At 33.7% G+C, this 288,358-nt stretch overlaps 13 protein-coding genes across 26 annotated transcripts in view; 5 read left to right on the top strand and 8 right to left on the bottom strand.

The window, feature by feature from the left end:
- Positions 1 to 60,879, bottom strand: part of LOC135846909 (neuromedin-K receptor-like) — a 129,939-nt gene extending 69,060 nt beyond the window's left edge. The window contains exons 1-3 of one of the 2 annotated variants that reach the window (XM_065366271.1): positions 60,641 to 60,879; positions 60,247 to 60,430; positions 41,067 to 41,094 (exon numbers count right to left, since the gene is read on the bottom strand). The gene's annotated coding sequence lies outside the window, so the exon portion shown is untranslated. The remainder of the gene's footprint in view (positions 1 to 41,066; positions 41,095 to 60,246; positions 60,431 to 60,640) is intronic. The other variant, XM_065366270.1, reaches the window with a different exon arrangement.
- A 17,130-nt stretch (positions 60,880 to 78,009) lies between these two features.
- Positions 78,010 to 117,575, bottom strand: LOC135849519 (collagen alpha-1(II) chain-like). 2 transcript variants are annotated; one of them, XM_065370004.1, is made up of 10 exons: positions 117,398 to 117,575; positions 82,975 to 83,131; positions 82,421 to 82,843; positions 81,813 to 82,340; positions 81,090 to 81,644; positions 80,855 to 81,001; positions 80,456 to 80,767; positions 80,271 to 80,372; positions 80,042 to 80,188; positions 78,010 to 79,949 (listed from the first exon to the last, which is right to left on the bottom strand). In XM_065370004.1, the coding sequence occupies exons 1-10, from the start codon at positions 117,431 to 117,433 to the stop codon at positions 78,673 to 78,675; spliced, it is 3,684 nt and encodes a 1,227-aa protein (XP_065226076.1). In that variant the 5' UTR covers positions 117,434 to 117,575; the 3' UTR covers positions 78,010 to 78,672. The 2 variants fall into 2 exon arrangements, with proteins under 2 accessions (XP_065226076.1, XP_065226077.1); XM_065370005.1 differs by lacking the exon at positions 80,271 to 80,372 and having other exon boundaries at positions 80,426 to 80,767.
- A 24,746-nt stretch (positions 117,576 to 142,321) lies between these two features.
- Positions 142,322 to 146,106, bottom strand: LOC135846481 (cellular tumor antigen p53-like). Of its 2 annotated transcripts, none has more exons than XM_065365592.1 (7): positions 145,879 to 146,105; positions 145,671 to 145,797; positions 145,457 to 145,594; positions 145,066 to 145,264; positions 144,782 to 145,001; positions 144,497 to 144,689; positions 142,322 to 143,126 (listed from the first exon to the last, which is right to left on the bottom strand). In XM_065365592.1, the coding sequence occupies exons 1-7, from the start codon at positions 145,932 to 145,934 to the stop codon at positions 142,974 to 142,976; spliced, it is 1,086 nt and encodes a 361-aa protein (XP_065221664.1). In that variant the 5' UTR covers positions 145,935 to 146,105; the 3' UTR covers positions 142,322 to 142,973. The 2 variants fall into 2 exon arrangements, with proteins under 2 accessions (XP_065221664.1, XP_065221663.1); XM_065365591.1 differs by lacking the exon at positions 142,322 to 143,126 and adding an exon at positions 143,202 to 144,118 and having other exon boundaries at positions 145,879 to 146,106.
- Positions 146,107 to 146,576: 470 nt separating this feature from the next.
- On the top strand, positions 146,577 to 148,669 carry LOC135846482 (uncharacterized). The gene is made up of 7 exons (XM_065365593.1): positions 146,577 to 146,859; positions 146,931 to 147,029; positions 147,097 to 147,198; positions 147,293 to 147,564; positions 147,646 to 147,911; positions 147,996 to 148,329; positions 148,412 to 148,669. Exons 1-7 carry the CDS (start codon positions 146,719 to 146,721, stop codon positions 148,449 to 148,451), a joined length of 1,254 nt encoding a protein of 417 aa, XP_065221665.1. The 5' UTR covers positions 146,577 to 146,718; the 3' UTR covers positions 148,452 to 148,669.
- Positions 148,670 to 151,230: 2,561 nt separating this feature from the next.
- LOC135846953 (acyl-CoA:lysophosphatidylglycerol acyltransferase 1-like) lies at positions 151,231 to 182,342 on the bottom strand. 3 transcript variants are annotated; one of them, XM_065366327.1, is made up of 8 exons: positions 181,974 to 182,342; positions 181,681 to 181,838; positions 160,745 to 160,950; positions 157,194 to 157,408; positions 156,955 to 157,091; positions 155,830 to 155,978; positions 155,596 to 155,765; positions 151,231 to 152,352 (listed from the first exon to the last, which is right to left on the bottom strand). In XM_065366327.1, exons 2-8 carry the CDS (start codon positions 181,731 to 181,733, stop codon positions 152,107 to 152,109), a joined length of 1,176 nt encoding a protein of 391 aa, XP_065222399.1. In that variant the 5' UTR covers positions 181,734 to 181,838; positions 181,974 to 182,342; the 3' UTR covers positions 151,231 to 152,106. The 3 variants fall into 3 exon arrangements, with proteins under 3 accessions (XP_065222399.1, XP_065222400.1, XP_065222401.1); XM_065366328.1 differs by having other exon boundaries at positions 181,681 to 181,758; XM_065366329.1 differs by having other exon boundaries at positions 155,596 to 155,744; positions 181,974 to 182,341.
- LOC135846959 (uncharacterized) lies at positions 164,419 to 165,669 on the top strand. Its single transcript, XM_065366335.1, has 3 exons — positions 164,419 to 164,605; positions 164,786 to 164,876; positions 164,962 to 165,669. The coding sequence occupies exons 2-3, from the start codon at positions 164,828 to 164,830 to the stop codon at positions 165,594 to 165,596; spliced, it is 684 nt and encodes a 227-aa protein (XP_065222407.1). The 5' UTR covers positions 164,419 to 164,605; positions 164,786 to 164,827; the 3' UTR covers positions 165,597 to 165,669.
- A 772-nt stretch (positions 182,343 to 183,114) lies between the features above and the next one.
- LOC135846944 (neprilysin-1-like) lies at positions 183,115 to 188,095 on the bottom strand. The gene is made up of 20 exons (XM_065366312.1): positions 187,894 to 188,095; positions 187,705 to 187,801; positions 187,529 to 187,629; positions 187,405 to 187,452; positions 187,163 to 187,324; positions 187,013 to 187,096; positions 186,691 to 186,931; positions 185,839 to 186,088; positions 185,641 to 185,748; positions 185,407 to 185,560; positions 185,181 to 185,292; positions 184,993 to 185,089; positions 184,667 to 184,843; positions 184,481 to 184,590; positions 184,309 to 184,370; positions 184,186 to 184,234; positions 184,038 to 184,105; positions 183,814 to 183,959; positions 183,556 to 183,720; positions 183,115 to 183,478 (listed from the first exon to the last, which is right to left on the bottom strand). The coding sequence occupies exons 1-20, from the start codon at positions 188,018 to 188,020 to the stop codon at positions 183,302 to 183,304; spliced, it is 2,535 nt and encodes an 844-aa protein (XP_065222384.1). The 5' UTR covers positions 188,021 to 188,095; the 3' UTR covers positions 183,115 to 183,301.
- Positions 188,096 to 188,206: 111 nt separating this feature from the next.
- On the top strand, positions 188,207 to 194,110 carry LOC135846945 (endothelin-converting enzyme homolog). 2 transcript variants are annotated; one of them, XM_065366313.1, is made up of 20 exons: positions 188,207 to 188,632; positions 188,872 to 188,932; positions 189,004 to 189,149; positions 189,264 to 189,311; positions 189,409 to 189,570; positions 189,640 to 189,723; positions 189,791 to 190,046; positions 190,424 to 190,694; positions 190,801 to 190,911; positions 191,027 to 191,177; positions 191,264 to 191,378; positions 191,452 to 191,548; positions 191,654 to 191,830; positions 191,922 to 192,034; positions 192,402 to 192,463; positions 192,558 to 192,606; positions 192,924 to 192,991; positions 193,157 to 193,293; positions 193,569 to 193,733; positions 193,817 to 194,110. In XM_065366313.1, exons 1-20 carry the CDS (start codon positions 188,593 to 188,595, stop codon positions 194,024 to 194,026), a joined length of 2,523 nt encoding a protein of 840 aa, XP_065222385.1. In that variant the 5' UTR covers positions 188,207 to 188,592; the 3' UTR covers positions 194,027 to 194,110. The 2 variants fall into 2 exon arrangements, with proteins under 2 accessions (XP_065222385.1, XP_065222386.1); XM_065366314.1 differs by having other exon boundaries at positions 188,209 to 188,632; positions 193,850 to 194,110.
- Positions 194,111 to 194,213: 103 nt separating this feature from the next.
- Positions 194,214 to 198,667, top strand: LOC135846949 (neprilysin-1-like). Of its 2 annotated transcripts, none has more exons than XM_065366323.1 (20): positions 194,214 to 194,350; positions 194,423 to 194,495; positions 194,631 to 194,716; positions 194,837 to 194,893; positions 194,977 to 195,138; positions 195,195 to 195,278; positions 195,370 to 195,610; positions 195,701 to 195,875; positions 195,958 to 196,062; positions 196,181 to 196,331; positions 196,418 to 196,532; positions 196,612 to 196,708; positions 197,052 to 197,225; positions 197,298 to 197,410; positions 197,494 to 197,552; positions 197,648 to 197,696; positions 197,781 to 197,848; positions 197,926 to 198,074; positions 198,173 to 198,340; positions 198,407 to 198,667. In XM_065366323.1, the coding sequence occupies exons 1-20, from the start codon at positions 194,329 to 194,331 to the stop codon at positions 198,581 to 198,583; spliced, it is 2,325 nt and encodes a 774-aa protein (XP_065222395.1). In that variant the 5' UTR covers positions 194,214 to 194,328; the 3' UTR covers positions 198,584 to 198,667. The 2 variants fall into 2 exon arrangements, with proteins under 2 accessions (XP_065222395.1, XP_065222396.1); XM_065366324.1 differs by having other exon boundaries at positions 194,260 to 194,350; positions 194,429 to 194,495.
- Positions 198,668 to 198,889: 222 nt separating this feature from the next.
- Positions 198,890 to 203,995, top strand: LOC135846948 (neprilysin-like). 2 transcript variants are annotated; one of them, XM_065366321.1, is made up of 20 exons: positions 198,890 to 199,049; positions 199,249 to 199,336; positions 199,603 to 199,691; positions 199,771 to 199,821; positions 199,906 to 200,067; positions 200,183 to 200,266; positions 200,345 to 200,588; positions 200,689 to 200,875; positions 200,970 to 201,077; positions 201,166 to 201,316; positions 201,398 to 201,512; positions 201,604 to 201,700; positions 202,312 to 202,476; positions 202,576 to 202,682; positions 202,778 to 202,836; positions 202,957 to 203,005; positions 203,074 to 203,141; positions 203,221 to 203,351; positions 203,426 to 203,590; positions 203,678 to 203,995. In XM_065366321.1, exons 1-20 carry the CDS (start codon positions 199,013 to 199,015, stop codon positions 203,843 to 203,845), a joined length of 2,325 nt encoding a protein of 774 aa, XP_065222393.1. In that variant the 5' UTR covers positions 198,890 to 199,012; the 3' UTR covers positions 203,846 to 203,995. The 2 variants fall into 2 exon arrangements, with proteins under 2 accessions (XP_065222393.1, XP_065222394.1); XM_065366322.1 differs by lacking the exon at positions 202,312 to 202,476.
- Positions 203,996 to 204,624: 629 nt separating this feature from the next.
- Positions 204,625 to 251,032, bottom strand: LOC135846946 (endothelin-converting enzyme homolog). 6 transcript variants are annotated; one of them, XM_065366318.1, is made up of 20 exons: positions 250,708 to 251,032; positions 220,812 to 220,923; positions 212,922 to 213,019; positions 212,733 to 212,780; positions 209,640 to 209,801; positions 209,051 to 209,134; positions 208,717 to 208,960; positions 208,407 to 208,647; positions 208,214 to 208,324; positions 207,968 to 208,121; positions 207,782 to 207,896; positions 206,713 to 206,809; positions 206,444 to 206,620; positions 206,245 to 206,354; positions 206,102 to 206,160; positions 205,952 to 206,000; positions 205,797 to 205,864; positions 205,473 to 205,618; positions 205,221 to 205,385; positions 204,625 to 205,136 (listed from the first exon to the last, which is right to left on the bottom strand). In XM_065366318.1, exons 1-20 carry the CDS (start codon positions 250,712 to 250,714, stop codon positions 204,960 to 204,962), a joined length of 2,424 nt encoding a protein of 807 aa, XP_065222390.1. In that variant the 5' UTR covers positions 250,715 to 251,032; the 3' UTR covers positions 204,625 to 204,959. The 6 variants fall into 6 exon arrangements, with proteins under 6 accessions (XP_065222390.1, XP_065222391.1, XP_065222387.1 ...); XM_065366319.1 differs by having other exon boundaries at positions 220,812 to 220,920; XM_065366315.1 differs by lacking the exon at positions 250,708 to 251,032 and adding an exon at positions 226,422 to 226,479 and having other exon boundaries at positions 220,812 to 220,920.
- Positions 251,033 to 256,084: 5,052 nt separating this feature from the next.
- LOC135846951 (uncharacterized) lies at positions 256,085 to 267,170 on the bottom strand. Its single transcript, XM_065366325.1, has 3 exons — positions 266,835 to 267,170; positions 257,409 to 257,681; positions 256,085 to 257,297 (listed from the first exon to the last, which is right to left on the bottom strand). The coding sequence occupies exons 1-3, from the start codon at positions 266,841 to 266,843 to the stop codon at positions 256,197 to 256,199; spliced, it is 1,383 nt and encodes a 460-aa protein (XP_065222397.1). The 5' UTR covers positions 266,844 to 267,170; the 3' UTR covers positions 256,085 to 256,196.
- Positions 267,171 to 273,337: 6,167 nt separating this feature from the next.
- LOC135846960 (uncharacterized) lies at positions 273,338 to 283,107 on the bottom strand. The gene is made up of 3 exons (XM_065366336.1): positions 282,922 to 283,107; positions 273,689 to 274,309; positions 273,338 to 273,582 (listed from the first exon to the last, which is right to left on the bottom strand). The coding sequence occupies exons 1-2, from the start codon at positions 282,931 to 282,933 to the stop codon at positions 273,713 to 273,715; spliced, it is 609 nt and encodes a 202-aa protein (XP_065222408.1). The 5' UTR covers positions 282,934 to 283,107; the 3' UTR covers positions 273,338 to 273,582; positions 273,689 to 273,712.
- Positions 283,108 to 288,358: the final 5,251 nt, after the last annotated feature.

Raw genomic sequence — 288,358 nt, 5'->3', positions numbered from 1 at the left:
TAATTACAATAATTTTAGAAAAATTAATCAATTAGCAATCGATAATATCAGCGGTATCCCTGGATATAGCGTCTCCGAGGAGCACTCAGAATGCCCTTCCTGCAATATACAATTTCAGCAAACAAACATAATTTCCTGGTAGGATTTCTGCAAATTTTGATTGGAGACCCTTGTGCCATACTTGCTCAAATGCCTGTGCTATATCAAGGAATGCTGCAGAACAGTATTTCTTTTCCTCAAACGCTTTTTCAATAATACGTACCTAGTTGTGACACGGTGGACCTAGTCTATTGTTAAGTGATGATTGAGAACCCCAAAATTATGATCTGGTATTTTGGTTAATGGTTTGAGACATTTCTTTGAAATTGCAGGCAATTTAGAAATTGGCCTATATGATTCCAAACCTGAACGTTTCACCAACTCTATAATATGTCAAAATTTGTATCAAACATGGTGTGTAAATCTGAGATTTTGAGAAACTTTGTCAAATAAAAATCATTTTAATTTATGTTTAAGCTTTTTAGCCAAATTTTTATTTTAAAAATGTTGGGTATTGCAGTAGACCCGACTTTAGAAAAGTCGGTGTGGGTCAAAAATTCCAGTATTTCTTTATGTTTTGAGCTCAAAGTAGATGATTCTCAGTGCCTCAGATTTTATATAGGTACCTACTTACCTATATATTATGTAGGTGCGTGTATTCCAACTTGTCAACAAATTAATGGGTTAGTTTTACTATACAAGACGTGGACTAGGTATAGGTAATCGACTTGACAACTATGGTCAGGGCCTGGAACCCAAAGGTTTTCAGATACGGATATTAAAATTCTAGTGACATTTGGCAAAATGGTGCGAAATATCGTTTAAATAGGTACCTGCCTCTCAATGCAAGTAAAGGTATTTAAAAAAACAAACAAAAATTAGGTACCAAAAGCTGTTGTTGTAAAATTTAAGCTATTCTCTATTGTTACTGTATTTTTCATTTTCTTCCTCTCGGCCATAGCTTGGCCCACGGGCAAAAAAAACAAGGGGAAACGTATGAATAATTAGGTACTTTTTTTGTCGATACTTGACACCACTACATCAAAATCGAAAGTGCAAGACAACAAATTTGACTAAAAATTTCCCAGTGTTTTATCAGCTCATGGAACAATTATTGACTTTGAAAATTTCTATGGAGTTCAAGCTACTTTGTGATGTTACAACTTTCTTTAAATCATGAATGTTTTTCTCGCCATGATCCTTCATGCATGTTTAACTTCTTGAAAAAAAGTACAAAATTATCGTTTCAACACTTCACAGTATATTCACCTTCGTTAAACTCCTATTCGAAAATTGTTTCATGACTTTTTGATCACTAAACCATACGATTTTTCAAATTACATACCTACTTAGCAAATATGAATAGAGGAGTCGAATACCTACGATAGACAACTACGTAGAGCAGCGACGAAGAAAAAGAACAATGATATTTAAACTTTTTCAATTTCAATCTCAAGCTATTTTTCTCACGTGTTCATTTCTGATGAAAGTTTGGAATTTCGATTTCACGATTTCCATAATGACGTTTCCAGTCGACAAAATCTACATTAAATGATTTTCAAAACCTGTCAACTTAATTGTCGTTTTCACTGTTCTTCAACTCACCATGTGTTCTCTTTTTTCTAGCCAGAATTTTACGCTTTACTGATTTTGAAAATCACTCGTGCAAATGTGCTGAAAAAAAATCGGACAAAAGGAACGTTTTTCTCGGTAACCTTGAACCTTAACTGCCGAAAATGTTTGGTCAAAGTTCGCGAAGGTAAACGACGCTTTCACGTAAAACAAAAATAACGTTCTATCTTTTACATTAAATAATAATGTATTATAGCTATAAACGCGCAATACGTTTATGAAGTTCGTTTTCCTTACACGAGAAATGAAATGATTGCGTAGTGGAATTACTTATTCTTGCAGAATCGTTGTGTAGCTATGGAAGAGAAAGGAGACGTGTTGAGCATTAATTACACGTTAAGCTAAAACTCTTAGATATAATACGACGAGCTGGCAAAAAATATAAACGGCGTAGTAATTTTTCATGGACATTTTTCATATTCTGATATAAAAACTTTTCGTTTTGCCCCATAAAGAAAGCATAATTCTCGAGGACTGTGTGCAATTGTACATTTGAAGGGCTTCGATTACTGTATAACTTGGTGCAGGAAACATATTTGGCAAAATTGTCGCATCAGCTTCAATTTAATAATTGCCGGACCACGTTGTTAAGAATATTCGAGCGATACGAAGATTTGGTAAAATTTCGCTGAAAAAAGGGAAACGAAACGAGAACGTGATTGTTATAAATCATGTACGAAGTTACAATCGTAACTGTTAAACGTTATTACTATAAAAGCTACGTATTATTCCTGACTCGTTCACGAACACTAAACTTTGTTTCGACTATAACGAAATGTTCATTAAACAATCGTAAAATACAAATGTTTTACCAATGTTTTTGCCTTTCGTCGTAGAGGGCTTTTTTAAATGCCATATCGTCGCAATTCATAATACAACATTCGCTCGTCTCGGTGTGCTACGTATATTACGATAATGTAAACTTTCATCTCCCACCCTCTCCCCTGCTCTCAAGTCTTGAAACAACTCACCCACGAACGCGGAAAATTTTTAAATTCGGGTCAATTATTGCGCGAACGCATTAAAAGCGTAGGTGGGGGTACGAGACACGAGTATAAGAAAAATTAAACACCGTAAATATTTTTCCATTAGATTTTTTTTATCATCTCTTTAAAAGCTATTAGAATATGGTACTCGTATAGTGTTTTGCAAACGTACGCAAGAAAAACTTCCGCACTTTTTTTTGTCTCAAGCCAAGGGGCGTATAATTCTTCGTTAACGTGGATAACTTTATTCGTACTCTTCGCCGAAGTTCTTGTCTTTGCGTCTACGTGACGCCAGCGATTTGATAATTTCCACCTTTTTATTGTCTGTTTGGTGAGAGTGTCTCAGAAAGAATATACCAATTTGAAGAAACTATTATTGAAATTATTACCCCCTGTCTTTCCCCTCTCAACCAAGATATAATACGTGGTAAAATATGATTTAGGTAACTTTGAATTAAAATTGAAAAATCAGCATGGATAATTCGCGAGGAAGTCATTTTTTTTTAAATTTGAATGCCTGACTGTTTCAGTTCTCTGAGCTGTTTCTCGAACGAGAATGTTGTTTCCACCCTCCTCCAACAAGTAAGATATTACAACTGACAACAAAATTTGAGTCGAACCAAAAAAAAAAAAAAAAATTGGAGCATCCAAAAATACCTCAGAATAGACAAAATTTTGAGCTATGTAGATATTAAATTTGATTTTTCAAATTTTGGAAAATTTTTTAAAAATTTCAATTTGGTTGGTAAAAAGTATCAATTTGATTGAATGGATTCTTGGGGAAAATGTTCACAATCCATTCTGAATGGTCCACTGAAAGAGCTCGTCAGCCTTCTCTCACAAATGCATTTCCACCATTCGAGGTTGGTTTTTCGATTTTTTAAAATATTGTGATCTTAATTTAATACAGAGTCGCGAATAGTCACGTTTCTATCAGCAGCGATGTCTATGTGTGTGATGAGTCATAATTATTGGGAGAAATACGACACAAGGGTTCATAATTTTTATCAACTTCAAAAAAAAAAAACATAACCCAAATTTTAAGTTTTTAGTTCATTTTTGGATTTTTGGAGAATTAAAAATTTTTTTTTTTAATTCCAAAAATTTGTTTTTAGTATGATTTTTGAACATTTTTATAAAATAAGAATTTTTGGGCAACAACTCTCACCCATCAACAACTACAGGGTGCCCATAAATATCGAGTACCCCTAAAAAAGTTTTCTACTAAAATACTTTGGTTGGTCACAGTGAATGATAATAATGATAGCACATGATTGGTTGTTGGACTGGAGAGATAATATTCTATACCAATCATATGCATCTATTTCACGTTGCCAAGCTATATGTTTAATGAAAAACTTTCTTTGGGGTACTCGATATTTCTGGGCACCCTGTAGGTACCTAACTACATACCTACCTACTAGTTCTGGGATATTTTGGAGGCTTCATCGGTTTTTTAATTTTCTTCAGCAATTTCAAATTGCCCTGAAATGGACAAAAATGAGCTTCAACGCCTATAACACACGACAATAAATTTGACTTGAAATTTCTCAGCATTTTATTGGCCCATTGAAAAATTAAAAACGCTAAAAATGTGTATGCTGTTCAAGCTTTGTATTCGATTGAATCTGCAAATAAAATTTTGATAAGTGATTTAGAACAGAAATTATACCAATTTTAAAATGTTGTTCTCTTCTCAGTTATATGCCAAACGAAGTTGACATGTATTGTCTGCTCAGATGCAAATATATATATGCAAACTCAGCATCTTCGAATTGGTTATAAAAGTTTCCAAAAACCATTATGAAAATTACGAGGCTCGCCTCCAGCCTCCTAAAGACTCAGCTCAAAGATTATGAAGATTATTAGACTACCGAGGAGAACCTGTGGAAAAATGGATGAGGAAAATCGGGGAACCTATAAATTTCTTTTGTTGGTTTGAGCGAGTTGGTATGAAATAAACAGTCTGCGAGTTGTCTCCGCAAGCTTATCAACTTTCAAAATCTGTTTTTCCGAAGTGATGGTATTTTATTGTGATATTATCCGCATGGAATGATGAATAAATATTTGATTCGTACCCATCTTCCCACAAAAATCGGCAATGTTATTATTTTTAAAAAATTCAGCTCACTATCAGATTAATGAGTGAAAAGAAAATACAAAAATCTGAGATTTCGAAATATTTTTTTTAAAGAGAAAAAAATCTACGAACTATGTTAGTACAACGCGACATACGAAGCTAATCTTTCATCAAACATTTCGCAAGTCTACGTATTTCGTGCCCATTCTTCGAGAAGTTTTTTCTGGCGAACATGTTATCTAAATATAAAAATTCTCCCAAAATTCCCGAGCCATTCGCGCAAGTGATACGAAAATATTTTCTCACAGTTGTCGTCTACCTAGTATTACTCTCTCTGGCAGCATTTAAAGTCGATCATGCAGCATCTTTAAAGACACGATAAAAAAGCAGCGAAATTGAAATTGACGTTGAATTTTATCGAGAATTTTCATCATTCAATGATGAAATAAACCTCGTAACGAACTTTTGCAACGTTTACTGCTTGTTTGATAAGAGATTGTATGTACACCAAACGTAATATATTTTCAAGTACGAGAAAAAATAAGAAAACCTGCTGTATTGTATTGAAATTCACGCGCTACAAACTTGTACGATGTCTTTTCTACTCGTACCTAATATAAAACAAATGCGACACGTGCGTAAGCGGCGGGTGTGCTTTCATAGTAAATATTTGTATTTACCCTTGTAAGAGTGAATCCTCTACTCGATTCCATCAATTAATCCTTTCGACGGCTCAGAACAAATATCTATCCGTGTTGTTCGTTAAATTAAGACTTTTGACATTGTCAAGTGTACTGGCACAAATGGCAGTATAGCCAATCCTCATAGAATGGGAAAAAGAGAGGAAATCGGGAGAAAAACTTCGCGAAGTTCACTAATGTGTAAATCAACGATGGCATATACCGTATTATAGGATTTAGAATCAATAAAAAAAACACACACACACACGATTCGTAAGTCTTGTAGGATGACAGTTTACAACATTTCCTGCAACATGTCTCAAGTATTCAGAACATTATAGCTTTCCTCTTGCGACCACTTTGGGTTTCTTTTCGGATGCTCATATGTTGACGTGAAATTCATTGGCCAATGGCCTTCGATGTACCTATATAGCGCATCTACCTTCTTACAAAGTATATTTGTGTACAAGTTACAAATTCAGGCACGTTCAGCAAACTATAAGATTCTCACTTTTGGCTTCTCTTAAAAGGGAACTAATAAGACGTTAAAACAGCCCAGGGATATTACCAGAATTTCATTTTTATCACGCCAAAACATTATCAACAAGGCGGCTTTCAAGAGTAATTTTCACTACCTCGTTAAATGAATGTCCAAGCCCGAAGTTTACTTCCTCCTACGTTATAGAATAAATAATGTGTAAAGTTTTCACAACTCGTTTTCAATTACTTATCCCGTTCATAAATAACAAAAGAGAGGGCTTTCATTCCTACAGAGCGTATAGCATAGCATGCTGTATGTATATGCGCGAGCGAGTACACTACCCTGTGCTTCGGAATTTATAGTTTTTATTTTTCGCTTTCTTATGGCATATATATCTAAGCGCGAACCAACGTAATATTCGTCTAGATGTGTATGTTTACACTATAGACAATTTATGGCTGTTTGTTTTTCTGATAAAATTGGCACAAAAGGCAAAAGTGCTATCTAAGAACGCTCGCAGACGGCTTCTTATAGTTTTATTATTATTTTTTACGATACAAAAAGTCATCCCAGTCAATGTAATTATCTTATGGAGGCAATTGCAAATGGTATTATTTTTCAACATTTCGCGACCATAAGATAGCGTTTCATGATTTATGTCTATTGTTTGAATGTCTGTCTATGTGGAGTATATTTTCAACTGTCTCTTACTCAATAAGGTCGGGGTCATTATTGAAATAGAATATAAAATTGTGTCACGAGGGCTAAACTTAATAGATTAAAAGTCGCGTGGTGTATTTTGTGATTCTCCCTGTCTCGCTTTCACTTACAAAAATAGCAATTCATCAGCCAAAAGTACGAATTTTCTTCAGTTTTCATTCATTTTTATTTTTTTTCAAAACACAAAACGAAGTACCTATGTAAGTACTAAGTACTTACCTAAAAATAAATGATTTGCATATTATCAACCAAATGTTAGAACCCTCGGAAAGATCTTGGATTTTAACAATGGTCTAGGCCGACGTACTGTAGTGACATGCTCCACGAGAATCGACCTTAGGGAAAAAAATGTGTTTTGAGAAACATGCATTTAAAGTTTTGAAGTGTGTTTTCGCCTTATTTTCGGGTAGGTATGCAACAGAAACGTCTCCAGTAGTTTCGTCTAGGTCCCCTTTAGCTCTGTGACTGTTCGTGTAAACCAGTCATAACCGCGTGCTCCTATGCTGCCACGCTAGCCGCGTGGCGCAGCTAATGGACTACCACGCGGGAGGTACTGAGATCAAATCCCCCCTAAGCCAACAACTTTTTTAAAATTTTTTTCAGTTGTTTTTTTCATCTTAATATTTTTTCAAGCAGATTTTTCACTGAAAATGAAATTTATTCTACTTTTTCTTCTTTTAAAAAATTAATGAATTAACAAGTTTTTATGAAGTGAAATACACGAATGGGGCTTGATAAGTGTATGTATGCAAATTAGGTTATTTTTTACTGCCAAAATCATAAAAAATAAAAAAAATGAATTTTGAGTTGATTTTGGCCCTACCCCTCAACTTTGGGGTCGATTTCCGAGGAAAGTAAAAGAGATAGGAAGTTGCGGTTTGCGCCATTGGAAAGAGCGTCTTTTTTTCTATAACTTAATAATCGCTCATTAACTTGAAAACCCTTTTTTTGACCGAAGGTCGATTCTTGTAGAGCACGTATGTAGATACTGCCTATCATTACCTTGAAGGCAATTCAGTGTACGTTCATTTTAAAAAAAAAACATGATTTTGTGTATCACTGATAAGGTTCTAGCGTCAGTAACAGTTTGGAAAGTCCTGATCAGACATCCATTAATTTTTCTATAGGTACCCAATATGCAAATTTTACATTTCAGAGCAGTTTTTCTGGACATAGGTACACAAAATTGTCTTCAAGTCAACCCAATACTTAATATGGAAATACGATCATTTTTTACTAAACAGATTAGAGAAGGAGGTAGTGTTTTATTCAGATTAAGTACTTATTAGGTGGGTAATTCAATCATTAATAAGTATTTTTTTGTGGTAAGATAATTTTTTTAATGGATTTTTGCCCCGATTTCAAATGAATTTTTTAATATCTAATTTTTTTTAAATGGTGATTTTAAATTAATTTTTTCAATCTTTTGAATGAGTTTTTTTTGTGTGATTTCAAATATTTTTTTTGTAGTGAGTGTTCTTGTGTTGATTTCAGAGATTTTTTCATAGTGAATATAAATGATTTTGAGATTCATGAGCCCAAAAAATGAAGTTGATGGTGAAGAATATCGAAAACAGTCAGCAAAAGTCAAGAGAAAGTCTAGGAAATTACAGCGAGAGAGCTGGGAAAATGTTATCATATTCCTGGAGCATGACACATACAAGTTATGGCCAAAGGTGGATAAGATCATAAGGAGAATTGACACAAATTTTAACGAAAAAGTGGGATTGCCAAAAATAAAAATAGACAATGCAAAGGAATATTTTGAAGAACTCTGGAGGGATGAGAATGCACAAGATACAAAAATAGAAGATGGGATCGGAGAAACAGAAGACAGAGTATCATTTAAAGAGCTATAAGAAGCTCTGAAAACAGCGAGAAATGCTAAAGCTCCAGGAAAAGATGGCATAACCAACAGCATTGTACAAATATGCAAGCGGTGAATTTAAAAGAAGACTGTTGGAATTCCTAAATAGGATGTACCAAGAAGAAAAGGTACCTGAAGAATTTAAAACAGCAATTGTAATACAGTGGAGTCTCGATAACTCGAAGCTGAAGGGAGAAGGATTTGACTTCGAGTTATCAGAGTTCGAGTTATAGAGGTTAATTTTTGGAATATTTCGAGTTAGCGAAGTTTTGAATTAGATGAGTGTTTTTTTTTACCAGAATGAAATGGAAACACATAATACCTATGTACGAGTAAAGTATGGAATGAGATTGTACAATTGGTAGCATTGAAGATAACCGATATGTGAATGTGAAAGAGTTTTGTATCAATGAGATTCGAATTTACAAGTGTTTTCAACTAGAAATTTGAGTTATAGAGGCAAAACGTTTGCAATGTTCGAGTTACAGAGGTTTTTTTCAGGGTTGTTAGAACAAAAAGAACGGAAACGGAAACGGGAACCATAGAACCAAAAAAAATGAAATGTTTCAGGAACAAACGAAATTGAACAGAACAAAAACAAAAAAATGAAAGAACAAAATCAAAAACCGAAACAAGGAACATAAAATTACAAGATCTGAAACAGAAACGAAAACTAAAGATCAAAAACTGGAGAAGAACAGAAACAGAACGGAAACTGGGAACAAAATTCCAGTTTTTCTGTTCTTTTCCGTTCTTTGTTTGTCTCTGGTTTTCATCCAAAGAACGGAAAAGAACTGAAAAGAACAAAAAAGAACTAAAAAGAAAACAAAAAAGAACTAAAAAGAAAACAAAAAAGAACAGAAAAACCAGCATTTAGTTGCCAGTTTCCATTCTGTTTCTGTTTTTCTCCAATGTTTTGATCTCCCAAAAAATAGTTCAAATAAAGTTTCACAATTTTATCAGGGTTTCAAATTCCAATTTTGTTACTAGCGTTGATAAAAATGAGAAAAAGTAAGAAAAAAGCAAAAAGTATTACCTAAAAGTACTAATTACTCAAACAGAAATATAAAAAAAATAAAAAATCTGAAAAAGAACAAAAATTGATGAGAACATAAAAGAACGGTTCAGAACTGAAAACGGAAACAAAATATTTGTAAGAACAGAACGGAAACAGAGAACAGAGAACTAAAAATCAGGGAACAACAAGAACGGAATAAGAACCAAGAACCAAACAGTAAAGAACGGAAACTAAGAACAAAAACTGGGATCAAAATATACTGAGAACCAAGAACCTAACCGAAACAAAATCATTTAGTTCTAACAACCCTGGTTTTTTTTGTCTTTTTCAAAAAATTTACTTCGAGTTATCGGAGTTTTTGGATTTTTTACTTTGAGGTAAAGAAGTGAATTTTACATTGAGTCTTATGGAGAGTTGTAGGGAAACAGACTTTGCTTCGAGTTATCGGAGTTTTCGAGTTAACGGAGTTTGAGTTATCGAGATTCCACTGTAACACTGTTCAAGAAAGACGATATGTCGAACCTGAAAAACTACTGAGGAGTAAGTCTACTCAACACCTGCTACAAGATATGCATAGGTATGCAAAGATACTGGCAAAATGACTAGCAGAACATGCAGAAGAAAAGATGTCAGAAAGTCAGAATGGATTTAGAAAAGGAAGATCCTACACTAATGCAAGTTTTACAGTAAAACTACTGATGGAAAAAAGGATTGTATACAACCTAGAAACACACATATGCTTTATAGACCTGCAAAAAGAATGTGATAGGGTCAATAGAAAAAAACTGTTTGAAGTCCTAATGGATGAAGAGGTAACATATAAAATGCGAAAGGTAGTAAACAGCATATAAGTAGGTATAGGAACACTACAATAAGAGTACAAATTGGAAATGAACTCCCAAAACAAGCAGAAATAAACAGAGGAATTCGCCAGGGATGCCCACTGTCTTGTGTTTTATTCAACATGTACATGGATCACATGGTAAAAGAATGGCAGAAAACAAAGCCAATAGGAATCAAAACAGACAGAAGGCAGGAAATATCAACAGTACCTACTATTTGCAGAAAATCAAGCAGGACTAGCCAAAGCAGAAGATGACCTACAGAGATCAATGTACAATCTAACAAAGACATTGGAAAAGTATGATATGAGAATATCGTCAGAAGGCCACACTTTGCAATTTTGTGTAGGTACAACCGTTCTACGTTTTTTCCATAGCTTTCTACAGTCATTATAAAAAGGCCTAGAGAAAACAAAAACAATGGCTTTCGAACAGGTCAATAATTTTAAATACATACCTGGGAAACACGATATCATACCAGGGAGAAGTAGATGTTAGTGGAAAGATTGCAAAGTTGCTGAGAGTCACTGGACTGATAAATAGGACCCTGAGAAGCAGTAAGGTGCGAAAAGAAACAAGACTGAAGGTGTACAATACCCTCGCAATACTGATGATGACTTATGGAAGCAAGGTATGGGCATCTGAAGAAATCTGATTTAAAAAAAGAATAACGGCAGCGGAGATGATCATGAGAAGAACGGCAGGGATGACTCTCAGTCTCAGAGACAGAGTCCCATCCGAGAAAATAACAGCAGATCTCGGAATGAAACCAGTCATGAAGAATATAAAGAAGTATAGGAAAGATTGGAGAAACCATGTTGAAAGGATGGAGGAAACAAGATCGTCAAAACAGGCCCTCCAATATTCACCAACGGGGAAAATATGCAGAGGAAGAGCAATGAAGAAACTCACTGATACCTCAGGCTCATCCTCAGCAAGTTCCGCACCATAGCAGAAAGGTCAACAGGCCTACCGCTTAGAAGGAAACGACGGCGACAACGACAAGTTTTTTGTGATGATTTTGAATTAAATTTCATCATGGTAATTTCAGATTTGGGATACATTTTTCGTGAGTGATTTAGGTTTATAAATCGTTTGATCATGATTTGGAATTTCATTCCAATTTAGTAAAGAATTTTTGAGAGGTGATTTAGAAATTTTCAAATTCTGTTTGTGAGAGCGCATACCATGGGTCAATTCACATTCATTTGAACTGAGAATACATACATACCCCTTTTATTCAATTTTTTTGCAGAAGTTTGATTTTTTTTCTTCCTACTACAAATTTTTACTGCAGGTTTTTTTTTCAGTAGTGAGATTTAAAAAAATTTTCAAAAACTTTTTCGTATTGATGGAAGTCAACTGGAGTGAATTCTTTTACATCTCAACTTTTTTGACACGTTTCACAATAACTGTCATCACGTATAGGTAAGTCTAATAAAGAAACTTTTTTGATACATTCCAATCCACTATGAGTAATTTTTTCAAAAAAAGAAACGATGAAAGAATCTCGTTAGGTAGGTATAAATCTTTGGGTTTTCTCGCTTTCAATATTAAGTAAGCAAAGGTTTTTTTTCCGATACACGAATACCTTTAAGATGATTTAGAAAATACAGGCCTTTGTAAAATAAACGCTGGCGTATATATTCTTGTTCGAACACTACAGACGAGATTGCGGTGTGAATTTTAACGTGTAAAAAATCGGATTCCTTTGTGATAAATTTTTCTTTGGCACACCGCGTAACTACAGCACGCGATTGAAATTTACAAAATGTTTCCATTTTTACATTATGATAAAGCGCTTTTTCCTTTTTAAATAAATTTAATGCTAGCTAATATAGTTGAGTCATGGCTTAGGTCAAACGTTAGGTAGATAAATAAATCGCAGGTAGGTACAAAAAAGATACCCACAGCTGCGAGTATAATATACTGCACGCAATTCGTTTCTTCTTTTGTACTGATTCAAAATGTATCTTGCTGATTCGATGAAATATTCAATGCAGGAGAAAATTCTTCTCGTTCATTGAAACGTAGCCATGCGTACCTAGGTATATTTGCGGCAGTTTTTGTACTTTTGCAAATAAGTGTGTGAGTAGGTATTTTACATAAGTAGGTAAGCATATATTTTTTTGGGAAACTTAACGAAGCGATGAGAAAAAAAGGAGCTTTTTAACGAATTATATCGATAAAAATGATTAAATATTTTCCAAGTTGGCAAAATAACGGTATTCTACTCTAACGAGGTAGGTATTACGAATCGAAAACTCATTGTTGAAAACTTCCCATAACTACAAACGTGTCAGTCTGACTAGCGAGCACGATAAGTAGCACGTGTAGATAGACGTGTTATTTAAATAAGAAAATCAAACGACGAATTGTATGGCCACAGTAGCATTTTCATTTTCATCCGAGAGAAAGATGCTGCTGAAATATTCGAGCGGAAAAACGTTATCGAAGATGCCGGATATACGATTCGAAGGTTTGATAATCTAGGCCGGGCTGGTCCCAGAAATTGTGTACATTTTTCACGCAAAATAAGTTTTGTGACTGTTTTCACTTGTTAGGAGTTCGCTGTTTGACAATTCATTCGTATAAATCTGTATTCAAACAGTTGTAAAACTTGAAGCGTAACTAAGGCGAAAATTTCGCTCCATTCAAGATGTGCTACTAAACGTTTCCTCTGAATTTCGAATCGGAAATATGTTTTTTATTTCGTATTATCGCATATTACGGTATTATGTTTTTGATTATGAGAAAATTATACGATTTTCTATGTTTTTCGTTTAAGATACGATAGATGAAACGTTTTAACGTCTCGTCTGTTTGTCGGTGTCAGCCTCAGCCTCTAGCTGCATCGCGTATAATACAGAAGCCTTTTAAGCTCTCGAGTGTTCTCGAGGATTTCCTTTTTTTTTTTTTGCGACATATTTGAACGTAATGCTTTCAAAATTGAGAACAAATACATATCAACGAGTTTTATAATAAACTACATAGGTACAGTTAGACACTGAATGAACACTCTAAATAAGTATAATTATATTATTCAGCGTGTGTTACCAAAACGTTAACAATGTTTTGCCTACCGATGTGAATTTTGGAACCTATTGAGAAGTTCGTAGGAGTTACCACAAAAATTACCGTACATCAGATGGTACAACGGCATAAGTCGAACGAACATTCAATATCAAAATGATTCTTCTGAATCTCATGCTTTATGCATCTGCTACGACTCAAGTACCTTTTACTCATTCCCTTGGGTAAAGAATGAAGAATACATTCGGTAAAACAAACCTATCCAGTTATGAAAAGTGAAACGGCCTTCGACTTAAATTTTGAAAATATTTTCTGAGTATCTTTGGGTTCCGAAAAATTCTAGAAACAAACAAATTTCGCCTACCCTCTCTTTCTCTGCTCATGTGCTAAAAAAAAGTAATTTTGAGGTTTCTGTGAAGTGTTGGGAAGGAGATTCGTATAGGATCAGCTCTCAAAAAATATTTCCACTGCCTAAACGGACAATTAAAGAGTCTCAAGAGCATTAAAATAGTTATTAAATATCAAGTTCAATCACGTTTAGAAGCTCAATTTTGGCGTACGAATGAAAAATGGCATTTTTACGGTACAGATTTCTCAAAAATTGTGGCTCAATCACAAATATTGAAGTTTTTGAGAATTTTTCTGATAAAATGTGGTTGAAAAATTCCCCTTTTCTCACTCATGCCAAAAATGACTTTCAAAACAAGTTGCTGCTCAGAATATGATCCAGAAATAAGACTCCTAAAGTTTTGGCTAACTGATTCACATTTTGGGATGTTTGTTAGTTAGTTAGTTTGGTTGTTGTTGTTGTTGTTGTTTTTTTTGAAAAAATTTCAACCAAAACTTTTTTTCTCATTTCAGAAATGATCCTTAAAACACGTTGGAAGTGAGAATATGATTTAGAAAGAAATTTTCACCGTTTTTTAAATTTTGGGCGCACCTATTATGAAAAATTTGAATGATCAAAAATGTGAAAAATTCACAATTTTACCAATTGATCTGAAAAGCTAGCGATGGTTTCGAACCTGTTCTGGAGCCTCCAATGGATTTTTTCAACCATCAATTCTGGAGAAAATTTTGGGTTTGAACTGACACGAAGAAATTTTAAAAGTATGTGCCTTAATTAATAGGTATAGGATCACAAAGTTAGTAAATGTACCTATACGTTTAAAAGTGCCAATTTTATCATCACTTAATTTCTAGCATTTTTTTTTTTGAAAATTGGCGAATCCAAAAAATTCTGGAAATAGAGCTGTGGGTCCGAAACGATTTCTGGATTGGGTTTTGGTTTCGGAATCAAAATTTATTCATTTTGGGATTGGACTTGTTTTAGTTTTGTTTTTCTAAATTTTTGTTTTAATTTTGTTATTATAAATTTTTATTTTAGTTTAAGGATAGGTTTCGGGATTGAAAAAATTGCTTTAGTTCTGGAATGAATCTGTTCTGGTTTTGGGATTTTCATTTCAGCCAATTTTAAGCCTAAATTGACTAATGAACCCTTCAAGGGGTCTAAAAAATGGGAGGATTTGACATGGGGAATCCAATGGAGTAACTAGTGTAATGTTTTAATAATAAAAATATTATCAATCCACGAACTCGCCAAGTATCGCGTCATCGCTTTTAATAACCAATTACTTACACTTAGTCCCATTGTAAACCGTATTTCACTCGTAATTTCGAGTATTTTGCGGATTTATCGCAATTAAAACGCGTCAGCTGCCATTAAATGCTATAAAAAGCGCGCGCAAATGTTACTCGTCGGTTTATTCTACTCCTACGTGTGGTCTGTTGTTGTTGAATACATAAAATCAACTTCGTCAAGAGCATTCATCTCGTTTGCACATAGAACTTACAAATTCTGTGCACAAAAGAAACACCAAAATCAAAGCGAGCAGTTCTTCAAGTTGAAAATCTCTCGAGCAGTCGAGCAGGCTATACCGTTGCTCTTTCAAGTTAGTACGTCTTTAACAAAGCGATAACAAGAGTGTGCTTCACCAAGTAGGCAACTTTTTACATGAAAATACCCCCAGCAGTGGTATAAATTTATAGTAATATGTTATCTCGACGTTTTAAAATCTGTTTGAGTTGTGTATACCATGATGTACCTACCTAAAGTTGAGGCTCGAGCTCGCGATGTAATAGATGCCATCGTATTATTCCATCTCATCGATAGAATGAATGTAAAGAGTTGATGAATATATCTACGATTGCGTATCCTTATGAATAGGCAATTCTCTATGTTGAAAATAATGGACAGGTATAGGTTCCCAGACCTACACAATATGAAACGAGTATTTTGTGGTGCCTTTGATTGGTCGATACCTATCGAATGAAAATCTTATACCAATGTAGGTAACATTCTGAAACGTACCGAAGTAATTTTTCAAATTACCAAGCTAGTAGTACATATAAGACGACGTCGACAGAACGGAGGAATAATATTGTATTTTGGGCGATTTGTATTCAACGATTAGGTCTCTGGGTTCGAGTTGAACAAAAAGTTTTACCAATGGATTGCAATAGGTACCAACGCAATAGTGAATGAAATTACCAAACGGAGTAGTTAGTCTAATTTTGGGCGTAGATTTAATTATACGTCGACTTTGTTCGAATCTATTGAATGTGTACGAACAGTGGTTCGTTTTGAAGATGTTTTGCAGTCGTTTCAAAAGCTTCGAAACGTTTTTATTAAGGGTAGGTACGTTTTGTAATAGACGAACTAATCAACTTATCTACTTCAGTGACCTTGATTGCGTTATTTCGGTTTTTATTAGGCAAAATTACAGTATGGCCGATAATTCCGGGCAAAAACCAATCATTTCGGGTCTTTCAAGAAGATATGGTAACTATCCTAACCAATAAAAAAAATTTAGGCAAACAGTTGGACAAGAAAGAGTTCCCAAAAATACATCATCAAGTCAAATTTCAAGTGCTGAATTTCATTTTTCCATCAATTTTTAAAAATTCAAAGCCAGTCTATTTTCAATTTTTTTTTTTTTTTTTTTTTTTTCGAAAAAGACTCAACACTTATACTTATTATTGTAAATTCTGAAAACTTAGTCGGGGCGCCCGCATAAGGATCTATTGCACCCCTCCCCACCGATCCTCCGGGACAAATTTTTCCTTAAAGGGGGAGTCCTAAAGAACATTTCTAGCCCTTGTCCTTGAAAAAAAAAAACATGGCCCTACTCACAAAATAGCGGCCATTTTGATTGACAGGTCAGCCAAAACTGCAGATTTTGCGTTCCAACATAGAACTTGCATGAAATTTTTTAAACCGTACAAAAGTAGATCGAAATACCAGGCAAACATTAATCACCTGACTATATTTCAAGTGCTAAACTGTTTTTTTCGATTTTTGGTGAATTTTTGAAAATCAAATAGGTACCTAGGCCAAAAATGAGGGGAAAAATCAAAATCTTACCAAACTAACCTAGAAAGCTAAAATTTGGGATATGCTCTATTTCCAACCTGCCAAATCGATTGGAAACTGTTTCAGACCGTTTGGAGTCGTTCATGGAGCCTCCAGCAGATTTTTGATACTTGAAATTCCCACAAAATTTCATCAAATGGAGTTGGAAAGACGAAATTCATTCTGCAAACTAATTTCAATACACTACGAAGTCGACTGCCGGTGGATTTTAAGTCGTTTTGGAGTCTCCAGTGACTTTTTGAAAATTACTGGAGCCTCTGGTAGGGTTCTGAAACTTGTAATTTTCACAAAATTTCATCAAATGGAGATGAAAAGCCGAAATTTACTCTGCACTCCAATTTTAGCACTCTCTGAAGACGACTTCAGGTGGGTTCAAGTCATTTTGGAGCCTCCAGCGATTTTTTGAAAATTCCTGGAGTCTCCTGCTGATTTTTTGAAACCCCTTTCTGCTTTTTTTATAATAATGTTTCTAAAATTAAGAAATACAAAAATCCATTGGAAGCTACAGAATAACGATTAGAAACTACTGCTTGTCGATTATAGACTTCAAAAACAGTATGTAAATCAAATTTGAGTTTTTCATGGGAAATTGGCCGAATTTTGATTTTCAAAAATTCATCAAAAGTCGAAAATGAAACTAATCAGGCTAGTATTAAATTTTCAGAAGCTCTTTCCACTTTTTGATGCAAATTGAGTCTACCTTTCCAGTTATCAGAGGAATTACCCACACATCGTATTTACGGCAAACTGGGTATGCAATTTTATTAACATCAATGGAAAAGACATTAGCTCTTTGACAGTGAATGCCTCATTTTTACAAAGGTTTCTTAACTGAACTATATTTAAATATTTTTTATTTCCTACTTTCATTTTCATAATATTGTTACATGTTTCCTTACAGGGAGGGGGGGATAGGAATTCTTTCCCAGAGAATTTTTTTGTGGAATCAGATATTTTTTTAGTGCATAAACAAAGTTACCTGGGAAAAATGTTAAAAATTAATTTCTTTGATCCTATGAGTAAGGGATACGAGCCCCGAAGAATGATTTTTAGCTCGTGTGACCCTTTTTTGAAGGGGGCTTCATGTGCCCCAACTTTCTGCGTGTATTTCTTGCAGAATTGAACTAAAGATAATATCTGGCTCTCTAATTTCACTCAATTGTTTTACGAGTTTTTGAATGGTTTAAATTTTTAAAAATTCATCAAAAATGAACCTTGGCTTCTAAAATTTTGTTTACAGGGATTTTTCAAGACATGCTACTTCAATTTATATTTGAGTATTGAAATGAAAAAAAAGATGAGCTTTTTCAGGTTTTACAATTTATGGAAAATCAACTGATTTGCTGAAATTTTGGTCACTTTTGATTGCAGAGATTTCGTAAAGCTCTCTTTTTTAAAATTAATCTTTCAAATAAATTTTGATAAAATAGATACCACCATTTCACAGAAAAATGACAATTCGCAGCATAAAACATTTATAATTTCAAGTTCAAAAAAATATTCGGTAGGTAAGTAAATTTAAATAGTTTTACCAATTACAAAAATATCGATAAAAATAACTTAAAAAATTCGATCGAAACTTATTATAGAATTTAACAGCCTCGCTCGAGATAATTCTCAGGCACACTTAATACTTCATCGATTTCTATAGCCTACATTTCAGTTAACAAAATTATCATTTTTAATGCATTATTTATTCATCATTTTTTTCTCGTTTGTGTACTTACATAATTCGAGAAACTTGAAACTTGAATAAAACTCTGCTTTCGTCCGTTGAATTGGAAATTTATAAAATGTGAAAATTACTTCTTATTTTATGAAAGCGGAAAATACGTAACGAATTTAAAAATACAAAACCATTTCTCGGCGTCTTTTTTTAAAACGTGAAAGCTTCGAAAACAGGATAGAGGTAGGTAAATCTAATATATGTATAGGTAAGAGTGAATTGAAATTCCTAAATTTATTTCGATGGCCTACGAAAATACAAACATTCTTATCTGTACTCTAAACGATTTAGATTTTGTAAAAATCATCAAAATCGATTAATTTGCAAGATTCGAGTCATTTGTTTACATTCAAATTAGGTATCTGCTAAAGTTTTCAGGTCAGTTGGTGATTTCGTGACTTTCAAAATTTAGCTGCTAACGACTGCCTACAGGTGCTTTCGTCTAGACCTACAGAAAATGTTATAAACTTATTAATTTAATTGCGCATAGTGCGAGAGAAAATGAAAAAGTAGATTCGAAATCTTCTTTAAGCACTTTATAATCAATTTTATGGCTTCCCAAAATTAAACTTGTTGAGTCTAGACAATGAAAAAAAAATAATTAATTTGAAATTGTTACATCTACCTCGAAAGTTATGATAAGGCTTACAAAACACTCGAAAATTTTATCGAAATTGAAAAATAACGCGAATGAGATAGGTGGAAAATAATAGTATGTTTAAGTTTAAGTTTTTTTTTGAAAGTTTTTTTTTCGCCTCCTATTTTCATTATAAGTTTACCACCGTCGATATGTATTATGGCGGTTATACGTACTATGTTGGTTTAAAAATGAGGAAATTTTTACACGTAGCGAAAGTTTTCTCGTGTGTAGAGTCGATATCTAGCGCCTGAGCGTCGTAAAAATTGGCTAAGAGAGTTGTAATTGAATTTATATAGAAAAAAAGAGATTACGGTATGAAAATTTTTTCAAAGTGGGAAATTGAATGCGGCAGTGGTGGTGGCAAAGGCACGAGCAAAGTTTTCGGTAAACAGTCGTATATTTAAATTTTTCGCGAGTAAATCAGTATTTGTGGGGTAAAAGTTAGGTAGGTAGGTATCTGGATACGCGATACGGGTGCTCATCATATTCGCACCTTAGGTAGGCGAAGGGTACGAGGGGCTAATACGCGACACACACGATAAATGTTGAAGTATATAACGAAAAAGTAATAGCGTTATAAAGTTATAAGGTGTTTTAACGCGAAATAAACGTGTTCTTGCATTTATTAAATTTTTCGCAAAGATGTATCGCTCGTCGTGGGTAATAAGTATAAATATTTTACGCTGCTAGCTGCGGTGTCTTGTGCGAGATTAATGTGCTAAGCTTTTCTACACCTGTGCGACGACGACGACTACTACGACAAACTTGTCATTTCGTACGAGCAGTTCGAATATGTACAATATGCGGGTGGCCTATTCATTCGACCAGAAGCAAACTCTGGCCTTCGCAGATGACCGACGATTTAAAAAGTTGTAATTATTATTAACGAAACAGGTGCCTCAAAAGGTTGTATAATTTGAGAAAATTAAAAAGCTCCAACGATGAAATACGTACCAACCATCATTTACACCAGACGATAAAATGACTAGGTAGAAAAAAAAATACTCGTAGCAGCAGAAGAAGAAAAATTAAACGTTGAGCTTTTCAATTAAAGCGTTTTACTTATTTAACATTTTTAATTCGTGTCGGTGAAATAATGTTTCATTTTTAGTGCGAACGAACGCTTTGATGAATACGAATTAAAAAATACTTACGGAATGGATAGCTTTGTTTTTTACGCCTGAAAAAGCGTGCGAAATTAAACCGATATAGAATTGAAAAAAAAATCCGAGCTGTTAACCGAGCGAGTGTAGTTTCCATTATATTCGTCAAGTTCAAAAGATCAATGTCGAAAAAAAGAACGTAATTGTTCGAGAAAAATTTTTAGAAAAAAATTGACTTCTATAGGACATTTTGGGCGATATTTTGAATACCAAATCAATATTTGGTTTATTTTTAGGCTCGTTAAGAAATTTTCACGCCTGTGGGCGTCGATGACTCGATGAAAGTTACTAAATTTGTATAAAGGTTCGTTATTTCAACACTTGTGCATAATTTTAAATTTATCTACATAACGTAAATTTTATCAACAGTAGGTACAATATGTAAGTATTATATGCATTGTATTTCAATTTTAATTATACTCAATTAGGTACCAGAAAAATCATCTTGTTTCAAAATTGAGAACCCCTGTAACTCACATGTTGGATATTTCGCCGCTAAATATAATCTTTTGCGTGTCAGGTATAAGGAACAGAAATCCAAATCGTATTTATGTAAAATAGTTTACATTCCTAGCGTTTGAATTTGTCACATCCGAGATTAAAGGTACCTATTTACAAAACTTTAAACTGTTTTCTTCAATATTTCATATTTTTCAATTATCGAAGCGTTTGAAGTTAAAATAAGGCGTACGTAGACCTATCTTGGCATTTGCCAAGGGTTCGACTTCCAAAACACACCGATAATGTTTTAAATAGAAAAATGACTCGAGAAAATAAACATTTCAATTTCAAGAAAAAAATATAATATTGCGGAAAAAAATTTCATTCATAAATACATAATTATGTATATCTCAATTTGATGTTCAGCGTAGGTTTTAGCACTGCTGCTTAATATGTATCAACGTGTAAACAATGACACGCTGGTTTTACCACGTTGTTGTAGTGGTTTACATACATAAATAGGTAGGTATGACAGAAATTTGCATAACTTTTGTGATAGTGCACGTCTTTTGGTCCATAAAAAAGGCCATATAAGCTAGTTTGCCTCAATTTAATGTTTGAAAGAGTGAAAGTGAAACAAATTAGAAGAAAATTATGAGTTGCATTGTGCTTATGAGGAAGGGCCAAAGGGGGTACTTTTTAACAGCATTAATTTGGTTTTTCCTGCTGGGTCCATCTCAAAATATTCTGTCAAAATTTGTGGTAATTTTTAACCCCATCTTACGCTAATTTTAATGATGTTTTTGAAAAATTCCTTCAACTCCTTTTTCCTTTCAGACATTATGCGACACGTTGATTTTCTCTGGGTATTTTTAGGTCGTCAAGTTTGAATATTCGTTCATTTCTTTAGAGCCCTCCAGTCACCATTTTTTTAAATTAAAGAAGGGAGTCTGAAAAAATGCTCGGCGGAATAATTTAAACAATGAAGATATGTTTGAACGTAAGTGGTCTCATGGTATTAATTAATTATTTCAACTTTTTTCCAAAATTCATCTCTAAAAGGGCACTGAGGAAGTGAGGAGTCGTATTCAAAAAATAAGAGGATATTCAAATTCACTGCCTTCGAAAACTTTCAAAATTTGAAATGGTATAAATGGTTCTTTACTCGTTCGTTGATTATGAAAAGTTGAGTTTTCCCCTTGAAAATTTAATTTTGAGATTTTCAAATTCTCATTACTGATTCTGAATCCTTTATATGTTCTCTGTAACCCCCCCCCCCTCAAACAGATTTATGTACTTCAAAACTTCAACCAGTTTTGTGGCACGAGCCTTCAAAGTTTAGTTATTGTGGAAAAAATCGTGAAGTTCTAGAAAATTAAGAGACCCCCTTCCTCCTCTTAAGCCAGAGGTGAATGGGAATTATTGTGGTTATTTCAAGAACTCGTGAAAAAAAAAAATCAAGAGAAATTTGAGGACCCGACGTCGTTTCTGGCTCGATTTTTGTGAGCCGTGAAATAATAATATGATTGTCTTTACCGAAGATGTTAATAAAATTGCATACTCGGTTTGCCGTGAATACGACAATCAATTTAGGAACAAATCGAACCGAATAAATTCGAGAAAATTACGGCGAAATAATACTTCTTATCGCAGCGATTTATTCGAAGGAAAACTCCGATTTGTTTAGCGTTTCCAAAAATCATTCTTCTCAAATATCAAACTGGATTTCTACTTTTGAGATTAATGAGTTCATTATGAGTTCTCATATCTCAGATTTTCGTGTTTTTTCATGGGAAGCTTTGGAATTGAATGGATAGTAACAGATTTTGAAAATTTTACCCCAAACAAATTAATAGGAAGTCGAGTTTATAGGTCGAATGTCACTTTGGCCCATTTCAATGAAATTTTTCCAACAAATGATCGTAAAATTCTTTCCCAGTGAATATTCTTTCCGGGTAAAATTTTTTCCGCGAACTTCTTCCCCCACGAAAGTTCTTGAATAGTCAGTTTTGAGTCTCAATCTTTGAAATACCTAGTGAATTTTGATGTTCAACCTCAGAATATAGTCAGTCTAAAGTATTCACCGTGAAAGTTCAGCCTTCCTCTTGATCTTTCATTGAGAAAGATCAGCATTGTACTTTCACTTTGAAAGTTCAGTTTTGAACTTCAATCTCCGGATGATCATGTTTCTAACATTCACTTTGCACATGAAGCTTTGAGCTTCAACCTTCGAATATGCAGTTCTGATCTTCCACTGTGAAAGTTCGTCTTCAGCTTTCACCGCAAAAGTTCTGTCTTGATCTTTCATTGTGAAAGTTCATACAGTTTTGAGCTTTCAATTTGAGAATCATTGGCATTCAATCTGAGCCCATAGTTTCCAGCTTTTACTTCCGAATACACAGTTTTGAGCTTCAGTATTGGAATAGTACGTTTTGTTCAGATGTGAGCTCTAACTTTAAAAGTTAAATTTTGAGCTATCACATTAGAAATTTGATTTGGAGCTGTCACTTTGAAAGTTTCGTTTCAAGTTTTCATACAGACACTTGGTAATTTTGAGCTCTCATTTCAACGTTTAATTTTGAACTTTCACAAAGATGGATCGGTTTAGAGCTGTCACTTTGAAAGTTCAATTTTGAGCTTTCATTTCAATGTTCAGTTTTGAACTTTCACGCTTAAAATTTAGTTTCAACTTTTTGATTTGAAAGTTCGTCAGTATTGAGCTCTTCACTCTAAAAGTGCACTATTGAGCCCTTCATTTTGAAAGCTCAGCATTAAGCTTTTGATTCTGAGAGTGCAGTTTTAAGCCCTAACGTACATTAAAAGTCCAGTTTCTGGAAAATGTGTATGTGTATTAATTTTGATCATATACTGATTACCAACATATTTTGAGCCCCCTTTTCAACATAAAGAAAAAATGCATTTTTAAAACCCAATTTTTTCAAAAAATTCGCTTAAATCTTGAAAATTTTAAAATCTACGTACAACTCGGAAGAATTTGTTTTTTATGAGCTTAGAAATTATTATTTTTATTGCCCTCATTTTACGAGGTAAAATATTACCTAATATTGGTGGAAGAGATCATCGATGAGCAACTTTCAAAAATAGTTTAAGAACGATAAATTCAAGAAAGGATCAATTATGTATGTAAACTAAATTAATTCCATTTTGACATCGTATCATCACTCGTTTTCAGTCAATTTACAAATACATGAAACTTTGCCCACATTAAGGACATCAAAAGGCAAACAAAATTCAAATAACTGTCGATATCACTTGCGAATGTGAACGTTTTCCAACGTTTATTTTGAATGAGACGAAGGTTTTTGAAATAGCAAAAAATTCTTTCTCTCGGACAAGGCCACGCACTTTTCAAAATAACAAAACAGATTGATTTCTCTACGCGGTACATAGTAATTCGTTCAATTTACAAGCCGAACCAAGCAATTTCTCACGTGTCAAATAAATTGCCTATTTTATTCGGCAGTGGAGTAACCGTGAAAAAAAGGCGCCGATAGGCAATCCAATTCACGTTAATGTGAAACGTATTGCGGAGTCATTCGTGTACGAGTGTCTCTCTGGTATAGTTTTCGAACACCCTGTATACGAACACGAAATGAAATGCGGATAACAATTGAAATTTTATACTCGTCGGTGACATGGAAAAAATATTTTGCTAGACAATTCAGCTCGAGTATTGTGTAGTTTACTTTTTCACGTTGTTGTACTCGTAGCTGGGTAAATGGATGGGACCAGAAGAATGGATATTTTTGTAATTTCGTTCGATAAATACTTTTCCGTATGTGTAGAATTTTCGAAATATTTGGCCGACGTTGCAAGCTGGTGTAATTTTTCGTCTAGTTTGAAGGTCGCGAGTTGAAAATTGAAAAATATCTAGCATTTGGTAGTAATATGTATGTACCTTGCTAAGGTAGAACAGCAGTGCGGCGAAATGTTTAACACGGGATAACTTTATGGGCAGATTATCATCGGAAACTGCGAAGATAAGGATGAATGCTGCTTTGATGGGAATTTTTCTTTTCGTGTGTAGTCTGGCGTGAGTTGTAATTTGAATAATATTTTACATGTTCGCGTTGCTTTACCGGTTCGGTCGAGCGTTAAATAATGGATACCGAATGAGGGATGCGATTTTTATTGCTTTCTTCGAAATTAAATTTTTCGTCGGCCTTTTTATCCGCCATCGCCATGTACGTAGTACGTAGTAAATTTGTATTCTGTTTGGACAGAGACGTGGTGGCGAAAATTATAGCTCGTCGTTTATTTCACATGCTCATCGCCAAATTCCTGCCCATGGTCTGGTCGTTCTTTCTTTTCTGTAAATTTTTCTAATTGATGTTCAACGTAAAATTTCACCAAATCGTAGACCATAACGTTACCGTTTATTTCAACATGATTGATATATAGGCTGCGTTGGCCCTTTGATGACCCATATCAACAACTCGATAGTGGAAGGGCCCCTTTACCGCGACGATGCTGCAATGCTGACGTCGTCGGCTTCGCTCATTGTGACGTTTTATCTAAACGACACCTGCCCATCAAGCTGCACAGAATAAAAAACTCTCGACGTTACAAAAGCCATAAATCAATTTTTCCAATTTCCTTAACCTTTATAGTCGGTGTAGGTACATTTAAGTGAAACACATTGAAAACCCAAACCAGGCTCGCGAAATATAAAAACACCACCGCGCGTTACTGCGCGAATTCGAGCCAAAAAAGCCTGCTATTATCGGACGCGTACTAGGTATGTACTATGTACCTTCAGGTCATATAAATCATCGACGCATCATTCCTCGCCCACATTACTGCTGGTGAAATTATTTACGACCGTTTTGGGGCATATTTTGAGAAATTAAAATATACGCAATTTTATACAGGAAGCGTACGTCGTAGAGTAAAATTCACACCATGCCAGAGGAAACGTTGTATCAACGTTTTTACCTCTATAACTCAATAATTTACAGCGCTGTCTGCTAACGCTGGTATTCTACATTATGTGGTTCAATTCAATGCCACTATCTGTACATACAATAACTCGATATACTTAATTTGTTTTCTGTGTTAATCTTTATTCGCGTATGTAGCATTTATCGATGTGTACGGTTATTTTAATGGAATCGACGAACAACTGTGTCTTATAATAATGGGGTCAAAATTAGCATCTTTTGTGTCGGAAGACCCCGGATTGTAAAGTGTGAATGCTCAAGCTGACCCAGACGTTGAGTATAATTGGCAATTACATTGACATGTGTCAATTAAAAAGCCAGTTTTATATTTAAAATATGCGCCAATCACTTTGACATTTGGTTGACGTTTCACATTTACGCATTGAAAAACGAACCTTGTTTGAATTTGCCAACAGCCTAGTACTCAACTTTACACATATTCGTATGCATATACAAGGTGTCCTGGAGGAGATCTCATATATTTTGTACTGAAATTGATAGGGAACAGAGTTTCAAAAAAATCATTTTCAAGATTTTTGTTTTTGAAACATCCAAAATTTCATCACACAAGAGTAGGTAATAACTAACCATTAACCAAGTTATACGAAATAAGCATAAGGTAAAGTGGGGTAATTCCGATATGGGGTAATTCCGATAGCAAGCCCTAGCTTTGTTGCAAAACACACTTTGGCACAAATGATGAAGAAAGTAGGTAGTTTTAGTGCTAACCTACACCCATTAATGATCAGATGGTTCATCTGCTCTGTTTTGTCAAGTCTGTGCTGTGTTCAAAATCTGAATGCCCGAATCCTTTGCCGCAAAAAACAGTGCACTTTTGAAACTCGTTTTTATCGTTCAAAACTTGTTGAAAAATTCTGTTTAGAAGCTGATATTTGATGAATACGTGTTAAAGTTTCAGTGCCTCTTTTGATTTTGCTTTTATAATTATTTGTTTGGTGGCATTGAATTATTAAACATGTCGATCATTTTTCATGCTGCGGGGTAATTCCGATAGCCCCAGCAAAATTGTCCTGCAATGTTTTTTTCTCTGTTTTGATGTATTATAGTTTTAGGGGGTCGAAATTATCAAGGAAAATCCTCAAAACGGGGCATTTTTTTCTACTTAGTTGGTCTAGTTTTCAAAAATTATGCCTCAAAAATGCATATTTGTAAAAAAAATTAAATTTTTGTTCTAATTATTCAATTTACATGAAATAAAAACCTAAATATGCAATAAATGGTATATTTCAACATTACTGGCCCGGAATTACCCTGGGAGAATTCCTTTCCTTATAAAACTCAGTATCGGAATTACCCCATTTTTAGGGTAATTCTGATAACTCAACCTTCCAAAATGTTTTTTCAATTATATGTATGAAGCCTTCACACAAATCACTCTTCAATATAGTCAATGTGTAGCTGAAGGACGCAGGAATAAAGTTGTTACATCATTTTTGCCCCAAAATGTACAGGAAATCCAAAAAATGAGAAATTGCTAAAATTTTGAATTTTGCCATCGGAATTACCCCACTTTACCTTATGTAGGTAGGTACTAAGTATTTGATTTTATCAGTTGACAAAATGCCAGAATTTAAACATCAATAAATTCTTTCTTTGGGGCATTAGTAGCTACCCCATTGGGGGAAAATCTACCCATAAGTACACTGAAAAAGACGCCAAAACCAGCTGGTTTATTGACGTATTCTGAATATACACATGAAAAAGCACTGTTCAAAAGGCGGATTGGTGCACCAAAAAAAATCTGCTAAAAAATACCCTATGTGAATATTTTGTAGCGTATTTTTCTTGCGTAAGGCCACAGCGCTTTCAAATTTTGTGGTGTGTTTCTTCGTGCTGGAAGAAACCAACTACAAAATACGTCACTAACAGCTGTTTTTTGGCATATTCTTTCACATATTTGCTAAATAACACGCATAAATGCGGTATTTTATGCAAATGTTTTAGCATAGTATAGAATATTTGCATTCACTTCATCACATGTTCAGGTGGTTATAGTCCGTTCCAAATAAGAAATGCAAACTTTTTTAAGGAGCAAAACATAGGGTCCACACGAACAAGCAAGGTTGAGCACTACGCTAAACCAATGAAATTGATAACTGGTTTGCTTTTCATTGCTGCATAACGTTAAGGGTAAGGGACCCCTATTCCGCCCAGTGCCTAATCCCGACCACCCTCTATATCTCGTCTGTTATTAGCGCTACCTACCGGAAAGTGATATAAACATGTTCCTCTATCACAGATGATTAATTTGAGACATTCCCCGCCATTGTACAGCCAAAACTCGCGAAATGAATTGAAGTTGAAAAAATTCGATAGTCAAAGATAAGTTTTTTGTCATTTTTCATCGTCGAAAAATTTTAACTAGATATCAATAATTTTATGATGTTATACATGTGTTGTGATCGTTATTTAAGTACGTTTCTGATGATATAGCCGCTTTCCTAATCCATCAAAGGTATGTATAAAATTTTTTTACGAAAGTGTAAAATGACATGGGTCTCCTAATCCCGACCACCCATAAGATCATGTAAATTCAGTCAGGGTGGTCGGGATTGGGGTACCAAATTCAGTCATTTTTGAGGTGCCTCAGAAGAAAATTCCAAAAAGCCATAAAGAATTATTCTATAACCCCAAAATTTTAATATGAGTTAGGGGAAGGTTCAATCTATCTTTTAAGCCATTTACTGTATTTTCATGTGAAATAGTATTTTATTGGTTGCTGCACTTTCAAATGTGGTCGGAATTAGGGCACCTAACTTTTGGAGGTGGTCGGGATTAGGAGCCCAACTTTTGAAAAATCGTTTTTGAGTTGTTTCGGAAAAAAATTCAAAAAACATATTAAGGATTCTTCATTTGGGCCAAAATTTTGATATGAGTTAGGGGAAGGTTCACCCTACATTTTAAGCCATCTACCACGTTTTGAAGTGAAATAGTCTTCGATTGGTGGCGATTTTAAAAAAAGTGGTCGAAGTTGGGCGCCCTTACCCTTACCTTAATGCCAAATCCGAGTATGTCCATCCAAAAAAACATTGTCGTTTTGCGTCACTGATAAGACTCTGGGAAGCCTTGAATTGAAAAATTTGCATCTGAGTACAGTTAAAATGCACCACCGAAGATGCAAGAAGCTGACTGATGTTCAATCAGAACTCAACGAACTCTTCCGAGCATATCTGAACCTCATCAGTGATGCATAAAATCGTACTTTTTTTGTATGAACATACTCGGAGTTGGCATTAAGGTAATGATAAAGTGGTTTTCCGCCCCGTCAGTTCCCCGGAACATCACGCCTCTTGGTGTATTGCGTGGTTGCAGCTTGCACTTCTTGTTTGGAACAGACTATAAGTAAGTAGCAAAGTTGCTCTCCAACTCAGAGACTCAAGTTTGATCTCGGGTAGAGCCAAAAAAAATTTCATGAATATTGGACATTGGCAGAGTTCATCACATAAAAAAATACATGCGTTGATTAATGAGCAGAAAAGTATTGGCTGAAAGTGTTGCAATTCCTGCCGCGTTTTTTTGTCATGTATCATCGGCAGATTTTCACCCAATGGGACGTATATGGATTGGAATACGTTTTTCAAGCAAAAACTTTGTTTTCAAAATGAACTGATTAAGCTTGATCAGAAGTGTACAAATGTCAAATCTTCGCTATGCTGATGACACAACCCTTGTCTTCTTAAGCATCGAAAAAATATGATTCAACTTCTGAAATGTCTGGAAGATGTTAGCACAAAATATGGCTTGCTGATAAATAAAGCTAAGACAAAGATCATGATTGTGGATCAGCTGGAGGACAACTAGCCTGAAATCTGGGAAATTGAGGGAATCAGAGTGGTGAATTGATTTGTGTACCTGGGATGCATTGTTATTGATTACAAAGGCGGCAGTGAAGCCGAAATAAGATACAGAGTGCAAATCATACAAAGCGCCATGTCTCACCTGAAGAAAATATGGTCAGATGCAGCAGTGAGCAAGACTTTGAAGATATGGCTCATAAATGCTTTGGTTTTCTCAGTTTTTCTCTACGAGTCAGAAACCTGGACAGTATGTGAAGGAGATGGGAGAAAAATTGGTGCACTCAAGATGTGGTGCTGGAGGAGAAATCTTCAGATCCAATGGATGGCAAACAGGACTAATGTGGCTGTCTTGGGAGAAATTGGTGTCCTGAAGAGGTTGTCAATGGTGGTACTCAGCCGAATCCTCAAATACTTCAAACATGTCACAAACTCACAAAGGCAGGGGTGCTAACTGTGATTATTTTTATTATGCGTACGGTTTACTCCAATTTTTTTGTTGAAATTTTTTGGTTTTAGTTTTGAAATTCAAAATTTTGGTTTTGGTTTTTTTTCAGTTTTACATATTTTACTCAATTTTTCTTCAAAAATCAGAAATAATTCCTTTATAAGAAATAAGATGTACTTATTAGTCAGGTTCATCAACATTTATCAATTTCCCTAGATTTTGAGTCTCAAAGGTCAAAAAAGTGAAAAAAATCTCAAAAAAATGAATGGCAAAAAAAATGTACCTAATGAAAAAACTGAAAAAACCATAACTGAAAACCAAAATAAATTATATCAGTTTAAAGTTTCAGTTTCACTCTCACTGCATTCACTATGCTCTGTTATGGTTTTTACGGTTTTTAAAAAACCTATGAATATCAGTTTTTGGTTTCAATTGTGGTATACCTTATGGTTTGATAATGGCTAAAATTACTTACTGATTTTGTTTGGGTTTTGGTTACGGTTTTTGGTCTTTTTGCGGTTATGGTTAGCACCCCTGAACAAAGGCAGATGAGATAGAGTCCCTATTCATTCAAGGCAAAGGTGGAGGGAGCAAGAGGGCGCAGATGCTCTCCCACGAGGACGAGATGGACAAACTTCATCCTGAAGGCCATTGGACGTAGCTTTCCAGCTTGCGTTAGGATGAGTGCCCAAAACATAGGCACATGGAGGGAGCTGGTGTATCGGGTCACAGAAGGGCAGCCGCAGCATCATGGTCACGATAGCAGATCAAAATAAATCCAACCTTCGAATTAAAGAGAAAAGAAAAGAAAGCGATGGAAAATTTCTAATGTGCTACGTGAGTGGAGTTTTCATTTTTAATAACAAAATATCGTGCTAGTGATAAAAAAATATTGCAATTAGACGACCTCTGGTGGCGTTATAGAAAACGTTATCATCAGTGGTGTACTTTGGAGACAACTCATAATAGGTAGACATACGGCTTACGTGGGTAAAGGTCATTTGTGATTAAGCGATCCGGGTTTCTAAAAAGGTGTACTTTTGTCGGGTTATAAAATCAAAAAAATTACCCCGGACGGTAAATTTGGCAAATGGAATTTTTACTCGCGACCGTATAGTAGGTACGAGTATAAAGTCGCAACAGTTTAGCCTTAGATAGGTACCTAACTATATGGGCAAAAGCGAGTTAAGTAAACGAAATTTCCTCGTATAGTGGGTTATTATACGGCTGAATTAGTTTTCAAGTGTGGTAGCAGATACCACGTAGTACGGTTAAAACGATTTACCTGCGTAGTTTTGACAATTTCTACGCTTAAATTCAAACATGTGTACGCGAGAGTCGTACTTACCCACATATACATAAGAGGATCTTGAAAGGCGAATAAAAGTTGTCGAGCGAGGAGGGGAGCTTTAACACGTATATATTCGCGAATGTGAAAATATGTGTCTAGAGTTAGTGAAGCGTTCAGTGTTTGTAATTATTTCAAGAATGATCGATTTACTCGCTGCTAATGCTTTTTTCCTCGTATTATTTACAGAATATACGAGCGAGACAGAGACCGAGGTATTATTTCATGGCTTGCTTCCCTTATACGAGTACACAACCATGACTTTATTTTGATTGTCGCGTGGAGAAATTTGAAAAACTGTGCTGTATGAAAGTCACTACCACTGTATGCGTGTGTCGTTACGAGGAAATAAGATTAAGAATAAATACCTAGATGATTAATGTTCGTACACGCTCGTATCAGCTCACACGTTCTCACTGATTCGGTGTATGTCCAGCGCCCGCAGATATGAAATATTTAACGTTCGTTGTCATTAAGCGTCATTTTGAGACTTGGATTAATCTTTAGTGGTACAACGAGCGCGATAAATTTGATTCCAGAGATGACATTTTTATTGGTGTTGGTGTTGAATACCTACACTGTGTTCGCAAAGTCTAGCATCAATCATTTTCGGTATTTAGTTGTAGCTGGCTAAGGGGTTGTCTACGAGTAGGTACTTTGGAAGAGACGTACAGAGGGGAGAGGATATGTTTTTATTTCATTTCTACTCCTAAATTGAATGGGTGAAATTTCACAGAAATTATGTCCAAATATTTCGCGGAGGCTCCGCTACTTCTTAAAATAATTCAAAACCGCTTCCAATCGATTTTGGAGGTAAAAAATAGGGCAATGCTGGTAGAATTGTGTTTTTCTATCTTTTTTGGTTTTTCAAAATTCATCCAAAAATCGAAAAAACTTCAGTCTTTGAAATTTTAGTCCTTAAAATATCAAAAGGTCAGTCGAAAGGAGCGAAGGGGGTTGAAAGTGAAGAATATTCGAGGATCAGTTCAGCTTTTTTAAACTGGGCATACGTGCCTTTCAACAAAACAGGGACACGATGCTTTTAAAATGACAAAACAATTTTTATAGAAATTTTTCGCAGAAATTTTTTAATGAAAAATGTCAACTACTTAGGTACCTACTTGATATTTTTAGTAGATGAAAAATTTTCCAGCCAGACTACATTAAAGTTGCTAGCTTTTCTGAAAAAAAAAATTCCATGCAATGCCAACGAAACATTTATTAATTATCTCGGGTCGGTTAAAAGCCATCAAAAGCTACAAAAAATATAATTAATGGAAAACAGCCAATGCAAAAAAATCGCTACTTATATACCGGCTAAGGTCATTGAAAAAGATAATAATTAACGGCGCAACGACTACGATGGTTTCTTTTCTTAATTTCGATAAAAGGTGGGAAAAAGAGCCTCAACAAAGGGTAAATAATTAAAAAATGTAAAAGTCCATTTCCTCCTTTATAGTAGGTTCATCCGGGTAATAAATCATCGCGAAATATTTCTTCGAAAAGGATATAAACATAACTGGCGGGTATTTAAGGATGAAAAATTATACGTGGAATACTTTAACGCGAAGATGTCTCGAAAAGTACCTAACTTGAATTTTATCACGATGCCGATGAAATGAAATTACCCGACTCGAATTAAATTTCATTCCTGGGGCAATGTACCAGAAGCTTATAAGAATACACTATCAATTTGGTATATCTACGCGGCCCAATTTTATTACCTATTTGAAGAAGTTGTAGAATAGAGGGAAACTTTCGAATTAACAGCTTCTTGTGTTATAAATAGCGCAATTAAAGATTCGCTTTGATCATTTCTTGTATAGTTTGTTTCATTAAAGGACTTCTATCGAACGGATTTATTCTCAATTTTACTCTACAAGCACACAAAATTGTACCTTAGTCCTGCGAGAGATCAACAAATCGAGGCTAATATAGTAAATGGAAAATAATAATTTTCATACAGATGATTTTTTGGAGGATAAAAAAGTAAAAAGAAGAGAAAATCCCACGTGTAGATCGCTCACCTTACTCGTACATAAAAAGTCACAAAAATTTTCAACTAAAAGCTTTACTACGAAAGCCTTCATGACGTCAGTATAATGAAGCGAGTACTAAAAGTTACGAAGCTATTAATCCCTCGTATTGAATCTTTTTTGCTCGGAATTTGTTATTTTACATGAAAAGAACGCCGACGAATACCTTCGAATGAGGCTTGAAAACACCATCATGGTTAAGTTTTTGCCTACATCGGTTAAAAGAAGATTGTAAAATGTGGAAAAAAATTCTCGAAGAAATTTCACGCTTAGTTTAACTTCGACAGAGATTATCAATTTTGGCACTTAGTTTGGAAATTTCACTTTATCGGCTGAGCCTCTTTTAAGATCAAAGTTTTATTTTCTTATTTGCTTCGAAAATTGCAATGCGGGAGAATTTTTTTCCATTTATTGTATAAATCTTAACGTACGTGTGTGTAAAATTTGTCGAAATTTACGCTTCGTTTGGCAGGTAATTCTAATTTGATTGGGAAACGATTCGATCGTCTTGAGACTATTTTTGAAAATTTGTATGGTTGAAGGTCGGTTTAAATAAGGCAGTCTTTTACGATTCAACAAAAAAAAAAAAAAAAAATTGGACTTAACGTGAAAGAATTAATGAGAAATTATTTTTTAAAAAAATAGATTGAATTAAGTAGGTAGAGGTACGTACCTAGTTGTCTTACAAAAATGAACACCCGAGATGAAGGATGAAGGTTGAAGAAAGATTTAAAATTTATAAAACTATAAGACCATCGTCCTTCGCATAAAATTACTCTTTCGGTCAAACATCTTCAAGAGCTCATTTAAATCCCAAGATAAAAAGTATTACACAGTAGGTATTAAACATTCCAAAAACTATTCTATTGTTCACAACTGACAAATAAAAGCCAACCACAATAACACCCTCTGTTTTTATAAAAACCGTTGCCAACTAAAAAATAAAAGCTGTATTCAAAAGGTTCGATTAATTTTTGTAACATTAAAAGACCAAGTCGTATTGAGCCCACTCAAATAGATGTTTTCTTCATTACAATAAGAAATAGTCTTACTAACACTGTATTTTATGAAAAGAAGTAAAAAAGACGAAGCTTTTTGATAAAAATGAAAGACTTCAGTCTACAACAAAACCACATCACAAGGGAAATTAATTAATGATAAAATCGCGAATTGTTGAGAAAAAAAAAACATTGCAACTATGAATACAATTTCCTTTTTTGTGAAACTGGAAATGAAAATTTCTCACTTAAGGAAGTATTGCGAGTACAAGAAAATAATGAAAGAAAAAGATAGGTTGTAACGAACAGTCTAAAATGTAGGTGTTTGAAAAAAAGTTTTATACCCAAGATAGGCAGATATCGAAAAACAATCCAATAGTTCTCTCGGGTAAAAAGAGCAACCGAACTATTTTAATTACACACCTACCTACCTTTGATTTTTTTTCAACACGCGAACACCTGTAGATAAAGGTGTTGATAAAATTGTAGGTATTTTTATAAATAATAGATTTTGCATTTTTCTTGAAAAAGGATGGTGGTGAGGTAGTGAGCGTTCCCCTGGATTTATTCAATGAAAAAGGAAAAACTCGATCGGAAACTTCTACATGGATAATTTTTTTGGAAACATGCAAACCTTAATTATTTTCACACTTACTCACGAATAATGGAATATGTGAGCTAATGTGAGGTGTCCTTTTTACCATTTCCCGTACTTCACAAAAACTATTGATGTATTTTCAAGTGGGAAAAAAACTTCTAAGAGCAGGTTTGTGCCTTGCAGCTTTTGAAATTTGAATGAGAAACTGGCTTTAAAAACTAAACTAATTAATTATAGGTAATCATAACAGTCGAAAAATTTTTGGTTCCACCCCCCCCCCCTAACAAAACCGTTAGTTTCATCCCTGGACATTGATCCGTAAGCAGCTGATTTTTGAAAACTTGGAAGAACATTCTTGAAATTCTTCGTAATTATGCCTGACTTTTTGAAAACTTGTTTAAAAAATTTGATCAATTTTCCATTATTTTGTCAGATGTAATCAGGTTGTAAGTAGGTATTCAATATTTAGAGTATATCTGAGTTTACAGTGTTTTGTCTGACTTTTGGGGACTTGGAAAAAATTACGATGAATTTTTGACATTAGGTACCTACCTACGCGTATGTCAGACTTTTGAAACCTAAAAAAATGATCAATTTCTCCAGTCTTTTGTATGACTTTTAGAAATTTTGAAAAAATTACGATAAAGTCTTGATATAATATTGGACTCAATAGGCAACCTATATCAGAACAGATATAAAAGTTGACCTTGTAGGTACCTAGCTATGGGTGTAGAACGTAATGTGTGAATTTTTCGATCTCTGTAGCAGCTTTACAGTAAACTCGAACTAAAATAACATAAGTTTGGGCAATATAAGTTATTTTATGGCGCTTTTTATGCACGATAAAATAACTTCTATACAAATTTCATCAATGCGCAGAATTAACGAGGTTATACCTGAAAGGAAAAAAAATAACTAGATTTTGAATACTTTTGGCTTTTTTAAAATTTTAAAGCCAGCCCACTCATTCGTGCTGATGTATTTTATTTCGTGGCATCGAGAAAACAGGAAGTAGGTACACTGAACAGCGGATAGGTAACAGCTTTCTTTCAATTTTTTTTTTCATCTGCTCGTGTAACTTTATCTGTTGCTGAGCAATTGCCAAACAGTGATGAAACTCATCTATCTAAGTATGAGATTTTTCAGAAGGAAAAAATATTAAAATCTTAAATCTGGTATCTATGGTGAACTTGAAAGCTTTATCGTAAAACCAACTTTATAAATTGAATCAGGTCGTGTTGAAAGATGCCTCGTCGGTCTCTGGAGAACAAATAGATCTTCTCGACAACATTTCGATTACCGAGTATTTTTCTCGTTTACAATTTTGAAAAAAGCTTTCAGTCTGAATTTGGTGGGCGGGTATATAGTAATCCTACAGAGTAAAAGAATACAACTATAGGTATACATATTGTAGTGGAATGTGAGTTATGTTATGCTGTATGGTATACACAGACACACAAGTCCGATAATATAATGTATTTTTAATACGGTGTAATTAAAATAACGTACCGCATTCCGACGTAGTATAGTAATGACTTTTTTAATAATTGTTTAATTTAGATGTATACCGCAATACGAGTACAATAGCGTCATTCATAATAAGAACATTAACGAAGACTGAAGCTGGCTGTGTATTAAAAATTCACCATCTCCAGCATTATGTTTCGCGACGAGTAGTAAGTAAATAACCGCCGAGGTTCACTGCAATGTTAGCAAAAGCTCGTCGTGTTTTTGACGTTGTAGTGAAACAGCCCCCTGCCGCGTCGCCCCTCACCCTCTTCTGACGTGTTTGGCAAAACGAGAAAAAAATTCGCCTTTATTTGCATGATTATAAGGTAAAGGTGTGCGATGACGTAAGTTATAATATGTAGTGTAATATGAATTGCTGAAAGTTATGTAGTACAATAGATCGCGTGATTAAAACCTATAACTTCGGTAATACAACTATAAGGTGCCCGGAACGATTCCCGATCATTTCCAATTATACTGATGTTTTCGCTCGTCGGTGTGTGTGCTTTTTTAGCGTGGAAATTTTGCTGCTTACATGTTTGAAAATTCGAGCAGAAAAAACATCGGCGAAGTGGTTTTTACGGAGTCTAAAATGGTATTTTTATGAAAACAGATTAGGGATAAATCGGAGCAAAATGACCATTAAAAAGAGCAATTTTCTTGATTGACTTCTGAGAATTACTTGAGGTGTAAAATTTCATCGTCGTCGTTTCGATTTAATGTGATATTCTCAGTCGATGATACTGTCAAACTCGTAATCAAACGTGGTTAACTTTGCAAATGAATGAAACAAATATGTACATATAAAAATTGATATTGATCTAGCTCTGTTAAATCTAGACACAGTACCACCTACTCACCCAAAAACGTATACCTTTTTTATACTTATGACAAAATAATTCACCAAATTATTACTGACTTTGAGTGAAGAAGAAGTTACATATTTGATGAAGCTTTTCTCCCCCCCTTCCCCTCCCTTGAAATCTTGGTCATTAGCACTGATCTTGAATGCACCTATCTTAACTGATGAAAATGAACAAAATTCGTTTATGTAGTTCCTTCTGAAGTCACGTTCAATTATTAGAGAAATTTTTTTTAATTCAATCAAATTCATGATTATCTTTTTTTTTTACATTTTTTTGGTAAACATAAATCTGAATTTAAAATCCTGCTTTCATTTTTAGAATTTTTAAATGAGGCTAAAAATGGATATGGAAGGCCTTGATCAAGAAAAAATTATTACCTATAAAAGTTTTTCTAGTGAACCTACAACAGCTTTCAATTAATTTGATTTATTTTTATAATTGAAACGTTTGTAGAAATTTCATATCATGTACATTTTTTGGATTTTTCTCTTCATTTTAACAGAAAATATGTATTAAATAATCCAACAACCAAATAATTTTCTTCTTTTTTTTCAATCGAAATTTTACCCATAAAACTAGATGCCACGCCATTTCGCCTTGAAGACATCCTGATTTAAATTTTTGAACCGTACATAGGGAAATCAATAGAGGATCCCAAAATACACTACAAGACAAAACTTTACGCGCTAAAATTCGTTTTTTGAGGTTTGAAGAATTTTTGAAAATCCGAATTAATTTGCATTAAAAATGGGGAAAAATCAAAATCTTACCAAATTGACCTAGAGAGCTGAACTTTAGTTTGTATTCTACTTTCAATCTCTCGAGTCGATTATTCGTAGTTTCGAACTACCCAAAAGTCTCCGGTGGATTTTCAGATTCTCCTGTTTTCGAAAAATAAAAAATCCCTGCAAATTCGGTGAAAATGAAATTCAGCCCCTACAAACTCGAATTTATCTTCTTTGTAACCCGTACGTTCGATTTTAGTACATTTTCAAAACCTTTTGGGCCAGATCAAATCTAAAATTTTCTCCAGTGATTAATTTTGAAAAAAAAATGAAAAATCGCTGTAAGCTCCAGAACGGTTCCAAATGATCACTAATCAATTCGAAAGGTCAAAAAAAGGAAATCCCAAATTTCTGATCTTCAGGTCAATTTGGAGAAATTTTGATTTTTCCCACATTTGGCCCAAATTTGAATTTAAAAAAAAATCGTTTGGATGAATATTACTAAAAAAAAAGTAAGGGTAAAGGGCCCTATTATTATCGACCCGTCTTCTTAATTCGACCCCCACCCTAAATCGTCCAATAATGCCAGAACCTTCGTGGAAAAACACTAAAAACAGGAACAATTATTCCTTTTTCACAGAAAAAGCGAATGAGACCAAAATCATCACTGTAGGTAAAGTAAAATGGTGAAAAATTATGAGCAAAAAACGAAAATCATAAAATTTTGTTGTTTTTTAAAATCGCTCCTTTTTGAACATTTTTTAGTGAATCGATTACGTATGTTACGAAAAATGTTCTGAAAAGGTGACATTCTGATGAATAACTACGTTTAATTGGTTTTTGGACACAGAAAGAGGTAATTCTCTCAGATCTCAAAGAACATACGTAATTAAGTATTATGTGGGGCCCTATTTTCGACCCTCTCCTGTTTTGGAAATTTCAAGACTTTGTTTTTTTTTTCTACAGACATGCCGAAAGATGAACCAAAACGTATGAAATGGGCCGAAGTTTCTATGTGGTAAAAACCTTCTAAATATGTACTTTTATATTTTTGTGTCAAGTAATAAATATTCGATTCAACGTCTTCAGACTTTAATTTCGTTTGAGTTTTTTTTTACCAATTTTTAACACATTTTTTGAGGGGGCTGATATTAGGATCACTTTTTTTCAGTACTCAATTTTCATACTTTCCAAAACAAAAAAAACGCAATGGGAATTTCGGGGCTTGGGGTTTTTGGATATAAAACTAGAAAGGATGGGGCTAGCCCTCTACCAACGGTTCGAAATGATCATCTATCAATTCGAAAGGTCAAAAAAAAAGTTGGAAACCAAATTTCTGATCTTTAGGCAAAGTCAATTTAGAGAAATTTTGATTTTTCCCACATTTGGCCCAAATTTGAATTTAAAAAAAAATTTGTTTAGATGAATATTTCTAAAAAAAAAAAAGTACTTCAGTATTTTTCAAAACCTGAGGGGACTCAAATTTCTATCACGTCTGTTTACGATTCTTTCATTGTATGTACTTATACATTTTTTGCAAATTTGTCTCAAATTTCGAAGCAAAATTGATAGTTGAAAATCATTCCACTTTGTGCAGTATTTGACTGGAAAAAAAATCAAAAACCAAAAGTTGGGTAGAGCTAAGGAAATGCTACGTTTTTCGTCATTCGAGAATCTCCAAAAATAGCTCGAACTAGAACACTTTCTACTTATCTATTCTGACAGTGGACTAAACCTTGTGAATTTCTTGCCTCAATTTGGCATATTTGATGATCTTCTCTGTACCCAAATTCCAAACTCCGAATCATTAACATGAATTCTTATACATTATTAATTACTTACTAACCCTTTGAATAGACATTGCGTTCGATAAAATTAGAGCACAATTCATGCGAAGCAGAATGAACCCTTTTAAACTGTCAACGTATCAAATTTACTAACCAATGATTGTTTCTTTAAATGAAGCACCTGAAGCTGAGCGGGCTTTTCAAACCTAATAAAATTTCTCGCCTAAACGAGTAAATTCTCAAACACCTTATACCAAGACCTATAAACACGTATACATACACTTAGTTACGATATACTCATAACACACCCTTATACGAGTATGTACGTTCTTTCCCTAATATGCGGGTAGTTTTCTTTGCCTTTCTATACATTTAGCACCCATATAGGTTTCGTACGTTGACGAGCATCTAAAATTAACTTCCAGAAGTGTTAGGTATAGGTAAACGTAGTCGTACTTATGCTTATGTGTTTCTACTCGTACCTATTTTGGAAGACAAGCAATACAACGATATACAAGTACATCATCAGGATGAGGTGAACGTGCCTCACAAACAGATGTTCGTCACTGATAAGGTTCCCATAAAATGCGTTTTTCTACGTATACAATCATTAATTATGTTAATTTACATATTGCTTACGAGTATGTACGGCGATAGATTCAACGTCACCGCAGATAAAGACTACACACACACGTATCTATCTAGAGGGATGCTGGAGCTGGATGCTACGAATAGATGCCTTTTGAAAAATGAACACACAACGCCGAATGGGGATGCGCTTCGCCTGTCGCCGCGTGAATTGTTTACAATATGTTATTCTCGCGAATTGATTACCGTATTGACGCAATTTACCGTGATGTTTGTCTTGTTTTCAACTGGGGAATTATAATGAATGTGTACGAATATGCATAAGCATCTCTTTGCTGGTGCTTGTACACATATTGACGTATTGTCGAGAGGTTATTGAAACTTGCGACGATGTTTTCATCTAATCTATGAGTACGAATAGCACAAAATATTTGGTAAATTGAAGATCATCTCTATATGGTCTCCCTTCATTCAACTCATCGTAGGATGGTAAAAGAAGAATTGAAATTCAGATTTGAAGTGCTTCATAAAGCAGATAGGTATGGATAAAGATAGATGTGTGTTGAATTGCAAAGTAATGTTAGAAAAGTGTTGCTGTTTACTTACTTGAAATTTAAGTGAAGGTAGAGAATTTCTGTAACAGAAAAAAATAATCAATATTTAAAATGATTTTTATTTGACAAATATATACCTACTTATGTTACTCATTTTAAAAAAGATCTTAAGATTATGTATCTAACATTTAATCAGCAAAAAAATTGGCGGTTTTTGACCAATTCTTTTCAAAAAACGTTGGCACATGGTAGGATAAACGTGGGTATATTTTTCAAAATAGGAAAATATTACTTTGATGAAAATGAGTGAAAGGAATTCGTTTTGATAGGTATACTCGTCTAAACAGAGTTTCAGTTCAGAAAGTCAGCAGAGATTGAGTTGAGGGGTTTTCAAAGTGGTGCTTATAAAGTTTATAACTTCCACCAAAAATTTGAGGAATTATAAATACTCGTTTCATGAAGTCACGTGCTTGAGACATAGTTCCCTCCTCCCTCCCATCACCACTTCAACAACGAATTAACCAGCTTTACAACCACCCATTCTATGTATGACAAAAACCAACCTAAACTTCTTGAACTTCTCTCGAACATTATTTTGTAAACAGTATTTATTTTGGTTGCGCTTCATACGAAGTCAATATGTATTTGAAGATTTATTTTCTCTACAAATAGGAAAAAACACTACGTCGCGATGGTGATGTTTTCTTCGAAGAATTATTTGTTTTAATCTTTCAAAAGAACGTCTGTTGATTACTTTTGCCAGGAACAAGAAGTGTCAAGGGTTAAAAAATTAACTTCTTGCTCAGTCTGCTACATACGAACAGCTATCTTTTAACGAACTTGAAAAACATGCCAACACTCGAATTGGAAACTCGATGTAATAATAAAGTTTAAAATAGGCGAACATTTTTCAAATTGTAGGCTGAAGAAAAGTAAAAGCTCGCGATGGCATATCCGGCCTATAAACCTAGACCCTGACTTCCTATAGAGTTACGAGTTATACAGTTCCGTAGGAGTTGCTGTCTTGGAGGATCCGATACTCGTAATTTACGTCTAATATACGATCACGTAGATATATTACGAGTATTTTGGCCGAATTACTGGTACGTTAGCCCTAAAGGGGGCTTTTGTTCCATGTCGACGCGAAAATGCGGTTACAGTGCGATGGTCGTTAAAGAAAACAAAACGATATTTAATTTCTATTCCGCGTTATACCGGCGAAAAAACAAACCGCCGGAAAATAGTTAATTGTTTAGATTCATAATTGAAGTCATAATAATTTCGTCGTGTACTACAACTACGTTTTGGAACGTGTTAATTGGCGAAATATCGCGCATTTTAATTCTAATTGCGTTTGAATTTATGACGTTGATATTACCCCCGACGACATGGCACAATGCGATGTTACTCGTACTTGCTCCTCGTAAGCGCGAATTTTTTTCATCCCTATTGTAATATTTGCTCGCGGAGCTGGAAAGTGGTTGAGGTTTTGTAGCAAGCTCGCCGCTTGCGAATGAAGGAATAAGGGTGTTTTCAAACGGTTGTTTTTTTATAATTTGCCAAATTGATATACTTACGTGCTATGCGTATGTTTGTTTGTTTTTTAAAAGTGGTATTTTTATAATTTATTTTATTTCTAACTCGTTGTTTCCTTCTCTTTTTTATACTGGTTTCGTGTTGCAAATGGTATACGTTTTGCATGCAAGTAGGTAGGTATACTCGCAGAATCAATTTTTCGTAATTTTTTCATAATTATTTGGACGCATCAAAAACCTGCATAAAGTTTCATGAAAATTTCAAGCTGACAAATCAGTATTGAAAATTTTCCAAAAACCAATTTCAATAAATAATCAACAAAATAAGCTCAACTTTGTGAAGAGATTTACCAAAAGTTACCACATTACCAAATCACCAGTGCTGTCAATCGTCCTAATTTCGGACATCAGATTTTTGATCGATAAAAACAAAATCAAAATGAAAAATGAACAATTTTCTACCAGAAAATGTATAAAAAATATATTCCCGTTTCATTGTTTTCACTTACTTTTTACTAGTTGAAAAGTTGTGTCCAAAATTTAGACATGGTAGCATGCGAAATTAGGGAGTTTGACGGTTCCTATTACCTTTACTAAATATAATATAACCGACCATTACTTGTGATTTACAAATAAATTGCTAGGAATTCACCAAAAAATTATTATTATTTTACTTACAAAAAATTACCAGTAATTTACCAAAAAAAAATCCAGTAATTTACCAGAAAATTGTCAGTAATTTACCAGAAAACTACCAGTAATTTACCAGAAAATTACCAGAAAATTACCAGTAAATTACTAAAAAATTTAACAGAAAATTACCATGAATTTACCAGAAAATTACCATAAATTTACCAGAAAATTACCATAAATTTACCAGTAATTTACCAGAAATGTACCAGAAAATTACCAGTAATTTACCAGAAAATTACCAGTAATTTACCAGAAAATTACCAGTAATTTACCAGAAAATTACCAGTAATTTACCAGAAAATTACCAGTAATTTACCAGAAAATTACCAGTAATTTACCAGAAAATTACCAGTAATTTACCAGAAAATTACCAGTAATTTACCAGAAAATTACCAGTAATTTACCAGAAAATTACCAGTAATTTACCAGAAAATTACCAGTAATTTACCAGAAAATTACCAGTAATTTACCAGAAAATTACCAGTAATTTACCAGAAAATTACCAGTAATTTACCAGAAAATTACCAGTAATTTACCAGAAAATTACCAGTAATTTACCAGAAAATTACCAGAAAATTACCAGTAAATTACCAGAAATTTACCAGAAAATTACCAGAAAATTACCAGTAAATTACCAGAAATTCACCAGAAAATTACTAAAAAATTTACCAGAAAATTACCATGAATGTACCAGAAAATTACCAGTAATTTACCAGAAAATTACCATAAATTTACCAGAAAATTACCATAAATTTACCAGAAAATTACCATAAATTTACCAGAAATTTACCAGAAAGTTACCAGTAATTTACCAGAAAATTACCAGTAATTTACCAGAAAACTGCCATTGATTTATTAATCAGGAATCAGGAAAATGACCAATAAGTAATCAACTAAAAAATTACCAGAAAGTAACCAAAAAAATTAGTAGCAATTCATTAAAAAACTATCGGTAAACATAGAGGAGGTAAAATTTGCAAATTTTGAAAATTGAGATTTCATTTTAAAAAATTTCAACTTTGAACTTATCATTTTTGACGACAATATTTCTCAAAATCCGTTCAATCAAAACTGCAAAAAAAATTTTCTTCAATTTATAGCAATCTCTTGCATTTATGGTCCAAAGTTGGCTATAATTAGGAAAAATTACTGCTGCTGACAAAACGTAAACCCGTTCCTGCAAGCGTCGGGTTAAAAATACATATAAGTTAATATATTTGCATAACCAGTTCGCCGTAAATACAGAAACTTATCAACTGGAACGCAAAGTGAAATTGGATTCTCCGATTTCGGTTGAATTCATCGTTTCACGAATTTCTTTTGATGGTTAATGAAGTGGGTAATCAATATTTCTTTTCAAATGCCCTCTCTCACTCCCTCCACCCCATCGGGAAGCCGCCTGTTTTTCCATTTTTATGATTTCTTGTAAGATTTTCAAACTTTGAAGGCTTATTTCTCAAAATTACTCGTACCTACGTACATACATAGTTAAATTTGGAGCTAATTCGTTCGCAGAGCTTTGACGTCCTTCTCCCCCTCCTCCCACCAAAAAAATATATAAAATGTTGGTGTAAAAATGAACTGATCTTTACAGTCTTCCTTCCCTACCGTTCGCTACAATCTAAACCCCCTATTTTACGGGTGCAATAATCTTGTAATTACTTATAAACACCCACAAAAAACAAAAAAAAAAACATATTTTGTTCTTTCTTTCAGCACATTTTCTGTCGTATTTTCATTCAAAGGTGGGCTGATACGTAAGCATTAAAGTTTTGATTGAAAATATGTATTGAAGATTAGGTATACGAATAGACTAAAATCCAATTTTAGAAACGTTATCGAAGAAATCCTAGAATTGTTTCAAGACAAGTTCACCAATTTCATAATATCACACCATCTAACGCCAACAAGTATCTCGTAAATAAGTTGCGAGTTTATCGACACACTCCGCAACTTGACTGAAAATAAAAATCATGGAGCAAGTAGGTGTATGTATAATGCGGGCAATTCTCAAACCGCGCGAATCAACGTTTTCCTCGCGAAGAATTCCATAAACGAAAATTCATTCACGTATTTTTAGCATTTACGTAACTACACCTTGGCGATGATATTAAAAAAATAAAATAAATAAAAAAGACTATAAGTAAAATTAGAACACAACGCAACGTCGAGGAAGTGAGTCGGTAGGTGTAGGTATGTAGGTATTTCAAAAAACAAAATTCGTTCGAAGTTGGAAAGAAGAAAATTAAAGTAAATAATATCATTTTAAAATATTCAAACGTCAAATTATTCTGTTCAAAAAGATGCAATTATGTGGAATAAAAGTTCTTTTTTTTCAAAAATGAAAAAATAAAAAACCATATAAACGCGGAACGAACTCCGCGATGAGGAAAACGGCTAAGTTGTAAAATTTAAATATTCATTTTCAAGCAACAAATTATTCTATTCAAATGCACTTAAAGCGGTATTTTTTATATCTTTTTATCGCAAAAAGAGGAAGAAAACACCTTTATTTAGATGGTGGAAAAAAAATACAAGATTGAAGCGACATTTTGACGTTCAACTGTCATCTGCCGTAGCTTTTTTGTAAATCTAACACGTGAATTAAGCCAAGATGTTGGAATTTTCTGACATTACGAGATTCCATTAAAAAGGGTGAGAATTTTTATGCTTTGGAAAACGACGAATATGTGCCAAAAATGGCTGAACCTTTTTACGGATGGGTTAATTAAAGGCACGCCAATAAGGAGTTGTCAAAACATGTCACTGATTAGTATTATAAAGTCTGCTAGATACGTTCCCACAATTTCAAATTCTAGTTTTTTTCTCAATTCTTGGGTACCTAGTTTTTTTCTCACCTACGTGAAAGAGTTTTCAAAACCGAACTTAAGAAATCTGTGGGTTTTTTGGCACGCTTTCTTCGAACAATTTAGCTGTATTATTTGATAGAAATTTTGGCGAATAGGTCTAGGTCACGATTATGAAAACCATTGCAAGTTACATTGTGTATTTTGAGCACGTATGTTCTCCAGACTGGGTTATGATTGAGCCGAAACGCGAACACGTACAAAGGGTTAAAATTGAAAATAGAAATTACACTGGTTACACAATGTAAAGAACACATGGTTGTCGCTTTGTGATTGAAAATTAACACGTTTTCATATACCAGAATGTACCTGAACCTACGTATACCTACCTTTAATCTGCAAACGAAGGAATTATTAAAACGGGCCGAGACGAAGAAAATAATATATAAGGCTAAATTCTAATCTAAACTTGTACAATATCTGCGCGTTGTTGGTCCAAAATGACAAAAAAAATTATTAATAGTCGACTGCAGAATGATTAATGTTACAGTAGGTTTAAAGTTCTTGCTGCAAGGTCGTTTTTGAGGCATACATGTTCATTGTACACAAGTGAGTCCTAAACACACGTATTATGTACCCTTAATATTCATTGATTTTGTCAGCCTTATATTTTGGTCGAAATACTTCAAACCACCCACAAATTTCTCTTTTTCTTACGACTTGGTAGAATTTTTCCTCCAAGACTGTAAATTTTTTCGTTCAATAAAGCCTCGAAAGCTGCCAACAAGACCATAAATTTCATCGTCATAAAGGGAATCTTTTTATATGTTGGGTAATTACTCTGAAACCAGCTCAGAGCGCCACTTCGCTGTAATCAGAACGCAGCTTTGGTAACTTTTGTTTATAATTTTACTAAAGCATGAATACTTGCAAAAAAAAATATATATAACTTTCCAAGGTAATTAACAAACTGCGAGAAGTAATTTGCCCGGTAATTTAACGCTATAAAGTGAACGATAAATACGATCTAGTTCACGTGCACCTTATCAAATTGCACACTTTATTATAAAATTGCATAACGAACGTAAATTTAAAATGGGGTATCTAACGTGTTAAATAATGGCAATGTTTAATATCCAAAAAGCTAAATAAAGAATTTTCTAATTTCAGCTTATAATGGGGTGGAATTCTCAATGGATGGAAACGTGCTTGGTGAATTTTCCGCTGAGGAATAATGGAATAAGCGAAATGTTCATTAGCTTTGTAGGTATTTTTTTTGTTGAGAAATTTGTTTAATTTGAGCAATTTTCTCTGCTTTAGGCTCTAAGTTTACTGAAAGTGTAAACAGGTGCATACAAATTATCTGCTTTCTGGTTACTTGATGTAATTTGACTGGAATTGACAATTTTCGATACAAATTTAAACATGAGTATGCATAAAATTATATCAAAGAACAAGACAAGTAAATGCACTGATCCTGGTATTGTTTGATCAATTCAGATCATATGTGATATTATTATGTCAATCCAACTTGCCTAGTTTGATCAAGTCGAATCAAGCATTGAATGACTGCATAAAAGATCAAAAAATTATAATAGAATGACATCCATTTAATTAAGGGCGATCAAAATTATAAATACCTATAATAATTTTTTATCTAATTTGTTCAATTTTCACACTAAGTAAGGTGGATGGACACAAAAATATCACATTTGATCTGAATTGATCAACCTACGATAAGAACAATATGCATCTTACCTTATTGATATTTTCATCAAAATTAATCAACTTTGATCATACTAAATTGAGCATCGAAATTTTCTTCAAAATTATTCAACATTATTAATCACACTATAATTATCAAGATTTTCATCAAAATTGATCATATTTTTTGATCAAATTAAGTAATTATAACAAAATTCTCAACAAAATTGATCAACATTAATGAAACTTCCTACTCATAGTCATATCACAATTTTTTTTTAAATTGATCAACTTTGATCCAACAATTAAGATTTCTGTCGAAATTAATCCGATCAAAATTGATCAACTTTGTTCTAATTATCATGATTTTTATCAAAATTAATCAGCTGTGATCAAATCATTCGGACCATTACACAATTTTCATTAAAATCGATCAGCTTAGATCAGACTACGGATATCAAAATTTTCTTCGATCAATCAACATTGATTTCATTATAGAGTACCTTATCAAGATTTGTTTAGAATTTTCATCAAAATAGCTCAATTTTGATCAAACAATCAAGATTTTTATCGAAATCCAATTGAGATTTTCATCAAAACGGTTCAACTATGATTCATCAAAAAGTCAACTCTTATCAAATCATAGATAAGATAACAATTTTATAATAATCAAGCCAGATTGAAGTTTTCATCAGAATTAGTCAACTTTGATCAAACTACATCAGGATTTTCATCAAAATTGATTAACTTCAAACACGCTATGGGACATGGGTATCAAAATTTTCTTCAAAATTGATCAACGTTCATCACACAATAGGTACCTAGTACCTACCTACATATCACTATTTTCTTCAGAATTTGCATCAAAATTTACCCTTTTTTCAAAAATAAAGTTTACCAAAATTGTCACTAAAATTGAAATAATTAAAATTTTCACCAAAATGATTACCTAATTCAATATTTTCTTAAAATTGATCAACTTTGATCGAACCATATCAAGATTTTTTTTTTGAAAAACTTTGTGGTTTATCAAAGTTGATTAATTTTGAAGAACATTTTAATAGGTACCTACTCGTAATGTAAGTACTGAAGTACTCAAAGTCCATCAATCTTGATGAAAACCTTGATTACTACTAAGTTTGATCAAAATTGATCAATTCTGAAAAAGATTGAAATATGCGTATACCTACTTTGATCAACGTTGATCTGTATTTTGAAGAAGATGTCCTAAATTTTGATAAAAATCCTAAAGTTGTTTGATTAAAGTTGATCAATTTTGATGAAAATTTTAGTTAAGTTGAGTCAAAGTTGATCAATTTTGTTAGAAGCCTTTAATACATGCAGTTTGATCATCATTGATTAATTTTGAAGAAAATTTTGATACCTGAATGTAGTGTGGTCAATCCCGATCAATATGGAAGCAATTTGAATTGTATTTTGATTACTGTGGAATTGTCGATCGATTTTAATGAACATTTTAATAAGATAATTCGATCAAATCTGATCAATTTTGATGAAAATCTTGATATTATAGTCTTATATAGTTGATCATTGATCAATTTCGATGAATAAAAATCTTGATATGGTTCGATCAAAGTTGATCAGTTTTAAGAAAATATTGATTTAAGTAATCATTTTGATTAAAATCTTGATAATTTGTTCAAAATTAATCAATTTTGATCAAACTGCATGTGAAGACTTTTAACAAAATTGATCCCAACTTTGACTCAACTGAACTAAAATTTTCATAAAAATTGATCAACTTTGATCAAACATGTCAATATTTTAATCGACATTCATAAGCTTTGATTTAACTACCGACACTTTGATCAAAATATATTTGGATTTTCCTCAAAATTGATCAACTTTGATCAAGCAACTTTAGGATTTTTATCAAAATTTATCAACGTTGACCAAACTATGAGTAGGTATGGACATCTTCTTCAAAATATAGATCAACGTTGATCAAAGTAGGTAGGTATATCCATATTTCAATTTTTTTTCAGAATTGTTCAACTTTGATCAAACTTTGTAGTAATCAAGGTTTTCATCAAGATTGATGAACTTTGATTACTTCGGTACATTACGAGTACCTAGGTATTAAAATGTTCTTCAAAATTAATCAACTTTGTTAATAAACTACAAAGTTTTTCATCAAAATTGATGACGTCTTGTAAAGCTTAAATCAGAATTTTTACTCAAGTAGATCATCTTTTATCGAACTATAATTATCAAGATTTTTATTAAAATTAATCAACTCTGATCAACATTTTAACCAAAAAAAAAAAAAAAACACACAATTTTAACGAGTCTCGCCTTTAAAAAATGATACTAATCAATTTCGAAATCCACCATTCAATTTCATTAATGGTACAGAGTATTGTCATTCAAAACTACTAAAACCATCTAACTTTGTCCTTATCACTCAACACTGATCACATGAAAAATTCCAAATCCAAACAACCTTGATGATTTTCTACCTGCGAGTACTTTATGCAAAAGCCATGTTAGAAACCTTCAAAATACAAACCAGCCTTTCAACATTTATGCATAAAAAAAAAATAAAAAGCTCAAGTATACACAGGCGTATTATCAACTAAAGAAACCAGAACGTCGGAGCATGTATAAGTCCATTATTCTTTATAACAACGTCAAAAAAACCTCTTTGAAAGTTTCAATGCACACAATGAATTTTCTTCTTTCACTCACTACACAAAAAAATTCTCCAACTATGATCATTATGGGTATATACCTACCTAAATATTTCAAAAAGCAAATACTTTGGAAAAAACCGATAAAATACTGCGCTACTTTACCTCGTCGTGAAGTAAAGAAAAAAAATATTCTATAATACTGTCGACAATCGCCTACCCTACCAAAAAAGACGATCAGGATATAGTTCCAACATTGTCGTCGCTGTTGAAACAACCACCAGCAGCACCGCATGTGGGCGCTCGTGCCTTTCAACAAAATATATAGGCAACTAATTAACCTCTCACGTAATTGTATTGCAAGCCAGAATATTATCTCATCAAGGTAACCCGTGTTAACGTATCAATAGGCAATTATGTCAACATCCGCGTTTTGAATAATGTACCTATAGAAATTCCTTGCAAGTGGACAAATATTCGCCCCAAGATGTAATAAATAGGCGTCTCGGACATACTCGTGTGTTAAATTGAATTGGTTGACTACCTCTCTACCAACCTCATCGTACTGGGTATAGGTACATGAGTAAGTAAAGCTATAGAGAGTAATACGATTCAAATTAGGTTGAAATTTGAACAGTTGACGATACTATTTACCGGAGTAGATGCGCTTTGTCTGTCTAAAAGCTTGGCAGTGTAACGATATATCGGCGAGGAAAGGTTTTATGCAGCCTTTGCCTCGAATTTGATGGTATTATAACGTGTAGTAGGTACTCGACGTTAGTACGTTGTATTGTTGGTATAAATGAGTAAATGGAAGATCTGCGACAGGTGGACATTCCTTTGCTTAGGCACTGATGGATTGGATGTAAAATGTGTCGTAGGATGTTTTCCTTTTTTTTTCTTCGGCTTGTTTTTCTCATCGCCATGAAAAATATCTCAAGTTCACGCGAACATTCTGTAGATGAAATGCGTACGTAGATATAAGACTCGCAAGAAAGAAGAAAAAAAAACATGTTTGGAAATCGAAAATGAACAAACGCTACGACGAATTCTTTCGAAAATTTCTAAGCCGGTCGTAGAAAATAAATTCGGTCTAATAAAACAACGAAAACATTTTTTTTTATAGTCTTTACGACATTGGATGGTAAAAATTGACAATAGAACGGATATGGATATAGGTAGTACGCGTTGCGTAATCGAAATAACCGTCATAAAAACATCCCATATTACAAAATCGACGCGGTAATAATGTAAAAATTAGAATTACCGCCGAAAATCTAGCAGACCAGGAAGAACAAAAGGTGAAACGTACGAATAAATTGCAACTCGCGAGATTTATTTCGATTTTAAAACTATTAAAAGCTGCGTAATAGGTAGGGTAAAAAATCACCCTTTTCTAAATCCATTATCGGTATTTGGTCTACGGTTTGTAACAAATGTTGCCGGCGATATCATTAAAAAAAAGAAGAAAAAACATTTTCTTTTTGAAACCGGAGCTTAGATAAGTTTCGGGCTCAACGAAGGCAAAATAACGGTCGAGGTAAAGTTATTTGGGAAGCTTTTAAACGGTTTTCGTGTTTTAATAAATATTTATTCGGCTACGCGTCGGATTATTTTATAAGGTTTAATCTTTTCAACGACAGTGAACTCGGAGAGGTGGTAATTTTTCAACGTCGTTAGCTCGCTGTTAAAGCGAGCAAAACCGCATCCGATGATAGAATTTTTTAAGCAATCTTGGTTTCCTTTTACCCCTGCCCATCAGAGGTGTCATTGATTAGCACGTTTATGGTATTCTCACAGCAGTGATTCTTGTATCTAATTTTGATTTCCTTTGTAAACCTGTGGGTTCCATTCGTTTTTTTAAATTTTGTTTTTGAGTAGATTATGCTTCAAAATATGAAATAAAAAAACTAGTTGATTGGTAAATAAGTTACAAAATTTTGAAAATTGAAAAAAATTATTTTATTCATTAGTGCAGAAAATTTATTCTTGATCAGTGTCTATTTAATTATTTACCAAAAACTATTTATATTTCGCTTTAAAAGATCATTCTGCCATCTGTGACAAATGCTATAGATGCCTATACAGGATAAAAATAAAACAGAAAAGGATCTACAGTAAACAGAGTACCATAGTTCATTCAACTGGCGTCAAAGTCCTATTATAAAGCCAAAGAGGTCATTCAATTGACATCTGAGATAAATTATTAAATACGTCAGAATCAGAAGGATTTGGTATTTTATTAACGACACTACGTAACACAGACATTTCGGTCTGAGACATGTTCCATGAAGTTGATGATTTTTTAAATCCGATACTACGATAATTTGAGCGAAATTTGTCGTGTGGAAATTACGATGGAACTGGAATAGGTCTTGTTGCGTGGCGATGACAAGATTTTCGAAAATTTATTAACCAAAATAACCGTGGGTAGGTATCGTTGTTTAGTTGGCTAATTTCCTTGTAAACTGTTGTAACGACGGATTCTCTCGTACACAATAGACGGTATTTCGACGTAGGTAGGCAGGGGTTAAAAGGCTCGATTTTTGTAATGTCCCACACGTGGGTATTTTGAATTAAGGGTACCTAACGCGTAACGTTCACGCAATATATTAACATTCGGTTCAAATAATATATAGGTAACTAAGAGAGTTTCTTGGTGACGAAAGAGAAATAGGTATCTATGCCGAAAATGTGGGATTGACCTGGAAAATTGTTACAAAAGTTGCTTAATTTTTAATGCTTCTATCTAAAAAGAACTTAATTAATGAATGGAAAGTATCAAGCTGAGGCAAAAGTTTTTTTATTTTTACGTGTAGGTATATCTTCCTACGGTATCGATTAGGTATTCCTTTTTTTGTGAACGAAAAAATCTTTAGGAAAATTCTTCGGGTCAGTGGAGTGAGTACAATAAGTAGGGTGATGAAACTGCCTTTTTTACTCGGATTTTGGTTCTTGTGCTATTTAGTGCCACGGAATAATGATTTTTGAGTGCACAAGCGGTTTTCCATCGAGACAACTCCGTCCACGTGATTTCCAGGGATTTTAGGCCATCTCCGGCATGCATTTTTTTTAGTCGATTTACTTGAAATTTGGTATTTAAAGGGTAATGAGAATGACTTTGATTTTTTTCAAATTTAATCACCCTAACAAAGGCCTCAAAATCCACTTTGAAAACTTCGAATCAATGTAAAGGGGAGTCCAAAATCTGGAAAAGGGTCCAAAAAATTATTTTCAGATTTTTCAATGTGTTTCCTATACCGCTAATAGTTTTTTCAGAATTTTTCCAGTGGTGCCTGCTGCCCCATGCCCCCAACATTATTTGGAAACACGTTTTTCCTCACTTAAGTGGTCAATTTTGGTTGAAAATTTTTTTCTCGAAATACAATTGTCAAAGACATCGAACTACCCTATCAATCTTCATTTTGACCAAATTCGTCAATTTTTATAGGTACCTATATTTTATGATTTTTATTTGAAAAATTAGATTGCGCCATTTCGGAAACCCATGACATAACACTCCTTCCGGGTGTCCTACTCAGCAGAACTCATATTCTGCAGACCAATATCAACTCGAAATGGGTATATCAATCAATTTCAGAAAAATTAGAAACCTTCAATTTTTTTTCTGAGGTAAGTATTAGGTACTCATTTTCATCAGATATGATTATTTTCCACTATGGAAAAATGTACGGTACTTACTTGCTTAGTAAGTGCTTATCCATAATAAGTAAGAAAGATCGAAAATTTCCATGAATGGACAGTGGACACTTTTCGAATCACTCGAGATTTTTGATTAGAATCATATTTTTAAAACGATTCTTATTGATTCGAATTGCCAAAATGAAGTGACGATTCGTGATTCGAAAATTTCAACGATTCGTGTTCGTGATTCGAGTCATTTTCCCTCTTTCGATATTCTATCTTCAAACTTTTTTTACTCGATAAGAATAGCCTTTTTTGATTACATGTTTGATCTCATTTTTCGATTAAGTAAATTATGATTCAATAAATTTGATGACAGAAAAAACAAAGAGAGGACGATACCAGTGATTTTGATTTTTCAAAAAGGTTGCGATTCGCAAGTCGTGATTTGAAACGAACGATTCGCGATTCGAAAAACTCATATGATTCGTGATTTGAATCATTTCACAAACGATTCTTTACATTGGTGATTCGAAGTGATTCAAATTGTCAAAATTTGCATGTGATTTGTGATTCGAATCAATTTTTATGCAATTTTATCCACTCCTGAAGATTTCTAATTTTGTTGAAATTGAAATACCTATACCTATACGGAGTCTGGATATAAGTTTTAGTCTGTAAGTCACTCAGAAGAGGTGTCAGGGGTTCTAAAAATAGCGCGATCTAATTTTTCAAATAAAAATCATGAAACATAGGTAGAAAAAATAGACGAATTTGGTTCAAATTCAAGTTGATGAAGTAGTTTGGCGTCTTTGAGCATATATTACGAGAAAAAAATCTACCAAAATTGACTACTTCGGACGGGGGAAAACGCTTTTCCAAGGGTACATTTCCCCCTACCCACCCATTTTGAGAGGGGCGGTAAAAAGCACCTGGAAGGATAGTGCTAGGTTAGTGCTGGTTAGTGCACGCATCCCCGACGTTAGTGCACGCCCCCTTCACCCCCATTTTTTAAAAAATATGTGGGGGGGGGGGGGTACAGGGAAACGTGGTACCCCCCCCATTCACGGAAGGGGGTTAAAAACCACCTAGAAGGTTAGTGCTAGGTTAGTGCTGGTTAGTGCACGCATCCTCGACGTTAGTGCACGCCCCCTTCACCCCCATTTTTTAAAAAACATGTGGGGGGGTACAGGGAAACGCGGTACCCACCCATTCACGGAAGGGGGTTAAAAACCACCTAGAAGGTTAGTGCTAGGTTAGTGCTGGATAGTGCACGCATTCCCGACGTTAGTGCACGCCCCCTTCACCCCCATTTTTTAAAAAATATGTGGGGGGTACGGAGAAATGATTTACGAAAAAAGGGGAAGAACGTCGTTGAAATGGTTAAAACCCACATAGTTCGACTCAGTTTCGTTAGTGCTGGTTAGTGCACACACCTACACAATCACTCCTCCCCCCTCCTCTAACTTCCCCTCACCCTCACTATTACACGAAATGTTGGCATCTGGAAAAATGTGTGCTGTGTAAATATCGATGCTTCATTGTCTGTAAAACCACATACTTAGGTATACCATAAATTTCAATCAGTACAGATTCAATTTTGACTTCTTTATTACAGATACCCTATAAGAGGGCTAAAATTATTTTTTCGGCAAAAAGTTCAACTGGGATATTCTGAAACATCACTCAAAAAAAACTTTTCACCTTTCAAGCCGAATCACATTCTCGTACGTACCTATCCTACTCGACAACTCATTTTTTGAAATAAGTTCAAAACTAGATTTTTTACCAGAGACTAAGAGAGAGGAAACATTGAAAAAAAAAGTTCAATTTGGAAAGGTCATGCATCATCCAACCACTAAAAACAGTAGAAAATTAAACAACTTCTTGAAAATCCCATTTCGAGCCAATGGGCAGTGGGCGCGCACCCCCCACCCCCACCCTCCCTTATGGGGCGAATAAATTAACAATATGAGTATCGTTTTCGAATGTAGCTTTTATAGAAGGGTTAAAAATGACTTCATATTATTTGTGGATATACTGAAAGATATCATTCAGAAGACTGAAGAAATATTTTGGAACGCACGTGTGTCCAATGCTTTGGTGATTATTGCCAACTTTGAAAAATTGAAAAAATTCCTTAATTTTTGGCAAATTTTCTCGAATTTTTAAAATCAGAAGCTTTGGCACCGTTTCGTTCCAAAATATTTCCTCGGTTTTGAGAATGATACCTATCCTTCAAAATTTTGCCATCGTTAATGCGAAATATTTGCAAACGACTCCACTGAGTTGTAATTGACGAGAAAATTGTAAAAAAAAATAAAGAAACGTTTAATTTCTGCAAAATGGGTAGGTAGGTAAATTGGTAGGTAGGTAGGTACACATAAAATTGTTTAAAATAAAGGAAAATTTTTTTTATTGAATTTAATTAAGTATAAGCTTAGAGTACCTACTCGTTAATACCTATTTACAATTTTTTTAAATTGTATGTTGAAAAATTTTGTTTTTTTCGTTAAATGTAATAAGATTGCTCAACTTTCTGGTTTTTTTTTTGTTGAATGTAAGCAAACTAATTTCAATAGGATATGACGTTGACTGCAGGTGGTTTCAATAGGGAAATTTCGAGTTTCAGGCATCTAATGGAGGCTCCAGTAAATTTCAAAAAGTCACTGGAGGCTCCAAAATGACTTGAAATCCGCTTGTAATCGACTTCATGAGTAGCGTATTGAGACGAGTTTGCAGAATGAATTTCGGCTTTCCAACTCCATTTGATGATGTTTTGTATGGGAGTTTCAAGTTTCAAAAAATTTTCAACTTCAAACGATTTTTTTCTAGAAAATTTAAAAAACTTTTTATACGACTCAGTTATGTACACATGTTTTTTTTTTATCGAGCTAGGTAATGAAATTCTCTTTCATAACAATCAATAAAATTGGGCAGTGTGGAGAAAGAGTAGTTTAAAAAATAAATTGAGGCAGATTTCAAAGTATTTTTCTGAAGAATTTTAGAAAAATCATCGAATACAGTTAAGGAATGACGTAACGCCTCACGGTGGTCCGAAATGAATAATTAGCGGCCAAAATTCAAAAAATCCTCAGATTATAAAAGCCTCAAAAGTTAAATACGAATAATTATGTAGACGTTTTCTACATTATATTCCACTTCCCTTTCCGTGATTTCAAACACTTTTCCATTATATTGCTTGCTTACAAAAATGATTGAATTTAGGTACCCTAAAATAGTCAAAAAAAAAACTGCTAATTTCAAAATACTGTAAAACATGTCAATTTCAATTTTTTTCAAAACTTTATGGGTTTATATAAAAATATGGACATTTTTGAGTATGAAAATCGTTGATTCCATTTTTTTTTCAAAATATTTTGGTTTCTACCCTGCTCATTACAAAAAAAAAACTAATTTTTTTGCTATTTCTGAGGTAAAACTTCTTATTTAAAAAAAAAAAACAAAAAAAACAAGCTAGACCAGCGGGAAATATCACATTCTTGAGGTACTATGGCATGTAAAGAAAAACACGCTTAAAAAATTTTCTGCCCCAACTTGCCCCATTTTAAAAAATTTCTATGCAAAGTTGCCTAAGTGCTGTTTTTTAAATTTTTTAAAAATATTTTCAAATGCAAATTACAATAAGAATGAATTCTAAAATTGACTTTAGTGACCCAAAAAAAACACATGTATTTCGATACCCATCACGGATTTATCAAAATTTCATATTTTGCATCACCCCCTCCCCCTTTGAGGGCTCATTTTGAGGACAGGGGTAAAATAAACGCCAAAATTGACTTCAGCAACCTAAAAAAAAACTATATTGGAAATTTTACGGATTTTGCTTTAAAATTCGATTTTTGGCCGATCCCTATTTCTTCATTTTGGACCACTGTGGCGCCTCATCGAGAAAAAAATGCCAAGGAATTTCGATCAAATTCTGTGAAGACTATCATTTTGAGTTGAAAGTCGTACAGAAAAATGTTTAGCTCCGGAGATGCGCTTGAAGGGGAGATATGGGTCCTCAAAGAGGGGGAATTTTCAAAAAAAAAAACAACAACGTGTGTTTTCGCTTTAGCCACCCAACCTGTTTTGGTGAAAATAGTCCAGTTCTACAAGGTGGTATTTGAGATTGTTGGTCGACCTAAGCCATTTCCATAAAAATTCGAGGCCATTTTTAGGGTTCTATTAAGTGGTTCAAAATTTACAAATCGCTTATTTTAGGATAAATTCGTGTTTCTAAAAATTTTGTGTCAAACAGGTTGGGCAGGAGCCAAAGCTAAAAACCACGATATTTTAAAAATGCTCCCTCTTTGAGGATCTGGATCCTATAATATCTTCTTTCCAGATGTACCTCTGGAGCTGAAATTTTTTCTTAGAGACTTTCAACTCGAACTAAGGTCTTCGCTGTATTTGATCAAAATCCTCCAACATTTTTTTTCACGATCCATTCTAATAGGTTTAGATTCTTTTATAAGTAGGTAGGTATAGAAAAAAATTAAAACGTTTTTCATTTTCATTCTTTTGTTTTCAAAAATACACGTAAACTCATTTTTTTGATTAGTTTTAAAATTGGTTTTTCTGCATAAACATAGGTAAGTATTTCGTCCTCTTGCATTAAAAAGGTCCTAAAAAAATTCTATGTATTTTTAAATTCTCAAAGTGTTAAGGTATTAATGTGAGATGGAATAGAAAACTTTAGAATTAGTCGAAATACATTCCAATGTCTTTTTTTTTTGGCTGTGACAGCCTCCTCACAAATTTAAAAATCGTCTTACGTCACAGCATCTTTGTCCAATCGGTATAAACAAAATCGACTCGAGTAAACATCTTGTTTAAATTTGGATTATTTGTACCCAACTATACCTACCCACATTGGAACATAAAACGAGATTTGATATTATAAGAGGTAACCGTGCGGTTGGGAATACAAACTGGCCATTTTCTTCGGTAATTTTTTTTTTGGTCCAGGCTCGGTTTAAAAATCCAACACAATGAACCTCTCGACGCAGCGGTAACATCAGGTGAATTTGTTATGGGGGTGTTTTAACCCATTAAAGAGGCGTCACGCATACCTGCGAAAGAATGTATGTGTGGTTGTGTGGTTGACGTAATCCAGCAACAGTAAAAAATTCACAAAAAAAAACTACGGAAATGGAAAAAACGTTCCATTGATGAAATAAAATTTCATCGTGTAAAAAATGCGTGGGAAATTATCACGACTGGACTTTCGTCGTCATCGTCATCATACGTATCAGGAGAGGGAAAAAAATGTTAATTTTTTCTGTAACGAAATGAGACATAAGAGAGAGAGAGACTTAAATACACAGAAACGAATTGAAAAAAGTTGGGTAAAAATTAATCGAGTTCTCACCAAAACTTGGTACAGTTTTCGGTTCGTGAAACGTAGAAATTTTCTCGGTTAAAAAATTAATTAAAATGGAGTCCAAAATAAAAAAAAAAAGTGCGGAATTTGATTATAGACTTGGCGACGTATACTGAGGGATTAGAATGGTGTAATGGAAAGCGAGACGACGAAAGAGGCGAAAAAAAAACTTGAAGAAAAATTTTGTAACACGCGATAAAAAAAGTGAAATTGGCGAAATGCGACTTTCTGTTGCTTCCAAGTCCCAAGGCAATTGGAAAAACGGTCGGGTTTCAGGTTGTCGCGTCGTTTTTGCCAATTCTCCGTACAAACGAACGAATTCACGCGTAGTCTGGCAATACTATAGCAAACGAACGGATAATTTTCATGGCGTAAATTAGACGACGTTTAGGGTTTTTATATTGGATTACCAGATGTACGATGATATTTATTTTCTTCGGGTGCGAGACCGAGAAGCTCGTGCCGACTTACACAGATTTTCGCCTTCGCGTCTCGTCTCGTCTTGTCGTATACGAGTAATTCTTTCGCTGACTTGTGAAAGTTGACCAGATTTTCCAAATTGTTGGCAAAAAGTCGTCGATGCTATTAGTCATATGGATGTTTTACGACTCACGACAAAAACTTTTCAACGTAATGGGACTAAAGTTGAGGCTTTGTTCGTAACTGCCTATCCGTGTAAAAGCAATTAAACTCTTGGAAACTTTGAGGTTTTTTTACTGTTTTTTTTTTTTTTTTTTTTTGTGGTAGGTAATGAAGGTGTAGATACCTTTTTTTTTCTATTTGCTAGATGATGCGTAAAAATACGAACCTTGGTTAACGTAGAATTTTTGGTATATGGTTGTCTTAATCTAGAAATATTTTTCAGCAACGTAGTATACACTTGAAGGATAAATTTTTTCAATTTTTAAAACGTTTTTTAATGTATCTTTAATGTTGCTTTCGATCCACTCGAATTGTTGGAATATCATGACTGGATGGAATAATAACCGTACCTAATAAAAAAAACACACTAAAAATGCTGTAAAGGCAAAATAGCTTGGCCAAATATTTAAAATATTTTTCTCGCATTCAGAATAGGTAGGTACATAAATACAAACATATAGGTATACTTATTTCCCAGCACACGAAAATATTTGAAAAAAAATAATTACAAAAAATAAGCTTGAAAAATTTTCAGAAAATTCCATCAAAAATTTACTCACTTTTTTCGAACGAAGATTTTCAAAAAAAATAAATAAATTATCCTAAAAAAAAATTGAAAAAAATTATTTGAAAAAAAAATTAATAAAAACAACCAAAAGAGGAAAACCACGTGAACTTGAAAATTACGAATTCGTATTTCGTACCGAAAACGAGGTTCGCGAGCGATTGAAATTACGAAGAAAAATCACGTAATGTTTCAACAGGATAACGCGTACTAGGAAAAGCACCGTATGAATGAAACCGTCAAAAGCTTCATCAAATAACAAACAGTTGCGCGCGCACCTTCACTTTAGATACACGTAAAAGCTTCACACAATTCGCCAACTCAACGATAATTACTTTTTTTTTCGATTTGAGGACGAATACATACTCGTATGTACAGCCTATACGAAGGAGAGAAAATACGTAGGATTGGAGATGAAATGATTTGTACGAACATATGTACGAGTGGGAAGGGGGGAGGGTGAGATAGGCAGGGAAAATATAGATACCTATTTGTTCGAGGTGGATTGAAGAGTGTTTAGCACTGCTATGCCGCCAAACCATATTTGTAGAGGTGGTTCATTCTTAAACGATATTGTAAGACTTAAGTTAGACAGCGACTGTGTTTCACCTCAGTATTGTTATTCTAACGCTATGTAATGAAATTTGGATTTTAGCCTTGGACGGATCTAAGGAATTATCTGCGGATACTGAACGTATGTAAATTATGTAAATTTAACTCGGTACGTACTCGTACGTACAATTTTGGTGTTTTTTGAATATGAAAGAGAAAATTTCTAAATTCTTTGAGCCCATATGCAATTTGAATAATTTTAAGCCTGATATTTCGGTCCATTGGAAGTGTGTGATGTCAAAAACTGCAGGTAATGTAAGAAAAAGCTTTCGTGACTGGTTAGATGTGTGAATGAATGAATAAATTAAAAAGACAATTTGAAAATTACCTAACGCAGAGGAGTTTTTAATACATAGAACAAAAATTTAATCATACAGTCAAAAAAATTTAATAAGAATGTTGGAAAAACTGCATAAATCGATAACCGTAACTATTACATTTTTTAAATTTTTTTAAGAGTTTTAAATTCTGAAGATCCGTTTTCACGAGTATAAAAAATTGTTGGCCATGCGCCGGGATTTTATCCTCTAATTGAAACTGTTGGCTATTTATTTTTCTCGAGTCTAAAAAATTCCGTTTTCGTTTTGAATATTTGTTCGACGCGTTATTACGTTTTATTACTTCAAGTTGTAAAGTTATCAGAGCTTTTGTAACTGTTTTCTTTATGTACGTTCGAGTTCGTTGAACCATATTTTTGGTCAATGACCGCTATAAGTAAATAAAGATTTAATTCTCTATTTTTCGAGTTTGAGAATTTTATTCTCGTGTTTAAAATGTTTTTTTATTTTGAAGTATCAACGTTATTCAAGTAATCAGAGATTATTATTCGTTTTGCTCGAGTGATTTGTAATTTCCTACAACAAAGAAATCAAATTTTAAGTTTTTTAATAGATGAATGAATGATGAATACATTGTATATTATGGGCATTGGCGATCCGAATGAAAATGGGAAAAAAATACAAAAAGTAGAACAATAAGTGAAATTTTGTGAAATCACTATCATAAAAACTGAACTCAAAATCTGCAGAAATATGGCTATGTTCAATGTTCATTCAAAAACTGAAGAAAATACTTAACTCAAATAATGAAGTACGAGTAAAATGCTGAAATTTTATAAAATAAAGCACAATACATTTTACCTTGCATGCCAAATTTTCTGCCTTTATTTTGACAACAAAATGAGAAAATCCTATATTTTGAGACCATTCAACTTGATTGGGAAAAATGATCAGAAAATCAGAAAAATTAGATACTTAAAGCAAATGTGCTCGAAAATTAAAAAAAAAATGCGTGAAGCAGCACAGAAATTTTCATTTATGAAAAATTGGACACAATACCTATGAAAGTTGAATATACAAAATGTCACTAAACTTTAGTGAAATTTAATAAAAATTAGAAAAAAGTTACGTATCAATGTCTATTTTAAATGATCAGAAAATCAGTAAAATTACGTGGGTCATTCCATGTCAACTCAACCAACGTTTTTGAGTCATGTCTTTCGATTTCGCTTAAATTTTTGTTACAATATATACCCATCCAGCAAGCAGGAATCCCGCAATTAATTTGGTCCCAGCCCCCTTAGGGGGTGGATGGGGGCTTCCATTATTTTCGTGCGTCTCGAGGAACTCAACTTCAGCAGCCCATTCCTCCAAAACTACATATGATAATTTGATCAACACTGATTTCACAGTTCGAAAGGGCATTGCATTTAGATTTTTTTAAGCATTTTGACATTTTCAAAAGTTGAAAGTTCAAATTTCAAAATAGCGTTGTAAGTGGGAGCTACCATTTAAAATTTTGAAAAAATTTCCATAGGTGTACCTTTTGATGCTTTTTCGAAATATTCAAGTTTCGAGATGGGATCTCTTAATGGAGGGGGAGCACCTCCATCCCTAATTTTGGGTGAAACTTTCGAAAGAAAATCTGTGGCATGTGATATATCGAATTCTATGTTTTTGGTGACGCTGAACACGAATATGACGTCAGATTTTTTATAGGACCTCATCCACGGCCCCCAGCACCTCCCCAAAGAGGGTAAAATTTCAAAAAGGTGTTTTGTTCGTGTGACACATGGAATTGTATGTTTTTGGTGACGCTGAACACGAATATGATGTCATATTTTTGATTGTACCCCATCCACGGCCCCCAGCACCTCCCCAAAGGGGGTAACCCAAAAAAAATTGCATTTCGTGTGACACATGAAATAGTATGTTTTCGATATCGCTGAACACGAATATAGCCATAGTCTTTTAAATCAACCTCACCCATGCCCTCCAATACCTCCGCAAATAAGTAAAAGTCAAAAAAAATTGTTGAGGGCCGTGGATGGGGTCCAATCAGAAATCTGGCCGTTAGTGATGTTATGAGCATATGCTCGCCGAGCAAATGCGCGCAATTGCGGGCATATGCGCGCATTTGCGCCCAACAATTTTGAGCAAATGCGCAAAATATGCGCGATGAAAAAATCATGTGACATATCAAAACACACGCCAGAGGTCGCTATTGATGAATAAACTAATAAAAACGCTATCAACTCAACTCACCTCCCCCAAAGTCAGAAAATGAAATGATTTGAGCCATTTTTACTTCATTTCATAACAATTTCTCGGTAAAGAATGATGAATTTGGGTTTTATTTGAATCCCAACGTTTAAAATATTTGACAGAGGTGTCCTTCAGAAAGTTCTGCTGTTTTCCTCTTTTTTTCATGATGTCCTGCTTTGCTGTTTTCCTCTTTTTTTCATGATGTCCTGCTTGTTTGACACTTTGTAGCCTACTAGATCACTTCTTTTATTTTTTAATCATGAAACAAAATTTGAGGCTCTTCCTTCTGAAAAATATTCAAGTATTTTTGGAAGAAAATGGTAAACCTTAAATGATGATTCCAGGTGATTCTAATAGGGTTTCCCCATTAGTGGAGAAACCCTACAAATTTTTGTACTACCCATATTTCATTCTTTCTTATTTTCTTACTTTTTTTTTGTAAGCATGAATTTCTAAAAATTTTCTGTCAAGTGATGTTAAATTTGAGGGAAGGAGGGGATTATCTAAACATCTAGAAAATTTTGAATTGAAAAAAATCGAAATGCTCTCTGAAGTAGTGAAAAAATAATATCGAACCCCTCCCCTCCCCATTTCCTTCAAAACATAAAATTTGAACAATTTTCTGGCTATTGTCGTTTTTACTATTTTGTAACTAAGGAACAAAAATTTTAGGGCTCCCCTTTCTAAAAATATTGAGGTAGGTATTTTTGGAAGAATGGCTTGTTTTTTCATATTTTGAATCAAAAATGTTTAAATTTCCATTTTATTCTTCCCTTATTTTGGAAATTTTAATTTCTAAAAATTTTCATTCAAATGATAATAGATTCAGAAAATTGAAAATTTTGAATTGAAAAAGAAATCAAAATATTTTCTAAAGTAGTGAAAAAAATCGATTGCAATAATATTGAACCCCTCTCCCTTCCTTTTAAATAAAATATGAGAAATTGTCCTTTTGCCCTATTTTTTCATGCTTTTCTATTTTTTGGACAACTTTTCTTGTTGAAAATCACAAATAGAAGCAAATAACACCAATTTGTGGAATTTGTGGGCAAATGCGCGCATATGCGCGCAAATGCTCACCTTGCGCGCAGGCAAATGAATATGCGCGCATTTTAACATCACTACTGACGTCATATTCGTGTTCAGCGTCACCAAAAACATAGAATTCGATATATCACATGCCCCAGATTTTCTTTCGAAAGTTTCGCCCAAAATTGGGGGTGGAGGTGCTCTCCCTCCATCAAGAGATCCCATCTCAAAACTTGAATATTTCGAAAAAACATCGAAAGGTACATATATGAAAATTTTTTCAAAATTTTAAATGGTAGCTCCCACTTACAGCGCCATTTTGAAATTTGAACTTTCAATTTGAAAGTTCAACGGTCAACTTTTGAAAATTTCAAAATGCTTAAAAAGATCTAAATGCAATGCCCTTTTGAACTGTGAAATCAGTTTTGATCAAAGTATCATAGTTTTGGAGGAATGAGCTGCTGAAGTTGAGTACCTTGAGACAATGTGAAAATAATGGAAGCCCCCTCACTCGCCCCCTGAGGGGGCTGGGATCAAACTAATTGCGGGGTTCTTACTTACTGGATGAGTATATATTGTAACAAAAACTTAAGCGAAATCAAAAATAATACATGACTTTCAAAATCGCCTTTTTTTGGTTGAGTTGACATGGAATGACCCGTGAATTAAAAATAGTAAAAAATAAAAAATAAGAAAACTACCCAGACAACATTCAATTTGCAAAAATAACGCAAAAGATCTCTAAAATTGATGAAAAAATTTGCTGAAACTGCATGAAAATTGTAAATAGAATCAATATTCATAAATATATCGCAAAAATGAAGAAAAACTTGAGAGAAAAGTTTAAAATCAACAATATTTGTTGCAAAAAATTGCTAAAAATAAAATTATTCATAAAAGTGATAAAATATGGTCTGCTTCGTGTAAAATGAACAAAATCATTCAAAATTTACCACTTGATGCTCCAAAATGGTTCTCCTTATGAGTAATGATGTTCCATCAGGTTTACCTAGGTACATCAAAAAATTGTGACAGCATTTCTTTTTTTTCGAGAAATTTTTTTTAAGGATTACTATTTTTAGCCTAATTACAATAAGAAATTCAAAATATGATTTTTGCACATTTTCAACATGTTTTTATCATAATTGTGTTGACCAAAAAAAAAATGAAAAAAATCTCATCCCACCACCTATTAAAACACAAATGTACACAGATAGTACTTACCAACAATAATTATGATATTTCAGGAATCTTTGCATTCAGAAGATGAATAAATCACGGATTTTCTGAACGTTTGAGCTTTATTTGAGTGAGAGGATTTTTTTTCATCATCCAAGGAAAAATATGAAATAGGTAGCTGTACTACATGAAAGGAGACTGAAAAAAAAATACCTAAGTATTAAGTAATGATAGTTTATTATGTCCGTACAATACATACGAGTATCCATTAAAAGTGGTCTCAAAAAATATGCAAGTATAAATCCAAATTAATTTTCCCCTTCAAATGAAAATTTAGTTACTGGTTTTCCAAATAGAAATATGAAATCGTTCTTCGCAAAATATTCCAAATTTTGCCTCATAAACTTCCGGGGTCAAAAATGGTTCCTTCGTAAAGATTGTTTTGCAACTCAATACGATGTAAACTAAACGAGTAGGTACCAATTTAATTTGATCGAGATATATTATAAATATGCATAAACATAGCTGTGAACTATCGTTGTCCAGATTATACTATTCAAACATGGTAAACTAAATTAACAGTCGCAGTCGAGTCGTAGTCGCACCCTCTTGTACATGAGATTATAGATTACATGGTAACTCATCTCAATATGAAGCTCGTTACGGTCACGGGTGATAAATTAGTTTACAATTTGATACGCAAATGCCAAATTGGCCGCATTTACCAAGTACAATGTCCTGAGTTGATGAAAATTCCATCATTTCGGCCATTTTATCATTAGGTACGTCGAGTATGTGTATGTCCTAGGTACTTGGCCACAAGTGCATTGGGACCAGCAGTCGCCATTCGCCGTCGTACTCGTAATTTTCCTACCCGCAACTACGTACATAATGTAGGTATGTACTCGAGCTTATGGAAAAATAAAAATTCAATTTACAAGCGTTCCTACAACAGCAACGTAGTCGAGTATAAATGTAAAGGGTTTCGTGAAATATTTAAAATTCGTCGCGGGTTAAACAACGCAATTCATCCCGCTTCCCGGTGCCTTCGCGTAGCGTGGTAGTGGCAGTGGCAGTGGCAATGGCAAATGCTACAAAATGTAAATATTTATCGAGTCTGTGCGCTTAGCGACAACGCGAATAAACCGTACAATTCCACGCAATTTTCCATTTGGTTTCGTGTAAAACGTGGTAATCAATCTGTCTGTGAATATGTTTATTCAACTCTTTACAAGCGGCCGTATCATTCCGCCGAATATGTCGGTAATATGAAATTTGCTGACATTTCTATTTTCTTTTAAGCTAATGGATTTCGTTGGCGTATGTTTCGAGTTTCGCTGTTGGTGATGGTGGGCTCCACCATTCGTCGCGTCAATTCAGACGAGAAATTGTTCCAGAGAACGAATGTTCTCGCCTTGTTATTCTTGTACGAGTATAACTTACCTAAAGCTATTGTCGTTTCACGTACATCGAGGACATCATAGGTACCGATTTATACATCCCTTTCGATATAAAAGTATATTCTTGATCCTCGTATACGCGAACGTAATATAGACACCGATATATCGTCAAATCTCTCCATTTATGGCCGATTTTATGTTACGATTGCGTGAAAAATTACACGCATCGTAAACCAAAATAATACGATGATCTACAGGGTGTCCCATTAAATGGATGTTAATATACTTTGGATTTGGGTAGCCAGGTATAATTGAACGTAAACCGAAAAGGTTTATAGTGTGTTACATGAGCCTCCCCTTCACCAACTCTAGAAGCATCTTGAGCAACCGAAAATTTTTTAAACTCTATGGCAGAGAAAATTCAACAAAAAAGCATAAAAAATAAGCCGTCGAGCGAAATTCCAATCGCTGAATGATTTTTGGTCAATTTTTAAAAGGGCACTTTGGTTTATTCTTCATGGAAAAATCCTTTGATCAAATCGAAATAAATAATTGAAATTTTATTTAATAACTTGAATATAAGTGTCTTTAATTATAATATCATTTATTTCAAGCAGTTCTGGAGCCTCCATGCGGGCATACATCCCAAGCGCACATTGAATGAAAAAAAACACATCTCAAGCGCAAATCGATTTGTACATCATTAGCGCAAATGCATTAAAAAAATGCATCCCAAGCGCAACAAAGAACGCCTCTATCAATACACTTTCCCGGTTTGCTTTACGTAGGGGGTTTCAAACTGTTGGTCAGTAACGCAGTTTATGTAGGTAATTAGGTAGGTACCTATGTAATACAACTTACAAGTACATACAAGGGGTGTTCCAAAAGTAACGCCTCCAAGCTCATAGTTTGAGTACTGAAACTTTCCATATGCGGAAGTTCCTCTGTCTGTGGTACCCACCTTCCATGCTAATATCAACCCAAATGCTCTCGGGGGCCATTTCTCCCCTCTCATGCGCCTATGGGCTGTATCTGTATGTATTTTTCAGAAAACCCCTTTTTTTTGAATGACTGTAGTTCCACCCCCCCCCCCTGTAGATACAAAAAAAGTTGATGCATCATTAGATCGGAAATTTGACGCAGATTCTTTTGTCTAGCTACATATTTTTCGCTAAAATGCAATGCGGGGGAGAAAATGGCGAAAAACGTGTTTTGAGGGGCTAAAATCCACCGTGCGATGACGCACCAGGTGGATTGGGGGTGGGTCCACATATGTTGTTTAGGTTTGTTAGCAATTTTGTTTGGGTTTGCCCCCATAAAGTGCTTTACCGACTGTACTATGAAGTTATGTTTATCCTTATCTACATATTTAATAACTTTCCATGTGATTTTTCTGTGATATCAAATTTACGTACTTATAGTTTCGTCGATTTCTTTTCATTTTTATAGTCAGCCTATTTTGGGAACCACTGTTTATGAAAAACCGTTTTACCCTTTGCGGCATTCTTTGTTGCGCTTGGGATGCATTTTTTTAATGCATTTGCGCTTGCGATGTGTAAATCGATTTGCGCTTGCGATGTGTTTTTTGTTAGGTCATTAGCGCTTGCGATCTACGCCCCTCCATGCAAATACATGGAATATAAAGTTTTTAAACAGTTCCATCGAAAGCAACCCAGGATAATGAAATCATTTGAACATCTCGCAGTTCAATTGTTCTGTAATCACTAGGCAATTTTTAAACATAAGCGAGGAGCTCGCCTTCGATTTGAACAGGAACCCGTTTTTTGGAACGAACATGATCTGTAAGCCCCGAAATCAAAATTTCAGCAGCTCAAATTCGTTTTTCGATTTTTGGCGAATTTTTGAGAATTTAAAATAGACCATTTCAGGAAATTTATGCTTACCTATTTTTAAAAATACCTACAGTTGCCTGAGTGCCTGACTGGCATGACCAAAGTCGTCTATCTGCCTGTCTGGCTTTTTAAGGTCATTGACTCGTCTGTCTGGCCTCTCAAGGTCATCTATATTTCTATCTGACCCCCCCTCTTCTCATACTCTTTTGAGGTCGCTGTCATACGTAACTAGGTTCTCAAGGTCATTGACTACATGTCTGTACTGTAAGGTCATTCACCTTTCACTGTGGCTTCTCAAGGTCATCTGGCCATCTGTCTGGCTTCATAAGGTCATTGATCCGTAAGTCTATGCTTTAAATATTACGGCCATACATGTTTATAGCTTACCTGGGTCTTTTGTCTGCCTATGTCTGGCCTCTTAAGGTCGTTGATCTCTCAGTATGGCTTCCTAAGATCGTCCGTCAGCCTGTTTTGCCTCTTAAGATCATTTTGCTCGTCTGTTTGGTTTCTCATAGTCGTCTGACTGCATGTCTGGGTTCTTGAGGTCATTGACCCGTCTGGCATGGCTTCCCGTGGTCATCTGTCTGCTTCTCTGGCTTCTCAAGGTCATCTGTCCGCTTGTCTGGCTTCCTAACTTACACAACTTTGATCATAATCCGGTTACGATCAGACATGATCATCTTGATCAGGTCTTCCCGGCCTGATCTGGACGAAGCCTGAGATCAATATTGAAATTTTCCGCAACCTGTGCGAGCATCAGGTCCCGAAAATCTTACGAGTTCAAAAATCGTGTGTGCTGCTGGAGGCCTTAGCCACAACTCGATTTTTAATCCCCAAAATAAATTTCCACATCTTCTGAAAAAATTTAAAAATTTTGAAGAAATCAAAAGTCGCGCTGAAGGGTTTAGAATACACCGAGACTGTAAAATTCGGATTCGAGGGGGAGGGGTTGATTTTAGACAAATTAAAGCCATTCGTGCAAATTTCAAAAAAATTCCTTTGAATGGGAAATTTCTGATTTTTTTTGAATTTCAATCCTTATAAAATGTGCGGATTTGGCAAAAAATGCATTCGAGGTACTCGACTGGAAACTGGTTCAAGTCATCAAGTGTGAGAAAACACGTTAAACGGGTCGAAATGGTCTACCATTTTTAACAGCCAAAATAAATTTCTGCACCTTCTGGAGAAACCTAAAAGCCTGCTGGAGGCTCCAGAATGGCCAGAAATGATAAAATTCAGTTATGGGGAGTTGATATTAGTTTCAGAACTAGTTTTCATTTCTTCTACTAAACATAATCAAAAAAATCTGAAGAATTTGCAATATACTAGGTAATTTTGTACTTATTGCATAGCAGCTAGAGAGGAATTTTGATTGTTTAAACAAGTTTTTCAACTTTCAGGATTTTTACAAAAGGGGACCAATATTACGGAGAGGGGCGGAAGGATCGAGGCTGTTTATTGAAAATGTGAAAGGAGGTATTCAAAAATGTTTCTCCAGAAATTGAAAATTTTTCAAAAAATCTTTACAAATCTGAATTATAAGTATATTTTTAAGTACCTTACCTACATTTATTTTGTTTTTGTTTTTTTTTGGTGGGGGAGGGTGTTTGCCTGTTTGGGATTGGGATTATTATACACACGCAGAAAAGGTTTTTGATTTGACTTATCAGGTTGATATTTTGGATTTTAAAAGGGTTGTCTGTTATTTTTTCCAATTTAGGAGACCTCTGCGAGAGACTAAGGGAGGGGTTTTTCTTGAAAAAAGAAATTATATTCAGAAAAATTCAGACACAAAAATGCTAAATTTTCGTACTTAGAAGAATATTTTAGGGAAATTGATGTTTTAGAGAAGAAATAAAATGTTAGCAAAATTTTTAGTATAGAAAATATGTGTTTTAGAGAAATTGATGTTAGATAAATTTTCTATTAGAAAAAATTGTTTTAGAGGAAATGTGTTGGAGAAAAAGTTGCGGTACCACCTTTTTATGGGCCCTCCAATATCAAATATCTGACATTTTGTCATTCAAATTGGCCTACCAAATTATATCACACTTTCGAAAACTTTATTCCTTCAATAGAAGTTGTACACTTATTGAGGCACTCTGTATACTTTCTAAACAAAAAATACTTATAGGTACCTAACGAAATTTTCAAAATGGCTACATCCTTATCAAATTTCAAGGTTAATAGAAAAATGTCTACTGCTCAGATTCGCCTATACCTACCTAAATATAAATATGAAATAATGCGAGACACTCATGGGACACCCTGTATACGGGGCTCATAATATCCATTAAGATCACGTGTTTTTTTCTGGTTCTTTTTTTACTTACGCATATCAACGGAGGAAAAATTTACATAATATTATCGTTTCTACAAACGCCTTCTCAGAAGTATGTAGTAAAAATACGATTTGATAGTTTTTTTTTCTTTCTTTTTTCCTTGTTTTTTTTAGGGCGAGGAGGGTGCATAGTAAATTTTTACTTTATATGTATAAGCACCTGCGCAAAACATGAAGAACATGTATCACCAATGAAGCAGAGATCTCCAAAGCGCAAATCTTATTTTAATGTACAGAGGGTCCCACATGGATCACTAACGGCGCCTACGTGAACGATGAAAACATACCTATCTGTGGAGTTTTTCCAATAAAATTCGAAATTGTGTAGAAAAGGAGGGGAAAATTTTGAATTTTTTAAAATATAGAATAGGTTTAGGTATACCTACCTATAATATCCTTATTTATTGCATACTGAGATGAAGAATTTAAGTATTGTCTACATAGTTCTCTCGAGTATATTTTTATCAGCCTACACGTAAAATAAATTCAACTTTAAAAATTTGATCGAAATTTTTCTCTCAAGATTAAATATTTCTCAAACTGCATTTTGGTTCGTCCGGCGCAAAAAAATATGTAGGATTTGTTTTTCTTTACTTTTCTTCAAAATGGAATACCTGTTTGATGTATTATCGCATCATCTGGGAAAACATCTGGTTTCGTATTGATTTCACGTACGGAGTGAACCGACGGGCAATAGATTGCGAGAGTTACGACTCCGGAGAGAAAGCCTGTATCGAAATTTAGACTTCGTTTATGTCAAGAAAGTTTACGCAAAGCTTGTTTTTTGTCGTAAAGGGATTCCACCTTGGTAATATGTTTCACCGCTGCGATCGCGTCCACAATCTAGAACTAATCGAGTGACGTAATCGTTAAATTTATACCCTCCGATGTTATTTTATTTGATCGCAGATAACCTCAACGAAGGATTTCTACACACGATATATCTGTAACAACCCTCGTAATTTGAAATACGATCTTATGACCTTTAAATTGGTAAAATTATACATAAAACTGCAGCATTCGTTCCGTACAACGAGAATTCAGAAAAACAGCTTGTAAGCATAGTATTCCTAAGGGTGAAAATTTTTACCAACTCGTGGCAAATTATGATTTTGAAAGATATATAAATGAAAGGGTAAAATACCTACTTACTTATACCTACGTATAATAAGATCGCCAAGAGATCCAAAAAATGTTATTACCTGTTCTCAATTCCTACGGGATAAATTTAAACTTTTCATTTTAACAGGGCTATAGCTTGTGCCAGACAGGTATTTTTATCCAACTGGGAAACTTCGTGTTATTGTCCTTTTCCCCCTAAAAAATGATAAAATTTGCTAAATAGGTAGTGATAAAATTGACTAAAAAAAACTCTAAAAAGCACAATGTCTGCTTGAATTGATATGCATCAAATTTCAATCAAATCCAGAGGCCTTTGAGAACGAAAACGAGCTCTAAAAGTTAGTACACGCCGTTTGCCCCTTTCTTCCAAAAATGGAGATAAAGTGATTAAAAAATGATTAAATTCGAAATGTTCATTTAAATAAACTGGCGTTTTTTGACGAATTTTTCAATTTTGAATAGGTATTAGTAAAACATCTTGGAAACAGATTCGAACCGTTTTGAGCAGCCCTGGAGCCTACAGCAGATTTTTTAAAGTTCAAATTTCCTCATAATTTTACCAAAGAACGTCGGAAAGTTGAATTAATCAAGTTTAAATACAGAATTGGGGAATTTTTTCAATCAATATTATGAGTATTTACCTAGCTATCAATGTGTTCCTATTTCGATACAACTATATCGTTCAATTACTGCAGTATATTAAAAAGCCAAGTCAAAATTATATTGATATAGGTACTTACTCACACAATTTTAGTTTAGTTTCCTTTTTCTATAATACTACTGCAATCCAGTATAGATAATCGTAATAGGTATCGCAATTCGAAAAATACTTACACAACTTAAATATATATTTTGAAGATCTCGACGAGGAAGTAATGTTTATAGGAAACAAAATAAAACTGGAAATCTCAAAAAGAACCAATATAACTTACACAAAGTTGACTTTAGTTATATGTTTTGGTATTTCAAACGAAATATTATACCAAGTTATACTAGATGAAGGTTGGCAAATTCGTTCGCAATCGGCAAATAAATACTTACGTACCATGTATGTACTTCTCTATAGTATACTCTCTTAATTTAAAGCAGTCAAATTTCACTGCTTAGCAGTCACGACATTTTGCCTTTTTAAAGCAGTAGTTTTTTTTGCTGCAAAACAGTGAAAAATTACTGAATTGGTCAGTCAAAATGATTTTTTACTGACTAATTCAGTAATTTTTCACTGTTTTGCAGTAAAAAAAACTACTGCTTTAAAAAGGCAAAATGTCGTGACTGCTAAGCAGTGAAATTGACTGTTTCAAATTTAGAGAGTACTTACCTCTTGAACTTACCTACTAACTATACTTGTAGTGCACATAAATGCACAAAGCACTCAGACACGAGGCAATGGTACAATATAACTTGACAATAATTGTGTTAAGTATCGGTTATTTGGTTGTTTATTTGCAAATGACGGTTTTATTGTATCGTTAATCGCGTCTATTGCGAGCTCTTTGATGTATTTTTTTTCTCCTCTCTATAAAACTAAGAACTGAAGTACTCGTTTATGTGTCAAATTAATATAAAACTCGAGCATTTATTTACTGTTTACCACTTGGTTCGTTTGACTTGTCGTTGTTTCGGTTTTTTTTTCACGCCCGAGTTGAGATGAAATTACGTTTTGGATATGGTTTATTAAATTTTGCAAAAAATATTCCACGCCAGAGAGTATAAGGAATAAAAAAAGGTACGCGAATACAAAAATTCGCAATCGACGGAGGAAGAGAGAAGAGTGGAGGAAATTAAGAAAAAACATCGGGTATTTAAAAAAATTACAAATTCGTAACACGAGGACGCTATAAAAAATATCATAGCTCACGTATAGTGTAAGCCTACTTTATGAAATGATGTTTATAATAAATATGGATAGAGGAAAGGGGGTGAGAAAGAGACTGCAGATAGAGAAAAAAAACAACTGAAATGAATTACATCCAATTCTGAAGCTATTTAAAACACAAGCTACGTCCAAAAGGAATTAATTAAATACCGCCGAGTTTTTTTTTTGCCTCGCTTTTGAATATTAACCATGGGTTTAGATAACAACGCTGAATGCTGCAAACGTGCAAATGCTTCAACTATTGAAACATTTCAAAAATCATAAATATAAGAGTCAGTTTATCCCACTGACAAAGGCACATATATCGATATATAGATAACCAAAAATCGACTTCCGTTTCCGATGGTGTTAGTGTTCGAAAGATTTTTTCCCATCAATGAGGAAGTACGCGTTTGTGGCCGTTTGATGACGTAATCAATAGTTCAATTAAAACGTTACGTAGCTGGATTAATTTATAGATATTTTATCGAGAATCACATTTAACTAACTCGTGTCAGTGTCACAGACTTTGCCCAATACCTACTACGCTAGGTGTTTTTTTTCTTCCTTTGGACGTACTAAATTAACACGCACGCAGCACGTGTGATGTGCCCCATATGAGTAATATATCAAGTTAGTTTTCGATTAAACGCATCCGCGCTTTGTAATATATCAACGAAGCGGCTCAAAGTAAAATAAAAACGACACCCAAACTGGCACTTATAATAATCTAAGGATAAGTCGACTAATACATCCCATATATCTGAATCCGATTGCTCTTCTCAATGTAAGAAAATAGTACTCGTCGGCGATATAACTTTCGACGAAAAAAATAACTCTTCGATATTTTCTCGTTTTGCAGAGACTCTTATACATACCTACTTTTGTATTTCCAAATGTTATAAATCAACGTTTGCCTATTTCCTACTAACTAAATGTGGACGAATTTTGTTTTCGCAATCTCTCAACTACTTACATACGTTCTACACACCTATAAAAACTTGCATAAAAAGTATGTCACAAACAGAAGAATAAATTCCCAGAGACTTTGCAGACACAACATGTATTTTCAAAAGAAACAAATACCAGAGCTTATTTTAATATAGGTAGGTAGGTACTTTTCCTTCACCAAATACGAGTAACAACTATTCAAGGGTATGAGAAAGTTTGTCACATGCGAATATCGTTTTTTATCATCTTTTTTAAAGTTTTAACATGGATTTTTTTACACTATTTATCTCGATTTAACGATTTGCTAAATTGTCAACGATGTTGGCACAATTCTTTAACCTTGGAAATGTTTTCAGAGCGTGACTTGACTGAAAGGACATATCTGCTTGTGATTTTGATGTTTTTTTCATTTTTGTCTGGCTATGACCAATGATAATTTTGAAAAGCTTAAAGTAGACCTACTGCCAGAGAAAATTTTTATCAAGATGATTTTCTGGTACAGCTGAACTACAGACACATTCTTCATCCTGTCTGTTTAAATTTTTCAGCATGTGAAAAGGAATATAACTTACCCCCCCCCCCCCCCCAATTACTTTTTAACTATTATATATGAACAGTTGATTTTTTTTACTTTTTTCGAAATTGATAGAAAAAAAGTTTGAGAATTACACAGATGTACTTACCTCATAATTTTTCAAGACAAAAAAGATACGATATCATAAAATTTCTTGGCTAATTTGGGATAGCCGGACTCGTTCATCATGTTCTGTCGTTCTATCATTTCCAAGTTCTGGTGCTCTTTGATCAGGTGAACGATTTTTACCTTAGCTTAACGACGATAGAAAATTTCCTCATTCATCTATTTATGTAGTCTGCCGAACGTAAGACACATAATGCTTCAACTGAAAACTTTCTGTTTCGTAGATGAATAATTTCATAGTTTGATATTTGTCAACTTAGGGTGCATCAATACTCGAAATGAAAATTTAAAACAAATTTTTCAACTAATAGGTACCTGTTTACATTCATTTTGGCAAAAACCTTCATAATCTTACATGTTGCTCAATTTTTTCCTTTCTCCTACATTCATCCTATGACTTTAGAAAATGAAAAATTTTTCCAAAAATTTGTTTTAGGCACATTATTAATTGCATAAAGTGGTTATGCACCTCAAGTTTTCAAAGAAAAATAAAATTACTCGTACCTATTTAGCTACAAAACAGAAACTTTTCAGTTAGAGCGTTGCGTTTCCCATCTTTTCTTTGTTTAAAAAAAATAAAAAAAAAGGAAAAAAGATTTTGAAATTGCCTAAATTGGATTCATCTCAACAACTGATGGAAAATTTTGAAAATTTTCCACCAGCTAAGTTAACGCACGACCTGTTTGCTTGATTCGTATTCTTCAAAGCTTCCAAAAAAGGTGGTACGAGATGTAGACGAATAATATAATTACCTGTCACTCAACAGTTCTGCAACTCAAAGTACACGAGAGCAGCTTAGGTGTACGAAGTACGAACTCAGGTATTCCAGCAAGGAGAATATTTAATAATTCGTAATTCGTAGATTTCTAAAATTGAGCAGAAGTTGAGGAAAGAGGGTGAAAAAATAATTAATACGTTCATCTTCATCCTTTCGGCTGAGAATCAAAACGAATGAAAAAAAAAACTAAATTAATTAACAAATTGGCAATTTTGCACCATTTTTCACCATTTGCGCAATTGATGTGCCCAACATAATTCGCACCCTCTAACAATAGAAATTGAGCAGAACTGCGGCGAAGCTTCCCCTCCTCACATCACTCATGCTTCAGAAAAATTGAAGCTCAAAAAAAATAACTCACAAAAAAATTAGAACACAAAATCAATATCTCACGGAAAAAATGAAGAAAGTTGAAGAAATTATTCCAACAAAAAATCACAAATTTAGTAAGTAACCAAAAAAAATTCATTTGCTCAAACACATATCGATGAGCTTAGTTTACAGCGTTACTTTTTTAAACTCATAAATGCTCATTTTGAAAATCTCAAATTTGACAATTTTAAGATTTTTTAAAAAATTGAGCAAAGATGACCCAAAAAAATTTTTAAATGAATTCAAAAAAATTTTCGACGATTAAACTCTATTTAATTATTTAGATTTTATCGAAACCAAGCTATATCGAAATACAACGTTCTAAATCTGAAACCACCACAACCAAAATTTAGATACCTACTTAAGTATGTTCAATTTTGAATTTTTTTAAAATTTAAAAACACAAAGAAAGTGTTGATTTTTTAGTTTTGTCGCTTTTTTTTAAACAAAATAAAACTAATGAAAAACTCTTTTTAAACTACCCATATTTTGTTATATTTTTTGTTCGTTTGTCACTAAATTGTGACTTTGTTTACCCTCTTCCTTCCCTTGAAAAACTTGATTTTTTTTTAAACGTAGGTATATGGCATTCTTCACATTATTTCATTCTTGAAAAAAATGTACTAAAATACTTGAAAAATAAATTTATTAAATATCTACCTACAATAGAAAATCTCAAAATTTTGAAGGAAAAAAATTACAATCAGTTTACGACAATTTGCTTTTTGCTATCACGATACAATAACTTTAAAAATTATCAAGACAAGAAATACAGCACAAAATATAAACACGACAAATACAAATTAATAAATAAATGACAATAAAACTATACGTACATATCTCACACACATATTAAAAAAAAAACACGAAATCAGTTCATTACGTACAACGCAACGCATAAAAAGGCTCACTTACAAAGGTACATATATGTATTTACAAGAAACATAAAATTTTGATTATTCGTTTCGCATAGATAGAAATTTTTCTTTAAAAATGCATGAGTATGGTAAGGCACATACAATGATAATATAAAACGTACCTAATTAAGTAAATGCCAACTGTGTACATGATCACTTTTGATAACCTATTTTTATTAGACGTCATTAAATTAAGAGAGGAAGTAACTACGAGACAATTTCCAAGACCAGAGGGCGTAGATGATTCATTTGCAAATAGGTATTCATTACTTTAAAAAAACAAATCAAACGTAAATTATAAGGCTGTAGGGTAATCATCGACGTCACATTCTGGTCTCATTATAAATAGTTTCCCTCAATCCTCCCGGAACGAAATTAGCTGACGATTTTCTTCTTAACGACTCTGTATCCTATCGGAGCAGTATTTTCGGAATTTAAAATCAACGTAGGTTTGCTGAAATCGCTTCCTTTCGAGACAGCTTCCTGGAAAGATCTAAATTGCGGAATAGGAGTAGTGGTGCTTTCACCTGGATCACATTTACCACATGGGTAAGGAATAATAAAAGCTGAGGATAAAGCTGGATTGAGTTGTTGCAAGTTACTGACATTGTCGCCAGGGCATAGAGGATACAACAGAACCAAAAGACCACCAGGTGGGTTGCTTACAGTTTGTATTGGACTTTGAGTGGTCGTAGAGGTAGATCCGTCGGCAGTTTTACTCACCACGTAACACGGGCAAGAGGCAGGGGATTGGATTGGGATTTGGTTATAGTAAGATGGGGCTAGTGGAGCTTGGAAGTTGGTATTTTGTCTAAACACGTTGGCTTGGTTGGATACTTGGTAAGTTGGTTGAGGTATGATGGTATTTTGTTTGAAAAGATTTGGTTGGTTTGGTAATGGATATGGTTGAGCTATTTGAGGTAAAATGGGGAAAGGAACACGAGGTGGTTGTGGAACTGTTTTGAATCTCGGTGGTAAAGTTGGTACAAGAACAGGTAATGCTGTGACTGATTTTACAGGAGGTGGACTTTCGGTGGGTATTCTGATTGATGGTTCGTCTGCGTTTTGAGAATCGGTGATGATGGGTGAGATGGTGTCAGGTGCGATTGTTTCTGGTACTGGCGTTGTAGGGATGGGAGAAGGTTCAGTTGGTGGGAAAGTAGATTCACGATTGACACCTCCTGGGAAAACTTCTTCTATGATGGGTCCTTGTGGAGGTACTTCTTCACTTGGTGGTTTCCATGTTGGGATTTCTTCAGAAATTGGTTTAGGTGTAGTGGGTATTTCTTCAGTGACTGGTCTAGGAGGTTGAGTTGTGGGTATTTCAGCTTCTGTCGATGGTGTTGGCGAAACTGTAGTGACTGGGTATTTGAATACGGTGCCTGGTTTTTGGGTAGTTGGGATGGCATTGAATGGATAAGGAGTGAATTTTTCCGAAGTTGGGTACACTGGGTTGACATTGATGTAGAATGGTTTCTTGGTGGCGTAGTCATATTGATATTGGAATTGGTTACCAGGTGGTAGAGGAGGTACGGGTATGTATTGATTTTGTACATTGTAGTTGTAGTTGTAATTGTAACGACCTGGTTGGTATGGCACTGGGGTAGGGAATGGAGTAGGGTATGCTCCGCTAGTGTAAGTGACAGCAGAACCTACAAAAAGAAAAGAACCATTGTAGAATAGATGAAAATCCCAAATAGCTGGACATTTGCACCCATTTTGAATAAAATATTAAAATTTTTACCTGAACTAACTCCATTATTGGTTGGTGGTACTACTGCTGTAGGTGGTAATGATGGTTCTACTGGTGCAACTGGTACTACTGGTACAACTGGTACTACTGCTCCAGCTCCTTGATTCTTGGATACTTGAACAGTTTTTCCTACAGTACCTATAATCCAATGAGGTTGATACACATAGGTATGAGGCAAAAATGAATCTACAAAACTCTTCGCATAAACATGAATATTAACCTTGATTAAACTGAGTATATTGGTAAGAACCACTACCTTGACCAACTCCTTTACCCAAAGCAGAACTAGACACAACTTTACTTCCAAAGTATTGTCCACCACCTACAAAAATGAAGCAGGACTATGATCACAACTTCACTGGCTAAACTACTCACAAGAACAATTTGGTTGTTGCGTTTTCGTACCACCAGATCCAAATTGACTAGTATAGTATCCACCACTTGATCCGAACTGTTCATTATATCCACCACTTGATCCAAGCTGCCCTTGTCCTTTGTATGAACCAGCAGATCCATATTGTGCTTGTCCTTTGTATGAACCAGCAGATCCATATTGTCCTTGTCCTTTGTATGAGCCATCATCTCCATATTGTCCTTGTCCTTTGTATGAGCCATCATCTCCATATTGACCATTATATGATCCATCCGAGCTGACTTGATTATAAGATCCACCAGCGGTGTAATTATATCCTGAATTTTGCCAGTAACCAGCTTGTCCTACAGTAAATTTTGAAAATATTCAATTCAATTTCTACTGAAGTAAGCCTACAATTACCAAAGGGTGTTGAAATAATATTAATTTACCAGGGTATGAAGGGAAGCCAGGATACTTGCGTATTTCTTTTACAACTTGTATAACTTGAGGTTGTGAGGGGTAATAATAGCCATTATTTTGTTGATAATAATATCCTTGTCCTTGTCCTTGTCCTTGTCCTTGTCCGCCAACAACGCCTAATGGAAACAAAAAGCATTCGATTAATGGACTTCATTCTCTTATCCTGCTTCTGTGAAATTTAATTAATATTGTAGCTATTCATACCTGGAGCAGGAGTTGAATAACCTGGCACATAACCACCTTGTTGACTGTAATACTGATAATTTGATTGACCAGATGCAACCGGTCCCACAGGAACTGGTGATCCTGGGTAACCTGGTGCAGGGAATCCAGGATATCCTGGTGTTCCTGGAGCTGGGAATCCAGGATATCCCGGTGCGCCTGGAGCTGGGAATCCAGGTGTGCCAGGTGATTTTGGTCCCGGAGGTCCTCGGTTTCCAGGACTGCCTGGTCCTGGTGGTCCTCTATTTCCAGGTGTTCCGGGTGATCCAGGGCCTGGTGGGCCTGGTGGTCCATTATCTCCGGGTGTTCCTGGTGATCCGGGTGCTGGTGGACCTGGTGGCCCGTTATCTCCTGGTGTTCCGGGTGTTCCTGGTGATCCAGGACCTGGTGGTCCTGGTGGTCCTGGTGGTCCTGGTGGTCCATTATCTCCTGGAGTTCCTGGATCTCCGGGTGTGCCTGGGTCTCCTGGAGTTCCTGGGTCTCCTGGTGTGCCTGGTTCTCCTGGAGTTCCTGGGTCTCCTGGTGTGCCTGGTTCACCTGTTTTACAGAAAAGAAAAAAAAATATGAGATTATGTACTGTAAGTATGTATAAATTGACAAACATTGATAACTAAAATAAACATAGGTGCAACTGAATTGGTTGTTTAGGATGGAAAGGATGGAAAATGATCTCTCTAAATTCTAATGTAATAAATTTCTAATCACCTGGTGTGCCAGGTTCGCCTGGTGTTCCTGGTTCGCCTGGTGTGCCTGGTTCTCCTGGTGATCCAGGTGATCCTGGAGCACCGCTTGGATCTCCTGGTTCTCCTGGTGAGCCGGGTGACCCTGGTGCACCACTTGGGTCTCCTGGTTCTCCCGGTGATCCTGGGCTACCACTTGGATCTCCTGGTTCACCACGTCCGCCACTTGGATCACCTGGTTCTCCACGTCCACCACTTGGATCTCCTGGTTCACCACGTCCGCCACTTGGGTCACCTGGTTCTCCACGTCCACCACTTGGATCGCCTGGTTCTCCACGCCCACCACTTGGATCGCCGGGCTGTCCTTGGCCTTCATTGGGATCTGGTTCAGGTTGACCGCGAGCAGGATAATAGCCTGGTGGGTCTCCGGGGTATTGTTGGTCTACATAAGGTCTTTGATAGTTGGGGTAGTTTGGATAAGATCCAGCAGCTTCGGGGCCATCAACATATACGGGTACTTGAGGCGCAAAACCACCTGGTTTGGGTTTTGGTACTGAAAACACATAGGAAAAATTGAAATAATTTGCTCAAATAAATTTTAAAACGATTGGCAAATACAACAATAATAATCACCTGGGAAACTTGTTGCTGGTTTGCTAACATAAACGGGTTGTTTGTCAATGGCGAGTTCGACCTTAGGTACACCAGGTAAGTAAACAATGGTACCGTTTGGTGCTCTGAATGAGTTACATCCTTTTGGGAAATACAGCTGTCCCCATGGAGTAAATTTACCTATTTTCAAGTTGGAGTGATGTACTCCAGGTTCTACATCATTAAGCTCTTTTTCATCGCCAGTTTCTGGTTGTCTGAAGACTTCAATTTTTTCACCAGGTGTAATGATACGATAACCATAAGCATCGGCTATATAATGAGTGGCTCTGATGCTGGTATCATTTTCGATGATTCCGTAACATCCATAAGTCACCCCATCTGGTCCACGATTTTCATGATGGAATTGTTGGTCAGGGCCGAGCTCGTAACCGAACACGTAGGCATCTGGAAGTATTAAAATAAGTACATATTATCACAACTGTTTCCATAGGTAGGTATTTCAACACAATATCATAAAGATCTCAATTACACTTGTATTAAAATAAAGTTGAAATTCAATACGTCATGTTACTTACTGGTGTCGAAATTTTGTTCGTGGTATTGAGTTTTATTGCTGTCTTCGATATCGACAACTACTTCCCTACCGTATGAAGTTGGTCTTTGAGCATAACTGTTTGTATTTTCATCGGCGGCGCGTGCGATTTTTGATCCAGTCAAAAATATCAGCAGAGCCTGCAAAACATAAATTCGCATTAAAGGATTAATTCACCTTGCAAACTATCCACATCTAATAACAATTTGTTTTTTTTCTACGCTCGTAAATCTTCCCGTATGTAATATTTCACTGTCAAAAATACCTTCACACGCAACCTAGCCAAAAAAAACACCTCTATGATAGTAATTAGTTCAAAAAATGGTGGTGTACACGATGTGGTGGTGGTGCAATTCTTCCCCCGTAAGAAATTAAGCTGCAGGATTCGATGGCATGTCTCTTAATTAAAGATAGACGTAGAGAAAAAAAATCCTCGTATAATATTATCAAGGCTCTCGGTACGGGCGCCGAACTGGTAGGAATCTGATACGATACATTTTTTAATGGTATTTCCCATTAAAACATTACGCAGCCTCGTCCAAGCCTTCGAACTACGGTGTCGATAATTGTACATCGATATTACCTTATAATTAGATCTATGTGTATTTTGATCCTATTCCTCGTATAGTGTAATCTCAATTGCATTATTTCGTAGGCACTCTTAAGTCAAAAAAGAGGTTGTTGCCAAAAAAAAAATCAATAACCAAGTATAAACACACGCCCGTCATTTATACAGGAATTTGCAATAAACTAGCATAACCACTTTGGGGGATTAAAAAATTACCGTGTGGCGTGGGTCTTTGCCTTAGTTTTCGGGTAGCAATGGATAGGAATGGGGGTGGAGATGAACGTGTTAACGAGTTCAACCATTTTACAGACGTCTCGCATCTAATGCGGAATTTAATACGCGACTATATGAAGATAAAAACCTACGCGCAGAATGTAGGTACTTAGCTACCTACCTTCCGAAAATACCGTGACTAATATTTACGACAACCAAAGTAAAAGTGAAATTTTTACTAGAAAATCTAGACGTACTTCGAATTGTGTTAAATGAAGCAAAAAAATGTAAACTAGAAATAAAACTTATGACAGAAAAAAAAAACAAAATGTGCCTTGGTATATCTGCCATAAAATCATGTGCACTTAACACAGATCATTCTTATCTTAAAGATGCATGCACCTTGGGAGCTTTAAATCATGAGAATGAATCGCCTGAAAAACCCGCCACACTAAGATCGTGTATCCGAGATTTAAGTAAGTGATTTTTGGCATCACCATATGCTAATATGTAGGTAAGTCATGCAATTTCTCCCAGCATGATGTTTTTTTTGGTAGGCGTTCATGTAACCTTTATGTACTTTCGGTAGCATGACGCATTCGCTCAAATGGGTACTCTCCACTTCTAAAAACCCGGTTACACAACTTCGAATCTATTAGAAGATCGCCCCGCAGTTTTATCCTATAAATTGATCTTTTAAAAAAATAAAATCATTTTTTTCACGTTCATTGCCGAAGTCTTTCATGCTGTAAGTCGTGTTGGGGGTTTGAATCATTCGGTTTTTCGGCGAACTAATTACAGGTGTGAATCGAGCTAGAATTATGATAATTAATACGGGCGGATTGCCTTATAACTAATTCAACTTCAACACCTGATAGTTATAAAGAAGAGGACACAAGTAACGCGAAATAATTGCCAAATTGCTGGGTATATCTCATCGGTAAATAATGTTTAGCTTCCGTCGATCACGATTTTTGTCAATATAGTGTTGAAGATGTTCAAATGATTTACTTACTAGCTCATATAATTAGCAAAAAAAAAGAGTATTAGGTGAGCAAAATTTGCAAAACGATAATTTGTTAGAACTACGTCAGATCCGAAATAGTGCCAAGTGGTAGAACGATGGAAGATCAATTCTCACTTCTCAGTTACCTAGTATGAACATTAATTGATACCTTTACCTATTACCTACGCTAATGTTTACCTGTTTTTCATAAGGAGTGTATTAAGTTGATTTTTAGGAAGGTCAAGAGCATAGCTACGTAAGAAATCGAATCACCCCCCCCTCCACCTGGGATTTGGAAATCGACCAGTAGAAGTTGAACCTTGGAGTTCAAAACCCCAATGACAAATTTCCAGATCACTATTTTGCCCTTACCCTTCCCCATTTTCGTTTAAATCTTCAAGTATATCTTTGGCAATTTTCAACTGAATTTTCTCAAACTTGCTTGGATCATTTGTGGACATTTTTTGAAATTTTTTCAAAATTATCTCATATCTGGTACCCACCTAAGTTTTCGTTGTGTATTTCTTCTAGCAGTACAAAGTACATACCTGATATTTTTTCAGATTTTTTTCTACAAGTGCAAGATCATCAAAAATACGAAAAACTGTGTTTTCAGAGACCTACATGTCTGAAATTTATATCTAGGTAAACCTAATTCCCACTTTTTACTTTAATTTGATTAAATTTTGATTTTTTTCATGGAAAATGGATCTTTGTAGCTTCAACCCACCCAGTCCTTATCTTGAAAATCCAAAAATAAAATTCAACAACTAAAATTTGGTTAGGTGGCAATATAATAGGTATTTTTGGATACTTCCATTTTCAATTGCTTCGTTTTTTCAGCAATTTTCTTAGATAAATATTGATGACAGGAGTCTTTTTGTAGCAGTACCTACTTTGGGGCCACGAAATTTTAAAAATATCGAAAAATTGTTATAAAAACTGAAAAAAAATAGAAAAATTAGAGAAACAATTGAATTTGACAAAAAAAGAGTTAGCAATTTTGTAGAAAAAAAAACTGGTCTTTTCTTTGGAAAACTTTGAAAGAAAGCTTCTTGGCCAGGAAAGGCAAAAATAATGCTTTTTGGACGTTTTGGCAAAAAAAGCACGAATTTCTTGAAAAATGTTGGCAATAATTACAATCATTTGACTATTTTATCAGAAAACTATTTCAACTTTTCGACAACTCGTCAAAAATTGACACCGTCTGACAATTTTGATTAAAAACTGGAATTTCTGAAAATTTTGGCAAAAATTCACCCCTTTTTGACAATTTTATCATAAATAAACATTTTTTGACAGTTTTGACAAAAATGGACACTTCTTGACTATTTTGCCAAAAATTGACTCTTTTTGATATTTTACCCGAAAATTCCCGTTTTTTTGACAATTTTTTCAAAAATTATTTCCTTATCATATCGTATCATGTATTCTTGTTTCTATTTGGCAAAATAAACAGAAATTTGGTTTGGCAATTTTGAAAATAAAAAGACTTTTAAACAGCTAGATGAGGCAAAAATCAATTCTTTTTGGATTTTTGGGGTGGGGAGGGGTAAAATATCTAATTATGAACTTACAACTTTCGAGAATTAACGTGCTCCTAAAAAAGAAGTGACAAAAAAGGCATAAGTATTGAATGTAATCTTCAAATTTGAAAAGTTTTTCAAAATGTGTTCTGTCCAATTGAATGTTGGGCAACCGATTTTTTTTTATTGGAAACATCCATGTTTGATGGGATTTTTAACGATGCACAAAGGAAGAAAACGGTTCAAATTCAAATGCAACCCTATTTAATGTTCTTTTGTTAGAAATCTATGCGCAAGACATCAAGAACTGAACCTATCTAATTCTCATATTTCTGGAGGTGAAAGACCCCTACACTACACACATAATTTGTGGATTAGTTTCCAAAATAGCGAAGTCGTACTATAGGTAGGTATATGAAGCCTTCACTTGTAGAAATTTCATATTCTTCTCTAACTACACCCTAATGCAACACTACCCACCACAACAGTTATGCCTATCTATTACATTAGGTGAAATTCGAGGCATTTATTTAATAAAAGCTCGTCGGAGTTCAGCATCCTACTCGAATAGACCTAGACAAAAACTCATACATATGAGAAAAGAAAATTTACCCAACGTCAAGTTCATGAACTATAATTCTACATGGTCGGTTCGTTGAACGAGAGAGAATGGGTAAAAATATACTTCTTCGTTTACATTTTTCCTTCAATATAATAGGCAGCATATAAACTCGGTCTCAAACGTTGTGAAGAAGCTCGACGACTCGACTTACAGTATATGAATTACAACATCGAATTCGACAACGGAAACATGAAACATTTTGTAGAAAATTTATTCATTCCTTCGAATAAAAACCTTTTTCGGTAATGGTGTTTTTTCTACAAGCCAACTACTGAAATTTTATTAGTTCCTTTTATAAAGTTAAACATCCTTTTTATAAATCTACAGAGTTGAAAAAAAAACGTAAATAGGCCATATACGTTTTAATTTATGACGTTTCTTTGTTCTTCCTTTTTCCTATTGTGCTCCTTTTTCGCTCCTGTTTCTGAAATATTGATGATGTTTGTTATTTTTTTCATTTTTTTATTTTTTTCTCCTGGTTTCAATAATAAACAGAGTAGGTATTTGATAGGTAGGTAGGTAGGTAGGTAGGTAGACCTATGCAAAAGTAATAATACAAAGAACATATCTTTGTATGAAAGGATGAGAATAGTAAACGACCAACATGATCGTCATACGTGAGCCCAATAAACTTTACGAGTACCTACATAATTGAGCAATTACCGCTTCATGAATATTGAACTAGGCCGAACAATCCAAATTATCGACACAGGTTAATTTCGAAACGATTAAAATATCTCAATGTACTTGATCGCCAATAAACAAAATAATAAATTCTTAAACCCGGAAATCATCTCGAGAACAAGCTCGAGCATCAGAAAAAAATCTGCACCGTTTGCAGGCTCCTAATTTATACTCGCGTAATCTGTTCATAGAACGAACGCATCAAACGACTCGTAATTTATTTCAACTTTAAATTACAAGGTATATTTTTTTTTCGTATAGCGTGTATATATGACGCACTTACGCTTTCGTACACCTTAGTTGGGTTTACTTCGATATCTGCTACAGTATAGAAAATCCATCCATCGGCATTCAAAAACTCGTTTAAGGTTTTTTCAAGGCCGATGCATCATCGTCTCCATAACTAGCCCTAAGTGGAATACAGACCCAGTTCCTTGTCATCTTTATCGTGAAATTTCACGCGTGTACGTACGAGAAATGGAAGATACATAAGGTGGAAGGCTACCTTTTCCGATGCGCTTGTTTCTAGGCGCTATGATGTAACTCCAAGGAGAAATATTTTAAATTTTTGGTAACGCTTTTAACGCGCTCATAATGGGTGATTCTGGCGATAATTGTCGAAGAATTTTCATGTCTGGGCACCCTGTACTGTACGTAGACTCCTCGATCGCGCGATGGCACGTCTAACGCATCCGACCACTTTAATGAATCCAGTAACGCCTACTTAATGGGAATAATTATAAACATGGGTGTGCAAACAATTGCTTGTTTGTATAATCTTGATGTACTACGTACAGTCGAACAACGTACATTACATAGCGTTACATACCTTTTAATTTCACGTGTTTTAATTCATTCCTACGCTCGAGATTCGCTCAGATTGTCTAGAGATCTTTATCGATATATCAACAGAATGACATCGAAAGGTAAATATTATAAAGGTATGTGGTAAAATTACCTCATAAATTTTTTTTTCAGATCACTTCCCCTTTTTGTAGAGCACGCAGAACGAATCGTGGAGGTATTTTAAAGAAAGGGTTGGTCTATGGAGTGATTTTGCATGATACATACCTACTTAAGGGGTTATTCTAAGTAAGGGTCTAAAATCAAAAATACCTGTTCCCGTTTTGGAAAATAAAAATTGGCTGGAAAAGAGAAAATTCCATGAGGAAATTCAAAAAATAAACGAATTTTAATTTTTTTGCTATGAGTGTAATTTTTATCAACTTTTTCATGAAATACGTCAGAAAGGGGTCAAAAATATCAAAATAAGACGACTGAATAAATTTAAACTTTTTTGGATGCTTGGAATTGAAAATTGAATTTTTTCGAATTTGAATTTTTTTGTGATGAGTTCATTTCATTGAGCGAAAGGGGTTTTTCAACTATTTCAACGGATACGTAAAAATAGGGGTCAAATGGGTCAACTTCACCAATCAAAACTCTTTTTCATGTTTAAATCGGAAAATCATATTTTTTCACAAAATTTCAATTTTTTTAAATCGACTTTTCAAAGTAACGACATCTAAATTTTTTAAATATGTTGTTCAGCATGAAAAGTTGTCCACAATATATTTTTTTCAGAATTTTTGAGAGTCGGAACGATATGAAAACTACGTTTTGAAAGTTTTCGAGCTAATTTTTCGTACGAAAAAAGTAGCAACACTGATTTTTATGATATCACCAAAAAGCCTTTCAAGACCTTTAACTACTGGAAAAAGTTCCATTTTGGAAGGTATCGCGGTTACCGAACTATCCACTGCTGAAATGGATGATATTTCAAGTTCACTGAAAACTTTGACACCCCCTAGCAGCCTTTAAAAAAGGGATAGAGGGCTGCGATTTGCGTCATTGGTCATCCCTTTGGAAGGTCTTTCCAAGGAAAAATGTCAAAAAAATCGCTGACCCCCCCCCCCTTACAACTTCTTGGTCGAATTGAAGTGGAATGGCCCTAGTTGATTTTTTAGGTTTACAATTTTGAAAATATTGTCATAAGTAAAAGGGACCAAAATGAAACTCAGCACTTACAGGTTTGATGTACTTACTATATTTTTCTCTTTCTGATCGATTTAGATATGCCTAAATTTTCAAGATCTGCTTCAACCAGTTCAAGTGCAAAATTTTCCCCAAAAATTATTTTAAAAAATGAAAAAGAGGAGAAATTTTTTGTTTAAAAAAGCATAAATATGTAAAACTCTAACATTTGGTTCATACCCTATTTTTGACCTTCAAAATCGATTGGTGGTGGTTTTGAGACGATTTTCTCAGATTTTGAAAAACTTTCATAGAAAGAGCTTAAATGGAATTTTCAACGCCTATAATCTTGAGTACGTCACCTTCTCTCCAACCATTCAGGCACAAATTTTGAACAATTGTCCCTGATTGATCAAATTCAAAATTGTCTTATGTAGGTAACTGCTTTTGGAAAAGAATTGAAAAATTCTTCAGTTACCAACGTGTCAAGTTGGAATTTGGTTCCATATCCAATTTTTGATCTCTGAAATTGATTTCTGGTGGTTTCGAGTCATTCTGATATCTCTACGCTTTAGCAAATTGCTGGATTTTCTAGAATTGGAAAAACCGTCATAAAAAGACAAGAATGAAATTCATCATTTTGAACTCAGATTCATCTTTTTTGTGACCCTTTTGAACAATTTTGGGTGAAAATTTAAAAAAATAGTATTCACATCAATTATTTCCAATCGACGTAGGTACATCATTAATTTTTTTCCATGATGCTTAGTTTTTGATTTTTTTTTCAAAAAAACTAGAACTTTTTGAAATTAACTTTTGAAACTTTTGCAAACGAGTTTTATAAAAATCGATCTGGAAGCGAATCGAAGCGTCCTACGAAAAAATGAAGTTGAGGAAAATTGTAGAGAATTAAATTTTCAATCGACACAATCTCATTAGTTTTTTTCTAGGATGCTTAGTTTTTAATTTTTTGACAACAAACCAAAACTTTTTAAAATTCTACGATAAAATTGGGCCGAGAAAAGTTGTAGAGGATTAAATTTTTAATCGACACAATCTCATTAGTTTTCTTCTAAGGTGCTTAGTTTTTGATTTATTGATGAAAAACAAAAACTTTTTGAAATGTAAAAATTTCATTTTTCAATTTTTGCAAATTTGCAAGCTGACTTTTGCGCACCTCTATTTTAATCGTTTTACTTATTTGACAATTGAAAACATTTTGTTTTTTAAAAAAATGTAAAATTAATCACCAAGTAGGTATACTTTTAATTTGTTCGGCTCATAAGCTAACTTCGCCAAAAGCTCCGCCTCGCCTCCGCCAAGAACGACAAATTCATGTAGGTAAGCACTAAGCATTCCATTTCCTTGCTTTATTTCATCCGCACAAAGTGATTTTCATGCAGTTAAAACGTGCAAAATAAACAACCCCCCCCCTCATTCCCTTCGTTGGTTAAAACCAATCTAGTGATATTTTTAGAAAATCCGGAATCCGAAGAATTTATTCAATACCGACAACAGAAACAAATTCATAATACCGAAACATCAAAGTCAGTCAGCTACTCCGCCTCTATACCCTCTCCATATTGCTACATAATACGAAAATTCACAGCTAGCTATACAGCTGCAACCGCAAACAACCAATTCGATAATAAAATGAAGATGGAAAAAAATCATAACACGAGGCAAAATAAACGGCGAGTATTTGTTGAAATTCTCCGAACGCGAATAACTTTAGCCATTAAATGACTTTAAATCAAACAAGTGTGTATAGGTAATAGGTACCTATTAGGTAAACGTACATTTTATAGTAGATAGATATTGTAGAAAGATATTCGACTGTGTGGTAGAGAAAGAGGATATATTAATTTGGGAAAAACACATCATAAAGGAAGCTGCTCGCTACCATACCATTGCGACGAATCCCATGATAAATTAATAATTAGAAAAAATGTTTGGATAACGTAAAACGAATGAACGAGTGTAATATATTTTCATTTTATATGTTTTGAACTTTGCCAGAGTTTTGATTCAAAGCTCAATAACGTATTCCGTTTCGCAATCGTAACATCAATTATAAAATCTCTATATATGGTACGATGGTGTAGTAAACAGTAAACACATTGGATGGCTGATTTGGCGGTAACCTCTTGTTTAAAATATTATAAATAACCGCAAAAGGTCAGACTGCAAGACCGAAATCGATGATTTTTTAGGTATTTTTTCAAAAAGATGCGTACGCGGTTCAAACAGGTATTGTCAAAGGAAGGGGCAACACGGTTGCAGTTCTAGCCACCGAGTATTTAGCTCATGGCTAGCTTGTCTGGCTCGAAGGATGATACAGAAGCCATGTTCAAGGACTGCGGAAATACTGGACAATCGATTTACCTACTCATCATCGAGTCTGCAGAGGAAGAAAAAAAATGGACGAAGAAAAACTCGTCTCGAGTAGGTAATTCCAGGCGTTCTCTATCAATTAAATAGCGTTTAATACTTTTACTCGAGTTGCTAAATGGTCAAGAAAAAAAAATAAATTGAAAAAAAAATGAAAAAACTTGGTAATTTGTTTGGAAAAAGACGTCTAGTTAATTTTAAAACGTTGCAGGGACAATAATACAAACGATGATTTGAATTAAGTAAATGAAAATTATACGAAAATTAATTTGAAAATCTACTTTTTCTAGCTAGATACGTAAATATTCCGCTGCCACGTAGGCGTTCATTAGGATTAAATTTGTCCCCAGTAAATTTCCACTGCTTGCACAATTTTTACCTTTGACCAAACGAACCACTCCACGAAGAAAATTACTTACTTTTGAAAATCTCTTTGAAAAAAATCATCAACTGAAAAGTTCAAACACATCGAAATTACTTCTCGTGATTTTTCAATAAATTTTTTCAATTTTTTTCCCAATTTAAAACTCTTATTAATACGGTAGATGCTACCCAGCGTCGTATCGAGTAAAAAAATTCAATTTCGTGAGATTATCAGCTTATTTGCATATCATTACGGCGAAAACCTCAATACCCACAGAGGAAATACTCATCGTACCGGATGGAAATCGAGTAGAAAAAAATCCGCAACCTACACAAACGAGGAAAAATGTTTACGATCCGGATTCATTATCATTTTAAACATTAGTATGATAATTTTTTACATATGAGATTAGACCAAGACTATATAATTGGTTATGTAATACGCTAGATTGTCCTATACATGCAGACTCGACGTCTGCATGGATGCTTCGTATCACGTACCTGAGCATCTATACCTACTAGTGATCGTGCCTACTACACGATGAAGCTCTATAAAATGAAATTTCAAGTATCGATTTACTCTCTCAGGCGACGTTCCTTAAGCAAATTACGCCTATGATGTAACGATCAATGAAAATTACCACTTACACGATAGATAATTCCTAACATCGAGTACCATCTCATTATTTATTTTTTTTATACAGCTGTTCATGCCAGACTACCTGGAACTGGATCGAGTCAAGTTCATTAACAAAGCCTAGAGTTCGTCGCTCGTCGGTCAGGCGATCCTTCAAACAAAAGCCTTGTACTTTGCCTATTATTCTAAAACTAAAAACATCTCTCGTTAGCCAACAAACCCTGTTGAAAAATTGTCCGTAAATTAGTTGAAAATTTACCTAAAGTGAGAAAAGCCAACGCAGTGGAACATTGACCCTTTCCGGACTCGGTTAAATCTCTTTTCTCTAAATTGAAAAGCGCTCGAGCAATAAATATCACCGGATTTGTATATTCGAGTTCGCATTGTGCGCCGAGTAGGTACCTACAATATTAAGTTACCTACAGATGCTGAAAGAGTGCCTATGTATATTATATATGGTGTATTTTTACCTATTTATCAAAATAACACCTCACATGTTCCAAGACGTTTGCCAAGCTATCTGTCTGTAAACGTAGAGAGCCCGAAAAAGGAAATAGGATGTGTATGAAGGGGAGGGGAGTGGAGTGTTTCAGGAGCACTACGAGGTAATAAGTCAAAGCTATAAAATATTTACATCAGATTTGAATTTTTCAAAACTACCTTATCGTTTTGTTTATCGTAGACTTTGTTGTGCAAATATATACGCTTCGCTATAAGAAAAACTATCCTCGTGAGTCATGAAAATGATGAAATTGTTAGGCTACCTATCTTAATAAAGATCTTTTTTGAAAAATTTCGCTCGGAATTTTCCTAGATTCATCTTACACGTGGCTTTTTATTTAGAAAGTCATCTGTTTCTTTCCTTTCAAATTTTATTCGAGATGTGGTTCATTAGATATCACTTTGCGTAGGTAGCATAGGCTGATACTGAATTGAAATAAATTTTTTAAAGGGGTGTAAGACAAAAGCATGCTGAGCACGTGAGAACAAGGCAAGCTGGTTTTTTTTCTCCAAAATTTGTACGAACCTATTAGAAATTTGATAGTTTAAGTGTGGAAAGAAATTTTCCACTTACCTTTCAACTCCTTAATTCAATTGCGAAACATATTCCATGAAAATGTCTGATCGTGAAAGAAAAAGGGATGCTGCTCTTTCAAAGTATTGAAAATTTCAAATGTATAGGAAGAAAGTTTCTCCCCAGTTCCCCATATTCTCAAGCCATCAACGTAGGTATCTACAACTTGGTATTTTTGGTATTTTTATTGCAGACTTTGGAGGCTGAAAATTGTTTACCCACACTCTCTTCTTCCCACGGTCTTTTCAAATGATTTTGCTTCACTATGCCTTTGGAAAAAAAACACGATAACAATAGAATTTTAAGAATGAGTTAATCGTATTCATTTTGAAAATATAAACTTGGCAGTTATAAAATATGTGATTGAATCAGTAAAATTCTTGCACCTTGACAAGTTAGGTAGTGAAAAAAAAAACAGAATTTGAATATTGTAAGTCGTTTTAGATTAGAGGGAGAGGGTCAAAAAAATTGTGAAGAATGGCATCAAAAAATCGTAGAAAAGTTTTGGATCTCTTATAATTCAAACGTTCATTTTCCTAGCAGAATTTTAAAATTTTTCGTTTCAAAAAAAATTGGAAGAAGACGTTTCTTTGTCATTTTGATCGTAATAATTTAGGTAATTAATAATTGTATTCAGGACATCACATCCATTCAAGACAATTTTATAATTTTTCAGGAATTTTTCTCCATTTCTGAAATACCAGAAATTATATAGGCTAGGTAGAGACCTAATTTTCATATGCTGTAAAACCTATGAAAAATTGCAAAAAATAGCCAGTCTTTTAGTAATCATTATTTTGAAAATTTTCAATGAAAGATTTTCTTACAATTTTCCGATAGAAAATGGCTGAATGAGAGTTTTAATCTAATCTTTTGATTTACACATTTTTCGACCATTCCACTTCCTTCAACTTTCCAACTAAAGTTAAAGACGAACAACCCTATAACATAGAGCAAGCTGTTCCCTTCAAATTTGAAATTTTCTTTTTTCAAACTTTTCGACAAAATACGAATCAAACATTTGCAGAAAAATTACTTAGATTTAGGTATGTATTTTTTGTGTTGCTACTTTTTTGAAATTTTTTGAAAACATTTTTTCATTAGTTCAACGCTGTGTTTTATTTTTTTCATTTTTTAAAAACTTTTTTCTAACATTTCCACAAATTTTCAAAATTGGTCAAAAACTGCGTTTTTTCTGTTGCTTTTCATGTTTTTTGTCATTTTTTGAATATTTTTCATTTTCCGACTACTTTTTCCATTTTTTAAAATTCTTTTCTCGTTTTGTGAGCTGTTTTTTTTTATTTTTTCCCTTCTTAAAGATTTCTCCTGGCATTTCCAGGAAATATCCAAAGTTGCAGAAAAATTTTTTTATTGTTTTTTGTCATTCATTAAACATATTTTATTTTTTGATGATCTTTTTTCACTTTTCAAAATTTTTTCTTGACTTTCCACAAAATATCAAAAATTAGAGCAAAGCTTTATTCTGTTTCCTCCCATGTTTTTTGCATCTTTTTTAAAAATATTTTATTTTTTTACAATCTTTCTTCATTTTTTTTTTTTTTTTTTTGGAATTAAAACTTTTTTCATTTGAGCTCATTGTCTAGCAACTTGTAAATTTTTCCAATTTTTTCATTTCATTCTCAATATTTTGAAATTTTGACCATGTTTGATTTGAGGGTTCTGACTTCTGAGGAAGGAGCGAGTGTAATCAGAGAATTCGGGTTCAAAAGGAACAACCAGTTTTCAAGCATCTTGCTTACAAATTCATGTCTAATCAAATCACTAGCTGATTTGAAAAAATATTAAATTTTTTTTGAAAATTAAGAACTTAGGAGTAGGTATTGGCATTCCATTTTAAAAAATGGTTTGTTAATCTGATAGTAGAAAGGAATCTTCGTTGTACCTAATGTAAGTATTTCATAATTTTAAATGTTGGTTTTCGACTTTCTTATTAGCCATAAAAGATTGAGCTTTTAAATTTTAAAAGTTCAATCATGAGCTTCTCACTTCAATGTCTATTTTTGATCCAACGAAAAAAAATTACATTCTTTACTCATGTCACAACGAAGCCTTTGGAGATGCTTCACTGAAGAGTTTGATGCATCTACAATAATAGGTAGGTACATAAAAAGGATGTGCCCACAAACCACAAAGCCAAGTTTGTTGATTTTTCAAGCTTTACGAATTTGCGAATTTTTTGAAATTCCGACTTGAAAAATACTGTGTAAAAATACGTTTTTAGATACTCGTAGCTGATGTCTCGACAACCGTTTATCGCATCAAAAATTTGATTATACATTGGAGATTGAAAATTTAAATTTATATAAGATGTGAGCTCCTCACATCAACAAGTGGAAGGAGGTCTTTATAGAGTTCAAAACCCCCGTGATACATTATTTTTACAACACTATATCTCACCTCTCCGGACGAAATGAAGTGTTGTATGATTTTTTATTAAAATTCTGATCGTTGTTAGCAGTTTTTAATCCAATTTTTTCAAACTGGGAATTCTTTTTTCAATTTTTAGAACTTTTTAGACTTCCCCCTGCTCCTCTTCCCCTCCTCGTAAAAAAATCCCAGAATTACCGATGCATTGGTAGCTCACATTTGTACTAACAAATTCAATTATTTCTTGCAGAAAATTACAGTTCGAAGGTGAATAGATCCATTCATCTCTTTATGTCTTGAATGCGAGAACCAATTTTCAAATTTTTTTCTCATAAAACTCAGAAAGCCAGCACGGAGCACCGTACGCGTGAAAATTTTTAAAAAGTAAGTACCCGTCAGTCGCCTCCCAGACACAAATAGGTTAAACTAAAGGTGGATATACGAAGGTAAAATTCGCCATACATATTTTTTTTTAACGAGGGAGAAACGAGCTTCGTGAAATGTGCACATCTTAAGGAAAGAGAAAGTTTACAGTGAAAAAAGTTGATGGAATTAGGCATTGCGATATTTTTCTACGGCAATTTTCAACTCGAGAGTTGCTTCAACTTGGCACGTTGTACCACGAAATAATTAAATTCTGGATCCAATTCACGTCAAATGGTACGAGCTTCAACGTCGAGTAGTTTCGGCGTGTTTTATAAAAATTTTCATCTCAATTTTAATTTTTTCTTCTTCTTTTTTTTCGTGCCAAAGTACACAACACACGAAACGCGAGACCGCGAAGTGTTTTAAATTTCTAAACGTTAAAAAAGGCGAGAGAGGCAGAGGTAAGGTATAAGTAGATCGTCGAAAAGTACCATTTATTAGATAAATATCAAATTACCTCGAAAAGCTATTTTGCCCTCGTTATTTTCACCCAATATTATTTGTTGGGATGAGCTTATTTTTCAAAAATTGAATATTTTTGCAAACATACCTACTATGGCATTTTCATTTTAAACGAACTACGATAGTTAGGTAGGTATTTTACGATTCGGTAAATACTTCACGAATTTTTTTTCCTCTTTACGTTATTCTAACCTATATTTTTCGTTCTACTTGTAATATGCTACTCGTAGAAATATCTTACTATATTTTTTAAAATTCTCGCGACCTCGAAAATATTCGTTTCGAATCGTTATCGAAAGGTCATCCGGTTTGGGACGGTGTTTTTTTTCGTACGGATTGGTTTTTTTTATTTTTATATTTTCGTACGACGACGATGAACGTTAACAAACGTAATCGAATTCTCAAAAAAAGTTTTCGCTTGTTTGATTTTTGTCTCGTAGTGTTATAAATAAATGAAAAAGTTAGGTAGCTAGAAACTCTGCAGTCTTCGAAACTGATTGAAAGAAATCCCTGCTCTACCTCCTCCCTCGTTATTGGCTGTAATTTTATTCTCGACACATCATTCGAGTTATTTTCTAATTAGTATACCAACTAATAAGTTGAGGTGTTTTCGATTAATCTTAGGAATATACTTACTTATACAACTCGTATAACTTAATCGCAATGTTTGGTTTTTGCAAATTACTGAATCTCGATGAATTGGGTCAAGAGTCTCCGGAATACCCACCTGTTGCATGTTCGTTTACAGCAAAAGCTCTTTATACGTCTCGAGTACCTTTTCGAGTGCATCGAGTGAATTTAATTTGCTAACATTTCGAACTCGAACGTTGATAAATTGAAGCACTTTGGTTGGAAATTTCTTTAAATATCCGATCCTCTGCACATCATTTCTTCTTTCATCGCCTTACCTACTCGTTTGAGTATATCTCCTTATAGTGTAATTTCTTTTCTTTAACGTACTTTTTATTGTGTAAAAATAAGAGCACGCTGGCCAGCTATCAAAAAGTTGTAAATTTTTTTTACGTGTTGGGTAAATTACGATTGCTTTTACCTATTCCGATGTCGCTGATTACTTCTCGTTTGATGATTACCTAACGAATGTTATGTTTTTGAAAATACGATAAACTGATGACGTGTTTTTAGCCTATTTTTTTCACAAGGGAGGAATTCCAAATGGCAACACAAATTTTGAACCGGACAGAACTAGATCGAAAGAGTATGGAAAAATACACACTATCTAAAATTTCAGGTGCTCGATTTTTTTTTTGATTTTTGGGGAATTTTTGAAAATCAAATTTGGGGCAAAATTGAGAAAAAAATCAAAATTTAACCTTATTAACCTAGAAAGCTGAAATTCGCGGTTTACCCTATTTTAGACCCACAAAATTGATCGGAAATAGATTCAAACCAATTTGAGCATTTTTGAAGCTTCCAGCAGATTTTTGAAACCAGAAATTTCCATAAAATTTTTCCAAATTAAGATGGAAAGCCAAAATTAATTCTGACCCCTTATTTCAACATCCTGAGTTGACTGAAGGTGGTTTCAAGTCGTTTTTAAGCCTCTGGTGGTTTTTTGAAAATTTCAGATTTTCAAAAAAAAAACATAAAATCTGTCCAATTTATGAAATTGAAAAAAATTATCCAGTCACTCGATTGGTATTGATCCCAAAGCTGACAATTTAATCTTATCACCTCCAAAAAAAAAGTAATCTTAGGGGCACTTACTCTTTCCCACTCTGATTTGGATTTTATTATCATATTGACCAACCAATGGATGTAAAAACCCTCACATCGACATAAAATCTCTCAACTCTGTTGGCAAACGATTCGATGCGATGTTACCAAATGCACTATTTGCTCGAAGAAACACATAATGAAAAAAAAGAACTAATTGTTGAAATTATCAGTTAGCTCGTTTTCGGGTGTGAACTGAGAGCTCTTCGCAGCATACGAATGTGAAAAAACCATTGAAAATGTAATTTGATGCATTATTTACGTTGAACGATCTGCCCAGTCATCGTTTACTATTGGTTAACACTTAAGAATACCTACGAGTAGTTTTATAGATATCTATTTGTTTCAAAAGTGGTTTTAAGCAATTAGCAGCAGTAAACTGGACACAATAGGTCTGTCCAATGTAAAAAATGCATCAATATACCTACTATACTAAAGTAGGTACCGTCTCCCATCTACCTCGATTTCCGATGCAGAAAATAAATCATATTTCTCACCGAGCTAGACAGACACTGGTGTCAAAAGATGAAAAAAGAAAAGTGAAACCAAATCGATAGTAGGTGTGGATTACAGGAGCGTACATATAAAAAGTTGTTAAAGTAGTTGTCAATAGTTCATGAGCATCGAGAGTAAACGAATAAAAGAAATTATTACATAATATGATCGGAGACGATAAGGCAAGGCATCGCGTCGTAGAGATGTACCGTGTAGTTATACGGATGGGATTTGCAGTAATTTGGTTGACAGTGCTGCTTAAGGGCAGTGGACTTATGATTCCGAAGTATCGGAGTATTGTATAAATAGCCATTAATCAGAGAATATCGGTATTGTTCTGGTGAAAGTAGTAATTTACCCACACCTTCGGATTAATATACCTTCGTATAATATAGGAAAGAGCTATACACTTGTAGAGATTTTAACCCGGGTTTCGTATCATTAGTAAGTATTTGGCAAATGATCGATGTCGAGATTTTAATAGAAAAATAGTAGCATCGCGGATCAAGTCTGAGGTAACATCTGTATAGAATTGAATGGCTCGTGTGAGCGTCAGAATGAACCAGAGGACCACGCCTGTTGGTGGATTTTTAATTATCTTCGATCGTTTTTTTATTAAGGTATAACCTTGGCCAACATGATTTAAAACTTTGCCCATAACAATGAGTTGGAAAAGTCCGGACTTGAAAAGCCCCTTTGTATTGTCAGTCCACTGCATATAATACGTACTCGAGAAGCAGGCTTCGAGTTCGCGATGTTTTAGGCCTACACAGGCACACATGGACTTACAAGGCAGCTGCGATAACTTTTATTCGTGTTGGCGCTTGTTAAATGCAAATTAGTTCAACGTGCTTTAACATACTATAGTACATCTACTAACTTATAGTGTCTAATGCTGGTGAAGATAACAACTTGTAATTTTGTCGTTCTATGTGTCATCTAGAGTTGCGAGGCGTTAGAGTAGGTACTATATAGGTACTTTTTTCGTAATTTTAACCATCTTCTTTGTACCTAACTTGGAAACAACTGTGAGAGTTAGGTATACTTTTGAAGAATTTTCATGTGGATGTGCGATTATCCAGTGCCACCAATAAGGGGAGGGTGAGGCGATTCGCCCCGGGGAAAACTTGTGGCAGAATTCCGTTTAGTGAACAACTAATTTTCAAACTCAATTTTTGAAAAAAGTCTACCTGTTTTAGAGGAGATGGAGGATGAGAAAAAATTTTCAGGAGACGCAATTTTTTGTCCCATGCTCACGAATTGGCTCTCAGCAGCACTATCAGACAAATCTTCTAAAATGTACTTAAAATTTATTCAGTTTAAAATCCCTAAAGCAAGGAAAATGAAAAATTGCAAAAAAAATGTTGAATAGAAAAAATTTTTTAACGAAACATTTTTTAAAAATTTTCTTGAAAACCTCAAAATTTTGAGATTTATCCACATTTGAGTCGATTTTCAGGTTTTTCCTTCAAATGCATTTTTTGGATCACCACAACTCGATTTTCAGCTACTCAAATTAGTTTCTACGCCTTCTGGAGAAATTTTGAAATTCTGGAGAAATCAAAAATCTCACTGAGGATTCCAGAATGACTAGAAATCAGTAAAAAAAATTCAATTGAAGGGGAGGGTTGAATTTACTTTCAGAAATAATTTTCATAATTTTTACAGAATAGATATCACCTAATTTTGAAACAAGTAATATATCTAAATTGCTGAAAATGGACAATTTTGGATTTTCATTCACAAAACTAGAAACCAAACCGTCGAAAGGTATAAGGATGGTCTTCCCGTCCAAAATCTGTCAAAAATTCGGCAAATTTTCAAAAATTGAATATATTTTTTCGAAACTGGAAAATTTTACGACTACAGAGTGAACTTTTTCTGAAAATTTGAAGAATTGTTGGAAAAAAAATCGTTTTGGCAAAAATTTTTAATAATTGTGCAAATCGTTGAGAAAAAAGTTCAAAAATTGACTAAATATTTAAAAATTCGCCAAATGTTGAAATCGAAAAATTTATGAATTACCTATTTGAAAATTTGAATTTGGCGATTCCAAAATTTTAAAAATCCGATTCGTTGACAATTTGGCTGGAGTAAAGCTAAATTACGTCGTGTATGAAATCTTCTGCCTCCGCTTCGATCGACTTTTCTACGCAAAATTACAAACCTAAAACTTCTGAAAAACTATATCATTCAAATTCGAAAAATGTTGAATACAAAAGGAAGTAACTAGGTAAACTAAAAAATATTGTTTTTTCACCTCTTGGGGCTCATTTTCCGAATTTGAAATTTTTAAATAGAATCATCATTCGAACTTTAAAATTTCCCCAAAAAAAAACTGTGATCCAAATTCTGAAATTTTGAAGCCAAAAAAATTAATTCCTACGCTCGCCATAAAAATATTATCTGAAATTAATAGGAATAAATTTTTGAAAGCTTTTGCCTTTGCTTCGCTTGGATAAATTTGTCTCTCTTTTTCAACATGAAACACCAAAAATGTAAAGGGAAAATGAAAACTTCTTTACTTAAACTATATAAATAATTATATAAATTGGGAAAATTGTTATTTTTTACTAATGCCAGCCGGAAAATTTTTAGTGCACACCCCATTCCTCCTAAAAAAAAGTTTCGTCCCTGCATCAAAAATTAAAAAATCAATTTTGGCAGCTGGAATTTTGGTTAGATATGGGAGTTTGAGACTATGCTGTTACCAAAAGGCTTGGACCCATTCAAATTGCAGGCGGACAACTTGAGAGATTCCCATTGTTAAGAAATTTTAATTTGCCCAAACAAGCAAGGTAGGTACAGTTGTAAATTTGCCAAGTTCGAAATTTGAGTCAAGTATTTATTCATTCATTTTTTGGGGGGAGGGGTGGGAGGGTATTTATAGTTGCAAGATACCTATTACACCAATTTATGGAAAGTTTTTTTTTTAATTTGGATTGTCAGATTGTTGAATGGGTCAAATCCAAAAAAAGCATGGTTATCCGAATTCAACGATTCTGAAATTGAATTAAGTGGGTAGCTAAAAAATGAACAGGTCGCATCAAATTTTCATAATTTGTCAAAATTTTATAGTTTTATTTTTTATTTTTTTTTTTCAATTCCACTCACTTTTCTCAGAAGTTTTTTAAGAAATTGAAAGAACGAAATAAACTAAATGCCTACAACTCTACAACTTTCTAAAAAAGAATTATAAAGTGAAATTTACAAAATGAAGCTTTGAACTCTTATAATCAAAACATTGATTGTTACATAATCATTTTTTAAATTGTCTTCTCTCAAAATACCCAATTTAAAAAAAAAATCTGGAGAACAGAAAGTATTTCTCAATTATTAAAAATGTTTTCAAAACTTCTGTAGGTTAGGTCTAAATGATACCTCTCTAATACATATGAAGGAGAAAAGACATATAAATGCATCGGCGAGATAACCAGTTAGTACCATCGATACCTACGATATCAATCAACGAGCTCGAATCTCTTTGTATTTCGGGGATCGATAAAGAAGAACCTGCCCAACACGATGTTGTTTATCATAAATGATGATCTAAATGACTCTCGTCATCTACATTGTAACGAGAGAGTAGACCGTATGATACATTGCAAAATTATTTTCTACGTGCATGCTTAATCACGTCCCAATATCTGATACTGTATATTTCTCATAAGTAATAGATATAGTCATAAGACATGCTATAAGTACGATATGATATGAAGTATGAACCAAACCAAGGCTACTTTACGGAAACGGCGTATCACTCATTTTTGAACATCTTTCGCATTTTAAACAATAGATGAAAAAAAAAAGTTATTGAAGTAAAACAATGAAGACACGTTTATGTTTCAAGGTTTCAATCATAACTGATTGCGAATCAATCATTGAAAAATTTACTAGTTCTGAGAAAATATTTGAACTTATAAGTATAAGTGGAAATTACGTCAGCGAAAGTGAATCGAGGTAGGTAACTATGGTGGAAAAAAGGTATCAACCTCGTCAAAGACGATAGTTCAAATGTTCGTAATCGTATAGTTATAGGCAAGTTCCCAATGTATGTTTGGATAGATTATAACGGCTCCAGTACAGTACATGAGTGTAAATATTATAAGCAAATTTTTTAAAATAGAAATTCAGCGTACGTAATTATTGCTGCATTCATCGATATATGTATAGAAATCGGCAACTTGTTGTATTGTAATCAACACGATAATGCCAATAACATCGTGTAAAGAATCTAATTGATATGTCTATCAGTCACCGTTCGTTGGCGGATTTTTAAATCGGCGAGTTTTACATTGACCTATGAATTATTATAAGTCATTGACGGCTAACTGGTTCGTCGGATGAGCATGACGTCGATAAAAAAATTTCGTCTTGTAATTCAATCACCCTGAGGCAGTGTAATAGTGAAATAAATCCGTTAAAGAGGGATTGTCTCCGAAAGTGTTGGTCGAAAGGCCCGAAGAGATGTGGGACTTTCCCAATTCGAAAATCGTTAACCATACTTAAGCCTACGCACTTCTACGCGTCATCTTGTAAAATCTTCAAAAATCCATTCCCATTGCAAATATTTCATTAGCATCTATAAATTTGATAGATGCTTGCTGAATATCCTTTCGCCTTTTTTAAACCGATTACTGCGAAATTTCAGGTGTGTCAATTGAACAGAATTGTCCACGAAGGATTTTATTGCAATTTTTCAAAATAACCATCACTTTTATTACGTCTCTCACATTCCTAATCACCTAAATTATTTACTTACCTCTTTCAAAAATCATGAACCCACATATATGCCTTTACACAGAGTTCAAGAGCACAGACGATAAATATCGAATAAGTAATTGCAGTGCTGTAAATTTAAACTCGATTAAAACCAAATTAGACGTTGTTGGTACTCCAATTCTAATAGAATTAAAGTTCTCGAAAGGTACTCCACATATTCATTCGTAGGTATTACTGGAACTCAGCAGACCACCCAACAACCCTTTTTAGAAAAAAGGTCCACACAGTATATGTATAAGGAGAAAAAAACCAGGTTAATTAATTCGTATATCATTGGCCACCGCAACTATGACTAATCTCGAATCTTTATGTCATACGGTACGCATTTGTGTGCCCGGCATCTTACATAACTGGTAAACACATCCGACCTAAAATATTGGCACATTATCCAATTCACGGTGCAGTGAAAGGTACAATTCATCAGCTATAATTAACCAAACAACACTCGTAAAAGTCGAACGAAAAATAATACACCATAATGCACTCTGCATCCGAGGAACCAGTTTTGAAAAAATACTATTTCCGATAAATTCATTGTACGTAGTTATTTTGCCGGTGGTCTGCAATCTTATGAAAGGAGTACTTATACAATTTCGACATGTTTACAATGAACAAGGGGTTTTCAATGGGTCGTAAATATAAATCATACTATAGGTAGTTAATCATAAATACCTACACGAGATGCAGGGGGGTACCCGCAGCTTCCGCTCGTAAATTTTACAAATGGTAGCTAAGTACCGAAAAGTTGCAGAAAAATAGGTGTAAATTGTAAACGTTGTAGCGATTCTCATCTCCTTCATAAGTTTGTGTGCGGATATTTTTTTCGGTTGTCACTGTCGTCAGTTATGCATAGAAATGCATAAATGAATAAGTTTTGAAGGTTTTTGGTGTTACTGGCATTATGCAATTCATTAGTGCACAGATGGTAAAAAGTTGTGATTTGGTAGGTATTTTAAAAAGTAGCATATAGAAGGACAAAAATTACACAAGGTTGCTTTCAAATTTCATTTGCTTATTTTTTCAATTTAAGGTTTAGACGAGGCTAATAAAAATTAGGCAAAAAATGGTGTTTGGCAAGCAGAAAATCACATAAATTATAAAAAAATTAATTAAAAAAAATTACTCCATCTACGTACGAGTGCTTATTTCTTCATTTTTTTTAAAAAATACCTATCTAAATGCATTTGTAATACATTGCCAAGAGAGCAGGAAGCGGTGGAGATGAAAAGATTAACTTCTAAGGTACATACAAAAGATTTCCACAAAAGATCAAATTTGATAAATTTTCAGATTTTGAGTCGATTACCCATATCGATCTAGTTCTGTGTATAAGTAAGTACACTCGAGTTTTTCGCAGTAAAAATATTCCATCCTTAGATGAGTTTTCCGACTCCTGAGAGGTCATTGTATTCTAGACTGTTGACCTTTTGGAAAAATCAACTCAACAAGCCGGTATACTATTAAAAAGTACATAAATATACAAATATCGCAAACGAAGTGTTAATCAACATTGTCGTGCTGTCATAAGCTTAAAGCATTAATAATGTCAAAAAATTAACATTTCACATCAAAACCATCATCTCGAGATTTTAATTAATTATCGAAGCAGGGTCTTTCCCCTATACGAGGGACATACACAACAGTAAGTATAGGCAACAGGATTTTAATTTTCTGTACAGGACGATACGCCATCGATCTGACGGGTGGAAAAAAATTATAATCCGGTAGAAGAAGACATCGTCGTTTTTCATAAATTTATGCAGATAGGACAGCTGGTAAACATCTCAAACGCGATGCATTTAGTTTATTTATCGAATCGGGTTGAAATTTTAATCAGCAAAAGCCGTTTTTTTTTCTTCTAAATTTACCCTCGTGAATGGAAAATTATAAAGAGTGATTTTTTTCCACATCGTGTCATTTGAAAGAGGATTTTGATTGGAATTTAAACGAACAGTGGAAATTTTTTTCGATTTTAAATTTATGTAAGATAATACGCTGATACCTATTTAAAATTTATTTTCGTTTTTTAAATGGTTGGAATAGAAATTTTTTTATAATGGGGGATGGAATTGATTTGAAATGCGGTATTTGGATCGACCGTAATGATTAAAATTGAATTATTGAGTACTTGATTCGGAAACTATCCGCTGAATTATAATTCTTCTATTCACATTTGAAAGATATCTAACGAGGGAGGTTATATCCCAATATTCCCAACAGATCCTAAAATGCACAACAGTTTACGAACCGGGAACAGAAGAGTCGACGGAGGATTCCAAAAACACATCACTAACCAAAATTTCAGCGAGTGAAATTCATTTTCTGATTTTTTGACAAATCTTTGAAAATTCAAATTTTGGCCAAAAATGGGGTAAAATCGAAATTTTACCGAATCGGCCAAGAGAGGTGAAATTTGGTTTAAGCCCTATTACTGACCTGTCGAGTTGATTGATGATGGTTTCAAACTGTTCTGGAGCCTCCAGCGGATTTTCGGATTCTCCAGTTTTCAAAAAAACGCTGTAAGCAGGAGTAAAAAGAAATTCAGTACTTGTAATCTCGGATTTACCATTTTTGTGGCCCATTCGATCGATTCAGGCACATATTTTCAAAATTTCTTCGTGCAGGTTCAAATCCAAAATTTTTTCAGTGATTATTTTTGAATGCAAAGAAAAAATCCGAAATTTGGTTTGCACCCTATTTTTGACCTCTCGAGTCAATTGGTGATGGTTTCAAACTGTTCTAGAGACTCCTTCTTCTTGGTGCCGTTTCACTACTGAGGGGGTATCCTGATTACGATGCAATGGCCACCATTTTCATGATGCAATACACCAGCTCACTCCAACTGCCTCTGTTTTGGGTGCTCCTGAAACATGCTGGGAAGCTGAGTCCATTGGCCTTCCGGATGGAGTCTGTCCATCTCGTGGGAAAGCATCCGCGCCCTCTTGTTCACTCTACCTTGCCTTGAATGAATAGGAGCTCCATCGCATCTGCCCTTGTGACATGCCCAATGTATTTGAGGATTCGGCTCTTCTGGACACCAATATCCCCAGGACAGACACATTAGTCCTCTTCTCCATCAATAGGATCTGAAGCATTTTCCTTCAGCACCACATCTCGAGCGTGTCAATTTTTCTACTGTCGCCCTCTTGTACTGTCCAGGTTTCTGACGCATAGAGAAAAACTGAGAAAACCAGAGCATTTACAAGCCTTATCTTCAGTGTCTTGCTCACTGCTGCATCTGACCATATCTTCTTTAAGCAAGACTGGGCGCTTCGCATGATTTGCACTCTGAGTTACCTCAGCTTCACTGTCTCCCAGTAGTGGTGCAAAGTTATCAATGTAGTTGCATAAATGTACATCGACTTAAGAAGATTTCGATGTGTATTGATGTAATGTTTTGATGATCAATGCACATCAAAATTGCAACAATTTGTTGAAAACCCCGTGAAAACCCCGTTTTTTAAACTGCAATTTGGACTTACCTTTATAAAAACCATCAGAATGCTTTGTTGAAAAATTGTACTTGACTCATGAAAACAGCAAGAAAAATGCAGTTTTGCTGGTAGTTTACAAATTACGTTGTTTCATCTGTAAAACATGCCCAATTTTCCCAGATTTTCCTTCTAAAAAAACATCACTTTTGAATTTCAATGTACATTAATGTAAGTAATTGAGGTAACATCTTAGATACTTGTATATTGCAAATATCGATATGAGCTCACATAGATAACTTTGCACCATTACTGCCTCCTTTGTTATCAACGATGGATCCCAGGTACACAAATTGACTCACCACTGTGATTCCCAGTTGACAATTATTTGCCACTGAAAAAGCCAGCAAAAAAGCCGGCTCAAAATTGATAGTAAATTTGCTGGTAAAAAAACGCCTGCCAAAAGTGGCTGTTTAAACTGGCTGTTTAAGTACTTAAGACGATGAAAATTCTACCAAACTACAGAAAATTTCTATCCCAAGCAGGGATCGAACCCACGACTCCTGCATGGTAATTCAGAGCTCTCACCACTCAGCCATCACAGCAACCTAAAGAATTCTGTTTTCAAGCAGTATACATGAACTGCACTTTGTACTAGGTATCATTTAATTTTTTTTTTTTAAGTTATGAAGACATGTTGCGCATGTGCTCTATAATCAGCAAATCAGCAAATAAAAACTGCTGCTTAAAACGCAGCTCAAAAGCGACTGTTTTTATAAAAATAGCCGATTCTAGCTAGCAACTTTTAAATTGTTGCTATTCGCTGGTCAAAAGCGGCTGTTTAAATGCCTGGTTTTATAAAAGTAGGTAACCACTTCTAGCCGTCGTTTTTTAACTGACAAATTTACTGTTATTTTTGAGCACCTTCTAAGTGGCAGTTTTACAAAAAAACTGAAAAAAACAACCAGTGTTTCGGCTGAAAGCGGCAATCTATTGTCAAGTGGGTTCCCTCAATTTCCTGGAAATCAGGCGAGTTGTTCTCAGGCCAATTCAGAATCATGATCTTTGTCTTCGCTTTATTTATCAGCAAGCATATTTTGCACTAATAATCTCTTCCAGAAGGTCCCTCGGTGGCATAGTAGGTAGAGCCGCGGACCTCCGTTCACGAGGTACCTGGTTCAAACCCAGCTGCAGAGGCAAGCTTGTGCGTGTAATTAAAAAATCTTTTGTGCAATTATCAACATTACACGCCAAGTACCGTGGGACTACCAGTTTAGCCGAGCTAACAGATAATGCACGCCATCTGTTAGCAGAATCAAAAAGCTGAAACTGGTTCGAGCGTCTATAGAGGTCAACACTGAGGAGCTCAGGGTCTCTAATACCCGGGTAGCTCCAAGGTGCTTGTGTAGATGTCACTAGAAAGCAACGGGAAACTACTAGTGGAAGCTCGAAACAACGTCGATTACCTAGAATAATCACAGCGGCAATAGGCATACGCCTCACCCTGTTAGGGTACCACAAAAAAAATGCGATTTCCAATGTCCTGTAAAGGATAATGAACCACGACGATGAATCTCTTCCAGACATTTCAGAAAACTGTTCATATTTTCCACGCTTGAGGCCTTGAGGCAATGAGGGTTGTTGATTTGGTCCACTATAGGCTTCAGAATAGTCCTAAATCGTCACCTATCATCCTTCATGAGATCTATTTGCTTTTTCAAACTTCTTTCCTCTAAAGGTTAAAATCCTTTGAGATTTTTTTTTCGCGGTATAGCTAATCCAATTTTAATATTAACGATAAATTTATATAAAATCTAATGATTTTATACCTACATTTTTTAAATAATTTCTCGTTGATATTTTTTGACACTATTTTTGAAAAGTTGATTTTCATTGTTCGAGCATTTCAGTTAAAAGATCAAAACATAATTCTTTATCAATGCAAATAAGTACCTACCTATACAGGCTGATTTCTCGGTCGAAAAAACTCTCAATTTTTGTAGGTAGGTACCGACTCGAAGAACTGCTTGAAAAGTTCATCGAACTCGCTACTTCGTCAATGTCAACTTGATTAATTATTCGTTAATTTATTGATTTTATCAATCGAGATTACTGTAGCACAAAAATACCCTTGAATTTGAAATGCGAAAAACTCGGTGTTAAGTTCCATAATACTTTTTTAATCTGAAGCAGTGTTGTAAAAGTAATCGAAGCGCAAAGACGTCGCCGTCGCCGTCGCAACTCACGCTCAAATTCTCTGTCACATGCAATTACCTTAAAGACGTGACTTCAAAATTTTGAGCTCGATTTTGGAACGTTATTCGAGTACTTTAAATGCGAAATTAAACGTAATTCCATATGAATGATGATGGTAGGTAGGCTGCTCACAAATTACCGTTTCAAACACGCTTCAACGTTTTGTAAGGGCGACGATAAATCATTGAAATTCGTCGACAAAATGCGTAAAACTGCGTCAAACTCGAGTTTCGCCTACCTACGTAATTTGATATCAGATTAGCCGCGTGTTTACTTTGGTTTTACAATTTAAATGTTTAATTACAAAGCTATAAGTACACTGTATATACTTATGTACGAGCTGTTGCAAATTTGAAGGAAGAAAAAAAAATGTTAAATGATTTTCGTCGTGACGATGTCGAGTATATTCGCGAATCGCGATGTCTTCGATAATGTATAATTATCTCATCGCGCGTCGACGACGACTTCGCACAATAACAGAGAGCTAAATTACTTCACTTAAGGGTATTGTCTATGTAGTAGGTCAATCTTTGGTTTTTATTGTTACACAATTATCGAAAGTCAACTCCGATAGAGTAGGTAGATACTTGTAGAAGACGCTCCTGTACGAGGTAATTGTTTTTAAAAATTTTTATTCGCGATCGAAATTTCTAGCTTTTGAATAAGCTGCCATATACAAACGGCCTTCGAAATTATAAAATATGAATTTTGAATAAAAATGCAACTTTTACCCCCGATTTGAATTCGTACATTTTGGCCGGTTTCGAGACAATAAATTATACCATCAGATAGCGCGGCGATATTTTAATTATAAATTCATAAGCGGATTTTCCCTCATCTTTCGTTAATATTTATTTCTAAGAATTCGTAAAAATCAACTCGACAAAAAAATATGGTAGCGACAAACGCTTCAGATATACCGAGTTCTCCAAAACGAGTATAGTAATTAATAATCTGACTATGACGATGCTAAAATTAGACTCCGAAAAATATCCAGTTTCAAGATGATCTTTTTATATAAATTGAATGTAATTATTCAGAAGGAGAACGTCTTTTACTAGAAATTATTCGCAACGTTAGTTTTTTTTTTCTCTTGCTTTATTCCGATTCATTCTTTCTTCGTTGACGAGCCATTCGAGTAGAATTTTATTGAAGCTATATCTTCCGCAAGTTTTGTTCGAGTGGGTTTGAATAGAGAGAGTGAAATTAGCGGAGAAGTGCGGTGAAGTGGAAGAGAGAGGGGGTGATGTAAATGGGTGTTTTTTTATACCTAGGTTGCCTTAAATTTTTTTTAATTTATATTTTTTCAATTTTTAGTCAATTTTTCAAATGTAACGGTCAAGATTTTTTCAATATTTTTAAACATTTATTTGAATTTAAAAAATTTAAAGGTGTGAAAAATGTTTTCAAGTAGGAAAGAAAATTTTAAACCGATTTTTAAAACTGTTTTCATTATTTTTATGTATATTTTTTCAATTTTTCACATTTTTTATTCCTTCAACAGCTTCTTTAATTTTCACCATTTCATTTTTTCAAAAAGGGTATCCTTTGATTTTAAAAAGGAGCAGAAAATGTGTTCAACTTTAAGGAATATTTTCATAAGTTTTTTCCAACTATTTTCATTTTTATGAAATTTTTTCAATTTTTCAATTGTTTTATTTCTTTGATGCACAGAATTTTATTTTTAAATTTTTGGAAGTTTTTTAAAAATTTAACTTCGGTTTATTTTTTATGAAAAAATAAAATGAAAATTAGATAAATATGGACAAAAAACTGAAGTTTTAACCTCACGAATCAGTTTACTAAAATTTTGAGCTATTCTGGATCCTCCAGCAAATTTTTGGATATTCTCGTTTTTGAGGTAGGTACCTACCTGATTATCAAAAAGAGGCCAAATGAAAATATGTTTCTGGAAATTTAGATTAGGTAATTAGTTCTCGTGACTCCTTATTCGATTATGTTCTATTTTCTTAAATCTAAGCTTGCCTGCTCAAATCGATTCACTTTTTGGGATTTTTTGAGAGATGGAAAATTCAAAAATCCACTGGAGGATCTAAATCATCTGGAAACTGCAAGCAACTAATTTAGAATGTCGGAGATGGGGAATAAACCAAGTTTCAGCTTTGTATCTCAGTTTGATCTTTTGATTTTTTTTTAAAGAGAAAAGAGCAAAGTTTGAATTTTTATCAATTTTTTGAAAGTTGAAAAATGGCATATTTTTGAATTTTATTACGATTTATGTACAATAATTCATCTCACCACGAGGCTCAAATACCCATCTCGCTACAACTTCTTGAAATGAAGTGGAGAATTTGTTCATCCTTCATCAATTCTAAGTAATATCTTTGCTAATTTTCATTTGACAAAAGTTCACATCATTTCATCACTTTGGGCAGTTGACTAATTCGCAACTTCCATTTTCAAATGAATCTAATGTACTTAACTCGTCAGCAGATGTAAACCTCAAAAATTAATCCATCGAATTGAATAATTTCACGTTAAAGTTTCGTGCATCTTAACAATTCAAAACCCTGACCTAGACCATCACTACGATCACAAAAAGAAGGAAAATGTTTAAAACTATTTAAGCAGGATGTTAAAAAAATTGATTCTCTTTTAGATATTTATAGCAATGAAAAATTTTATATCATGTAGAAAACGTTCGAATTTATTTCCTTTATCGTGTAAAAGTGAACGTTTGATGGGCTAAACGAATTATGGTACCCAACTAGAGCCAGATATTGACAAATATTTTATTTTGAAATCACGATATATGGTTTTTTAAAAAAATTTCCACGTTTTTATTCCTGCCGGCAAGTTTGTGCATAAAGTTGAACGCAAACGCGAGGATGAACGTAAAAGTCTTATAGTTTTTCAATATTTACTCCGCAGAAATTGCCTTGAACTAGTTCGATGGAAATTCGCACACGTAAAAAAAAAATGAAGAAAAAAATAAAATAATCCTAAATAAATAAAACAATACGATATTGAAAAAATATGTATATCTACGCAAAAGCCTCGAAGCGTGAATGGTTTCGGAGTAGATTTGTTATAAATGAAACAATGCATGTTCGGGTGAAATTACGACTTTTATTAGGCTAATTTACATTATAAAAAGTTATCATTTTTTACCACAATGGCACTATTTCGCCGCAGGCGTTTCCGTTTTTTTATCCAAAAATTCTGCATAATTCATGGGTCAAGTTGAAAAAAAATTTTTGGAGGATTTGGGTTTTCATTTTTCAAATGAGTTTACTTTTTTGTATAGGTATGTACTGGGTAATGAAGATGCGCTGGTAAATTAAGAATTTTCGACAGTTGGCATTAATCACACGGCAAATCATCGACAAGTCGTCATAATTTCATTAGCATAATTTAATGCTAAATGTATTTACCTTCGAGTTCGAAAATAGGTATTAATATGATTTATTCGTTCGAACGAAAATTTTATTTCGCCAGTCTTCACACGTAATAAGGTTCGATATTTAAATGGCCATGATTTTTCTCAACAGCTGAGGTTATCAACGTAGACATTTATTACATTTTAATTTTAGCTATCGTGTACTTATACTTGCGCCGATCAAGTTTTCATTCAATTGGTACGCCTACGTATTTGGTAGGTATAGGGTATGTAATCGTTTAACTTCTATTTATGGGTTTTTAGAGGAAGCTTTGAAAGGTTTCGAAATTATAGACCAATACGATGGAATTTTTTTTATACTGATTTCATTTCATTCGCGTGTTATTTTATTATATTATGGTCAAAGACGATGAAATAGTTTGAAATTTCATTCAAGTTGCATGGATTGTGATGGGATTTTATCGATAGAATGGTATTTTAATACGTGGTTATAAACAGGCCTAAAAGTTGTCGAAAAAGTTAGCTTTGCGAGGGTGTACTTTTATTAAATTTTTCTTCAATTGGTGAGTTGGAAAAACGGAGCAGGTCGCGGGCAAAAGGGGAAATAAATTGTTGAATTTGTCACTGGAAAGGAATTGAATCGGATGTCATTTCACGCGCAAACTTGAAAGCAGCCTCTACAGGGTGTTCAGAAATCACAAAACCCGTTGACGACTGATGATATGTATTTCTATTTTCAATTCGAAATTTGAGCTTTTGAATGAAAAATAAGAATTTAATTACGAAAAATGAAAATAAAAATATTGAAAAGTCGTAAGTAAGTTATAATTTCTACCTCTCTCCTCCCCCCCCTCCATTTACCTTTGGAAAATGCGTCTGTACGTTATTTCTGCTAATTCAATTTTTTCGAATTTTATTCAAATCAAAAATTCAAAGTACACTCTCTTCTGATCCTCCTATATCAAAGGAGGAGAGGTGCCTTAAAATTGGTAAATTCAAAGAAAATTTAAAAAAGCACATACTTTCCTCCCCCCTTCGGCCTGACGTTGAAATATCAGAAGATGCTTCTATTCTTTATTCGGCCAATGTGATTTTTTCAACAAAAAAATTAATTCGAGTCAAAAAATCAAAATTATTCACTCATTTTCACTCTCTCTGCCATTGAAATATCAGAAACCGCCTTGGCCTTTTATTTTTTTGGAGTCTTTAAATATTTCAGTGATAGAAGATGGAGAGTAGAGTGAAGTGGTGAGGAGAAATGGAGTGAGGGGGGAAATTTTAATGGATGAGGACGAGAAAAAGAGAGGAGGTGAGAATTGGGTATTTTGAATTTTTTACATAAAGAAATTTCGAAAAATTTACTTTTAGGTAATTGTAGTTAAATAAGCTAGTATAATACAAATCTGAGGCATGTTTTAATATTTCAATTGGGAAGAGGAGGGTGATTGTATTTTGAATAATTTCTGATTTGAAGAAAAAATTATGTCGCCAAAAATAATGAATTGTCATTTTTTTCACATTTCATTTCAGCCGAATGGAGGGGGGGGTGACTAAATGGAAATTGAATTTCTGATTTCAATATAGCTTGAAAAAATTGCGTAGCTTAGAGATAACGAATTTTGAGACATTTTTCTATATTTTAATTTAAGGGATGAAAGGAAGTAAGTATTTTGAACTTTCGCTTTTAAAAAAAACTCGAAAAAATTAGGTACATTGCCAAAAATGAAGAATGGAGGCATTTGCTGACTATCAATAGGAGAGGAGGGAACGAGAAAAATAAGTACATATTTATAATTTTTAGCTTGAAACAATGTCGAAAAAATTACATTACTTACCAAATTAAGAATTGAGATATTTTTCAATATCTTATTAGGAAGAAGAAGGAAGTGATGAGAAATTAAATTTAGGACTAGAAACTGAACGGAGGAACGGAGGAGTTTTATTACATTTCTATGAAGGTGAGTAAGGAGAAGGAGGAGGAAAGAAATACTCGTATGTATTCTGACTTTTTAGCTCAGAACGATTAAAGAACCGAAGCTTTTTCTGATATTATAGGTGGAAGGAAAAGAAGGACGTGAGAAACATTTATTTTAAATTCTTGACTCGAAAAATCTCAGAAAATGTTGCATCCTTAAAAACAAAGAATTTTAAGACACATCAATTGAGCAATTTTTCTAGTGTTTTAAAGGGGCGATTTTGACGTTTAAATTTCGTTGTTTTTTTTGGAATGAAGAGGGGGAAATATTTTGAAATTAAAATTTTGCTGAAATGTCAATGGATTGAGTTATATTTAATCAAAAATTTCAGTTGTTAAGAAGAGTGGGAGACTTGAAATCGTAGATATAGGTACCCTTGAAGAAGAAGGGGAAAAAAGCTATAAAAAATATTACAGGGTGCCCAGAAATATCGGGTACCCCTAAAAAGTTTTCTGCCAAATACTTCGCGGTTGGTCATAGTGAATGATAATAATGATAGCACATGATTGGTTGTTAGACTGGAGAGATAACATTCCACCAATCATATGCATCTTTTTCACGTTCCCAACCTATATTTTTAATGAAAAACTTTCTTAGGGGTACCCGATATTTCTGGGCACCCTGTAGTACCTACCTACCTATCTACTTATCTAAAATCAAACATCACAAACATTTATTTTGTTATTTTATTTTAAAATTTCAAAAGATTTCGGAGCATTTTCTGATATTTTAATTGAGGCTAGTGAGTGTTGGGAGCGGAGGAGGGAAACATCTGATTTTCAACAACAGGATACAAATTCATCATTTTTAAATGACCAATGGAAAATAATAAATATTAAATCAGATAGGTACCTACCTACATGTCTCATATAAATAAACATGGTAAAATTGAAACAAAAATCAATTGTTTTCATTTTCCAGGGGTTTATAAATTTTACGAATTCCAAAATATTCTTTTCTTGCTCTTAAATATTAGAGAATAAGAAGTCAACATTATCTTACTTTTTTTCACTTTTGAAAAATGTTATTATAAAAAGGAAAAAAATTTCTGTTTGAAACTATTCGATTGTTTTTGGCCAGCTTCAACCCCCCTTCGCCAACCATACTTCCCAGAAAAAAAATTGAATTCAATCCTATACGAATTGATCGTTCTTGTTGCGGAGCAAACACGATGGAAAAACTATCAATCATTCCAAATTCTCAACAAACATTCCAAAATGAGAGAAAATTTCACAATTTGGCACACTGATTACTCGTTTCTCAACTTTTTTCAGGCCGCGAGAAATTTCTCAAATTGAAAAGAAATGAAGAATAAATCGAATTACCTTGCAAAAAAAAAGAAAAAAGTTGACCTTTTTATTATCAACACACGTAGGTATTTCGCAGGGAATTTTAAAGTGCTTATTTACTGGTAAAAGCCGGCAGTAGGGTTTTCAATAGGCTAATCACATTATAGGCCTTTTTACAAGATTTAAACGAAATGAAAACTTCGTTACGAGGGAAATATCACACGAAAACTAATTCGAAAAACACGACGAGGAAAAAAAAGAGACGTAAACAGAAAATCTTGAATGAAACAATACTCAACAATTTTGTTGTTAGAGGAAAAAGAAAAACTGTGGACTATCGAATCTTATATAATTCCCTAGATAAATGGGATATAAATTGTTGGAAAATTTTTCACTAGGAAATTTTTCAAACTATGTAATTTAAACTTATTGTGTAGGAACAATTCGCGAATAAGAATATTGCAGTCGAAGACGAATCGTAGGCTATTCTAGAAACAAATTTAACAAACACGAATACATTTCAATTATACGAGAATAACTTTTTACGATGGTAGAATTTTCCCAGTTAGGTACATAACTGACTCGACTTTTTAAAACGATAAACTCGTTAGATGAATAATACTTCAGTATAATAAGTAACTCGTATATGAGAAAAATTTTCCATTCTTGGATATACGAATTTATGTAATTTTTATGGTATTAATTTTCACTCGAATTATATTTATATGTGGAAAAATGGATTCTTACCGAAAATAAAATCCTTTGATGTTCTCCTCGCACCATTATTCGGCTTCAGCACTACGCGCACATAACACTGAAATAAATAAATAAATGATTCGTAAATTTATCTCGACACTCGCGATACTCGAGGTAAGATGAGATAAAAATCAATTAAGAACCAGATGCCAGACTTATATAGGTAAAATAATGTTTAAACGTTACCGGTGCTAATACTTATTCTTGTTATCTAAATTGGTGGGAATAGATTGGCGGAGATGTGGTAGGAAAAAGCACGTGTACCGGTTCATGATGCAAATAAACACACGTACCTATTCGGTATGGAGGACCATTGGTAAGCAAGCATCCACATTCCACATTCAATAATATACGTGTTAATCTGATAAAATATAGGGATGATTCATGGGGTTTACAATATATCACCTTGATTACTCTTAGAGCTATACTAGCTTTTAGCGGTTTTGAATTAAAAATCATAGTAACGATGATTTGCAACGTTTGGGTGGCAATATGTACTCGTATCCTAACGTCATGGTTTGGGTTTAATGTCATGTATGGGTCGATGAGTGAGATTCTATGCACCTTACCCGAGGAGTGGATTTATTACATTAGAGGATATTGTACCGTTTAAATGGGTGAAATAATTATACGAGTTGAGATGAAGATAAATTACAACTGTTATGACATAAATATCACCTCTATTATGCAATTGGAAAAAATAAATGATGCATCGTTGGTAATAAAGACGTATGTAAAAGGTTACGAGGTAGCTTTTTCACGTCGTCTGGACACACCGCACCGTATAGTCCATATATTCGTGGTAGTTTTACTGTTAGGTAGGTAGAGGTACTGTATTAACCATATTTCACCATTAGGTAGGTGTTGGTATCCTAATGGAAAAAATTACCACGAATCGACGAGTAGGGTTTAATTTTTATTTTTTGCAGGTATGTGGTAGGTTATGCAATGCATTTTTGGGTTCTTGTGTCAAAAAAAGGGCACGTAGACGGGAAAACGTTCAGGAATTTTTCGTCACTAGCTTTCAACATAGGTACCATAATGGTTTTCTTAAAGTTATTGGCTATTTTTTTTTCTTCCCGGGGTATTTTTTAGAAATTTTTTACCATCAGTGAAATGAGAATGATTAAAAGATCGTGTTGAAATTTTTTTGGAGATGTTACGAATTTAAATCACATTTGAAATTGTAATTTGTGGCTGAGCTCGGAATCAAAATAGGTAGGAATCATTTCGAGTTCGAAAATATTGTAAATAGTTCTCAGAAATGTGTAAGTAATAATTCGAAGTGGTTTTTTCTCCCTATTCAATTAGGTATTTTTTCATGAAATATTAAGTGAGTACTATTTTCCAAGTAATAGTTGAAAATGTAAGCTTTGATTCTAGATAATCAGATTTTAAAAAAATTATGGAGGATGATTCATTTGATTTTTTTACTATTCTTCGTGAAAGAGTGATAGTTCACATTTTCATAGAAAAATATGCAATGTTTTTTAAAATTGAAATGAAAAAAAAATTGCATGTTGTAAATAAGAACAGAGGGAGATGAAAAAAATGACAACATAATGGGGGGGGGATATGGGTGTAAAGTCTTGTCTCATTGGAAAGTTTCAAATTGCAGATAGGTGTGTTGTTTGCTCAAGTTGACTTGATTTCAAATAAAAATCTAAGAACATATCAGAAAATATCAGAAAGTCATTTTCAAATGTTTGACATAATTTTAAAATGCCAGAATTTTTTTCCAAGTTTTCAAAATTCAGCGTCTTGCGGATCAGTGTCAAATAGATTTGGATCTAAAAAAATTTCAACAGATGCCCAGCCCAAAAAACATATCCGATGTCAAAACGAAATGGAGATCTTAGGTATACAAATGAGGAGTCGGCCTGCAAAGTGACCTAACTGCAAAAAAATGATTTTTGAGATAGCAACGCTATCTGATAGTTTAGGACATGCCCTACAAAAGGAATATATCACCTTCATCCAGTTTCACTCGTAACACCCCTTTTCCCCCCTTGAAAATGATAAAATTAAAAGCATGGCCTGCAAAGTGACCTTATTTTTACGATTTAACGAAAATGTGTTTCATAGGGTACTGTTTGTTGAAATCAAAATTAATTTTAACCCATTCTGAAGAAATTCAAAAATTTTGGAGATATCGAAAATCGCATTGGAGGCTCCAGAGTGATTCGAAATGGTAAAATCGTAAGTTGAGAATAAGCCACAACTCCAGTTTTAGCTACCCAGCTTCCTGTACATTAAAAAATCTTGAATGAATGAATAAATCTTTGCTTTCATAAAAAATAACATACGCAATGAAAAACCGGAGAAAATTGCGTACATATCACTAAAAAACTAAAAAAAAACGTATGTGCGGCCTGCAAAGTGACCTAACTGCAGCATTTTTCATTTTTGTTGCACCCTGTAGCGAACCCGTGTTCATATTTTTCAGAAACGAAAAGGTGATTAAGTGAGTGAGGGTTGACCCTTTCGATTCCCGAAAACAGATTTCGAAAATGTGACTTCATTTTCCTAGGACACGTTTTTCTCATTTATCTCGAAATCAATTTTTTGCAGTTAGGTCACTTTGCAGGCCGACTCCTCAAATGTGTTTTCACGAACACTGATTCTGATTAATGATTATGAAAACCGTTTGACCCAAAACTCAAAACTGGACTGCTCAGAGGAGCTACATAGATTTTTTACAACCATACCTACTGCACTTTGAAAAAGTCAAAGGTAAATGGTCATCGGGTCATTAGCGCCTTTAAAAATCAAGCAATTGACAACCAAACTTACTTTCCTCCAAGTATATGTACTCGTAAATCGTTTTAGGGAGCTTATTTTTTAAATTTTGAGTCAAACTATTCTGAGAATTGTTTTTCATCCCCTCCTCATCAAGGATTCATTTTTAGAAAGTTTTTTTAAAAATCTGCTTTCAAGGTGTTTTAAGGTTTTGAATTTTAAATTTATACTTTTTTAGATATGTATAAGCCTCCTAGACCTTACAATAACTCCTCAAATTTCAAAAAAAAAAAATACAAAATTCGTGTGACTTATGGTTTTTAGAATTTTTTTAGAGATGGCAATTTTGGATTTCAACTTACTTTTTCAACACGAGCCTCTTTTGGACTCCACAATAAATTCCCGATTTCTTGAAGTTGAAATGCATTTTTCGAGGGGCCAGGGATACAAAAGTAGACAACTTTATTTCAAAATCCTCACTAAGGATCATTTCTCTACTCTTACTCACAATCACAAAGAAACCTCTCCAGGAGTCCGCTTTCGATTTAAACAAAACTGCGATTTTTTGCAGGAGCATGATCTGAACCCCACCCCCCTTCCCCTAACTAAAATTTCAACTTCCAACTTGATTTTTTTATTTTTGACGAATTCTTAGAAATGGCCAAAATTGACTGCAGTTTTCGGTGATTTGCGCTCATTTAAAATTTATCTATATATATATTACCCCCCCCTCCCTCTTTGAATTCGAACCTGACCATTTCAAGTACTTAATTTTGGAGTTTTCAGCTCGATTTTCAATTTCTCCGACAATTTTAAACTCCAGAAAGCGTGAAAATAAATTTGAGCAGCTAAAGATTCATTTACATTTGAGCCTTTTCCAATCTCGTGTACATCTCGAAAGTGATTTTTTAAATTTTAAATTTTTTTCTCGTAAACCTTCCAGTCAAAAAAAGATACTCGAGGTGTTCACCTGGAAATAAGGTTACAAGACGATTTCTAGCTGTCCAAATCGATTTTCACACCTTCTGAAGAAATCTAAAATTTCGCTATAAGCTCCAGAATGGTCGAAAATGATGACTTTCGCTTCAACGGAACTGATATTAGTTTCTGGACTAATTTTCATCATTTTTACTAAATAAATGGCTTTTTTTCAAAAGTAGGTATAAATCACCAAAAATGGTCAATTTTAAATATTCAAAAATTTGTCAAAAATCGAAAAATCAATTTAAGAAGCATGAAATTTTGATAATGGAAGTTTCAGACGATGATCTTTCTAAAAATCATGGTTTCGTTCAAATTTGAGGCGAACACTTCGAGGAAGTTCCATTCTAACAGGCTAATTCCTTACTTAGGGCATTTTCCCTCCAGTTTTGAAACTATCAAAATGTTTTTTAATCTCAGGTTTTCTCGTTCTGATGTACCGCAGATAATATTTCAATATTTCGTGAATTTTTTTCAATCCAAAAACCAAATAGATATTCGAACTTCGCAATCTCGAAATGGTTGATATTGAGTATGTATGTATATTGTATATCATAGGTATTCATATCATATTTTCACAGTTTTCCAAACGTTTTCCTCAAAACTGTGGGACTGGAAGAGCATTGAGAGGTCATTGTATCAAAAAAATAAGTGAATGTTCGAACTCGTCGGTATATTTTCAGGTGCCTTTATCGTAATCTAACAATAAAGGACGTGCTATAAGTCATTTTTAATATTTTTGGTATTCTCAACATGTTTGATGAGGGCGCTGGCAGCTTTGGGCTGGGGGGGGGGGGTTACAGAGGAGTATCTAACAATCGAAACGTAAGTAAATCGTAGAACTTTATTCCTTCGAATCACCAATTATCGTTATGCTACTTTACGTTCAAATTTTGTTGTTTTAAATCAAAATTGAAAGTGACTTTTGTGTCCTCAAAACGTCAAATGTGTTAATATCTCATTTTGGAAATCAGTTTTTCAAAAAAAGAATGAGAAAAGGCATTCGCAGTAATTTTTCAAAATATTCAAACGGCAATACTTAGTTTTTAATTATTGTTCTCATTGAGTTTTTCGAATTTCAGTTAATGATTTCAGATTTCCTATAAGTATTCAAGTTCTTTAAAATTATACCCACAAGTAAATGGGCTCAAAGTTAACCAGTTTCAAGATACCTTCATATGTACAAGTCTTCAAAATTCGAAATTTTTGTAAAAAATTGAAACTGTGCGAAAACTGAGCTAGTATGTAGGTGCGGTACATCCTTTCTTTTCTCAAAAGGGTCAGAACGAAAATAACGGTAGGTAATTGTTTTACTAGGTTACGGAGGGAAAACTCGTGAAAAATTTAAGGGACATCGGAACCCCCCCCCCCCCTTATCCCACTTCACTTTTACTTCCAGAACTGATGCGTGATATAGGTATAGGTATAAGCAGTGTACGTACAATTCAGGGCAGATTTTCTCGTTTGATTAACATTTCCTCCCCTCATACTCTTTTTCGGGTCCTTTGGGCATTGATAATTCACTTTCCAAATCTTCTTTACATTCTGTCGCTGTCAACAACATCTACATTTTTTTTCTCTCGATTTAGAAAACTTTACTCCACCTCCCTCCCTCTTGATCTTCTCCATTCGGACAGCGAGTAAATTTCAAATGACCACTTCATGCATCAATTAGTTAAATGTTGCGAGTCGGAAGAGGGAAATAGAGAGAGGAATAAAATGTCTTTTTCAAACGCTCGTGTTCTCCATAAAATGTATGGTACCAGGCTGTCGAATCGATAGTATAATTATCTACATGAGGGAGATGAAAGAACGAGAGGTATTCCTGACCAATGAAATATATATTAAACATTAATTTACGAACGTGTGACATTTCACGGCTGACTGACAATAAGTAAGTTCAATTTGTACATCTATTCATAGCATTTATCAACAGAAACCGCCTTCGTCTTTGACTTATTGAAACGGATACCTACGTAAGCAGCCGGTTTCTTGTATTTTGGGAAAATGAAAATGACACATGGGTTATCTCAAAATACCTATAAAAATTATGAGACATAGATCACTTTTTTTTGAAAATTTTATAACGTACTAAACTTTTATTTGTGGATGTTTCAAATTCCATTGACCTTTTAATAAAACGACTGGAATAAATTTTTTTTAATTTTTTAAAATTTTCATTTTTTTATCACGAAACAAAAGTTTTGAGGAAAATGAAAAAGCCATATAAAAATAAAAAACAAACTCATCATCTCTAGAACCATATTTTGGCCCAAAAGTGCTGAATCAACTATGAAAAAATATTCAAGATCAATCACCTAACACGTCAAACGTACTCGGTTATTCACCCCATACTACATAATGTATTTTAAAATACATACATACGTATTTTCTACCGTTTCCTCGAAATGTATCATCTTCATCGGATGCAATGCTACATTTTTCTCAAATACAGATTACATACGTATACGAACACATTACGAAGAATTTCCGTATCCTGTTTACAAATTCGTTGGAAAAATCCAAACGTACCTTTTGCTTTTGTGTAAGCATAAGTACTAAAAGCTTCAAGTTTGAAAATCCGCATTACCGAATATTTGTACACACAAGTTTTTCTCATATCGCGTATAAAAATCTCATAAACAACATTCGTATACCTATCGTGCATGATATGGTTTATATGTAGCTGATTCACACCCGGAGCTCGATTTTTGTATGTGGCATAACTTCTAAAGATAGCAACAACAGGTATATAAAAATTCAGCTAAACCAATTCAAAGATTTATTTTCGTTTTGTCGATTTACATACGTCCCTGATGTCATCGCATATAGTAAGCTACAGGATAAAGTATTTTGTATACAACTTATATACCTACACGTAGTATATTTAGGTAATATTTTTATGAAGGAGAAAAAAATTTCGAGGGTATTTCTTTCCATATTCGAATGAAAACTTCAACAATTATCTCATAAGGTAGTTATTCGATGCATAAAAAATTTTACCAGCAGTCAACAAAATAAAAAAACGGATCTTATTGACGTAAGAAAATTTTCACGACAGGCCATTTATGTAAGTTGAAAATCTGTGCGAAAAAATTCCGTCGAGCTTCTTTACAAATCAAGGTGAACTTCTTTTTAGGCATACCTGCAATTGACATGTTTCGGAGCCTCCGATGAAATGAAATGTTTTTCTCTTTTATATCCATATCCATCTATGAGCTTTTACATTTCCTAAGGAAGTAAAATTTGACTCGAGCAGATATCCATCTCTATGCAGATGAAATTTTCCCCTTGCACGATGGTGAAAGTGAAACGATTGAGCTTTGTACGGTAGGTAAATAAAAGAAAGAAATGGTTGATATGTTGTAATATCTCATCAAGTGTTGTATGTTTTGCTTGTTTTTATTACATACGTAGGTATTAGTAACCGATATTTCGGAGAATTAATGTTATTCAAACCACATGCGAAGAGCTCAATGTCTCGATGCGCTTTTTTTTCACATATACGACACGACGAATCACCCGTTAATTTGTTCTGACCAGTTCATAATTCACCTACACGACATACTGACAAGAGAGACCGGTATGGCGAAGGCTGACTGACTCGTAACTATATGCTAAATGAAGATTACCATTTCACGTACATCTCGTCATCTTCCTCATGAGAGACGTTATACTGTCTCCATGGACTACAGATTCTCGATAGGATAATAGTGGTGTACCTGGCGATAGCGACGAATCTTTCTGCCTCTTGGGTGATTTTATATTCGTTGATAATAATTTCTACATTTTCGAGCCATTTTTGTTGCTGTATAAAGTATAAATGGACGATAATGAGGGAATAATTTCGTAGAATATTTTTCAACACTTTTTTTTTGCAGCAGCAACCCAGTGTATTTCATTTTTACTCAAAATATCGTAACGGATGTTGTGTAGCGGTAGAACGGAAGTCGATTTTAAATATAAATTCTCGACGGTTGTTTTTTCGCCTCGTTCATTGCCAAACTTTATGATAATTTTCGAAATGTGTTCTTAATGCTACGAAAGTTGCAAAAAGTTGCTACTTAGGTACCGCGAACACAACGCAAGTTTTATATAAGAATTTTACCCAACTTGAAAGTATTCAATAAGGAATAAGCAAAGTTTACATTACTCGTCGACAGGCCATCAGCGTTATTGTATTCGAGACCAATCAAGTATTCGTGTTTATTTTGCTGGTGAATTGCGTAAGTGCCTGTGTTTTTGTTTAGAGGTTTTTTTTTGGGAGGGAAAGCTGATTACAGCGAACGTCATGAATACGTATTCGAACCATTTAAGAGAGAAAATTAAGAGCTTGAAGATGAGACTAAAAAATAATTGTACTTTTGTACTATTTTGAGAAAATATTACGAAACAGGGGAAGTAGGTACTTACATAGAATTCTAAATGGCTGAGAACTTTTCGAACGAAGCGGCAAAAAAATTGAAAGAGCATCTGAAAATATGCGACTGGGGCAAACTTTAAGGTATGAATTCCATTTTTCTATTTTAGGGAAATTTTTAAAAATTCAAAGACCCATTTTCCACAAAAAAATCAAAAAGGTTATTAAATTAAGGTACATAATTGAAATTTAAATTAAACCTTCCCTATAAGAACACATCGACCTCTTGAATCAAAGGACGGTTTTGAGTGTTTTGAAAAATGAATTTTATTTTCGTCCATTTTACGATAATTTTTTCAAAAAGGAGAAAATCCAAAAATAAGTTGACGCTCTAAGTGTTGGTAGTAGCATTTTAAAGAGAAAAAATTGAAGATTCAAAAGTAGTAATTAAAATTTAAAGATCACAAAACTGAACTTCAAAACTGAAAACTCAACTTTTCTAAAGGATGAATACAAAGGCAGTGAGACATTTGACCCATGCGACATATGACCCATGCGACATTTCACCCATGTTTTTATCAATTTTGGATATTCACAAAACGACATTTGACCCATGCGACATTTAACCCATGTTCTGATAGATGTTTGCATCAGACCAATATGCGACATTTGACCCATGCGACATTACACCCACATGAATATCCGATGTGAAATAGACATTTCGCCCATGCGACAATTGACCCAGGGTAATTCAAAATAGCGACATTTGACCCAGGCAACAATTTAATTACAAATTGGGACAATTGACCCATGCGACATTTGACCCATGATGTTATTAATGCTGCCATTTCTCCTTTGCGACATTTGACCCATGCGACATTACACCCATTAGATATTGTGAAAGTAGCACTACGCAGTAGAGGAAATCAAAGGCAGCCAACCATCTACATAAAACTTCTTTTAGATCTTTCCCTGTATTTAAAAATCAGTGCGTGCGGTGAAATACAAAATATACCTTTTCAATTTTCATTCTCTGTTTTATATGGGAAAGCAGTACTCTGGTCACAGTATGGTTCCGCATTTCAATGCTTTCATTTATTGCAGGGTCGTAAATAAATACTTACTAGGAATGTTGGAATGTACCTGTTTTTTTTCTTCTTTTTTTCCAACAAAACTACCCTTCGGCTACAGTATAGTATAAAAGAGGACGATCTTTTTTTTTTATTTCCTATGCTGCATTCTGCATTTGATCTGTTTCACTGTACGAGTAAAAACCACTTACAAAGTCAAGTTTTCGTATGTTAAGAAATTCATGTAATTGATGTAACATGATTTAAACATATTCTTCACTTACCTACCTAAAATTATACGTACCTAACAAGGGAACCTCTTGAGGTGTCCGCCTCCGATTTGAATGGGACCTCGATTTTTTGAAAGAGCATAGTTTAACACCCCCCAAACCAAATTTTCAGCTGCCCAACTTCATATCTCAATATTTGGCGAACGTTTGAAAATTCAAAATTGACTGTTTTTGGTGATTTATACTTTTTTCAAAAAAGTACCTACGTGCATACCTAATCAGTAAAAATAATCAAAATAATTCCTAAGACTGATATTAATTCCCTAAATCCAAATTTCGCCATTTCCAGTCATTCTGGAGCCTCCAGCGCGATTTTTTAATTTCTCCAGAATTTTGAAGGTGCTGCAGAAGGCGTGAATATGCAGTTGGGCAGCTGAAAATCCGAGTTGTGTGTTATACTCGACCTGTTAAACGAATTTACCGACATTTGAGCCGATTCTGGAGGGGACACCTCAAGAGCGGTTTTTTGCATGATCAGCTTTTTTTCAAAGTAAAAATATGTATTCAAAAATCAAAAATTTTTTAAATTACCGTTCGCGAGAAATTTTTTGAAATTTGCGCGAATCGCAGTATTTTGTCAACAACTAACCTTCCGAGACCAAATTCCGCCATTTCCCACCGATCTGGAGCCTCCAGCGCTACTTTTAAATTTCTCCAGAATTTTGAATTTGCTCCAGAAGGCGTGAATATGAAGTTGGGCGGCTAAAAATCGAGATGTGTGTTAAACTCGATCTGCTTAACGAATTTATCCATATGTGAGCCGATTCTGGAGGGGACACCTCAAGAGTGGTTTTTTGACCAGCTTTTTTTCAAAATAAAAATATCCAAAAATCAAAAATTTCCCTTTTACGAGAAAATTTTTGAAATTTGCGCGAATCGCTGTATTTTGTCATTAATTAATCCCAAGAGAGCGAATTTGGCCATTTTCAGCCTTTCTGGGGCCTCCCTTTATCGAGAGTTTTTGCCCGAGCGATTCAAAAAAATCATACCTAATTCGAATACAATTACTTAATATTTTGAAGCACAATAATAAACTTCTTATAAGTTATAAGTGACTCGTCTCACAAAGAAACATCATTTTTCATATCTCTCAAAATATGTACTAATTTTTCAGAGCATTTGCTCTCGCTTCGCTCGGGCTCCTTTGATTTTTAATTTTATTTTCAATTTTGAATTTTAAAAAAATCATTATTTGAATTTAAAACTGCTTAAAGTTGCCTAGATACTCGTCACACAAAAAAAACATCGTTTTTTAAACCTCTTGAAATACTGATTCTCGAGAGCTTTTTGCTCTTGCTTCGCTAGCTCTAAAAATTATATTTTAGACATCCGCCTGCTTAAAAAACGTCTTGGGATGTTTGAAGACATTGGAAAAGTGAAAAAGATGAATACTCTCAAATTCGGGGAAAATTAATCTCGTTTAATTTACTTACCTAGCTTAGAGTATTTTTAGCAAAATTGATGAATTTTGATTCTATTTTAGCTCAATTTTAAACCTAGAACCCCCACCACCAAGTTTATCAAAAATCCGCCCATCCCCTCTTTCAAAATTCTCTTTTTTGCTCTATAAAAGTTTCCTTTAATGGAAAAAATGATAAAGGCACATACTTGTTCAGAGTGTCGAGCACTAGTGGAAAACAAGTGGTTTCAAAATAATGTTAATTACCTACTCTCAGGGTTTTTTTTGTGGGGGGGACTCGGGGGGACGCTAAGAAAAGTTCGAAATTATCAAAAAAATTCCATAAAAACTAAAAATTGAACGAATTTGAAAAAAATGAAAAAATGAATAAATTTTGGTAACTTTTTAAACAAATGTTGAATTATCGGAATAGTAAAGTGCGAAAACGAGATAGCATTCAAGTTTGTACCTCAGTACTTATTTTGCACGTCGGGGAGCCCGCTCAAGAATTATTGCACCCCCCCCCCCCCGTCGATCCTCTGGGAGAACTTTTTTCTTAAAGGGGGAGTCCTGAGGAACATTTCTAGCTCTTGTACTAAAAAAAAAAGTGGCCCTACTTACAAAATGGCGGACATTTTGATTGACAGATCAGCCGAAATCACAGATTTTGCGTTCCAACATAGGCCTTGCACGAAATTTTTTAAACCTTACAAGGTAGATCGAAAGATCAGGCAAAAATTTTTCATCTGTCAAAATTTCAAGTGCTTAAGTGCATTTTTAGATTTTTGGTGAATTTTTGAAAATCAAATTCAGGCCAAAAATGAAGGGAAAAATCAAAATTTTACCCAATTGACCAAGAAAGCTGAAATTTGGGATATACCATATTTTTGACATGCCAAATCGATTGAAAACTGTTTCAACCCGTTTTGAGCAGTTTTGGAGCCTCCAAAACATTTTTGAAACTCGAAATTTCCACAAAATTTTATCAAAATGGAGTTGAAAGCAGAAATTTATTCTCCAAACTAATTTCAATGCGCTACGAAGTACTGCCGGTAAATTTCAAGTCATTTTGGAGCCTCCAGCAAGTTTTTGAAAATTCTGAAGCCTCCAGCGGTTTTTTTAAATTTTAAATTTTTACAAAATTTCATCAAATGGCGATGGAAAGCTGAAATTTACTTATCTACACACTCCAAATTTTAACACTCTCTGAAGACGAATTCAGGTGGGTTCAAGTCATTTTGGAGCCTTCAGCGACTTTTTGAAAATTACTGGAGGCTCCAGCAGATTTTTTAAACTTTAAACTTTTACAAAATTTCATCATTGGAGATTGAAAGTGAAATTTATTTCGCAGAGTAATTTCAATGCGATATAAAGTCGCATACATGGCGGTTTCAAATGGTTTTGAAGCTTCCAGCTACTTTTTGGAAATTTCAATTTTCCAAAAAACGCCGTACGACCTTTCAAAAAGTCGCTGGAGGCTCCAAAACAACTTGAAATCCACCAGCAGTCGACTTCGTAGCGTATTGAAATTAGTTTGCAGAATGAATTTCTACTTTCCATCTCCGTTTTCGAGTTTCAAAAAAATCTACTAGATTCAGTAATTTTCAAAAAGCGCTGGAAGCTCCAAAATGACTTGAACCAACCTGAAGTCGTCTTCAGAAGGTGTTAAAATTGGAGTGTGTAGATAAGTAAATTTCAGCTTTCCATCTCCATTTGATGAAATTTTGTAAAAATTTAAAGTTTGAAACTTCGATTTTTTCTCTCTCAAAAATTCAAATTATGTACAGAGACCGAGTGGGGGGGGGATGAAAATTAGGGGCTTGCAACTTCAATTCAGCGTCCCCGTCAGAAAAGAAATACAAAAAAAGGCCTGCCTACTCTTGTCTACCTATCTTCCAACCAAGTTGGGTAGGAAAATGAAAGTGGTAAATAAGCACTCGAAACTCACATATTCCACTAGTAATTGACATGCTGAAAAACTTTTGTTATCATTATTTTTTTGATTAAACGGTCCTTTCACTTGAAATAGATCAAAAAAATTTTTTGAAAAAAATCAAAATTCATCAATTTTGAGCGGAACATGGCCAGAAAATTATCGCGAAACATGCGTTCCCACTAATTTGAGGTCGCTAAACATGAATTTTGATTCAATTTCAACACAACTATACACCCTGCACTCCCCAATCCCGCCAATTGTGTTTCACCACAAATTCCACCCCCCCGCCCATAAGAAATTTTTTTTTTGAAAAAGTAATCTGCGGGCTAATTAATGATGTTCTGATTGAGCCATATACCAATTTTCAGCTTGTTCGGATGGTTTTCAGCCAAAATAACCCCAAAAAACACATTTTTATACTGTTTTTCGCCTGAGCAGGAAACATCCACTTTAAGAGTATAAGCTGTACTCCACTATACATCGCAATCTAAAAAATCCAGCAGAAATAGTGAAAAAAATAATTTTCTGGGGTTGTAATTAAACGAACAAGCTGAAATTTAGTATATGACTGTTTCAGTAGAACATTGATGTGTCTATACACAAATTTTACAAAAAATCAATTTTGGGAGGGGAGGGGTGGATTTTGGGACGAACTTGATGGTGAGGGTTTTTTATTTAAAGTTGGGGTAAAATAGAATCAAAATTCGAGTTCAGCGGTCTTGAATTAGTGGGTAGACCTGTTTCGCATTCATTTTCTGGTTATATTTAGTTCAAAATGGACGAATTTTGATTTTTTTTCAATTTTTTTTGTCCTTATGTAAGTTAGCGATTCGTATAGTAGAAAAAGTGATCAGAACTAAACTTCTTCAACGTATGGATGTGAATAAAATATAAACTGTGAAAAAATCATTTTTTCGCGTTGTAACTATTAGATCAAAAATTTGAAATATAGCAATATACCTACATTAGCGATATGTTGGTACCTATACCTACTGTTTAAAAAAAAATTTTGGGGTGAAATTTGACAATGTAAGGGCTTGTTCGTATTGCAGAATTGAGGTTTAAATTGACTTCAAATTCGAATTCAGTGACCACGAATTAGGAGGGAAATAAATTTTTACTTGGGTAGGTATAGTTACCTATATCGTGCAGTTATTATTATTACCTCGTTATTCTGTTCAAAGTTGATGAATTTTGATAAATTTACTCCCAAAATGGATGTTTTGAAGAATGATTTGAACGGGACCGCGATTTTCGGAAAGAGCATGGTCTAAAACCCCCAATACCAAATTTTCAGCTGCCCAACTTCATATCTCGATATTTGACGAACGTTTGAATATTCAAAATTGACTGTTTTTGGTGATTTATGCTTTCTTCAAAAACGCACGTATTTGATGAGTAAAAATGATCAAAATAAGTCCTAAAACTGATATTAATTCCCCAAATCCAAATTTAACCATTTCCAGGCATTCTGGAGTCTTCGGCGCGATTTTTCAATTTCTCCAGGAGACGTAAATACGATGTTGGACATGCTAAAAATCGAGTTGTGTGTTATGCTCGACCTGTTTCCCGAATTTATTCACATTTGAGCCGATTCTGGAAGGGACACCTCAAGAGTAGTTTTTTAACCAGCTTTTTTTCAAAATAAAAATATCCAAAAATCAAAAATTTCCAGTTCCCACGAAGGCGAATTTCACCATTTCCAACCATTCTGGAGACTCCAGAACTATTTTTCAATTTCTCCAGAATTTTTCATTTGCTGCAGAAGATGTGAATACGATGTTGGGCAGCTAAAAATCGAGTCGTGTGTTATACTCGACCTGTTTACGATTGTGTTCACATTTGAGCCGATTCTGGAAGGGACACCTCAACAGTGGTTTTTTGGCCAGCTTTTTTCATAATAAAAATAGGTATCCAAAAATCAAAAATTTCGCGTTTGCAAGAAAGTTATCGAAATATGCGCGAATCGCTGTATTTCGTCATTAATCAAGCCCACGAGGGTAAATTTCCCCATTTTCAGCCTTTCTGGAGCCCCTGGAGAAATTGAAAAAAAGCTCTGGAGGCTCCAGAATGGTTGAAAATGGCGAAATTTGCCCCTCGTGGGTTTGATTCATGACGAAACACTGCGATTCGCGCAAATTTCCAAAATTTTCTCGCAAACTGGAAATTTTTGATTTTTGGATATTTTTATTTTGAAGAAAAAGCTGCTTAAAAAATCACTCTTGAGGTGTCCCTTCCAGATTCGGCTCAAATGTGAATAAATTCGTTAAACAGGTCGAGCATAACACACAACTCGATTTTCAGCTGCCCAACTTCATATTCACATCATCTGGAGCAAATTTAAAATTCTGGGGAAATTGAAAAATCGCGATGGAGGCTCCAGAATGGTTGGAAATGGTGAAATTTGGATTTGGGGAATTGATATCAGTTTTAGGTCTTATTTTGATCATTTTTACTCATCAAATACGTACGTTTTTGAAGAAAGCATAAATCACCAAAAACAGTCAAATTTTGAATTTTCAAACGTTCGCCAAATATCGAGATATGAAGTTGGGCAGCTGAAAATTTGGTTTAGGGGGTGTTAGACCATGGCTCTTTCCGAAAATCGCGGCCCCGTTCAAATCGGAGGAGGACATACTTCAAGAGGTTCTTTCTTGTAAGTAGGCTACTTAAAATTAGGGGTATTATGTATCACATTCGTATAAATATGTATAACGCCGGGGGAAAACATCAACACATGGTCTCGTCTCTGTCTAATCCTCTAATCTATCCAACTTACGTTAATTTATAAAAATTAAAATTAACTACGTACTTATGTACATCTACATACATAGGTACAATATGCTTGAAATAACGATTCCGCCATTCAACCATTGGTGACTTCGCGTCTTCCTATTTCATTCATTCATGGGATGGCGATCGGCGGGGAAGGGTGGAGTCGGAAGGGTCTTTAGCAGTTTACTCATTACTGTTACATTAGTAGGTGTTACATAGTTAGTATAGAGCAGGTAGAGGGTGTACAGAGGGAAGTAGCTATACCATAGCTACAGTAAGCATTTCCGTCCGTTGCATTTCTAAATAAACCAGTTTGAAAAAAAATATCAGGATTGACCCACCCGCTACCATCTAAAATCAAATCAAGTACATATTTTAAAAGGGAGATATTCGTGTTAGTTGCATACACTGACAAACTCCCATCCTTGGTAAATTCAACGTTTCAAAAATCTATAGGTTGGCAGCGGCGCTGCGTTACCTGGATCTTGCCTTACGCACAACGTTCCGAGATGGGTGTAATGTCGCATGGGTCAAATGTCGCAAAGGAGAAATGGCAGCATTAATAACATCATGGGTCAAATGTCGCATGGGTCAATTGTCCCAATTTGTAATTAAATTGTTGCCTGGGTCAAATGTCGCTATTTTGAATTACCCTGGGTCAATTGTCGCATGGGCGAAATGTCTATTTCACATCGGATATTCATGTGGGTGTAATGTCGCATGGGTCAAATGTCGCATATTGGTCTGATGCAAACATCTATCAGAACATGGGTTAAATGTCGCATGGGTCAAATGTCGTTTTGTGAATATCCAAAATTGATAAAAACATGGGTGAATTGTCGCATGGGTCATATGTCGCATGGGTCAAATGTCCTGGTCCCGAATACAAAAGTTGAAAACTATAATTTGAAATATTGAAAAAAATATGGCAACAACTCTTTTTTATTCAGTTTGAAAAAAAAAAACAATTTTCTGAGTGGGATGTCATAACTCACAAGCTAGAAGCACACAGGAGATCTCCAATTATGATCAAAATTCCCCCCCCCCTCCCAAAAAAATGATGTGAGTGAAATTTTGAGCATCACTAAGAAAGCGAGGACTTCGAAGTTCAAAAACTTAATAGCTTATTTTTTCGATCCATCTTTTGCACCCTTCCCCTTCCCTTTCACAATCGTCTTTATTTTGAAGTTAATTTTTTCATGCTTCCCCCCCCCTGAAATTTCATGAACAAATGATTCGCTATTTTTTTTATGCAAGTGAAGGGTTCCTTTCCAAGTCGGCCTAAGTCCATTTTTATCATTTTTGAGTTAGCAGCGCCATCTGCTGGTACAGGTCGGTTAACACCTTTATCACCTTGTCCCAACACCTGGCGTTACTTTTTTCGCTCAGGAGCGCTGTTTTGCCGGATCGAAAAAACAGCTGATTATTCCAAAGTGGCCTAAATCATACATTTTTTAAGAATTTGTATACAAGTGCGGCTGTGCCGGTTTTTTTTTTCAAGTTTTTCAACGATTTTCGAGAGACGAAATTTGAAGGTGCTTCGAATGAAATTGTTTCAGAAATGTATTAAATTAATGATTCGTGAATTTTTTTTTGAAAAAACGCGTTTTTCAGCTCTTTTTCGAAATTTTTAACATCAGATAATTCCAAATGGGCCTAAGTCCACTTTTTCTGACTGTTTGACGCGCTCTGGAGCTGAAAATACGCAAAATTAAAAAAATACCAATACGGTACTTTAAAGCAGAAAGATCAAGCTTCACAACCATATAATCACATCATTTATTATTGAAGCGGAAGGGCGAGAAAAACACTTATTTGTGTTTTTCTCGAAACGAAAAAAATGGACTTAGGCCGACTTGGAAAGGAACCCTTCAAGTAGTGTTGATGAGAAGCAGGCCCTTTTTGTTACTTTTTTTGGGGGACGGGGCACGCTAATTCTAAAGTTGTGAGTTCATAATTTTTGTACCCCCCCCCCTTCCCCACAAATATCCAAAAAGAATTGTTTTTCGCCTGGTATGTTCGAAAAGTCCTAATTATTTGCTCCAAAATTGCCAAATAAAAGTCCTGCTTTTTGCAAAACTTGCTAATAACTTCATAAGGTGTTACTTTTCTTTCCAAATGCCCAAGTCAAAAAAAGTCAATTTTCGAATAAGTTGTTAAAAGGTGTCAATTTTTTTTTTGGGGGGGGAGGAATATCTACTAGCGACAATGTTTGGCAAAATAGTCAAAAAGGGCCAATTTTTGGTGAAATTGTCAAACAGTCCTGTGTATTGATTTTTATGCCTTACCTGCCTGTAAAAAGTCCTCTTTTTGTTTCAAAGTTTGCCAAACAAAAGCCATGTTTTTTTTTACAAAGAGCTTAAAAGCTTCTTTTTCATTAAATTTCATCCCTCCCCCCCAGTCTTCATATTTTTTAAGTTTTTCAATTTTCGAAATTTCTTTTGGACAAAAAAAAACTCTGCTGAAAAAAACACCTACGCAAATGTAGTTGAAAAAAAATAAAAACAAAAATAAAATAATCCAAATTTTGGTAAAAAAAAAACATCAAATCATATTCTCTTCCTCGCTATTCCAATCAATTTTGGTCTCTCTGTAAAGAATCCCCGAAAATTGCGAAAATTGAACAACTCCAAAAAATCAAATCTAACAAAAGTTGGTGAACAGTGAACTCTGTTCAAGAATTTTTAATTTCAGAGTCATAATTTCTCAAAATAATTTTATTTTTTTGGAGAAAATTTCCTCTGATGATTTGTTAATTTTTGAGGGTTCTAGCAAGATTAAATTTTCGATGAAAGGTTTAAATTTCCAATGTAATTTACAAAATAAAAATCAAGATCTGGAAGAGGGTGAGATCGAAAAGTATAGCAAAAAAATTGTCGCAGGTGTCAATAAAGGTAACCCTTCCTCTTCCCTCCGATCGTAAAAAATTCTCAAGCATGTTCAAAATACCACAACGTGAAAATGGCTGCATGGTGACAGGTCAATTATTGAATTTTCAAATATTTACCCATTTATTTCCAGAATATGACCCCCCCCCCTCCAGCATTGCTCCAGCACACAATTTACAAATAATGAAATAATAATCTTGAAATTAAATTTTCCTACAAGTGAAAAAATTGAAAACATTTTTTTGATAAATTAATGGAACAAAAACCTCTAAACAACAAATACTAATTGACGAAATTGAATATTTTCATGATTGAAAAGAATGTTTGAAAATTGAAGTTGATTTGCGAAAATAAAAACAAAAATATGTAACACGATGAGCTGAAGAAAATTTACGTGAAAAAAAATTCTAGAAAAAGGACAAACAATTTTTAAAACATGTTGAGAAAAAACTTATTACGAAATGGTAGGTACCTAAACCTATCATCTCACAAAATAAAGAAGTAGGTATTTCTACGTTTCATCAAAAATGTAAAAAAAATAGAAAATGTTCTTAAAAAGTTGGAAAATAATTTCATTTCAAAAAAATATCTCGATAAATAGCAGTAAAAATTGTTTTTAAACAACAAAATTACTGTACATGTAGGTATGTAGGTATGTTATAATATTTTGGTACTTGATCCAAGATCGTAGGTATTAATTGATAGGAAAAAAACACTCCACATTGAAAATCGTGCCAAGATGTGAATTTAATAGCCTTTATAGCCTACCTATCTATAAATAAACCAAATCTTGAATTTAGGTATAATACGCTGATCTCATCAAAACACAAAACATTGTTCCAGGTTTGAAAATTCCAACCCTACTGAAATAATTTCCACCATCGTTGCCAAATCATAATCACAAATCACGATCAATTTTCACACCAATGTACTACATAACCACACATTGTGTAAAATTTAGCCACACGATCGTTACATATTAATCCAACATGATTAATCGACCAGCTACTGCGCATGTAACAACACAAAATTACCTTCGTCTCGTTGTTATTGTTAAGATAAAAATCTAATCTAACGTAAAAATTGCACCGGCTCAATGAAATAAGTATAATCCAGACAATAACACGAAATCTATAAATATTAGTTTGAAAAATCGTTTGCATATTTAAATCCGGTTTTTGAAATTATTACGCGGGTACAAAAATACGCGTCATTTGAATGAGGTAATATCTGCCCTGCGTGGCCGACGATGCTGGTCCACATGATACACAAACACATCACCTAGCCGAGCCGTCGAAAAATCCTCAATTTAAGGTCCCACTCAAACCAGTCTACGTGAAATTTCGGTGTCAAAGTTCAATTTTGAACACGACCTTGGTACTCTAATATAGCGTCAAAATCAATTCTAAATAACTAATCGTTATTGCTTCTTTAAAATAAAAAAAGTCCATAACCTCCGTGAAATTTTATTACCGTTGAAAGATGGATAACTAAGTAATAAGTCGATATGCACGGTTGGCGGTTATTAACTTTCTATATACGGATGAAATCATGTGTGTTGAATAAGTTGCCTATTCGGTTTGCCGTAAATACGTCTTTTCACATGAGTAATGCTTCTCATCGAGTTCCATTCGCGTTTTGTTTTTGTTTAATCGGAAAATGTAATCACTGAGAACGTTCCTTCTTCTCCATCTTCCTACAACCATTTCACGGTGCAAAGGAAACATTTCACGTATATGATAATATAAAAAGAAAAAGAGATTTTGAAACATTTCGTGGTTTTTTTCATAGGGTTTATTACGTTATATTTAGAAATATTATTTTAATGACGTTAAATATGATGGAAAACCATATTATTTTTCCATTTTAGGCTTGTTATGTCTTTTAAAATAAGTAAATAAATATATTAGGATGTAATTTTCTTCTAAAAATCTAATTGTGCTAATTGATAAATGACCAAATATGAACGTTTTTCCTCGAGAGAATCAAATAAAAGATTTGTAAGTTTCTACGACGAAAAAAAAAAAAAAAAAAAAACTTGAGCAAATTTTCTCTGAAAGGAAAAGCTTTCGAATCATGGATATGCTTTTGGTTTTGGGTAAGAAAAAACTGTTATTTAAAAAAAAATACAGCAAATCACTTTTTAGAAATTATTTTTTACATAAAGAAAATTAGTGTTAAATCACATTTGATGCGTATGTACCTTTTTATAATAATCCTGTAAAGTTTCAATAAATTCTCAAAGTGGTATATTCCGTTTATTTATGTGGTATTTATTTTTTTTCCCCATTAATTTTTCCATTTTTTATTTTTTATTTTGCAGGAAAATTTATCGAGTAACTTTCTGATATTTTAACAAATTTATTGAAACATAGTTTTGTATTAGTATTTTTAAGCTTGTTTTTATTTTTATACGAGTACCTTATGATTTTTTTAAAATTTCTGTCAAATGTTATCATTTTTTTTAATGTCACGAAAATGCCTCAATTTTTCAACTTTTCCATGAAAAATTTACTCCTTTGAGTTCAAGTCCATTTTTCAAATTTGAACTTTGTAGGTATCTACTTCATAAAATAGTCCAACTTTAAACTTTTTAAAAATTGTTCATATTTTTGAAAAATTGTGTTCAAGGTACTTAATTTTTTTCTCTATCGACGTAATTTTGGTGCTTTTCTAAAAAATGTACTACTTTCATAGTGATAAATTTTCAATTGAAGGGAGCAGCCTCCGCTTCCAATCTGAGGATGAAATTTTGTAAAAAAAATTAGAACAAAATTGAAAAATTGCATTTTTTTTTTTTTTTTTTTTTTCAATAAAGACTATACGTGGAATGATCCAAATATATTCTCACGTGGCAAAATTTCTGAAAGCTGCACGAATATTCAAATCCTATTTTTTTTTCAAAAAGGATGTATGGTATGGAAAATTTGGTAAGAAACTGACCACATCACAAAGATTTGACTGTGTATAAAATATTATATCTGCTTCAACATTACAAACCATTATTTGAAAAAAAAAAAAAAAACATGATAACAGAGCTAGGATTTTGCAGATATTTTTTTAGAAAGGGGAGGGGAGTCTTATTTTTAAGAGGTTTGTACCCTGAATAGAATTTCATTTACTTACCTCACCTGCATTAAAAAATCATGTTTTTTTTAGTCGAGTTGAGAAGAAGTAACCCTTATTTTTCCTTACTTACAATTACAACCAACGAACAAAAATGAATTTTAAAAAATAAAAAAAATAAATAAATAAGTTCTTGAGCTCAAAAAATCATCTCTAAAAAACTATTTAAAACCCTACAAATTCAATTTGAAAAAAAAACAAAAAAAAAACGAAGTTCTCTCTTCAAATTAAACTGAAAATTTTTACTTCAAATCACGTGCTAAGTATTCCAATCATACCTCAAAATAAATAAATTTGTCATTAGTGAGAAAAAAATTGAAAATTCACCAAAAAAATTATCATTTTATTTTGGACAAAAGAAGTACCTACCTATAGAGAGTTATAAAATGGAAATTCTTTCTCGATTCAAGCACCTTATTGATTTATAAATATCCGCGTTTTGATTACATTTTTTCGAGCATTCAAGGTTACCCAAATATACCGCATTGACAAGAAGCCAAAAATTTCGCAGAACAACAGCGCTGCGAGGCAAAAATAATGAAGACTGAGGAAACTGGTTTTCAAACAATTGTCAATAGATTACCTCATCTCGGTACATACTCGACACTCGAACTATAAGCGATGACAAGGGTACACCAAGACTAACTATAATGGTAAGTGCCAAGAAATCACCATAATATCCGATTCTAAAATGCTAATTCCACCAACAAAGATAACTCGTTCATTAAATTACCGCAACGAGAGACGATGACCGCCGGTATAACAATAAAAGTACAGTACTTGATCCGATCTATCTTGTTAATCATCTCCGAACAAACTTTGTAATTAGTACGGATTACTTAGATTACACCATTTTGTAGTCGTGTAGGTGGTGAGGTAGTTAAAGTTACTACATAGAACTAGAGGTAGGTACCTCGCTAGCAGTATACCTATCTCGTTATGTAAAACATTTTTCTGCAAAGAAAAGGGTTGGCATTACCATTAGCGTATAGTTGAAACTTGCAAGATATTTTTTTAAATACGTTAGCATTAACAGTATGAGAGACATTTTCTTGGTGCGTTGAAAAAGTACCAGTAATTTATAAGGATTCGCTAAGGATTGATTCGACGAATTAATTTAATACCGCGCACGTTTTCATTTTTATCAGTTACGTCGACATTCGAGTCGTGTGCCAATTAATCGCTCCCTCTGCTTAGCTATTTTTCTACCTCCACTACCTAGTCGAATAAGTAATTATGCAACATTGCGACCCGATGAAATTTATTTCAATTCTAGGAATTACAATAAGTAAAAAAATAGCGCATAAAAATATTTTTTCATCAAATTAAACGAGTTGCAAATCGGAAACAATTGGCTCGGTGCCTGAATGATTAAGATTATTGAGATCATCGGTGTGAGTTTATGATCATACTAACCGAATACAGGTGCGGATACAAAAATATCATTATTTAAAGGCATAAATATTTATTACATATTTTTTAAAAACATTTCCACTTGGTCTATTTGTCATCGTAAACACCTATCCATCTTCGTGTGTTTTTTCCTGCGTAATCAATTAGTTATGCGAACTATAAATCATTATTGGAAATACATTATTTTTAAAAATTCAACCTCCAAAATGGTTATCTCATTTAGTTCTTCGAAAAATTAGTATAACGATAACAGTAATAATGATCTTTTTCAAATATGAAGAGAAAATCGTGACCAGATTTTTTTTAGTTTCTGCTAACGCATTTACTCAGTAGGTAGGTACACCATAAAATCAAAAATCAAGGTGTCGATTAAAAATTTTTTTTTTAATTAAAAAAAAAGAATAAAAACCATAACTAATTTTTGTACATACTTACGAGTATAAGCATTTTAATTTTTTTCTCAGTTGGAAGTTTTAAACATGCATTACTAGATATTTTTTCATTACAAAAAATTTAAAAAAATTAATATTTCCATTTTAAAGAATTTAAATTTTGAAAGCAATCATACTAAATGAGGAAACTTGAGAGGAATTTCTGAATTTTCTTCTCCTGATCGAAGTTTCTAATTCCGAAATTTACCATTATTTCGTATGAATGCTCATCTACCTTTTAAAAAATGTGTACTGAAACATGAAATTCTATAAAACTGATCAAATTGAAAACCCTCATTATTAATGTTGCGTCGTGCACACATCCATTACACGTCCATTCAATCATTTCAAGACCTGAATGTAGTCTGAGGGGTGATTTCCATATTTTCGTAACTTGCAAAAAAAAAAAAAATGCGATTTGTCCAGAATGCACGAAAATGAGGGTTAAGAAAAAATCTTTGGAATTATGAGCAAAGCTCCTTTACGATCCAGGTTTTGAAGTCATAATTTTAAAAAACCAAATTACTATGAAAACAATGCAAAATTTCACATTTTTTAGGAGAAACATGAATTATGTAATCGTAATAATTTTCAATATTTTTAAAAAATGATTTCTCCCCGCTGATCCTAGTAATTTTTTTGGAGGGGGGAGGAGAGAAAGAAAGGTTCAAATCAAACATCACAATAAAGTCAGAAAATATTCAATACAATTTTCAATTTTTTCAAATAAATTACTTATCTTTCAATCTATTCTTTTATTAATTAAATAAATTTTAAAATTGCAGAGCATTTTATAGCTTTTTCAATATTTTTTTTTTTTAAATATTTCATTTCATTTCTTATCACATAAGACTCGGTGATGAATTTTTTCAATTTTTCTGTACGTTTCTGCACTTGAAAATATTTTATTTTCGGGCATTTTAACAAAACACTTGACAAAACCTTTTTTTTAAAAAGTGAAACGGTGATTTCAAAATGTTCAAAGTATCATTTTTTGTTTTACAATCACAGTTTTTTTTAATTTTTACGTTTTTGTAGCGTAAAAGAGCATTGATTTTTCAAAATTGATACAAAATCTTCAAATACTTGGTGATTATTTTTTAATTCAAAAAAAATTATTTTGTTAATTTTCCACTTTTATTCATTTTTTGTCGATACCTACTTAGTAATTTGAAAGGATTTGATGAAAACGCAAAGAAATTTTTTATAATAAATTTTTAGTTTACCAACATTTTCAATTTTACAAAATAAAATTCACTTACTTTCATTTCTTTATCGAGAACGACGAAGAAAACGTTCTAACATATGAGTAAATGCAGTTCCACTTTACCAAGTTTACAATTTTAAACTGAAACAACTAGTTTCTGAAATTTCATTGAATAGAATTAGCAACAGAGTATTATTTGTATTTAATGAAAGCAATTGAAGAACTTGAGAATTCGAAATACTGCAAAATCGATGTTTTTCTTAACGCGATTAACTAATTTTTAAAATCACCACGAAGCCGTTCTAATAATTTTTTATTAAAAATTAACGTTACCTCAAATTTAGATAATTTTAAATGAAATTGAAAGTGCAATAAGACAAGAACGAATACTCCTCAAGAGGAGAAGCTGGAGTAAGGACTGAAATTCGAAAAACAAGTGTACAAGCAAGGGAAAAATGTAATGGAAATGATTGGTACTAAATCATACAAGAAAATTAATATTTTTTTTAGAAACGAAACGATCGCAAGTAATCGTTTTATCAACAGCATTGACTCGATAAAACTAACACTTTCAAGAGTAATTTAATCTTGGACATCTCTCAATATACACACAAATCCAAGCATAAGGTAACACCTCAAAATAAAACAATCTTCTACATTTAAAGTTAAGAACTCGATTTTAACCCTAACATTAACAAAATAATTCGAGTATTATAAACCGTCGAGTTTCGAAAACAGTAAAAAAAAATAGCAAAAAAAACAAAAAGAACAAAATTGAAAAAATAAACTTCCAACACTTGGAAATACAACCGTAACGAAACCAAGTCATTGATTCTCTGATAAATTGCGTATTAATCAGCTAATCCGAAAACCGAATCAAAAAATAATAAAACAGGAACTTCAAAATCAAAACAAAAAAGAAGATGAAAAAAAAAAACAACGAACTCTAAATTTAAAAACGACTCTCAAGTTCATCCAATTGATACTGTAACTCTTGTATGATCGCCTCGTTATCATTAGTGTTACATCTGATTGCTCTTCCAACAAATCCATCATATAACGCGGTAATAATCTCATGAGTTGAAGCTCTACTAAGCCCATCCAACTGCAAACAAATTTATACAACATTTACTACCGAAAATTCATCAAGTTCAGAACACTAAACAGTAAACACAACACATACAAATAGAATTATTTTAATGAACATGCAAAAATAAAAAATAAAAAAACACAAGAAACCCTCAAAGATTTCTTCAAGTACCTGTACTAAAAAAAAAAAAAAAAAATGGAAGAAAGAAAATCAACCACAAAATCACGTTTAAAAAACTAATCTACTGAAGATCTGAAGAAGAATATTTTAACGATGAGTAAATATACGAGTATTGACGGTTTGAATCTACGTAAATCCAAAATAATAATAATAATAATAATAAAATATTGACGATTTTTTTCGATTAAAAGAAAGGAAATATTACATATATCACAATTCACAACAACGATATACTAACTAAATAACTTATTACGTAAAATACAATAAGGCACGATAGAGAATTCTTTTTAAAAAAATTATAAATCTATCACAAGAAATGGCTACATTTCAAACTTTTATCGACAATTTGAAATGATAAAAAAATAGGAATGTTCCTTCCTTTAACGTTAAAAAACAACAGCGTACGGTTCTCGTTAAAATATTCGTTCTTACAGAAAAATTAAAATAAAATTTTAAAAAAAAGTCTAATGCCAATTTCGATAGTCGGAGGGTGGAATCGGCGCTGGGGTCACGCACTGGTTCATTGCCATCATTTGTTGATTTTGGTCATAAATAACCGCTGATTTTCGACATGAAATTAGCCGTTGTATGTCCGCCTGTAATTCGTACATAACTTGAGGAGGAAGTTCCCTCAACTGTGCACCAATCGAATCGCAAAAAGATTGACAAGCATCCACATTTCGACCAGATTTGTAACAATTCTTAACCTCTTCTTTCAGATCTTTTATGGCGTCTAATACTTCGGCGTTGGCTAGTTTTTTATGCGCAATCGGTATTTTTTTAGCCAGTTTTTTGGATCCGTCGCTACTTCCTTCTGTGTCGTAGGACTAATAAAACGAATAAAAAATTTACTTTTTTCAAATCAATATCCTTTATTTAAATTTAAAATAACTTATGTAGGTAAAGCTGAATTTTGATTCATCTAACAAATTTATAATACAGGAAATCACTTCGTTTCGTTCACTAAACCACACAAGCATCTTCATCTGGTAAAATTTTTTTTAAATACGTAATTTAATATCCCCACCATTCTACAGGAAAAAAACAACATCTAAACAAATTTCATACAGCACCACCACCAATAAATTTCTAAAAACCACATAACACAATAATTCCAATTTCAACTTTTAAAAAAAATTACCATCACCATTATAAGTTACACAATATCACTACAACTACAAAAATAAAAAAATAAACCAAAATACCTGTATGTCCTTCAATCCTTCGTTATTCGGTACCTTACTGGCCCGAACAGATAGGTTTCCACCGCTAGCATTAACTCTTGGATTTCGAGTTACCTTCTTTTCGCTCTCAATTGACTGTTCTTCTTTAGCTTTGTCTCGTTTCGGGCAGCTACAGATCTTAACAGCTAAAGGCTGTCTACCAAACACATTTCCGCTGTAGAAAATATTTCGATCAGTAACACGATTAAAAATGAAATTACAATACAATTACATCAACATCACATGGAGTAAACAATTTTATCTTACTTGCTATCTTCCAACGTGAATATGACCGAGATCGGTTTTCTATCCATTCCACTAGGACAAGATGTCTTACAGACAAATTTATAGGTCAACGTAGTGGTTTCGGATCCAGGCTGCGGGTAACTGAGCGGTGTAACACAGCTTAATCGTCCGGAATAGTCATCTTTTTCGTAACGAGTGCTACTATGTTCGCAGCGAATGATGTGTTCGACGTACATAAACCCTGAGACGACATATTTTGTATAAAATCACTCTAAAATACGACTCGAAAGATGATACTGTATTACCGAGGTTTGTAGCATTATCCGGCAGAATATGAAGAGGGCACCGAGTAACAGGTTCGTTCAACCAGTCCGGAGATGTATACACGGGTAACGCACGAACGTACAATTGCACATCCGGTTTCAGCTCCGAATACAGCCATTTAAATTGAAGAGCTAAGACTTTCTCGATATCTATGAAAATCTTCTTAAGGGATTTGGAAAACTGAAATGAAACGATACAATCGTCACTACATTGTTCATATTGTTTCGTTCTCAACGATGGAATGTACCTCAAGCTCTTATTACATCATCACACACACAGCCAGATTTGAATCGAAAGCTAAAACACATCTCTTACCATTCGATACGAAAATAGGAATTAAAAAAAACACGACAGTCAACGAGTAAAACTTACCGTCCAACGATGAGGAGCCGAAGCTTCATTAGGCAGGTACAACTGGAAATCAAATTGTCCAGGGTATTCGGTTAGGCAGGGCAACTCTACGACATTAGATGTTGATGGTTTTACCGTCGAATCGCAAACTCGAGACGACTATAAAATATAATAACAAATTTTATTAAATAATTCAAATACGAATGAAGGAAACAAAGAGTTTAAAAACACTCGCCTTTCTTTTCTTGATGACCGGCTTCGCTTCAGACTGATCACTCTCGTACGTTGCAGGTTCTCCAGGATTATACACCTGATCCAACAACTGTCCGACACTGACATCTTCGAGATTCGAACAATCTTTGCTGCAAAAATAGTACAAAAATGGTTTTTCTTCATGCGGCTATTCAAAGGGTATTGCGTATAATAGAGAACAATGTACTTACAGATCATTCATCACGTAGCTATAATCGCTGGGGCTGAAAATATTGTGGTCTTCCATGTCGAGTTCGATTCATTTACGTTCTATAACTGAGTTAACAATACGAATTTTTAATTTGATAAAAAACAATTAAAATAAATAACCCAGCGATATAGCAAAAATATATCTCAAACACATTCAGTAACAGGTTGCCTCCATTATCCAAGTAGAGGGTGGGTGCCGGCGGGCAGGTGCAGAGAAGGGCGCAAGTGCAATGTGCCCACCATGGCAGAAAGAAAGTTGTGACAAAAAGAAATAAGTAGGTAAATCCATCGACCTTTTAGTTAACCTAGACGACTACTCCAATGCAAACTAAGGCCACTGGTTATGTCGCCAACTCTGTGGATTTCAAATTAGAAACAAACGCATCTGCGCATGTCTCAGGAATTGATGCTTGTGAACAGTAAACGGAAACACCACCAGCACCCCCACTTCCACCCCTAATCCACTAACAACAAAATACACACACACGTTTCCTGAGACATGCGCAGATGCGTTTGTTTCTAATTTGAAATCCACAGAGTTGGCGACATAACCAGTGGGATAATTTTGCGTATGAGTAGCCGTCTAGGTTAACTAAAAGGTCGATGGGTAAATCGAGAAAACCTATCCATTTTTATCACTGGATGGAGGAAAGAAACAACTTTCGAGATGTTTGTTTATTTTTGTTTTTTTTTTTGTTGACATTTGGGTTATCATCAAACTTTCGTGAAATTTTTGCCAAGTTTGATGTTATTTCATTCAATTTTTGAATTATTCCTCATAATTTTGAATTAATAATAATCCAGTGAAGTGTAAATGAACAATGACCAAGTGTATAATCTGTGCTGCTCGCTACCCAGATGTGAATCTTCGTGCATTCCCAAGAGATATAAACAGAAGAAAGCAATGGTTCACTGTCTGTAATCTTGAATTCAGAGCAGGTGGTAATCAGAGGATATGTATTGTGAGTATCACTGAGCTAAACTACGTTACGATAAATTCCTTCACATCATTCATCTCGCGATTACTTTCCAGTCACATTTCAGTCAACAACAATTGGAAATGAATCGAGCCGATGGTCAAATAAGACTGAAACCAAATGCTGTACCTGATCAATGTTTGAAACCACCTAAAGTACGACTTTTTACATTCATTTTTCCATTGTTTGTGTAATGATTCATTTATTCTATCAAAATTCTAGTTCCATGTTCCTGTATCAACTACTACGTTCGATAATAACGTGAATAATGGAGATAACAATGAAACTGTAATGGCACCGATGGACGAGCAGTGGTACTCTCAAGTGAGTGATCCCAACGTCAACTTTACCGAAACATAATACTCTAAAGTACATATTATAACGTTCAAAACTTTTCGAAATGATCTTTACATGACAGAGTATTCGTATCACTGATCCAGAGACGATCTTAGCCCAAAACTCAGCTGCACAGCTCGAATTGAACGAAGACAAACACAATATTGATATTTCAATTAACGAAAGCTCGTCGAATAATCACGAAAATTCCGTTACCCGTGAACTATCCAAAGAAGATCAAGATGATGAAAAAGCAATTAAAAGTATCTACGGTGATGAGGAAACGAAAGCTGAACCGTGCTGTCCCAAGAATTGTAATTTCAAAATACCTAAAAACCTCGCTTTACAACATAGGTAACAGTTACAATTATTATTCTGCTTAAATTTGCGTTTTGTAGCTTATTAAAATGATTGAATTTGTCTCGTGCGTCGTAGATATTCGTTCCAAGAGCTCGATAAAAAAGAAAAAGATCTCGTGGTTCTGAGCCATTTACAGCAGCATCGTCGAATCACGTCACTCATTGGCGAGTATGCTAAATTACAGAATCGAAAACTACGTCTTAAAGCAGAAGATTCCCTCACTCGTCAAGGAATAAGTTACTACTTTTGTGATTTACAAATCTGCAAAAAAATGTATTTCTTCTTGCACGATCTCGGCAGGAAGGAATTCCGCAATTTGGTCAAACACTACGACGAGCAAGGTGCCCGCATCTTGATTAATTTTTCTACGTAACAAATAGCTTCATCAGTACTAATTTTTAAATGATTTTGAATTTTCAATTTAGGATTGACTCCTCGAGTACATAAGCTTACATCAGTCATTCCATGTCGTGAAAATGTTTTGAAACCCGAAGATATCGAGAATATAGTCTCATTTATAAAATCATACGGTGAACAGTTCGGTCGTCATATGCCACGTAGAACAGGTAAAATGCGAACGCCCCAGTTCAAAAATTACAAAGTCATCGGATTACCAGAGGATATGTCGAAAACCGCCATTTATAACAAATATTGCGAAATTGGTACAAAACCTGTAAAACTGCGAACATTCTTCAAAACGTGGAACACATATTGCCCGTACATCATATCATTACATCGACAAGCTACCAACAAGTCAAAGTATGTAATAACGAAGATTCTTTTAATTTGATCTGGAATATTTCTACGTGAACATTGATCGAATTTACTTTTTTTTTCTCAGATCTGATTCGAATAATTACGAAGATGGTCTTCTTATGTAAGGAACGTGGGAACTTACGCAAGGCTTTTCAATATTGTTAGCCCAAAAATTCTTCGAGTTGAACATTTCAACTTCTTGTTTTTTGAGCACGAATCAAGCAGTAATGACTAATAAGGAGAAATTGTGTTGTGTTTGACTGCCTGGGTTGTTAGACTTAGTGTTTTCGAAGTGTTCTTATTTTTAATTCAATTCGTAGTAAATGTTTCTGTTTTTGTCTTTTTCAACTGTTGTTTTTTCCAGGTGGTTAATTTTTTTGATTGGAAAATGTGGAAAATGTCTTCTCGATGAAAATTTGCACAGTTTATAATGTGCCAGTCATCCTTCTCTCCCCACAAAAAAAATAGCACAAATATAATTCAAACTTGGAAACCCTAGTTTAAAATTGTATTTTAAAAAATTAATTTTTCCACGTAGAAAGTCGACATACAAATTTTGAATTTGTGTTCAGTGAACTAAACACACCCAAAATGCATTTTTTTATACTTGAATTTTGAAATTCGTTGACTGCATTTACCATAACAAAAATTTCGTGTAACTGAAATATTGATTTTTCAGTTTTTAGAAAATTTTTGAAAATCCAAATTTGACTATTTTAGACGTTTTGGGAAATCATTCCACCACTTTTGGTAGTTCTAGAGCCTCTAATGTGAGTTCGGATTTTTCCAGAAAGCATAGTACTTAATTAAGTAAGTAATTTGAGCAGCTAAAAATTCAAAAAAAATTTTAAAAAATTTATCTGCAGGAAAATTTTTGAAATTTGCACAAATGACTGTACCTCGTCGAAAATTAACTCTCAAGTCCAATTTCACTATTTCGAGCCATTCTGCAGGGCTCGTACTCAAATTTCGACCCACAAATGTAACTTTAAAACGTGAGCAAACATCCTAATGCAGAAAAAAATTATACCCCAAAAAAAAAGGATTTTCATTTTAAAAAGCTGTACCGTTTTTTTTTTTGTTTTTTTTTTTAAATATTTTAGTACTTAAAAGTGAATTTTTTGGAAATTTTTATCAAAGCGTGATTTTTGCAATTCTTACCACGAACGATTAAATGAATGTCAGCTTGGATTTTGGCGTTTTTGGACACGCTCTTGATTGGAAAAGTTGAAAAAATTATTGAAGCTTCAAAAAACGATAATCTCACAGATTATCGTTCGGTGAACATCATTATGTACTGACAAACGTACAGGTCCTAAGAACATCGAATTTCTCGCTTCTTTATCGACACTAACGAACAAGTGTGAAGTTCACTTAGATACCTACATATTACTCGATTGTTTCAATGAAAAATTAAACGTAGGCAAGCCCCAAACTGGAATAATGTAATTACTTAATGCAAAAATTTGCTCGGGTAAAGTGCATATATGTGAGTATGTCTCCTATAAAAACCAAATGTAGCCTTTCAGTACATAGTCGCTCAATTGTGAATTCGTGGTAGTACATACTGGTAGTACCTATAGGTACAGTTTGTGTTTTATTAGTCGAAATGGCGAGCCACACATGCATAATATTTTCTTCGTTTATAATACGCTTTATATGTTTCTTAATATCACCTTCGATTGAAACACCCATCACCAATGGGGATTTCGAAAAATATCACTGGTAGGTAATACGTACTAATACGTCTTATTATCAATTTTTGTATGTAGCCATATACCTATTCAAGCAAAAATTATAGGTATACATACGATACATACACACAATTTAATATGCATTAAACAGCCGAGGTGCGTTTGTTTTGAGAGAGCGGGGCAGGAGGATACTGAAATTTTCAAAAACAATTTAGATATTTTAAATTTAAAAAAAAATCACTTGAATTCATAACTTCACGACGTTTTGTGAGTATGAAAAGGTTTATCGTGTAGACACCTGCTTTTTTCTTGAAACCAAATGTACAGATTAATAATGTAGATATTACCTAAATCATTTTGAAGAATTTTTTTAGCTCCAGTCTATGTACCGATAGAACACTGAAAAAACAGCGGACAGATGTTTGTCTCGCACTGAAGTATCATGCGTCATTTGCTCATCGACAAACAGACGATTTCATCAAAGCGCATACGAAGTGTGAAAATAAATCGGTCCAGTTACTATACTTAGATGTAGTTGAATTTCTGTACAGCCATGATGTATTAATGTGTAATGTGAGTAGTAATGAAACTCCCAAATGTGTAACATTGAGTTCGAAACCGAATAAGATTTTTGTATACAACTATGATTATGAAATTGACGCTTGCGTGTATTCATTTGAGCAGGAGTACACATTTAAGAGCCCTTCGTGGTCAGACATAATATTGAATTTTTTTTCATGTGTTTTTTAGTAAAATTTTGTGAGTTGTGTTACCACATTATTTAAAATATTCAAGTACCTAACTCGTATTTCTTGAAAACAAAATGACTTTTCAGCATTTTTGCTAAAGAACGAAAAAGTTTTTCAAATGCAAGACTTCGACAATTTTAGCAAAAAGCAGTACTATATTTTTTTTCACAATTTTTGTCAAAAAAACCGAGTCTGGCAACATTTTTTGTTTTATTAAAAAAAAATTGAGACTTTTCGGTAATTTTTCGGAAAAATTTCAGGAATTTTGCAAAAAAGCGAGAATTATTTATGTCAACTTTTCGGGAAAAAGCAAGAGTGACAATTTTAATTTTAACAAAAAAAAAAAGAATTTGTGATGGACATCTTGAGAGATTCCCTTGCCAGATGAGCGATGAAGGGGAAACGGGATTCTTTCGTCTAAGCCACGATCTTTTCGAAAAAAAATATTTCTAGAATAAAAATATTTTCAAAATGTGGAAATATATTCTTTAAAATAATCATACATTTATTAAAATAAAATTTACCATAATAATTCGACATCCATCGCGATAACAAATCGTTCGATACAATTAAATAAGAATTAGAGAGTTGAAAATCGTAAAAGGTAACCGATTAAACTAAGTAAAAAAAAGAAAAATAAACGAAAAAAAAATCGCAGTCATAAAACAACAAAAAAAAGAAAATGATTATTTAAAAATAGTTTTAAAAACGAAATCCGTTATCAAGAATCAATCCTCTTTAAAATAGTCATCCACTTTGGCTACTTGGCCAAATGTCAACTATAAAAAATGAGATCAATGATCCACTGTGAAGTCGTGGTACTTTCTATGGGCAGTATTAATATTCATCACGCCCATTCAATCCGGACAACTTTTAAGTATTACGAAGGAGAAACACGATAATATGAAAACCTAAGACTCTAAGTACATACATCTTAATTATATACAAAACTTTATTTACAATTTGAAAAAAAAATGAATAATGAAAAAAAAAGAATTGAAAAAAAAACTCAATTATTAAAATAGTTTCTTTTTACAATAATAATTGATAAGGAACTGTAATGCAAATGTTTTTAAAAATATCTAAGCGATAATCACAATTACGACTATTCACATTTCACGAGGAAAACATTTTCCAATTAGTGAAAGTTACTCTCCAAAAACAAACGAAGCTGGATCTTTTTTTTATAAGTGAAAAATACACGTATAAAATCTCGTTCTATCGTTAACACGTAACATCGATGTTTTAAATTCAACCAACCTATGTGGTGTAGCGCTTCGGCTGAACGCCAAAATTTGCGTTATTTCATTTATATACTCGCTGGTATCTTTAAAATTTTATATCAATGACCATAACTGCACGAATATCCAGTAATGTGCGCACGATGATGCGATGAAAAATACATGCAGTATGAAAAATCTTAAAAAATCTTGATGAACTAATTGAGGTCCCAGAGGTTTTTCAGACGAGCAGTACATTTGATAAGGGAATTCTCCGGTTTGATAGAACGTCTCTAGCATTCTTTCCTTTTCTGCCCATCGATCAAACAGCCATTTAGTCATGGTTTCGTGATCACGAGGTACCTGGTGGCAGAAAAAAAATAGGACGTTTATTAATTTTCATTTCGTAATGTCGAGACTTAAAAATTAACTTTATCTGAAAAATTTAACTCTCTCTTTACTCTTTCCACTGAAAAAATCGATACGATTTCTTTCAAAAACACACCTTCGATCAACTTTATCGTAATTTACGTCAACGTACGACGAACATATAATTGTCTTCTCGCATAAACACGGGTGTTCGACGATTTGCAAACACAATTCGGCCATTTTAACACGTTCATTCTTTTACATCGAATCGTATAATCGTACGCAATGTAACGAGCGCACATTTTGCGTACGATTCTGGCAAACAATGCTACACGAAGAGTAATAATTCTTAGAATAGTGAACTTGGTGAATCATTTGCCAACGTATATGCATAGAAAAAATATACGAGTAAACTCATTTCAGCGGTTTATTCCTCTCGTACATATTTTATTCTTTAAACGTAGATTTCGTTCATAAAGCAGCTCGTGATAAATTGCATATCACGTGTAAATAATTGAGATGCTTTTTTCTTCGAGGGTGTATTTCAATGAAGCGATGAAAAATATTTTTGCAACATTAAATTGACCATTCAGCTGTTTCGATTCAGTTCATCGAAATATTTGTATAGCTGCGACTGCGAGTAAATCTGAAGCGAATAATTTCAAAAAGAAAAACTAATGCTATTAAAGTAGCTCAAGGCCAGACTTTATAATTGAACGTGATATTTATTTTGGTAAATTTTAGCGACTTGTTTTGAATTTTAAAAAAAATTGTCAGTTTCCTTTGAGAATACTTCGATGTTGTAAAAATAATCAAAATCGATGGAATAATTTTAAGGATGATGATACGTACGAGTAACCGATTAACTTTTCGCAGAAATAGGTTTAGGTACCGAAGTTTAATACGAAAAACTAACGATGGGTTTCTAAGATTAGATATTCCCAAATATTTATTTCAATTCGCAGAATGAATTTTCTATTACGAAATCTTTCGTTTTCAATAACAATCTCATAAGAGATTCGATGTTTCAAAAAATTTAATTTCATTAAAAATCAACGAGCAGAAAAACGATTTGAAAATTTGTCTCATTTAACTGAAGTGAATTTTTATTTCTCAGCCAGAAGACAGAAATTCCCCCACTCTCACCTCCTTCTAAATCATAATTTTTTTAAATAATAAACTTCTGAAAATGAAGTCAGAAATGTAGAAAATTAATTTATACAATACACATACATATCAAGACTTATAAAAAAATTTCGTTTTCCCTTTTCAATTTTTTCAACCCGAGTGTAGCGAGGGCAAAAGTTTTCAAAAATTCGTATTTTTATAGGGAAAAACGCAATGTTTTTTTATGTGAAGAGTTTGATTTTTTCGGTTTTAAAATTTTAGAATTTTAATGATTTTTTTAGAAATTCCAAGTCAAAAAAAAAGCAAACAGACCCGAACGAAGTGGGGGCAAAAGCTGAAAATTTGAATTTCGAGAAATACAAAAACGTTTAAGTATTTTTCATGTGAGGAGTTTATTTTTTATAATTTAAACATTTGTTGAGTGTGAATAATAGATTTGTATAAAGTTTGGATTCTTGACTTTCTACGAAGAAATTTCCCCAATTTTGAGTTCAAAGCTTTTCTTTTCATGGCTTCTTTTCCTCTGACTTTATCAATTAGGTACTCTGAAAATTGAGCACTTGTTCTAAAACCAAGCATAAGCATCAAGACGACTCATTCGAACAATGGGATTTTGGCAGCCAAAAAAAATACTTAATACCATAGATAACCATACGCATTCAAACGATTTTTTGCAAGCTTCTCCTCCAATACACTCCTTCTGAACGTTCAAGGTCATTCATAAATGTTCACCTTATATTACAACAGAAAACTACTTTAAGAAGGAAACCTCATCAGAGCTTATGGATGGGTTTATTTCTTATTTTTTTTCAATCTAGAAAAACCTAAAGAATATTCTAATATAGAAGGCTTCTGAAAATTCAATCATGATTTTCAAAAATCCATAAAATTATGAGTTTCTCAAATCGGGTTTTTTCTTTCACAATATTAGGTACCTATACCTAACTACCTATCCAAGAATTTCATTTATGTATTTGAAATGAGAGGTGAAATAACGAAAAAGGGCCAAGGTCTAGACTTCCTTAATTTTTTCGATGATTTTTTTTTAATAAGTAAATTCATATGAAATCGCCAGAGTTACGAAATTCGGAAAAAGGTCCCTTCAGTCTCTCAAAAGGAAGGGTCGTATTCAAAAAAACGAACAACTCAAATTAGAGAAAAACGACTTGGCACCTCCAAATTTTCGTGAATTTTGAAGTTTTTTCGAAATTGGAGGACTGAGGAGCAACTCTGAGGCCTCTGAGGGGTCGAATCCAAACACAAAATGGGTATTCGAACTCAATACCTCGAAAACCAAACAAATCCAGGTAAAGGAGAGAGGAGGTCAAAATAAAGTATCATCGAGAAAGTAAACCAATTTCATACTAGAGTTTTTTTTGTATCTTGCTTAAAATTAGGACCTAATACCCCCTTCCTTTTCTTACCTCTCTCATAAAATTCAACTAGGCAAGCACAACTTCATAAATCATCATTTTTCGTAGTTCTAATTTAATTCCCTCGAAGGTTTACATCGAAATGCTTTGGTTTTTAACCGATGTAAAGCAAAGGAACACTAATAAGTTTATTCCTATTGGATCAGTGGAAAAAGTAAAAACGGTTTTTCCCCTACAGGGATGTATTGAATGGAATATCGGTCTGATTGCAATCTCCGTATGTGGTGCAAACTTTGTCAACTTCAAAAAAATTCAAAAGCTTGTCTTTTCAAAACTCTTGAATTTTTTCTAATAAATCAGCTTCATTGAAACACCCACACTGTTCTCCATTTTCACATACAAACAAAACCTTTGTTCGAAAGCTCATCTAATTTCTTCACAAATCTTTTTCCGCAGAAAATCGCCAATCCGCTAACTCCAAAACAAGAGTAAAAAAAAAAACCTGATCCGGATAAATTTAGAAAAATTGCAACCCCACGTGCATTAATTCGTTCGCGATTTTAAAAAAAAAAAACGAACAACGTCCTCATTAAAAACAACACAAACACCTCACACGTCAACAAACTTTTTCAAACGTTATTATTATCACATGTAAACAATCAAGCGGCCAGTTTTTTTACGAAGGAATTAATTAAGCAACTGGGCGAGATTTACACTACGAATAATTTCAGCTCACCTGTGAAGCCGGATATAATCTATAACATAAGTACGTTTTGCAGGCTCTTCTGTAACCCATGATAATGGTAGGTAAATCCAAAGGTACGCCACCAGGATAAGCGATCGTTATATCCAAAACCCAACTCAGTTTATCGGCGCTTTTATCTTCTGTAAGTAACGAAACCAGAGCTAAAATTACTCAATTACTCTCCGCTCCGTTCATGTATTTCACAATTTGTTACCAATAACGTACCCGAATCTTCATACGTATTGGTTTCCTCTTTACCGGAACCGTATTTCGTAACCGGTAACGGCGTTAATTCGTCGATAATCGCGTGAAATGCTCCAAGACGAGGTAACGTCACGTAATTCAACACTGGTAAATTATTTTTCATCGCGTACCTGCCAAAAAAATAAAAACGAAAAAAATTACATTTAAATATAATAATATATTACCTTATCGTACCATCACAAAAAAATGTAAAAAAATCAATTAACGACTGAATCGATCGATTATGTGGCCTCATTCTGGAGCTCGAACAATGGGAATTTTTTAAGCCACTTTGTAACGTGGTTTTAAAACCTTTCAACTTTTCAACAATAATAAGTAAGTCTTTTACTTCGCTTTTTTTTTTTTTCGTTCGTTCCATCATTCGAATGGTAAACAAGCGTCTGGGAATTGTTCTTTTAATTTTCATTTTAACTACAACGAATACCTACTCGAATTTTTCAAAACAATTTTCAACCTCTCGAAGACCTTGAAAAGTATAATCCTTTCGCTCTTTTATTTCTTCGTTCATTATAGGTTCACGAGCTTTTCCCCCTTACTTGAAGATAGAATACAAAAAAATACAGGCTATTCAAAAGACCACCTTGTAACTTTTTTCTTGTATTTTTATTTTTTTCGCATCTAATTTACATTAATTTTTACGTTCCCCGTAGCGTGTTTAATCGATAAAACGACCCAATTGTCCGGATATGTTTTTTTCGCCTTTTTTTTCGAATTAATAATTTTCTAATTTCAGTTTTATTTTATCGCTTCGAAGCCATTAGCTTTTTTACCGAATGGGAGAATTTTCTATTCAAAAAAATGGAAACGTTCGCCAATTTTTTCGACATCTCTAAGCGAAAAGTTTTCTGCATAAACATAACATGGAAACTTTTTCCACGCTATTTTCAAGAATAAACATCTCATTGTTATTTTCACACAGATGACGAAAAATTCAGCAAGCAATCGTATCATTTATGGTACTATTTCTTGCAAAATTCTATACTACATACAATTGGTAGACATGGCCTCGTAATCAGAAGCTAATGATCCGATTCATTTGTAAACAAAATCATTCGACTAGATCGATTCGATGCTCGTGATACCTACTTTTGACTCGTTTCACGTCTTTTCCGTAAAAATCCGCCTTCTGGGAATAACACCATGAGTTTCCTTTTCCTCGGTATGTAGCTTTCTCTGAGATGCGCCCTTAGCTCTTTGACTCCTTTATCGCGTTGTTTCTTACCCTAGATTGAAGGGAAAACGATATAAAATTTATAGAGTTTATTTCGTGGTCGATTTACAATACATATTGTAGAGTGAATAAGCTTTCCACAATATTTTCTTACCGATAAAATGAAGAAATCTTGATGAATGATCGAGACGATACCGAAATTCGTTAATTTAAATATCCAATCCATAATCCACATGATGTTTGGTAATACGTTCCGTCGAGCGTTGAAATTGGCCATCAACATGGGTACATCACTGGTCGACTGATGGTTCACGACCACCAATGTTCGATCGTCTAAACAGACTCTGATATCGTCGCCGACTTCCACAACTGTTCGCAGAAAAAAAACAACACCCGTAGGAAAATTACTATGTACATGTCTTTGTTTTAGTGTATTTAATATGCGACATTTTTATCGATACATGACGCCGCCGGTTTTTTTGCACTACCTTTCCCCTCCCCTTGCTCGTTTCCTACACACAATTACAAAATTACACATATGTACCTCGCCTTGTCGCCTTTATTAACGAACTCTCGCGCTCGTTTCAATTAATCGAAACGTAAGACGTCAATCGTTTCAGTCAAGATTGTCACACAAAATACTCGTACAAGCATGTACGTGAGATGACGACGATAAATGGTGTTGTTATGAATTTATTTTTAGAGGGTTTTTTCTTTTCGATTTCTTTTTTGGCGTTATTTTTATTACAAGATGTACGAAATCTATGGTCCAGATCAGTCAATCAATCGTTCGAGAACTTGAGAGTCTCGTTCAACAACGAAAATGTTGACGCTTGCTTGGAAAGTGTACCTTGAACTATTTTGCAACAGTTTGAAGAAAAAAAGTGAGGTTTTTTGAAAATTTTGGGCAACAAAGTGAGAATTTCCGCAATTTCTAGCAAAAATCAAGACTTGACCATTTCAACAAAAAAAGGGCTTTTTAATAATTTCAAGCAAAAAAGCAACACACTATGGACACTTTTTGGAGAAAAAAGAAACTTTTTGGGATTTTTTGCAAAAAATCATTATTTTTAGCAATTTTTGACAAAAAAGAGACTTCTTGGCGATTTAGATAAAAAGCGAGTTTTTGTTATTTTTGGCAGAAGATGAGACTTCAAAAATTAATTTTAACAAAAGGCTGAGCTTCTCAACAATTTTTGAAAAAAAAAAACACGAAATATTTTAGAAATTTGGCAAAAAAAAAACGATATTTTTGTTTTAAAAAAAGACTTTCATAATTTCAAAAAAAAAAAGGAAGACTATTCAGCAAGTATTGGCAAAAAGTGACATTTTTTAAGAAAAATTTTGAAAAACAATAATAATGACAATTATAACACAAAATAGGAACAAAATTGTTAGAAATTATCAGAAAATCAGTGAAATTGACAAAAAACAACAATAACCATAAATCTGGCTATTTTGAATTTTGAAATAGGTACCGACCTCCACTTTTAAGCTTCGACTTGACAGAATTCTGTTTTTTCGCATTTTGTAACATGCTGGACAAGGAAATTACACACCAAAATCATAACCAAACGAATCATTCTCGAACGATTGTAAGAATTGGTTACTCGAGTGAAAATCATTTTCAAAAATGTGACTTCAAATTCATCTTTCAATTGAGAGAAAAACGGCCAATTTTCAGAAAATGAGGCTCACAACTAAATCAAAATCGTTCGCGAATGAAATGAAGGAAATAAAAATAATTATCGAACGAATCATTTAAAACTGAGGAAATTCGTCGGATTTTTCGCAAATTGTGGGAGATTTCAAGTCTTGTAGAAAGCGTGTGGAAAAAAGGGAAAACATGAGAATTTAAAAAAAAAAACTATGTTCACAAGTGATTTTTTTCATTTTTTTTTTTTTACCAGCGGACAGTGGTAAATGTTGATGTTCTTTTTTTTTCTAGTTTCTTTTAGTTTTTCAACATTTTTTTCCAAAATCAAGTTTTTACGAGCTGTTAGTAATATTTTCTGGATTTTTTTCTTCTTTTTTCGTCTTCTTTTTTTTGATCAATTACCATCCGTCAATGACTAGTGGTAATGATATTGAATATTTATTTTTATACCAAAAACTGAAGTTAAATATCAAGTTCATTCAATTGAACTTATTTAAATTTTTGTTGAAAGCAGCTTTTGAATTTAGAAGAAAGGGGGTAAAAATTTTTAGTTTTGGTATGAAATTTGTGGGGAAAATGGGAAATTTTAAGCTGACGTGTGGAAATAACAACATTTTAATATCCCATCACTCATTAATTGTAAGCAAAAATTGTCATGCTACAAAGAACGATCTCGATTTCGTGAAAATGAATCTTCAAAGAAGGTCTCATATATCAGTCATTCCCCTGATCCGGAACGACTGAATCGAATTCTTGAAAAATCGTTCCTCAACGACTTCGTTGATTTACGAATACGTCGGTCAATTGTGACCAATCATTCAAAAAAACGATATTTTAAGCAGATCGTTCTATTCGTGACTCACATTCAAAGTTCATTTCTCGCCAAAACATTTAAAAATATTTTCAACTAGATTTTTTTCTGGGAACATTTGAATGACTTATTCAAAAAATGACGTATTATTATGAGAAAAAATCAAATCCAAAAATCAAGCAACGACATTCATGATGGTATCTTGGTATCAATCACGATCTGTTTGATTCACACTGAGCAAATCATTCACAGACCACCTCACAACTGTAAAATTATTCGAATCATTTTTGCAAATCAAATCTTTGGTGAATCATTTTGAAGATTTTTTTCATTCATTCCTAAAAATTGAAAAAAAAACTCATCCAAACGGGAATTCTTCAGCGAATTGTTCATGAACGATTTAAAAGAGTTGTGTCCAAATTCTTCACTGAGAAAACACTCGAATTCTGCAATAATTGATCACTACTCACAATACAACTTTACTGTTATGATGGAATTTTATCAACCAACATACAACCAAATCGTTCGTGAACGACCTCAGGGATATTATGAATCATTAATTGAATCGTTCATGTAAACGAAAGAGTGTAAGATATCGTCAGTCTCTGGCGAACGATTTCGAAAAATTGTTCATTAATCACTAAAATGAACTGGTCTAATAGTCTAAATACAAACCACACAATTTGAATGGAAAATTTTCAGCGAATCGTTCGCGAACGATTCAAACGAATTATTTACAAAATTACAAATCTTTCGCCAAAAAAAAACATTCAAACTGTACAATAACAACTATTGTGGTTGAATTGGTTTAGCCCATACAAAACCAAATCGTTCGTGAACGACTTCATTGCAATGAATCATTTGCGATTCGTTCACATAAAATGAAATACATAAATCTGATAAATCCTAGGAAAACTTTTCTCAAAAGTAGTTGATTCATCACTAAAACCTCAAAAAAAGCTCATCCACACGAAAAATTTTTAGAGAGTCATTCTCGAACTATTGAAAAGAGTCATTTACTCGTCGTTCACTAACTCACTCTAAGAAAATACTCGAATACTGCAATATGCTCTGCTCTCACTGCACTTCTGAGGCTCTCACTACCGAATCAAATTGTCCCAGAATAATTTCGAAATGATTCGCAATTCACCACCAAATCACTATCACTGTTTCACCGACGACTCTTGGATCACGATCATTAAAAATACAATAAAACACACTCGAGTCGAGTACTTACGATCATATCCGGCCGTCCAACTCCACATCGTCACCATCGCTAACAGCCAGTGGAAAAACAAGCCTTCCATTTTCCAATACAGCGGTGGATACAGCTTACGTAACGGTAACAGCATGAGCATCCATACGCAATACGTTGGTATACAGTAGACATTATTCAATAAGACGAATATCACCCTGATTACCACCTTGACAGCGACGAAAAGTCTGCAAAGAAACATCACAGTGTTGTTTATTTTCTCGATCAAATACAAAACAAAACATATATGCCACCATAATGATCCGATATTCACACTCGATCTTCGTCGTCTCAACATGACTATAACCTTACAAATAGTCTAGGTACTCTAAAATTAACGATAGAAAAGCGGTACACATGCTCGGGCTATTTCATCTTCTAAATCATCTCAATATTACATAGTATCGCAGAAGAGAGGAATTTAATTTTCACGATCGATACATCATCTTAATTTAATTCCGCTATATTCGATGTGTTTTTTTATAATCCCAATCACGCGCTGTAGCACCACAGACTACCCTACCTAATCCTTATCATTGAGAAATTCTTTTCATTTCATTTAAAAATATCGAATGATCGTCTCGTGCATATAAGTATGAAGTTGAACTTTATCGACTTGTTATTAACACGACTCCCACTATTCACAAAACAGATAAAAATATCAAAACAAAAGTCGAGAAACAGTTTTGACATAAAATTCGTGGTTATTTTCTACGGTACATTTCATTTTTTCCCAGCCCTTACCCTCCTTAAAATCCTTCATCCTGTCTAAAGAATACTCGAATACTCTTGACTTTTTCCATGTTCCTTTTCTTCTACAACCAAATTTTGACGATGTTCTTTTCTTCATTTTATACGCAATTTCAAGTAAGTATATCGAGACATTTTTCAAACACATAGTGATCGCCTACACTTTATCAAATGAGAAAACCCCGATTGATGTTTGTATTTTGTTAAAGCAAGATTATCTTCTATTGAGACGGTTTCTCGACCCGACTATAATTCATTATAAACGTTCATATTCGAATGGAAAATTCCATTGTGAAATTCGGACCAACAACACGACATGAAAAATATGAAATAATCCTTCACACACGATAAATATTTGAAATAGATACAAATATAGGTATACGAAAAACTGAAGAGCCAATTATGAATTATTCGTTAATACGAGTAAAATTAAAATAACAAAGATACGATAGATAATTTGAAGCGCACACCTCAAGATTATAAAAGGTTATACTCAATTCAGGGTGTCTCAACATAACGAATATTGCCAGTATTTTATAATAAAAATATAAGAAAACCAACATTTACCCAAATGCTCGCTCGTTAAAATATTACTATCCTACTTTCTTGCCTTCTTTTTTATTTTCCAATTTCATATTATGTACATTCGTGTAGCCTCACATACAGGAAAGGAAATGGAAAAGGAATCCAATCGATATCAATTCATGATATTGCATCTCAATTACACCATCTTATCTTGGTAAAACTCGAGAAATTCGAAGAAAAAAAAACATTAATCTTTTCCATTATCCATTTTCTCTTCTCTCCTTCCTAGTCGCGGGTTTCCATTTTGAAAAATCAGATTGAAACTCGAGATTACTTTTAGCACCGTAGGTATAGGTTCTGGTTGATAATTTCGATATTTCGCTATTCGACAAATAAAATCGTATTCGTACGTATAAAACAACACGGTATATAACCATATTTTTTCTAACACGTTAGAGTAGACTGATATATTTTTACGGAAACTCATCTCATTTCATCTCGAATTTCCAATTTCCATTAAATTTAGTGAAACATTTGGCCATTTCATTGACCTTGACTTTATTACCGAGCGTGTGAAAAACCGATTACATTAACGCGTAGAAGACTAAAAAAGACGATACGAACGAATTAAACCGAAACGTATGAACGAACTACATACAGATGGATGGGTGGGTGGGTCTTTTTGGGTACGCTACGAATATAAGTACATCGCATCGTGTACCGTACGATTCAGATACGACTAAGATAACGTTATAATGAGCCTCTCAAAAAACCTATGCCATTGTATTTCTACATCGTTGTTCAATTAATACACAAAACGCAAAACACGCCACGTTTGACTAATTGAAAAAGCACATTGTGCTAGAATTAGCATCACGCGAGTCGAGCTATGCCTAATGCGTATACCTTATTCATTCAAAATTCTCAACTTCGCCATTTTCGGTGATTTGTGGTGTACGACTTTAACGTCAAAACGCCAGAATTTACTTTCAAGGTGGATTAGAACTTAATATTTTAGATCGTCGAAAACATAAGGTTGACTTGTACTCTGCTACATTCCGAGCAACTTGGAAAATTCACATCGCACCATGAGCCACTAACAATGGAACCTTTGGAACTCATACTATCTGAATTGACAATCAAACGAGCATGTCTTAAAACCTCAGTAACCAAAATTTCAAGCGTTAAAGCTCATTTTTGTATTTGTGTCGAATTTTGGAAAATTTTAAAAATGTTAAAAATCTGCACCTTTTTAATTTTTCTAGAAGTTTCAAATTGCTTAAGAAGAGCCAAAAATGAACTTTAGGACCAATAACTTTGGTCGCTGCTTGTTTGGGCACTATTTCCAAATTTCTGGTGGGATTTGAAAACTTGCTGGAGGCTCCAAAAAAGTCAAATTGAGATTGTTTTCTAGTCGTGTGATCGTGTAAACACAACAGACGATATTTTGTCGAAAAATTGCTCCTTATAGGGATTAATGTAGTTTTTTTGCACCTGCAGAACGATTTGAATTTTATGGAGAAAATTTATTAATTGCTGGAGTCTCCAGAATAGTTTAAAATTAGTAGTTGATGGTCTGATGGGAATTTGATTAGAAAGAATTATTCGCATCGGTTCACTTTGCTCAAAAAAATTAATTTATTATTAAAAAGTTCAAAAATTGCTCTTTCAATATTTTCTTTAAATTTTTTAAATTTTCAAAAATTCACCAAAAGTCCAACAATCAACTCTAGGGCCTGACATTTTGAGTACAGGCTACAGAGATTTTAGAACGTGCTCTTTCGATCCAGCTTAAACAATTTTATAACCTAGAAGGAGGCAAGGAGCAATTTACATATTAGATTGAGGTAAAATTAGCACATATTGCTTTTACTCTTATATCGCAAACACGCCTTGTTAAGCAATCATTTTTCATTTTTCATTTCATATACTGACTGTACTTAATTGCGAATTCTTATTCATTGAATTGCAACAGAACTTGTGAACATTGTTACACAAGTAAAAATAAGAAAGCAGTCGATTGCGGAAAAATAATCGATTGGTTCGATTTTTAGAGATCGAATCGATCTGCAATTTAATCGACTGAATTCGATTCAACTTGACTCAGAATCAATTAATCAGCTGATTCCCAACAAATGAAGTAGTTGAAATGATTAGTCAACTTAACAATCGACTATAAAAATAAATTTTTGTGAAAGGATATCACCCACATGAACACTTTCAACTTTTTCTACAAAAAAGTCATCCAGATCCAAAATAAATTCCGTTAATGCAACCTAATATCGATTTAAGTCGATTTCATCGATTCAATCAACTCGATCACCCCAATCGATAGACCTCGATCAATCGATGTTTCATCTATAAGAATTGATCAACTCAGGAATCAAGTCGATGGATATTGGATAACATTAGAGGCAGAATTGACGCGTGTAATTTCACATTACGAATTGTGGTTAACCTACACTTTTTTTACAGTTTGCAGCTTTCGTTCGTTCATTATACTTTAACCTTTGTGAAATAAATACGAAGAATCTCCAAAATCCGAATATCATCAACGGGGCGACTTTGGTAAGTAGTGTTTTAATTCATTTGCTTTTTTACTTTCCCTGACGCTGTGATCTTCCAAACTTTCAACCAAGTACAAGGTGCAAAATTCTATTTCATCACATACATTGTAGTTCTTCAGCACCACATGCTAAAAATTTCATTCAACATGTTCGAACATAAAAAAAACTTGAAAATTTTCAGCTATCAACAATTAAACATTATTATTGAGACATTTCTGGCAACATGATCAAAACATCTATATTATTGGTCCATCTTTTGGGTATGATTTTTGGTACGTCTACTTTCACATAATCTTTCTAATCGCAACTTTGAATTTTGATTAGAACCACCACAGAAAGTTTTTTGTTTCCTTTCAGCTCAAATGATGCCATCCAATTCACCAGATTCTTTTCCAACCCAAAGTTTGTCAGAAAATTCATCAGATTCTCTTCCAACGCAAATAATCCAAGCTCATTCAAGAGATTTGTCAAAAGAATGGGATGATGATGATGATGATGTTACTGATGGTGATGATGATGATGATGATGATGATGACGACGATGATTATGACGATCGATTCGAACTTCCTGGTTTTGACAAAGATGTCTTATCCAAAAACAGCGGTAACGAAGAGATAAAATTCGAAACTAATAATAATAAAGTGCATTATCAGGCAAACATTACCGGAGCTATTCAATTATTTTGGAAAAAAGGAAATGACCAGGTTGAAATGAATATCACCGCAGCAGGCGCTGTTAACCAAGATTGGCGTTTGGGAGATGCCAAAATTCATTTGGAACGAAGTGTAGCAGGCGATCAGAATCAAGTTTGGGACTTTGGTGAAACCAAATACACGTATTCTTCTACTCCTGCAGGAAATTTGACTAGAAATTGGATTAATGGAAAGGAAGACGAGAGAAAGTTGCGAAAATACAAAAAATTGATCGCAGAATGGTGTGATGAGAATTGCTTCTTTATAAGAAAATCCAGAAGGAATTGTATTATTTACTAATCAATAATCATATCATTGAATTTATATAATTATGTTGGCGAATTTTACTTCACAATCAAATTTTTCTTTTTCATATTGAATACGTTTTTGTACAAGAACATTTAAGTATGGTTGGCTGAGGGTGAACATCGCAGCCCTTCATCTTCCTCCTCAAAAGAAACCTGCACTTCAGTTTATAGTACAATAGAATTGGAATTTCAAAGGGGGGAGGGGGAATCTTAAGGAGTCGTATGTCTGAATCAGATGAAAAATTCATTTTTAGGTAAGTAGATAGATACTTAGATACATATTTCGAGCCTCGATTATCCATCGATAGGAAGACAATGGAGAACAAAATTCAAAAGGAATCGAAGTATGTAACAGGTGGAATCTGTCCATTCGAAGTCACTGACCCATTTTTTTTTTTACAAAAAACTGAATTTCACTTCCTCAAGAATGAGTTATAAAATGCGAGTCTCCCCCCCCCCCCCTTCTTCCCAGTTATTGGTGCTCAAGAAAATTACTACATACCTACTTATTCATAATTTTTCATTTTTTAAAAATGCCTATTGAGTATGTTGAGTGGACAATTATTTTTAATTGATTATTTAGAGTGATTTTTTTTCACTTGAAACGTATGAAATACGAAAATTACGAAAAATTATTCACCAAAAAGTTTCAAAATCCTTAAAAACAGGGGAAGAGAATTCGTTGAAAAACACTTCCAAAAATGGAGGGGAATATTCTTCTGCCTGAGTGAATCAGGAGGATGGGGGGGGGGTAACGTTTGAGTAAAACTTTTCCAAAAATCTACAAAAGAGGAACGTTTAAATTAAAAAATTTCAAAGTCTAATAATGTAAAAATAAAAAAAATCATTACTTTTTGATGAAAATCAGGAAAAAAGTAGGACATCAGGACGCACAATTAAAAATTAGGGCAAAACCAGGACTTGCAGGATTGGCAGGACTGTTAAAAATCCTGTTTTCGAGAGCAATTAGCAATTAATATGCACAATTGGAAGGGGAGGACAGAGAAAAAGACATCTACGTCAAAAATTATGATTCCGAAAGTGTTCGAGCTAGTTCGAGCTCGTCACTTGAATAATAATACGTAGAAAAAAAATCATTTTGATTTCAATTTTTTAATCCAATAGGAAAAGAAAAGGACAAATTTAGGTTAAAGTAGATATACTTAATACCTATAAAGAAATGAACACAAAAAAGCTTGAATTCTGACTTGATGATTTTAATATGAACTATGAAAAAAAAAACGTTTCCCTCCCTTTTCGATCTTATTTTCCAAGTGAGGTTAGTCCAGTCCATGATTCAAGCTCATTATACGAAACAACAATTTTTCAGTTTTCGACAACTTTCGGTACTTTGACTTTTAAAAGCTTTCAATCAATACTGAAAACTCACAATATGGGCAATTATTATGCAAAAAATTGCATGATGTGAGAAAATCTCATGGTTTTGCTGAATGAAATTTCAATTTTAGTAATCCTGTAAGAATTCATCGTCATGATGATCGTTTACTTTCACTTTTCATTTCAAGACTAATTTTATTCCACTATAAAAAATAACAAATTGCAGGTGATGAATGAAAATTTAGAATTTTAAATGAGCGAATAGGTAACATTATTCTGTAATACGTAATTCATGAATTCCATTGGTACCAATTTATAACATTGATTTTATACATATTTGAGTGTCTACGTTTTCATCAAATCTAAACATGAAAAAGGGGTTTTTTTGAAAAACATCAAAATCTGAACCAGTGATAGACAAATTTTTGATATTTTGAAATCGCATACAGAAAACAGTGCCAATTCGAATAAAATTTCCATTCATCCGGAACGTATTTAGAGCAATTCTCGGAAATTATCAATGCGAAATATTAAAATAAAATGTCGCAAATGCGGAAAATGTATTATTTTATTCGTCTAAGAGATTTGCTAACGTGATGAGTCATTTCGTCTGATGATTTTCTCCCCTTCATCCAGATTAGCTACCCTCACCTTCGCAGTCGCATGTCGCAATGAATTTCATTCAGTAGGAAGAATCGTAACGTTTCAGTTAAGTTTTATGAATTTCAACTATAAATCATTCGACCTTCCATTGAGGAACCCACGCTTTGCGAGTAGGACATGGACATATCGATAAAACGAAATTTATATGCAATATCGCGTCTTTTTGTTTTCGGTGACACCTTGTATGAAACAGGTAATACGTTGTACTCGTATGTGTATGTTTATTACGAAGAATACATACTTAACCCATAAAATATTTGAAGATATATTTTGCACATGTACCCATCACATCGTACCTCTACCTATCAAGTATCATCTACAAATTTTACATGACTAACCAGTAACCAACCACGTATCAAAACACTTCAATATTCGATTCGTTCGTCGATATATTTTAGCTGACATTCTAGCCACCGAGTGCAAATAATATGGGCGAAAATTGGTGATATCATACGTTATACATTCAAGGTGAAACCTGATGGCTGTACCGGCCGGACATAATACGCTAATTTTCTGCGCAACGAATAATGCTGCGGTTGTGGGCATTATTATAATAATATACAGCATACATAGTTGTCTGTCTCTTGTATACATGTACATTGTACAATGTACATACGATACGTTGGCGTCATTTTCGTCTTTATAAATGCACGTCAATTGCAACCAGAATTGAGAATACACACGACAACAAGTACACCGGCAACGATGCCGGGCACATTAAAAAATTATAATATTTTCGCTACACGCGGCAACGGTGTAAAGTAAACTTTACGTACCTACACTTAAATATTATTCATTTTCTGTATTATTATTACGTATAATCTTGTACATATGTAATGTACATATCGGATCGTCGGTTTTGGTGTTATTATGCATTGTTTTCTTCTCCTTCTTCTTTTTGTTTTGCTTTTCGCGAATGCGTATTTTTTTTCATTTTTTGTAATACTCGTAATCGATTCTTCGAGTATACAGCGGAGGTTTCATTTTCATTGTATTTGTTGTTTATCCAATGCCAAAAGGGTACGCTCGAATGAGTTTGGTTCCCAAAATACGCACGTACATATAATATGTGTACTGTGTAAACCAAAGACAGGATATGAGGTACTCTTTTCCTCCTCTTCTTGCCCCTGATTATATCTATGGTTCCATTTTTAGAAGGTTGTAATTCGGACAATGAGAGTATTCTTGAAAGAAGCCATCGAAGCTGTGTCGTTCTAATGGAAACCAATCGACGATATTTCGCTGCGTTCGAATCGAATATACGTAACTCGAACAATTTGTACGGATTCTGGTATTGGCGTTCTTTCATCTGTCCAGAGGCCACTACCATCGTACTGTGAAAAGGTGATCGAATCCGTAATGTTGTATGGGTGGAATGCAGTTTATCGCACTTTTTGGAAAAACGAACGGGTTTACGTGATTTTTTATGTACGTAGTATCTCAATTTTTAAAAAGTAATTCCTATAAAATCAACAGCTTATCATCTAAAAAATTTTCGAAAATCAAAATCACAAATTCACGAAAAAAATTGGAAGAAAACAAAATTTCAAAAAGCTCAAAAAAAAGGAAAAATAACGAAAAATACCTAATTGAGAATTTTTTTTCTTCAAAAACTAGAAATATTTTTGAAAAAAAAATCGTAAAAAACTGCAATTTTTAGAAATTAACTCTAATTTTGGATTTAAAAAAAATACTTTTTATGGTGAGAAAAAATTGAAAAATTTCTGAAAATTTTTACACTTTTAAAAAATTAATAATTTCAACAAAAAAAATGCTCCTTTTATTCAACATTCTAGTAAAACTTTCATTCCACACTGCATTTTTCAATAATTTTCAAAATTTCAAAAAATAAAAATCCTGAGCCTTTATTCAACATTTTAACACTACATTTCAATTTTCTAAAATTTGAAATTAGTCTGCTATAATTTTATAGGTTTTTAAAGGAAGTTGAAGAATTGATTTGCAAAAATTAAAAATAGTCGTATTGATTCCTACTAGAGGGAAGAGGGGGTGGTGTGCATCGAATTGATATATTTTTTGAAGAAATGGAGGGGGTCATATTCAACCTTACACTTCAAGATTACATTTTTCGAAACCAAAAACCTGTACGAGGTTCTTTTCACAAAATTTTTATCAAAAACATTCAGCAGACACCTTTTTTCTTTTGATTCTGTATGAACGCACAAATTTTTTTCAAGACGTGATGGTTTTGATTTTCAAAATATTTTTAAAAATTGAGAAATTGAAAAAACACAAAAAAAATTCAAAAAAAATCTTTGAATGAAAAATGAACAGAAAATTTAGCAACTAACAGAACTTTTTCTCATAGGTAAAAGTAACAAAATCATGTCAACAATTTTTCTAAAAATGAAAAAGTTTCTCATTAATTTTAGGCAAATAAAAAATACCCAATTAAAAATAAAGGATCTATTTTTCAATTTTCAGAGGAAATCGTTTACTTAAGGCTTTTAAAATGAAATTTTGATGCATCTTATAAAAAATTTAAAATCGTTATCATCCATTAATTTGACACACTTCTACAAATCTCTGAACATTTTTTCGAATTATTATTTCGCGATTCAAATTTGAAATGCCAAATAAAATGTACATACCAGTTGACGTTTTTTAAACTTTGTATCAAATTTTCAATTACTCATTTAGATTTTACCCCATAATTTCCTGAAATTATTATCAAGTATTAAATACGCACAAACGACGATGTCGTAAATTTTTAAAATACCACTTTGAGTCATGAAACTTTTATCATGTGAATAATTCGTCGAAAGTCATATAAAAATTATCAAAACCGTATCGTTAATGAAGTATGGTAAAATACGTTCGCGTTCAGATGAGCTATGAGTTAAATATCAACTTCTCGCTTGAATTCTCCCACTCATCGAAGATCACAAAGAGTAAAAAAATGATCGTTCAAACAATCTGTTCGCGTTTACTACTCGTATTTTCGATCGTCAATAATATTCGCTTATTGTTTGAGAATACAATGGATAAAATTCCCGCAGCGTATATTTCGGGTTAATAGTAGGCACAGTTGTAAGCGAATGTGTGAAGTCTCCCTGGAGCCTAATGTGTCTCCTCTTGTGGTCTTTCAAAATGGTACCATAAAATATATATACGATACAGATGCGTTGGCTCATACGATTACATAGACATTCAACAGCTTCTCATCTTCGCTATCTTATTCGAATTAATTATTCATTTTTTTCTCGCTCGAGGTATTCGAATTTTATCATACGTCGGCGTAGCGTCGGATTAGTCCACCCATCGTAATTACTCATTTTCTTCATTGTGTGTGACGTAACTTCAGGAACAGGTACCACCGACAGATAATTTTTCCACGAGTAACGCCCAAAAAAAATTTCGTGCAACTACATATTCTATCAAAGTCGTCGTCGTAGCCCTGTTTAAAAACGTCCATTGTATGAAATTTGAAATTTTCACGCAAAAAATCGCGTTCGTGACAAATGGCAAAAAATCGCAATTTTTTCTCCTATAAGTGAAGGTACATACAATCATACTCGTACACCTAGGTTTGGTAATTTTATCGTAACTATAGCTACCTTGTTAGTTGTTATCGTGCATTATCACGTGTTTTTCATTACACGACAGATTTTCTGCTCCAACTCTAAAACCAAGTCCGACTCCGAGCAAATTCTTTAGGATATTGCACGTGCGTAATTTATGATTTGCTATTCTTCAAAGTTCATTTTTTTTATTGTCACGTATTTTACACGATAGGTATAGCGAACGATTCTAGAATTTTTTCGACAATTTTTTCACCAATCGATGTACCCCATAATGGATTATTCGTGCAAGTCTTATCAAAGCATAAAATGATGACAAAATGTGTGTTTAATATACGAGTATATAAGTAGGTATTACAAGTGGGTACGTCTTCTTTAATCACTACCTCGGAATCGTTCTCGACGCCTGCCTCTTATCGGTATTTATATCATTCCATATTGTATAGTACGTCTTTCGTACGCGATGTTTCGCGATATTTTTGACCTATTAATGAAATCATCTTGTCATCGTTGTCGTTGTCTCTTGTCTGATGATGCAAGATACTTACAATACGAGGATTAATTTCGACTGAGATGTTTTCCTCGTATAGGTTGCTGATACGATAAAAAACGAGGATATGCGTCGTGAAAGTTGATCCGCAATTTGGCAATTTTTTTGCGAAGAATCAACTTTTCCAATGATTTATGTATAAAGTGATTTCCAAGTAACTGGACTGGTGAAGAAAGTTGACAAAAAAATCAGGAAAAAAACTTAAAATTGCACACAAGAGGTACAAACAAATGCATATTTAGACAATTTGAGCCAACTTTTGCTCTAAGTCTCAAAAACAAAGCCTCACAGAAGAAAATCCCATGTTTGAAAAATTGTATGCTAGAAAATCCCATGTTTGAAAAATTGTATGCCCTACAACTGTCTTCCTTTCTATTTTTTCGTAGGGCTTTTTCAGTTCTCCTGAAAATCAATTCATTGTTATATGGAGAAACTGATTAAAGTTTCACATTTTCATCACAAAAATCCATCGAAGTAGAACTTTTCAACTTCAGCTCAGAATAAGTCACCATTTCGGATCATTTTTTATCCCCAGCTTAGGAACCAAAAAGTACAGTATGGCATGCAGCTTCCAAAAAAAAAAAATATATCAACCCTCTCAATCGGAAAATTATTTTCCAAAATAGTCCAAAAATTGTATAAATTGATAAAAAAAATTGAAAATCCAATATTTTTGTATCGGAAAACTACATTTTTGGTAACATTTCGAGGATCAATTTTGACGAGAATGACACAATTTTTGAGCGTTTATTAAAAAATTTTTTGAGATGTGCGATTAGCCAGATACTACTTTGGAAACCATTCTAGATCATATTCTAACCACAATACATTTTAAGGCCATCTTTCGACATGTTTGAGAAAAATGGAATCATACTCTTCAAAATTTACTTCTACAAAATTTTTGGAAAAAAACATTTGGATTTTCAATTATTATTTTCGCAAATTATGTCAAAATTTGTCCTTTAAATGTGATTGTAATTTATTCAAATATGACTAGAAATGAGGGTTTCTGGGGTACCTAACAATTGACCATTCTATGTCCAATGTTAATGCCCATTATTTATGCAATCATTGAAATATTTTGAAAAATTCACGAGCCCAAAGAACTTTAGTTCTTTGTTTGGGTAGCAACATTTTTTGAGGGAGTTACCCCATAGATCTTCATGTTCTGAAAATAAAATGAGCAAAATAGGTGACTAGGTGACCAAGAAATTTCCTTGCAGCCCCCCTCCCTCCCACCTAAAAAAATTGATAGATGAAAATTTTATAAATTCTACCATTTTGCTCCCATTCATTCGATTTCTTGTGATGAGAAAATTGAATTTTTACGCACAAGTTCTCAGTCTAAAGACAATTTTTTTAAAATAATTAAAAAACGAATTAAAGGTGTGCTCATTTTTACCTCTTCTCGCCTTGAAACATTCTTTCTGTACCATTTTGAGAAAGGAACTAAAAGAGGTTCAAAATTAACCATCTCCAATTTGCTAAAAATGACTTTGAAACTGAAGAAAAAATTAAGAGTTGATAAAACCATTTCTGACGAGCTGAATGAGTTCAAAATGGTAATATCATTTAAAAAGTTTAAAAACACAAAACATCAATTTTTTCTCATTCCTTCTCCCCCCCCCCCCCGGGATAACTCTGAAAAATTGGGATGGGCAAGAAAAGTGGCAGTTTCACACATTTTATTTCGATAATCACATCGAATTTGGTGGAGAAAATCAAAAATTAGACGAATGTAAGCAGGATGTCACTTCAATTAGGCGAGAAATTTCTGGAAATTTTTGAATCATTTGATACAAATTTCGTAATTTGTATTTCATCAACATTTATTCAAATGTCGACTATTTATACGCCTCTATACTGATTCTTTTGAGTATTTCGTCTAATTTCCGTATAATTTTTCAATTTCAGCAATAGGTATTTCAATAATTTTTTACTTCTGAATTTGACAATTTTATCGATATTGCAATTTATCAACCTGTTACTTCATTTTCAAAGATTTCCACGCTAATTTATCCAATTTTTCATAAATTTAATCCAATTTTTGCGGCAATATTTCTTCTAAATTTCACTAATTTTTCAAAATCCTCGCACGAACCCTCCAAAAATATCTAATTCGAACGTTCAAAATTTCTACACATTACAAGACCTTTTCACATGTTGAATCTTGTAATAAAACATTTTCAACTATCCTACAACTTTATCGAACACTTCTTTCGTAAGTCACAAAAAACCACTTGAACAATCAAACTTTTTAGAGCCAGACTTGTGGAAAAGTTGTAAAAAGTAACTTTTACGTAAAATAAACACTAACAAGGATAAGTTGGCCAACTTTCTAAAGTGGAAAACATAAGAAAAAAAAGTACAGATAGCAATTGAACATTTCTACTGCGTATTTCTCATCCCCGATAAAAGAAGTTGGAATTCGTCGAAAGGGCCGCGCGATTAATACGCGATCGAAATAGAATAGAGCACGGAGTCGAACAACTTCACATAAATAATGAATAAAAATCAAATCGTAAACAAGAGAGCGTTTCGAGACCCCCGATGGAAAATTTCTCAATTTATTGCTTCAAAATAAGTAATAAGAACTCTGATCGGAACTTATTAAAACAACTTTATAAAGAAAGTATCCAGTTATTTCTCGAAAATACCGGCTAAAAATTCGCTCGAGAGTCCTCAGCTTGGTTTAAAAATTATACAATCATCTCGTAAGTTATTTTTTCACTCCTATAATTGCACCTCATTCTCGATGCAAAATGCAACGCGACGCGAACTTAGGATATTAACGTGACTAATACAGTTTCTCTTTCTCTCTCGCACTATAGTCAGCGACTTGCTATATTAGAAAAATTATGATAATGAAGACGCCATAATGAGCGATAATTATTTCGAAGAAATTAAAAAAGAAAAATACGTCACAGAGCGAGTTGATTTTCAAACAGTTTTGTAATTTTTTTGAGTGACCAAAGCGTATGCTAATTTCAATCTTTCCGCGGTGTAAGCGTCGACCTTGTTTTCCAGAGTCACGTATGTAGGTGTTTTTTCCCCTTGTACTCGTATACTCTCTCATTCAGAAATATTGCTGCTACATCGCCAAAAGGTTGTGACATTGTTTTATCAGGTAGTATAATGTGCAAACATGAACGTCGACTTCGCATATAAATAGCTATAAGGTGATTGATTCTCAAACCATCATTTCGAGTATTGCCTTGTACATAAGTTTTGGGTACGATGATGAATTGTGGATAATTAACGCTGCAAAAGGCAAAACAAAACAAAGTTCGGCACTCGAAACGAGAAAGGAAAAAACAATACTCTTACTGATGACAAACCACGTATTTAAATATTCATACGAAACATTTCCCCGGTCGGTATATTAATTAAGGCAGGTACAAAAAAAAGTACGCATATTGCGTATACGCATCGCAGCAGGTGTACTCGTATAATTCGGTTCTTGAAATCTCGCGAATGATGTAAAAAAAAAAATTCAATGAAAACGTATATACCATGTACCTACTCGTATTCTGAGGTACTTGACCATCGAAGCGTGCAAAATTCAAGAAAAAAATTACACCGGGTGCGTATCTTCTAACTCTCGTTGGTCATTGGTGTAATACACGCAAAACGAACCAATAAAAGTTCAGATTTTTATGTACGTATTTACACTTCTACTATTTTTACGATTACCCAAGGTTGTATATATGTAGATGTACATCGTATGTACCATATTGCGCTCAATTTAACGTTAATCGGTTTTGGTAATTTTTTTCTCATCGAAAAGAAGGAAACCGCGATGCATACGCATACAGAGGAACCAGCCAAGTATACATAAAATGCATATGGTACAAAATGAAATGACGTAACACGGTTATGCTCAAGTGTGATTAAATCGATAATAAAATAATAAAAATTAAAGCGTAGGTACTCGACGTTTGTAAAAAATACGTATTTTTGGCTGAATTCTTCGAAAAACTACAGTCAGAGTCTCGTGTGCTTATTTAATTATTCATTTTACAAACAATTTCGAAATTATACGGAAAACAAACCACGAAGGGTTCGTTTCGTTCTTCGAAATTTTACAAACAGAAGGCAACGAAACACAAACTGCGAAGAAAATGTATAAATTGGGTAAAACAAAAGCGGAAGTGGTTTTTTAATGGGGTTGTCTGGATTTGACGTGCTCTAAATAAATGTCGATTTTAGCAACAAATCATTTTCGAAAAATTTCCACCAACAGCTTTTTATTCGAGTAAGAGGTGAAGGGAATTGGAGGGCGGGACCGAACCCTAATGTAAGCGAACTTTTTAGGGTGTCGACCGAATTTCAAAAATAATGTCAATAATCTCTATTTTTTCAACGTTTTCCTCTCGACAAGGGCAAAGTTGCTGAAAAATTCAGTTTTCCAGGATTTGAAACAGGAGGAAAAATTCTGTTTCGAGCTACTTGACCTAAAATTTGAAATCTAATTTTTTTCAGCCAATACCTACCTATTCGATTTACTGGCAAATATTACAAAAGCATGAAAAATTAAAAAAAAAATGACGGGACAGCTGAGATGAAGGGAAAATGATGCTGGATTCTTCCACTTTATAACATGCTACCACCTACACATTTTCTTGAAATTTTGAAAGTAGGATACAAGAAATCTATTTTTTGAGGAAGAAATTTTCAACGATTTTCATCACATTTTGCTCAATTACAGCGATAAGTATTTAAGTCATGTATTGAAATATTTTTCAAACTTTCATTCAATTTTCTGCACAATTTTCACTTTATACATTTTTCAGATATATATTAAAATTTTTTCATCACCTACATGTCAACAAATTCCAAATAATTTATGAGCAACTTCCTCGAGGAAAAAAAAATTATACCTGGCAGCATTGAAAATTCGCTAGTTCTATAATTATTACAATTTTTTATGAGAAGGAGGTTCTTAACTGCAATAAATGTACACGTTTTTTCTTTTTTTATACCTACACATAATGTTATTCAGTCAAATTTGTCAATGTAGTTTTCATGTTCACAATATTTTATGACTATGTAAAAGATGTTCTTTTACACGCAGGGTACGAAATGAAAAGATTTAATATGTGTATGATTCATGCTCGTGTAAAAAATAATAAGTTATTTTCATTAATTCAAATTTGCAACGTGACATTCACGTACCTACTTGTATTTAGATGACACTTCGACTTCGTTTAATTCTGTTACACATGCACTAGATTAGCTCCCAATTTGAAATATATGTACCAAAAAATAAGACGAAAACAAAATCAGTGACGTACCCATAAGTACATAAATATTGAAACAAAGTTTTCATATGATTTACAAAAATTCAAAAGTGAACACAGAATAGACTCCTCTTCAATGATATGAAAAAGAAAATTACAAATTTCTTCAATTTCTTCCTTTAATAACTAAATTTAAAAAGTTAGAAGTCTTTTCCCTGCAGTTAGGCCATTTCAAAACTACTTTTTTTATCGTTGAAAAAATTAGAAAAGAAGATCCCAAAAAGAGCCACAACAAATGATAATCAAAAATTATAAATTTTTTTTTTCGAAGTTCTTGTACCAAAAATAAGAATGAAGAAATGAACAGAGGTTGAATCAACTTTAGGTACGTTTTCTGCTCGAGATGACAAGTTTTCGATACTGCAAAACTGATCGAAAAAAATCCAAACAAAACTGCACTATCTGATATTTTTTTCATTATTAATAGCCATTTTTTCAAATTATTTGGGTCATAGATTGCATCGGGGGAGTGGAGGAGAAAATATTTCCTCCTTCTATCTGTTCTGTTAAATAACACGACACAATACTCGCACCACATTTACACAAACAAACATGTCAGCAACTGTCGTACACCTAGCTCTTTTTCCCTTTTGACCTCTTGAAACCATAAATTATGCAATATTGCAGCACTTGACCCTATCGAACAATTTTTTTTACATTACTGCTTCATTGTAAGTTGTATTATACAATTTTTCTTGAGAAATGAGCTTTTTCTCGCGATGAAATAGGGTGTCCACTATGTCCAGTCGTTCAGAGAAATAATTCTTCCTAATTATTTCCAGTTTTTCACTGTTCCAAAATAATTCAAATGTAAATTAGGTAGGTAGAGGTACATACAAAAATATTGGAGAAGCGGGATTCATTTTTTTTCAACTTTTGTTGCAAAAATTGAGGACTTTTTTCAATTTTCTTCAAAAGATTATGTTGATTTTCAAAGCGATATGTACAAATGTATACACGGAAACAAAAAGCCAAATTTCATCAGTACACAACTTTTTCGATTGTATTTCTCAATTTTTTTATAAGTCCCGCAAAGGAAAAATCCAATCCTCTAAAAGGCAAAATTCCAATCCTTTTTTTTTCAAAAACTTCGACAGCTCACAAGGAAAAATTTTTACATTCCAACAAAATTGAAATAAAATGGGGTAAAATAACTTTAAAGAACTTCAATTTGGAAAAAAAAACAATAAAAATTTAAAAATTTAGAATTTGTTTTTGAATTTTAAAAAATATTTGATTTGAATAAAATAAAAAATTTTGTGCGATGAAAAAAAGTGCAAAGATTTCAAAATTGGTTGAAATTTTATTTCGGAATTTGAAGGAAAAATTGAGATATGTATAGGTAAATTTCACATTTCAATGCAAGAATTATTGAGAAATTATAAATGAAAAAATTAAATTCCATCAAAAAGGAAATACCTACATATAAATAAGATTGAAAATACAAATTGATACATTTTTCATACTAGTGCAGGAGTCATCTGAAGTGAAAATTTCCGAATTTCCTGAAATTCCAAAATAGTGATCACAAAAATTTATATTCACAAATCAGAAATTCTTGAATTGAGCAAATTTTCATAATTTTCAAAAATTTTGAGGCACGTGACCAACGCTCCAGTTTTTTAAAAAACCATCGTGTTGACCAAACACTCGAAAAAAAGGTGAAAGAGTGATTTTCAACATTCTGAGTCATTGAATTCCCCTCTTGCCATACTTTAATCATATCAGCACGTATTTACTATGATTTTTTAGTTGAAAAAATCTGTAATTGAAGAAAAATATTCGTTGTTTTGGAAATTTTTGAAAATACAGCCTGCCTTCAAATGAGTATCCACTTTCTAGAAGAACGAAGATTTTTTTCTATCTAATGTCCAAGTTACAAGAAATTTCAAGTTTTTGGATGAGAAAAATCTCATTGTTTAGCCAAACTGAACTCATTCAGCAATCGAGAGCAATACAATTCTGCAAAAAGTTTCTATACTAAGCAAAAATAAGGGCCTGAGGGGAGGAGTGAGCATGCTTATGGAAACCACAATAGTTATTGAGTTTTTTTTAGAGGTAACATGAAAAAAACTAAGGAAATCATACCCAAAAAATAATATAATATTTTCATCATGAAATCAGATTTTACGAAAAAAAAAGTCAGAGGGGAGGGTGAGTTGTTGCATTCAATCTGGAAAAACTCTGCCACGTTCTCACTCTGTTCAAATCGATCCAGAAAACAGACCATCCCTAAATTCACTCGATAATACCCCAGATTCGAAGCTTTCATCATTTTCACAGGAGTTTACAGCTTGAAAATTTCATTATTGATCATCTAAAATATCAAATTACCCGGTGAAAAGCCAAAAGAAAGATTATATCTACCTCACAAAACACATCGTCTTTGTAACAAGAGCCGACATCAGCGTCAATTTTGGGAACAACTGAATTTTACCATTAACTCGCTTTATCGAAGAAACTACACAGTAAAAAGACCATCAATATTCCTCCACAATCCCATCATCGTGAAAAGGCAGAAAGGTAAAAATTTTGAAACCCCTGTATTTCGTTATTCATTCTATTCCCGCTTTAACGAAAATTACAGTACAAAAGCAACGTGTTCCGTTTTAACCCCCTTGCTTTTCCTTGTTAACATACTTTAATTTTGCTCTTCTCTTCTCGCGCGACGCTTTATCCTTCAAACAAATAAAAGCAATTTCAAACGAAGGGGTAGACTGCTTAGAAAACGTGATTCACACATTTGTTTACAAGAATATAGCAGATTTCGCCATAAAAATTACACGGAAAAGATATATTCACATCTTAACGTAGGTAGTAGTGGTACATCTACGTACGGTAAGTTTAATGGGAAAAAATGCAAAACACAATAAGAACACATACATCTCTGAAACGTGATACGATTTCGCTAAATTAATCATTTTTTTCCGATAGGTGAGCTGACGCAGAGCAGATATAAAGTACATTCTGTAATTAATGGTCGATGAATTGGAAAATTTATCGACTTAGGAGCTACATGTAGGTACGAACACGTACCTACGTATAGAATGACTCAATACGAGAAAATTTTAACCTTAAACACGGCACACGGTACGAAAGATATTACGAGTACGTCGAAGAAAAACTGACTATATCAGTCAAATATCGCTATTTATCCGCTAATTATACTCGTACCTACACCGCGATGCTACGTAATGATGACACGAGGAAAAAGAGCTAACGAAAATAAAACGTCATTTTTCAAATTGGAAACATCGTAGCGTTAGTCGAGAACGTGAAAAAATAAATATAAGAAATATGAAAAGCTACAATATTGATGAAACGTTGGAAAGAATTTTATACATTTAGGTATATTTCACATCCTACGCGTGATATTCCCCCGCTGAGAATTTTTCTCTGCGCCACGAAGCTTTCAAAAACGTAGAAATTTGCCTTGTGGGGAAACTTCTCGTGTAAAAAATGAAACCTACGTTCGAGTTTCAATATTTCGCAACGTTTCGAACACGTTGGAAGAATATTTTTCCGGGCCACGAAGGCGAAAAAGGAAATTGATAGCGCGATGGAAAGTTAATAAAGCATTTAAAATCGTCGCCCTTTCCCCTTTCGTTCGAGCCAACAACCTGCACAACAAGTGGAACCATACCTTGAACGATGTTTTCCACATTTTCACCGATTTTTTTCTCCGCAGTTTGATATTCGCGTCATCCTCGACGTAGCGCGTCAATTCAAGCGTGAAAATTGTGCGCTGATTTTTTGAGACACGTGTAGAAACGCTGAAGGGAGCTGGCTGGAGCAAGACGAACGTGATTTTGCACAAAAACAGGGCCCAGATACGCGGGTCAAAGATGAACCGTCGAGTGTTTTTTCTCTCCCTCGAACCAATTTCTCGGCGTGTGATCGAGTTACCGGCGAGAAAGCTAACATGGCTCTAATTACCATCGTTTTAGCCGGCTTCGTCTCTTTCGTCAGGATAAATTGACGTATGATGGTATAATTAAAAGCTACCCGCTTCGTATCGACGACGGTATCGCGGCCAAAGAGTCGATTCGAGTTAATACTTTGACGTTTCGAAACAGAAAATTAACGACAAGATTGTTTCAACTTGTACGTGCATTATGCTCGGCGAAATATCGATATCCGGCGCGGCGCGGCGTCAAAGTTTATCATCGAAAGTTCCACTTTCTATGAGTTTACCTAGTTTACAAACAAATGCATAATTAATAATAATAGTAGAAAAAAAGGAACAAGGGTTGCGCGATTTTTCAATATGAATTTTTCATCGCATCCGATTCGGGACACCGGTGAGTGTTACGATCGACGATGAAGTCGGATTACTCAACGAACCGTTTTTCTATCAATGTTTACAATTTAAATCGTTTCCCTTCTCGTCCCCACTCCATCAAACGACTATTTTTAGTCTACACTCTAATTAGCCGTACAGATAATGAAAGGAAAGAAAAATTGAAAACATAGTCAAGGTGATAAGATTACATATAAATGAGTAGGTATATAAAACCCATTATAATGGCATACGTTAGGTTAATTTATTACTTCGGTAAATTATGATACGTCAAATAAATGACTTCGAACTTCAGCTAATAATAATTAGATAAATTTAGTGTTGAAAAACTCGATGAATGAATATCGAAGCTGAAAATTTACTACGATCGATGATAATCTTACCTGTACGTTATGGTACAAATGCCCTTATCCAGCTCCTCGATCCCCATTTTCATTTTCCGGCGCTCAACACAACGGAATCTACAACATTGCAAAATACAGTTTATACCGTTCCCAAGTCAATCAGAATCACCGCTCAACGTAACATTTTCAACCATTCTCTGAAGTACAACACAGAAAAATTTTTATCTAATCAGATCGAAGTTCAAAATGTATAAAATGAATTAAAATTTCGCAATAAATGTGTTTGAAAATATTTTGCCTATTTTAATACAAATCAAATGATTATAACTTACGATTTTGTTTACAGCGGAGTGTGGCTGTAAACGATGAGTATTTCGATATTTATTTACACTTTAAAACGACACTTTCATTCGCGAATTAATAAAACATCAAAACAAATCATTATTTAGTAACGAGTGCACGAGAACATACTCATTATAAGCAACGACGAATTTGAACTGATAAAATATTCACTGGTAATGCGGTCACTCACGAATCATTATCGGTATCACTGGAAATAGCTCGAACTTCACATAATAATTAAACTAGGTGTATTAAATTTAATTTAATAATAGTTTGAATAATACGGTTTAAAAATATTAAAATTATAACACATTCGTTGCTGTTTGTAATACAATCACGAATACCTACTACTACGAAAAACACTGATTTGTGTTTTTAGCCCAAATTCAATGAAACGTGTATTGCTATAATCACAACATTCTCAACCACGAACGCTTACGATTCAGTTCTCAATTTGAGTATGTGTTTGTTCAACTCTTCTTTTCCGAGTTTTTTTTTATTTTTTATTTTTTATTAAATTAAAAATTATAAATTAAATAATAAAATGAATAAATAAATTATTATTTTGAATCTGATCATTTGAAGAGTCTACGGAGTACGGAATGAACCAGGCAAGTCACTTTTTTGAACTTTTGTGTTACGGCGCAAGCGTTTTAAACTTGAAGTAGGTATCAAAATGCTCTAATTTCGTAGTGAATTCGAATTTCATAAAAATGATGACTACAACTCGAGGCATAATAGGAAAAAAATGAAGAGATACGCAACCTACGAGTTGAAAAGTCACTCTTTTCGTGAAAAAATCAAGCAAAAAACCGAAAAATTAACTCACATAAGACACAATAAAATTCGCAAAATCTTTTGTAGTTTGTACATGCTGACTTGAGCAATTCCTATTTTTCAAAGGTTGACTAGGGTATCACAATTTTACAAGTTTTATTTTCAATTTTTCAAAATGATCTCAAACTCTCAAATAATCTTTAAGTATACTTATGAATGACCTCCCAGTCTTCTCTAAGGCTCAGACATACTGACATAGATTTGTTTTTTGGAGGAATAGGTACTTTTATTTTTGAATAAGAAAATCATACATACAAACCAAATAGGAAAAAAAATAAGCAGATTACATAAATATAACAAAGATTAAAAAAATATAATACCCAACAACACAATTATTACAAAATCGTCACTTATTATACATCCATGAGGCAAAAACTCATTAGAGATCACGAGATCAGTAAAATTCTCAAAGTAAATTCAACTAATGAGTAATGAGCTCATCATTCAGGAACACACAACACCCCAAGCAGGTGATCTTGTTTCACCAGATTTTACATTTCATTCGTTTAGGATTCATCGGAGTGCCTCTTTTGCAATGCCAAACATCGGCAAATTCTTTAGAATTAATTAATGGAGCTAGAACTCGAACAAAACCAGGACTGTGATTATCCATCGCGTGCCAGTGCAACGAATGCGTAGTATGAACTTGACACCAAGACTGTGAATAAAAAGCACAATAATGTATAAGCTCAATATGTAAGCAAATACTTGACATTCTGTAACGTATTAGCCTACATTTGCAAAAGCCAAGAAATACAGCTGATCATCAGTGTATTGACGTAATCCATAGAGCAGTTTTTCAGGACCGATTTTTTTCACTATGTTTTTATAAGCATTGAATGCTATTCTAACTCCACCATTATCCGCAATATTTTCATCCAAGGTTCGAGTGCCGTTTAACTAATTAAGAAAGAAAAAAATGTAAAATCAATATTAGGCTATAGTGGGTAATTAGTCGTAATACATAGTTATGTTGGAAATTCAGCCTTGTACCGTTATCCTGGTTAGTGCTCCTGCCGTATCAGTGAAATTGTACTCGGTGTAGTGAGTGATAAAACATTTTTTTCTTGTTTCAAATTCGATTTTTGTTCGATTACTCCACCAATGTTGGATCATGCCATCCCAGTCGAATTCTCGTCCTAATTAGTGAAACCAAAAGTGCATATTAGAAACACTATTATCTCGTTGAATTATTCCTAGGATAATTCAGTTCAGACCTAAGGTATCAAAACCGTGAGTAAGTTCGTGTCCGATGATGACTCCAATTTTACCATAATTTAACGCTCTGAAAACAATTTTGTTAAAATTTTAAAAAAAGTGCTGCAATTTTTTTTTTTTTTAATTTGAGAAATGTTTACATCTTACTCGATTCCAAGCTGATAAAATGGAAATGCGAACATATTTGCTGGAATGACTGAAAAAAAATGGTAATTTGTGTTTTAAGAAGAATTCTGGTTTGAAAAATTATCCGTTTTACAATTTACTCACCGATCGTATTCAATTCATTGATATAGTATGCGTTTCGATGCGTTAATAAATTGATAAGCCAGCTGTAAAATAAATAAATAAATAAATAAATAAATGTGGTAGCCTACCTACCTCAACAACTATTAGGTACAACTTTAAATACTTAATTGCAATTTATAAGAAAGTATCATACCCATCGTTGACAACTGCATCCGACTCCCTGAGATTTTCTAATTTCATTTTGAAATTCTCTTGTCTGATTGCGACCATGTTACCAAAAAAGTCGTCTTCTCGTAACTCAAGCTGAAAATCTCAAAAAATGAATAGGTACCTACTTTTAAAAAATTAAACGCAGTGAAAATTTTTTCAAAGAACTTACATCAGTGTAAAGCCTTTTTAACATATTCGCATCATCCATCCAATCAGGAAACCCGATTATTTCCTTCGTTTGTCTAAGTTTCTCGGCTAATTTGAGTTTGGTATCTCTGTCCAACCATCTTAAAAGATTAATTTCTTCTAAAAATGCAGATTTTATGTTTTCCATCATATCTGAAACCTTAGGTGAAAACATGCAACAAGTAGGTAATTAATTATTTTAATGAGATAAGTAGGTTAATCGAGCATTGATAAAATAGGTATACACCTATTCGATAATCGATTACAGGCACAACTGGTGCAATGAAGTTTAATTTTTTCATTACTTACCTTCGCAATATTTTTCCTAACTATTTCATCGTGGGCCAAAAAGTAAACAATTGCGTAAGCTAACTCGTGTCTGGTTCTCTTTATGCAGAATAGTTCCCTAAGTACAATAAACGAATCGTAAATTACATAGGTAATTACATTCTTTGAAGAAATAACTTGCCATGAAAAAAATCAAAATTGCAAATTACCTAGGTACTTTTTCCCTGCCAATTTCACGTTTATACTGATCCATGTAATTTTTCAATCTGTCTGTCGTAAAAGGTATCAGTTCTTCAACATTTTGCCACCAAGCATAGAATTCTAAAAATGAAATGATGAACAAAAAATTACGAAATTACCAAAATTCTATGATGGTAAGTAGGTATGTTTCAAATCTAGGTAGGTATCTAGGTACAGACATACGTGAAAACTTACCTATAACGTAGGGAGGCGTTTCAGCTAATAATTTTAAAATCGATTTGATGTATTCGAAGTCTGATATGATTATGGTGCTATCTTGACCTTCGAGATGTATGTCGATATTTATGACATCTTCGAATATCGATTTCAAATAATGCTTCCAGTTGATCTGTGAAAAAAATCAAGCTGATTAAATTTGTTTCAAATAAACAAAGTTTTGAAAGAAGTGAATTTCATGTAAATACCAACTATGGATCTAATGTGGTTACATTCGGAGATACGGTCGGTCAGTTTTTGTAATTCTTCGATCGATATGTATCGGGGAGGATACGCTTCTTCATTCGGATCATTTAGTAACTAAAGAAGTGAAACATTAAAATCGTCATCATCAACCTATTCCTTCAGAAAAATTTCAGTAGATATAAGGTTACAACTCGTCGAACCTACCTTTTCTATTCTGTTACTGAAACGTAAGAATGGAACGAAAATATCGTTGAATTTACTCTCCGTTTCTACTGTCCAGCTCATAGCCATTTGCCTATACATGTATTTGGCCATTAATTTTAAATATTTATAATACGTCGTGTTCATGGCTACGTCTTCGGTAATATCTTCGTCGCTGTCTTTGTACACACTCAAGTAACCTTCACATTCCAGTTTTGTTTTAGCTTTACTTTTTCGCCCAAAAAATCGGTGCCTGCAAACGAAAAATAAAATTGTTTTGTCAAAAAACACAAACACACAACAGAAGGTAAACGTTTAACATTTCTGCTTCTCTTCCTCTCCCTTCGGCTTCAACTCAGTTCTTACTAGGATTGGAAAGGTAGGATAGGAATTTTATTACAAACTCTAAAAATGAAAAATTCAAGTTGTAAGTAGGTACCTACTTTTTACTTTCCGAATAGCACGTCGCTTTGAAAGGAAAGAGTTGTTTACCTTTTCTTAATTTTTCTTTTGCAATGTTGCCTTAATTCGTGTCATCTCTTTCAAGTTTGACTGTTTTTAATTGAAATTTGAAATATATTTTTTTTACATTTTATGTTCCCTGTTTTAATTTGTATTTTCGAGAATGGCAACACTGCTACAGTAATAATTATCCCTGTTTAGTTTCTAAATTGAGAAATGAAAAGTTTTTTATCTGAACTATTGAATTTTGAAACGAGATTAAATGTTTCGAACGATTCTTACGAATACCTACTGTACAAGACTCAATACTGTAGGCTACTGGCTATTGAGGAAAAAAATTCAACACAGAAGCAAGTCTAAAAATCATAGTTTCAAAATTTGAATTGAACTTACGTCGACAAAGGTATCATATTTTTCGGTTTTTTAATGGATATCCTTTTGAGCAAGTGATCTTTCAGGTCCATTCTGATATCAAACTCGATGAATAAATTACGGTTTATTAGCTTTTTACTTAATACTGCTGTAGGAACCCACGAATAATTATCAAATTTTTCCAAATTAAATATCTTTGGTAAATTTTCTTGAACTAGAACATCGGCAATTCGTTCAAAATCATTGGTTTCCAGCTCATGGACTGCAATCGTACACCAACGTAAATGGATTACTTATCATAGCAAAATTCATATCATCTGACTGATAAAATACACCAACTCACCTGCACGTAAGCAAGATTTAAAAAGAGTTCTCGCTTTATGAACAACGACAGGTTCGTGATCATGATCAGGTCCAATTAAAAATTCTAAAACATCAAAGAAATTATCAATACACGTGAATAAGGGACAAAATTACGACTTCGATTACCTACCTCTTAAATTGGTGGCACTTTGAATTTCAATATGATAGGCTTCGTCAACTCCAAACATGTCGTTAGGAATAGGATGATGTTTCCTCCAATTTCCGCAAGCGAATTCGTAAAAATTATCGCAAGGGTCGACCGAATCGTTGATGGACTTTTTCAAGTACTTCTCTAAAATAAAACGTAGGTAGGTACGTAGGTTAAAATATCGAAAAATTGATTTTTATGACCACAATAATACTGATCATTACCTGCCCTTTTGCATTTCGGCGTCAAGCAAAATCTTTCAGTTTTCCAGACTACAAAATAGGTAAAAAATAATCAAATAGGATTATACCGCGATCTATTTAGTACAAGAAGGCTCATAATACTCACATAAGAATCCTAAGAGTACGTAGATAAAATACACGATAAAAATCAATATAATTCCAGTAACCACTGTTCGAATTTTTATCCTCCGGGTGAGAATACTTTTCCTAAAAATGATAGAAACAAATCGATAAAATTTATATAAACATAAAATAACCTTCAAACAAAGGCCTTCTACCAACCTAGGTTTATAATGATTGATTTCTTCTTTCGTAACAGGCTCGACATCTCCATTAACGCTTCCATTCCCATTGACTTCCTCCAAAAAAATTTCTTCTCCTGGAAATCAATACGTCATAGGTTAATATAGATCACTGCGTTGCCTAGATCTACCAACTCAAACTACCTATCTGAAAAAAATAGCTAGGTACCCGGTTTATCTTTAACAGTGGCTGTCCCACTTCCAGTAACAGTCATCGCATTGAAAAAACAGCCAAAGAAATGGTAAACGAATATGAAGATGCGGACAATGAAAAACTGATCAATTTCCAACACCATTTACCCATTCCAGTTCCATCATAGGAAGGTAGATAGTACTTATTCAAACCATACCGAACAAATGAGCTAGATAAAAATTAATAAAATTTTTATCGCTTTAATAGCTATCTTGATATTCAGATTAATTGATTTTTCATATACTTTTATCGAATTTTTTAGCTTCAAGAGTTCTGATGTAAGATGATAAGCTACTAAATGCAAGACGATTTATGTATCGATTTACTTGAAAAAATTACAACATTGTAAAATTATTTTTTCATTTGCTTTTTTTTTTAGTTTCGTTTTGGAAATTTTCATCACGTTGTCTGCATATTGTATGTAGTAAATTAATTGGTGAATATTTTAGGTAAATTCCAATCCACAGTTATTTCAAATTACGGATCTGAATCATTGTGAAATAGGAATTCTGTACTCGGAAATTTTACGATAAAAAATCGATTACTTATTCGTATCAGTAAACGATGGTGATTTTGGACTGAGAAATAGGTTATGGTTAACTGTTAGTCAAATAGTTTGAAATAAGTAAATGTTTACCGAGAACTTTGGTTGAATTTCCATCTGATGTTGACAGCATGTCTTCGAATCCGGAACTTTTTGGAGATGATAGACCAGGTAACTACCTAGAATTTTTTATAAAAACATTATTTACAATTTTGACTTTTTTAAAAACTAAATTAATGAAAAGATACATATAAACCTATTTATTCGAGTAAGTACTCTCGAAGAACTCTCATCACATAGTTATGAGCCAAGACAGGGGCAACTTATACTTTTTTTTCGACACCAAAATGAAAATGATATTATTCTTCAGCATTCTAAACAATTAATACCTACGTATCAAAATTTTACAGGAACGGTCAATTATTACAATGAAATACCCGAAGAGGATAGAATTTTGCCATTATTTACCAAGTAAGCTTTAAACAAATATAGGTATCACATTCAATTTTTAAGCATTTCATTTAAAAAAATTGTTATTACAGACAGAAAAAACCACTGAAAAAAAGAATGTTCAAAGGACCATCTCGTGCATTGTACCGTAATCGTAAACGAATAACAAGAAGAATGACTCAATTGCTGATAATTGTATTACTAGTTTATAGCATTTTCATGATTTATAAATTATATTGTAAGTACTACGAAGAAAATGCAATATATTATTGTGTGATTTACTCGTTTCGTTCATTTTTAAAACCCTAATACGATACAATTTTCCATATCTGGTGGTGTTTTTTCTTTTTAGTTTTCAAAAGAGATCCATTTTGTACCTCGGAGTCGTGTCAACGAGCAGGTAATTTGGAAACAGGATCACTTCACTTCCAGAGAATTTCGATGAGTGCACAATTTCAAAAAAACCTCGACGTAATATTATTATATTTATTTTACAGAGAGTGAGTTTCTTAAATCGACTGATTTTGAAGTCAACCCTTGTCAAAATTTTTACAAATATGCTTGCGGAAATTGGGATAAGCATAACACGATTCCACCATATGCTTCGGAAATAAGCGTAGTTCAAATAGTTCAGAACGAAATTTTGAAAAAAATATCTCGTGAGTTTTAGCAAATTTTTTAGAAACACGATTTTCAAAGGAAACCCATTATATTGATAATTTTTACAGAATTTTTGAGCCAAACTGATTCCAGATGGGAACCTAAAGTGATTCACGAAACACGAAAATTTTATCAATCTTGCATGAAAACAGGTCCCTACCTAATTATCCTAATAAAAGATTATCATAAAGGCTGAATTTATTGAGTCATTTTTTTCAGGGCTTTCGTCGTCATTTTCTAAAGAATACGTAGATTTTGGTGAATTACTTCAAGTCTTGTCGGATGTGCATCTTCCAATGGAACAACACATAATGAACACATCGCCTGGATTCTCATGGTTCAGGACAGTAGCTCTGAGCAAGAGTCGTTTCGATAGGAATTTCTTTTTCGAATTTGATATCGTACAAGATCCGAAGAATCATGTTTTCAACAGGATACTCATTTCGAAGCCGACATCCACGTCGATATTTTCGAGGTAGGTGAAGCAATTAACATTTGAGGCGTCCAAGATTTGAGTATGAAAAATCACGAGAAGGGAAAATTTTCACTTTCAAAGTATCCAGGTTTCTTAAAATTCAACTTGGAGAGGTGAACAGGATGCAACATTTATTCAGTTCGTGTAAGTATGCTTATCTAACGTCGGAGCCGCAGGCGCAAGATCGTGCCATCAGGAAACTTTTAGTTAGTGTTTAGATGACACCTTTTGATACCCGCTCCAGAGCTAGTTACTGTAAAATCCTCCCCCCCCCCACCTCCTCCTCCACCAATTTTATGCTCCGTTTTAGATTTAGAAATTTTGAAAATAAATTTTCAGGAAAATACATTTTGAAAATACGATAATTTTCCTCGCAGTTTTGTAAACGACGACCCAGTCCTATCGAGTGTCTTTAAACGTCAAGAACATCACTCCTTCATGGATCCGAAAAAAAATTTCAAGCATGTATCCGAGATGATGGATTTCGCTGATGTAAAAGAGTTGTCCAGAAATGCGTACCACAAATACATACGATCTGTTTACAAACTAGCTTACGATGCTTCCAATAGGCATTGGTCGATACACACTGAAAAAGAATTCAACATGATGTTCGTACTTCTGATGCTATTCAGTTCAAATCTAGATCGAGTAAGCACGTTCACTTTTTCAAAAGCTACATCGTAATCTTGCTAGGGCTGCTTTTATCGTAGGATTACATGTACCTACCTAATGAGCTTTCATTAATTATTTTCAGACAATGAAAGCATACCCGAATGATCAACGCCATTTACCAAAACTTTACACCATCGATAGTCTGCAAAAGATGACTGATGGAATCTTCAAACGTAATAAGCATCCTTTTTCAGTTCGTATTTATAAAATTGCAATACTTATTCTAACAAGATGTTTGAAATACGCAGATATTTCTAACATTTGAAATAATCTGCACCCGAATGAAAGTTCAATTTTTCTAATTACAGATCAACTGGAAGGAATATCTACAAATCATTTTTAAAGGAACTAATGTAACGTTAGACTTTGAACATAAAGACAATACTATTCTAATATCTCACGACGATTATTTAATTTCAGTATTAGACCTGATCTCTAAAACTCCCCCTTACACAATTGGTATGACTACGCATTTACGTAGATATCTGTTTCTCTGTTAAACTATTTTTTAAACTAATTACTAATTAGTAAACTATTCCTAATAGAATCGTATTTATGGTGGGAAACTGTTCATAGCACATTGCCTTATATTAATTGCAAAATGAACGAATTTTCTGAAGAATTTTCACATAAAATTTCTGGATTGCAGCCTAAACCCAGGTACCTCCTACCTACCAACCTAGGAAAGTATCGATTATTTCATTTTAACGACAAAATATTGGGTTATTTTCAGGGAATTATTTTGTGCAGAAATGACCAATAATTTATATGGTTTTGCAACAGCTTATTTCCTCGCAAATAACAGATCGATTCAGCAGAAAACATCCAAGGTAGGTATGGTTATTATAGAACAATAAACCTCGCCTATGTATAGGTACTAACATTGATAAGAATTTCCATCAGATTTTGAATAATTGAAACCATTTAATTTATAGGTAAATGAAATCTCTGATAATATTCAAACTGAATTTGCCAACACAATTAAGAATTTAAAGTGGCTGGATAATTCTACGAAAACCAAAGCTTTGAGAAAACTCAACAGTATGACGAAACATGTAGGATATCCAGAAACACTGCAATCGACGTACGACTTGGATAAGTATTACGAAAATGTGAGATTTCTGATTGAGATCAGGCGAATTTGTTTATAAATTCTGTCAATTTTTTAAAGCCACTCATTTAAATCAATTTATTATGCCATAGACTACTTGTTCGCCGGATAATTTTCTTGAAAACGTGGTGAATTTGAAACGTCAGCAAATGATGTGGAAATTGACATTTTATAGACTTCGCAATGATGATTCAGTTAATGAAGGGTAAGTACACCTTAAATGATAAAAGATGTGAGAAAATTCAGCTGAGCACTTCATTAAACCGTCCGTCTGGCTTCTTAAAGTCATTGACCTGGATGTCTGGCCTCTTCAGGTCATTGACCTACCTGTCTAGCTTTCCAAGGCCGTCGGTCCACATGTCTGGCTTCTCATACGTCATTGATCCTCAAATATCATTTTCTATTTATTTTTCTACATTATCCTATGAGTCAGAGATTAGCCCTGCATAGCAAAAAAGAAAGGAAAAAAACACATTTTCAATTCTTCAATTTTTAAAGTCCCTGAATTTTTTAGTTGAGCAACCAAAAAATTACACATGTAAGAGCAACGAAAAAAAATATTCTTTTTTCAGATGGTACAGCAGATATGTATTGCACACGAACGCTTATTACGTAATGGAGAAAAATTCAATGGGTAGGTAATAGGTATAGTACGATCAATGCTATCTTTTAAAATCCCATTTTCATTTCAACAATCGATTTATACAACGAAAAATTTTATTTTGCAGTTATTCCAGCTGGTCTATTTTCATTTCCATTTCATGATTCAGGTTTGGAGTAAGTTTCAAGTTCAAATAATTAAATTAAAATAGTTAATGGAGAGGTAGAGCATTCGGAAAGGAGAGGTTCGCAGTAGGTAAGGAAATTCATTTTAAATTATCAAATTTTTCAATTTAAAAGGTGATCAATCAGCTCAGGACAGGGGTTGGGAAAGGTATTTCAAATTTTACACTTTTTACAACGTTTTTGAGGTCAATTCATCGCCTCAGCCGGAACATCGCAATATTCCTATTTCTCCTCACTCTTCCCAGCTGTAAAATTTTTTTAATGAACTATAACTTGTGTATTAGGTATTACTATTTTGATTTTTTCAGAGCTATGAATTACGGATCAATAGGGATGGTAATAGGTCACGAATTGACCCATGGATTCGATAATACAGGTGAACATCGTACTTTTTAATCAAATATTCGAACTATACTTAGTATTAGGTTAGGAAAATAACGATTTGAAAAATTCTTTTCTATACTCCACTTTTTGACGTTATTTTCCTAATCTAATTAAGTAAAGATTAAATTTTAAAATTTCAAAAAAAAAAATTGCACAGGGAAACACTTTGACGAGTTTGGTCGTATTAATAAATGGTGGAGCAAAAGCACAGAAGAGGAATACCAAAAACGAGCCAAATGTTTCATTCACGAATACGATAGTTACAATAAAGGAGTGATTCGTTTGAAAAATGCGGTAATAAAAGCATACATTATACAAGTCATTATTTTTCCTCTTCATTTAGACGGAGAGTTCTTAAGTCCATATTGGAAGAGGTGTGAATATCGCATTTCGATCTGAATTCTGGGTGCCCGACTTACATCACGTAATAATTTCATTCTAGTCTAGGCATTGGCATTAAAAATTGGTAGAATAGTAGAAGAACCCCCTTTTTAAAAAAATAATTAAGGGAGCGAAACCTCAACAACTGCTGAAATCGGATCTTAAATCATCGAAGTTTTTTATTATAGCTTAATGGAACGATCACACTGAATGAAAATATCGCCGACAATGGTGGAGTTCAATTGGCTTACTATGCTTATAAAAATTACGTCAAAAGATACGGTCCCGAACAATTATTACCTCGTTTAAAATATTTCACTCCAGACCAACTCTTTTTCTTGTCATTCGCACATGTAAGTAATTTTCCAATTCAGTAAAAAAAAAATACTATTTTTTTTTTTTTTTCATTACTTTATTGTAACATTTTTCTACGTAGAAAAAAACGTCATCGAAATTTAATCAATTTCAGACTTGGTGTGAACATCGAACAAGAGATAAATATGGCTATCATGTGGACGAACCTCATAGCCCTCACGCTATTCGAGTTTTAGCATCATTAAAAAATTTTCCAGAATTTTCCAAAGCTTGGGGATGTAAAAAAGGTACACCAATGAATCCTGATAAGGTTTCCTGCCAATTGTGGTAAAATGGATTAATTTTAAATCAGAACTGATCATTTTTTACTATGGATAAAAATTTTTTGTAATAAAATACATAATTTTATCTGGTGTAGGCTACTTTTTTTATACCAGTAAAAGTCTGTACTCTTTTCATTTATGTACTTATCTCTTGAACCAAGCAAAAAAAATATAAATCATCCTGCACCAACATTGATTAAATCTCAACGATAAGAAATATAGATAAAATATCACAAATTACAACCACACTCTCAACCAAAAAATTTAATATTCGGTTGATATCAAGAAATTATGAAAACATAAGTTCAACATGGATGAAATAAACAAACCTGGTAATAAATTGGAAATATTTTAATTTTTACATAAGATTCACTTGATTCTACATTCGCATGAATTTTTTTTAGTAACAGATGATACAGATCCTGATCCTGAAATATTTGGTGAAACACCTGCTGACAAACCGTTGAAAAAAAAGGGGTAAGTAGGTATTCTGAAAAAAAAAAAATCAAAAAAACTGCTTCAAATTAAATAAAATCTTATCCATGGAAGTAAGTGAATACAAAAAATGAACAGTAAGTACACATCTTCAGTTTCACTATTTGCTATTTTTAGGGATGCAAAATGTCTGAAAATATTCGGAGTGTTTCTTCATGTGGTATTCTTAGTCGTTTCTAGCTATGCAATTTACACCATATCGAGTAAGTAAAAAGTGCACACATAATTTTCTAAATTACAGTAACTATGAATATTTTCCGATCACCCCAAACCACCCTAAAAATAAAGTTAACGAGTAATTTGTCAAGAACCATTGATTTCAGCGGAAAATTCGAATGAAAAACCGACAGACGTATCCAGATTACATCGCCAAACTACAGGTAGGTATTTAATTTAATTGTAATTATAAATTCTTCGAGGAAAAACTTGCTATTTTCTATTTTAAAACGCTTTAAATTTACAGAAAAGCGTCTCCTAAAATCGATTAATTTCTCTGTAAACCCTTGCACAAATTTTTACGAATTTGTATGCGGAAATTGGATACAACATGATACCATTCCTAATCATTTGTTTCGCACAAGCACGAGCACAGAGTTGGAAAATTTGATACTACGAAAGATTGAAAGTAAGACATCCCGTGTTTCATTTTCATTACAAAAATTACATCGAAATTTTTTTCAGGTTACTTGAATAAAGAAAATTCTGAGGACGAACCTAAAGCAGTTCACGAAGCTAGGAAAATGTACAAGTCGTGCGTTTACTCGGGTAAGTTCGCGTCTTATTCCTGTAATAATTAGGTACAAATTAAGCTTAATTTTCCCAATGAAATTTTCATTACTTAAAATTATTTCAACAGAAACGAGAAACCAGGATGCTGAACACGAAAAAATATCTTCCTTACTCCGTCGACTGTATCTGCCACTGGTGCCAAATTTTTCAAAAAAATTCAAACTGTTTTCATGGATGTTACCTGCGATAATGAACAAGAAATTACTAAATCATAATTTTTTCTTTCAATTCGCCATTCAACCTGATCCTTATATCTTGAACAAGAATAGAATTTACATTACAAATCCATCAAATAGATTTTACTCCAAGTAAGCACCTCTTCAACAAAGATCAATACCAATGAAACTTGACCAAAATTAATAGGGAATTCTTAAAAATATGTTCTCATTTTTCAACAGATTTGACAAATATCACGATTTAAATGTAAGATCGAAATCCGGATTCTTCAAATTTATCAGAAGTATTGCCCTTGCCATGTATCACAAAAATAATAAACGATGGACTCCTCTGATCCGGTTAACATTTCGTCATCGGTTTTCTAAGCTTTTTAAATTCGCCAGACGATTAGAAGAGGTAGGTAATAGGTATAGATAATTGTTTACAAAAATGCTCCTGTCCATTCTTGAATTTTCAATATCTGAATCATAACTTCCAGCTGGATTCGTGGAATGAAGGTTCATACTTAGCAGACTATGTTTCCATTCAGGATCTCCAAAAAATAACTGATTTTATTTTCAAAAAGAGAAACCCTAATTCCAAAGTGTGTAAAGAATTTTAAATCTAATAGAAATTAGTTCACTCAACTGATCCTTTCTGAAAATTCAGATCCATTGTTATAATATCGTTCGTTTTTTTTTTTTTTTTTTTTTTTTTTTTAGATAAACTGGGAAGTGTATTTAGAAAAAATGTTCGAAGGTTCTTCAGTTTCTTTAAATCTGAATCGTACAGATAGACTGATTTTAATACCAAATAAGCAATACATCTCCGAAGTATTACAACTGTTGGCCAAAACACCTCCTCATATTCTTGGTGAGTAAATAATTTACACGGATTACCCATTCAAATTGAATGATTTAGGAATTTTGTTACCCTACTCGATCAACTTGATTTTTTAGAATTTTACATGTGGAGTAGAACGATGTTCGTGATATTACCATACTCGAAAAGCATGCTCCTTGGTAAATATAACGAATATTTGTATAAATTCTTCGGAAAAGAAAGGCCACCCAGGTAAGCAGATGGTTGAATATTACTTCGAGATTTGAACATTGTTTTTCCTTCAAATGTTTTTTCATTTTTTTCATCCCAGGGATCTCTATTGTACTGATTTAGTCCAGCGAGCATTTTACTACGCCACGCCTTACTTCATTGTGAACGATACAGATATGCCAAGGAAAATTAATGAGGTATAGAAAACATGTAAAATTATATCTACCTGACTACGAAAGCTGATAGGCAACTCTTGTGACACTAGAGCTGCAGCAACCTTGATATTGAAGGTTCGATGCATATTTAGGTACCTACCGAAATGTTGTTGAAATGACATTCTCCCTCTTTTTCCTTCCTTTCCTTACCGATCACCATTCTCTTCCAAAAAATAATAATGCTAATGAAGTTCACTCTTCGAACGGTTGAAACAAATCACTAATTTTCATAAATGCTCATTTTACTATTTTAAAAAAAAATACCTATAAATACCCAAATAAAAAAACGCAAGTAAATTGATAGCTAATATTGGAAAAATGAAAGATTTCAGAAACGTTTAAAAACGTACGAGACGCATTTTCCGATGAAATAATGAATGCTACTTGGTTGGACGAAATAACCAGAAAAAAGGCTTTAAAGAAGCTCGAGTCAATGAAAATAAACATAGGATATCCAGATTGGATGAAAAATCCAAAAAATATAGATAAATATTACAATGTAAGTACCGTATCAGCCTCATTTTTATCAAGCAAGTAAGTAAGTACTAATTTTTGTTGATTTTCTCAACAGCTCACCATGGATGAAGACGACCTCTTACAAAACGTACTCAGTATTAAAGCACGAAAATTTCAAAAAATGCTTGCTCTTTATAAAATAGAAAATGATCACGAAAAAGAAAATCCGTAACGTATAATTTTCAATGAATCTAAAAATCAATTTTTTTCCATATCGAGAAAAAAAATTTTTTTAAATTAATTTTTTTCAGATGGATTGGTCAAGTGCTCCAAGTAAACGCATTTTACTCTTCGTTTTACAATAGCATAAGTAATGTTTTCTTGAATATACGAAAATACCTACCTTACTCAAAACTTCTACCTAATTTGATGAAAATCCTATTTCTTTTTTAATGATTTTTTTAGCCATTCCAGCGGGTTTGCTGTCGTATCCTTTTTACGATTTAGGAATTCAGTAGGTGTTTTTAGACTTTTTTAAAAATCTAGTACCTACAATTTCTTCAGTTGAACTTACTAAATAAAACCATTGCGATTACAGAGCAATGAATTATGGCGCCATCGGAATGATAATAGGACACGAATTAATTCACGGTTTTGATAAATCTGGTAAGATGGCTCAATAAACAAAATTTTCAAACTCATTGTCAGTTTAAAAAAAAAACAAAACTTGTTTCTATTTCAAGGCAAGGAATTCGACGCTGATGGTCACTTGAATTCTTGGTGGTCAAATCAAACAAAAATCGAATACGAAAAACGAGCCAACAGATTCATAAGCAATTACGACCAATTCGTGATAAATTACGTAAAAGCAAATAAAGCCGACGACATTCAAGTAACTACAGAAATTACCTAGGCTGATATAAGCTGTCTATCATCATCACTTCAGCGCACAAATTATAATGGTTCTTATTTTATTTCATGACGACTCAGCTATACTTGAATGGTTTGTTAACTTTGAATGAGAATATAGCCGATCATGGTGGCCTTCGAATAGCCTATAAGGCTTATAAAAATTTTACAAAAATTCACGGTCCAGAAGAACTTTTCACCAAATTGAACTTCACAGCGGAGCAGTTATTCTTTTTAGCTTTTACTCACGTGAGTACTCCACGTGCTTTTTTCTTGGCAAGATATTTTAATAATACGAATCGTATTTATTTTTAGAGTCGATGCGAACATATCAGCGAACAAATGCGTCAATTAAGACTGACAGACGAGCACGGTTTGAATGTGCTGCGTGTTTTGACCACATTGAGTACTTCTAGCGAATTTTCGGATGCTTGGAAATGCGACCCGGGATCCCCTATGAATCCAAGTGCAGATAAATGTAAATTATGGTGATGATCAGATGATGATTAAAAAGAAGATAGGTTTCAGTGAAATAAATGTTGAAATTGTATCAATAAATTTTTTTATAAAAATGAACACTTAATTGAAATAGGTATTTTGTTTCTGGTACCTAAATTCAAATCAACAACAGAACTGATCAAAATGACAGAAATGCATATCAAAAAAATTTGAAAAAGGAAATCGATGACTATCTTTTGAATGTGTAGATTATTTTATCTGCAATGAATATCAGCTAATCAACACGCGAGTATTAGGTCTTCCATTACGAAATATATCTAGGATATGAATGTAGATAATCAATCCATACTTGAAATACCTTTTCACAAGTGAAAATTCTCATTACAAGTATGTAAATCCTTCGGAAACGTTTGTGAACTCGACTTTTCGGTGATTGCTTTACCATAAATCATCGATGTTGCGATGTCCCAAAATGAGGTTTTGCCTTCTCCGCGAACAGGTATGATAGAGGAATAAAAATTAATCATTATACGCTTCATTGAACGTACCTATTTATACGTTTGTTAAAGGTGAAGTTTCATGGATTCGGATTTCATTGTTATGAGATTCACAATCATGCTTTGATTTTATCCAATCAACGAAATAAAACCGACAAAAGAACACCGTGTAGCGAATAATTTGTGTTTGTTTATTTATAGCGGCCTCCTGTGACCTTCAAAATTTACAACCATTTGCGAATGTGCAGATAGATCATGAAGTACCTGATAAAAATCCATTGGGTAAAAAGTAAGTCGATATTTGAATGGAAAATTTATCAGATTTGATCGATAAGATACGAATAGGCCTAATTTAATTCAAAACAATTCTCGATACCTATCCAAGTAATCTGTGAAATATAGAAAACCTAGTCTATTATTATTATACTATAGGTAGGTACTGAGAAGTTGACAATTTTGTCTCTTAAAATTACGTTACCGGCCATCCAATATATTCTACTACCTTAATTACCTACCTAATTTATTTACAAAATCAAAAATAATTTTCCATTCCAGGGTAGAAAAAAATAAACTGAAACGAATAATGCAACTCATCACATTATTTCTGACTATCTATGTCTGTTACAAATTGATCAAATTTATAGGTAGGTAGGTAAGTTTTAAAAAAAATTATAACTGAACTTTTTTCCATATTTTTTCAAAATTGAAAATTAAATTTTACAGCTTCAGGTCGTGAAGGGGTGTTTTGCCAATCAACATTATGTAAACGATCAGGTAAAGTTTGCAACGTAATTTTATTAGAATTAACTTACCTTATTCTTCGTTATTCAAGTTTAATTCTCAATACTACTTTCACAGAACAACATTTACTAAATTCCATTAACTTTTCGGTAAACCCCTGCGATAACTTTTACGAATTTGCATGTGGCAATTGGAAAGCAGTACATCAATTAGACGATAAAATGACCGGAACGAACGCTTTTCGTATACTACAAGAAGAATTAAAATACAAAATACAACGTAAGAAACTCCCATGTTTAATATAAAATAAGTCAGTGATTAAAATTGTCTTTCAGAATACCTAATCGAAAATGTCAAATTATCGCAAGCATACCTACGTGATTTCTGATTTCAGATTATTTGGATTCAGACGATGAGAAAAACGAGCCCCTTGCGTTACATCAAGCTAGGAAAATGTATCGACAGTGTTTAGACGAAGGTATGATAACATAATTTAAATAAACGCGCCAATCAATCAACCAATTCTGGGCAATCACAATAATTCTGATTATCGCAGCCAATTCCAATAAAACAACGTTATTCGGAGAGATCGCGCAAACATTACAGAAAGTAAATCTTCCTGTAGTACCTCCTTATTTAGTAGCAACGCCGAATTTCAGTTGGTTCACAACAATCGCAAAGAGCAAGAAATACCTGGATTTGACATTTTTCATTGAATTCGAAATTCAAATCGATCCGAACAACAGCACGATAAAAAAATTGGCGATCGGACGACCAGAACGACTTTTACCTTTTTCAAAGTAATAAAATCACTTACCTACCTAGTACCTATCAGTAGAAACGAGCAATTCGTATCAAAAGGCAGATTGTTTATGTTGAATGCAAATTTGATTCATTTAGTCAACCAGCTAATGAAATGGGTATTGGAAGAAGTCAAACGGGAGCTGATCGTTTACGATACAAATATTTAAAGAAGTTAGTGAAGCATGCTTTCCGACAAGCCAACTTACGTTGGCCTCCAGAAATGGATCAAATATTTGCCAAAAATTACGAATTATTTTTACAATTTGCTGCTCAATATAGTACGGTAAATTGATAAGTATTTTTTTACTTTCGGAATCTGTGATTCGAAAAAAAAGCATATGCTAATTAGGTACCTACTTCATGAACCTGTGTTTCAGATACGAGATATGTTTTTCAAGACTGACGAATACATTTCACCTTACGTTTCAATTACCGATTTACAAGAAATCACCGATCAAATTTTCCATTATAACGAAGAACGAATAGTTCGTACTTATTTTTTCACATGAGTTGAGTGTCTAAATTCAGTTGACTTACCATACTCTAAACAACATCCAATCTCTTTGATTGCAGATTTGTTGGAAACGCTTTTTTGAAATGATATTTGAAGAGACGAACGTCCACTTGGATTTCAAACACGACGATCGAATAATTTTAGTACCGGATTTCGCTTATATCGTAGAAATACTGAACTTGCTAGCTACCACACCTATGTACATTGTTGGTAAATTTGAGACCATTACTCATTTGTAATACGCACCCAGCTTTTGTGGAGAGATTTCATCGCTCACAATTAATTCCGCAGAGTATTACATGTGGATTGAAGTTACCAACGGAATCATACCGTATACGAATAGTGCTTTGAATAAACGATACAATGACATATATCGCAGTATTACCGGAGATGAGAAAGCTTCCAGGTGGGTACATTACATATGCCTTTGAAGTTATCGGCGTTATGCATAACTGACTGAAAAAGTTCAATTCATATGAGTATATGTTACATTGCAGGGAAACGTTTTGTTACAACAGCGTCAAAGAAATATATCAATCAAGTATGGCTTACTTTTTGGTTCGCGATAATTCTGTGAAAAAGCAATTTAAAAAGGTAAAATGATCAATACTGAGTTCATTCATAGTACATAGCTCATATTCAATTACTGCGTCCATGGGCCAATGTGTTCTGTGTTCTGTATGTTGAAGTGTTGGTATTGTATTTGTGGATGGTTCATCTTCATACAAACAAATGCATACATTCTTCTCTTCCATCAGAGACAGACGAATTATTGCAAATTTCAATAAAAAATCACAATTCTGGCACTAGTCAAAAGCGTTATTAAATTAAGAATTAAGAAAAAAATAACATTTTCGTTCTGCTTCAATTTTCTATCATTGACCGGACCGGAGATATTCTCCCCCTTCCCCACCTGGCATTTTTTTTTAAGCCTTGCCTTATCAGTAGGTAAATGTTGAACATGCATGCACCTGCATGCACATGTACAATTTGATGCCCAATGCAATATAGGAGTAGCTACTGTACTAGTCAGTAATTAGATGTCCATTGAATATTGTGCGTTGAATACCTACTCGTAGATATTTCCGGTGTTCTGCTTCCGGTTCTCGTTGCCTATACTCGCCTATTCTGATTGCCCACCAATTTTCCATTCCAAGCGAAATTTCTGTGTTTGAATGTTGATCAAAATCAAAAATTGTTTTCAGATATCAGAAATTTTTGAAGATATTCGTTTTTCTTACATGAATATGGTGAGTAATGCAACGTGGATTGATGAGAAAACCAAGGAAAAGGTCGTGCAAAAGCTGGAGAGCATTAGATCAAATATTGGTTATCCTAAATGGATGAACGATATCACACAATATTCAACAGTTGGTATAGCATAGCGTAATAATAATAAGTTATCCTACAATTTTACACTCTTTGAATGTTTTGAAGATTTAAGGGAACCTTTTTTTTTTTTAAACTAGTACCAATTGAATGACAATAGTTTTCTGCAGACAATAATGACACTGAAACACGAAAAATTCTTGGATCATTTGACATCATATCACCGTTCAGTATCCGAAGATGAATGGTACCTATTATATACAAAACTTGACTGTTGCATTTCTTGTATAGGTACCTAAATTAATCTACATGAACCTAATATCTATTGGTTTGATTTTTTAGGTGGAATGAAATCATCTTACACGTAGACACGTACTATTCGAGGGATTTTGATGCGATTGGTAAGGATTAAATTTTTGTACCTACTTACCTACCTACTCTAATTAGAAAACTCACAAACGAAAAAAAAAATCATTACCTTCATGATTTGTTTATACGTACCTACTTAATGTGTTTTTCAGCCCTTCCGGTGGGAATATTGAAGTTCCCATTCTATCAACTCGGATTAAAGTAAGAATCTTGCAAAAAAATTAATTATTCGGTTTAATAAATTCATAATAATTTTTTTCCTTTCATAGAGCTTTGGATTATGGGGCCATTGGAATGATTATAGGACACGAAATGACACACGCCTTTGATGCTCTAGGCACGAAGTATACTATTAAAAAAAATCAAAATCAAAATTAGCGAATTTCTTCTGTTAATTTGATTTATCTCGTCTATAGGATTGAAACGTGACACCGAACGTAATTTAGAACTGAAGTGGAGTTTGGATGCATTAAGCACATACGAAAAAAAAGCCAATTGTTTCGTAAATAATTATTACGAATACACTGTCGGAACTACTCATCAAAAAGTAATTCATTTTAAAGTTCAATCGAAACCATCAAAATAAGTCATAATTGATTTTTTAAATTTTTTGTGTTAAAGGTTGACGGACTTTTAACTTTGGATGAAAACTTGGCTGACAATGAAGGTTTACGTGTGGCGTATCAGGCTTTTAAAAATTACATGAAAAAGAATGGCAGAGAGAAGTTATTACTTGGGCTAGATCATTACACTCCCGAGCAATTATTTTTCCTTGCATTTGCGAATGTTAGTACCTACCTCTACGAATGCATGAACTGCTGAGTCATTTAAAGTAGGAAGGTATAGTCTATTGATTCAATTTTCTCGTCTTAGACTTGGTGTGAACATGGAAATTCAGAATCCATGAACGATGATACCCACAGTCCGCGGCCAGTCCGGGTAATGGCGACGTTAAGAAATTCTGAAGACTTTGCAGAGGCCTGGAAGTGCAAGAAAGGTTCACCTATGAACCCGGATCGGGAAAAGTGTAAATTATGGTGATGAAAGGCGATGGAAGTCTGGAAGATCAGTATTTGAATACCTATTTTAATTGATACATGCGTCAAGTCGGTATTGCGTAAAAAGTCATTTCGTGAAAAGAATGAATGATTTTTGTGAAGTTGTAATATTAATAAACTGCAGTACAAACTCGCTTTTGAGATAGGTAATCAGTATTTAATGATTAATTCTGATTAAGTAATTTTATGTTATAAAATTTGAAAAACTAGGAAATTTGTACCCAAGAAATGAGACTGCTCACGTATTTTTTTCAACGTCTCGTACTATCGTCCATCGCTATGTAGAAATTTTCTATCCTAGCGCATCCATGCAGTGTTGATAGATGTTTCATTTTCATCATTTTCTCCTTTTAATTTTAATAAAGCGTGTATAACTTGATGAAAAATCAATTCAACTTTACTTCAACAAATTTTATTACGAAAAGAAAGAAACAAAAATGTGGTAACAACAAAACTTAAGAATTATTTTCATCTATCTTTAAAAAAATAGGTACATTCAAAAAAATTAATAGTAATCGCAAATTAATACTCAATCAATTGTACGTATAATGTACGTATACCTAGGTTTAAATACCCAAACGTTACAAAAATACATACCATACTACGCATGCAAATGCATGGTATGAAATTTCATACATGATATAAGTAGCTATGACAATAAACATCATAAAAAGTAAAATGAATGTTTAAAAAAAATGATAACAAATTTACCTGACGCTTGAAATGTTTCCACAACTTTATTACTTGTAACCTATAGGTATGTTTACTTTTTTTTTTTTTTTTTTTTTTGTAAATATTCGACTAATGAAACATTACAAAAAAATTGACTGTTGAAGTATTGATGATCAATTCAACTCCCATCATCAAAGGAGCATAAAATATGAAAACAAATTAGCAAAATACTCGAATAAAAAATGAATCAAGTCAACAAATGATCTTCGATTTCATTTTTAAAAAAATCAGATAAAAAATATCATTAGCCTCGAAAGACAAAAAAAAACACATAAAATGCTTCGTATGAAAAAATGAGAAAAAAATGTTTGCACAAGTCTGGGTAACTTCAAAACACGTTGAGATAAGTAACGGAACGTTTTATTTCACCATATTTGACATTTGTCCGTTTCTGGATTCATCGGAGTACCTTTCGGGCATTTCCATGTTTCTGAAAATTCTTTCGAATTAATCAATGTAGCTAAAACTCGGACGAAATTAGGACTATGTTCGTCAGTTAAACTGATCTTCAATGATTTACTGGATCCATGTTCACACCACGTCTGAAAAAAAAATGAAAAGTGTCACCTAAATAAAATTCAAAAAAGCTACTTGTTAGACGTTACTTTGACTCTTTTTTTTATTACATTAGCGAAGGCCAAGAAGAACAACTGATCGTTGGAATATTTTTTTAAGCCTTGCAACAGTTTTTCTCTGCCATTTTTCTCAACATAATTTTTATAAGCGTAAAATGCAATTCGCAGGCCTCCATTATCAGCTATGTTTTCATCTAAAGTTTGAGATCCATCCAGCTGAAAAAATATATTTATGTAGGTAGGTACTCATTTGAGATTTTATTTCAAACTGAATACACAATGAATTTTCAATGATAGAATTACCCTTGTTTCATTATCGGCGTCTTCCAAACCAGTGAAATTAAACCTATCGTAATGATTGATAAAACATTCTGCCTTTTCTTCGAATTCTTGTCTTGTTTCATTGGACCACCAAGCATTCAAATGACCATCGTCATCATATTCTTTTCCTAAAAGAAATGAGTAGGTATGAGGGAAACTGTGAATCATCCTTTTTTTTTAATAATCAAATTAATGACAGCATAACTAAATGGGTAGGTATCGAATTTTTGAAATGCGTATGACATTGAACCATTGTGTGATTCAAAAATTAATTTCCATAGGTAGTTCTTAATAATAGATAGGTACCTGTATTGTCAAAACCATGAGTCAACTCGTGACCAATCACTGTACCAATGGCACCATAATTCAGCGATCTAGATACATTTAAAAAAAAAACAATATCATTTTTAAAACATGCTTACGTAGGTATATGTTTTTCATCGGTCAATAAAATTGCTTACTCTAATCCTAATTGATAAAATGGGAATGGAAATATGCCCGCAGGAATCACTACAATGGAAATGAAACAATAAAAGGGATATTAATAGAGTAGGTCTTAGATAAATATCGAAATATTTATTTCATAATGCATCCAAATAATATTCTCTTACTTATTGTATTCTCTTCGATATTATTGAACGCGTTTACATCTAGTGGATTGCTGGTCCAACTATTACAAACAATAGAACGAAAAATTAATACTTAGCAAATTTGACGATGTGAGCGATCAGCGATGTGATAGAGATTCATTTACCCGTCGCTTTCTTCGGAATCCAACTCGTGATAATTCTCGAGCATGTAATAGAACTGTCGTTTGTTTTCTAACAGCACATTGTTATAAAAATCGTCTTCGTACATTGTCAACTATAGGTAGGTATAAAACGGAAATCATGTTTTAGTGGGCAAAATAGGTAAATAAAAATTTGACAAATAAAACGACTTATTACGCTTACATTATCGTAATACAAGTCGTATTCCTCTGGACGGTTCATCCACTCGGGATATCCAATATTTTTTTTCATAGCTTTTAACTTTCTCAAAGTTCTGGCACGAGTTACTTCATCCATCCAATCTAGGTTGTCGATTTCTTCTAAAAATGCCAACTGAATATTATCAACCATCTCTGAAATCTTATATTTTAAGTCTTATTGGTAAGTAAATGAATGTTTGTAGTTGTAATAAGAGCATAAAGCAACAAAAGCTTCAAAAAATGAATACATACCTTGGCCATATTGTGTTTGATAGCGTCATCATAGACTATGAAATATGCCACAGCGTAACCCAAAGCTTCATTAGCAATATCAGCACAATACAAATCTCTGAAATCAATAGTAACATAATTTTTTCAAATTCAAAATCAAAAAATTCAAACGTTTGTCGATGTCTAGAAAAAAATAATAATAATCAAAAATTTAATTTACGAGAAAACAATGCATTTTCTATTTATTTGAAAATTATATTTTTATGAGGTAACACTGATGTGAAACGTTGTCTTGGTTTTCGAGGTTTTCGAAAATTTCATTTCCCATTATTCACTAGATTAATTCTAAAGTAGTTTACTTTTAGATCGCATGCTATGATTATAAAACAAAATGAAAAGAATACTCGAAGATTGGTCGATAAAAAAATGAAATAGCCTTTGTCCATGTTCAAGTTTCATGAAAAAATGATATATTTTTCATCTTCGAAAACTGCAACACTGAAAGAAAGCGCTCTGTTTAAAGCTTTGTTTTGATTTTGATTTTATTTGATTTTGTTGTTTTGATTGATTGATTGATTGATTAGTGATCGATTACCATGCTTAATTTTCGATAAGTTTCCCTAATTCCCTCTGTTGGCTTCGTTTTCGGCGTTTTTTTCATTAATTTAATTACTTAATTGGTTAGTTAAACAGCTGTTCTATTATCGAAGAGGATCGTTAAATACGAGTCAGCATCGAGTCTGGTGAGTGATAACGCTAATTCCATTTATATTCCATTTACTATTTTTCTTTTGATATGCATTTTGTGGTTTTGTAACCGGTGTAGTTGGACTATCTAGTATCTATGATGCTTCAATACATTTTCACGATCAATTGAGAAATCGAAGTGCTGAAATGCAAGTTCTATTGTATCTGAATTGCAAACTACACGTTGAGAAAACACCTGAGTAATACTTGTAGTAAGATCACGTTTCTCAGAAAAACAATCGCCTGTTTACGAAATACAAAGTATACGTCTACAATCTCTACGTACTTCGTAAGTTTGGTATGTGTACGTGTAGTACAAGGTACGCTAATTAGAAGAACTTACCGTGATCTTTTTGCACTACCGGAAACTAATTCGTAGTATTCGTCGTACGGTTCGTTAAGTGTGCTGACTGTGAGTGGTATTATTCCATATACCGTTTTCCACCACATGTAAAATTCTGAAAATCACAATTTGATTGTTGATTCGATCAGAAAATAAGATATATTGTTAACAAAATGACTTTCATACCCATAACGTAAGGTGGTGTGTTTGCCAATAATTTAAATATAGCAGTCAAATATTCTCTGTTCACTATTAATATGGTTTGATCCCTGTCTTCAAAGTCCAACTCCACAGATTCAATATCTTCGAACATCCACATAAAGTACATTGTCCAGTTCATCTGTAATGTAAAGAAGTAAAATAACATTGAAACACTTCCGATACCAGGAAGAATTTAAAATCAATTGAATGAATGTGATTATAAATACCAACTATAGAATTAATATTGTTGCATTCGGAGATCATATCGATTAAGCTCTGTAGTTCTTCGACTGTTACGTATTCTGGTATCAAGGGGCTTTTGTCATAATACATGTCCATGAGCTATCGAAAAACACCTTATAAAATATCGGTAGATAAATGGAGATCATTTCTAATGCTAATTGAATCGTTTATCTATACTCACGTCATTCACTTCATCGTTGAATCTTATGAACTGCACCATCAGTTCATTGAAATCATCATCTGTTTCATCAGTCCAAAGTTGCTCTTCCTCTTCGTAGAAATATTTTGTTACGTTTTTTACAAATTCGTAAAAAACATCGTCGACTAAATCTTCTTTCTCGGTCAAGAATTGAGTTTCATTTTCGTACAGATATGCATCACATTGTAATTCCGAATTGATGTGACGTTCGAAAAAACGATGCCTGTAAAATATCTCAATTAGAATTGATTGATTTATGTAGTCAGGTTTAGTTAACTATGAAAATGATTACGTTGACAATGGACTCGTGCTAGTTGGTTTGCTGATAGCTAGTCTTCTAATGGTGTGATTTTTCGGATCACTCGAGATACTGAATTCAATGAAAAAATTTTGACCGAATTCTTTTTTACTTAATACTGCGGTTTGGATCCATGAGAAATTTTCAGACTTATCTCTAAATTGTGGAGTAACTGGTAGATTCACTGCCTCCAGTGTGTTGATGATTTGTTGGAATCCAAGAGTTCTGTTCAGGTTGACTGAAAATAGTTAGGTTAATTGATACGATAATGTTATCAATAAAAGTTTTTGTAGTTCTTATTTTCTGATTCGAACCGTGTGATATTTACCTGCTTTTTGACAAGATCTAAACAGTGTTCTGGCTGCATGAACAGCTTGAGGTTCGCTGCTGGTATCGGCTTGTTTCAGGAATTCTGAAAAAAAAATGTTTTTTTTTTAATTTTTAAATTACATCATGCTATTGCACTATAGATAGGTATACGTATAGGTACAGGTACCGAAATGGATCAATAAAATACATCTGTGCAAAATCAATAATCTAGATATTCGCTGGTAAGATACTATCAACGAAAGCGAATAATTTAATTTTTCTACGCTAATTAGCATCGACTAGGTAGGTATCACCCTTGGCAAGTGGAAAATTCTTCTCTAGTTTCCGGTATTCATTAAACGACCAATCAAGGTCACGTGTACTTAAGGTACTTAATGAATATTACGGTCACTTGGTTTTTCTTTCATTTTTCTTTTTTAATTTTTTCGATGCACCGTGAAAAATAAGACACCATGTAGTTCGAGAAAATAAGCAGATATAATTTATAGAGTGTATTTTTTTCAAGGCGAATATCGTTCGACGGCGCCAGAGGATATAAAATTTACTCCACGTTACGACTAGGTACCTAAATTTATTTGAAAACTTACCAGCTATTTGGTTGGAAGTTCGTGTCTGAATTCCGACGAATAAATCTATACTCATCGTATCACTAGGAATAGGATGTCGTCTTTTCCAATTTCCGCAAGCGAATTCGTAAAAATTATCACAAGGATTAACCGACGCGTTGATCGATTCTAATAAATGCCTCTCTGTCAAAAAAAATAAACAGAAGCGAAAACAGATTAGTTAGAGGGTCGTCAACCAATATCACCAGTGATGAATGAAGTGTACACAATAATTTTCGATAATTTGCCGAATGCGTCAATAACGCGGACAGCAATGACACGCTCGGATGGTATGTGAATTTTTTGACCTTCGTGTTATTATGAAACTTCATCTAAAACAGTTTGGTAAATGTCCCACTGTTCAGTGTGCGGATACTTTATTGGGAATCGTTTTCGACCTCGGATGATTAGGTTTTGATTGAAGTTTTTGAAAATCATTTTGTCAGATGGCAGAATTTAATTTGGGTCATTCCGTATCAAAACTCGACCAAAAAATGCGATTTTCGACTTCCAATTTTTCTGAGTACTTACTTAACCTCAAGAGTCAAGAATGTATAATTTCCCCCATGATGCCTTTCTAGGAACCCTCTTAGTCCTTTGGTCATCGATTTTGGTCTTTTTTTTTTACTAGAGTACGAGAACTTGGAGTAGCTTACTAAAAATTTGAGGGGCTCCATAGAAAGGGGGCCGTAGTCAATTTTTTTGGTTTTTTTTTTTTTGGTTTTTACAATTCTGAATGTACATAATTATTTAAAATTATTTTTATTATTAATTCCACCATATTCAGTGATATTGAAATGTTCTAAACGAATTGGAACATTTTTGCTTGTAGAACAATTTTTTAAAGTCTATTTGAACTTGAAAAAAATCAGTGAAACAGAAATTGACTAAGGCCCCTTTTCCATGAAGCCCTTCATTTCAGCCCGAACAAAAAATCGAGCTTTCTTCGGAGTTGTAGGTACATATACATAATAATTACCTACGTTTAAAAGTCCATCGTAAAAATTGTCAAAATTGTCAAAGGATCTCATTTTTGTCCAAAGTCTCCAATTTTTGCCAAAATTATAAAAATGGTCTGAAATAGTTCGAAAATCTTACTTTTTGTCAAAAAAAGGTCAAGAAGTCTTTATTTTTTTCATAATTGTCACATAGTTCTCATTTTTAGCCACAAAATACCTATGAAGTGTTGTCAAAGTCCTGTTTTTTGGCCTTCCATTACTAGAAAGTTTACGTCTTTTACCACTGTAAAAAAGTTCCTTTTTTTTTACCCAAACTGCGGAGCCTAATTTTTTTCAAAAACAATAATGCCAAAAAACACATTTTCTGACTCACGTCAAGAGTGACCATAGACACCATAGTGATTGAAAAAATGCTCAAAATTTCTGAATTGAAAAAAAAAGTTTAAGTATTGAAAAAAAAATTGAAAAATACGAAAACTGAAACAGCTTGATTTTCATGAAATTTTTACATTATTGTTTGTCGTTGACATTTTCTAAAAACAAAACCGTTAGACTGGTATTCATCGATTTGAACGAAACTAAGCGAGATCAAAAGAGCATTTTCTTAAAACCCCTTACCAAAATTTCATGTGCTAAAGTTCATCTTTGGATTTCTAGCTAATTTTTGGGGAATTCAAAAGACTCAAAAATGCAGTTTTATGGTCGATTTTCAAACTTTTCCATGAAATATGATTCTTTTGAGCAAAACGAACCGATTATTTAATCTAAATTTCCCACATCAACAACAACTAGTTTTGGACCATTCTAGAGCCCCCAGCAATTTTTCAATTTTTTTCCAGAAATTTCAAATTGCTCTGGAGTGGCCAAAAATTAACATTGGAATCTATAATTTTGGTCAGTGCTTGCTTATTTAGCATTTGGCTCCCTCCTCTCGATCATGGCCAGTTCAAAAAGTGAATTTTTGACCAATTTGTAAATTTTAGAAAAAGTTGAATAAATAAAATTTTCATCGGTTAGTTCTGTTTACACGATTCGCTTGACTCGAAAACAATCTCAATAAATTGAACTTTTTAGAGCTTTCAGCGGAACTTCAGAATCTATAGGTAGTGTTCGAGAATTGAAATGAAGGAATTATCCATTTTGATTCGCTTTCCTCAAAAGAAATTCTATTTCATAAAAAATTTTAAAAATCACACTCAAAACGCAGCTTTTTAAAATATTTTGAATTTTTAAAAATTCGCCCAAAATCCAAAAATGAACTCGAACTCCTGAAATTTTAGTTGTGGCAGTTTCAAGGCAAGCTCTTTTGATCTATCTTGATTTCATCCAAATCGGAGAGTGTTACTTTACTTTCAGTTCAAAAGGTTTCCTGGGTGAAATTTCTTTAAATAGTTTGAAAATTTTTTGCGTGATAAAATCGGGGGGGGGGGATAATAAATAATTTTTAATCATGTATGTTTTGAAATCATGATTCAACTAAAGTACTTTATAGGTAAACCTAATCAAAAATCAAAAATACAAACCTTTAGTTTGAATCTTTTTCGAACGTATATATATAAAAAGTCTATAGAAGATTACAAAAGAAATACCCACTTCACTTATTCATTTCACAAAATATTGAATTTCAGTAAGAAGAAAAAAGAAAGAAAAGGGACTACAACTTTCTTTGTTGGCGCTTTTGAAAATTTCCATTCTAGAATATTTTCATGTCAGTGATTTTTCTCATCGAAATAATGTACCTAATTTGATATACATTTCTATAAATTGTAAATGACGCGCAATCATTTTATTTTTTGTCTATTGAAATGTCCAAAACAGGAATCTAATATTGAATACGCAAAAAATTATCAAAACACCCTTAGCATAAACTAAACTACATTTGAAAACTTGTATAGGTAGTTTAATGAAATTATCTTTTCAGACGAATGAATCTTAATCGACTCTGTGCCCATTTTTATGTAAAAAACCACGTTTTCTTAACCGTAAAAATAATACTTATTGTCAACGTAAAAATTATTTTTAAAAATCAATCTTTGGGTTTTTGCAAAGAAAGACAACACCCCCTTATTACTTATAGTTAGAGAGCTTCTTCGGTATAAAAAATTATAATAATTACCTGAACGTTTGCATAACGCCGTCAGACAATACTGTTGCTTTTCGAAATCTGTAAAACACGCGATAACACGTTTGAATATTTTACTTGGTGTAAAAACAAAACATATAAGAAAAGCTATAGAGGGTGAGAGAGAGAGAGGTCGATTAGGAAATATGCAGAAAACAACACACAATATGGGTATATACTTACATCGATTACTAAAATAAGCAAATACACAAGTAATTCCTAGAGCTAATATTATCACAGTCAGAATTGGTTTGGCTCGCATTTTCGCGCACGATTTGTTTCTGTAAAATGAAAGACGAAGATATTAAATAAAACCATTTACGTAGATTAAACAAATAAGTAAAAGTAAAACATCAAAAGCAAATGAATCGAGAATCGGCGCCGAAATACTACAACAGGTGTCATCGTACCGCCGCGGTGTTTATCGTGTGTTTGAATATTTCTATTCCGTACGTTATAAAAGTAATTAAAAGGAAGCTAATTACGCATCGGTAGGAATTAATTATATAGCGCTATAGTATTTTCAGTTATCACTACCACACAGAGCGTTGCATTTAATGTAGGTACCCGAGCTATTGTTAACTTGATGGATAATTTTTCAACCTTGATGCATACGGAGCAATAGTATAAGGTAAACCGAAGGTGCATTGCAAAATTACATTTTTCTTCAAGCTGTACAGTACAAGGCTTTGAATATACTATAGTACTCGATTCAAAAAGGGTTGAAAAAAAATGTACCAGTGAATACATCTAGTTGGCTAATTCGCCTCGTTATGGTATAATGCTTAGGCCGTCTAAAATATGTACCTACTCGGAGTGCATTTCAAAACTACCTACTGCCTACGTAAATTAAATTCAAAAAAAAAAAGCGGTAAACAGAAGCTGTTATTGCTTTGGCGATCTCGAACCAATATAAGAGAATTCTCGATTGTATATTCGCGATTTCTCTAGATAGGTACCTGAAGTAATCATAATTTTGATAATTATTCAACGAATCGTATCTGGTCAGCTTTTCACAGACCATTACTGCTGGAGCCTACGTCTCCTGGGTCCTTTAAAATAAACGTAAGCGCCTGCGAAAGAAAACCTGGTTATAGAGTGACGTCTATCGTGTAGGTATAATTTATACCGAGATTTTTATCACGTGTTTGCATGTTTCTGACGTATACGACTCACGTAAGAATACAGCTACATAGTAGAAAAATTAACATAGCCATGTACCAAAAACAAAACAGAAAAAAGAACGTGATGCATAATTGAGACCTTTTTCGTTGGCATCTTGATGTAAATTAACGCTGATGTATGACTTTAAAAGATGGATATAGATATGAGACTTAAATCATCCACTTGTAAAATTATATAGTTGCCGGAAAATTACCCTTAGCATTATCTGGCGACGTAAGAAGACCTTGGAGACATTAAATTACATACATATGCATGTATATTATTGGCGAAAAATGTCGTGCCGAGGAATGATTTTATTCAAGTTCAAACCTATCAAAGGATGTCAACTTTTCTCGAAATGAGGAAAAAGAAAAATGCGTCGCGGATACGCTACTGCTCAAGAGCCGAATTTTTTCATCGAGAAAGTATGTAAAGTGGATTATCACTCTAGATTGTGATCTGCAAACTCAGATAACAGAGGATGCAAATGAGGAATCATAAAATGACCTAGATGACCAAGAAGCGCCATGATAAAATTGAACAGGATTTAACAATATGGTGAATAAACTGGCATTCTCAGCAGTCCATCCTTTATAACTCTAAAATTCGGGTAGCAGGGCACACCTTCACAAAATACACAAGGTGGGTTCAGGATTACAAAAATGGTGTGCACTGATACACAAAGTAAAAGAGATGCCTCTTCAGAAGGGAAGGCTAAACAAGTGAAATTACCGACGGAACAGTAAAAAATTCAAAGTAAATTTGGATCTTTCCAAAAATAAAAAAGAATGTGTTTCATAATTCACCAGAGTCATTTTCCAAATTTGGAAACTACGTATTTCTAAAAAATAAAAATTCAAAAAGCGATAATGGGGTAAATGTAAATCTGGAATTTTTATCCACCCCTCCAAGGATGCCCAATTGATGAATTTGTTTGAAATTTTGGGTCCATCTTTCTTTCCGATCAAGATAGCGCATTTCTAGTTAATTTATAATTTTCCTCGAATCAGGTCTAACAATATTAGAAAAGCATCTGATATAGATTTTTCTTGGCACGTAAAAAATTTTCAAACTTTCAAAATTTTGAACTCCAGCCGGTGGAAGGAGGGGGGATAAAATGCAGTGTGTCCAACAGTCCTGCTTATCCTGTTGATCCTGCTTTTGTCCTGCTCCTTATCAAAATCATGAAAATGTCCTACTTTTTTGAGATTGATTGAAAATTTTGTATCACACATTTTTGAAAGATTGTCCTTGTTTCGCATCGAGCTGAATAATTTCTCTATTTCTGAATTTTTGCATTTGGAAAATAGCTGTTTTTTTAAAGTTGAAAAATTGACGTTTTGTGGAGAAATAATCATTCATCTACTTCTTGGATTATAAATTTTCGAAAACCTCTGTTCTTTTTTTTTCTTTTTTTTGAGGGGTGTTTATAATTATAAGATTGTTACACCTGTAGAGAGGGGGGGGGGTAGATTTGGTTGGTGAGGTTGGTGTTTTTTATTAGGTAGATGAATTTTGTATTTTAGAGGGTTCGTCAGGGATAGTAGGTGGGTTTTCTTTCATCTGTAGAGTAAGTCTGTTTTGTTTCAGTTGAGGACAGTTGAAAACTATGTGTTGAATGGATGTGGGTTCGTTTCTTCAAAATTGGCATGGGTGTTTTGGTTCTTTTTGGTATAGATGTGTGTAATTTTTGTGTGGCCTATTCTATGTCTAGTAATGAGGATTTCTTCTTTTCTGTTCAGGTGGCCTAGATTTTTCCAGGGTAGGGTTGTTTTTTTTATGTTGGAAGAGTTTGTTTGAAGTTTGTTGTGACCAAAAGTTCTGCCAGTTAGTAAATGTGTTGTGAGTGATTAGCGATTTAATTTCATCGGGGATGAGAGAGGTAATAGGGGAGGGGGCAGCGGCTGTTTTTGCTAATCTGTCAACAGTTTCGTTTCCAGTGATACCTGTGTGGCTGGGAACGTACATGAAGCAGATAGTGTAATCATAATTTTGAAGGTTAAAAACTAAAAAGGGACTTATGGATGTCTTGGACTATGGGATGGTCAGAAAAAATGTTTTGAATGGATAGCAGTGAACTTAGAGAGTCGCTTTGGATTAAGAATTTTTTATTTTCTGATTGAATGGAAGTTATATCTATTAGGCAATGTTTTATGGCAGTGAGTTCTGCAGTAAAAATTGAGGCACAGTTGTAAATTTTGAAATTGAGAACTTTGTCATTAATTGAGTTGCTTCTCTCATCAGGTCTCTTTGCATTTCGTTATCCAAGTTTAACTTTTTAAAAATCTATTATTTAAATTCAAAAAATATTTAAATCAAAATAAAACACTTCTCAGTTTCTCTAAATATGAATTTTAAAAATCATAATTCAAATTTGGTGCCAAAAAATCAACTCACAAAAAAAGTTTTTTGGTCGCTCGAAATACAAATTTTCAAAAGCTTTTGCTCTTGCTTTGCTCAAATCAGTTTCTTTCTCTTTTCCAAACTAAAAAAAATCCATATTAATTGACGCTTCCCCAAATTCAAAAAAAAAAAATTGTTCTTCTCTCTATTTGAAAAAAATTCCAAGTGTTAAAAAAATGTTCTGCTAAAAGTTTTGCCAAAGTCCTGCATTTTCATTTTAAAATTTTGTTGGACATCCTGAAATTTTGGCCAAAAAATTTGAATTTTTTTTGCATTTTATTAAGATTATTCGACCCTGAATTTTTGCTGGGTTGGATGAAAATTCGAAAAAAGTTGAAAGTAACCCATCTTACTGAGCATCATAAGCTTATAAGCAGAAATGGAGAAACCGAATCGGAAGAATGAAGGAAACTAGATCACTTGTGCAATCTGTCTTTCCAATATAAATTCCACAAGCAGGAGAAATAAAAAACGCCAAAAAAACTCATTGATACCTGAAGTGAAGCTCCTCAGAAAGTTCAACGACACTCGACACAACAGAAAATACGAGTAGATCGCAACGAGTCTATCTTCTAACGTTGATATGAATACGGTGATGACAATGTAATCTACTCTAAATTTCCTATGAATACCCAAGGGTTTGATTTTGAACTGATTGAAATTATTAACGAAAAATATGTAGTCCTCTGCGACCCCGAAGGGATGAGTCAATGAGTCATGCTACGTGATTCTCATAATTTTTTACCACCAAACCACTGTAAAAGTACTATTTGGTAGGATTCGATACGTTAAATTTTTCCGTGTTATGGGTTTTGCGACTTTACCCTCACTAGCCTCCCTCCCTTCTTGTTCACCATTGTTCGTAGAACGAGATTTTTTTAACATATTAAAGGTGTTTTTTTAGTATTCAACGTGTTCCTTGGGGGAAAATTCATAATAATCTGAGCTGTAAAATATCATCGAAATTTGAAATCGTTAATCATCATGTTTTCGATAATGCTGACAGTGCACGTTTTAAACATTCATTAGGTATTTCATGCGTAGTTTTTCATTTTTTTTTTTTTTCATTCGTTTTTTAAAGTTGGAGGAAAACTCACGCTTTCAAGGGAAATCTAATAATGTACGTATTATAGAGCTGGATTTTGAAATCGCCCCAAATGTCATTAGATTTCCAACAGAACTTTATGGTATACGTACTACGTATATTGACGCAAACAATATGTTGTTTTTTAAATTGTACATAGCATACTTTGCATTAATAGTGACACATGCTGCAAAACTTTTGGCATAATTTAAAATCCAAATTTATCATGTTCGAAGGTCCCTTATTGTTGAGAGAATACTTCACGGAGGGGACCGATAGTGCTTTGTGAAGTTACAAAGTAGGTAGGTAATTAATTGAAAAAAATGTATGCCGAAAACCTTTTCGATAGCAAAAATTTAAGAGTACATAGATTAATAAAATTACCGGAAACGTAATTATGGCCTTTGGATCTCAAAATCTGAAGAAAAAAAGAAAACTTGGATTTACCTGGATGGCTCATCTGAACTGAATATTTTCCACTAAATAATCGAATTTTATCAACAAAAAAAAAGTCTGGCTAATTGTAAGAAAAAAACAAATATAATTTTCTTGAAATTTTTACCATAATCGACCAGATATTCACGAATAACACCACGTAAGACGTCGTTCTAACCTTGACCATTTATATTCTCTTCTACGTCATCCATAACTGGAAAAAATTTCCATCGTTTACACTCGGGCAGTTTTTTTCATCTTCGGCTGGCCAAACCGAAAATGGACTATCTTCTTCAAAGTCAAGTTCACTTAGGACTAGGAGAGACTATGACGCTGGCAAGTGTCAGTAACCAGTTGTTGTTTCAAGGAGATACTAAATACGTAAGTTTAATGGGAGTTGGCATTTCAATTAGCATATCACATAATTTTTTCGCTAGTTGGGCGTACTTGTTCGCTTGTCGTGTGGCGCTTCGATGAGTCATTGAACGTTTGGCAAATAGAGGAAGTAGAATAAGTACTACATGTATATTTAGATTTGCTCGCAAGATGCTTATTGACGGTTACGATTCATCAGAGTACGTACAGATGGTCAAAATGAAATTGAATTTGAGTCATTACTCTGTTGTACTCGTATGTATTATTGTGATATTTTGTATACCTAATCTGCATGTCGATATGCAATGCATTCCCAAAAATTTTTAAATAGGTACCACTTACCTACATATTTTCTGAAATGAAGGAAGTTGACATGTGTTCAATGGACAATTGGACATGGTACATGACTGATTTATTTTCGGATGGTTCGTGGAACCCTACTACATAAATTCTGATAAAATTTTATGTGAATTGGCTCGTGTTGAATTTCATTGCACAAATTTTTATTTCAAGTTTTCAAAACATTTGATCTTTGAACTTCGGCAATAAAATTCGCGAAAATTGAAGTTTCAAATCGTAAACAATTATTTGACTTGTCTGAGTTCAAGTTTGGAGCAAGAGGATGTAATGGGAGATGTCAGGTATTATAATAATTGTGTCACCGTAGCCAGTGTATTTCTTTTTATACGTATATAAAATCCTTATTTAAAACGAAGCAATTTATTTGTGATTTTTCACAATTTGAATCTGTACCTACTACATAATGTGTAATCTACTTTCAATCATTTTTTTTTCGGACTATTTCAAGTATCGAATCTAGAACAAGTTCGAATCGTAATTGTATTTAAATCCTCGTTCCCTTCCTTCTCCTCTTCTCTATAATAAAACTTCAATTAAGTATGCCAAAATCATTAAATTGTGACAAAATTTGATTTAGCTCGAAAATCCTATCTCACATCGAAAAATTGCATCAATGTTTAAAAAATACTTAAAGAAGAGTTTGGTAATTATTTGAAAATTAATTTTTGAGTATTGAACACATATTTTTTTATACCAAAGAAGAAAATAAGAAAACATACCTAGTACACGTGTATTTGCGTCCAGATTCCAAATTTTTAATCCAATTTTTCTTCTTTGAAATACTTAGCAAAAAAGTAATCAATATTTAAATTCGTTTTTATGTAAACCAACTGGAGAAAAAAAATCAAAGAAAAACACTCGAAATTGAGCTGCAGTTTTTGATACCTTCATATGCTCGACTATTTTAAAAGATACAATAGGAATCGTATCGTAGAACAACGCTTATCGCTTTTAAACCTGACAATCATGGTTTAGATGGTACATAGAAGAGACCTGAATTTTTAGTTTATGATACTCGAATGTTAACTAACGTCATATTGGACACGTTATTTATTCAATTAAACCATTAGTTTTAATCTGTGGTACTTCCCTTAGCTAAAGCTTGCAAAAAAGTAATAAAAAATCCATCTGAATTTGACACACCTATTACCTACTTTTGTAATTTCCATACTTATAAAACCTTATCAATGACCTAGAAAAATATGTCGTTACTATTAATGTGCAAAAGTTAATCTTACCAAGAAATGTTTTCCAAAAACGAAATATGAATGGAAAACTAAAAAATTATATAAAGTATAGAGATTCTTTGAAAAAATTGCTATTTAATCTAAAAAAAATTGTTTGCAAAACTCAAAATTATTAAAACTTTCTGACAATAGGTACCTATTTCCTGCTAAAAAAAAAAAAAAAGTTGGCATAGCCTAATACAGATATAATGCTCGAGCATTAATTACTGCATTGCTACGTATAGTTGATTTTTTTTTAAAGAGTAGGATTGAAAATTTGGGTAATTTTGTACGATTTCCGCGGTCAAGTATGTTTGTGCTACTGAAAATATTTTGTAATGGGACAACAGCGACAATTAATGTGGCATTATTTTGGCTACATTGTAATTTTAAATTGATGACGGGCGGTTTCTCTTTTAATTGTGTTTTGGTAATTATAAAGGAGTAGCTGCAGCCTTGAATGGAAATTGTATGCAAAAGATATACCAGGTAGGAGGCTCGTAATGAATTGATTACATGAGCGACTGTTAAAAGCTTCGACGATAACTGAATTATTATAGGTCACCTATTATCTTACTAGAATTGAGTCGTTCGTTTGGGATCAGCTAGGTTTTGTAGATTTACGTTTTGTCATACGTATGCGATGAATGAAAAATCACGAAAATTGATGGATTAAGTATATTTGTTTCCACATAACTCGTAAGGTAATGATGTACCTATTTATGTAGGTATTCGTGTAATCTTATCGTATGTTAATAGGTACCTCTACCTACGTCTATACTTCGGTCAAAGAAGTACTCGTATGCGAGGAAACAAACAAAACGTGATTTAATTACTAGTAGACCGCATTAGGCTATAAATTCGAATAAAAAATTCAATCAGTCGCGATAACGTTTACCCTATGACGTATTTGTATATTTCATCGAATATTGTTTTATCCTTATATTGTTTCCGATAATGTCTTCGTCTACTACCTATGGCATATGATGTAGTTTAAAATTCATGAGATTGCATGTCGGTACTCACTTAAGTTGAGGATCGCCTGGTAATGTTTTATTGCCATTTTGCTGCTGCTGATGTTGCTGCTGCTGCTGCATTTTTTCATTATCACTCGAGCATTCGAGGACGAAGCATTCTGCTGAAAAAAATTACACGTTAACAAAGAAAATTATAATTTTTATTGATAAAATAGGTACTACCTATCTGATTTGTACATTGTAGCAAATCGTACGTGTTAAGTCACCAAATTCAAGGTGTCTGGTGTGCTCGTTTTTCAGCTGATTTTTGTTTGCTTATATAAAAATAGATACGTAAGCTGCGTACTAGAAGTACGAGTAGATATAATATCTTATAAATCTTATTATACAATAGGCTCATGTTGTTATAAAACGTTGGGTTTTCGAATGGAGATGATTCGGGATTTCGACTGAATAAAAAATTCTCTTAATAAATGATCCGAATGCAGGGGTCAGTGAGTCAGCTTAATGTTTTTACAGACTCACGCTTTTGTATTTTCAAATCTTTATATCTGTTCTAAGTGTGCCCATTTCCGAGATTTAGGTTTAAAAAACTGTTCAATAGATTTTCCATCATTTCAACTCAACATTAATCATTTTTGTAGAAAATATCTCCCGGAAATACTTTGGTTGTTATGTCGGACAGTATAGCGTATGCTAATGGAAAAAATGGTTGAAAAAGGCAGTGAGTCATTTAATATAGGTTGGGGTACATACGTATAACTTTTAAAACTTTTAAAACGTGCTTACCACGTAGCTTTATGAAATTTCTGAAAAACATGACCATTTTTCGAGTAAAACTGGTGTTTGAAATGATCTCAGTTAAACATGGTCTAAATTGAAGGGTAATTAAGGTCTGAATTCACGGATCATGTTTTTTTTCTATTTTCGACAGATTGTCTCATAACAAGTAAATAGATACCTTGAGGTTATCTACTGTAGGCGTATGACATCGCTTTATATGGACGTTAAAGTTTGTTTCTATTCTGATTGATATTTTTTTAAATAGATAGGTTCGTAGAATTTTTCACGCAACATTTTTTTAAGCGAAATATTTTCCACATTTCACGAATTAGGTAGGTACCTGTGATGAGGTGAAAAATGAAAAATTTTCTGTAGTGAACTCTTATTTTTCAAATTTAAAATAAAGTAACTCAGATTCTCAAAATTTTTGCAATATTTCTGAAAATCGGTAATTTTTTTGAAAAAATTTAGATTTGTACAGCATGAGTTCATTTTTATTAACCTGAATAGGAATCAGAATTCTACATATTATAAACTCGTTTTATATTTCAGATTGTTAGAGAACATCAGCAGTTAATCGAGAAGAAGCGTTACAAATTTGATTTTAATTTCTGTGGGAGCATCTTTCTGATTTTTTGATAAAATCAAAATGATTCTTCAAGTACATATTTAGAAAGATTTCAGCTGTTGATCATATTTTTTTTTTTTAAATAGGGAAAATGAAAATAAGTGCAAAGAAAAACTTGAAAATGATAATTTTTCAGAAAATTTAAAAACATACCTAGTCCCTTTATTAACCTGTTTGCTTGATTTATTCCATATTAGCTGGAACCAAAAATGAAATCAAGTTTTTCTATTTCGCTTAAAAATGTGTACGAGTTTTTTCAGATGGTTTATTTTCTACCATCGTTTACGTTCCAGCCGTCTTTAGAATTGTGAGGAAGGGACTGAAAAACTTTTGAAGGCTATTTACACTTGCAGCAAAACTGTTTGCAAGATTTTGATTAATCTAAATGAAAAATTCAAAAATCATTTATTGAAATCGAAAACGCATAAACTTGATCTTTCAAAGTAAAAGCTCAACTTTCCATTATGAGTATACCTGTAGATACGCGCAGGGTGATACGATTTGATGATGATGATAGATACAATTATCGACTACTACAAATTAAAAATCCTCAAAAAATTACAATAATGACATTTTTTTTTTCAAATTTTTTATACTTGATCAACTAACTTTCAAAAAAAGATCTCAACACTTCTTGGGCCTCCGAAGTCACAAAAGCCTGCAATTTTGATTGAAATTCAAAAAAAAATCAAAAGGCGGAAGCATATTGGTTGCTAGGTACTTATTTTAAAGCATTGAGTTCAGTATCAATTTGTTTTTTCGATCTGATTCCTCTGAACCTCTCATCAATGCTCTTAAGCTTGGTCAAAAAACAGAAGATTGAAAATGTGACGAGTGATGGGTAGACGGTAGTTTGTTGGTTTTTCGAGGATGGATGAGTTCAAACACTTGCTTATTTTTTGGATACGACCCTTCACCCCCCCCCCCCGTCCTTTATTTTAAAAAATCAGAAAAATATTACACGACAGATCGATTTTACCTAATTCGACGTTCCTGAATAACGTATTGATTTTTTGGATTCGATCCCTCGACAGTATCCCTCCTCCTTCACTTTTTCGGAGTAAGAGCGATGGTGGTAGGTAGGATAACATCAAAACAAATGAAAATTGAGTGTCACTTCATGAAGTGGCGTAGCTCTATCCAAAAAAAGTAACATTTGGACGTCTCGTCCATTTTTTGCTTTGAAATTTACTCACTTATGCAAAATCGCCACATACTCGTATGTTGATTTTTTTATTCTCCTTATTTTCTTCTTTTTTAAAATTGCATAAATCAATTGTCAATTTAAGTAAATTGAAATGCATGAATATGAAATGTGAAAATTTCATACTATAATATAATCAAATTAAAATGTTTGTTTTAAAAAAAATGGAGTTGGGTTAGCGAAAAAAATTTGAAATACGTTAAAAATAAATTGTTGTAGACATTTCAGATCCAAAACTATCCAAAACTTGAATTCCCTCTCCTCCCCCTCAATCACTGACATGGAGGTTTACAATATTTTTAAACTTTAAATTCTTTAAAAATCAATTCATCAATTCGCAATTAAAAACTGTTGATTTTTTTTTAATTTTACACCTTTTCTGGATGATAGCAAGAAGAAGTGTTCAAGATCATGAGTTTTTCTAGCATATCGCGAGGGAGATAAGATGGGACCAGGATGGAAGAATGGACAGGAAAGAAAGAAGGCAGATAGGTACTAATGATGAGCAATTCGTGGAAAAGTGGTTATTGTTTGTAAAAGGAGCGACATCGTAAGCTCCGGAATCCTAATCTAAAAATAAATATTTATCACAATTTTTTACATTTTATAATTTTTCCATTTCCTTCTTCCCAAAATAACAATGGATAAACAAACGAACAATTACAAAAAAAAATGACAGCCGGCCTGGTACTAAATACTTATTACCTCTACACCCCCCCCCCCCTTTAGAAATGAAAATAACGTGGTTATACATTGGATCCTAGTATTAACTGTTATCTTCTTTTACCACGTATTATTGTGGTTCATTGAACCATTAGGAAGCTTGAAAAATGAACTGGATAGAAAAATAATCTATCAAAGATCATACATTATTCATTTCGAAAAATATCGTAATTTATCTGGGGATATTTTTGCAATTGTAGTGTTTTTTTTTCCTGTAAAATTGTCTAAAGATGAAAAATTTTACCGAAACTTGGCAGAATATTGAAGTGAAAATTAATAAGAAGGGATGCCCAGACCTACTCAAGTTCTGCGAATTTTTAACGTACCTCTACCTATACCTATGCAATCATCTTTCTTGAAATACGCAGTATCAGCGAAAATTTAAAACTTTATTGTATAAAAAATAAATCGAGATTATTATTTTTATGAGGCGAATCATTTGCTTGTTTATTTTTCCTGAAATTAAATTTTGAGAAAATGTTTCTGTTCTGATTTCATCGAATTTTATAAAATCATCAAGTCAAATTTATATCAATTTTTGTTTACAAATGAGAAAATGTTTACTCGTAGGTATGTGTGGTTTATTCAATTTAAATTCCATTCTGATCAAATCACACGTACTACTAAATTTTATCAGTTCGTCGTCTTCATGAAATTTATTTTATTGTAACAAATGTCCAATTCAAAAACCGCATGTAAACTTTGTTTCGTTTTGAAAAATTTGTATAATGCTTGTGAATTTTATATAGTAGGTAGAGGTACGTAATTTTAAAATCAACGAAAATTTTTTCTTTCACAATTCAAGCAGCACTAGCTACAGATTTTTCTGGTAATTTTCAGTTCTTTTTCTCTCACTTCAAGACACATTGTATATTATGATTTATGATATAAATAATCCCAATTCGATGAATTTGTTCAACTTCCTGAAAATACGAGTATGTTTGTGCTTAAGTAGGTACCGAACTTTAATTCGAAAATTGTGCGAACTACAGCTAAACATTATAATCAAGAATGAAAAGAACAGACTATGACTCATTTTAGCTAATAAGATTAACAATGCAAGATTTCATTCGGATTGGATGCTAATTAATCATATTTAAAACGCCGACTATTAGTGGATTTAATTGCAGTCGTTGCAATTACACGAGGAATTATAGAACAGATTATCTCATCTACGTTATAAATTAACCTTTGATAGCGCATGATTTATGTAGGTATTTTTTTCGTTTACTTATTTTTAGAGAATCTCGGTATCGTTGGCATTTTGTCAGTTTGCTACTCAAAAATTTTGAAAACAAAATTTTTACGCAGGATTTCAAAAAAACCTGAATTAACGTTATCATCTTCGCACGTTTAGGTAGGTATATTAAAAATAACGCGAAGAGTCGTCGCTATGTCTACGTTCATTGACATTTTTTGGCGGTAATCCTAGATTGCTCGTGTAATTTAGAGGATAGGGTATCATTCATCACCTAGTTTTTAGTTCAATTGATGTGGGTGTGCTAATTAGTCTTGTATATTTTATCGATACAGTGCATATTTATCAAGGTTTTTTTCTACCTAATACGAGTATCTACATCACATACACAGGTACGAGTAGATAGATAGACAGAGATACCAACTCGTAGAAACGTATGTACGTAGATACTCGCACATGCATGATAAAATGATCATTAATGCGCACAGTGAACGTGTGAGATGAATTTTTTAAAAGCATCCTCGTCTCGACATTCATTTAGTTAACGCGATTTGCATTCTGAATTTTTTTACAGTTATTCGTATAAATTAAGGAAAAAATTCCGTCTAACATCGCGCAAACGAAGAAGAGGAAATAGCCGGAAAGCGAAATGAATACAAAACACAATATACCTGTTTTTGGTTTAAATGATGTGCCCGTCACTGACATTTTTTTCCTGCTGCTGTACGCGAAACACTTTCGGATAAATGCGGGAAACCCCTCAAATTCAGACGAGTAAACGCGAACAATCAAGTAGTAAAATACATAATGGGTGGTGAATTTTAATCACTGCGATGCCGACCGGACGACTAATGCGAATAATCAAATTTTCTGTCATAAATCACATCTATCCGAACGGTAATCGAATGATTATTATTATTATTATTATGGCAACACTGTGCGTCGCGTTACGCGATTTAGAAATAAAAAAATAAAAAAGCTTTAAAAATAAACGCTACGCGACGACGAATACGAGTAGAAAAGCTTTGAGATGTTGAGCATAAAACGTGTTCTACTAACGTCAACTACATAAGCTCTATAATGGGTTCGGATTTGTTATGGAAAATCTAGGTGCTGTACTCACTCGGCTGCCTATTAGGATGTGGTGCAGGCGCTCTGACTTCCATGTCCGAATCCCAACTCAATCATGATTATTGTTACTCATGAATGGATGAGGTGTTTTTCGAGGAAAAAAACTATCGATTCGTCAAGCAATATTGTTCGATGCGCGTAATTCTTATCAATGCATTTCTTACTCACGAAAAGCGAAATTACTCGTATTTGCGCGAATTTACAGATAAAAGAGTCTGTCTTATCGGTCTGTTTTTTATTCGTTTTGACTGCAATATTGCATGTTGCAGAACCATTATCAAGTTGAGACTATAAAGCTCGTGGGTTTTGATAATGATAACATCGAAATCTTTGTACGAGTACCCTCTCTGCATATCAATTTGATCGCTCTTATCAACATTATTGTATATGCAGCGTGTGTTACGATATCAAATTCGAGGTTAAGGTGGAAGTATTGGAAAATATCCGGACATTTACGTACTGGTGCTTTCCGGTGAAGATAATTTTAGGCTTATTGTAAAGATGACTAATTTGATTTACGAGTATTTTATCGGTTTCGTTTCCTGACTGATTGAGATGAACGTCGTATCGCGAATTCGCGAATGATTATGATGAAAAGACAAATTTTAATCAATCAATGGAATCATAAGATGTAATTTCAAAGGTTTTTTTTTTGTAAAATGTTGCCAGTTGTAATATTATGGAATCTGAGTCATTATATATATATATATTTTTTTAAAAAAAAGGTGAATTTTGGTACATAAAACGTCAAAATATCAAAAATTATCTAAATTCTTTGAAGTTTCATTCATTTTCTCACCTTTTTGAACTTGAACATATTTAATGATATTTAGATACTTATCATATATTGTGAAATAAAAATGTGTATCCAACAATTGAAATTTAAAAAATATATTTTTTAAAGAAAAAACTCGATGAGCTTGATACTCCTTGGTTATGCTATGATTTTCTGAGCTCTAATTTTAGAAGAAATAATGTAAAATTTCGAGGCATTCAGTGCTTATATTTTATGAAAATTTTATGACTGGCCATTTCCTGTACGTTTCCTGACATGGTCATGGTCAAGACCAAATCTCGAACGTATTACAATATTACCTTTCTTATTCCACTGAAATCCTCCCGACAGTACAGACTGAAAAATTCGCATCGACGTACTGTAAAACGAACCTACTTTGGGAATTTTGCTCTCTCAAAACTTGGTCGATTTTTAAAAAGTACGGTTGTATGAAATTTTGTTTTGGTTTTTTGAGCTGTTACACAGAATTGAATAAAATTGTCACCATCACACAATTTATCATTTTTTGAGAAAATTGAGAGCCTAATATTTTGAAGGTGCGTGACAGCTCTAAAGTTCTGATTTTGTCCTGCTTTTTATAAAAAAATTCGTCTTTTTTTCATTTTTTTTTTCAATTAAACTTTGAATTTTTCAAATCATATCCTCCTAGAATTTTGAGGATAATCTTTACGAATTTCCCTATTTTTCACCTCGAAACTCTGAATTCAAAATTTGTCAACTTGTCAGAATTACCCATTTCGTAGACGTTCTGTAAACAATTTCCGAAAAACAGGATTTCAATTTAAAAAAAAAACTAGACAGCTGCGCCAAGCGCAGCTGTAACAGTGTGCGTAGCCTCTTTAGTTAGAAAAGCACAACCCGATTTTGAAAAAAAAGCACAACAAAATTTCAAAAAAAGGCGCAACTTCGAAAAAAGCACAACGCGACTTCAAAATGAGCACAATGCGATTTTGAAAAAAAAGCACAACATGCGATTTTGAAAAAAAAGCACAACACAATTTTGAAAAAAAGTACCACAAATTTAGAACGAGATTTTAAGAACGCAACCGTGATTTAAAAAAAAGCACATCGCGAATTTGAAAAAAGGCACAACGTGATTTTTAAAAAAAGCACAACGCGATTTTAGAAAGAAAAGCACAACGTGATTTTGAAAAAAAAGCACAACGCGATATTGAAAAAAAGCACATGATTTTCAAAAAAAGCTCAACGCAATTTTCAAAAAAAGCACAACACAATTTCGGAAAAAAAGCACAACCGGATTTCAAAAAAAAACACAACGCGATTCTGAAAAAAAAGCACAACGCGATTCTGAAAAAAAGCACAACGCGGATTATGGAAAAAAAGCACAACGCGATTTAGAAAAAATTGTACAACGCGTTTTTGAAAATAAAGCACAACACGATTTAGGAAAGAAAATCACAACGCGATGTTTAAAAAAAAGCACAACGCAAACTTTGAAAAAAAGCACAACGCAAATTTTGGAAGAAAAGGACACGATTTCAAAAAAAGCACAAAGCGAACTTCAAACAAAAAGCACAACGCAATTTTGGAAAAAAAAGCACAACGTGATTCTGAAAAAAAGGACAACGCGATTTTCAAAAAAAAAGCACAACACGATTTTGGAAGAAAAGCACAACGCAATTTCAGAAAGAAAAGCACAACGCGATTTTCAAAGAAAAAGCACAACGCAAATTTTGGAAAAAAAAGCACAACGCAATTCAGAAAAAAATGCACAACTCGTTTTTGAAAATAAAGCACAACGCGATTCCAAAAAAAAAGCACAACACGATTTAGGAAAGAAAAGCACAACGCGGTTCAGAAAAAAAGCACAATTTTGAAAAATAGCACAATGCGATGTTTAAAAAAAAGCACAACGCAAACTTTGAAACAAAAGCACAACGCAAATTTTGGAAAAAAACGACGCGGTTTTTTAAAAAAAAGCACAACGCGACTTCGTAAAAAAAAGCACAACACCATTATGGAAAAAAGCACAACCCAATTTCGAAAAAATGCACAACAGAAGCTTCGAAAAAACGCACAACGCGAATTTTAGAAAAAAAAGCACAACGCAATTTTGAAAAAAAGCACAACCCGATCTCAAAAAAAAGCACGATGGAAGCTTCGAAAAAAAGCACAACGCGAATTTTAGAAAAAAAAGCACAACGCAATTTTGAAAAAAAAACAACGCGATTTTGAAAAAAAAAGCACAACGCGACTTTGTAAAAAAAAAGCACAATGCGATTTCGGAAAAAAGCACAACGCGATTTTTTAAAAAAGTACAACGGACGCTTCAAAAAAAAGCACAACGCAAATTTTAGAAAAAAAAAGCACAGCGCATTTTTAAAAAAAAAACACAACGCGATTTCCGAGAAAAGCACAACGTGATTTTGGAAAGAAAAGCACAACGCGATTTTAAAACAAAAAGCACAACGCGATTTCGGGAAAAAAGGACAACACAATTTTGGAGAAAACGCAGTTTTTTTAAAAAAAAGCACAACGCGACTTTGTAAGAAAAAGCACAACATAATTTTGGAATAAAGCACAACGCGAATTTTTGAAAAAAAGCACAGCACGAATTTGAAAAAAAGCACCACACGATTTTGAAAAAAGCACAACGCGATTTTAAAAAAAGCACAACGCGATTTTAAAAACAGCACTACGCAAATTTGCAAAAAAAAAGCACAGCGCGAATTTGCGAAAAAGCACTACACAATTTTGAAAAAAAGCACTACACAATTTTGAAAAAAAGCACAACGGAATTTTGAAAATGAAAACCCGATTTCGAAAAAAAAGCACAACGCGATTGCGAAAAAAGCACAACAAGCACAACGCGAATTTGAAAAAAGCACAACTTGAATTTGAAAAAAAGCACAACGCAATTTTGAAAAAAAGCACTACACGATTTTGAAAAAAAGCACAATGCAATTTCAAAAATGAAAACGCGATTTTGAAAAAAAAGCACAACACAATTTTGAAAATAAAAACAACGCAATTTTGAAAAAAAGCACAACGCAATTTTGAATAAAGCACTACACGATTTTGAAAAAAAATCATAATGCAATTTCAAAAATGAAAACGCGATTTCGAAAAAAAAGCACAACATGATTTTGAAAAAAAGCACCACACGACGCGATTTTGAAAAAAAGCACCACATGACGCGATTTCAAAAAAAAGCACAACGCAATTTTGAAAAAAAAAAACAAAAAAAACAACGTGATTTCGAAAAAAAACGCAACGCAATTTTGAAAAAAGCACTACACGATTTTGAAAAAAAGCACAATTGTGGTGGTTTTGGACGTCTTTGCTTTGAGGGAGACGCCGCCAAGACCAGCGTGCATATAGTAAGCCCAGGGAACCTAAACTTGCCCGATATCCTTGCGAAAGATATCAAATTGCAGTGATGTTGAGACACCTCATAAATGATCATAAGACCGCTAAATGTTCGTAATGTTTTATTCACTTCTCTGGTATAACACACGCGAAGACTTATAATAAAACACACTACACATTATTGAATAAAATACACTTGTAGTATCGACTACAAGCGGAAGCTCTGAACTTGCTACCTTACGCTAGCACCAGTGAAAATATACCTAACGAACTTTCAAAGCTCGAAGCTCGGAGTGGCGCATCTCGAACTACTTCGATAGAGTGCACTACTCGTAAGCAGTGCTGCCACTCCGACAGGAACACAACTTCCCTCTAGGTGGAAGCTGCGGGCGCATCCCCTACCGGTACATATGCCCCGCTTCCATTGAACAGCGTGGACATCGGAGATGCTGGATCATTGAAGCCAAAAATTGGCCAATCGGACAACGGACGGTAGGGCCCCTCTGCCCCGCTTCTATGAACCCGCAGCTTCCAAGATGTTGAATAGCTAGGTTCTTCGGCATCCATCCATGACTTCCAACAAGTCGAATTTCCAATTTTAAAACATCTCTGCTGCTTTTTCACGGCACTAGCGACTTTAAAATTGCCTTGGATGCAAACAATTTGTCGTACTAAAATAAATCACATCTTAGTCGCTAAAGTGCTACAAAATTCACAAACACAAAATATTTACACAAAGAGCAGAGATATGGTACGTAAATTCAAAAAATAAATCAAAAAAAAACGCAATTGCATGAGAATTGCAATACAAATACGCGTTGAGCTGCATATCATCTAGTTCGACGCAAGGCCAAAAATGCGCAACTGGTAAAAAGCTCTGCCAGTGTGATAACAAACGTTTACCAACACGAAATCGACGAATTCATCTGCTGGAGTAATTAACAGGTACTTTTTAATTAATTACGCGTTCCAAGTTGTATTTCTTGATGTTGAGCTAAACAGGGACTTTCTTCTCTTTCCGCAGCAACTTTCCCGGATTCAATCAACATCGAAATAAGCTCACTGGAGCCGAACGGAGATGACTGTTTTCACCAAGAGCAGCTTCACCTTTGGTAAGTTTACGTTTTCTCTGTTTAAGTAGATTGATTGATTAATCTTGTATATTGAACGTTGCTAATTCTTTTCTTTATTATTCCAGTGATGCTGCATCAACTCCTTCTTCTTACGATGCATCAGAGAAGTTGCACTTCAACGCCAATCAGAATTCCATTAGAGATGATCCAAATTCCAACCTGCAGAATCCATATTGAGCAGACATACCGGAAAAATACTTCAATGACCGCAAAAGCATCGGATTGACAGGTACATTAAATCTTTCTCTAATGTGTTGGTGATATTTTTCAACCTCTCTGTTATCAGCAAGCTGACATTTTTCCAAATTGGAAGTTTTCTCGGAGCTGGAACCGGGACCCTTTTTTATCATCTCTGCTGCAGTAAGTACCCCGTTTACACATCTCTATTTACGTGTACAAAGTGATCTTCTTAGATTTAGTTCGTGTTGCGTTCGTTTTTCTCTCGTGTTGCATCTTATCAGTGTCATGTTATGGTCACAGACAGCTGGCCACTCGTCGCTATGTTCACACACAGCTGGGAAGATTTCGCTATTCCCACGGACAACTAAGAATATCGAGCTAATTTCACCGACAGCTGGCCAGATGATATTTTTTCCGAGTTCTGGTTTTGCGTTTTCTCTGATTTCTTCGCAATTCAGCAACTTCTCGCATTATTTTCGGCTCTCCCTCGAACTTGAATTTTGAACTTCTCTGATTTTTGCTTTTTATCACAAAAATTCCTCATTCAAAATTCCTTCAAGCACACTCAAACGAATTTTAAACTTCTCTAATAAATAAAAAAAATAATTTACAAAGAAAAATTCTAAAACTAGGTCAACTAATAGTTACGATTAGTCGAAAAATAAATTAAAATAAAATTAGTCACAGATTACACAAAACTAAATTTTATCCAGAGTGCAACTTGAAAAAAAAAAAAAAATTCTAATAACAAATTGAATAACAACGCCTAAATTAGCACTAATTACCACTATTGCGAAAAATGCACATTACTACTTATCTGGGCACATCAAATCACGAATGAAAGCTTTAATATGTGCACCAAAAGTTTGCTATCAATAGGTGAGTTTTTACAAAATGGCAATTCTAATAATAAACTGTAACGTAGCTAAAATTATCTCAACTTTAATCTTATCAAAATGTTGCACTCGGAGATAGAAATATACTAAGCTACATACATGCTAAAAGTAGTTGGCCTTGAACGCAACAAAGGCTCATTTCTCACTTAGTTTGGCCTTGGGTTGATACTTTGTGAAAGCTTTCACAAAATATGCACGTTCGAAACTTTCCAACATCTCTAAGTGAATAAAATTCAAGGTCTTTTTTCGCTTCTTTTTGTTACGAGGATTATCACGGCCATCCGGTGCATTTTTATCTCGCAAGTTCGAGCTTTCAACGTTGGTAGGTACCTGCTTCGTTCTCGAACGCGTTTCATATCTCTCCCGCGCCGCTTCCCTCTTCTCTTTGTACTCCTCTTCGTCCGGAAACGTTTGTTTGAGACAATCTTCGAGCTTTTTCTCTAGGAGGGGGGGAGCTTTTTTCGTAATCTCTTTTTTATCTGGCGGAACTCTGCATCGTGTTTTGTAACATCTCTTTTAGGTCTCTCTGCTTCGCAATTTTGGCGAATTTTTTCCAGGGTTTTTTCAGGCTGCTTTCGCGAACCTCTTGGTAAATATTCCGGATCTCTGGGGTCATCGACCTCCTCCTCATCAGTATTTTCTTCTTCCATTTCAGCATTTTGACTTGTGGTTTTTTTCTTCGAAAAATCTCTGATTTTTTCCACCAAATCTCTGTTGTCGAATTTTGATCTCTGCTTTAGGTCATTTTTGAGCTCTTCCAACTGGTTTTTATTGAGGTATGACGTCATTTGGCGAGTGTTAACAATCTGCTCGTCGGTAGGGTCAGCTACATTTTTGACCATGTAACAATTGCTACCTACATGCTGTTCGACTGTATATGGACCATAGCGTTTTTGAAATAGCTTTTTTGAAAGTCCTTTTTCATATGATGACAGACGATGAGAAGTTAACATGACCAATTCACCATTTTCGAAAATGGTAGGGGGCCCATGTAATTTATTGAAAGCGACCTCATTATTTATTCTCTGCTGCATTCTTTTTTCGCGAATGAAATTCACTAAAGCCTGCTGCTGGGTCATATTTTCAATATTCTCATCAACCACTTCTTGGGTATATACAGCCTTTCTGGCCAATTTGTCAGCTACGAAATTATTATGATCGTATTTTCTCGCCCTTACATGTCTCAACTCGAACTCCTTGAATTTTTTAGAGAGTTCAATGACCTGCTGGAATGCTGCTTTGTGATGAACTGGTTTTTTGTTGGTGTTTTTCCAGTTATTTTCTACCCATCTCTTTGAATTGTGATTTACTGCAGTGACCAAGTAGTTAGAATCCGAAAATACTTTGAGCTTCTCTATCTGGTTTTTTAGGGCAATTTCCATCGCTTTTATCAACGCAATGATTTCTGCCAAATTATTCGAATTTTTGTATTCTGGGTGCACAACTCTTTCCGAAACGTTGAAGTCTCCACTAGGTGTCCAACTGATTCCGATACCCGCTATTGCTTCATCTGTGCCATTTTGGGAACAAGCTCCATCTACAGCTACCCAGACAAATCCTTTTTTATCAACAATGAGCTTTTTTTGATCCATTTTGAGTTTTAGAGCTTCTTCTGACGTTATAGACGGAACATTATTGGCACGTTGCTCTTCTCGTAATTTACTCAATTCGAATTTGGCATTTATTCCAATGTTAGGTACTGGCAAATCTTGAGCCAAGTTATCAGGAATTCCCCAAACTTCATTTGGCTTCACTCCGAATTCAGTAGGTGTATTATTTATTTCATTTTCCACCGGCTTGGCATATTTGTGCCAACCATGATGAGTATAATCGAAGTCCTCTGCTGATTGGTTGATTTTTACTCTCAGCCTATCGCCAATTATTCTCATTGTTCTTTCCACTAAGCTTGATTGTGGATTGTACTTGGTGGTGTGGCCAATTTTTACACCATAGGATTTGAGCAAATCATTCCAGGTATCACTCACAAACTGAGTACCATTGTCAGTGATCACTTTGCGCACCTTGTGCCCCAGTTTCTTTATCTCTTCGAGTATCTCTTTCATCGCTTTTGAGACCTCTTCTTTGGTTGCCACAATCAGGGTTTTGAGCCATACTTTGGCAGTAAATACACACTTTACTACTAGCATGTATTTTGGGTCCGTGGCTTTGTTGGCGATTTGGCCAATTAAATCAGCTGACAAGACATCTGCTATGCCATAAGACTCAATTTGAGCATACTCTAGCTTCTTTTTTTGCCCAAAGTTCTTATTGTGCTTGCAATCGAGGCATTCGCTTGTGGCCAATTTTGCAGATTTTGGCACATTTGGCGAATAATACATGCGTCGAAATATCGAGTCAATTTTGGCAGCTCCCACATGACCATATTCTTCATGTAAGTACATTATGGTATCTTTGTACAATTCATCAGGCATGCATGGCACTTTAGATCCATCTTCTCTGATTCGATACAGTATTTTGACACCTTCTTCTTCTTCCAAAATGACATATTTTTTCTCGAGCTGTTTCTTCGCTTTTCTCTGCTTGGAAGTCATGTCAATCTTGTCTGCTTGAAGTCTCCGAATGACTTTTGACCAATTTTCATCTCTGTTTTGGTACAAGTCCAGCCTCTTAAGACAATCAATCAACTGCTCCTTGACCAAATCTTTGTAAACAACGCCAAGTGGCACCATATGAGTCCAATTCGTGCTGTATAGGGTCAATTCAGGTGCTTGTCTATCCCACCATTTTCCAACTCTTTTTGGCAGGTCATAAACAAGGTCGTGGCAGTTAAAATGCGTTATCCACGCCGCTGCTTTGCGATGTATTTGAGCCAATGTGTTAAATCGGTGCACAACTGACATTATGTCCTTTCTGACATGCACAGTATATCCATGAAGCCACATTTCGAGTTTTTTTAATGCATTCGCGAGTGAGTACATCTCTTTCTGTATTATTGTGTACTTCTTTTGGTGCTCTTTAAATGTGTTGCTCACAAACAGCACAACGTGATCTACGCCATCTTTGTCTTTCTGGTATGCCACCGCATTCATGGCATCTTGAGTGAAACTCGTTTCTAAGTAGAAATCTGCACCATCAATTGGAGTGGCTAATTTGAATTCTTTACGATACTCAGTTTCCAACATCTCTAATGCATTTTGCTGCTCTTCACCCCACTTGAAATTTTCTTTTCGAGTCACTTCATAAAGTGGCACTGCTAGCTGCTGATAATCTGCGATGAAGCGCTTGTAGAATCCAACAATTCCCAAAAATGCCATAACTTCTTTTTCATTTTTGAGTTTGAATTCGCCTTTCTTGTTGGTGTGCTTCTTTTTGAATTCATCAAGCTTTTGGAGCTTTTTATTTTGCTTCAAAATTGCCCCAGGCTGGAGTTGAAAACCAAGATGGTTGATACTTTTCTTGAAAAACTTTGATTTTCTTGGATTGAGCCTAAGTCCATTGTCTCTGATTATTTTCAGTGTATCAACTAGTAATTCCATCATCTCTTCGAAAGTCATTGCCTTGAGTAGCACATCGTCTACGTACTTCGTTCTGCCTTTTTTTGCTTTCATGATAGTGTTTATCATTTTCACAAATAATGCAGATGACACTTTTAATCCATATGGCACCCTTATAAACTGGTGGACTTCTCCATCTACGATGAAAGCACAATACTTCCTATATGCTTCATGTAGTACCATCTGCCAAAATCCTGCCACAAAATCGAGGCAACAGTACATTTTGGCACGTCCGTCTGTTGTTATAATTCTATCAAGCAATGGAGCTTCATTGTAGTCATTTTCGAGTATAGGGTTCAATTCCATAGGATTCAAGCATAATCTCACCTCGCCATTTTTCTTGATATTTGCTACCAGCGCATTGATGTAAGGTGAGGTCGAAGGTTCAACGATCTTTTTGGCTATCATCACTCTGAGAGCTTCTCTCACAAGTGGCATCTGTTTATTAGATGGAGTATACTTCAGACCATGGAATCTTTTGATATTCTTGGGATCCTTGAATCTCAATTTCATCGGCGGTCCTGTCCATTTTCCAGGATATTTGCTGAACACACAGGCAAACTCTTTAAGTATATCAAAAGCTTTTTTAGCCTGTTTCTTCGTAATGGTTTCTTCATTTACAGCTTGCTCCAAATCCGATCTCAGTGTTTCCAAAAATATTTCTGGACCATCGTCCACATCTTCAGGCTCCATTTCCTGGTACTTATCAGCTGTGTTTGCTCTTTTGGATATGTGATCAATTTGCTCAACGCTCTTTTTCTTTACTCTGATTCGTCTGAGTGTAATCTTCTTTTTGTACTCCTCCTCAGTCATAAAGTTGAGTGTTTCAATCTTCTCTTGGCCTGGAGGGCAGCATGTGGCTCTTTTATTTTCCACATCAGTCTTAATTCCAAGTACCTTCATGGTTTTGGTACCAATTATAAAAGTCTGGTTACACCCTTTCATAATGTAAAATGGAATTTTGAGCTCGCATTCTCCAAATTTGAGTTTTGGCACAATCACATATCTGTATGTCTCTACCTTTGAATCGTCAGCCAAACAGCACACAATAGGTTTTTTCAGCATGATATACTGAACGCTGTCATAGTGATCTCTGAGCAGGATGTTCGCAGTTTCTTCTGATATTACATTAGGGGTTGCCCCGGTATCGAGCTGCGCTGGGTAGGTGGTGCCATCCATCGTAAGTGGCACTACACACGTGTCAAATTTATCTTTTTCTCTGAGGATTTGCTCTCTAACTCGAGCCTCAATTTCCTCTCTGCGTAGTGGTGGTTTAGGTATAAGAGGTTGCTGGATTGAATTCGTTGAAGTTCCTGCTGTCGGTTGTGCACTCTGAGTTGTGTCTTGAGGCACATGTGTTGAATTTTGAGGTATACATGTTGTGTTGGGGGGCTTAGGCGTTGCCCCAGTCACGTGATTGACTGTTATTTTTAACTTCTCTGATGCCCCAGCGGATTTAACAGGTGTTTGCAACGTCTCTGATAAGTTTCGTTCCTCCTCATGGGGGGAGGGGATTCCTATCTTGTTGAGTAGCTTTTGGAGCGCTTGAGGTTTCATGAACTTTTTTAACTTCTCTATTTTCTTTACAGCATCAGCGACTTCCTTTTCGATGTTTTTAGGAATGTCTGAGTTTTTCTTTTCGATCAGGGTTTTCTTCTTTACTATTTCATATTGCAAGCCATCTTCCTCAGTTATAACTTCTCTACTCTCTTCAGTCTGAGTGCCATGTTGCTCAGTACCATTCTCAGGAGATTTCTTCTGATGCCAATCATAATTGTACATTTTATCCATCTCTTGGAATAACTCTGTTTTGCGTGCAAATCTTGGATAATATCTACCATTTTTTCTGCTTAAATGGAATTTATGCATCACTGGCATCATGTTGTAGTCTTTATCAACTCGAAATTGACGTTTAGACTGATCTTGTGAGTCTCTTTTCAAGTCCAAAAATAAGGCAGCAGGAGACCACCAAAATGACACAACATCATCTTCCAGTGACTCTAGCGCTCTTCTGTATGCAAAGTACTTGTCCATTGATACTGGATTACTTGCAGAAGTTTTTGGCTTTACCAGTGGAAACAGCAAAACAATTTTCTCAAATCCTTTCTGCTTTAAATTCTCCACAATTTGCTTTGCATAATTTTTCACAACACTCGAAGCCATGTCTGAGTAGTTCAGTTCATATTGAGCCAGTGATAGAATGGCTTTTTTCTTCGTAAAGGTGGCTGCTCTGATGGCTGTTTTCAGATCGCTGATGTTGATCTGTTCTTTGAGATAAGGCTGAGTGATTTCAGGCCTTCGTCGTGGTATTATATTTGCTAAAAATACAGCGAGTGAATCTCCAATGAGTTCAAACTCTTCTTGTGGTAGCTCATGGAATTGCTCCACTTGTGCTAATTTGCACGCGTCAGCTACTCGTTTCCCGACGGCAATCCTGCTGAATCAATTGATCCCTCAGGTGAGGTAGGGGGGGACTGTTGCTCCTCTGAGCTTTCATTCTCTGATGGTGTTTCTTCCTTGTTTATTTGATTAACACCATGTGTCTTTTCCTTCGGTTTTTTATACTTAGACTCATCTTTTCTGTCTTTTTGGTAAGTTTTGGCAGTCTCTGATTTGGTCTGACTTTTGTTTTTATCGTAGCTATGCTTTTTATACTTGTCAGTTGTGCGCTCGCCTTTGTTTTCATTGATATTATTCCGCACTGTTTGTGAATTGGAACGCCTATCAGTGCCGCCAAAACTGGATCGGCGATTCTCTGACCTTTGTTGCACATTTCGAGTCTGAGTAGCAGGCCTTTCTGGTTCAGGTGGTCTCTGAGCAAACTCTTCAACACGAGTCATTCCATTCAGTCTTTTCTCGAAAATGTTGATATCTTGCAATTCAATCTCAGTAAAACGTGGTCTGAGACTGGGTGTCATTTTGTAGTATATCATCATAATGATATCCTCGAATGGTGAATTCGTTGTTTTGAGCACTTTCAGCCATATCATCAATTCTGAGCATTGTGTGGTCGAAGATGTTTTGCACACTGGCATATTTCTGAAGTGATTTCTAGCCTCATTTTGTCTCTGAGGACCCCAAGCACAATCGATGAAATCTTTTCTCAATTGGTAATAATCAGTATTATTTTCTTGCAAATCTTTCCAAGGTGCCATATGAATCAGCTTATCATCAATCAGGACCATTAGGGCATCGCAATACTGGCTTTGGGATACTTGGTATGGCTGCATACGTCTTTCAAATCGGTGCAAGAAGTTGTAAACTTGGTACTTATTATCTTCCGAATATCTTACCCCAAATTCACGCAATCTGTCTGGTCTTATGTTGAAATTTGAATTCCCAAATCTGATTCTATAATTCAGTTTACGTTCTGGGGGGTTGTTTTGCTGCTCACGTTCAGCCTGAATCCATCTAGGATCAATCTGCACTTCTTGATCGTCGTCGTTTCCGTGTCGATCATTCGCTCGATCATCGCGTCGATCATCTCGTCGATCATCTCTGTTGTCGCGATTATAGTTACTGCTATTACTGCTGCCGTCGAAGCTGTTACGATTGTTGTTGTTATAATCACTGCTTCGATCGCTATTTCGATCATCTCTGTTATCTCGATCATTTCTGCTGTCTCGTCGATCACGGCTGCCTCGATCGTTGTTTCTATTATCTCTGTTATCTCGATCGTTGTTTCGGTAATCTCTGCTATCTCGATCATTTCGATGGTCTCGATCGTTGTTTCTATCATCTCTGTTTGATCGTGATTCTCTTGACGATGATCTATCGCGATTAGGTCTGTTATCATGCGTTCGATAGCTATTGTTACTGCTACCATTGTTGCCACATCTCTCGTTACTGCGGCTGTCGTTATCGGTGTTGCCCCTGTAGGGGGTGGGGGACCTTGATCGATCTCTAGATCCTCTCCTTCCTCGGAAAAGATCTGCGCCTTTGCCTGGATTTACACTGCTGCGACTGGCAGTGTTATCGGCATTGCTACTGTTTACGTTGTGCACAACTGTCGGCACAACAGGGGGCTGGTAGGGTGGTTCTTCTGGATCATGAAGCTCTGCTATGAAACCGTCAACGTGATCTTTCCATGATAAATACTCGGCTCTTTCGATCTGCATATTTTCTTGATCTTCTAAATACTGCATTTGAATCTGATGCATTAAATTACTCATGTACATATTTCTCTCTTTCATTTTGTTTATAATGAGCACGTGAGAGGTGAGTACTCGATCAGTAGTTTCCCTGTAGGCTCTGAAGGTTGTTCTCATCTCTGATCTTAGGTCATTGATCCTCTTCTCGTGATCTTTTTTGAGATCTGATTTCATTCTGGCCATTTGAGCACGTAGCTCTAGATATAAGTGACCTACATCCTCTCTGGTTCTTGAAATCGCCTTTTCAGAGTCAACTACTCGACTACTAATGGTGTCTTCATTTTTATCGTGATTATCAGATGCAGCATAGGCCCATTTTCGAAAAATTAACTCGTCCTGAGATAATGGCGCTGGATATTGCTCATCAGGCTTTTTCTCAATTTTCAAATCAATTTTCTTCTCAAAATTCACAGGGTTAAAACTGCAAATTTGGGCCATTTTGGATTCAGCAATATTTTTTAAACATCTCTCTGATCGGTTTATTTCATCTTCGAGTTCATATTCCAGTTCATTTTGGTTTATCGATGCATCAGGATTTTCGAATCCTGTCATCAGTGCACTGCTTCCAGCTATAGCTTCGTCGGCACCATTCGCATCTATTTCGTCTAAGTCAGTTTTTAAAAAATCCAAATCACCATCTTCGAGTGCTTCCTGATATTCCTGGGAATCGATCCGAATTTCAGCACTCCGCCATTCCCTTCTCTGATCCAAAATGTTCTCGTGCAAGCTGCGCAATAATTTTCGATCTCTAATTTTAGGTGGCTTCGATTTAGGTGTTTTTTGAATTCCTAATTGTTCTCGGCGTCGAAAATCAGCATCTTTCGCAGCATTTCTGGTCGAACGTCTCAGCTGCTTTTTACCGTTATTCTGATTTTCATTTAAACATCTCTGATTTTCATTTACACATCTCTGATTTACGCCGTCACTGTCATATTCTCTGATTTCAGGTCGCAATTGTGTCACACGTGTATCCAAGTTGATCGATGGAAAACTGGATCGTCGCGAATTGTCAATTCCAGGATTTGGAGAATTATTTTCAGCCGTCATCTCATATAGTCGTCGCATCCGTTCAGGTAATAATTCAAGAAATTCATCCGATAAATATTCCAAATTATTCGTAGCCATTATCGAACTTTGTAACTTCTCTGTTTCAGGTACGTGGTACAAGCTTTTACAACGTTTGGCGCTTGACCTTGAGCTTTCGTGTCAAGCTTGTTCAACTGTGCTCGGTTTTTCCAAACCAAAGCTTGTCGAACTTGGTATGAAAGCTCTATTTATTACGCGATTTTCGACACTTTTTCGCGATTTTTTTGAGAATAAAAACTCACGTACCTGTTCTGATGAACGTTGCGGTCGCCAAGTTGACCGTTGGTTGATTGTTGCAGTCGCCTGGTTGACTGGTTGGTCGCCTCGTTGACCAAATTGGACCGAAATTTTTCCGAATAAACGATAAAAAAAATTCGCGATTTCTTCGAATCGTCTCTGTGAGGTGAAACCTCAAATGGAAAACTAGTTTCCAATGCAATAAATTGCAATTTGCGTCTTACGAGCGCAATTGTAGGCTAGGCCTGAGAACACGCGGTGTGCCTCGTTTTCGACTAAAACGTCTCTGCTTGCGCCTAAATATTGCAATAAATGCAATTTTGAAAAGCCCTGGGTTAGAGAACCACGCTTGGGCGCCAAATATGTGGTGGTTTGGGACGTCTTTGCTTTGAGGGAGACGCCGCCAAGACCAGCGTGCATATAGTAAGCCCAGGGAACCTAAACTTGCCCGATATCCTTGCGAAAGATATCAAATTGCAGTGATGTTGAGACACCTCATAAATGATCATAAGACCGCTAAATGTTCGTAATGTTTTGTAGTATCGACTACAAGCGGAAGCTCTGAACTTGCTACCTTACGCTAGCACCAGTGAAAATATACCTAACGAACTTTCAAAGCTCGAAGCTCGGAGTGGCGCATCTCGAACTACTTCGATAGAGTGCACTACTCGTAAGCAGTGCTGCCACTCCGACAGGAACACAACTTCCCTCTAGGTGGAAGCTGCGGGCGCATCCCCTACCGGTACACAATGCAATTTCAAAAATGAAAACGCGATTTCAAAAAAAAAGCACAACATGATTTTGAAAAAAAGCATCACACGATTTTGAAAAAAAAGCACTACACGATCTTGAAAAAAAGCACAACGCGAATTTGAAAAAAAGCACAACGTGATTTCAAAAAAAAAACAATTTGGAAAAAAAAGCACAACGCGATTCCAAAAAAAAGCACAACGCGATTTAAAAAAAACACGACGCGATTTTAAAAAAAGCACAACACGATTTTGAAAAAAAAGCACAACGCGATTCCGAATACACTATGCTATTCTAAAAGCTCCAGAGCACAACGCGATATATCACGAAAGCATAATGCAACTCCAAAAGTACTGAGTGAGTGAGAGAACCTCTTAGGAGCACAGCAAAATTACAAATGACTGGTGGGGTTTGATTTTGAAAGGATAACCACCTGCTTTCAGCATCTAGGTACTGAACAAGTGTAAATGAAACACCTGCAGGTGTTCTAAAATGGTGGGTTTTGATTTAGAAAGGGTAACCACCTGCTTTCGGCATGTAGGTACTGAATGTGTGTAAATGAAACACCTGCAGGTGTTCTAAAATGGTGGGTTTTGATTCAGAAAGGGTAACCACCTGCTTTCGGTGAAATATAACACCACAGGGGGTCGGCTTCCCTTTGATAAAAATTTGAAAACTGAACCATAGAAAAGATTTTAGAACCCCTGTGGTGTTACATAAATTTCGAAATTAAAACCGATGTCGGCTTCACGTTTGATAAAATATAACACCACAGGGGGTCGGCTTCCCTTTGATAAAAATTTGAAAACTGAACAATAGAAAAGATTTTAGAGCCCCTGTGGTGTTACATAAATTTCGAAATTAAAACCGATGTCGGCTTCACGTTTGATAAATATAACACCACAGGGGGTCGGCTTCCCTTTGATAAAAATAATTTCGAAATTTATCTGACATCGGCTTTGCTTTTGTCGGCTTCGCGCTTTTGATATGGCCCTTTTCCCCTTTTTATTCTTTTTTTGGCACAAATTTTCGTAATTAATTGCAATTACTCAAGAAGCTAATTGAGTAATTGCAATTATAATTACGGCGTTGAATACCTCATGTCAAGCCGCATCTACGTAAAGAAATTTCGAAAAAATCGGCCCATCCATCTAAGAGAACATTCGTTCCAAAGAATTTTTCCAGTTTCAGAACGAAACCAATAGTGTGCTACGCACACTAAAAATACGTTGAAAAAGTGCGATAAAAACGTTGTTTTCATTTTCTAAACGGAAACGTTTTTCAAAAATGTTATCCTTCTTCTATTCAAAAATAATTTTCAAAGAAACAATTTACATTTTAAAATTTTTTTAAATGACAATTTTATTTAAAACGTTCAATAGAAGTTTAAAATTTTGGAAAATGAAAAACTAGCCCTCCCCATTCCCTCCAAAATAAATGCCCGAAAACATTGGAAAATCAACAAATTTACGTGTAAAACTTTGACACTATTTTTCAACAAAAAATAACATTCAAATTTTAAAATTTTGAAGCAGATAGTACATACTTAATATGAAATATTTACAATCAAAATTGAAGAATTCGGGTTAAATTTGATTTTAAGCGAACATGATGTGATGTTCATCAATTTTTAAAATTGATAAGGAGAAAATCAAACGAAAAATTGAATTGAAACATTATATTTTTGGCGTTTACCCACTTCTTTAAATAAAATCATACGGTGTTTGAAGACAAGAAAAGCAAACATTTTTTTACAGAAATTTGGCCAAAAACTTGAATGTGAATTATCACCCCCCCCCCCCGCCCTTAAAAAATTCCATAAGTGTCCGAAAAATGACCTGATGAAAGTCCTGCTAAAAGTCCTACTTTTTTATTTTGAAATTTTGTTAGACACCCTGTTTTCAGTTTTTGCTTTTTTCACATTCTGAGATTCTTATTTAATTTTTGCATCCAAAATGTTCATTTTTAAAAACATACTCCGACCAAAGTTTTGTTTTACAAACGTTTTGATTATTTTTCTGGGCAAATGAACGTTCTCAAAAGAAAGAAATCTGTCTACGTCACTTGGATTCTGATTAAATCTTTTATACACAATTTGACTATAAATAGTATAAAATTTTGAATCAAATTACTCATGCATAGAATCATAATTATCTTGAGTTGTTGTTTTTTTATTTTCGATAAAGTTTCATCTAGGCTCAATTTTTCATGATTCATTGGTTTCATGAAAGATACGAGTAAATTCTGATGCAATGTTTTCACCTCGTCAATTCCTTAATTGTTGCATCACTTACCTGAATTTTCCAAAAATTCTCTTCTACGTATGTACTATGAATTGTGATTTATAAAATCAGGCTTTTAAATCATTTATGATGGTATCAAATTCTTACTTATTTATAACTCAATTGGAAGATGGCATTTTTAATTATAGTACCTACCTATATTTAGAAAAATACACGATGAATTATTTTCAGAGCTAACTAAGAATTTTTTAAACCAAACTTTTCTCCTATAGACTCAACTTCAAAAATTTATTACACATATAAAATTTAAAAAATAAAATAAAATCACTTCAAAAAGTACTATTCTGAGTAGAAATAAACATAATTTTTCTTAGAACATGATGCTAGTATTCACATCCACGCCTAGTTTACCAACATTTCCAACAATTTGAACGATAATGTCTACATATGTGTATGTAAACTTGACATGGCACATTACCGCATTTTAAAGGTCATATACATGTGTACAATTGCGGATAAGACATTATGGATAAGATAGCAAAATATGTAGTTTTGTGTACGTTAGATTATTACGTACATGAGATGATGAGATTAAAACCCAAACAAATTATGCCTCGATAGTTTCTCTAATCCGTACGTATGTTTTTGGGTACCTCATACATTACCGACGTATATCCTGGAGTTGAGGAAAAAATCCGATTTATAGAGCCTCGTCTGGTATTCATATACGTACAATGTGTTTTCTTGTAACAGAAGAAGCAACGTAACAACGACATTCTCTCTAATTATCAGCTTTATAACTTTTGATGGTTATAAAAACGTGCGTACCTATATACGAGTAAGCAAGCCACACAAGGTGTATATAGGTTAATACAAAGATTATAGGTACCTATATTATAAGTTCATTCTGTAGCTATTAGATACGGACGCTTTACAATACAGTGACGCAACAGGGTTCGACATTTTGCGAAATTTGCCTTTGGGCTTTGGGTCTACATCGATTCGGTTTTTTTATTTTTCTCTGTCTCGAATGAAAACCTCAATTCGAATTTTTCTCTAGACCATCGTGTGGAAAAAATTCATTTCCAGCTTACCATTGTACAATAAGTATAGCAACATGCCAACTATAATGAGTGAAGCTTAAAGGTACCAAGACTTACTATACCTTTACCTGCTTTCAGTTCAGTCTGACTTATATACACGAAAACAAAGAAATAGTCGTACTCAGGGGAAATATATACCGTAGGTTGAAATTGGCATCTTTTTTTCCCTCGTTTATAGCACGATATAGCTAACTCAAATTGTAAAGGAAAAAAGTACCCCGACGGTCAGACTAATTTTACGATTTTTTTCCGGCTCAAATACAAGTTACACTAAAGAATTATTCAATAGCCATTCCAAGTAAATGTTGGAAAATCTGATAAAATGAGAAGAAAACGTCGCGATTATGGAATTTATTTTCTTTTTTATTCGTTTCGACGAAACAACGAGGACGACGCGACAATACCGCATATTTCTATTTGATATTAATCGTACTTTTACGATTGAAAAAAAGGTTCTGTTATGATTTAATCATAGGCATTTCTTTCGGCGGGTCAACACATTTATTATGAAATATAAATATTTGGCCGTATTTAGTTCATTGGTTGGTGCAATTGGACGAATATAGTTGCCCGCTTAATGGGAAGAAGAGGCGATCAGGAACATCGTAAATGAAGAGCATGGGTGAGAAGGGGCAACGCAAATGGTTATTCAACTTGGAATAAATATAGCTTTTGTTATAACAAACGGAATTCAAACCATATGTACTTACTGAAACATCACGCCGAGAATCAATTTTAATGATAAGTTCGCTCAAAATAATTATGATTGTTAAATGACCTAATTTTCATTCAAATCTACGCGATAGCCATCTCACACAGCCAAGTTATGTAATTTTATTTTGAGGTTTTCGTAGCGTTGTTCGAATGTTAATAATTGTGGTATATTACTCTATGTCTATAGGACGCGTAAATGGCTAAGATTCCGAATATTTTGGGGGTGTTTATTTTATAAAAGGATCGAGTTTTTATTTTAAAATGGAAATTTCACGAAAAGAATTCTAAAAATAATTTACCTACGTACGTTTTCAGTTGATGAAATATAACAGAAGTAGATTTTTAAACGTTGAAAATTCCATAAAATTTTCCCTAATGGAGTTGGAACGTTAAAATTCACTTTACACTGCAATTCAACATACTGAGTCGATTATTATGTACTTAGTTTCAAACCGTTCTGGAGCCTCCGGGCATATTTTGAAAATTCAAGATTTTCAAAAAGTGCCTCAAATTGCTTGTTAGTCAGCTACTTGACCAATTACCCGCTATTTTTCAAAAATCAGTTTCTGCCAAATCGGAATAGTGTATTTCTCCAGCGATTTCATCATTGAAAATTTGAAAAACACACTTACGGTTCTGGACCGGTAGAAACCGATCTTGGAAAACACTAACATGTACTGAACTCCTCGTTTACGAATAGCAAAGTAGATTTTATGTCATTTTTTGAGATTCTGGAATTTCCAAAATATGGCTGGAGGCTCCAGAACGGCTTGAAACCACCTCCAATAGACTATCAGCAAGTGTAAATTAGGATTTAAAGCAATTTTTCAACTTTTCAATTTTATTGACTAAGATTTTTTGCAAGAATTTCAACATCAAAAATCTGCTGAATGCTCCAAATTTGTTCCAAACGGTTCGAACCCGGTTTCGTTGAATTTGGTGGTTCAAAAATAGCGCACACATTGAATATTTGCTTCCTGAATCAATTTAGTAAAATTGTGAACCCTCTCCCCACCCCTTTGTATAACCTAAATTTGATTTTCAAAAATTCACCAAAAATTGATAAATGCACGTTGACTCCTGAAATTTCGGTTGTACATACATAATATATTTTTGTTTGTTCTTTGGATTTAGCTTGATATGGTTCAAAAAAAATTTCTGCCAAAACCTTCCTCTCTTGCAGTGCATTAGCCTATGTAAAGGAAAATTTTTCAAAAATAGGTCACTTTGAAAAATGCTTCCAAAAAATGAGGTGATTTCCGAAAATATTCACCAACTGTGATTTCTTCAATTTTCTCTCAACTTTTCTCAAGAGGGAGAGGGGGGCAAGGAGACTAACGCAGCTTTGGAAATCGAGGGATTATTTTTCAACAGGGGATTATTTAGAAAAAATGTTTAATGCAAAAGTGGAAATTTCATTTCATTTTCGAATTTTTGCCAATTGGGAGGGAGGGGGTGAAGGAAGAAATTTTGGTACCCCTGATTTTGGATTTAGGAGAAAATCAAAACATGTAGCGATTATTTTTTCATAAAATCCAACAAGGAGGAAGAAAATAATCAAATATGTAAGAGGAAAGTGTGAGGACACGTAGAGTATGAGGAGGGGCGGAGCGGAGGGAGAAAATTCGTCAAATGTCGCTGTAGAAGTAGATTATTTATTTCGCATCATTTTTTTTATGAGAATTTCTTCTTCAGGTTGGGCTGAACTTTCTCCCAATCTTCCATTCAAAAATTGCTTCCAAGGGTATTAGGCCTAAGTACCCTATGTTGCTGATCCCAAGCAACCACTTTTTTCTTGTGTGGTGTGTTCGCTTTTTCCCCACTCATTCAATCATATTTCTCAACTCATACACGTTATTTATCTTCTCATAGCATTAATTCCTTAATTTCGATTTTAGATTTGGATTGGAACTGTGTGGTTTCACAAAAAATGGCTGAAATACCTTCTTTGGTTCATGACATGATTTATCATACTCCGGTATCGCTCCAAGATTTATCAGCGATCGCATGTTAGCCTTCACATATGGAAATGTCAGAAGGATCGCTGGAGCCATTCATTGGAAAACTTCAAATACCTACCTGAAATCTAACGTTTTATTCCATTTACATCCTGGTCATTGCTGTCAAAATCCAAGACCGCTTTTGGAGTTCTACTAAACGGTTGTTTGTAAATCGCTTATTCTGAGATAAATTCGTATTTTGAACATTTTTTTCTTAACAAATATTTCACATTAATTATGCCAAAATATCGAAAAATATCATCTATGAAACTGAAGAAATATTTTGTAGCGCAGTGGTGCCAATTTCTTGGTCATTATTGCCAATTTTCAACAAAATGAGACAAATAGCCCAACACGTGGGTATACTGTTTTCTGAAATTAGCAACAATGACCAAAACATTGGCACAACTGCGATTCAAAATATTTTCCCAGTTCCAGAAAATATATATCTTCACATGTGTTTTGGTTTTGATTAATGCGAAATATTTTGGAAGAAAAAAATTGTTTTACAGATTTTTGGTTTTCTTTCTACGTATCGTTATTAGGTTGATAAGTTCTCACTTTGAGTTAGAAAAAAAAGTTTTGAAATACCAGTCCCTTTGTTCTATTTTTAGTTCGACATAGATTCGTCGTTCCCCCTCTCTCTGATATCTGATGAGGTGCTGACCTTGATTATGTACGTAGAGGTCATCAAATCATGACGAATGATGTGAACCAGTAGTCTCTACAAATTTTTTTTACCAGAAATATGAGCATTTGAAATTTTACAAAGTAACGTTAGCCATATTTTTTTACCACAAAATGGCGTTCTCAAACATTTTATTGGGAATTTTTTTCTTGTTTTTACTGAATTTTTATAGCATTTTTTAAAAAAAAATCGAACATTTCCATGATTTTTTTTTGTCAGGTATCAGATCAATTCCAATTTGATTATTAAATGGGGAGGGGAATCGTCAGCATTTATACATATATTTAGAGTCTTTATTTCGAAATGAACATACTGTAAACTATTAGTAATTTGCATGAGAATGACTTTTTTAAAACAGTCATTTTTTGGTCAAATGTACATCAACAAGTTCACCTTCCAATTCGGAGAAGCAATCGAACGAATTCTCATTAGGATAACAGAAGTGAACGTTTATTAGGTAAATTAAATCATGTGCATGTCAAAGTTCCATTCAATTCCCAGTACAGTGAACAAATAGGCTCTTCTGACACTTTGACTACGAAAACGATTTCACCAAAATTTTCATATAAATACATTAGTCATATGGGTACGGAATTGGGTAAGGTAGAGTAGATTGAATTAAACAGCGCCGTATGTTGGAAATGGAAAATGTTATCTCATAAAATGAAAAAACTTGTAGGCTCATATTTAAACAGTTCCTTGCAAATTTCATTCAGGTACAACACACTTCTCAGTAAATTACGTTTATAATCGCTCATTGACACGGCATGTTTTTTCCCAAAAGTAAAATCATAGCCTAATAATAAGCAAATTAGGAAAACAGATTCACTGAATTTTTCCCTTGCCGGATGAATCCAGGAAAAAACAATCCGTGTTTATTGTGGTTTATGCAAAAAAGCTCAAGTTTACCTATACTTGTAATAGAGTAGGTAAACATTATTAGTAACGTTTGTTGCGCATAACGTAATAGGTGTTACAAAAAGGAAGTATCACATTATAGACGAGCCTTCCTAGCAGTACTCGTATTTTCGGTTCAGTCGAGGTCTAAAGAAAAGAAGTAGAAAAAAAAGAGAATCTCATGCAAACAACGCATTTGTTAACTTAATTCATTAGATAATTGAAGTTCACACGAGGATTATAAATATTACTTAGGGTAAAAAAAAATTTTAGTCCTTGAACATATGGTACAATTATCGCAATTAATAAATGAAGCACCATAATGCGATATTATGTAGGATTTTTTTCTGCTCGGGATGACTTTTAATTTGAAGTTTCTTTCTCGATTATACATACATACATACATGCGATTCTTTTATGGTATAAAATTAAATTTCTATATGTTTGAAAAAATGTTAATTAATTTTCCCTACCAAAAAAATAATAATAATACCTACGTACGAGTACGTCGGTACATTAAACGTTATGAAAAAAAAATGTATAGAATGTCACACATTACCTGTCATGGTAATTTAATGAAGTTGACGGTGATTCATCAATATGTAGATGTACGCGAGCTATACGGTACCGTAGAATATAAATTTTATCAGCGGCTGTCGCGTGCTCCTAGTTGTTCTTTTTGCCCTTTTTTTTTCTCTCCTCCGGTATACTGGTATTATCATACGCGTCAAAACACACAAAAGAATACATTTGATTTGGCACCGAGTGACCAACAAAATCTCGCCATGGCAATGAATTGTTTACTACTGAAAAAACTTGCCCGGATGGACAATTAGAAACATCGCGGTAGTGGAAACTAGGCACTAGCCGGCGTGTACTATATTGTTTACTTTAGCGCGAGTATTTTAGCCTAACGCCGCCGCATCGGACTGGTTGAGCAGCGACCTTGAAATTGCGCCGACAAGGATAGTTAATTTGTAGAATCAAACGTTTTGCGGTTGTAATTCGCCGGCCCGAGAGTTTGGACGTTGAGGGAGACCGGAGACCTCAATGCTGGATGTCTTTGGTGTATCTCGTCTAATCTAATCTGCGTCCTAAAAAGTGAAACGGTTCGAGAGCATGGTCGGTAATGAGAGAATGGTTGAACGTACAGCGAGGGCAATACGTTGAACTTTTGAGTGGTCGTGCTGCATTGGTTATGAAAATTAAGGTTTGCGGTTTTTGTCATTGACTCGTGTTTGAATGGGGGTAGAAGTAGACGCGGTGGAGGGGTGAGGTGAGAGCTAAATATCAGCTGTATTGATGAGTTCATTGATGATTTTTATGAATGAGATTCATTCCGGTGAAAGTGTACGTACTGTGTAGCGTAATATGGAGATCGTGGTAGTATGCGAGTTCATTTGGGTATGCAAGACTATCGAGACCTGGAAGAGTAATACGAGTATTTCCATAATAAGAAGTAAACGGTAAAACTTGAATTTTTTGAAATTTTGTAACATAGGTTTGTGTGGAACGATGTAAAAGTTATCGTAATATTTTATTAGAGAGTATCATCGAGGTGTTTTTTTTTTTTTTTTTTTTTTTTTTTTTAATTTGAGAGGATCAAAGTGGCATTTTCCTTGGGGCATGTTTTGACCCTAATTTAATTGATCTGTCTCCAAGACAACTTCAGCTAGCTCAGCAGAAAATTTAAGAAAAAAATTGATCCACCCCATGACCCTAATAAAAAGAATCAACTCAGGGAATTGGAAATTTTACCGAACTCTTTTTGAGATTATATTCTTAATTCTCCAACTCCAACTTGGAAATACTTACTTAATTGAGATCATAAGTTGATTGGATTTTTTCTTCAATGTTCTGCTGAACTTTGTTGAAAACTTTTGTCGCAAACTAGAGCCATTTAGAGCCAAAGTGGACCTACATATAAAGAAAGGAGTGTTAAATCCATCATTTAGAAGACGAATCGTTGATAGCTCAAAGACACGTTTATGATTAGCTACACGAAGCAAATAAACTTCAAAGATAACTTAAAAATTACGAAGTGTATATGAGAAGCTATCTCTGTACTAATGGTACGAAAAAAATTAAGCTTTGAAAGTGAAAGCTCAAAATCGAGACGAGTTGATGATGAGATTAAGTTAGGTACTTAAATTAAGAAAAAACAGGAAGAACTCGACAACCTCGAAGCTAATATAAAATACTTGAAACAGAAACTACAAGATTACTTACTTACATGTGTTATTGGTTTATTATATTTTTTAGCATTTTCTACATAATAGAATTAAGTAAGATCTATTTTTTGTTTTCATTGCGTGTTTTCCTATTATTAAATATTTTGAAATAAAGTAGGTACTGATCTCTTCGATTTTTTAAAAGTTTGTCGTTATAATTATTATAGGTTCGTTATCTATGTAGTTTACATTATACCTGATTTATTTATTTATTTTAGCATAAGTATTATTTTTAGCATTTATTTTTTTAATAGATTTAAAAAGATCTATTTTTCGTTTTCTTTTATGTTCTTTTATTATCAAGTTCAAGTATTTTTGAATAAGGTATAGTGCTGATCTCTTCAATTTTTCGAAATTAATCGTTACAATGATTAATTATTCTGTTATCTACTTGCACTTCATTTACTTACCTGATTTATTGATTTTGTTATATTTTAGAATTTTTTAATAGACTTTTAGAGATTTATTTTTCGTTTTCTTTGGATGTTTTTCTATTAGATAATATCTGATTAATTATTTTCAAAAAACGTAGCTGTTGATCTCTTTGATTTTTTCAGAGTTGGTCGTTTTAAATTTCTTTCATTTCTTGAAAAAGTAGAATTTGTTTTTTTTTAGGGATAGAGAAGAGGGAAGGGGAGGAGAGAGAAGAAAAGGATTAATATTGGTGAGGTATGAGCTCAACTGGTTTGAAAAGTATAAATATTTTTTACAAAAAAAGCAACAATTTTTTTATGTGATTACTGATTTGGTTTGGACACTTGTAAAAACATTTAGAAATCCTTCAAATACACTTTCAAGATATCTAACAAGTTGTGAAAGTAGTGAAAAAGTAGTGAATTTTGTCAAAAAGGTAGTGAAAAAATGAAAAAAAATGTATTTATGCGCTCATTTGTAGGTATTGTTTTTTTAAATAATTCTGATTGTTCCAATTTAAATTTTTTTGGAATTGGTAATTTTTTGTGTGTGGGGGAGGGGGAGGGGGTCGAGTGGAGAGCTTTCTGTAAATTTGGTTTAAAAAAGGTATAGTGATTTTTTCCAAAACATTCCGTTAGATACTTTGAGTATAGCAAATGAAATTGTTTAAAAAATTATGAGTATATCTACACCTAGAATTGAGAGATTGCTCAAAAATCATGAAAAGATCTGTTGTTTTTTAAACTTTTTTTTTCAATTTTTTATGGAAAATTCTCATGATTTTTAAAACATTTTTCAACCAGAGTTTCTAATGAGATTTTCGAATAATATGGTAATTATTATCCGTTTTTGATGAATTTTTACATTTTTGAGTAGACATCATAATTATTCATAACAATACTTATAGTAATATTTTACTATTCAATAATGCTCTATTAACGTGGAATTATGGCAAAATTTTAACATTTTTTGCATTCTTTATGCACAATTTTGGAAAGGTATTTTTTCTCTTTTTACATAAAAAATTAAAATATGTAATTGGTAAATTTTCTTACAGCATTTTAGGAAATTTTTTTCAATAAAAGTAAAGATCCTTTACTTGACGAGTGAAGCGCACTCTGCATGAAAGCTTCGTAATATCTTGTAACTGCTTGCATTTATGCAATGCATGCATATGAGTCGCTTAGCTTAGGTGTGTCATATTCTGAAATGAATGCTGTTTTTTAAACATGACACTGACGGGTTGTTTGAGAAATCATAAACATGTGACAGTTTGTGGTTTAGTTACCAATGTGTACTTTCCTGCTTGTAGAGCACGTGCTTCAAACATAGATATAATGTCTAAGTATTCGTAAATTTTTAGTGTCTACAAAACGTATTTGTATTTTAATATGTACCTAATCGTATCGAGAGAATTCATTCATATCTAGAGACAGTGTCGTATGAGGACCGGGGGGGGGGGTGGGAATTCGCCAAATAATAATTCTCCGAATATTCAATCGTGATTACCTGCATTATTTTATTCTCGCAGAAAGTGGGCGATGGTTTGAATGTAAATTCTCAATTTATATTATGCATATTCGTAGGTAAGACTAGGTATACAAATTTGTATAGAATCAATAATGTTCATTACCAGACGATTCGCATCATTCTGAACGAATTCGTAATTGTAATTTTCCAATGGAAATGATCACATCACACATGCATAAAACCAAATATAGAGAAAATAAATAAATATCAGTGGGTTTACATCCTATCACATCCTATAAAAGGGCACGAATGAAAAAAAATTCTACTGCAGCGCATCTTTTTTTTTGGAGTGGGGAAGGGGAGAGAGCGCATTATGTACATATTATCGAAACACATTCGATTGTTTTATTGGCACGTGTTCAAGTTGTATTTGTCATCTATTTAATTTAGATACGATAAATATCCAATTTTTTCATCGACGTCGAAATTGCCTTAAAACAAGGAGCAATATCTCTCACAGCGGTGTCAAACAAGTTGCCTATGTAGAAATATACTTGAATTAATCGCGACGCGACGGTGGCATTTCAAATAGGCCGATCAAACGTAGATAATACATATTAATCTAGTGAAAGTAATAATTTCATCAATTTAACGAGACGAATTCGGTAAACTTAAAAGTTCGTAGCAATGTGAAAATGCGTCTGGTTGATTATTTCACATGTTCGTGACCTTGGTCCGGTCTCTCAAGGTATTTAAAATAAGGCGTGGGTTAGATTAAAATAACACTTTTGTAATAGCACGAGACGTATACATATACCTACATACAATGTAAGTACGTATGTGCGAACAAATTTATAAATGCATAAATTGAGTTCCTAGGTAGATAATTAATTCAACATACGAGTATTATACTTACCTACTTATAGATAAAAAATGTTTTTGGTGTTACCTATATCAATTTTGTTTCTATGTATAGAAAAATTTTGGACTGGAGATACTTAGTCAGGACTGCATTTTTACGTTTTATTTCTAATGCAAAATCCTATGTTAAATCCCATTAGAACATTGAGGGGCCGAGAGGCACGGATTGATCTGCACCGATTTGGCTGAAATTTTTTTGTGAACTACATATCACTAAAAGAAAAGAATGAGGGAAGTGGCACCTGAAAATTGTAATGTAGACAATAGACATTAGACAACCCTAGTGTGTAACTTCAAAAAAAAAGAGAAGAAAATGAAAAATTGCGCCAAAAAAATTGGGAAAATGACTGGTAGGCCTATTTTTTGAAATGTTGAACCTGAAGTGGTGTCATCAATAAAATAAATACAAAAATAACTAATTTATTTAAATTTTAGCTTTTGAAAAAAAGGGCGAAGAAACCAGATAGCCTCAACTTATCTTTTCTAAACCGAAAATTGAAAGAAAAAAAGAGTAAAATCCAAACTTGTTTCAGGAATAATATTGAACTTGTATGCAATATTTACACGAATTAGAAGTTTTTTCCTAATCAAGCAGCCGATAATAATCTACCTCGTGAGAAATTCAATTTACATGCAATAAAACCACAAAAATTCAAATAAGTGCAAAAAATCGCATACTACTCCAGATACTTACACGAGTATGCTAACTAAACCACACAATAAATTGTATGTAATATGACGTAAAGAAATTCTTATACGATTTTTTAGGTAATGCCCGCGCGCATATCGAGATTTATGGAGATCACGGGAGTGAAATATTGTGACATTTATGACTTCTCATGTAACATATTCGTTCTACATTTTAATTGAAGGTGCAAGAGGTGAAAAAAAAACTACGTATACGTTTTATTTTATATTACAAAAAAAAAAAAAAATGAAAAATATTTTAAAAATATGAAATATCAACATGAAAACAAACTACCTACAGTGAGAGTGAAAGAGATCGAAAGGTTTATAATTTTGATGTACTAGATTCGTAAGATTTAGTCGATGACACAGATTCTACATCTTTTTTGTTGTAATGCTGGCTGCCGCTGCCGTACGAATCATAGCTATATTGCTGAGGAACACTAAATAAAGGCTTATATTTGGTATCTGTGCTCGGGTACACGTAAGCGTATCCATTCTCCGAGTACTTATTTTCTTCTTGAGACGATGGAGAGTCTTGCACAACGTATTTATCTACAGGTAAAGGCACCGGAGCCAGTTTCGTCGTATAAGATGGCTCTTGCAACGAACTTGAAAGTTTTGTGGCGTACGAATGTTCTTGCAAAGGACTAGCCAATTTGGTCTGGTAAGCGTGTTCTTGTAGTGAACTATCATGCTGGATATTGGCAGCGTAATGCGTAGAGCCTTCTTTACCTAATGTGGCTACTAGATACGAAGTAGGCACGTATTTCTTAGCGTACACATTCTTATCGTAATATTTATAAGCTGCCGGTTGGACGTATTTGTACTCCGGATACTGGTAAGCTTCCTGCGAAGGTGCATATGAAGCTGCGTATTTGGTATCTTGGTATGCTTCGTTGGAGTAAGCGTAGCTCGGAGTAGAAGCTTCCACTTCTGGTACGAAAGCTGGTTTCTTGGGACTCTTGTATATGGTTTTTGGAGTTATATAGGCTGTATCTGGAATATTTTGGTATTGATCTTCAGGTACGGCGTAAGGTACTGGGACATATTTGATGTAATATTGCGTTGGTGGTTGGTGTTCTGCTTGTTGTTGTTGTTGTTGGTAATCGTAAGCGATTTTTTTTGGCGCCACGTAACCCAAAGCTGCCTGATCTGAGTATCCTACGACTGGAGCTAAAGAAGCGTAGATATTACCGTGTGATAAACTTTGGTGTTTCTCGGGTAAACTTTTCGGCGTCGATTCGTATTTGACGAAAGTTTGACTGGTTTGGTAATCTTTACCGATGACTGCTACTTTATAAGATGGGTTCTCGTTGTAATCGGATTTTTGGTTCAGATCCGTGATGGCATAAGCGTGTTGAAATTTCGGCGTAGCGTAACTTTCAGGTTGTTGTGGCTCGTGAATCGGTGTCACATTTGGTGTCTGTAAAAGGAATATTATAGTATAGGAAACGTAATCAAAGATGGAATAGGCTAGGAAAAAAAACTCCCTATCGGATGAATATCCGATATTTTTTTAATAGAGTAGTTGTACCTTGTACGGCGCGTAAAATCCATACTTATGAGGTTTCGCCGGCGTCTCTTTTACATCAGGATTATAATAGGTTGCCGGAGGGTAAGCACCCGGAATCACCGCTACCGGTACTTTGGCCTCAGACAGTTGTAGAGTGTTGGGTATTACGTAGACGGGTATTTTAGTTAATGCGTAATCCGCAGACACGGCGTCGTTAACATCTCTAGAATTGGTCTTCTTTACGTTATCTTCGGCTCGGATGACGACGTAAAAGAGTAAAATTGAGACGTAAATCTGTAACAAGACGGACACATCTTGGTTAACTTTCATGATCCCCGACTGATTTACAATTTCATTAATTGTTACGTGAACGTCTCTCATTCATTATCGTAAATTTTATTATAAGGTACGTGGCTTCGCGCGATGTCTTTTCCAGTTCGCTAAAGCACGCTATGATTCGTGTTTTTTTTCCATTCAATATACAGTGTGTCCCATCAAAACTCACCAGATTGAGAAATGACCATTTTTTTTGCGATTTTTGTTGTTCCCATTTCGTAAAACTGCTGGGTTCGTACAATAAAAAAATGGTGAAATTTGAATCTTGCCAAAAGCCCCCTCCCCCCCCCTTCAAGCTGTGAAAAATGTGATGAAAACCATTTTCGTTGCATTCTTAATTCCTGCTTTGAAATTCTTATAATTAACTCCGTTTCCTGGGAAAACACTCTCCTGGTTTCCAAACAATGTTGATCCCCACTGTACAGAACCCCCTACACCATTGGGAAAAATCGAAAAATGAAATAAAGCCAAAGTTGGCCAATTTTTTTGTACAAATTCGTCAAAGCTGAGAGAAATTTTTCAAAAATTAGAAAGCTATGTGGGGGGAGGGGGGGACTTTAATTGGTACAATTTTGACTCAACAACAAAACTACTGTAAAAAAAGTATGTTTCTTATTTAATTTTTTTGATTTTTCAAAACTTTTTAAAAGTTCTGTAAGGTACAAGGAACCAACATAACTTAAGGCATCGAAAAAGATTTTGTCCTGAAATGTTGGAGGGGGTTTATTAAAAGATATTGTAAAGCATAAATCAGACAAAATAAATTTTTAATTTAAAAATGAAAACTTTTTAAAAAAAGAAAAAAAATCCCCAAATTTGAAAAAATCTCTTAATTAGAATAGGGGAGTTTCTTTTTTAAAAAAATTCCCAAATTTTTAGAGAAGAATATTTTTACATTTTTTAGGAAAGAAAATTCTTAAATTTGTTTTTAAATTGAAAAAAAATTTTTAGTAATATTTTTTATTGTATTTTGTGGATTTTTCAACATTGTTGAGCTCCATGCAGGAAGACCAACCAGCATTGCTGGGGGGGGGGGGGTGGAGAGCATTTTTTTATTTATTAGAAAGAGGATCATTTAGAAGACTTTTGCTTCAAAAATTGAGAATTTTGATGAACTTTGATAGTTTTCAACTTTGTGAGAGCTACCAAATCCTTTTCTTTAGGGGTATAAGGAGAAATCTAATTATGAAAAATTATTTTCTCGTAAAATCCAACCACTTGAAAAGTGAAACTTCATGACTGCATGTACGAGTAAATTCTCCTAAAAATTATTGAGAAGGCAAACTCCATTGAAGAAGATGACAGTTGAAATGAATTTTTGACTTCAAACTAAGTTATATGTAAGTACAAAACAAAAAGTTTCTTGAATTTTTACGAAAAATTATGTGAAAGTTCACTTCTGACGAGTTGGAGACTATCCAAAAAACGTTGACCTTTCTTAGTTGTGTAGAGAGTTTAGCCAGAAGCCCTCAAAGTAGGCTCAATTTTATATAAAGATTCAATGTTTTGTCATTTTGGGTAATAACACCTCTGCAGTATCTTCGTCCCCATTTTCCCTCCAAAAAAATGTAATTTGAATTTTTGTATCTCCTCGACTCATTGACTGGAAAATTTAATTCCACTTTCAGTCCTCTACCAGCGATTTCATTCTTAAAGTGGAGGGGGGGGGGTCGTGAAAATTACAAAACCGTCGAAAAAATTTTACATGAATGTAATGTTGGGTTTTTTTATTTTTTCGTCAAAATTCAATCCAAGATTGCTATAATATTGCAATCACCAAAGCCGAATCCATATGTCTAGTTTTGTTGAAAAATCACCAACTTTGATTTTTGATTCAATACAAAAATAGCAATGACTGCGTCTTCTCGTAAAAGTTGATTTGTAAAATGAAGAGTCCTACGAAAAATTTCAGCAAAGGAAACTAGAAGATTTAACCAAGGGCTATTTGGAAATTTTTTCTGCGTTGATACTCGTAATTTGGAACCACTGTTGTACGCAAACCGCTCATGGTTGTCCAATTTCAATAACAAAAAAAAAATATGTAGATTTTTTATGATTTTATTATAGGATTTCCTAACGTTTCCCTAATTTAGCAAAATGAATATTTTAATGAGATTTATTTTTGATTACGAATGATCAATAAATTAAACAGAAGCAATATTTCTTATGAGATGAAGTATGTACTTATTGAGTAAAATCTACTCTCTTGAAACAGTGAAATTTCACTGCTTAGCAGTCACGACATTTTGCCTTCTTAAAAGCAGTAGTTTTTCACTGTTTTGCAGAAAAAAACTACTGCTTTTAAGAAGCCAAAATGTCGTGACTGCTAAGCAGTGAAATTTCACTGTTTCAAATTTAGAGAGTAGAAAAAAAATAATTTCCTGAAAAACTTTTCAGTTGAAAACCATTATGCTGGCGAAAAATGATAGATTATGAATAGAAAAATGAGCTAGGGCTAGACATTCAGCATTATTCTTGAATCTCAAATAAAATACCTGTATTTTGTATTCATACATGTACATGCAACCTTATTTTCATATTTACTCATGCATTTCACTATTTTCACCTGTTCGTTCATTCCAGGGTTGGCTCAAAACTGAAGTCGAGCTTATATTAATTCAAAAACTAGAAATGGCCTCCGGAAGAACGATTCCTTACGTGCGTGGTAATTTTCTCAAATCTCCAATATCACTGCAAAAATTATCATCAATCAACATTAGCCTAGATATATGGCGCTATGAAATAGATAAACATCGTCGAAGTTCTAAATTGGAGTCGTTTCAACCCAGTCAATGCATTTCAGTAGATTCGATGCTGCCCGAAATACCTCGTGAAATTCGTGATATGATCCAAGAATATGTCAGCAGATTCGGACTTTCATTAAGCAAGTGGCTACGCGGGCATTACTCTAAAATATTCTGCTTATATCACAAGCATCATAACGAAATTCTGAATCACTTCGACGCGTTTGCTTTGGATTCTTACGGTGATATTCTTTACGTGAAAACAGCCGAAAAAATGATTTATTGCGATGGATTGAGTGCGATTGAAAAGTTCGTAATTGCTCATGTGTATTCCTTCGAGGAAGATGTCGTACGAATTTGGCCATCTTTACGTGGGAAAGTGATAGACCTTACGCATTTTCGTTCTTCTGTACTCATGGGCTTGTGTTCGCGGTTGTTTGGACTCAGAAAATTGGATTTTTTAAATAATGACATGTGAATGGTTATTTGCAATGAATGTGTCAGCACGCTTTTAATCGCGCCGTTCAATACTCATCATTATTATGGGAGAGCTGCTCACTTCAATTTCTGTATTTTCGCAGACCAATCATTCTCAACGAGTTATAAATTTAATTTTAAGTAATTATTTTAATCTACATGACAATGTTTCCAAAATCTATCTCGCAATTATTGTTTGTATTTTTGTAATAAAATTTGTATTTTTTTTGTTTTTACACTGCTCTTATATTATGAATTTGCTAGTCGTTCTATACGTAAAATGTGCCAAAAAAAACTATCTTCCAACCAGTTTATGTTGTAGTCTGTTGGGAAATCATGAAAAAGTTATCAAATTCTAACGAAGCTACTCGTATACGTATTGTGAATTGCGTTGGATAAATTAGGATTCAGTTCAAAAGAGAACATTTCCAATGACTTGGATGGAATTAGCTGAACTAAGACAATTCAAAAATTGACCTGTATCAAAAAAAAAAAATCTTGGGAGCACTTTTTTGTGATCAAAGAGGAAAGTACCCAGGGTAAAAGTTTGAATATTTTCCGTACGAGGAAGCAAGAAGAAGCACAAGAAAAAATACAATTAAGTATGCAAAAAAATTTTGAAAATGTCTTAAAATTTGGAGATTTTGTTAAATACTCTGCAATTTCTGCCTGTGTTTCGTTTTGAGAAGGTAGCTGTGTCATGCCATCATGTCTGATCTTGGAAGGTACCTAAGCAAAAAGTAGATATGTAGGTACATCTGATGCTTCTTTCTTGGGCAATTCTACTGGAATCAGTTCTGGAAAATTGGAGTAGAAATTTTCAGAATGGTTTCATTCCTTTTGATGCGAATACGATGAACAAATCTGACGATGTGATCGACACTCGATGGGACACCTTGTATGTATTATAAGTGCATATATTTGTTGCATCGCAACTTGAACATGTTTTGTACCTCGTGAAGCCGCACGTTAGATAGCTTATGCGAGAATTACCCGGACTTTTTATTTATAGCTTGACATCTGTCCACCCTTTGTGAGACCGAGCTCGAGCTCGAGCTCGCTTTCGAGCAAGTTTCAATTTTCATTGTAATTGCAATTTATTAAACGTTGTTGTTAATCGATTTTATGCAAATTACAAAAGCCTATAAACAAACTTTTACTCGTCTCGAGTGAAACTTTGTTTACCGCGTAATTGTGTCATTGAAAACAACTTCGCGTTATTACAGTAGTTCCTCTATAGATAAAATCATACCAGCAACGAGGATAATATCGCGTGAAAAGTCTTTTATTTAATTCGAAACTTGGTCAGAAAATATTTATTATTATAGGTTCAAAGATATGCGAATATTGCCATAAGCTTACAGCATCTCGTCTCTCGCAAAAGTGTATTATTATAAATACGAGTACCACTAACCAGGAAACCTGCTCGAATTGTGGCAGTAAAATAGTAGTTTAGTAGATCAAATTGAAAGTAAGGTGGGTAATACCCGATAATTTCATTCATATCTTCCGGTTTCGATTTGTTTTATTACATATTGATGATCGAAATTCGGCCAATGTCGACTTACATCACGTAATAGTCCAGTAACCAAGTCTTGACCGGGTGTCAGTCAAATAACTCTCAATTTTTATGACTATAACAGATTAATACCTAACCTACTCATGTTGAGAGCTTCAATACGTATTTTCAGTTTGTAAATAATTCATAAATCATGTCGTGAAAATCGGTGATAGGGTTTCTTATATCAATCAAGTGTTTTCTGTTTCAAATCATCTCATTGTTCTTTAACCATCTTACTCTTCAGATTTGACAACCAATGACCCACCTGAGAATCAACTTTCAAGGGGTTAGCACGATCTTTTAATCTCAAAACTCTTCTTTCATGATTCTTCAAATTTTTGGAACATCATGGTTCACTTCTTAAAATTTCTACTTTCTCCTTATATGAACTACCTTTTTATAGTAGGGTATCCAAAATCCATGTTCTATGACTGACAACCTACATCGCTAAAAAATTTGATTCAAAAAGTACACACAAAATTTAACATCCTCCTCCCTACATTTCAGAGTGTCCGAGTCCTACTTTTTATCAAAATGTTCAGCTTTCATTTCAATAAAACTTTAAATTTTCAATTCATTTTTCTTTTTCTTGGAATTTTGAACATTTTTTGTTGTGTTTCCCGCAGTCTTTAGCTGATGGAAAAATACAAAAATTCAAAAAATTTTCCCCCTTGCTTCATTTGTGCTGAAACACAATATTCATTTACTCGTACTTTCTTTTCTTTGTTGAAAGACATCTTTAAAGAACAATTTTTTTTTCAAATTTTCAAAATGTACCTAAGTATGATAAAAATACCTCTTTTGATGTTCTGAACTGAAAATTTTCCAAAGATGTTACGTCTTTGCTTCGCTTTCTAAAGTCATTATTTTTGATGAATTAATTTGCGTTTACATAATACAATTACGGTTGAAAAATGATGATAATGATTTTTATTAAAAAGGCTCAAAACAAGTTCAAAAATTGAAAAAACGAAAAATTGAGTTCGTAAAAGTATTGTCAAATCTCCCCCTCCCCCTTCGGAAAAAACTATAGTAAAACTCCATAACACAGATAAAGTGAAAATTCTGGATATAAAATTTTGATCCCTCTCCTTTTTCTAAAAAAAAAAGGTCGTGAAATGTTCGCAGAATTCTCTGCCCATGAAAAATTGAAATGGCGAAAGTATTTTTGACACCCCCCCCCCTTCTACTGAAAAAATCTTTAAATGTCCAACGATAATGAGTATGACGAAACAGCGAAAAATTTACGTGTAAAATGTTGAACCTTCCTCCCTCCCGGGTCCTCATTAAAAAAAATCCCAAAGTGTTTGAAGAATGTCCTGCCAAAAGTCTCATTTAAGTCCAGCTTTTTCGTTTTTAAGAAATTTGTTATTTACATCTTGATACGTACTTGTGTAGTGACCTCAAAAACCAAGTGAATTCTCATTGTGATAAGTAAAGCCACAACCAAAATCATGTAATATAAGGCTGAGTATCAGAAACTTTTTTTTTTTGTGTACTTTCTTCCTCCCCTTCCACCCTCTAAAACCGATATAATTCAATGGAATTCGGAATTTCTTTTGAGGAAGCATCGCATGATAGTCAATATGATATCTTCTTCAACATTTGAATATTTTTGATAAAATCTGTAGTATGTAATTGAAAAAATTTTCAACTTGTGGAGAGGATGAGAGAGAGGGAAGAGATCTTGATCAAAATCCTGATAATTTTTTATTGCAGTCGACTTATTTATAATACATTTTTGTCTCTATGTTTCAGGTGAGTTCAGAATTTCCAATTTGATAATAAAAAGAAACTTTAGGTGAGTAGATTATTTTTCACTTTATTTTATTAGGGAAAGAATTTGAGGGGGAGCTGCAATTACAACTTAGAAATTCATCGCTGACGCAGCTTAAAATATTGATTATTCAAATCGATCGAATTTACTCCAATTCCTTCAATTTTGTTTCCAAATTACATACCTACTTTAATCGTAATTTTTGAGGTTCGTCATCAAAGAGCTGCTTTGTGTTTTTGAGGGGGGGGGGCATTTTCAATATGTACAATGTTCAGCTTTTGGTAACCGCTTCTCCTGCATCCCTCCATTTTCTTCGTGAAAACTTGTTGAAATTTGACACACTAAAAAAGCCATGCTACCGAAATCTCAGAATCAAACTCTGAACTGCTGAAGTTGATTTTTCGATTTTTGAAAGTTTTTTGAAAATGATGGAAATTGTCTATCGGAAAATATAATGAATCAATTTTTCAAAAAAACGTGTAAGGTAAATCGTAAGATAAAAATTTAGTAATTCATTTTTATGCTAAATTAGACACCTCCCTCTCCATTGATCGCAACCATTTTTGAGCAATTGAAAGTTCCAAAACCAAAATTTCAGCAGCTCAAATTGATTTTTCTATTTTTGGCGAATTTTTCAAAATTCAAAATTACTATTTTTGAGCATTAGAACTTTAAAATTTTTCCTTGATTTTCCCCCAGAACCTTGAAGTTCCCCGAATGAAAGTTTAATGAATTTCGCTTTTGCTGGAGATTCCTATATAGTTCGAATTTTTTTTCTTTTTATAAAAAGTTAAAACATTGAACAATCTTGTAACGAAAACAAAATACTTTTCTCTGGAAAATTTCTGAAAACTGCATGAACAGTCAAATTCTGCGTAAATTTTATTGAAAAGTTGCAGATCTCACCTGAGAATTTTGACTTACAATTTGAGTATTCGATTTCTGTAGTCACTAAACTATGGAAACCCTCGTTCTCAAATTTGAGATGGTATTTCGAATGAAGAAAGGACACAGAGTCGTGAGAGTCATCTTCAGCAAAAATTACCTTTTCCAAACACAAATTTCAGAGTCCTTGAAATCACCAAAGTTTTCAAGATGGGAGTTTACTCGCCAACTTTTGAAAAAGTAAATTGAAAAGCTCGACTGAACAGCTGTGAAATTTCACAAATACTTACGTATCATTGGGGAGGGGAGGGGAGGGTATTTTTGAGGTCTGCCTTGTCCTGTGTGAAAAAATGCCGATCTACTTGCCTGAATTTAGCTCAAAAGAGGTCGTAATCGACCTTTGTTGATTTTGTTGAGGAGCTGGGATAAAAAAAAGTTTCGAACCATTTGCTGCAGAAATTAAAGATTCGATGATTTTTTTTAAAATGAAGAGTGATATTCCAAAACTCGCTTTGTCCATTTTCACAACTTTTCAGGAAAGAGGAAAAACAGTTTCCCTTTAAACGGGTAAATTGGCTTTTTAGGCGAGTTTAACACTTTATTTGGGTGGATTTGTGATGTAGGAGTGTAGGCAAACACTTCATCCACCAAATACTGCTGAAAAAAATTTCAATAAAAATGGACAAAGTGCGTTTTGGAAGATTATTTTTTTTTAAATTTTTAGTGAATTGGCTATTTTGGTGAGTTTAACACCTCATTTTGGTAGGTTGATGATGTAGGAATGTGAGTTACTACTTCATCTACCAGGTACCGCTGAAAAACGCACTTCGATAAAAATGGACAAAGCGAGTTTTGGAATATCACTCTTCAAATACAAGATTAGATTATACATACTTGAGTATCTTTTTTCAAACTTTATTTTTTGTATATATTCTGTGTTTCTTTTTGCTCCAATTTATATCTCATTTCATCATTTGTATAGGTAACTTATTTGAGATTATTCGTTTTACAAAATGCAGACAAATCAAATAACAAATTGTAGTTCGTGAGAAATAATAATATTTTCTGAGCATAGAAAACTATAATTACAAATTTTAATTGAAATGTTGCAGAAGAAACCGTAAACCTTCGTTTCTTTGTGTGTGTATGTTTTTTCAAACCTAATTGCCTAGTCTAATTTGAGAGATGTTTCAATTCCAAAGATAAGGGTTGCTTCGCTCCCTTGATAACTACCTATCGAATAATCTAATTAAATACTTCAGCTCTTTCGTATCGAATTACTTTTATTCAAATGTCACTCTCATTTAGTTTCGTTTCCATTCAAGTATAGTCAATTTTACGGGTCAATTCGTAAGTAAATTATAAGGATACTTCCTGGTCTTTTTGAAAATTCAAATCTTATTCGTATAAAAATTAATTAACAACACTGTGACAGTTTTTCCTCCCTATAATACACTTTTAATTTTTCCACGAAGTCGTTTAACAACATCCACTCGTACATATCTACGATAAAACAGCAAGATTGATCTTGGAACACGACGAAAAAAAAGTCTTGACCATGAAACCGAAATTCGTCTCGAAATTAGCACAACTAAAAGTCACCGGATCACCGCATTTAGATGATAAATTTTCGATAATCTAGATGTAAAAAAATTCAGCGTACTTACCGATTTCATTTTAACACCAAATGATGACTTTTTCGATAAAATAAATAATAAATAAATCGCACACACTATCCACGTTTATCACTCATTGGTTATCTCGAGAAGGACTTTAACGAGTGTGCACGTTGAGAAAGTAATCCGTAAAAATACCTCTAATTCTGTTCGAAGTTATTTAAAGATGACATAATACTTTTGTGGAGGTACGTTGCGTACCCTTTCACTATGCGGAGGAGAACATTCCAGTAAAATATAGTTTTTTATTTAAATGCCCGTTAATCTTCTTAAATGTGTATCGTTTAGTTACGCAAAAAATATACACAGCGCACACATCTCGTAGACTAGTTTCAAGAAGCGGTTTGTACTCGTATGTTGTGGCAATTTGTCAGGGTGAATAACCGGATTTCATTCCGTCGAGGAAGTACATCTTTGATCCGGTTTTGTCGATTGCCAATTGAAAATGATCAAAAATGATCACAATTGCCCGCCAGTCATTACGCTTCTTCTGGTTACCTAATTCGATAATGATAATTTCTGGGAAACTTATTGCGTCTGGTCGTCGTCGTGTCCATAGAAAAACAAACCGATAAATATAATATTTCGACGAATTGAGAAATATTTATAACGCACAACTTACCACGCAGGAAGTAATAAAAAAGTTTCGATGCAAAAGCTACACTCGAAAGCACGTAGCTGAAAATCGTGTCGAAATTTCACGCTATGATGCCGCCGCCGCGCCACGCCGCGCCGCCGGTAGTTTTGCAAGCTCATTGGTTAAAGTACCTTTATAATTGAACCCTTTTCTCTCTATAATTATTATAAATCGGTCAGCTTTTTCGGCCTCAATTTGTCCCATTCGTGGAAATGAAACCAAAAAAAGTACCTATATTAATTCGTTCGAAACTATAAATTAATCGCCGGATGGGAATTTTTTGCTCTGAAGCTTTTTCGTCGCTCTAAATACCTACGTTATGATGTCTTTAATGTGTTAGTTAGGCTAGACGTAGGGTCGATATTGTAATGAGTTGCCTCTTTCGTGAGTTCAAGTTCACGAACTGAACTGTTTCGTTGGTATAGGTTGAAACCTCTTATTAAGTTTAAATTTATGACTTAACCGTCGATTCTTTTTTAATTATTTTTTTAATCGCATTATAGGTACGTGTAAGTATTGTTCTTCGAATCCTAGTGTAATTGTTTACGACGCGATTTAGTGATGCACGTATGGTTCTCGAAGATCTTATTGTTTTTCAGCTCTGGTAATGATTATGGTTACCTTGTTTATTGGTAATGTTTTTTTCGAAGTAAATTTCCTACTTGTACGTTGTAAAAGATTTTGCCAATAGTTTATTTTTATAGCTCATGGTTTAACTATGTTTATCATTGTACAGATTGTTAATTAATCTTTCAAAAAAATAGATAGGAAACGTTTTTTAAGCTTTGTTTTTATTTCAACATTTAACTTATGTAATTTTGGTTTATGGCATAAGCTATAATTTTAAATTTCAGGACTTTTTTACTCAATTTTTATCACGTAGATCTTGGGATATTGAAAGAACAAAGTATTTTAATTTTTGATACTTACTTCTACATAGGTATATTGAAGGAAAATAGTCTTTCAACATTTTTTATCAAAAATTGAAAAAAATTGAAAAAATATTTTTTAAAAATGATAATTATAGGTATGTATGTATGAATTGTTGAAATGTTGAGAAGTTTACCTAACAAGATAGAATTGAGAAAAAAGACAGTGAAATTGCAATTTTGGTTTAAATTGTCTGGAGATTCCAATGTGTTGTTATAATTTCATTAGTGGCAAAATGTAGTGCAAAAAGTATGACATCTTTGCAAAAAAAGAAATTACAACAAAACCACCCTCGAAATGTAGGGATTGGGGAACCCAAAAAAAAAAAGGGTGAAAATGTCAAAATATACCTACTTAGTTCTAAACCAGTCATCTGTTTGGGGAATCCCTCGAGATGCTATTTTTGGAAAGAGCATGGTCTGAAACCTTCATAATAAGAATTTCTTTTTGAAAATTTAAAATCGACTATTTTCGGTAATTTATGCTGTTTTTTTTTTTGTTTTTTTAATGTGTTCTAGAAAAATGGTGAAAATTAGTTCTGAAAGTGGTATCAATTCCCTCGAACCGAATTTCACAATTTTCGGACATTTTGAAGCCGCCAGAGTGGTTTTAAATTTTTCCAGGACACTAAAATTGCTTCAAAAAGGAGTAAAAATTAATATAGGTGGCTGAAAATTGAGTTCTGATCTGAACTCAATCTATTTGAAGGACTTATTCTCATTCAAGCCGATTTCCAGATGGACATATCGAGGGTGTTTTTTGACCAGCATTCTCCAGTTACCTATCATTAGAAGAATGCTGGGCAAAAGAAACGTAATCGAGGAGCATGCTGGAATTTGGAAATCGGATCAAATATGGATGCTCCCGTTGAATAGTTCCAGAATAGGCCAAAACTCGATTTTTAGCTGCTCCGATTAATTTTTAAGCCTCCTAGAGAAATTATGAAATTCCGGAGTAATCGAAAACGTACTGGAGGCTCCACAAAGGCTCGAAATGGTGAATTTCAGATTCTAGGGATGAGTTTTAGACAAGATGCACCCATTTCTGCAAATTTCAAGTTTCCTTACAAACAGTAAATTTTTGATTTTTTTTTCTGAAAAAATAGAACTCATTTATGGTAGTCAAAAAAATGCACTCAAAGGTTTGGCTTGAAAATTAGCCCATCAAATGTGGGGGAAAACCTTAAAGAATACACCGCAACTCGATTTTCAACTCCCCAACTTAATTTCCACGTCTTCGGAGCAATTTTAAAGTTCAAATGCTCAAAAATGGTCAATTTTGAATTTTGAAAAATTCGCCAAAAATAGAAAAATCAATTTGAGCTGCTGAAATTTTGGTTTTGGAACTTCCAGACTAAATCGAGAGAGCTCGTTCTAAAATCTCCCTTACCAGAATTTCAAGGGCTCAAGTTCAATTTTGAATTTTTGGAAGTTATTACAGAATGTTTGCTTAAGTTCATTTTTGATCTTTTCAGAGTAATTTCAAGTTTTTGAAGAAATTTGAAAACTTGCCAGAGACTTTAAAAGTATTGTCCAAAAGTAGTTGGTTTTGAGTGGGGAGAAGGGATGGAAATGATATGATATATGTAGTTGTTCTCTATAATAATTTAATTTATTTTTTAAATTGGAAAAAATCAATGAAAAAAATGAAAAAATTTGCCACCATACAATATAGCAATTTTTTGGACAAAAATGTTTTTCTAATGCCCCCCTCCCCCCCGAAATAATTCCTCAAATGTTTGACTCTCTTGACTTAGAAATTGCTGTTCAATTTGTATGGAGAACTTTGAAAATTGTTTCAATAATCTTACGTACGTACGTACGTACATCTCACATAAAAAGCAAACGAATCCATATCAACTGCAGGAAAATTAGTTCACATCATTAACCCTACCAGTTAAAGATCAACTATTTGCGCGGGTGTGGTTTTTTTCTCTATAGAGAATTTAAATTTTAATATTATTTGCAAGCATGACGTGCATAGAATCACAATAAATCGCTGGTGTGGAAAAATGTAGATTTATTGTGCATCCATAATTGCGGTATGTTGATAAAAAGCAGATTCGATCACGAATTAATAATTCATCGCACGATTTATCACGTTCAATTTTTTTTTTCAACTCGTAAGACGAGTTTCCATCTGAATCGAAACTTTTTCATACACAGCTTTCAGTATTCATTGATACGTGAAATCAGCCCCAGTAGGTGTTCCAAAGTGTGTGAATGATGTAACCATAACCATCAAGTAAAAAGCGTATTGTGATTTCATTTTTGAAAAATTTCGCAGATATACCTACTTACCTAATTTATTTCAACTGAAATATTGATCATTGTGGAATTATTAACGAATACATCGCATCGGTTTTAATTTTTTCCATTAAAAATAAAAACGCAATAAATTACTACCTAATGTACCTTCCTAAATGTATATTTGATACGATGTGTTATCCGATCTTTTTAAGTTAATGGTCTCCGAAAATTTCCATGTTTAATTTAATTTATTCGAAGTAGTTTCGCATTTTTATTAATTATTTATTTTGTAACTGATACATTGTAATTTTCGATTTTATCCATACGATGTCACTTTATTAATATTGTTTTTATTGAAACCTTCGAAAAGTTCCATCGCATTAGGTAGGTAGGTACTCGTATATTCTTTCATTTTCTTTGTCGATGTATGATATTGTTTTGGACATGGATGCTTACGTAAATGAGGTTTGATAATTCTAATTACGTTAAGTGATTTCATTTTGCGACTACTTATCACACTACAGAGATTCAATTTTCCACGAATTTGATTGTCAGCTTATTAATGAGCTGCTAATAAAATTCAATGACAGATTTTTGAATGAAGTGCTAAATTGCCAGATTAGTCAAAAAAGTCACACAAGTTGATAAAATAACATCCAAAAAGAAAATACATATACGTTACAAAAATATTTTCTTTCTAAAACTTTATTCAATGTCCAAAGAATTGCATTTATATCGCACTCTGCGTTGCTCCTCACTTTTCTAATTTCATTCGACAATTTTTTATAAGTTATTCACCCAAATCAAAAATAATCTAAACTCAACTTTTTTTGAGCCTCCAGCAAATTTTCAAACTCCAGAAATTTCTTTTGGAATTTACAAATTGATCACAGATTTACTTTTGAATGGGCACTGCTGGAATTTAGGGGAAACCCCCTAAAACGGTCTAGAGGGTGTTCAATAAGTACTGACTATGAAGTTATAAGGGTTAAGTTAATTTTTCCTTTTTCAGAGTGATAATTGAAGTTTCTGGAGTGAATTGAAAAATTGCTCGAGGCTACAGAATAGCGCAAAACTAGTACGTGTTAATATTGTAAGAGTTGAATTAGAGAAATTATTTTCATTGGTTCATTTTGCTCAAAAAAATCATGTTTCGTGAAAAAGTTTGAAAATCGCCTTAGAATTGCGTTTTTAAATTTTTTAAATTTTCGAAAATTCGCCAAAAATCCAAAATTGAACTGTGGGACTTGAAATTTTTGGTTATGGGAATGTTTGGCATCTTTTTTGATCGAATTTGATTTCGTTCAAATTGGAGAGAGTGCCAGTTCAGAATATTCTCTTTTTAGTAAGTTTTTGTTCATAGAATCGTGATTGTAATTTTGGGCTCGTTTTTTTTACCCTCCCCTTCCCAATATTTTGGCTCTAATTTCGAGCTAAAGATATAAGTAATGTCGATGTTGAAATCGAAACAAGCTCTCTTTCAAAAAATTCTGATATCAATATTGTTTTTTTTTTTAATTATACAATTTTTAAATACTTATCTTCATCTACTTCTTCCCCCTCATTCTCATCCAGATTCGGGACAATGGTTAAAGTGAATGCAAAAATCGAAATCACTTAAACCATATTCTTCGAGAAAACTAACTCCCACCATTTTTATGCTGGCGTAAATTTTTCAGTTATGGATTTCGACCCTCTTACCCCTTTCTTTTTGCCTGAAGTGTTCTGAAGTTCAAGTGGGTTTCATTTTGAATTTCTTAGTTTACTCAGTTATGTGGATTTCTCGATATTTACAAGAATAAATCATGAATAAATAATCCAAGCTTTCTTAACATGGGTTCTTTAAAATTCATACCTAGCATTTTATTCCTCAATTTTTTCCATAGAACGCTACGTCATTTCAATTTCATTACACATGATTGTGTAGAAATATAGTGAGATTAAGAAGTAGGTACAGGTAGGGTACTACTCTAGTGGATTTTCAGATTTTTTCAATACAGACATCACTGTTGTGCATTGAAGCGAACCGCAACCACACATGCATGCGAGTCCATCCTGGGGAAATAATTGCATAACAGATAAAGAGTCTAGAAAGCGGTCGACGCTTTAACTTTCAACACATCAATCGCCATCTCGTTTGTTTTAATTGCAACGTTCATACAAAGTATGATTTTTTTTCCTACTTTAAAAGATACGTTCCACATTGACCTTTGAATATCGAATTACATATTTAAAACGAACGCTAACTTGAGAAAGGGAGAGGCGAAGAGAGCTCAAATAAAAAAGTTACGCCATAAATTTCTATCGCTTTATTCGAATCGCGTGCATATTCGAAGAATAGTGTTTTAGGGCAGAAATAGCTGTAAGTGTTATTTAAAATGCCGTTACTTAACCTAACTTTATTGTATAAGTTCGAAAAAAATAAAAAAAATTATAGTCTTCGTTTTAATCGGGCCCCGATAATAAATACGTAATCTTTTTGTACTTTTTATGTTATCGTATAATTATGTAAAACCTTAAATATTTCCCTTTCAATGTATTATACAGAATAGAAGTATTAAGTACACACGATTTTTATCACGAATCACGTCCTATAAATACATATACTACCTAAGTATCGATTGTACTTATACTCCAGTCGACGATAACGAACATAGGTGCAAATGAGAAAATGCAACTTTTCTTATAAATATTTTATTAAAAAAGAGAATTTCTTACGTAGAAAAAGAGAAAAAAAAATTAAATACAAAATACATGATGAAAAAAATGAATTATTCGAAATAGGTAACGAATTATAAATTACATGACACGAATGAGAAAAATGTATAAAATAGACGCGATGGCACCATAAATTATTATCATAGATAGTGGAACGTTTGAAAACACACACATCGTTGTCGACTATTCCTTTCAAGTTGACTATCTGCAACCAAAACAACACATTATACATAGAACCGGTTCACGTACTGTACAAACAAGTACCTATATCTAATGTATGATGAAAGTGCATCGGCGAGCACGTGGCTTACTTGTTACACAGATGTACGCATGGTTCACCAATCATGAGCGTAGATTTGTTTACCAAAGATCGGCACAGCGACTGGTTTAGCTACAGGGACTGCGTAAGGTACTCCTACATGTTTGTACACAGGTACAGGCACAGGATGAGGTACAGCTACTGGATAAGGTCTATCTACTGGAACTGGGTACGGTTTTTCAATGGCCACTGGCACTGGTTTAGGTACTTCTACGGGGTACGGTCTTGGAACCTCGACTGGGTATGGGGCAGCTACTGGGTAAGGTACGTGTTTTTCAACAGTCACTGGGACAGGATGAGGAACTGCTACTGGGACGTGTTTTGTAATGGTGGTGTGAACAGCTGTTGGGTAAGAGTAAGCCGATGGGTAAGAATAAGCTGAGGGATAGTGAGGATAGCTGTTGTGTAAGTAGGTGGGATAATGGGAGCCGATAGTGCTGCCGAGACCGTAGCCTCCTAAGGTTCCGTATTCGAAACCTCCCTCGTAACCGTAGCCTAATCCGTAGAGTCCACGTTTGACACCTTTCTTGTCGACTTTGCCTTCGATGACGTCGGATTTTTCGGTGAGTTTTTCACAAACTACCGCCATGATGAGGGTGCTGGTTATAAGTACCTGGACAGAGAGATATAGAAGAATATTAGTTGGGTTTGAAATAAAATTACAAGTTCACATTTATCACAACTATGTACTAATGATATGTTATGAAAGTGTCTTAGAGTGAAAGTAAGAATTTCCAAAGTCTCATTTTTTGCTAAAAATTGCTTTTTTGGTCAAACATTTTTGAAGTACCTACTCACTAGAAATTGTAGCTTTCTTGCAAAGAGCTCTGCGTTTTGCTTAAATTGTCAAAATCTCACATTTTTCAAATCAGAAGTTACCAAAAATGCTGACTTTTATGTCAAAAAGTGAAAAATATTTGCTTTACATCCAGAAAGAGTGGACAGGTTTGGGAGGAGATAAGAGAGTTGGCAGTTCATAGAAATCGGCTGCCCTTGTAAAAAAAACTGGTATTTTAAATTTCCGGGTGGCATGATAGGGGACTGGAGCCTCAAAACCCCCATTTTTTGAAATCGATGGGAGGGGGGATTTTTTAAAAATTCGATAGAGGACGCTGGTACCGGCACAATTGCGTGCTAAGGCCTTTTGACGAATTTTTTACATTTTTTGTGCTGAAACACCCCCATAGACTTAATATGTACTTCGGGGGAGGGGGTCCGGGGCGTTTCAACTGAAAAAGTGGTTGTTTATACATTTTCAAAAGCCGCCTTGTGACATATAAAAATGAGCTAAAATTTTGCAAGAAAAACAAAATAATTACCAGTAATTTTTTGTTTTGACCACTTCTAAAAATTTTCAAATCAAATCATTTATTGCAATAGACAGCTTTAGCTATATTTACAATGTCAATAAACTATTAATTATAACATATTAACATAGTGCTGCTGGAGGGGGAAATAAATGAATTGAAAATACAGATAGGTAATTAAATTCTACAAAATGTTCAGAAGTACTCTTTTGTGAGAATAAAAATTTCATCAAAATTCATCATAAAACCGATCAATGTAGGTTAAAATTTCGGAAAAAAATCTTTTACGATTTTCGACCATTTCCAAGAAAATTGGGGCTCAAACTGTCATCGAATGAATTGAAAGATCAGCACGTGCCTCATCAATGTAGGTTGAAATTTTGCAGGAAAAAAACGAAAATGCCATTGATTTCCCTCTTTGGACCATTTCAATAAAAAAAATCTTTTTTGACAAAAATTTGGAAAACGTATTATTTTTTACCAGTACATAATTGCCAAAAAAAAGTTCTCCATTTTGCTAAAATTGTCAACGTCTCAATCGTGTTTCATCACTAGATTTTAATTGGAATTTTAATTGTTCGTTTTGGGTACTTTTTTCAACTTTCATGGTTACTAAAGTTATTTTTTCACTTTTTTTGGCAATAATTGTCAAGTCCTACTTCCTTCTAAAATTGACAAAATCTTGTGTTTTTTGGAAAATTTAGAAAATTCTCGCTTTTTACCAGTGCAAAAAATGTTCATTTTTCTCCTACCTTCATAAAATGGTCAAAGTCTTACTTTTTTGCTGAAAATTTCTGAAAAATTCTGCTATTTTGACAAAAATTTCTAAAAAGGCCTGCTTTTGTTGAAACTGTTATGTAATCTCTTCCGTTTAGTCAATATTACAGCAAAAAGTCCCGCCATTTGCAGAATTGCTATGAAGTTTCGTTTTTTATCAAGTAAAAATTTCCTAAAAAGAGTCGCTTTTTGCTATGTCAGAAATTGCCGAAAAGTCTAATTTTTTAGCCAAAAAGTTGCGAAATAATCTCACTTTTTTGGCAGAAATTATAAAAAAGTGTAACTTTTCTGCAAAATAATTGGTAAGTATACATACATAATTGCTAAAAATATCCTGCTTTTTGCTAAAATTGTCAACATTTTGATCGAATTTCATTATTAGATTTTAATTTTTTTCAGATTGAATTCAATTAAAAAGTCATGTTTTTTGTAACTTTTTCTGCATTAAAATGTTTTTTTTTTCTCGTTTTGTAACTTTTTTGGTTAGGTATTTTTGATCATTTTTCTAAACTATTTTGGTTACTGAAATTACCTTTTTTATTGGGAGGGTGGGAGTATGTCCTGTCGATTATTTTTTCGTGTCTATTTTGTTCGCATTATCTTGAATTTGTCAGCTTTCATTTCATTCTACCATTTCCAATTGGTTCGAAAAATAATGAAAATTCATCTCAACCTTTTCTCATTCATTCCATTTACCGATGACTTTATTATTCGTGAGTTGATTAGATGGTTTTTTTTTTTTTTTTACTTCGTGTCATTTACATTTACATTTTTCAAAACATTTCAATGGAATAAAAAAAGGTTCTACATGTAGCGTGAAAGACGATGTTGTTCTCGATGTAAGTCGCCAGTAAAAAAATACCCCCGTCCATTTCCACCCCAAATTTAAACATGAATTGGTTCCTTTAACAAGTAATGATTTACTCTTACATTGTAAATTTTAATGGCTTTTTTAATGGTATATCGCGTGTACTTTGTTAGCAAGTTGTTTCCATATAATAATGTAAGTTTAATCATTACATTGCGTTAATAGTCCACCTTAATGTAATAATTTCACTAATGGTTGTGAAAAAATTTGTCGACCAGTATTTTTGCCACAGTGCACGAGAATACTGCTGCCAAGTTACATTGCCAATGGCGATTTCCGCCCTGCAGACGATAGGTAATTGATCAATTCGCGTTAATTATTCATTCGATAAAGGTCGTATAGGTACTTGGTCTTGGTACTTGTACGTCAACTGTTGCACGTTCCTAATTCCTATAGATGGCACCTTGAGAGATGTACTCGTATAGTCGCTGATGGGAAAGTGCTCAAAGAATCTTTTACATCAAACGTGACAAATTCATTACTCACACGAGACGTATTCGTATTCGCGAATTACCCTCCACAGATTCCCATAGTTACTTTACAGAAGACATTACTAATTATTATTCCGATCGTGTTTCGTTTTTTGTATTTGTTTGTTTTTTTTGGCTAATAAAGTCGTAGGTGTCGCGTTTTAAACGTTATCGAATACATACGTAATTAATATTCAATATGAGCCGGACTCGTGTATGTATTTTACAGTCAAAGATGACGAGTTTATCGCCTATTTTTACGCACCTGTGGTTCATCGAGCTGAGGGAAAATATTACTCGATATGTAATTAAAATACGGATGCAGCCAAATTGCGGATGTTTTTTTGGCTAATCGTGCCAAAATATTTGATTGTGGAATTTTTTGCGATTCGGTGCCTGAGAACTTAACGATTAGGCAGGCTTATCGACGTGTTAAGGTTTAATAACCGACGCGACGAGGTGAAAGTGTACGTGTCGTTGTACCTTGCGTGCGTTGCTAAGGGGTGGGGGAGGGAGGAATTTTTTATACGGAGATGATTTTTTGCAATTTTTTTTTTTTTTGAAAATGGGAGAAATCGTTTGTTGGTGACATGCGTAGGTAGGTGTGTAAATTTGAAATCAAAAAATGTTAACGTGAAACCTGGAGATTCTAGTATTCCAGAATCTCCAAAAATTTCATATCTTCAGTCGATCTGGAGCCTCCAGCTACATTTAATTTTGTCTAGAAATTCTGAAAATTCAACCGAAGATGTAAGATTGTATTCTGACAGTTGAAAATTGATTTCCATCGGCTTTTAAGGTTCCTAACTTGAAGTTTCGTTGTTCCGGAAAATTTTAGCGAAATACCTCTTACCTCAAATGTGATTTTTTGATATGATTTGAAATTTGTGGAAGCAAACGTACTAAGACATGTAGGTACAATTAGTCTACCCATTCCTCAAGTGATTTGTTATCTTGGCTGATTTTCATCATTTTGAAGACAGTTAGGCAATTTTATATTTTTATACATTTTTTAAAAAAATTTGAAATGTGATCAAAAAGTCAGTGCTGTCAAAATCAATTTTTGCACCTTTGTTGGATTTTGAGAATTTTTAAAAAAACTTAAATTTTTTGGAGGCTTTTCAGATCAACTGTAAATGATGTTTTGAAAGATTGAACTTTGTATCAATTTCCATGATCTTAAAACCGTTCAGTTTCAGAGGGAAGAGCAGGGACAAGCTGAAAGATCAGAAAGATGAAACTTTTGGCTTTAGCTTTTCAAATTCATAAAGCTTTCTAGTGGCTAGCTTTTAGCTTCCAAAAATTCTTTGGCTTTTGGCTTTTAGCTTTTGGCTTTCAGCTTTCAGCTTTTCAATTTTTTTTAAATGAGGTGAATTGAAAAAAAAAATGTAAAATTTACAACCACAGCGAAAAAAAAAACGAAAAAACTGAAAAAAGAAAGCAGTAAAATGTGAAAATTGAAAAATAACTCAAACAGAAACTGAATCAAAATGGATTTGAAAAAAGCTTAAAGAATGCAGAATAAATAATAGCTTTTGGCTATAGCTTTTATGTAGCTTTCAAAAAACCCTAACCTTCCTCGGCTTTTAGCGTTTAGCTTTCCATCCCTAGGGAAAAAGTGAATTTGTGACTTTCATTTTAAGGGGTTTCTCCTTTTTATTTTCAAAAAATACATTAATAACTTCAAAGTGGCATTTCAAAACTTATTTTCATTGTGATTTGTTTCGTATGGCTATTTAGATATCTGTGTTTTTTTTTCTTGAACTTGAAGGTATATTAATTCATGAACAAGAGAGATAAACTAAAAAAAAATCCAATTGTGCTGTTATTTGTAGATTTTTTTTTCAAAATAAAACTTCTCTGTCAACAGCAACTCGTCAATTGTGAAAAAAAAATATTTCTTTATGCGAATGACCTCATTCCAACTTTCAGCAACAATTTTCTATGCAATATTCTCATAATATGTACATGTGTTTGTATGTACCTATGTACTTCTCTCAAAAACTATGTAACTTCACGTTCTTTTCACGTAAGCAGCGAAGGTAAATCTGGCAAACACTTGGTCAATCTGATAAAGAATTTTCTTATCGATTGATCAGTAGGCGATCTAAGAGACCATGACACATATTTTTCCGCAATATTATTACCTATTTTGTGAAATCACCCATGTTCATAACAAGTGTTGAAATAAATGGTAAAAGCCTATAGCCTTTGATTCCGGTAGATATATGGTCAAAGCTGTCGAAAGCCAAAACGAGCCTAGAGCAAGTGTCATTTTCATTTTGTTTTCATCTTACCCTTTCCCCTTTATAAAAAAAATAACTCGTGGAATGTTTACTTTTTTTAGAAACTTGAAAAATCGACGTTTTTCAATGAATTTTAAAAGTTCAACACCCGCAGGATTACAATCTATAATTTATCTCAGGTACTTCACTTTTCAAGTCCTCGAGGAAGTTGAATACTCAAACAAATCGCCCCATTTGTTTACACTTCCCACGACTCCTGGTATGATACGAGGTGGATCGCAAAAGAAAAATACCAGAGGGTTTTGACAAAATTGAGCAAAAACCTTCATTTGAGTTGAAAGTTACTCAGAAAAATTTTTGGCTCGGGAGTGTCCCTGAAGGGAAGATGGGGGTCCTCAGAGAGGCTACAATTTCGAAAAAAATGTGATCTTTTTTCTATCTACCTAGTCCCTGCACAATCTATTTTGGGAAAAATGAGTCAGTGCCAAAAAATAGTATTTCGATCCAGCAAATTGCCATCAAAATCCAAAATGACTTTTAAGGTTTTACTGAGTGGTTGAAAATTTGCAAATCGCTTATTTTTGGGTAAATTCATATTTTAAAAATTTTTTGTTCTCAAATATTTCGCATTAATTAATCCAAAACATTGAAAGACAAGCTATCATTTCTGGAAATGGGAAAATTCTTTGAAATGCAACAGTGCCAATTTTTGGTCATTTCTATAAAAATGACCAAAAACTTCATCAGATTTTGTTGTTTTTTTGAAATCCGATAATGATTGAAAAATTGGCACTGCTGTACTTATTCAAAATATTTTCCCAGTTTCAGAAATTATATCTTTTGGTGGCTTAATTGATGCGAAATATTCGAGCAAACAAATTTTCAAAATACTAATTTTATTCAAAAATAATATGAGATTTGCAAATTTTTAAACGCTCAGTAGAACCCTAAAAATGGTCTTAAATTGCGATGGCAATGGCTTATGTCGATGCAGATTTTCAAATTTTTGCCTTAAAACAGGTTGGTCGGGCTGGAGCGAAAAACCGCGATTTTTTTCGAAAATTCTTTCCTTTAAGGATTCATAATTATCTCTTCTCTATAGGGCCACCTCCGGAGCTAAAAAAATTTATGACTAATATTCTACTCATAATGAAAGTGTCCGCTGAAGTTCGTTAATACCCTCCAACATTTTTTTTTTCGCGATCCACTATTACCTATTACATACCTACCTACCTACTAATATTATTCTCGTCAGAAAAAGTCCATTTTTTGATTTTTTTTTTTTTTTTTTTTTTGATATTTGAAATTTTGTTTGACAGTGTATTCAAAATTCAGAAAAAATGCAAACTTCCAGGAAAAAATTGATTTTGTTTTTGTGGCTGTTTTTGGTGTGCGAATTTTCGACGATACAAATTGGAATAGAACAAAAATTGCAACAAAATTCAGAACTTTTTACGATTTTTCGGATTTTTTTAAAATTTCAATTCTTAAGGAGACTTGGGGAGGGGGGTGTTTTTACGGTATTTAGATCAACTATAAATTTGAATAAGGAAAATCGATTTTCATTTATTTTAATAATCGAGACTTTATTTTCCTTCTCAAAATAATTAAAACGTATGTATAAGACATTTAGAAGAAATTGCCTTACGCGTAATCCAAAAACTATTCAAAAAACTTCAAAATTTTACGAAAAAGTGAGTTGATATTTGATAATAATTATGATGAATGTTCCAAAAATTTAGAGTTATTTTGGACTCGAACTGGAAAAAAAAATTCAAGTGAATTTACGTAAAATTAATATGTATTTACGTAACCATTTTTCCTTCATCAAACCAAATTGGAATTGGAATAAATCGTCCGAAAAATGTTAAAAACGATGCTCAAGAGCACATTTTCAAGATTATTCATTGGAAACGAGGGGGGATGGAAGGAGAGCGCTGATCATAGAAGAAGATGAATTCTCATCTACGATGATAAAAAAAGTCAATTCCTTATTTACATAGTTCAGACTACAAAGTAATAAAATATATACTTTAGAATTCAATTATTCGCGAAATATTTTTGTAAATCCTCCGAGTAATGTTGAAATTTGAAAAATGTTGGAATAAAATACAAAAATCGTAAAACCCGTTTGCATTAGTAGGTACAATGCCTAAGCATCCAACAATTGTTGCAGAATCTCGTAGAAATATCCAGGCCATTCTCGGTGTATTTTATCGCAAGATGACATCTACTGTTTTCAAGTCCATTATGACGAAACTTTGGCATTAAATCTGTCAACACTATAGCTAGATAGGATACCCTGTTGACCTGTGGGGTAAATACTCTCGTAATTTACATAAACGCATTTCTGTCTACCTGCGTAATTTTGGTCGGATGTTTTCCTACAGAGAAGAACGATGAAATGACGATGAAAGCATTTCCATCTAGCGTGCTCTAAAACCCATTACCTATATCTAAGGTAAGGTGTATTTTTCTTAACATAACGATAATGGCGTTACTGTGTAAAATAGTAACATGTTGAAACAGAAACATACATCGAAGCAACTGGCGTGTGCGTGCATGTTTAACTGCATTCTCTTCGCCAAATTAGAATTTCTCTGTCACGGTCAAAAGCGTTACGTAATTAAAAACTTATGCAATTTTTATACTAAATAAATCGCAATTTTACACTGAAATCTGGTCGGAAGGTGGCGTTATAGCTGGCCTCAGAATATCAACACCATGTGTTTGTGTTTACTTTCTAATCAAAAAATGGAAATGGAAAGTACGAGTATTTGGTGGTCGGTGCATTACCGGTAATGAATTTTAATCGATTTTATTAGTCACTTTCAATTGTACGAGTGTGATTTGGAAAACGGTTCGGGTGTGATGGAATTTTTAATCGTACTTATGGATAATGTACGAGAATAGAGTACTCGTATGATTCAGTTTGATGCCAAATATGGATAGTTTTAGTCATTTTTATTTATAGTATGTACCTATTGTCTCTTTGAAGCTGGAGAAAATTGTTAGAAATATGGAATGAATCAGAGTCAAATTTTCAAAAAATTGTAAAAGATAAGCATGTGTTGTTTGAAGTAACGTGACGACAATCGAAAAAGTTTTGCTTTAGAAGCTTGTAAGTAAAAGCAGAGAAAGATTAAGAAGATGTTGGAAGCTAACTTTTCAGTTAAGTAAATCAATTTTTTCACATGAAATATCTGATATATCCAAGTGAGATTGTATTAATAATGAATGAATCAAATATAAAATGTAAGCATCTATACATAAACACACTGAATTTGAAAAAAGAAAAAATTCAACGTGATTCTTATTAAATTTAAATTAATAAAAATTCATCATTTAATTCAATTTGAAATGTAAATTTTTAGTTTATAAAACTCACGGAAAATCAATTAAAAAATAATTAAAATTGAAAACTGAATTTAAAAAAAATCACAAAACACCAAACATTATTAAAAATATTTGAAAAAAAAATTGAAAAACACCGGTTATCACGTTGCAACAATAATTTTTTTTAAATTGAAAAAACGTTGAAAAACACTTCTACTTACCACAGACTTCATTTTGCTGTCGTTTCGCCGATCACTCAAAACTGAATAATATTTTTTATTAAATCTAAGTATTCTATATATAGGCCACAACCCCGCCAATTAAGTCGTACGTCGAGTCTAAAAAAAAACTAGAACTGTCTACTATGGTACTTGCAAATGATACAGCTGTCGCTTAACTTTCTTCATATAAGTGACCAATGGTATTGCCTCTCCTACTATTTATCAACCACGATAATCTATATTATTCGTACGCGTGAAATTTTTTCCCTCTTTAGCGGATTATTACAGTTGATAAAATTACAAGGTGGTTTGGATTTTTTTTTTCATAAGTCAAGTTTGTCGTCGTCGCCGTGTGATGAATATGATTTATTTATGGGATGATGCTTCTTTATGCAATGTTACTTACTTGCATTTTTTTTTCGAGATGCGAGTTGTGGTTTGATTTTTAAAGGTGGTGAGCGGAATTTTGTGGAGTTTATTTTTATTTTTTATTTTCGTTTTCGATAGTGATGGTTGATGGTTAATTTTTGTATTTTTTGCTGTGTTGGAAGTTTTTTTTTCAAGAATTTTTCTTGCTTATTACTTACATAATTTTTATTGTTCATATTACGAAGTACATAGTTAGATTTAGTTGGTGGAGCCTATTTGAATAAAAAGTGAAAATTGCATTTGTGTTTTATTCTTCTAGTTATTGCTCTCGCATGGTACAAATATGTTTTTCACTTCTCGAAGATGTGTAAGAGATTTTTTTCATTTTAAGGAACAATAGGGGTGAAAGAACTAAGGTTTTCATTTTTCCAAATGTGTTTGTCGAGGTAAAGGGAGCTACCCGAATTCGTATAAACCATTCTGAATGTTTGATGAAAACATTTTGAAAAGAGGGCGTCAAAAAATCTCCAATGTATGAAATTTAGTGTTTAGCTCACAGAAATTTTAAAAATTTGGTTCAGCTCAGATTCAGCAAACCCGTTATGATTTTAAAATTAAATGAATGAGTTTTAAAACGAATAATACATAAATGTTGAAGAAATGAATATCTTCTGTTCACTTTAATTCATTTTTCTGAATTGTGTACGTGTGCACACTTCCTGACACCTCTATTACAACTCTAGAGTTTCCACTATTCATGTCATAATCCCCGCTCCCAATTCTAAATTTTTCAAAAACAAAAAAAATACAACCCATCCAAGCAGACAGCATGATACTTCTTATCGATAATTGTTCATTTCGATTTTTTTGGGTGAATATGAGGGGCGTGGATTCATTCAGTCCATCCGAATTTTGGAAGAAGATAAATTTTCATGAAACCACAATTGATGCACATTTTCAAATTCATTTTTATGGGGTGGATTAGAAGGAGAATTGTAATCCCTCTACGAAACCTGAAGCTTTTCAAAAAAATAATAAAAAATGAAATGAAATGAATCCGATGAGAAAATGTTTGAATAATTTGGAGGCTGGCTGTATGTAAAACTATCAAAGATGTTAATTTAATTTTTCTCGTTATTTTTATCCGAAGCAAGAGAGACTTGAAATTTTTTTAATTTATTAAATGGAGTACAGAAACGTGTGTTTTTTGGCCTCCTGAACACTTTTCTGGTCTTCAAAAGGCTACCCCAAAATACACACTACTTGCAAAAATTTCAAATTCTGAAATTCATTTTCCGATTTTTGGAAATTCGAATTTGTTACAAAAAATAAAAATCGAGAAAAGTCAAAATTTTACCAAATCAATGTATACCCTAATCCCTAAAGCTGTAATTCGGCTTATACTCTATTTTCGACCTCTAGAGTGCATTGGTGAAGGTTTAGAACTGTTCTGGAGCCTCCAGTGGATTTTAGGATCCTCTTATAAAGTTTTTGAAATACTGCCCTGTAGGATGAACATGAAATTCAGCATCTTTTAACTCATATTTAATCTCTTTGTTACCATTCCCATCGATTTTGGTACATATTTTCAAAATATTTTTGTGCGGATTCAAATCCAAAATTTTCTCTAAAATGTAAAATTCATGGTTTGCGAACGTGCAAAGGAAAGAAGCTAAAACTGTCTTTGTACCTGATTTCGACCTCCCGAATGATTGGTGATATGGTTTCAAACCGTTCTAAAAACTTCAAGAAATGTTGATTTTTCCATTTTTTTTTTCCTGATACATACCTTACTTAAGTACTTATACTTAATCACTTGATGAAATTTTGGGTTTGAAGCAGTGCAAAAAGGTTTTGAAAATATGCCACCAAAACTATCGAATGGGTCAAAAGATGGAAAATCCCAGATTATAGGTGCTAAATTTAATTTTCACCGTATTTATAGCGTTTTTTTTTGAGAACTGGAGAATCCTAAAAAAATCCGCTGGAGGCTCCAGAACGATTTGAAACGTCAAGAATAAACTCAGGAAATCGAAAATAGGACATGAACAAGGTGTCTACAAGGTCATCAGCAGAGTCATCAAAAAGTCATTATTTTGATCAAAAATGAGATGCAACTACAAAAAATTAATCAAATGATAATTTGTCAAAATTCAGAAAATATTCTGAAAATTATTAATTGAAGTCCCAGTTACTGAAAGTTACCATAATAAAAATCGTTGAAATCGGATGAAAATTGGTGAAAAATTGTGAAAATTGAGCAAGATTAGGCAAAAATGCTCAGTCATGAAAAAAAATTGTGGAAAATTGAAAATTGATCAAAATATCGAAATGAAATTATGGAAAAGTCTCATGAAGCAGAAAAAAACTGAAATTCTGACGCTATGGAATTTTTCAATTATTTTCCAGGTGATAAACAAAAAATTCAATAAGAAAAATAACCCACCAAAGTTAAATTTTAAATCTACGTAGGTGATTTTGAAAAAAAATCATCCAAAATTCATCAAAAGGTCGTCTTTTTTCATTTATTCGATTCAATGGACACCTTGATAAACCAAATTTGTTTTTTTTATGTATGCGTTTGCAAACGATGATTTTGTTTTCAAAAGTAATCATTGAAAAAAAACTTTAATTTGAATCAACACAAAAAGGTTTTGAAAATATGTGTCTGAATCGATAGAATGTGTCATAAAAATGGGAAATCCGATTTTATTGTTGCTGAATTTAATTTTCACCGTATTTTCAGGAATTCAAAAATCTCCTGGAAGCTCCAGAACTATTTAAAATCACCACTTCCGCGGTCGATTTGACGAAATTTTGGCTTTTGTCCATTTTTATTTTTTGGCTCAAGTTTGAATTCTCAACAATTCACCAAAAACCGAAAAATGAATTTCAGCATCTAAAATTTCCGCTGGTGACGTATATCTGGTTCAAAAATTGTTATGCTTGTTGGGATACTTCTCTTGTGACTTGTTTGGCAGGTTCTCGAGGAAGGAGGATATTATGTAGATTTCAAATTTCTTTTATATTTTGGATGCAGCCTCTCAGTCACCCCAGTTCCTTACAATTTTAAAAACAGTTCCAAAAATTATGAATAAAAAGATGATGTGATGTGTAGCATGTTAATCCTGACTTATTTTAGAGCGTGGAATTCGATCATCTATCCCCTTTCCTAGTGCCAGCAGAAATGATTAACTTTGAATTTTATTCTCATGATCATGAAGTATAAAAGAATAAAAATTTTTCGATACTGACCAAAAAAATGAAGAAAATTGAAAAAAAAAATTGTTTTGGTTCATTCGAATGTACATATTTATTTTTATCATTTTATTTTTTATTTCCAAGATTGTAATGAAAGTTTTCGAATCGTAAATTTTAGTAGTGTAGGTAGGTACTCAATAATTCGTGGGTGTATTTTGTCAGATCTCTCAGATCGAAGGCACTTGAGTATATTAAAAGATTATTAATGCCAATGCCATCTCTGACATATTAAGATCATATTTCACTTCTCCATCGTCGTCAAAAATATGCCAAATGCGTCAAAAGAACATTGAACAACCTTCATCAGCTCTTCACCTTGATTCAAATAGGTATTAAAAAAAAGCCACTCTATTCACAAGGGATTGCTGACTGAAAATTTCAAGCAAAGCCACTCCTCGCCTTTTATTGCCTTAGCTATCTCCTCACAATCGATAAAAAACACTTGGAATTATTGACATTTTATTTTTTTACGTAATTCAAACCTGTACATATAAGTGGTCGCTTGGTCGGCATATTAAAATTTATTCGTATCAGTTGCAGATACATGAGTAGTACCATACCTACAATAACGACTTTCATGTACAATTACCGACTGGTTTATTTGTTTACGATAAAGTATTATTTTTCTTGAGCCAATTGTATTAATATTAGTATATTACTTAACTGTTCGGTAAAGTGCGTGAATACCAACGAGTGTGAATTTTGCAGCGCGAGCCGCAGGCGAGCGTTGCAAAGCACACGAGTTGGTGTTCACGTACATTTGCCGAATCAGTTGAGTAATATGTTTTACTTAATTAGTATAGGTAAAGCTCTCAGTGCCTCACTGTTTAAAACAAGGCAATTGTCTTTAAGTCATTATGCGTACAAAATTACACAAAAATGTAAAAAAGTTTACAAATGTAGTACTTTAATTATTCATCTAAATGACAACCCTGCTTTACATTCAAAGCGTGCTTTTCAGTAGATAACCTGCCGATTTACATACATGTGATTTCTTTATTTTCTTTTGTTCGAAGTTTGAGTGAATCAAATGTGGGTGTTTAATTTCTAATCAGAAAATGAATTTCATTTTGTTTTAGTTTATTTATTCGCAAAATCAATTCAGATTTTTCAGTTTTCAGTATTTAGTTACATTAAAATGTGATGATAACAAAGTGGTGTGAATCTAAAGTACATTATAAATATGTACTCGTACATACAATAATTATATCTACTTGATCATTCAATGTGTGTTTTGTACAGGTACTGTAGTCTGCGATCGTTCTCACTTTGATAAAATTATTCAAAAAGAATTATACAACATAGTAGTTAATTGATATCTTTTGAAACTAAATTTCATCGAATACGAATGAACTTACTGAAATCCTTAATCATTATAGTGTTTAAAGTACAGAATATTTAATTCATTTACTAGTTCAGTTAGAATAGATTCGCTCAAAAACGTACATATCTCTCAAAAATGTTACAAAGATTCACCATTTTATACGTACGCGCATAGGTATTGTTGATATTATCATAGTGTTACTGATAAACTCGCGTCAATACCGTACTGATGAAAGTAGCCGGTAAAGTGCAACAATACCGCTCTGAAAACAGTGCGGTACTGAGAGTTTTACCTATACCTATTAAGTAAATAGGTTATATTTATTCAGCTTTTGTATCGTCTGCTAACTGTGCCAGTTTTTATCTACATATTCAGACATGTTATATAAATAATAGATGCATTAAGGTCTCGTATTTGTAGGTATAGGTACGACTATTACTATACATGATCATTTTGATAATTAAAAAAAAAAATAATGAGTTA

The sequence above is a fragment of the Planococcus citri genome, chromosome 5, assembly GCF_950023065.1.
Source record: "Planococcus citri chromosome 5, ihPlaCitr1.1, whole genome shotgun sequence".
Lineage (NCBI taxonomy): Eukaryota > Metazoa > Arthropoda > Insecta > Hemiptera > Pseudococcidae > Planococcus > Planococcus citri.
Note: the sequence above shows the minus strand (reverse complement) of the source record. Positions and strands in the feature narration are given on the sequence as shown.

Bases quoted from the DNA above. Each gene is read 5' to 3' on its own strand.
- LOC135846481 (XM_065365591.1), bottom strand. From the start codon at position 145,934: ATGGAAGACCACAATATTTTCAGCCCCAGCGATTATAGCTACGTGATG. The intron at 144,690-144,781 runs GTAAGATAAAAT...TATTTTCTACAG, and splicing joins TTCACGTTGGAAGATAGCAA to CGGAAATGTGTTTGGTAGAC. The intron at 144,119-144,496 runs GTATTTTGGTTT...TCGTTTTATTAG, and splicing joins AAGGATTGAAGGACATACAG to TCCTACGACACAGAAGGAAG.
- LOC135846482 (XM_065365593.1), top strand. From the start codon at position 146,719: ATGACCAAGTGTATAATCTGTGCTGCTCGCTACCCAGATGTGAATCTT. The intron at 147,030-147,096 runs GTACGACTTTTT...TCAAAATTCTAG, and splicing joins AATGTTTGAAACCACCTAAA to TTCCATGTTCCTGTATCAAC. The intron at 147,912-147,995 runs GTGCCCGCATCT...TTTTCAATTTAG, and splicing joins CAAACACTACGACGAGCAAG to GATTGACTCCTCGAGTACAT.
- LOC135846944 (XM_065366312.1), bottom strand. From the start codon at position 188,020: ATGGTGTTGGAAATTGATCAGTTTTTCATTGTCCGCATCTTCATATTC. The intron at 187,802-187,893 runs GTACCTAGCTAT...ATTGATTTCCAG, and splicing joins CACTGTTAAAGATAAACCGG to GAGAAGAAATTTTTTTGGAG. The intron at 184,106-184,185 runs GTAAGATGTAAA...AATTGTTTTCAG, and splicing joins TTTTATCAGCTTGGAATCGA to AGCGTTAAATTATGGTAAAA.
- LOC135846945 (XM_065366313.1), top strand. From the start codon at position 188,593: ATGTCTTCGAATCCGGAACTTTTTGGAGATGATAGACCAG. The intron at 189,312-189,408 runs GTAATTTGGAAA...TTTATTTTACAG, and splicing joins GGAGTCGTGTCAACGAGCAG to AGAGTGAGTTTCTTAAATCG. The intron at 189,571-189,639 runs GTGAGTTTTAGC...TAATTTTTACAG, and splicing joins AATTTTGAAAAAAATATCTC to AATTTTTGAGCCAAACTGAT.
- LOC135846951 (XM_065366325.1), bottom strand. The intron at 257,298-257,408 runs GTACAACTACTC...TTCCTTTTACAG, and splicing joins GATTTTACGCGCCGTACAAG to ACACCAAATGTGACACCGAT.
- LOC135846946 (XM_065366315.1), bottom strand. From the start codon at position 226,464: ATGGAAGTCAGAGCGCCTGCACCACATCCTAATAGGCAGCCGA. The intron at 208,648-208,716 runs GTAATCATTTTC...GATATTTTACAG, and splicing joins AGCACGAGTCCATTGTCAAC to GCATCGTTTTTTCGAACGTC. The intron at 205,865-205,951 runs GTAAGCAATTTT...AAATGTATCTAG, and splicing joins TTTTATCAATTAGGATTAGA to ATCGCTGAATTATGGTGCCA.
- LOC135846959 (XM_065366335.1), top strand. From the start codon at position 164,828: ATGATCAAAACATCTATATTATTGGTCCATCTTTTGGGTATGATTTTT. The intron at 164,877-164,961 runs GTACGTCTACTT...GTTTCCTTTCAG, and splicing joins TCTTTTGGGTATGATTTTTG to CTCAAATGATGCCATCCAAT.
- LOC135849519 (XM_065370004.1), bottom strand. From the start codon at position 117,433: ATGGTGCGAGGAGAACATCAAAGGATTTTATTTTCG. The intron at 81,645-81,812 runs GTGATTAGAAAT...TCTGTAAAACAG, and splicing joins AGGCGAACCTGGCACACCAG to GTGAACCAGGCACACCAGGA. The intron at 81,002-81,089 runs GTATGAATAGCT...TGTTTCCATTAG, and splicing joins TTATTCAACTCCTGCTCCAG to GCGTTGTTGGCGGACAAGGA.
- LOC135846949 (XM_065366323.1), top strand. From the start codon at position 194,329: ATGGATGAAATAAACAAACCTG. The intron at 194,717-194,836 runs GTAAGTAAAAAG...CATTGATTTCAG, and splicing joins TGCAATTTACACCATATCGA to CGGAAAATTCGAATGAAAAA. The intron at 196,063-196,180 runs GTGTGTAAAGAA...TTTTTTTTTTAG, and splicing joins AGAGAAACCCTAATTCCAAA to ATAAACTGGGAAGTGTATTT.
- LOC135846953 (XM_065366327.1), bottom strand. From the start codon at position 181,733: ATGAAAATGGGGATCGAGGAGCTGGATAAGGGCATTTGTACCATAACG. The intron at 157,092-157,193 runs GTAAGAAAATAT...CCTTCAATCTAG, and splicing joins AAGATTTCTTCATTTTATCG to GGTAAGAAACAACGCGATAA. The intron at 152,353-155,595 runs GTGAGCTGAAAT...TTCTGCCACCAG, and splicing joins GATTATATCCGGCTTCACAG to GTACCTCGTGATCACGAAAC.
- LOC135846948 (XM_065366321.1), top strand. From the start codon at position 199,013: ATGTCCCAAAATGAGGTTTTGCCTTCTCCGCGAACAG. The intron at 201,513-201,603 runs GTGGGTACATTA...GTTACATTGCAG, and splicing joins GGAGATGAGAAAGCTTCCAG to GGAAACGTTTTGTTACAACA. The intron at 203,591-203,677 runs GTTAGTACCTAC...TTCTCGTCTTAG, and splicing joins TTTTCCTTGCATTTGCGAAT to ACTTGGTGTGAACATGGAAA.